We start from the raw sequence: 288,358 nt of genomic DNA, 5'->3' as shown, positions 1-288,358 counted from the left end.
TTTTGTATGTGTGTGTGGGCAGAGCATCCTTGAGGTCAGCCGTTTCTCTGACCCTGAGCCGGGCAGCTCCGCTCCGACAGTTCTCATCAGCAACACTGCACTGCACGCTCTAGAGCTCAGTGGAAATGGAGCGCAGAGAGAGGAAGGGGGCCCAGTGACAGCCTCCTCAGCCCATCTCTCTGGTTTAACCAACTCCCCACCCCCTCACCCCTATTCCACCAGCCAAACCCCCCTCCTCAAAGATCCAGAGAACCCCCCCCCCATACCCTCATCTCCACATTTCCACATCTCGCACTCATACTCATGCAGCTTTGCCCCGCGCTCACCGCCGGCCATTCTCCTCCCGCTAGCCGATCGATACTGCTCTTTGCCTTTCATCTGACCAGCCCTGCGGAGGAGCTGCTCTATCTGGAGAGAACCCAATACAGGCTTGAGTGCACTGGGCCTACCATCTCTCACCGCCTGGCTGTCTGCCTGCTGCCCGCTGGACCTCACCTCTCTCAGTTGGAATGGTGGCTGTGCTGTTTCCAAGAGTGCGATTCAAAAGCCAGAGAGCCAGGAAACCAGAAAGCCTGGTCAAAAGCTGAGATTTTAATCAAACCACAAATTTGGCTCCGAACTCAAACAAAAATGCTTATTATAACATTATGACCAACATTTGAAAAGGTCTTAAGAGTTTAACCCAACACAATTCTGTCAAACTCTTTTAATCAGAGCCGGAGTGTAGCCTGAACTCGGAAGCACCTGTAAGGTAGCTGAATAAGCTGTATCTGGTTAGCTTTGAGACTTCCCATAAACTTCTATCTGAGTGTAGATCCTGCTCGAAAAAATCTGCCCAAATAACTATAAATCAATGTCATAAAAAAAAGCGTTGAGCCCATCACGAACAGCAACAGCTGTACACATGCATTTGTTGACAAGCTGAAGGAAACAGATACAAAAGTAAAGACAACATCAGAAATGCAAGGTAGAATATCATGCTATCAAGTTAACGAAACCTGAATTAAAGACAATATGCTTCTAACATTTGACACTATTACGATAGACCAGGCTCCAATCTGTATGAATGAAGCAAATACTCAAAACTGAATGTATTTTCAGAAGGTCGCTGGTTCAAATCCCAGTCATGCAGCTTGCCATCAGCTGCCAGAGTCCCGAGAGAGCATAATTGGCTTTGCTCTCTCTGGGCGGATATAGATGGCGCTCTCTCCCACGTCAAAGGGTGATGTCACTCAGCACAAGGCGTCTGTGCAGCAGTTCGAAAAGAGGACGTGGCTGACTTCAAATGTATTGAAGGAGGCATGTCCTAGTCTTCATCTTCCTGGTGTTGGGGCATTACTAGTAATAGGTGCAGTACAGCTGAGCAATTGAGTAGGAGAGATGATCGGCATTGCTAATTGGGGAGAAAAGCTGAATAAACATTAAAAAAAGGGAAAAAATCTATTTAAAGTCAATGACTAAATGACTAATATGACTCATAAACAGTTTGCAACAGTTGGCTGAAATATTTTTTTACATGTTCTGGCTGCTGGCAGATCTCCATGTCTCCATATTGAGGAGGGCTTTCCTCACTACACCTCCACACTCAGCATAACCAGCAAGCTCATTATCTTCTGATTTATAAAAAATGTCTCTATTTAAAACATGCAGGGATACTAAGGGATGCTAACATGCAAAAACAGCTAGTCAAAATAAATAGACCTTACAAAACATATTACAAATGATGTTAGAAGATAGCACCATCTTCCCACCCGGAGAAAGCAAGGCCAATTATGCTCTCTCAGACTCTGGCTGCTGATGGCAAGCAGCATGATCCGGGATTCGAAACACCGAACTGTAAATCCGCTGGACTATTCAAAGCCAAACCTTTAATTATACAGAATAAAACATTTTATTTAAGCAGGTTGCATGTAGTACTGAAAGAGGTTCGATTTATTAAAGTTTCTAAAAAAACAAGATAGTGATAGATCACTAGATAGATAGATAGATAGATAGATAGATAGATAGATAGATAGATAGATAGATAGATAGATAGATAGATAGATAGATAGATAGATACTTTATTGATCCCCGAGGGGAAATTTTAGAAGACAGAGCTACTGGAACAGGCAGCCACTTGCGTCGGCGCTGGAAGTAGAAAAAAACAAACAAAAAAAAAAAAACACAAAGACATTGGACAAATACAAAAAACAAATACAAGAACAACAAATACAAATATTTGGGATGCTGTCACACAAAATACGTATATTTCCATTCTTGTTTTCCGCTTTTTGACAAAAACTAAAACTAACAGCTGTTATTTGTAGCATAGAAAAATTGTATGATGAACAGACCAATAGAAATGCTTCTAAATGACTCAGAATAAAATACATTTTAGATTAATTTCCATTGAGAAATCAGATGGTTTTATCCTTCCTATTGTTTTGTTATTTCTTATTCCATAGAAAATGTCTCTGCTAAAACATAAATACTAGGAAATGCAAAAACAACTAGTCAAAATAAATGAACATGACAAAACAAAAGACAACAGCAACAGACTCTAGAGAATGTATTTGCAAATCCAATGTCTATGTGTGTAATATAGCAAGCTTGCTTTGATGAAATGGGCTGGTTTAGCTTATGATGTGAGCTGGCCATTTTGCTAGCAAAGCGAAACATAAAGAAAACATAGCTATAGTTATCATAAAGTTATTATATAGTATCTGGAAAAAAGACAAGCTTAGCATCTGTCTAGCCTCATGTAATCACATTTAGCTCTTACAACCAAGTAAAAGCTGGTCTGAGATTAATGCTGTGTTCTGCTTACACTAAAACTGTTAGATTAAGACATTGTAGTTTACCACTTTGCCTTTGCATTAGTGGAACTTAATAACAAAATAATAATGTGGTGACCTGCTTCATGTGCCTCAGCGTAAGCCTATGCTAGCCCTCTACCATTTAACACTGGTTATAGATATCCTGTGCTGGGGAGTTCTTTCTAGTGCATGGGTGGAATTGAAAATGGATGGAAGTGTGGAATAAAATAAATAAATAAATAAAAATAAATAATACAATTAGAAAACAATCAGACCAAAAAGTGTGTGAGATTTTGCAATTTTTACAGCTGAATTTTCTTTCTGAGACCCACAAATCCTGCTGGTGAGAAAACACACGAATGTAGCATTGGCACAGTATTGCAACCTTTTCCACACTGTTTTATTCTATCAGGCCTACCTACCTACCTATGGTCTATGTTTTTCATTTTATTCTATTAAAAGCAAAGACTGGGCTCGGACAGCTCAAGCTTTCAAAAAGCATGAACCACACTCACTCTTTATTAAAAACTATTTATTTAACAAATATATTAAAACTGTCTTGACATTTCAACCTACGTGGACTTCAGCAGATGAAAGTCCAATTCATTTTATTCTGACCAGCTAAAGAACGTTATGTTGAAGTTGGAATGCAAGAGCAGGAAAATGCTGGTTCTGCTCGGAGCAAATCAGTAGATTTTTATTTCCATTTCTGAGCCCTGGTCCAAATTCTGTAGCCAACCAAAATCCTGTCCGAGGCCGACTGCAGCACAGCAGAATACTGTCTGAGCCTGACTGTAGCATTAGTGTTAGCCTTGTGGCAACAAGATGAATGACTTCAGCCAGATTCTGCCAGATTTACAGAAAGTAATAAAGTAGGAAGGAAGAATACTGTGGGTGGGATGGGGGGGAGGGGTGAATTCAGGCCAATACATGTTAAAATTGGGACACAGACCATGAAAAACCTAGACATGACATGTGAACCCGGCTCAAGCCTGGCAAATAATTAAAAGATCATGCCTGAACCAGTGGAGGCAGGGGGGCGTCATAGGTAGTGCCTTGTGCCCAGTGATAGCTGGTACACTCTGGACTTATATTCAGATGTGGATCGTGATCTGGATCAGGAATAAGTGAATAAGATAATGGATGTGTGAATGAATAAATGAATGTCTGAATCAGATCGAGTCAGGTATTAAAAAAAATACTCTAAACTTTCTAAGCCACAGAAAAGTAGAAGTTCCTTGAGAAACTTCTAGAGTTCCGGAGTTTCTTCAGTTTGAAACTTTGAACAAACCCCATAGTGTGCTTTGGGGAATCTTCAAGAAAAGGTATTTAGAAGAAAATCTTCATTAAAGCACCTTCAACTTACTGGAATGTTCCTCAACCCTTGTGTAGTGTTTGGGTTTGTGATACCCGTTTTCATTTTTCATCAAATGATACAAAAAAAATATATTTTTCTAACTCAAACTCATTGGCATTGGCTCATTTTTTGTGAAAAACATATATCAAAACAACTATTCGATAAACACACACTGTACACCCCACAACCCCCCCCCCCCCCCCCCACACACACACACACACATTTATATTACATACAGTATGTTTGGCCAAGGGCTAATAAACATGGCTTCATTTGTACATTTGAAACAAAACAAATTTTCTACTAATAACTTGAGTTTAATTCATTTTCTTTTACATTTTATTAAAAACTAATAAAAAAAAGAGTAGCACTTTTTAAAAGAAATGTAACATAAGAAAGGTAAAGGGCAAATATTAACCATGTAAGCTGTTTATATTGCTTGCAATTTAGGTGAAGCAAGCATGCGTAAAGCATTTTAATGCTTAATTTTGCTGAATTAAATACAAGTAACAAAGTAAAGGAGTAACAAAAATATGAACACCACACAAGGGTTAAAGCATCATAAGGGGTTCCTCCACAGTTTCAAATTGAAAAACCCTTAAAAAGTTCCTCAAGGAACCTATACCTTCAACAGTAAAGAGCGGTGCAATCCACTGGTTCTCACTCTCTGTAGAGGAGCACTAGCTTAATCTGCCTGGAAATGTGTTTTTCAAAGTTTATAAGAACGTCCAGTCCAGTAAAACCACATGGTGGTCAGATTCAGACCGCCGTCAGGCGACTGGAAATGCGATCAGGATGATTCACAAATCCAGTGCGATGGTATTTTCCTTGAAGTAGGGAGAGATCTTGGATGACTATCTGAGGTTTGGGAAGGTTTCAGCTCAAGATTTAAACAGATCTGATAAGTCAGATTCAGGTGAGTTATACCTGATCAGAGTGTAAATTCTGCAACGTCTTCACCTCAAGCCAAAAAACCCAGGTGTCTCAAGCCCAAAGTTCACTCCAATTTTGGAATTTTTTTGTTCAGTTTGACCAGACAAGGAAGCAGTATATTGGAAGACAGCAAATTTTGGCAAAGCTAGCAACAGAGGGCTCCAGGAGAAGATTCCTCTTGATTATTTACCATTTAGTTAAATTTTGAAGACATACTCAAGGTCCCCTTAGAGGTCCCCATGAATTGCTTTTCCTACAACGTCTTCGTCTAAGCGGTTTACTCCAATGACTACAGAAAAACACGGATGTGTAGCATAGCACATCCCCATATGTTTTAATGACAAAACAGCCCATTTTCCATTTTAATCTTATTTTATGCTCTATACTATCTTTTGAACTCCAGTGTCTAATTCATACAGTTCGATTTCTCTGTGCTAATATTGACCCCCATAAATCAATTTTAAATGCTTTATTAACTGCTATATGGTAAGAAGGCGGAGTTACTCTTAGAAATGAAGTGATTGACAGCCTTAACCAAAACAGACCATCTGCATTACATGGAGACGCAGAGTTTTAGTCAAGCTGTCAGTCAATTAGTTCATTAGTTAATCATTCTATTTCTTGCATTAGCAGACACTCTGAACTTCAGATTTTTTAAATCTGATTACAATGCAAAATGGCCAATGCGATTAAATCAGTATTTAGCTAGCAAGCTAACATTAGCATGTTGATTTAGACATGCTGGATTTGTTAGGTCTGTTATTTGTACACTGTATCCACCAGCACTTTCCTAAAAAATATTTTTGGTTTTGACTGACTTCAAAAATCATTTAAAACATTTTTTTAAATTGTCACCAGTGTGTGCTGACTCTTGTGCAAGGTCGTCTTGGCAAACAGAGCTGAGCTCTGGTACAGTAGTGTGAATGAAATGTAAATAATTTCCTGATAAACTACAAAAACTTTATATTTATTAATAAAAAAGTGGGTTTCCAGTTGAAAAATCCATTGCTTGCTTTAGGCTGCACTGTAAACTCAATGAAGGCGGTTTGAGATGCTTATTCTAAGAGATGGTTTTGAATCTAGCCAATTAGTATGAAACTTCCACTGTGCAGACTCAAATTTGGTGGCAAATTTGACAATATGGCGGACACTTTTGGTTCCATTTCTATTGAACGAAAGGAAATGGAACCACGGCGTCTGTGTTTTGTATAGTTATTGAGTTTATCCAACACATCCAAACTTAACCGAGCATTAGCATAGTACAGTGAGGGTTAATCTGTTGTCAAAACTTAGCCCTGAGTTTTTGTCAGCTGTCTGCACCCTGTCAGACTCCGTTGACACGGTTTCATCTCTCTACAAAGCGAAGGAAAGAAGCCTTGTCCCTTTCCTTCAGCACTCGGAGAAACACTCTGTCAGAATGTTGTCCAAACAGATGTTTAGTCTGTCCAGGCCCGACCACAGTGTCTTGTTTTTATTGGAGGCCTGAATCACAAGCGTTTCTCGAAACAGTAGGGGCGCCGGCGAATGTGTAGGCAGTTTCCATTCCACACGTGACGTTCGAGACGGGACCACAGCAGGAGAGCACGGTGGGATCCGGCAGCGACTGCCAAAGTCGTGGGGACCAGCCTGAGCACTGTAAACACGACACGGTGCCGGCACGGCCCAGGCGGCTCCGCTAAAACTCTCCTGCTGCTGCTGCTGCTGCTGCTGCTCCCTCTCACAGATTTAGAAAATGTCTGGGCCTGTGACTCACCCTGAAATACAGAGGAGGAAGCTGACGAGAAAAGAGAGACACCATCCGTAACGTTTCCAGACAGTCCAAAATAGGTACAGCCTGTACCAGACCGATTGTAACCAAGCGGCGAATTGCAGAAAGGTACTTAGTAAGCTGCTCTCAGCGGCCTGCGCCTTTTTAACTGAATTGCAACCGCTTTTTATGAGCCTTACAAAACGGCCAAACCTTATAAATATGTAATGAGCTTGTTTACTGCATGGTTATTGAATTGAGACGTGTGTGTGTGTGTGTGTGTGTGTGTAGTTTGAAAAAGTATGAGAGTGGAAAAAAAGAAAAAAAGTAATGGGACAGTTACTAGTATTATGTCCCATGACTTTCGCCATGTCCAATTGATCCTAAAGAGAACACTGCACTAACCTGCGTGAAATGCGTGGAGGTCTTCTGCATTGAATGTGGATGCATTTCAGTCAGAGTCACTTGTTTGTTTGCACGGACAATTCCAGGCAGATGCAGCTAGACAAAATATATACAACTTGAGACATATATGCTCACAGTAACCAAGAAATAAGTCAATGGGTAAGCAAGTAAACAAGCAATCTCAAAATCTGTGAAGTGAGACCTGAATCAAGTAAAAATCCCTGACTTTACATCTTAAGCATACATAAGAATCAGAATACAGAACCTCACATGTGACCTCTGTGCCTATTTTAAGTTCACATTGCATAAAATGAGGACATTTTTCCTGAAATAAACTAAATAATCTAACACTTACAAAGCTTGGTAGGACGAAAAAGCTAATCAGAGAAAAAATAAGATTAATGCCCTGAAATTACATAATTTCACTTGCTAAAACTAATTTTTGTGCAGTGCACTGCACTTTCCACTGTGGGTGGTAATGCCTTCTACAATGTATTCCTAGTGACCCCACATTTCCAAAAGGTTTCCAAGATGGTAGGATATCTCAGGTAGTTGGTATATGGTTGCTATGCTATCCTAATTAGTTGCTGTGGTGTTCTTTAATTGCGGCTATAGTATCCCGGGTGGTTGCTACGGTGTTACTAAGTGGAGACTAGACGTAGGGTGCTACAGTGCTGCTACAGTATTTTAGGCAGTTGATATTATGTTGTTTAGGAGTTGCTAAGGTGTTACTAGGTACTGTAGTTGCTAGGCAGTTGATAAGTTAGCCCAGGTAGCTGGTCTTGTGCACTCAAGTGGCTGCTGAGGCGCTTCATGTTGAAAGTGAATGAGAAAATGTGTATACAGCTCTGGAAAAAATTAAGAGAGTTTCTGAATCAGTTTCTCTGATTTGGCTATTTATAGGTATACGTTTGAGTGAAATAAACATTGATGTTTTATTGTATAAACTACAGACAACATTTTTTCCCAAATTCCAAATACAAATATTGTCATTTAGAGCATTTATTTGCAAAAAATGAGAAATGGCTGAAATAACAAAAAAGATGCAGAGCTTTCAGACCTTAAATAATGCAAAGAAAACAAGTTCATATTCATAAAGTTTTAAGAGTTTAGAAATCAGTATTTGGTGGAATAATCCTGTTTTTAATCACAGTTTTTATGCATCTTGACATGTTCTCCTCCACCAGTCTTACACACTGCTTTTGGATAACTTAATGCCACTCCTTGAGCAAAAATGCAAGCAGTTTAGCTTGGTTTGATGGCTTGTGATCATCCATTTTCTCTTGATTTTATTCCAGAGGTTTTTAATTTGGTTAAATCAAAGAAACTCATAATTTTTAGGTGGTCTCTTATTTTTTTCCAGAGCTGTATAATCAAAAACTGGATACAAGCCTACATTACACAGTTGAAATGGTGTCGATATTTTGAAAACTGTGAGGCGAGTTTTGCAGCAAATATCTAGCAGAAAAACAACAAGAGGTACAGGAGGAATATAAATCGGATAATAATAATTAGCATCTGTGTGCAGCGTAAGAGCATTTCTTAGGATGAGGATTAGCCACTCTTCTACCTCCATCAGCCAGGCACGGGTACACGCAGCTCTCCGAATTACAATCAGTTCATCTCTCCTGCGGAATGAGCTAAAAGGGAAGCGGAGGAAAGCTTCGAGTTAGTATTCCCACAAGTTAGCGGCGCTGTGAGTAAATGCGGGGAGATGGAGTGTGAATTAAGGACACTAATATTCCCAGAGGGCCCGGCAGCCGCTGGCGGGGGGCATGGCGCTGGAATGCTCGGCGGAGCAATTCCACTTGGCAGGTAGATGAAGTGCAGATCATACGGGCAGGCACCCACTGATTAATGAGAGTGGAAAGGCGCTGGTAAGAAAACAACGCCATAAATCAACGTCAGCGCAATGGTAATTGTAATTGAAATGAATTTGTCTGTCCGGGGCGAAGGCATTGCAATTGATATTGACCAAAGCCCTGGTGGTCTGAGAAAAATATAACATAGAAAATGTATTCGGAGCATCCATCGTCAGCTTCATACATCACTGTTTAGCACAACTGTACCATTCCAGACCAATGAATGGAGGAAACCAACCAGAGAAAGGGTTGCTCGGAGATGCTGGTGTGCCATCTTATCTTGATGAACACCAGAGACCGACGACTGGTAAAGAGTGAAAATTTCACTCTGATATTTTATTATTATTTCTACAGGAATGTGCTAAACAAGGCCTAGAGACAAGGAAGCATTCATACTAGCACAAGCTTTACACAAACACTGCCTCCATCATGTTTAACAGATGATGCATTATGGGTCAGATATTGAACTTAACTTTTTCTTTTCTTTTTTCTTTTACCACAATTTTGTCTATTAATTAACAAACCAAATTAATATTGGTTTCATCTTTACACCTCTCTTGGTCTAAACATTCTGATAAGATAATTCTTTATGAACTTCATTGATTTGGCAATATATATATTGCCAGATCAAAGCGTATTTTGCAAAGTGACTTGCAAAGCGTATATTTTTTTAATTTTGATGGTTCAGACTTTGGGACCAATTACAGGAACAAACAATAACACAATAGAAAAAGAACTGGTCAAAATCCCATTCCCTTTATTTACACATGCACTGCAACTATATTTACTATATCTACTGTAACTGTAGATTAGCCCTATATTATTATACACTGAAATAAAAGGAATCTGAAAGTAGCATTACCTTCATTCTGCTGCATGATGTGTGTACACTCGAAGGGTGGCAGATTCTGACAGGGAGGCAAAATTTGGCACAACAGTTGGAAAGGCAACACAACAAACTAAAAACACACAAATGTTGAACACACACCCTTCTTCAAACCAATCAGTGTCAATTAGAGGGAGATGCTGCCCATGTAGGTGATGAAAACAGAAGGTAGTAAATCATGGAGCCAACTAGATAAACTGGACTAAATGTAAGCAATGTAACAAACACATAAGCCCCGGTTTGAGATTGGTCCAGTTTCAGGTGTAAAAATATCCTAAGGATGCACCAAATTGTGGATTTGAAAACTTATAACATTTCTGCTGTCTCTTTTGTTTATTTATTAATTTATTAATTTATTTATTTAATATACAGCTACCAAAGGCACATGCAGCACTCTAAACCAACTCCTTCTATAGTGTCTATAATTTGATATAAAGCACACCTGGTTGACATTTTGATGACAACTGGACTGATTTCCAGTTAATTGTCCAAATACTTTTCCGAATGCAAAATCTGAGGTACTATGTAAAAATGTCTGCTATTTCTAAACAGTTTTTGATTTTTTTTATAAATCTATTAAACTAAATCACATCTTGAATGCTTCATTTTAAATCCACTGTGGTAGTGTAGGAGGAAGGAAAATGGAAAATGGACATGTAAAATGATTTATGACTGTTTTAGTACACAAACCCACACAAACACCATGCACAGACCTCAAGAGGAAAAAAGAATATTTAAAAAAATAAATAATTTAATCAACAAAACCTACTCTCTCTGTAACAATAGCCACGATACTGAGGTGCAGCAAAGTCCCCAAATCTATGAATGACCTCCTAATACATAACTTACTGCATATGTTTTAGTAGTTATGATAAAATCCATGTGTCTCTGAGTGACTGATCCAGATCAAAATGAGTAAAAAAACCTGAAACAATCAGCTCAGCTTTTTGTTAAAGCATGTTTTGAATCATTACATCTTAATAATGAAGGTGCTGAACCTAATCTACCCTGATTGTGTATAGTAGCTTAGCCCCATGCACTGCACTGGAAAAAAAACAGCAACTCAGACATTAGGGAACAGAAGCACTCGAGCCAACAAGGCAAAGTAAGAACTCTTTTTATTTTTATTTACTAATTTTACATTATTTAAAACACCTTTTTATCATGTTTATTTTACTGTCTAGGGATGGCTTGTGAAATAAAAGGTCAGTATCAAATAGAAAATAGATATGTTGCAATGTTCCAATGTAATTAACATATAAAAACAATTAAATATTTTAGTTAACTGGATTATTTTTTTAGATATAATTTTATTAGAATATTTAAGTCTCCTTTTGTGTGCATTACAGACGGAGAACAGCATTTTTATATGTTTCCATCACCGCAGAAACTGGACAACAGGTGTTTAGACGTGTGCAGGTGACATAACACATGAGTAGGAACAGGAGCTGTGCTTATAGGAGGCAGTGATTGAGGGGATGGTGTAAATAGCTGTTGACTAATCAACTAATCGCCTAATCTAAAAACTAATCGTCAGATTAGTCGACTAATAAATAATCATTAGCTGCAGCCCTACTTGTGTGAATTGTTTACCAAATTGAAAACTTCTGGAATATAATCAAGAGGAAGATGGATGATCACAAACCATCAAACCAAGCTGAACTGCTTGAACCTTTGCACCAGGAGTAAAGGCATAAAGTTATCCAAAAGCAGTGTGTAAGACTGGTGGAGGAGAGAACATGCCCAGCTGCATGTAAACTGATTAAAAAACAGGGTTATTCGACCAAATATTGATTTCTGAACTCTTAAAACTTTATGAACATTAACTTGTTTTCTTTGCATTATTTGAGATTTGAAAGCTCTGCTTTTTTGTTTTTCAGCCATTTCTCATTTTCTGCAAATAAATGCTCTAAATGACAATATTTTTGGGGGGAATTTGAGAGAAATGTTGTCCGTAGTTTATAGAATAAAACAACAAGGTTTATTTTACTCAAACATATACAGTTATTTCAATGTTTCTGTTGTATTTTGTGGTCTGTGTAGCTGTTGTTTGGCTATCAGCTGCTGCATGATCTGAGCACATGGTGGTCATATATTATTTCTTAGCAATAAGCCACAGAATCATTCAAATTTATGCATTTTGGTAGGCATACACAGACAGTATAGTATAGCAATTTCTAAAATAATATTCTAAACGTTTTAAATTCTAAATATTTTAAAGATCTTAAATAAATGGACAAAATAATTGAGATATAAAAATTTACATTAGCAAAATCTGACCATGAAAAGCAAACAATATAAAACAAGAACAAATATCTTAAGGAAGATTATGTGAAAAAAAGATAAATAAATTGACGAAATAATCACAAAAAAAATTATATTAGCAAAATCTGACCATGAAATGAACACAATAAAAAACAAAAGAAAAAATTTGAAGTGCAGTGACCGTCACAGGCAAGGACCACACACACACACACACACACACTATCAGCGTCACCTACACACCACACCTTAACTGGTACACTGGCCATGTGTCCAGCAGCATGTCCCTTCAGTGGTGTTTATTGGCTTAGGGACCACCTGCCTACAATCCTCTTAAGCAGTGCTGTGTCTCACCGGTGACCCCTCCCTGCCCTTCAGCTTGACACTGACCCCAGCACAGCACCCGGGAGCTGGTCGCCAAGCACACATCTCTATCAGCGCACGAGGAGGAGGACTGTGCGGGCGCATCAGAGACTGATGCTTAGCTCACTCAGAGGGAGGACGGATCCGGGCCAGTGACCAGTAAAGCAGTCTATATTTACCCTGGACATTTCATAACCCCTTTAACCCCCAAGGGGACTTACTGTAGGTCAGAGTGCATCCACACTTCAGTTCATTACTCTCATCTCAACTGCATAAATAATGTCATTTTATAGTGGCTGCTGAATTATTCTCAATAGTTGTTAAAAAAATTCTAGGGATGGAGTTTTTGGCAGTAAAACACTCTAAAATATCACAATATATACAAATAATCATAAATACAGCAGTGAGATGGGTTATTTTTTTGTGAAATGTTTGATGTGTGGGTTAGAAGAACACATTTAATATAAATACGTTTAATTATTGTTGGCTAAATATTAACTGCCCAAGTCCTAAATATTTTTTGCAAGTGTTGCACAGATACTACCTGCCAAAGTTTTTTAACAAGTACTAGATAAACACAATGTGAGTGCTAGGTATTTATAACAAGTGATAATAGTGATGCTTGAGTTTTAGATATTCAAATTGAAAAATTAGTGTTTAATAAATCCCCTTTAAATGCCTTAAAACACTTTTTCTCTCCACAAAAAAAATTAAGGGCTTTGAAATCTCCTACAGAACAATTAGAGAAGCTGTCTGTTTTCTCTCTACTCCACCTAATAATTTCAGATCAGTAACAGGAACCAAACCCAAATTCTGCATGTTTGAAAACAGACGTGAAACTAGACAAACATAATGAAACTAAGAGTTTGGAGGACATGAACTGTTTTATTTGTATTCAGGAAAACATTTTTATAAAACATATTTTATTCAATATATTTTGACATATTTTTGAACTATTTTTAGATTTTTTTCTATTACAATTACAATTAAGCTTTTCAGTAATGTCCCGTATCAAACATGAAAGCTTTTTATGTAATGCTTGAATAGAAATCCTCAAGATTTAGTGGTGTAATGTCAGGCAGACTATTGGCAAAAATCCTGGCCTGTTAAGGGGTTAAACATGCGCTTGAAAACTACAATGTGAGTGTGCAATACTTATAACAAGTGATAATAGATGCTCAAGTGTTAGATATTAAAATTAAAAAAATACTGTTGAATATATACTTTGACTGAGTACTGGCTAAATACTGCTCAATCCTGTTAAGAAGTGCTCTCTAAATATTTTTAAGTAGTGCTGACTAGATACTAACACCTCAAGTCTTTGAGTTGCTGACACCCACTGTCAGTGTGTAGTCACTCCCCCCCCCCCCCCCCCCCCCCCACAGGCTACCTTAGGTAAACTTAGGTAGATCATATACATTGATTAATTACCTGTCCTTAATTTTGTTAGCATCAGTTACACTGCTTTAGCTAAAATTTAATTTAATATGCTATTAAGTACATATAAAACTATAATGCCTGGGTTGGTAATAATGCCCGAACTTCTGAATAGTTTCTCACAACATGCCTGACCACACACTGTACAATTTAATTTTCTGTTTTTTTTTTTTTTTTCGTTTTTTTTACCAAGCAATTACTGACAACATAAATATAAATGTTTTGCATATAATTTTCTGAAACGGACTAAGATTTTATATGCATACATTAGTGCATCCATGGGGCTTTTTTTGTCTTGTTTGAAAGAACAGTAGGACAATTTAAAACCTGCATTATAAACTCAAAAGCTAATGCCTGCAGATTCATTAAGAACCTTAGAGAAGCTTTTTGGTTGAGTCATGAAATTTAAATGAGCATTTATGACCAAAATTAAACCAGATTACTTGTGTTATAGATTAAGTAAAATATTTTTTCCCAAGTATAAATCAAGAATAAATACAATAATACAACAAATACAGTATATTTAAAGATTTTAATTAGTATTCTTACTAAATGTTATAAAAATAATTCTTATCCAGGCCTTACATCACTAACCCTTACTCTCAATAACTAACATATTTAAAAATTACACATATATATATATATATATATATATATATATATATATATATATATATATATATATATATATATATATATATTTAGTGTTAATTTTTACTGCATGGGTTATTCTGTATCACTGATACTGTACAGCTGTTATAACACAACTTACAATGTAGGGATTCCAAAATAAATCCCAAAACAAGAGCAGCAGAAGCTTTTTGTGTGTTCTTTCTCTCTCTCTTTTTTAGGAGGAATCTATATTTCATAAGTGTGCTGTGTAGCTGCAGTGGCCAATTATCAGCAGATAAGACAGAGGAAGCCCTGGAGCATCAGGCCAGATATTTAGACCGAGGCAGGAGGCAGGCAGGCAGGGGCCCAAACCCCCCAGGGGCACCTTCGACCTCCCCGGCACTTTTTTTTCCCTCTTCCTTCCTTCGTTGCTTCCTTCGCTTTCCTTCCTTTCTTTCTTTCTTTCTTTCTCTCTTTCTTTTCTTGGACACTTTCCCTCCATCCTTACCTCACCAACAGGGTTCAATTAACGCCAGCAGCTGCTAGCGCCATGATCCTGTGGCGAAATCGCCGCGCCACGCTACAGCCCTACTGCTGCTCTACACACAAACACACACACACACACACACACACAAAATACAAGCCCACAAACCCAGTAAATACACACCGACCTAAGAACAAACATATGGTAAGACACATGTACATATACAATCACATATACACACATTCACCAAAAGTCCACTTCCAAAGTACACACTTTTCCAGTTTTCCAACAAAAAAATCTCCAGTTTGGCTGTATTCCATTTTTCAAAGCTGTACAGCTGAGATCAGCCAACAGTATTCTGGTTCCTTCCAGCTCTCTGACTTGATTAAGACTACACTGTTTGGCCTCTTTTCCACTTTCTGGAGGACCAAATGGTTACTAAGGCCATGCCTTAAAACAGACTGTAACACTCCCATTCATTTCCCACTTGGTGGCCAGATTGGTACACCAGCTTCTGCAACCTTCGAATGTAGAGCAGGATCTACAGGTCTAGCTGCAACATCTGTGGATAGATGTGCGCAGGATGCCATATGGGACCTGTATGCCCAATGCCCATTTGTATCTTATCTTAAATCCAGGCTAGAGACTCCCAACAGGATAATAGAGCCTCCTTTCAACTGCACAGTTTTCTCAAATAACGTTCTCCAATGCATTCACACATATAAGATGCGTTCCATTCTGAAGGCAGCTGCTCAACTGGGCAGCATTTTTGGGCAGCATGTGCTCCTAAGAAAAGGAGCGTCCTATTCTGTAGGCAGCATATGATTCTTTATGGGCTGCATGCTTATTTTACCCTGATTCTGAAGACAGTGTGAGATGTATCCTCCACAACAAAGGCAATCCCATGATGCATTTCACCAGCTCAGATTTAAAAACATGGCGGACGGAGTGTAAGTAATTTACTTCTGTATTTCCACTCACTGCTGCATTTGTTCATTAAAATACTACATCTTACACTGTGTTAAGTTGTTTTCCAGTGTTGTTTTCGCCCTGTACTTTATTTAAAATAAGACCTGACTGGGTGAAGCTACCGTTAGCTTAGCGGGTTAGTACCAAAGACGGCTGTGGCGCTAAGCTAACCCCCGTTAGCATGCTAAGCTAACACCGCTGGCATGTTAGCAGCATCAGGCGGTCGTTCAGTGTAAAAGGTAAAACTGTTAGACAGAATAACTGTAGGTTAACTTGTAACCTTGTAAAGGGATTTAATGTGTTTTATACACCTAAAATGTCAAAATAGAGTAACTGACGGTGTATAAATGTACTATTGTGTGAAACGTTTAGTTCAGTTTGATGATTTAGCTTTGATTTTGGCTTATACAAACTATTTATTATATTATGGTTACATTACTCATGCATTTCTACAAAGCATCTAATTAGAAATAAATAAATTATAGAAATATAACAGTGCCACTTTAAAATAGACTACCTTTATAAAGGGTTTATAAATGGTTTACAATAAGTTTATTAATGGTTACTAGTTAGGTAGTAAATGCCTTAAAAATCATTAATAATCAGTTATAACACATACATAGAAAAGGGAACAATGACCTGTTGTTTGCCAAATAGTGAACCCACAGCCATCTATATTGTTGCCCTTTCTACGTATGTGTTATAACTGATTATTAATGATTTTAAGGCATTTACAACCGAATTAATAACCATTAAAAACTAATTGTAAACCATTTATAAACCCTTTATAAAGGTAGTCTTATTTTAAAGTGGTACCAATAAAACTGACCATATTCTAAGTATGAAGTGATGGAAGGTGTATAAATTAAAGTAAATCATGAATATTTAAGTTTATCTGTAATATTTGGATGAGTACATTGCTGTAAAAGTGCCTTTTTTTTAGACACATCCTGAGGTATGAATCCATTCAGCTCACCAGCTGTGAAGGAAAAAACATGCTTAAATGCATTTCGAAGCGAACAATTCAGCTCCGCTAACCTTGTATGTTACCGTTCGTATTCACACATTTGAGCATATGAAGCTCTCCCTGTAGCAAAAGGGAAATTGATTGCAGTGGCCTTAATTCGGGGAAAGTAAGACAGCACGTTAGAGAGAGAGAGAGAAAAAAAGAGAGAGAGAGAGACAGGAAGAGTGAGGCGGCGAGGCGGTGGCTCAGAGGCAGCCTGGCAGCTTCGGATGAGCTGAGGCTGGGGGCATGGTTGGCAGCATGCCCAGTTCCAGGCTGGAGACTCACTGGCGGTTGGGTGGATGGGGGCCATGCTGAGCCTAAGGGGTAAAGAGAGAGAAGCGTCCAGTCCAGTCCAGTCCCATGACCGCTCAGAGGCTGAGAGAGAGAGAGAGAAAGAGAGAAAGAGGGAGAAAAAGAGAGAGAGCGAGAGAGAGGAGGCCTATACCCAGTTTATTCCCACACACATACACACACACTTGCACAAATACGAGGGAAAAAAGCAGGAGAAAAGGGAATTGAGACATACACACACACACAATACACGGGTGTCGGAGGTGTGCGTGTGGGAGCGAGGCGAAAAATCATAAATCATCATTGATCCATTCATTTATTCATCCCCCTCCTCTCGCCCGGCTCTCGCGCCTGGTGTATCCGCAAATTAAACGCATCAATAATTAAAATCACGCATCAGGTGCACAGTGCCCATGGCCCAACAGCGAGCGGAGCCAACCAACAGCGCTCCTCTTTCTTCTGCTCGCTTTTTTCCCCCCTCTTTTTTCATGTGCCGCAGTTTCCAAGGCAACAAACTTATGGTAGGCTACTTTCACTTCCCACTCTCTTTCTTTTACCCTGTCTCCCTTTATCTCTCTCTTGCTGAATCTACAGCAGTGGTGGTGACTCTCGGCTCCTAGCGATCAATCAGCATCTAGACAGGCAGGGCCTTTGATATCGCCAGAGAGAGAGAGAGCGAGAGAGAGAGAGAGAGAGAGAAAGAGAGAAAGAGAGAGAGAAAGAGAGAGGGGGGGAACTTTCCCTTTGACGAGCATGTTCCATTGTGAGAATCCCCAGCGGCCTCTGACATCTGGTTCCAGTTAGCACCGTGACGCGCTTCCTGCCTGGGCCACGGTTCACAAGTCAAACACCACGCTGAAGGGTGAGGAGAGCAAAACACACACACACACACACCCCTCATGCTCTAATATCATCTGCATGTGTGTATGCTCACAAGCGAGCTTTAAATCACTTCAGGATTCAGAATTAGCGATTATTAGCATCCTGAAAACTAGCGGTTTAGCAAGCTAGTTTAGCTATTCCTCACACATCACGAACCAAAGGGTAAAGAGAGCAAAACACACATACACACACACCCCTCACACTCTGATATAAACTGCATGTGTGTGTGTGAGTAAGCAATGCAAAAATCACATCAGGATTCAGAACTAGCGATTATTAGCATCCCAAGCTTAGCAAGCTTTAACTATGCCTCATACAGTTCATTTATACCAAAGACATTATTATTAAGGACACGAGTCACAAACTGACATATGAGTTGTACAGTAAGATTGCGTTACAACCAAAACAAATAAATGATCTTGCTGAATACGCTGCCAATAAATAAGAGCCAGTGTGCTAAAAAAGCCCCCCTCGATGTGGAGATCTGCACAAGTGCAGTAGCCAAAACAAATCGGAAAATCATGTTTTTTTTGTGCATAATTCAGCCAGATTCTACAAACTATTCATGGGAGTTTTGTCAGATTTTTTTTGTGATTTAAAATTTGCTGTTAAAATGGGAAGTTGACATTCAGTTTAGAGTCTTTTGGTCTCTCCCTATTCAAAGAGAGGGAGACTGGTCTTGTATGGTCTTAAGTGGATATAACTGAATGGTGGCATCGCAATGACGGCTGCTGAGGGAACTGACTTACTTAAGAAAACTTTATTTACACACCACTTTGAAAGATGTGGAGAGAAAAATACACTAATATCATCTGTGTGTGTATGTATGTGTGTATGGGTGAGATTTAAATCACCTCAGAACTTGCGATTCAGAAATTGCGATAATTATTAGCATTCTGAAAACAGCAGTTTAGCAAACTAGCTTAATTCATGTTATGGCTAAGTACAGAAAACAAACGCATCGCTCACACTCTAATATAATCTGCATGTGAGTGTGAGCTTTAAATCACTACAATATTTAGAACTAGTGATGTTTAGCATCCTGAAACCAGCTGTTTTGCTAACTAGCACTTCATTTATGTGTCACACTGAAGGTTGTGGACAGCAAAACACACACTTATCCCTCACACTCAGAGGTACTTAATGTCATCTAAATGAGTGTGTGAAGTTTAAATCACTTCAGGATTCAGAACTAGTGATTATTACCATCCCAAAAACATGTTTTTGGCCATTTAGCACAGTTATTCCCCACAACAACTAGCCATTTAGCAAACTAGCTTAGCAATTCATTAAAATGGTTCTTTATACCCATTCGCTTGTTAAGTTAGTCTAGTATAGTATAGTATAACAAAGTACAGTATAGCAACTAGTATAGCAAATTAGTTTAGCTATCCATCAAACATCACAAACTAAGGAGGGTAAAGAGAGCAAAACACACACACACACACACACCCCTCACGCAAATATATGATATAAACTGCATGTGTTTGTGAGTAAACAAGCTGTAAATCACTTCAGGATTTAGAACTAGTGATTATTATCATGCCAAAAACATGTTCCTCACACATTCCTCACAACAAATAGCCATTTAGCAAATTAGCTTAGCAATTCATTATAATGGTTCTTTATACCCATTTCCTTATTAAGTTAGCCTAGTATAGTAAAGCAACTAGTATAGCGAACTAGTTTAGCTATCCCTCAAACATCACAAACCAAAGGGTGAAGAGAGCAAAACACACACACACACACACACCCCTCACGCATATATATGATATAAACTGCATGTGTGTGTGAATAAGCAAGCTGTAACTCACTTCAGGATTCAAAACTATTGATTATTATCATCCCAAAAAAAAGTTTTTGGCAAATTAGCACAGTTATACCTCACAACAAATAGCTATTTAGTAAGTTAGCTTAGCAATTCATAATAATGGTTCTTTATAGTCTTTTGCTTGTTACATTAGCATAACACCCACACCTCACTGTGTTTACTTTTGTACATTTCGGGCATATTCACTGTACTTGGATGTCGAAACTAGAGCAGCAAGTCATTATTGAGCAATCTCGCGTTTACGTGAAGTCGATAAGAAGTGGAAAAGTGTGACCCTCGAGAACGTGGGTGTGGAACACATGCACCAAACATAAGCTGCACCCACCTACACGCACACAAACACTGAAGGGAAACCCTAAAATCTGTGGGGGCGCACACATACACAAACATGCGCCCCAAGGATGGGGCTTGTGGGTAACAAGAAAGTGAGAAAGAGGGGGAGAGACGAGAAAAGCGAAAATGTCATGAGATAGATATAGAACACAGGCAGGCCACACAAGGGGTTGCCTGCGTCGGTGGCATCACTAAACAACCCCACGCATGATATGTTTAGCTTTGATCACTCAGGAACCATTTCATTCATCTTACACCTCAGCCAGCCCCACAACCTGCCATAACCCAGCTCAACCCCACCCCCCAACAAAAGCCATGGGGGTTTCTTCTTATCATCTTATATATAGATCTACATCTGCAGATGGAAAATCATGATGCAACCATACAACTGTTACGGTGCCGCGCTCAAACATAAGAGGCTAAAATTTAGCCCAAAGATTCAGTGGCAATAAACCAACCACCAAACTGACAAACTGTATCCTGCCTAAAGACCCATGTAGTAGTGACTCTACCTACTGGCCAATATATTGTAGGGTGACCATACTTTGGTTTTCCCAAAATATCTGAAAAGACACTGGGGACAATGTGGTTCCATTGTGGTTAGGATGATGTAGCTTCCCTGCTGAACATTCAGCTAAAGACCTGCTTTGACTAGAAGCTGGGTTTGGATGGTCTAAGCTTGTCTTTGATGGTCATCCCAGCTAACAGAAATCATTATAAGAACATTTAGCACTGTTTTCAAAAAGGTTAGCCTTTGTGGACCAATAGTAGCGGTTTTGCTACTATAGAAGCAACCATAGAAGCAACACTGACTTGATATCAATAAAAAATCTTGAATATTTCACACTTTCAAAAAACATCCCAAATATATCAATGTGTTTTCTTTATTTTCATGACTATTTACATTGTAGATTGTTACTGAAGGTATTAAAACTATGAATGAACACATGTAGAGTTTTATGAACATAACAAAAAATGACCTGCCCTCCACAGTCACAGGACCTGGACCCAATCCAGATGGTTTGGGGTGAGCTGGACCACAGAGTGAAGAAGGCAAAGAGCCAACAAGTGCTAATAAACACCTCTGGGAACTCCTTCCTTCAAGACTGTTGGAAAACCATTTCAGGTGACCACCTCTTGAAGCTCATTGAGAGAATGATGCCAAGAGTGTGCAAAGCAGTAATCAGAGCAAAGGGTGGCTATTTTGAAAAAACTAGAAAATAAAACAAATGTTTTTAGTTATTTCACCTTTTTTTGCAAAGTACATAAAATTCCACGTGTTCATTCACAGTTTTGATGCTTCACTGAGAATCTACAATGTAAATAGTCATGAAAATAAAGAAAACGCATTGAAAAACAGAAGGTGTGTCCAAACGTTTGGCCTGTACTGTATATATTCCTAAAAGGATGACATTTCCAGGAAATACCCTTAATCTGAAGTCTGTATCTCTTTGCCAACATTGCTTCACATTTTTAAACTGGTTCAAGACTGACATGGTGAGCAAAACAGATGAGCTCAAATGGCTGTCGTGTTTTATGTTTTTATGTCTCTGACCTCTGACCTTTTACTTTGGTTTTTCTTTGGTAAAACAACCTCCAATTAGTCATTAAAGGATGACATGACACAAGAGTGACGTGAGTTTCCACCTTTGATTTAGCTTTAGAGAAGCAAGAGTGCATTCATTTGAGAACTACACTATAAACACACTAATACTATAAGCAATATGCTGTATACTAATCTTAAAAGTGCGGGTTTGATATATAAACCTGCCAGAAATCATGGGATAACAGTATGTTAACTGATTATGAAGTGTTTTCTCAGTGCATAGCTTGGGAACACCCACACCTGTATAAGTCGTAAGGTGTTATCCTGTGAGTGAGGTTGAACACTGGCCAGCTTGCTCATGGCAAGACAGTGTGGATTACTGGATTGGGAGTGAGGACTGATAGTGGGTATCAGATAGATAGTGAATTCCATTTCCAAATATTTCTAACATTCTTCACCATTAACAAACCATGGTGGACAGTGTAATTTGTGGTACCGGTTGTGACTGGCAGCATCTGGCTAAAACATTTAGTGCATAAGGTCCAACACGCATTTCTTTTATTCAGTATTTATAAATATGATATTGTTTTTTTTTATACTATCACAGTTTAATTAAAAATTTTGATTTGAAGAATCACAACCAATATACTAATCACAATATATTGTCATATATATTACTACGATATACGTCTCCAGAAAAAAGAGACGACTTAAAAATGATGAGTTTCTTTGATTTTACCAAATTGAAAACCTCTGGAATATAATCAAGAGGAAGATGGATGATCACAGGCCATCAAACTAAGCTGAACTGCTTGATTGTTTGCACCAGGAGTAAAGGCATAAAGTTATCCAAAAGCAGTGTGTAAGACTGGTGGAGGAGAACATGCCAAGATACATGAAAACTGTGATTAAAAAACAGCAAATATTGATTTCTGATCTCTTAAAACTTTAAGAATATGAACTTGTTTTCTTTGCATTATTTAAGTTCGGAAAGCTCTGCATCTTTTCTGTTATTTCAGCCATTTCACATTCTGCAAATAAATGCTCTAAACAACAATATTTTTTTATTCAGAATTTGGGAGAAATGTTGTCCCTAGTTTATAGAATAAAACAACAATGTTCATTTTACTCAAACATATACCTATAAATATTAAAATCAGAGGAACTGATTCAAAAACTGTAGTGGTCTCTCAATTTTTTTCCAGAGCTGTATATTGACTATTAGTCAGTATGATTTTATGAAAGACATTATGCAAAATGTAAAGATTATCTATAAAGATAATCAGCACATATATCAGTTATCAGTGCAGCCGAGTAAAGCTGAGGTTCAGGCCTGTTTTTGTCTCTGCTTTTCCCTGTTCCACTCTAAATGAGGCAGAGTGGGGACAAATGAAAATTTAAGGAAGACCTATTGATCGGAGCAGGAGTCACAGAGAGGTCGGCCCAATCAGAGCACAGCGCCGTGCAGACAGAGCCGCTGACCACGGCCCATCCTCACCTGACCCACACCCTCCACAAGCCCTCTGACTGACCCCAACCGCACAACCTCCGACACACTGGAGCCCCTCCAACACGCTCACCCAGACGGTCAAGGCCACACAGAAAGTATAACAGACATCACGTTAAATGGAGAAACTGTGCCTGCCTCTGTCTCTCTGTCCTCTCTCTACTGCACACTCCAGAACACACACACACACACACACACACACACAAAGGAAGGAAGCGTGGCACTAACCCCCCTCCAGCGGTGTTCATATCCTGCAGGAGCCCCCAGGTTTCAACCTGTCAATATTGCGCAGAGCGGCCACTCTTGCTCTCCTCAGTGGCTCAGTTTGCCTCCACACACACACACACACACAGATAGAGAGATATAACCACCTTTCACAACTTCCACAACCCAATTATAGACCCATTAATTCCACTTCTGTTTCATTTCCATATCTTTAACATCCTAACACAGTCGTAATTGCAGTACAGCAGCCAGGAAGACATGTTGGGTGTCCAAAATTTGTTTGGTTTTACACTGGATGCATGAAGCTTCTCATCCCAGATTATAGTTATACAGTGTCTGAAATCAAGTAAGCAAGTCTATTTAAAACTAGATATACATTTCCTGAAGAAAACACCAGCGTTCGCAAACCAAACACTAAAACAAAGTGAAATAAAATAAGAAAAATTCAAAATTTAAAAAAATTACTACAGACTAAATAAAACAAATAGATAGATTAGATGAGATGTGTTGGCGATTGGTCAATTCTACAGCTTCTAGTTATTTTAGTTCTGCTGTATTCAATTTTAAAAGAGACCCTATTTTTTATTTCTATTGTGTTTTGTATTACAGTGTCTTTCTACTCTGTTATTACCATGCTATTACTATTGCATAGGTAACCTGTTATTACTAGTACATTATAACATTGTTAATATTGTTTTTATTTATTATTATTTAATATTTGTTATTAATTCGTACAATTTTTTTTACCTGCTACATGGGACATTTTGTTACATTTCTGGATTTTGTTACATTTCAGAGGTAGTCACTTCTGAAAATTTGATCTTCAATTTGATCATTTTTAGTCATATATTTATTAAATACAGGTAATAGACTATCAAAAAGTTTGATTCATCAAGCTCAGGTATCAAAGCAGTTTTTTTTATTAGATTATGCAATATATTTGGTAACTTACAGTAACAGGGTTGCGAGTAACAGTAACAGGGTTGCAAATCTGGGCTAAGTTGTGGTTTACCCCAGGAACAGATGCTAACTGTAAAATGTAGCTATGTATACAAGATCAAGGACAAACACTGTTATATAAGTATATAAAGAAAATTTTTACTCTACTCATTATTAGTCTTACAATATGAGTAACAGGGTTGCGTTCACTGAGTGACACACACAACTTGGACAAACATGTTTGGAAAAAAAACTTGAAAATTGTTGGAGCACTTACTCTTGGTCTTGCCATGTGGGCAGAAAATGTCTTTGTGATGTCACTTCCTTTGTGCCAGTAGACAAATATTTTTAACTCTTTCTCTGCCAGGTAAAATTCCTTATGGTAACAGGGTGGAGCGCATGTTGTGGGACACAACTTAATAGCATAAAAACTGTAACATGCAAAACAATGTAGACCAAAGAAGTTGTTTTCATAAGTAAAGGAGATGCATATCAACAATATACAAGAGGAAGTCATTTATTTAGAGCTTATTTTGATTGTTAAATTTGCCAAAGTATTTGGTCACCCAATGTGTGGGACAAGAGAAAATGGCCATTTTTTGAGGTGGTCCAAAGGTATTCGATCGTTTGAATAATATCTAAGGAGCTTATTTTTCCAACATATTTTACAGTTTGTCTTTTAACAAGTACATTTTTCACACAAAACAAATTGTAATTTAGATATTTTGGACATGTACATTTGAAATTTAAGTGGTGGGACAGGAAATGTACCAAAATCCTGGAATGTCCCACATAATACTGTTTTATAATGTTATCAAGTTAGTGTTATTACCATGTTATCACTACTATATAATTACATGTTACAACTATGTAGTTACCATGTTATCACTGTTATTGCATTATGCTACTCATGTTATTTTATTATTATTATGTTTGTGTTATTGCTATGCTATTGCTATTGTGTAAATACTGTTGTTGATATTGTGATATTACAATGTTATTAGTTTTGTGTTATATTAATGTGTTATAACTATCACACAGTTTCTAGCATGCCAAACCTGGAGTGTCACTGATGGATGCATTAGTATTATTATTCTCCATATTAAAGGTCAGCAGGGAATCAAAATTGTATTGTATGATAAAAATGAAATGACTTAATTAAATAATAAAAGAAAATGTTTGACACTATCTACAAAAATAATTGTATTTACTAAATCAACCAAATAATGAAATATATTAAATTGAATTAATATTTTGGGAACCCATGAAAAGTTAAAAGCTAATTACATTACATTACACAATAAGAACACTATACAAATAATCAAAAATAGTAGTGGTATGTGAGTTCAGAATGGCCGTTTGAAATTTTGTTTGATTGTCTCACTCAGATTTTTGTTGCAATTTTGATGTTTGTTTGTTGTTGCAAAATCTGAAATCTGTTTTAGGCCTGAATTCTGCAGTTTTGTCCATGTTCCCTTCAGCTCAGGGCCGAGGTGATCACCATAATTGGACCATTCCCCATCCAAAACTAATCATCAAGCTTCTGTAGGGAGCAACCTGTAGTGACCAATCATATTTCTATGGGCCACCCCAGGACCACCCCCACTTTACTGAAGAGCTAGTTTCACAAATCCAGTGCAAAACAACGAGCATGCATCAAACATGTACAGCATTTTCTGGGGGGCTAATATTTCTTTTTGAACTAGTATTGGGCTGTATCTACTTTATACATACTGTAAAACCCTGTCAAAATATTAACAAGGTATGCTGTATTAACAGGGGCAAGGATTTGTGCAGACTGTGCAAGCTTGTGTTCGCGTGGCTACAACAGCATCAAATTCTGGGTTATTTTAAAACTGAAAAATTACCAAATACAAAGTTCAGTTTGTTTACAGACTAGGTGAACAGTGAATATATGTTTAAGACGGTCATAAAGTACATGTTCAGCCATCAATCTGACTATTAAACAATGTTTAGCACAGCTAATCAGACAACTTCCCTTAGCTAGCATGGTATCTAACATTCTGTTCACCACAGTACACACTCACTGCACTGTAAAAATCAAAACTTGTTGTCCTTAATGTGATTTTTAAGTCAGCTGAACAATAAATATTGAATTGCACCATAAACTATAGTAAACTAATTGCATCAACTAACATTATTAAGTTTCTTGTTAAAAGTTGGCCTAAAATAAATAATTTGTGTTGACAAAATTTACAAATTGTAGTTGAAGCCTAGTTAAGGCCAAAAAAAACTCTTTGGCAGACAATAAGACATATACTGTCACGTCTGGTGTTGTAGGCGCTTCTGTTTCCTCCACACTGAGCTCCAACGGCGGTTTTCAGTTAGACAACTACACTACCCAGAACGCACCACACGCTGACATCACACACACACACCCACTCACGTGTCACCTCACCTGCTTCCTCCAGGAAGCCCGGAGTACTGATTACCCCAGAGTATTTAAGAGCACTTCACGAACACACAGGTGCCGCGTATTGCCTGGTTTTGCCCACATTACAAAGCGTTATTCTCTGTGATTGTTTTTTCCTGTATGACCTTGCTTTTGTTTCTTCGACGCCAATTTTTGCCTGTACCTCTGATTGTGCATTTACTGTGTTTGACCTGGACTGTTTAACGTTTCCGATTTTTGGATCATCTCTGATGCTGGCTTCCTCGTGTATGAACTCTGGACTGCCTCACCACTCTGATATGGTCTTAGCCTCCAGGTATCTGTTTGCTGGCGTTATTTACTCATTATTGTTGTTTACTGCCTCTGTACCCTGTGAGACATTTTTAATAAAATCTCATAACTGGTTCCGCGAGTGTCTGTATTCTGTCCACACCATGACATATACGTAATAGTCATAAATTCTCAGTTGCTAACCTAATTGAACAAAAAAAAAATGTGTTGTGCTCATCATGTAAGTTTTATTTATGTAAAACGTGTGATTGACACAAGTTTCACAAGTTTTTTCATCTTAAACTGACCAGGGAACACAGAAACAAAGGGGCTATATGTACAGAAGTGAACAGGAAAAAGGAAACACTTGGGGACAGGTAATGAGGGGCGGAGCTACAAATGAACACAGAGTAGAGTGAAACATCTAAGGAGTATTTTGGTTTAATGTGGCTTTGCCTTTGTGTTTTTTATCCACCCGTTTTCAGAAAACAAGGTCAAATTTGTCAAAGAGTGCCCCCATCCTGTGGCCACTGGCCTGTATTAATGAGACACAGAGCAGAAATTTGGCACGTCAGACATGTCATATTTATGAAATACTGCTAAAATGTTTCAATATCGCGGTATACTATAATGCAGTTATACCACCCAACCCTACTCTGAACTAGCGCTACGCCTTGATACTGTTTTGCAATTGTATCACTATAATGTTGCATAGAACAGATTAGCTGTCTAACTCTTCCATTAGAGCAGAATCTTAATCAATAGCGCAAGGTAAATGATCCGTTAGGGGAATTGTTCGACAGCTTCAGCTTCAACTTCAGATTGTTACCTAGCAGTTAAGCTGAAAGCTGTGGCAGTTCTTACTTCTAGGCTTCCAATACAATCAGGAAGACAGTCAAAGAACAGGCGTTTTACATGCATTTCTGGACAAGCTGAGAAATACAAAAGAAAGAAGCATAGACACTGACTGACAACATTTACACAGATTGTTACCTTGCAGTTAAGCTTAAACACTTTAAACTCAGCTCAAACTGATTATCTTGTCGTTCTGTTCCTTCTGTCATCTGGCCTGAGTAAATCCCACAACCTTTACTAATTAGGAGGCGAGTGCAAGAAGGATGAGATGAGATTTTCACACTTGGAAAAAAAATATGTGTGCATATATACTGTAAGTAGATCTGTTCACACCTACATCCGTACTGGAAGCAAACATATGCAATAGTGAACATGCCCGGGCCTGCTCAGGATAGCCTTACTGCGTGATGCGTGCGACATATACTAAAATCTCTGGTTTCTCTGGTGCGTGAGGTACTGTGAGTGCTGGTTGTGTGTGTGTGCGGGGGGCTGTGAGTGTATGTATGTATGTGCGTGTGTGTGTGTGCGTATATGTGTGTGTGTGGCAGACAATATTAAATCCCTGCCGCAGCACAGGTGTCAGGTTGCGGCGGCTGCTTTATGGCTGGCGCTGGGGCGAGGGCAGGGAGGCGGCGAGGTGGCATTATCTCCACGCTGAGAAACGGCTGATACCCTGCCAGGCCATAGCGGCCCCAGCTACAGCTGCATTTAAAATCGCAGCAAGGCACGGAGGCTTCCGAGGCTTCCAAACAGCTACCAGCCAATTACCGCACATTACAGGCCCAGCCGGTCTCCTCCAATCAGCGCTCACGGTGGCCCCATTCATCTTCCAATCAAAATGCTTCACGCTGTAACCTTCGTTTAGTTGCTGTAGCCCTATAGTAATAATGATTTGCTTCAATAAATTGCCAAAGTTCACACTGAGCAACACAACAAAGAAAACTTCTTGAATAAAGCTATGATCAGCTTTAACAACCGAAACTAACTTTTAAGTTATAAAATTGATGATGTTAAAAGAACATTGAGAACATACAGTTCAAAGCACTGTTCTCCAAGGTTATTCTGTCGTATAAAAACACACAAAAAATAATTATGAATACGAAGAAAAGAGGGATTTGAAAGTCATTTTTTAAGGCAGAAAGCTTGCTTTTGACCCCTCCTAGTCTTGTAGGGACCCTTATTATAGAATTCAGTCTTTTTAATTACGAAACAATTTAACGTGGTATGTAAACTTTGTTCAAAATTCAAAAGTTGACCTTCACCCACTGGCCCATGTGGTCTGTTTTTCTTTATTTTGTTCTGTATCTTCTGTATTTCTGTGTCTGCTGTGTTAAGTATTTTAATTAACAAAATATTAGTACGTTTTGTTTTTACATTTAATAATATTTTTTGTGCAGCACTTGTTGTATTTTAAATGCTAAAACATAATGGTTACTTGACTTATGCTGTCTCAAGAGATATGGCAAATGTGATGGGACGCAACACTACTTCCTGTCCAATGACTTTTGGCATGTGACTGTATATGAAAGCTTATGCCTGCTTTGGCATCATTGTTTTTGTGATATATATAAGAATGTCTTGCTCCGCCCATTTAGTTTAAAGTTATAGAGTGTTTTATCCTGGACTGCTTTTATAACTATTTTTTTAGGTAGGCTCTTATCTGGGGTGCTGTTAATTTGCAGTTTCTGAGCTTGGTAACTCTGATGAGCTCTTGGTCTTCCCCTTCTGAGGTGGTCCTGATGAGAGCCAGTTTCATCATAACTCTTTTACTGGTCTTTGTAACTGCACATGAGGATAATTTCAAAGTTTTCAAACTTTGTTTCAGATGAAATGACCACAATTTCTTAAGGTATATTTTCTTTACTTAGTTGAGTAATATTTTCCATGATATGGATTAGAACAATACTAAAATAGGGATATTCACTGCATATCAACTCTACCTCGTCACAACTTTACAACTGATGCTCTTAAACACATTAAAAGGGCAAAAAAATAAAGGGTGCCGAGTAGTCCAGCGGTCTAAAGCCCTGCCACTATACTAGGAAGATCGTTGGTTTGAATCCCGGTCATGCAGCTTGCCATCAGCTGCCGGAGCCCTGACAGAGCATAATGTGCCTTGCTATCTCTGGGTGGGTAGATGGTGCTCTTGCCCCTCATCACTCTTAGAGATGATGTTGATGTTGATTAACACAAGGTGTCTGTTTGTGATCTGATTTATAGGAACCGAGTCGCTGCGCTTTTCTCCGAGTGCGCTGTGATGCTACTTTGCAATGCTGCATCGGCAGCCATTCAAAAAGAGGCGGTGGCTGACTTCACATGTGTCGGAGGAGGCATGTGCTAATCTTCACCCTCCTGGTGTTGTGGCATTACAGCTGAATGGGTGGCACAGCTGTTAACTGAAAGCCACTCCAGGTGACTCTACCACATGAAAATGGCTGAGAAAATCCAGCCAAGATGTGCAATGCTGTGAACTAAGCAAGAGGTGGTACTATGAAGAATCTAATATATATATATATATATATATATATAAGACATTCTGGTTTGTTAACACTTTTGGTTTACTAAATAATTAATATAAAATAATATAAAAAATGTTTTTCCTCATCGTTTGGATGACAGTAGTATTCATCTACAACGTAAAGATTTTTTTCGAATAATACAAAAACACACATATTTTAAGGTGTGTCCAATCTTTTTACTGGTACTGTATGTTACCTGTATACATGCCCAGAGTTTAAAAGGCACACAGTATCAAAAACATGTACAGGTAAAAAAAAAACACCAAAAAACGTCATAAGTGGGCCTCAGGGATTAAAATAAATAAATAAAATAAAATAAAGCAGAGGGCCGCTAACAGTTCCCTATGACAAAGCCAGGCACATAATGTACACTTATGAATGATTAACATTCAGACATCTGCCACTGCTGAATTATAGATCCTTCAAAAGGCAAGCATATGGGAACAGATTGCCATGTGTTACCATTACTAAACACCCTGTGTTCCCACATTAGTGTTCTTAGACCGCTTTCATAAGCATGAAGAACATCGTTATATGACTGCTGGAAAGAATATGTATGAGAAAAACTGTACGAGAGGATTTAATGACTGTAAAATGAGTTGATAAGCTTAAAAATAATTCAGCCGCTGGGTATTATGAAATGTTACCATTACAGTGATATGTGGACAGTATATTTCGCCATGATGTGTATGAGTATTGTCAGTATGACTGAAGAAACCACTTAAAAATTATGTTTTTTTTTTATTTTACCAAATTAAAAAACCTCTAGAATATAATCAAGAGAATGATGAATGATCACAAGCCACCAAACCAAGCAGAACTGCTTAAATTTTTGCACCAGGACTGGCATAAAGTTATCCAAAAGCAGTGTGTAAGACTGCTGGAGGAGAACATGTCCAAATACATGAAAACTGTGATTAAAAACCAGAGTTATTCCACCAAATATTGATTTGATTCCACCAAATATTGAATTAACTAGTTTATAGTAGCGAGTAATGTGATTTCTATCACTCGGCTCCCATGAACAATAGTTATGTGGTCTTCTGTGGATCAAGGAATGTTAAATGCCCACATGACCTTTATCAGGCCTCGCACAAACCCAGATAATTCACCCTGTCTTTCCTTATGCCCGATAGCCAGTGTTCCGCCTCACTAACATCAAGATAACACCTCACAACTTGTACAGGCGTGGGCATTCCCAAACTCTTCCTCAAGCTCTCCTCTTCTGACCTGTAATTGTACATTCTTCAGATGTGAAAACAGCTAGCCTAGAGTTATTAGCAACACAGTGCTAAGCATTTGTGCTATTTTTGAGGTGTCAAAATCATGACGTGAAAAAGACTGCATCAGTATAAAACAACATACAGCTGTATGCAAGTAATATAATACAGGAAATTGACAAATCCTGCACCTAACAGCTGGGGTTATGCATAGGGCTCAGCCAGGATCTACTACTCACTCAACTAACAACAATAGCAAAACCACCACAATCTGATACTGGCTCGACAAGAATCCAGAAGCACAGCCTAACACTATGTTCATGGTCCATTGCCTCAACTGCCAAGTAACAGACCTACCAAAAAATAACCTATGAACAAACAGAATCCCTCCTTAATCTAAGCTCACTTCCTTTAACTATGGCAACAACACACCTACCTAAGCACAATCACACACAATAAATCACATTATAAGTTGCGTGAGCAGAACACAGCAACCACTACCATCTGATACTGGCTCGACAAGAATCCAGAAGCATAGCGAACTATGTTCATGGTCCGTGCCTCAACTGCCAAGTACTCAGACGTCTACAAAATCTCATGAGACAAATTATTACAAGAGCAGGACCACACCAATCCCCTTCATCCAAACTCTAACACAAACTTCAGTGCAAGCTCTTCTCAGGGGTCATCAGGCAGGCACCTTCCTTCGTCAGTGTTTCGCTGAATTAGGCCCACGACACCTCCAGAAGGCTCAACAGTGAAGTCTGGCGTCCCAGACCCACCTCCCTCCAAGCTTGCTGTAGAAGCACAAACTCACTCCCTTCCCCACACAGCCTCAGCCCTTCTGAACCACAACCACTGACTAGATCTTTCAGCTACATCTAACAACTCCAACACAAACTTCAGTGCAAGCTCTTCTCAGGGGTCATCAGGTAGGCACCTTCCTTCGTCAGTGTTTCGCTGAATTAGGCCCACAGAATAAAAACAAGAATCTAAAAAGTGAACGAGAATGGCTAATGTACTGTAAAACACATAGCGCATCCAACAAAACTGACACTGACACTTCATCGGTTATACATCAGTTTGACAAATGGGGGCTCTTTAAGGGTTCTTTAGTAAAGATCATAGTTTTATATACATTCTTCAGATACAAAAAATCAATTTATTGGCCATTTCACAGAATGGGTGCTATTTCTGTCTCTAGGAAATGATAAATGATAAATGTATAAAGGTGCACGCAAAATAACTTTAAAATACAATTCATTATTAATCATATTGTCTTGTACATTGACCTAACTATAAACATTACCATGAAATATAATAATTAAAATCCTTCAGAGATTTTTTTTTGCATTATTGTGTGATTCCAAATCCCATCTATGCTTTAAAAATATATATTTTTTTATAATAAATCCATAATATTTAAGTTAAAATTCACATTTTATTTGTGTCCCTAGGTTTCACTCATTCCTGTTACTGTAAAACATTACCCCATATGAAATATCTGGAACATTCTACAAGTCACATTAACAACAGGCAGTGACATCAGTTGGTTTTAAAGACCATGGGAAAACCACAATTAAGTTCCCTTATTTGTTTTTTCTATATTTGAACGTATTGTAATGATGACTGAGGAGGTCAATCTCAACACTCATATCCTGTTATGTAAATTAATTCTTAGATCTTGTTTGATTATTTTTAAAATACACAAATAAAATTTTGGGAAAATCACTAAAAGGTGTTTAGTGTCCTCCTGCTATTAGCATAGCTGTCATGTATTTGCTAATTCTATGCTAAAAACCCATTCCTGTTACTATAATTCCTTTTACTCGAAATGTGAAAAGTAACAAGAATGAGTGCCAGTAACAGGAGGGAGTTCCAGTAACAGGAATGCGTGCCATTAACTGGAATTATCTTTTTGTCACTAATATCAATTATTTGAACATGCAGTCAACTATTCCTTTAAAATAAACACTTTCTTAGAAGAAAATCAAAGCAACAATGGACTTGATTTTAAACATGCTTTTTAAATGTCACATGAGTTTTGTAACCATTTTCAGCTTTTAAACCTTGTAGAAAATAAATAAATAAAGCTGTCTGAGTTTGACCAGTGCATGGCTTAAATAGTTAAATACACGTATTATTAGATTATTAGAGTTGAAAAAATGATAAAAAAAGTATAATTTGGAAGAGTTATCAACAAGCAAATGGCACCCATTTGGTGGAATGGCCCTTATAGACATAGACATGCTTGGAGTGCACACAGTGATATGTATAGCATGTATTATGTGCAGTGTGAACGTGAGCGCAGTATAACTCTTCTTGCAGTAGATCTAAACCAGTAAAAAAATTAAACAGTAGATTTCTACTAGAGCAGTGGGACGGCCGCTGGGGCGCCTGTGGAAAGACACTAATATTCAGCAAAAAATAAATAATAATAAGACTACAGGCTTCTGCTTTTCATTAATTAGAGCTCACTATTTTCTAAAATGGTGCCACATAAAGAGGATATGAAAGGAGCGGTCTTTGTAGGCACATTGATTCCATCCAACCACTGTTTAAACCCACAATAGAGAGCAATACTGAACAACTCATCAGGAAATTCTGAATCTCATGCCTAGGCTATTCCAGGCCTACTAGATAAAGCAAGCTGTTTTTTTTCTTTCTCCCTCTCTTTCTTTCTTTCTTTCTTTCTTTCTCACTCTTTCGCTCTCTTTTTTTTTCCCCAGTCAGCCCAAATCCTGGTCTTTAAAGAAGAGAGCCGTTCCTTCCGGCCGGCTGGGCAGGAGGGCGGTGGAGGGGGGCAGCTGGGCTCACCAGGGACCAGGTCGATCTCAGCCTTACTTCAGAGGATTAGCCTCTTATCAAGCTCCTAAAGCTGCTGTAAGCACTGCCTCTCATTACTCCATCTTTAATTAACCAACACCTCATCCCGTCCACGCAGGAGCTGCAGGCTTAGAACACTCGCAGGAGCCCTGCCCAGCTTTAGGCAGCCAGTATGAATTCATTGTCGTGATTTCTTTGTTTTTTTTTTTGTTTTTTTGTTGTTTGTTCGAGATTCGTTTTTTGTGCAGCAAACAGAATTGAGAATTACCTCCCCCCCTCCCTTCACACACACACACACACACACACACACTTTTGAAACACCCTAAGCCTACTACAGGTTTCAGAGGGAACCCTCCAGCCACCCATGCACCGTCTCCTCCTACAGCGTTTCCATGCTCGCTGCTTCACTGCTGATAATCATCTGCAATGGAAACTGTGTGGGGGCTTGCAGGAAACCCTTCAACCCCTTCATGTGCAGTTCGGTAGTCTCCATCTATGAAACAAATCTGCAAACCAACCGCTCAGCACAAGTAAAACAAAAAAAAAAACTAGAAGGGCTGTGGCAATAGGGGCTCGTTTTTTTTTTTTTTTTTTTTAGGTGATACGCACATATACACACACACACAAACCCAAACACGTATATACACACAGACTATGCTGGTGTAGCAGAGCAGCTCCTGAGCTTCTGGAAGCATGGTGGTTTAAACACAAGATGCAGGAATGATCTCATTAATCGAAATCAAAGTGCAGGAGGCGGCATGGGCAGGAGGCCGCATAGACAGGAGGCGGCATGGGTGGTGGCGGCGGCGGCGGCAGCAGCGACGCCACAGCTCCTTACCTGCTGATGAAAAGAGAGACTGGTGAAAGAGAGAGAAAAGTGTGTGTGTGTGAGAGAGAGAGAAAATGAGAGAGAGAGAAAGAAAAAAAAGAGAGAGAGAGAGAGCAGGGTCCTATGGGGCGGCCTCCATACTGCCGGGGCCTGGCCGCGCCATGCATGCATTAATGGGCTCGCTGCACTAATTGCTTCTCACTTAGACAAACCTCCGCAAACGACGGGGCGAGCCGGCAGCACTGATTCAGCCCCGCGGGACAGGAGACGGCAGGCAGGCGGGAAGGGGGGAGGATGGAGGGGGTGGGTCGGCAGGAGCGTGTGGAGTGTGGGCGCCTCTGAGGGGAGAGAGGGAGGAGGCGCTCCCAGGAGAGAGAAGGAGTAGAGAGAGAGAGAGAGAGAGAGGCATACACACACACAGGCACACTGTTTTTTCCACACTTTCCAACACACACACACACATATATATACTCACACTTGTAAAACTATCCTTTTGAGCCTTTTTGCAGCTAAATAATACTGTGCCTTCATCTAAAACTATGACTACACCATTATAATCAACAAGAAATTCAATAAGCTACCTTAAAGACTACAGATCTATATCAATGGAATGCCCAACAGGGTCACTGACAGGAACAGCAGGGCTTATACACTACACATGGGGTCTGAAAGAGACCCATTTGAGATTAAGGTGGGCTGTAATGATGGGTTCCATTTGGGAAACCCAACTGGGTCCAAGTAAAAACACATATACAAACCCAGTCAGAGCCCATGCCCATCTAACCCCATCCAGCCCATGTTCCACGCATGTGAGTCTCACATGATAATGTTGGCTGAGAAACTGATTCCTCTCTGATTTTATGGTAAAGTTAGTGGTTAGTATGAAGTTCTAGACATTTAGTTCAGTTTGTAATGTCTTAATCAGTAATAGAGTTGTATGGTTCCAGTTTGTGAATTCCTAACCAATAGTAAGGCTGTATGGTTAAGCTGATGCATTAGGTCTTTAGTCCATCTTGTAAAGTCCTAAGCCAATGGAAGTGCTGCATAATTAACCTAATACAGTTGGCCATTAGTCCAGCTTGTGAAGTCCTAACCAATGAAATAGCTGAATGGTTAACATAACATGTTAGGCCTACAGTCTAGCCCAATAAAAAAGGTGTTATAGTTATTCTTATACATTAGGTTTTCAGCCCAGCTTGTGAAGTTCTAACCAATGGGAGAGCTGTATGGTTCCATGCCTTAAGTCCATCTTGTTTGTGTCTTAATAAACTTATGCTGCATGGTTAATCTGATGTCTTAAACCTTCAGTCTTAAATCTTCTGAGGTTCTAGCCAGAGGGAGATGGTCAATCTGCCATATTATGCCTTCATTCCAGGTTGTGAAGTCCTAACCAGGGAAAGAGCTGTATTCTTAATTTGACAGTTGAGGCCTTCAGTCAGATTGTGAAGTCCTAACCAATGAGAAAGTGGTATGGTTCCAGGCCTTCAGTCCATCTTGTCAATTCTTAACTTTATGGTTAATCTGACACATTAACACTTTAGTTAAATGTGTCCTTCCACTAAAATCTACTTTTTCTTGTTCTTTGTGAAATGCAATAGGTCTTTCTGAGTTGTATATGCATGTGGCACATTAAACGCTTCCTCAACTTCCATTGTCTGCAGTAGCTAGTAAAAGAAAACATTCAGAAAAACGTCTACGTCAACCCGTGAATTAGTATTCATGGCCCCGCCCACCTTGGCTCGCGACCGCCCACAGGTAGAGCTGAAGCCACGCAGCCAGGCATGTCGTGTCAGATAGGAGCTAACAGCGCCAGGAAAATCATGGCAGTTTGTTCCTGTGTTATTTGTGTAAATAACACATCAGTGTTATATGCTTCACCCAATAATTCAGAGCTAATGCTTACTAATGGTTAGAATTTGTCTATGGAACATAGACACAGGTGTATGTTTTAAAACAGATCTGTTTACACCAGTTAAAAGTAAAAATCCTTGGTGGATTTTTACTTTTTGGACCTGGACTACCCACATCTGTGTGTTTATATAGGTTTACATAGGATCTTCGGTGGATTTGGTGTTTCACAAAGACTTTAAGACTGGGTCAGTGGCTGACCTGCACTTAGCAGGGCATTACACATATTGTAAAGTAACATATGACATTACAAAGACTGCTATTAGTGTAAAAAAGTCTTTATTAAAAAACATTTCTAACTGTTGTTCATCTTGCTGCCTCACAGTGCTATTAGCCATTAAGAGGCGATATGGTTGCGTGTATGACTATTTATGAGCAAGAGCCGAAACCCTATGAAATCCCCTTCCACTCCTCCACCGGACTAAAGCAGCGTTATACCGGATCACCAGAGCCCTTTTTTTCCACAAAAAACAGCTCACATGGCATTTATTCATGGTACAGACCACAAATAGACATTTTGAAATAAATCAAAAACAATAGCATGAAACCTTTAAGTACGTGCAGTCTTAACCAATGCAAGAGCTCTATTGTTTCAAACCTTCAGTCCAACTCTTGTAGTCCTTACTGGGAATGCAGTAGGCCTTTAGTCTAGCTTGTGGTCCAAACCAGTAGGAAAGCTGCATAGTCCCAGATCTTCAGTCCAGTTTGTGAAGTCCTGATTAATGGGGGAGATGTATCCACTTACATATCACCATGCTACAGTACTCAACGAGTTTAAATACAATATTCTCTGCATTTTGTTTTTGTGTAGTGAAACGAAATGTCTTTTCCTCAACCTTGCAAAAAGGCAAAAAGCTAAATACACTCCCCTATCAACCACCCCCATCCTCCACACATACACATACAGTTACACACACGTGCACATACTCATCCTTAGTCCAGGGTTGAAGAGAACTTGCACCCCCCCCCCCTCCACCCCCTGGAAGCACTCTCACATCTCAGCTCCCTTACCAACCCCCCCACACCCCTCACCACCCTATCTCTGCTCTCAAACCCAGAGAGGGGTAAGATGAAACTCAAAAAAAAGGAGGAAAAAAAATCAATAGCACAGATGGATAGGCGGATAACAGGGTCCGGCATGCTCTGGCGGTGAGGCAATCCAGAGGGTGCCCTCACAACTGCCAGGCAAGCGGAAAGGGGAGCAGCGCAAAGCCATGAAAGAGAGGTGAAGGGCTCTAGGAGCCTAATCACACCTCACACACCCCTGTTCCAGCCCTCATTTTTCCAGCTTGCCTACGCACATACTTATTTTTCTCCTTCCTCTCTCCTCCTCCATCTCCTTTCACAGGCAGGTTCATCAACCCACCACACACCTCCATCCACCTCCGAAGAGCGTGAGATCATTAACAGACACTGCCGCTGACCGCAAGCGTTTTCCAAACAGGCCTGATTAGCTTGTATATCAGAAGCAATAAACAACAACAACAAAAACAAATAGATGCTTAATTACAAGAGTGAGAGAGAGAGCGCGTTATCCTGTTTTTGATTATTATGTTACATGAGCGCTAGACCACCTTTAAAACCTGGGCAACAGGTTGTTGAAAAGTAGAAAGAGACGGAGATACACAACCTAAAACTACACATTTTAGTCTTCAACTGTTTAAGAAGATCACAAAAAAAAATCCTGAAAATGTCTTAAACGTCTTAAGCCCTAATCAGACGGGGTTCATTTCTTTAGGGGGACGTCTGTAAAAAATATTTCACACTTCTAAACTTCTACTCAGTGATGAAACTCTTGCTTCAAGACTACAATAAAAAAAAACAGGAGGGCCAGTTAGTTTTTTTTGCCTTTTTCTGTCACATGACATCGCGTTCAGTAGCTCCTCCATTTCCACTCACTGTTATGTTTATGTTAATCTTCGTAAAAAAAAAACATGCGCCCAAAGTGTAATTACGGTGCGTAGTACTGGACAAATAGCTATTTTATTAAACGTGAGGTGATGGAGATATCAGTCCGGACAGGACTAAAATTACTGGAGGACCACAGAGTTCAGCAAAAACAGTAGCCTGTACAGCCTGTAATGTTCTCAGAGGACGTCTGAGAAAAACACATACATGGTCATTCCGGACAGGAATAAAATCACAGACGGCTTTAATCTCAAATCAAGACTTAAAAAAGCTACTTATTCCAGATTCAGGGCTATATAGGCATGTGTAATTGCGGTAAACTGAGACGCCCTGATCATTGAACATGATTTGGGGACGGTCGAGTGGGTGGATGCCAGAGTTTCAGGGTGCTCCAGTGTCTATTTTACCTTCTGTTTCTCTCCTTTTAGTTAGGCTGTTATACCCAGATGTGCTGCAGTCATTATCCCATGACTTCTGTCATTTGTCCGGCCAGACAGCTGGCCACCATCCAGTTTGTGCCACCTTCTTCAGACTAGTTTCTCACTCTCCACTACCAACTAGATTGAAGTTTATTGATTTTTTAATTGTTCCCATTACTATCCCATTACTCTGAGGGAGTTTATCCTCACACACAGGAGGCTATATTACATTTACAGCGTTTACCTGATGCTCTTAAGACTTATAAGGTTATTTCTATTATAAAGGTGGGGCAATGTTGTGTTAGGAGTCTTGCCCAAGGACTCTTATTGGTGTAGCCCAGCATAACAGACCTAGAATTGAACCCTAGCTATAGTCGATGAGAAAGAAAGACACGGGACAAGGTTTAGGCCAAAGGTGGAGTTATACACATGTTTCTATATCCATGTTCTCATCTTTATTCTTTTATTTTACTTCCATGTTTTATTCTAATTTACTTCCGGCCTGCAATTAGCACACTTCTTGTAGTGCTTGTTTCTTATGGGATGTCCATTTTGGAAGAAAACAAAGCTTCGCATCAGTTCTCGCATCAGTTAGACAACAGACAGACTCACTGTGAGTTCCTCTTGAAGAAAGATCTTGTAATTCATGACCCTGTGTCAGCAATTAGTCACGTAATGTCCACCACTAAAAGGCATCTAGCTGTGTACTGTCAAAGATACTGTTTAAATTTTGTTTTTCAAATTATTATTTTACTGAACTTGCTATTACTTGATATTTCTTTATTTTGACATGACATGACACAGTGACATGCCAAAAGTCATGGGATAGCACAAGTCTTGGGAATGCACTGTGTACATGTGTAAGTTGTGATGTGTGTGGATGAATTCTTGAAGTTGACGTCTTACACTGTATTGTGAGATGGATGCTCAGAAACTAATAAAGGTTTTACCTGCTACTAAAATTGAGGCACTAACTTTTCCACCTTTTTTTTGTTCCCTCATGGTCCACTTTTAGTGTTTTTAAGATCAACTTTAAAACTGTGCATACATTTCAAACAAAAAAGCAGAAGCAAACATTTTGCTAGTTGCAGCAGATTGGGCCGAAATGTTTAACTTCTTCACAAACTATCCGGTGAAACGTAATTATATTTATAGGGTTAGAATTATGTTTGGGGTTTAGTTTTGGGTTAGGGTAAAACCATCCAACGGTCACATGTGTAGCAGATGCTAAACACAGATACACTACTAATCAGAAGATTGGAAAACCTCCATTTTAATGTTTTTTTTTATTATTATTTAAAAATATTCTGCATTGTAGATTAATAATAAAGTCATTCAAACTATTACTATAACTAAACTAAAATATATTAAATTATTTATTAAACAATTAATTAGTATTTTAGATTCTTCAAAGTAGCACCTTTTTCTTAACATACAGTTTTGCACATCTTGACTGGATTTTCTCAGTCAGCTTTATGAGGTAGAGTCACCTGGAATGTTCAGCTTTCAGTTAACAGCTGTGCTGAACTCGTCAAGAGTAAATGACTTGAATTTCTTGCCTCTTAATGTGTTTGAGAGCATCAGTTGTAAAGTTGTGGAAAGGTAGGATTGGTATACAGTGAATAGCTCTATTTAAGTTATGTTCTAATTCATAGTATGACGAGAACTACTAAATTAAGTAAAGAAAAAAAACATTGTTTTATTGTCTTTTATTAATTATTGTAAATCAAATGGACCCTTCGGACAAATTACTATATATCAACCACTTCACCCTTTTAGAAGACATTATTTTTTTATAAATAAAAATATATATATCACATTTGAGCTTTCTAATGTCTTTAATGTTGCCCAAAAGAAATAAATTAGTTGGAAGAGCTAAACCAACTATTACACAATCTGTGCACAGAATATTCTGGAAAAACTACACCCAGACCTAATCTCTAATACTGATGCTATCTATCACCCACCTTGTTTAGGAAGATTAACATTAGTTTCAGCACAGAATGATACTGGCTGCATCGCTAGCACCATCTATTGATAACTACCCAGTATTGCACAGAGCTCCAATTCACTCAAGCAGACCTAGAATAATGCTCTTACAGTAAACCTGCTGCAGTAATTCCTTTGGTTTTCTCTCAATAATATGTCTAATTAAAAAAAAATGGTGGACTTCATGTTCAAATATTATGACAAAAATTCACTCCTGTTAATGGCACTCATTTCTGTTACTAAAGCTCACTCCTGTTACTGTAATTCACTCCTGATACTGGCACTCATCCATGTTACTTTTTATGCTTTAAGTAACAGGAATTAAAGAAATTAATTTTTAGCATAGAATTAGTAAAAACATGAAAAATAGAGGCTATGCTAATAGCATGAGGACACTTTTTAGCACATTTTAGCGATTAATAAACAAATAAGAGCTAAGAATTAATTAAGGTAACAGGAAAGAGTGTTGAGATTGAGCCCCTCATTCATAAGATCAATTATACAGAAAAACAAATAAAGGAACTTAACTTAGATTTATGGTAACAGGAATGAGTTAAAATCCAGGCACACAATTAAAATGTGTATTTAAATACTATAGATTTATTATGAAAAAATAGAATCCCAAAAAGAATAGATGGGATTTGGAGTCACAAAACAATGCAAAAAAATACAAAAAATACATCCCTGGAGGAGTTAATAATTACATATTTTATAGTAAAGTTTATAGTTAGTGAGTGGAGACGCTATGCTATTTTTTTTAAAGTTATTTTTATCATTATTATTTTTTATTGTTTTATTAAATATATTACTTTTGGACTTTTTGTAAACATTTATACATGTAATTTTCTGGGGATAGAAATGGTCCATATACACACAGTTCTTATCTGTGTACTGACATGTTTAAAAAGATGAGCATATCTAATGTCTACTGCATTTATAATAAAATAAGCACATTCATGATCTACGATCATTAAGCTGTCTGGGGTGCGAGGTCTTGTGAGTCAGTGAGAGGAAGCAGCACAGAGTCAGAGTAGAGATCAAATGAGGACACACACACACACGGTCAGACAGAGACGAGGAGAGAGCTTTCTGACTCTAAAAAACATCAGGGAAATACCCTGCCTAATGCTTAAGCTGCAGTGCTTAGGAGATAGCGCCATCTCATGGTCATAATCTGCCAATACACCAAATTCTGCTCTTAAAGGAATACTAACCTAATTTCTACGTGTAGTGTTAGTGTATGTTTATGAATTCTTTTTTCTTCTGAAAAAAAGGAACTAGAGGTTATCTGTTTCCAGGGTTTCAGGGTCTAAAATAGTATTTTACAGTTTAATAGTTGTAGTTTCAAGCTAATGTAATATAGTCATACACAGCTCTGGAAAAAAATAAGAGACCACTTCAGTTTTTGAATCATTTTTTTAGGTATATGGTTATATGTTTTTTAGGTATATGAAACCAGAAAACAAGTTCTTATTCATAAAGTTTTAAGGGTTCAGAAATCAATATTTGGTGGAATAACTTGGGTTTTCAATCACAGTTTCATGCACCTTGCCATGTTCTCCTCCACCAGTCATACACACTGTTTTTGGATAACTTTATGCCACTCCTGGTGCAAAAATGTAAGCAGAAACTCATAACTCATAATTTTTAAGTGATTTTTTTCCAGAGCTGTATCACAATGTTAATTGTACTAATAGTACTTTTCATGAAGACTGCTACATGTTAAATGGAAAGACTGTGAAAATAAAAATCTTTTATGTTTTTTTTTTTTTTGCAGATAAAGCTTCCAGAATCTGTTTACAGACATGTACGTTGCTACTGAATAATCCAGAGTAGTTATGGAAAAAATATACTAGTTCCTGAAAAATTCAGATTAATTTATCAGTTTCTAAATAATTTATAGTAAGTTTTAAACTAGACATACATACCAGGGCTTGCAAAACAAAAAAAGGGACAGACAAACCAATAGATTGCCAACAGACAAACATACAGACCGACAGCTAGATACCTAGACAGACAGACAGACAGACAGATCGATGGATGATCACAAGCCATCAAACCAAACTGAAATGCTTTGCACCAGGAGTGGCATAAAGTTATAAAAAACGGTGTGTAAGACTGGTGGAGAAGAACATGCCAGGATGCATGAAAACTGTCGTTAAAAAACAGGGTTATTCCACCAAATATTGATTTCTGAACTCTTAAAACTTTCTGAATATGAACTTGTTTTCTTTGCATTATTTGAGGTCTAAAAGTTCTTCTCATTTATTGCAACAAGAAATTGGGAGAAATGTTGTCTGTAGTTCACAGAATAAAACAACAATGTTTATTTTACTCAAACATAAACCTATAAATAGCAAAATCAGAGAAACTGATTCAGAAACTGAAGTGGTCTGAAGTTTTTTTTTTTTCAGAGCTGTATGTAGAGTACTACTACTCTTTTTTAGTTTGATTTTAGATATCAGAATGTCATACTGGGTCAGAAAACCCATTAGCATTGCAAACCTACATGCTTCATATCATCACATATTTTGGTAACTCAATTAGGTGTGTCAGCAAATAATATTATTAGAGAAAACAGATTTCACAACACTGTTTCATTTATTTTGCTTTACTGTATTGGTAATGAATATTGGTCATATCCAATCCAGGGTTTCATAGGAGACATCACACATCACTGTGTTATTATCCACTTTACAGACTGTATATAGGCTCTAAATAAGGGGCTGCTCAGAAGATTCTGTAAACAAACTGGCAAAGCTATTTTTGGAGTGGAACTTAACGTTAATTTCAGATTGAATGTTGGTCATGATGTCAGATGACAAAAATTTTACATCAGGATAACATATAATACCGTTAAGTGCATGCACGGCATTTTCACACCAAGATACTTATAAATTGATCAGATCAAATAATAATCTTTCCCTATAATATTAAAACATTACATATAAAATATACAAGATAATATATAATATTTCCCTATTACTTGTTCCCTATTACCAGAGAATAGAGTATTTTGATAATCTAACAGCTTTCATTTTAAGGTAAAATGCTACAAAAAAATACTGCTTTAAAGCATTCTGGTCCTGGTTTCTCCCTTCACTACATGTTTATTAAATTTAGAATAAAAAACGTTTCTGTAAGACAAAAAGTGTGAAAATGGTAACGAAAACATTATTTATATTTATTATATATATATCTTTGGTAAATAAATTCACACAAATGTCATACATGGACTTCATTGACAAAAGATAAATACAATAAAAATGTAAAATATGAGCTCATTTCCAGCCGAATTAAGAAACCAGGATAGGTATTTGTTACCAATACTATTAGCGGGTAGTAAAAAAGCAATAACTAAAAAGTGGCTGAGTTAAGAATCCCCAACTCTTTCTGATTGGGTTGAAATTGTTCAGGAGATTTATGTCATGGAGAAAATGACCTTTTTATTAAGACAATCGGCTAAAAGATTTAAAACATACTGGAGAAACTGGAAATCCTACCTGGCTCTGAGCTGATTTACTTCATTGTTTCATAAATTAAAATTTAAAACCTTCATTTGTTTTGTGTCTTCACATAATTTGCCTTTATTTCTTTGTCTACTTAATATAAATATATGTATAGCATTTAAATGTCCCTTTGAAGACCCTTGTCAAATGCCTGATCTGCCTTCTCTGTTGTTTTTTGTTTGTTTGTTCTTTGTATGTTAAAAGACAATAAAAAAATAAAAATAAAATATGAGTTAAAAAAAAATATGAGCTCATTTAACCCTTTCATGCATGAATTATTTTTCTATGTATTTTTTTACTCACAAGAAAGACACATAATAATTTTTTTTTTGTTTACTATTTATTCTGTCGGAGATACACAACTGTCCACTGTAGTGGACACCATGCACTAACGGGATAAAATGCAATTTAGTAGAAAATGTTCTATTTCATGTTTATAGCTCAAAGAAACAATATATTTTGGGAACTGTTCATATACAAAAGCTTCAATGTAAAAACAGCTTAGATAAAAGTATCAAGGGTCTGGTCGCATCAACAAATTCGAAGAAAATAGTTTATTAAACTCATGCATTGGATAACAATGCAACAGAACTGAACATGCTAGCATACATACACTCACTCATACACACACACACACACACACACACACACTTATACAGCGAGAAAAACATTTTAAAGTTTAGGGCAGCCAATAAAGGTTGTTTTTTTGCTAATTTAGTGCACAAAACAACTTTTATTGGCTCCCCTGAACTTTAAAATATACTAAGTAATTGTGGAGATGTGCGTTAAATAGGAAATTAGCATATATACATAATTTACAAAAGAATTTAATTAAAAAAAACATACTTCTCATTGCTCAGGCAAGCAGTTGGAGACATTTCTTTATAATGTTTTAATCTAAATTTTACCATTATTTTACCCTATTTTTTACCAGTAGTTTACTATTGTTATATTGTTATGATGGAATATATCATAAATAATATAAATTATAGCATACTTACAATTAACACAATAGTTTATAATAAAATTTCCATAATAATACATATATGTAATACTAATACATATATACATATAATATGTATAATAATACTACAATTATATAATATAATAGTAATAAAATATCTATAACAGTATTATAATATTAATAATATATTAAAATAACAATAATTAGAGCTAATTTAGCAAATTCACTCAATGTCCTTATAATCTAAATGTTACCATTGGTGCATGACGTCCACTATAGTGGACAGTTACATTTTGACACAGAACCAAAAAACTACATTACCAATTTTGGTTAAACTTTCATAAAAGTGTTCCTTACTTCATTCTTAATAAGAAAAATATATATATATATATACCTGGATATTTCTTGCAGAATAAAAAAATTTGACCGATATTCCAGAGGTCATATTGTAATTTTCACTGTTGGCCGCCATCTTGGATTTCTGATGGAATATCTCAATTTTGAGAATATTGATTAAGACATTTTTTTTACACAATCAAGAGTGGGTTTGAAGACAGCAAAACAGGTGGTTTGGAGTATGTATTGCAAATCTTTTGTTTTTTAAATGCGTTTAAATATGCGTCCACTGTAGTGGACACTATGCATGAAAGGGTTAAGATACAACTGTTCCAATATTTGGATGATATTTTCCTCTTCCATACTGTACTCTTGACAGGAGTAAATATATGCATTCCTACTTGTTAAAGCATGCATACCATTGAGATGCATCGCAACGCACTGAAAAGCCTTAAGCACAGTCTAACAAAGCCATCACTGACAAACCCGATTCAAAAAGTCGGAGGCATGCTTGAATGCGTCGTCCCAAAGCTTAAAGAGCTGAAAGTGTGGCGCCCTGACGCAGGCGTAGCTCCCGCAGAGCGGCTGGATGAGTGGTTTAATAAGCGTGCCGGAGTGGAAGGCTGTGCGGGCCATGGTTCCTCTCCAGGTTTTGCAGGGAGTCGTTGTAGCCTGGGGATCGGAGCCCAGGCCTCATTAAGTGTGCTGAGGAGACACATCACAAGCACTTTTACAGAGCCGGCCTGCTCCGATCGCTCATTACAGCCATATCCTCCCCCAAGCACTCTACACACACACACACACACACACACACACGTCTTTCAATATCGAATCAAATCAGCCAGCCAGGGAAATAACCCAGAAACACACACACACACACAAACGTCCACAAGCTTGGCTTAAATCACTCATACCCTACACACAAAGCCCACTGACTGTGAAGAAGAGGTGGGAGATATGACAAGATCTTATCATTATCATGATATATTAGGTCACAACATGGTTTCTGAATATATTTCAGTATATTGTGGGTAGCAGTTATCAGATTTCTGACAAACTGCATGTATTATATAATAATAACAGATTTAAATCTGCAAACAATAACAGTCAGTTCAACTTCATAGTAAGAAATAAATGTAAGCAAATAAAAAAAATATATAGAAATCATAATGCAGAGAAATTAAATGGCAAATTGGCATGTTTTAATGATACATATATATAGGCCTCAAGCAGTCAGATGGCCCTGGGTTCTTACTCAACTGGCACAGTCAACAATATATACCTGAATATTGGCATTTATTTTTAAGGGTTTTAGGTCATTTCCATTTTTAAAAGAAGGCTGAATAGACCAATTGCATTAATGCTGAGTTCTAGTTAACTTAGATGTCAAAACCATAGTTGGCTACGCTCAAGTTAAATATTCAGAAGTGTACACTATATCAAATCATATCCAAAAACAGTTAGCTAAAAACTATGGAGTTTATCACAACTGGTTTGACAGTTCTTTAATAGTGTTCAATGTTGAGTCCAAACAAAATATGTACCACTTTTTATGTCCCAGTTTACCATTGTTTTTATATCCCAGTTTTAAACATGAAACACTGATAGATAGAACTGATATAAAACAGTGGTGTGCAGTTAATATAGTGGGTACCCCTTCTGCAACACCCCACCCCCCTTCCACCCGCCGCATGCACCCTGTTCAGTGCCAAGAAGGGGTTAGACAGCCATGGCCCCGCCCCCGTAGTGAAAATCATGAATCTGATTGGTTCGATTGTCCTGCGCAAACACGTGGGCAGAAGCCATTTTAAAAAGCTTTGATTGGTTAGAACAGCTGTCAGTCAGATAAGAGTCCCTCTTATCTGAAAAACGCAGACTAATGCTTTGAATTAGTTGCTGTTTTTTATTTTACCAAATTTATAAAATATATGCTTATAATTCACAACAACTATAATACATATTTCCTGATTAAATAATATGTAACTATTTACATGCACCTATTGTCACCCCTTCTCTGAAGGGTAAGAAGGGCCTTACTGCACACCACTGATATAAAAATGTATAATAATACTGTTCATGTACAGGGCAGCCATCTTGGAGTTTGGAGAAGCTCTCCTGAGGTTCAGAGTAGGAAATGTAGACTTGTGGGGTGTTTGAGTTCCTATTTGCATATCAAATAAAATGCAGCATACATTTTTTTGCTAATGTCTAAAGTAAATGTGTGATTGTTCATTCTATTTTTGGTGGGTTTACGGGAATAAAATAATAATGGAGCTTTGGTTTTAGCTAGCTTAAGAAATTAAAGAATGTCATCTGGCTTAGCTTTTAGCCTAGCACAAACAAGCCTTGGTGGGCCTTTTAGCATTGATTCAAAAAGCTCCCAAAGTAGTCGTTGTATGTGGCCTTGAAAGGCTTTGATATTTTATTGGTAAGCTATCTGGTTCACCAGCTCTTTACTGGCATAATGTGTGCTACGTTTGATTTTGCTCATGCTGGTCAACCACCTTGGACATGTCACTGGTCAAGCTTGGTCATCGTGGTCAGTTTGACCAGCCTGGTTATGCTGGTGGTCTAGCTTGATGTTGCTGATGTTGGTGGTCAATTGACACTGCATTTATTTTTCCATATTCTTTCCAATGGCTCAAATCGCAACTAAATCTGGCCAATCCAATTTAAGGTAGTTATGTTCAAACCAAATCCATTGGCTGAAAGGAAAGAACACATTCAAGTTGTCTCTTAAGGGTTTTTTAAAATGTTTTTTATTAGTAAAAAACAGTATAAAAATAACTACTAAATAGTACTGAACAGTAATTTCCATTTAAATATACATATTTTTCTAAATAAACGGGATGTTTATAAAATCAAATATCAGTAGACTCTTGAGTAGGCTGAGGCAACTTATTTAAAAAAAACTGCCTTTTACCAAAGTTAGTTAAAAAATTGTAGTTAAAAAAGTCACTCTAATATTTGTTCCTACCCTGCAGGCATGTAACAGTATTAGACATTATTCTGCCAATAAGAAAGTGTGAGTTTTGGCTCTAAAATAATATCACGATATTTCAGGGTATTTTTGCGATAACGATATACTTGGCGATATAGGAAAACTAAAATAATTAATTCATTTCAGGAGTATAGTATAATAGTATAACAGTATAATCATAATATGGCAAAATAAATAGCATAAAATAATATAATGCAGCAAAAAAATATTGCAGAATATTTAGTGCATGCCTATAAACTGCAAACTAAAATAATTATACAATAAATATACCTAAAGCTTCACAGTAAATAATAGACTACTTTTAAGACAGAACAGCCCTATTATCACGATATGGATTTTTAATATCATGATACTTCTGTGTCACGATATATTGTATACGATATAATATTGCCCACCCCTACAGCCCAATCATAAGCCACATAAATTCAGTCTTTACAGGCTGCATCCGCAAGTTTGGCCTTTTTCAGTGCTGGTGATTCCTGATAAGGATGCTAACACTTGGTAAACTCACTGAAAAAAGCCCACACAGGTTGCAGAGTGTCCAGAGTGAAGTATGGTGCTGACGCTCAGCTGGTCTGAGAACTAGACTCATCCACAACAAAGTGAAAGTGACAGACTGACAACCCTGTAACCTCACAGCCCTGCTCTCACTGCGGTTACTCCAAACCAAGAGCAGCTCACTCAAAATGGAGGACTAGCTGCTTAACCTCCCACACACACACAGAGAGCTGCTGAGCACTGCATAATACAGCTAGACCACAGAGCACACACACACACACACACACATTATGAGTCTGTTGGCTAAAGGTTTACTCAAGCACAGAAGCTATTATCAGTGTTTACACGCCCAGCTTTTAACTCACTGCTGAAGAGCAGCGTCCCTCATTTACATCCACTCCACTGTCCACTGCTGGCCCCTAATGTGGCTCTAATGGCTTAACATGTTTACAACAGCTGCGTGTGTTAGCCAATAAGAGGGGTAAAATGCTATTATGTAAATGATTGTTTTTATTTCCTGTTTTTTTTTCCAACTCCCAAACTGCAGCACAGCCAGAAGAGCGGACGAACTGAAAGAGAAAAGGTTTTGAGATGAATTTTAAAGTCTGCAGGTTGTTCCTGAGAGCTCTAAATTCAGTTTATGACCCTCGCAAATTTCATTCGTTTGTTTTACGAGAAGCAAGAGGCTGCCTCTTTATTCAATACTGACACACCTGCTTCAAAAACCTGACCGTGTTTGAGCATGCTGGATATTATTTGTCGAACACAGTTTACACAATGCTCCTGTTCGGATGAATAGCAAGCAGAGCCTGCTGGTAAAGGCAGGTCATTTTTTGAGGACACAAAGACAGGCTGTGAATAAAACACAGACAAAAAGATACAACGTTCAGTAAATACACAGATACAGATTACCTTTTAATACTACTACAATAATACAGAACATTTCAAACTTGTTACGTTAGACTAAACAGTGATTAAGGTATAAAATACAGAAATGATCTAGTCATTTAATGTGTATTAAATGGTGAACAAAATTCTATATTTTTAAAAGTATTTGAATCATCCTATCTATATATCTACTTTAGTAAACAATATGCAAAAAATAAATATTGCTTCATAAAACAATAAATGTAATCAAATTTCATAAGTAAAACTGCCCTGCTGGAAAAGACAGCTTAGGTTGGCCAGTTTAGCTTCTGACCAATGGAGGGTAAGAGTTTGATGGTTAAGCCGGTCTACAAGAACGGATGATCTGCATGACCACCATCCCAGCTAAAAGGAAAAGTTAGATTATATACTGTATGAAGAGGTTCCAGGAAGGTTGGCCTGCCACGTTACAGAAATAATGTTCCAGGAACGTTCCAAAACATGTGACATTATAATGGTTTGCATCACAATGTTATTAGAAAGTTTCTCACATACCGTTTCCAGCTAAACAAATACTAATATTATGGAAATGTTAAAAGATATATTCCAAAAAATTAAAATTAAAACATCAATACAAGTGACATAGCGGTAATGTTACCAGAATTTTTAAAAACATTCTAAAAATACTCAAAAACTTGACAGGTTGAACATTCTAAGAAACATTCTACTAAAAGAGAAAAGAGAAAACATTCTACTAAAACCAAAAAAATTGTTAGATAGAATAACCAAGCTGGTCAACCATAGTGTGTAATTTGGGATTAAACCTCTGTGATTTTCTTTCTTCATGGTCTGTTGATGTTTCTCTTTACAAGGTAATGTCTAGAATGCTTATGGAAGAATGCTAGTTTTGCTGTTGACCCAAGTTGACCCAAGAATGTTTCAGAACTAAATGCCTATGCAAAAAAGAGTGGGGAAAAGAAGTGTGAAGTGTTGTAGTTACAAAAAAATGCTTAAAATTAATGTTGCTATGCATTTGGCAAAGGAGTTTCATTAACAAGCACAATGTGACTGCAGAGAAAATCAACAAAATTTAATGTAAAGGAGACCAGTAACTCTAGCATGTGCTGAAACTCGAATACTATAAAATGAAAGTCATCATCAGTTCGTTAAAAAATGTGATTTCAGATCAGTAACAGGAACCAAGCTAAATTCTGCACATTTGAAAATAGACATAAAAACTAGACAACCATAATGAAACGAAAGGTTTGGAGGACATGAACTGTTTGAATTGTATTTAGGATTTGTATTGATTTCAAAATGAAGTTCAGGAAAGAGCCAATTTTATTATTTCATTCAGTATATTTTGACAGTTGCAGATTTACTCAGATAAACTATTTTTCTAAACTTTCTCTCACAATCATATACAATAATTATTTTCAGTAACGTTCCTTATCAAACATGAAAGCTTTTTATGTAACGCTTGAATAGAAATCCTCAGGATTTAGGGATGTAATGTCAATCAGAAAACTGACAAAAATCCTGGCCTGGTAAGTGGTTAATTTACTTAATTTTAGTGCCCCTCCTCTTGTGAAAGGTATGAAATGTGAATGAGCCTCCTGTAGTACCTCATTTTTCCACTCACTGCTGGGCCCACTGTCTGTGCTCATCTCCTCCACTAGAGGACTCCCCTGCGCATATTTCACTGCTGCTGCTGCTGTTTTTTAATGTGGCATGTTTAAAAAAGAGAGGATATTAAAGTTTAACATTGTAATAATATATCCAACATAGCAACACTGATTATTTCTACACAGTACTTCTTTCCTACAGAGTTTAATAGGATCTCTTATATTCACCTTCTCTTTTTAATGCCTTCCTCGGAGAGCTTCTCAGCGAGGTGGAGCTGAAATGGTGTGAGATATGGTCGTGTTTGCACAAACAGAGCCGTGTGCCAGTTTCCTTTCCTCAACAGCCGTTAAGAGCATTAAACGGGAAGCCACCAGAGACGCGGGCGAGCCGGGAGGGATCCGTGTTTTCTCCATCATGTACTCCTCTCAGCTCCCCCCAGGGGGTGCCACACACAGGCTGAGAGGAGAGGGAGGCAGGGGCAGGAGGAGGAGGTGGTGGTGGTGAAATGAACAATTCTGCTGCTGCTAACCCCGGGGCCTGTTTCCAATCCACAGAAAAACAAATCCCTAATCACTTCTCCTACTCCCGCTACCTCACTGAAGCTCCATACAGTGAGGGGCATAGGTCTGAGGGTAACACTGTAAGATAATGGGTCTGTTTTGTACAGGAAGCTGATGGTAAATTAACACCAGCCATTAATCACAGCCAGCATCTACCCAAACAAAAACACCAGCTACAGGACGTCAGGTAGGCCCACTGGCAGAGGGACAGTATTTTTTGCCCTTTATCTATACACGTAAACATAATATACATAGTCTCCTCATTACTGGCTGGAGCGTAATCCAGCGTCGCCGCCATATTGGTTGGGTCCAGAGACTGTTTACACCAGGGGTATTTAATTAGAATTCAGTTTGATCCAGTTAGAGAAAATTTCATCAGGCTAAGGTCCGGACCGTCACCAATGTTAACAACTGAAAGACAAAACAAATTACTCATACTAGTATATTTCAACAATATGTACTGTTTTAAATAGGCCTGTCACAATAATTACATCATAAAATAAATGGAAACACCCTCAATAATTTAACATATCGAGTCTAATAATGTGAATCTGTATGTTCACTTTGTTTCAAAATGCTATATTTATTCTATTTGATTTTATTTATATTAGATTTAGGCCAGCCTGTCATGATAATAATTACATGTATGATAAAGCATACAATATATGGAGAAATGTTTGCTGAACTTGGCCAAAATATCAGCTGTTGTTTTTTTTAAACAGTAGTTTTATTTTATTTAATATTATTACTGTAGCATACTTTATTATGTTGTGGGTAAAACTGATGGGGGAGTTGCCAATGCTTTTTGTCCCCTGGGCGTTGCCTTAGTTTTGAGGTAGGGTTGTTTTGGGAGTAGGGAGAGCGCGCCTGCGAGCGAGGGAGTTTTTTTTTTTCTTGCTGAGGAGTTCTGATCAGGTGGAGTAAAGTCTCGGTTGTTTCTCTTTAAGTAAAGTTTCTCTTAAAAAGTAAAACCGTGAGGTTACATTATTGTTAATATGTTTTATAAATTTAGTATTTTATTGTTTTTATCTGGTGCGCACCATCTGTATTAGCTTTTCTCGCTTTATTCTCCCACTTCTCACCGCCTGCTTCGCCTGTGTGGCTCCGCCCGCTCGCATCTGCACAAATCTGATTGGCAGAGGAGAGCGCTTGATGTTCTTACAGCACACGTGATTGGTCTGTAAGTTTACTGCGCTGTAAAGCACGTAAACCACTGCTTTAAATGAACACAGTCAGAATTAAATCCTTCTCAGCAGTTTATCGGTTTGGGTCCGGATTGGACAACGTCTGGGTCCGGACCCGGACCACGGTCCGCCTATTAGTGACCCCTGCTTAAAGTAACCAAAATGCACTCTAAAGTAGCTACTGCTGTGGACACTGATCGTAAAGTAGTTAAGCTAGTGTGATGCCCCCTATAATCAGCCACTTGGAAATCTAAGCTTACTGAAAATAAATTGAAATGCTTTACTTAACCAAATGAGTATTTTCAGGAGATCGCTATTGGTGTGGAGATTAATATCCTGGATTCATTTGACTTTGAAAGAAAATAGTTTTTTTAGAATTACAGTTTTGGTGACAAGACCTGTTGGAATTAGCCAGCTATGCTAACCCAGCATTCCAACAGACTGTGGGTGGTTGACAAAAGACGTAGCTAACTAGCTCAAGTTGTTTTAGTTTAGTCTAATTTAGGCTAATACACAGAAACCCAGGCAGGACAGCAGAAATGGGTGAATGTGCTCTTGTTAAAACAGCAGAATGAATTTCATGGTCATAAAATATATTATTTATTAGATATATCAACAATATATATATTTTTCTAGAATTAGACTTTAGGACTGTAGTTTTTTTTACAGTCAAAATATGTAATATTTTAGTAAAATCTTGTTTTAATAGGAGTAATGTGTAATACAAGTGAAGTTTTAACTGTTCTAAGCACACATTTCTATATGTCTGAAACTCAAAAACTCTCTCACAGAAAGGTAAGTTACTACACCAACTATTTAAGCTTTGTGCAACAAATAGTAGTCCCCAAAGACTACTTGATCACAGCAGCTTACCTTAACTGTGTCGGACTGTGTTTTGAAGCTTTAGATGAAATAGAAATTAATGTAGGTTTTCGTGGCTAATAAATAGAACTCTAGGGATGAAGGCTGTACCTTTAGGTGTGGTAATAATAAAACTAAGGCCGTGTTTCACTCCAACAGCCAATGAAGGGTATTTACAGGTGGGGAAAGTCTAGATTAAACTAAGACTAATTTAAATAAATAAAAAGATTATGTTTTACATTTTAATTAATTATATTGGTAATTATTTTTCATATGTAATTTTTTTTAATTTTGCTAGTTTCTGTTCTAACATCAGAATGTGTCATCAGATATTAAGGGAAAATGCTAGCTAAGTTAAAACACTGACATGTGATTCTGCACAACACAGCATCCTGCAGTCCTGTCATCCTTCTTAAAAGCTCTGTGACAAGAAATGGAGTTTGTGTCTGATGGATGGAGACCGATTAGAGCCCAGAAGGACTACAAGAGGGATGGCAAGCTGGCTATGTGTCTTGTAAACAGGTAAGCACTGAGCTTCAGCTAACAAGGTTAGCTAACCTTAACTAGCTTATTATCACAACCACTGGTAGGGATTTATATTTTTCAAATCATTGTCCACATGCCACTGAGCTATCAATGCAGCAAGTATTTGAGATAAAAAAAAAGATATTTGAGGTAAAGTGTACAGACTAGTGTTGGCTAATGTTGTCATGCTACAACATGCTAGCACCAACTGCTAGCAGACACAACAGAGAAGCTGTTCAACACATCTCAGCAACCAGCGTGACAAAAAGATATAAAACAGAAAAATTTGACTCAATTTAGCCACAAATTTAAGCATAGGATTCTACTGCCATTTGTGGTTATGTGAGAGTAACAATTTATAAATAATTATTTTATTCTATGAATTGAATGTGTGAAGAATTCTGGGTAATAATAGAAAAATACACAGAAAAATAGCAGCTGTGCACTAAACACTTTTATACTTCAGAAATTATGTAATTATGTAGTCAGTGACATAAGTAGGACCCTGTGAAATCCTTTTTTTTTTTTTTTGGCAAATTCCGTTGTATTTTTTTTTCTGTTTTCCTTCAAATAGAGGTGTCAGGTGACAAACAAGATTTACATGCTCTGTGATTGATTCATTAATTGCAGTCAAAAAGACGTAAAAAAAAGACTTAAAAGCAATGAAAAACAATCAGTAAGAGATGCTGTAAATACTGTATATGTCTAACAACACTAGACCAATTTTTATAGCTGCACCTTTATTCACCTACAAATGACAAATTTTTGTAGAAGAGGTTTCTAGAGAAGGCTTGGCTTTTGGCAAAGTGACAGTGGCTTTATGTTTATCTGTTCCAGAGGATCCAATTCTATAACAAGACAAGCTGTGTATGTGCATTTGCACATTTTTTGTCAGCAATGGGTTCAATTTAAAGTAGCTGAATGCATTTATTAGAAGGGATGTCAACAAACATTTGGATATATAGCGTGTGTATCTTAAGTAACTGTGAAACATGAGTAAGGACCAATTTGAAACAAAAAATATGATTTTTTATTTACTTAAGCTTTAGCCAATTTAGGCATTAGTAATACAAAACTCTGGGGATTGGAGCTGCACCTTTACGTGAGGTACTACTAAAGCTAATGTTGTGTTCGTGTGGTGTAAAAAATCATACTGAGTTTTCATTGAAGTGTGTACCTTTAGGACGAAACACCCTTGTCAAAAATCCCTGCTGAAATGAGCAAGACCTAAGATTATAGTGGCTAGAGAAGCTCATAGACTGCTCAAACTGATAGTTAATGTTATTAACTGGAGACAATGTTCCTCAACATCAGCTCTTTTTTATGATGCAAGTATTAATCTTACTATATTGTAGGCTACTATGTACTATGTACTACTATGTAGTCTGCAGTGTCTTCTTTGGAAAGTTAATGGTGGGATACAATCGTGCTTTGATTGTTTGAGCGTTTTGATGTTTTGATTGGCTGTTAGGTTGCTACACTTCTCATTGTATTGACTGGTGTGTGGCAAGCTTCTTCAGAACTATGTGGGAAACCACTTGATGCCTGCTTTTCGTCTATAGTTAAAAAACAGTGGTGCACTTTGGTTGTCCTAGTAATTTCAATGCATTGGGTACAAGGTGTGGCGTGTAAGTGTGTGAAACTGCTTGAAATGCATGGGACTTGAGAGCCCAGGTGTTTAAATATTTGTATATTTCTATTGCTACATGTAAAAAATCTAATCTTACTACATTGTAGACATGGACAGTTTTAATATGTGCAGGTTGTAAATGTCTGCGTAACAAAAGTGTCTGATTAAACTAAACACAGCATTCTGTAAAAGCTTCTTCCAGGAAATGTGATACACCATTACATTTCCAAGCCATCTAATACAAGGCCTGCTATTACCACCTTGTCCAGCCATTTTGTCCTCTCCACGTAAATATTACTGGTGTTAAAGGTTGTATTTAATATAGAGTGTCATCTGCAGCCCACTGGTATAACCAGATAACTGCACACTGTAATCTTTAGCCTACCTTTCATAAAGCTACTCTAGAAGAACATGGTAGGCGAGTGGAGCCAAATTGCATTCCAGATCCATATCAGCTCATTCAGAGCCTGGCTTCCCTCAGCAGCCTGTAATGGAAGCAGAGCAGGCTCTCCATATTAAAAACAGACATTTCCTCTCTGGCCTCATCCCTCTCCCCACAGCAGGCTGCTGAGATTGGACTCATGCATCTTCGGGGGCTTTTGGTGCAGTGTGCTCGACAGATCCGCGTTGCTGAGCCTGTGAAAAGCCCCTCATCTCAGGGATTTAGAGCAGCATCTGATTACTGCCATGTTGCCACTTGTAATCCCGGAGTGTAGTAATTAGACCGGAATACAGCCTGAAAGTGGAGATCATGTAAAGTCTTAAGGTATTGAGAAACTGTGTCATACATGACTAATAATTCTGGAAGAGAGAGATTACATGCTGAAGGCATCTCCTGAATTGGGTTAGGCTCGCTGTGATCTTGGAATGACTGTGAGCATTTTGGAATGCACACATCCATGTTATTATCCAGGGCAGAGCTTTGGCTAAGGTGAGATTTGGGCATCCTTGAATTAAATATTGTCAGTAATTATTGAAATACCTTAGTGTGTGCATGTACTTCTGCTTTTTAAAGACATTAATGCAGAAGTGCTCATGAAATCTCAACCAGGATCAAGTGAACAAATATCAAGGCCATCATGAACTAAGAATTGGAACCAATGACAGCACGTCTTTATAAAAGCAGTATGATGTGCAGCTTCGCCCATCCCCATATGGTTCTATGTCAAAATATTCCATTTAGCTGGTTTTCTCTATAGTAATGCAATTTTTTTCCCCCCACAGAAATAATTTTTTTAAACATTGTTTTGCTGTATCATAAAAAGGTGGGATTACACACCTAAGAATGAAGTGATTGACAGTCTTGGCTGGATCATTCTATTTATTACATGGAGTAGCTGGGTCGAGTCACATTAGTAAATAATACTATTATTGATTATGTGGTTTTGTACTGTTGGTCTTTTGCATTTCTTTGCCTACATTATTATTTTTAATTATTGTTAATTTTGAGGCAGTCTGTTCTCTCTATCTGTGTGGATTTCCACTTGGACATCCACTTTCCTCTCGCCTCCCAGAAACAGACATAATGGATGGTTGAATTGTCCACACTAAATGGCCTCTAGGGTTGAGTGAATAGATGTGTGTGGTACCCTTTGATGAACTGGCTGTCTATCCAGGGGTATTCCAGGGGTAAACCCTTTAAATGCAAGAATCACGAATTTCCAATAGTGATTTTTAGTTGTTGTTTTAATGTTTTAAAAAGTTTTAATGCAGGTGAATTGTTGAGTATATTGTAGAATAAAAACAGGGAAAATTGAGTGTGTAAACCTGAACAAATCCTGAACATCCTCTCTTAGGAAAATCCTTGCAAATAACCCACCAGATCACTCTGTTTTTATAATAAATATTTGTTAGAAGAATTTACTCAAAGAAGCCCAGAGTCGCAGGAATCAGATCAGCTTGCCGTTTATTGAAGCTCATATGCATATGGAGGTCGAATCACCAATTAGCGAATTCGATCTGATTACAGACATCTTCAGACAGTTCTTTATACCTCAAAATAAGGAAGTTACAGGTACAAAAAGAAGAAGTTCATTTGGTCCATAGCCTTACTGCCCCTGCGTCAACCTATGGACAGCCCTCTTTCCCAAAAGTTGATTTTGCAGTGTAAGCATGGATTTACAGATATTTATGTCTCAATAGCTAATATCTGCTCCTGCGCAGTCAGGGGTTTTTCTAACTTCCCTTTCGGTAAAAGTCAGTCAACCTTACTTTAGCACAGAGTTCAAGACATAGATCAAAAGTTCAATCACATAGTATGATCATACATAGAATTCAATCACATTTCAGTTATACATAGAGTTCAATATTAATCATTCATAGTATATTTAATCATTCATAGAACAAGAGCTCAATCACATATTTGAGGATAACTATTTTTTTATTCTTCCTCTAACAATATATTAGATGTTGCAGAGGTGTTTGCAAGACACCACTGATACCATTTATTGTAATGCTGCATTTTATTTATTTTGGATGTGTGATGTTGGACCCAAGTAAACTGTTTTTCAGTTAAACATTGAGAATATCACATACTGAATGGTTTTCAGCATTGTCCCAGGTTATAGCAGTTACCAGTTAATAATGACATATATGGCTTATTATGCAGTGCATAATGGAAGCATATCCATAGATAGATGTTGAACAGTATTTGTGTAAAACTTATTTAAAGACACACAAAAAGATAAAAGTGTCAATAAAGTGCTTAATATTGAATTTACTACTGTTGATGTGTCGTACAGCATTTTGGATTCTGAACTCAGGGTTGGCAAGGCTCTTCCGACTTTCCTAATATGAAAATCTGACCTCTAGAAGCATTCCTGGTAAAACTTTCTACTTGAAAAGACTGACTGATATTTTGGAATATTCAGACTCCTGCTTTAAACATTCTGCTGCTATAATAGCGACTTTGAAAAGAAGTATTTAGATAGTTACTGTGTTACTTATGCTGAGAATTCAAAGCCTGTAAATGCTGTGTGTCAGCCCAAAAAATGCCACACCTCAAGATATCACCATGAAAATGATACCTACACTCTACTGTTCTAAACATACTGTAGCTGCAAGTGTGTTGCTAACCCATCCCATTAATTTGAATGAGCAAATGACAGATGGCATCCTAAGAAAACAGTGCTTGTAACCAAATCTTTTATATACTGTGTGCAAATGGGAAACGTCATCTTGGGCGTTGTTGAGGTTATACTGCCCTCAGGCTGGATATCATACCTCATGCCCCGGAATGCAGCTTGTTGTCTCGGGAGCTGTAAAGCGAACAGTTAGCAGGTCAACAAATCAACATGCAGCTTTAAGCCTTTCGAGCGCGGGCGAACTGCTGGTTGAAGTTTGGGTTGGAAATATTTCCCGCTGAGATGAATAGCGCCGAGACGTGCAGGGATAAATAATACAGTCTTTTATAGAATCCAAGGTGAAAGAAGCCCCAGTGGCTATGCATTTAAACATCTTCTTTCAGCAGCTCTCAGAGGTGGTGATATTCGGGCAGGCCGCGGTGCATTTACCCCTGGCGCGCGAGTTTATCACCCGCCGGCCCAGGCCCCGTCTGCCTGGCTAGAGGCAGCCAGGAGGATGGACTCAGAGAAGATTAATTGGGCGGTGAAGGTGCGAGGAAAAACAAAGACCAATCTATCTGCGTCTAGGAAATCGGACAGCCCCACAGAAAGGCGAGTGAGCAAGCTGGCACGGCTATCTATCACAGGACGCTCATTACACACAAGGTCAAGGTGCTTTCTGTCTTCAGGGCCCCTGGAGAACATCTATTCCCTGCACAGTTTCACCCCAGGCCCACCAGGCGACCACAGGCCAACATCCCAGCAGAGAGCTTCAAAAATCCCACCACTTATCCATGACAACACGTGAAAACCAATTATTTGTAGAATTTACCTAACATACTATTATCTGTAGAACAAATAGACATGTTGTGTAGCTAAAAACAATACGAACATTTGTCTTGAATGTGAAAGGAAGTGTATTTGAAACTGTTCTGCAACTGTATTCAGTTTGAAACAAGTGGGTGAAAGGTTAGGTCAGCAGGTTTGACTTCTGTTACTAGTTATCTTGGATTTATGACTAGAGCCAACAAGTGATGTCAGTAAGGTGTTACTTAGTAAAACATTACTCTAATCTGGCCATTTACTTACAATCCATTAATCAGATTAAAGTTACATATACAAGTCACTGTCCTTTTTTGTATTGTAGCGTCTGGCTGGATGTGTTGAAACAATGTATTTTTCAGTTGTAGTGTGGATCGCTCATTTTTGTTGTTTTAGCATGGCCACTTATTTTATTTACATGTCATGACCAAACAGGTTACAATAAATGCCCAGTACTTCACTTTAATCCAGTTTCTGCTCATCTTTCCACTGGAAAAGAACCAAAGTTTGGGTATTACTCCAGAACAGGTGGAAGGGAAAGTTTTTGTTCTGGTCCACGGAGCTAAGGAGGAAACTAGCTCCCTTGAGCATCGCGACCACGGTCAAGAGGCAGTAATCAGGATAAAGGAACACAGTTGTTGCCTTATTGCTGGAACTTACAATGGCTGCTGTCGAATGCAACCACCCCAAAATAACAACAGGCTAGTGAGCTAACAAGCTAAAACTAGCACACGTGCTGAACATTTACACACACAATCAAGCCCCCCCCCCCTCTCCACCTCACACACACACAGCGAGCCCCCTTTTGTTGTCGGCAGCCGCTGAAAGTAACTAACAAAGTAATGTGAAAGTAACTTAATTACTTTTAAAATCAAGTAATCCATGAAGTAACTTAGTTAATTTTTAAAGTCCGATATTTTTTTCAAAGTAATAATTCCATCACTTTTGTAGGTTGTAAAACTGATTGTGGTCTACTGGTTCTATTTTTTTTTTTTCATTCTCTATTTATTGACATTCATCATTGCAAAAGTGACATTACGGGACATATATAAACTTTGTACGTATATGTGTGCACAAACAAACGTCAAAAGCATACACATTTGTCAGGCATTACTGTAAATCCCAAAACTTAAGGAGAACTCTGGTGTAAAAATTACTTTTGGTTTAGTAAAACATGATAAACATGATACTAACCTTTTTTGAATAGCCTCGGTTCTCCTTTTAGCTTTCTGAGATCCAGTATTTTGTGCATTTTACCCAAACATGCTTTAGAATGGATGATAGGGGGCATATTTTGCCCTTGCAGATAAATCATTTTTTACACCATTATCCAGGCTTAAAGTATATCCACACCTCATTGGTAGAATTCGGAGATCCCTTAAATTTAAAACGAGGCATTAAGAAAATGAATATCTAACGCTATGGCTTGTAAACAGTGGTTTTAATAAGCTTCTTGTGCACTTTTAAAGTTCTTAATGCCTCGTTTTACATGTAAGGGATCTCTGGATTCTACCAATAAGGAACAAACTGCAAAAAATTGCTGGATCTTGGAAAGCTTTGGGAAAATGGTGGTGAATTATTCAACAAAGGATAGTACTCTTCATCATGTTTTATTACACAGAAAGTCAATTTTACGACTTCTTTCTCTTTCTCCTATTATTGTTCCCCTTTTCCTTTACAGCTATCAAAAACAGTGAGAAAGCAAAGAAACAAATTTCATATATGTCTATTGTAATGTCCATCCATTTATTTAACAATGGACACTCCTGTGACAGTCACTTGGTCTACTGGATCTTGTAGCTGAAACTGTCCCTGATGTAACAGTGTGATGACGCAAAAAACTGTGGGCATGTTGCCATTTTCCTGTTAGTGGAAATGAAGCCATCACCTCTTTCGCAATGATCATACATTTGTGATAGCCCAAAGCCCAAAGAGGCTTAAGTCATTAAAGAAAGCATTGAAAATCAAGTGGTTTACAGCCTGGAAGGCCGCCAAAGGGAGTAAGTGTAAAATGGAGATTTCACATATCTCAGAGGACAACAATGTAATCCAGCAGAGAAGACAGAGAGAGAGAGAAAGATCAGCCTGGTGAGAAACAGAGGGAGGCAGAGAGGGATAGAGCGAGGGGGGTTGATGGTGTGCATTGGGTGAGGAATGTGCAAGGCTGGCCAAACGCACATCTCTCTGGTCTCTCGGAGCAGACGAGGGAATAGTGATCTGCTATGACAGGAATGCGAGAGTGGGATATCATTAGAGGCCGAGAGCAGCCCTCCTGTTCGCGCTCACATCACCCAACACTGCCGGGACACACAACAACAGCTGTCTAATAACACTGACTGACTGCGCCGCTCGCCCCACTGGAGAGCACCAAGCCACTTCAACCATGCCTTCTTTTCTCACCCTGCAGAGAGCTAGAGAGACAGCCAGAGCGAGACACACACACACAGATAGAGGGAGGGGGAGGGGAGACAGATAGAAGTTATTACTGTGTGGAGGTAGGTGCTTCTATTTGCTTCAAGATGGCTGTCAAGAACAGATGTCACGATACAACCTCGCTCTGCTAAGGGCTAAACTGACTGCCGGCTTTGCTCTGAAAAAGCTCAGAGGAGAAATTGCCACATTTCCAAAAAGTACCGGCAGATCTTGTCGATGTGCGCTCGTCACAGATGTGGACACTCCGAGCATGATTGCAATGCTGTGTTGTGATTCCTATCTTCAGGCTCCAGTGAACGCCAGGGCAGTCGAAGATGATGAGATAGAATAGTCACTTTGATTGCACCGAGGCCTGCATTCCTGCTACCATGCTCCACACTGATCTGAGCAAATGTTTTACTGGAAGAGACTAGATACTGGAAGGAAGTAGGTCTAGTAGGAGGACTAACCTCACTAACCTATCACTGTATAAAATCCATGCAGAACTTTCTTAATAATGCCTCAGTAGTGTCTTTCTAATTTTATCACATTTTCTCCCCACCATGACACCCATGTGTGGTGTCATGATGGCTTAGTGGTTAGCACATTTGCCTCCCAGCACTGGGGTCTTGTATTCAAGTCCCTATCTGGTTGGAGTTTCCATCTTCTCCATGTCTGTGTGTGTTTCTAAAAAGGCTCTATATAAGTGTAAATATACCACTTTAAAATAAGACTTTATAAAGGGTTTATAAATGGTTTACAATTAGTTTATTAATGGTTACTAATTAGGTTGAAAATGCCTTAAAATCATTAATAATCAGTTATAACACATACGTAGAAAGGGCAACAATATAGATGGCTGTGGGTTCACTGTTTGGCAACCAACAGGTCTATGTACATTTCTATGTATGTGTTCATTCATTCATTCATTCATTCATTCATTTATTCATTATTTCCCATTGACTTCCCCATTACTATGTGTCCCTAATATCTAATGTCCCTAATACAAGGTGAGTGAAGACTAGCATGTCTCCTCCAACACATCAAGTCAGCCACCATCTTTCTTTTCGAACCGCTGCTGATGTAACATTAGTTGCCAGTGCAGTGACCAGGTTTCGATACATCATCTAACAGATGCCTGTGTTCTTTTATATGTACTTATACATCAGCTCATGAATTTTTAGGTTCATGACACATTCCAAACAAAATAGTGGTAGTAATGATGTAATGATGTAAATAAAAAAGGTTTGTCATTTCAAATAAGTGATTGTTTTCAAGATTTGTTACAAAAGCAGTGTTCGCACAATGAGGTTTGACTTAAAGTTAGGCAGATGACCTCCATGTTGTGAACAAATGTACAAAATAAATATTTAAATGTTCCTCAAAGAAAGATTAGAAGGAATTTATATTTTTTCTATCTGCCTTTAAGCCTTTTCCAAAGATTTTCAAGCATTTTAACAAGACAATGCAAAACCACAAGCTGCACATATTACTGAAGTATGACTGTGAAAAAGAAAGTGCAGGTACTGAACTGGTCTATCTGCAGAATTTTGTTGGTATTAAGTTGCGATGTTCCAAACATCACATTCCATGTTTATTTCTGAGCTATGATGACCGAAATCCAACATCTGCTTAATCTCATAATGTTAACTTTCACACAACATAAAAATTCTAGCACTGATAGACATTGATACATTATCAGTTTGCCAAGATGTAAAGTAACTAAAATTCAAAGTCTGTTTAATGTTGAAGTTATATTTACCCAATGTTGTTTTTTGATTTGTGAATTTTATTTTCAATCAAATTAAATATCTACGCAATATTGGGATTTAACATCAACCCAATTTATTTTTTACCCAACACTCTATGTTCTATGTTCGACATTCGTGGCTGCTGGGTGTATTACAATTAACTGCATTTGAGCTCAGCTTATTTGTGTTTGTCTTATCTGTGAACTAGAGCTGGGCGATTAATCGATTTTATCGATTCATTCAAATTTACAGTTAAGGACAATGTGTTTTTATGAAAATCGATTTTCTCTGAGTTTCTCCTCCCTCCCTCCCTCTGGTTGCACTTTAACCACAAAGGGAACATTTTAAGTGAAAACAAATTAAATAAGAACTAGTTTTAACCATTTCTTTATCATCTTAAGTTTGATTTTTAGTAGGGGAAAAAAATCGATTTAAATCTTTAAAAAAAATTTTTTTTTTTTTAAATCGAAGATTTTTTTTTGGGCCATATCGCCCAGCTCTACTGTGAAATAAACTGAAGTAAGCCAATCAGATTGTTCTCTGTCAGCAGTCATAAACACTAATAGGATTAAACAGACTTTGCTGTCTGAAGATCTGACTGTATCTGTCTCAGCACTAATCAACAAATGTAAATTCAGCTACGCATTGTGTGTAGTCTATTAGATGGTGGTGCTTGTGTTCATGGTCAAGCACCTTACCTGAAGTGTCCTCCTGCCTCTCAAACACAACCTTATTAATTAATCACCAGTTGAAAGAGCCATTCTTCATTACAGTGATAATTGCTCATCATGTTCACATCTTCACTTCATGAAAATACATGAGACATCTTAAATAGCTATTTAGAAGTAGTGCCAGAAGTAAATATTGAAGAGAAGATCTACATACTTATTAAGATACCCATCTACCCATACTCATAACAAGTGGCCTGCCAAGGTTGGGGCAACCATGTTTAAACAGTAAAATTTGACCTGATGTAAGTTAAAGATAATGAATATTTCTTTAATATTTTAAGCAACATTACTTGTTTATTTTTTTATTTTTTTCAGTAATGAAAGCTTCAGTGGAAGATCTAGTAGAAGACTAATGCTACTTCATCTTTACTTCCATCTATGTCTTTAAAATCCCTCTATGTTTACACATCTGCTTTGCTGCTTTCAGATGATGGAGTTTGGCCCCTTTCCCTGTATTCTCCCTGTAGGCTTTTTATTAAATTGTTAATATTTAATATACCATTAAATTCTTTTCTCATCCATTCTTGCTGTTGGTGTCTTGTGGATGAATCACCTTACACTAAATCCATTCTTAGCTTAACCAGCAAAATGTTCTATATTTCACTGGCTGCAGCACAACCCTAAATATGAACGATCCACCTCATGCTTAACAGTTAGAGAGGTCTTCTTTTCTTGAAGTTGTGCACCTATCTGTGTGACGTGTTTCCAAAATGGATAATGAGTGGGTCTGCCCAAAGCTTTTTAGCCTCGAGATAATTCACATGTGGTCGAATAAGCATCACACTGAGCACTCTCTCTCTTTTGGGAAACTGGGTCCAGGCTTTTTAGTTCATTAAAAACATCTGCGAATAGATTTTGTGGTGAGGATGCTAAAAAATCTCTTGATCTGGTGACTCTTTCATAAGGACCATATTAATGTTGGTACTACTGCACAGTAGAACAGTGCACCACCACTCCACAATCTGCTCAATCTTCCTGAAGGTACTTTTTAGTCGTACAAGTGTTCTAAATTGATTTTCTTTACTCTTGTTCGTAGTACAAGAAATTTGTACTAGAAGTGCCCAATTTTTTTGCATGCCACTGTATGTTACATTTTAGAGGTGTGGTCATTTTGTGGGGAATCAGCTTCAGCTAGCAGTTTTGGAATTCATTCAACACTTTCTTCCACTGTTCAAAGACTAACTCTCAACATATATGAAAGTGCAGTGTCTAGGCTGCAACACTGGAATGCTGGTATAATCACTGTTAGTCTGAGCCTCCTGAAGCCCACAGCCCACATTGTTAGCTTCAGATGTGCTATGCAAAATAATTACCTGTCTAGCAGATATATAGCAAGGTCAGCATATCACACTTCATGCCCTTGAACATCCTCAGCTCCCTCCAGCTTTTGAATCCCACACTGATGTTCACGCTCAGCTTTGCTCTAGACTGATCCTCTTCTTTTTAATTGCAGTTCTTCCGTTTTCTCCTCTTGGTGAGTTTGACAGTGTAAAGTATTGGGGGAAGTAGCAGAATTAGCAGTTTTGGTGTTGTTGTGTCTGCTGTTATTTAGAAGAAGCAAACAACAGTCACAGTGTGTAGATCGTCTGGTATGGGCATGCAACATAACCAAATCTACACATATACAAATATTTTTTAAATGTATAAATGTTAAAAAAGGTAATTTTCCTTCATCTATTTTATATATTATGGAGCAGAAATTTATCTCCAACCGTTTTTTAAATGTTAAAATTTCCCCTTCATCTGTCTTTTTTATATTAAAAAAGAAAATATCCCTCCATCTGTTTTTTTAAATGTTAAAAACAGAAAATATCCCTCTATCTATATTTTTATATTTAAAAAAATATCCCTCCCTGTTTTTTTTTTTATGTAAAAATGAAAATATCCCTCCATCTGTTTTTTTAATGTTAAAAAGAAAATATCTCTCCATCTATTTTTTAAATGTTAAAATGAAAATTTCCCTCCATCTTTTTTCAATTAAAAAAGGAACTATTCCTCCTTCTGTTTTTTTATGTTAAAAAGAAAATATCCCTCCATCTGTTTTTTTTTATAATAAAAAGGAACTATCCCTCTCTCTGTTTTTGTAATGATAAAATGCTAAATTCCCTCCATCTGTTTTTTAATGGTAAAAAGAAAATATCCTTTTTTGTATTAAAAAAAAAAAATCTTAAAAAATCCTTTTTTTTATTTCTATTTTTTTTATGTTAAAATAGAAATTTCATTCCCTCTGTTTTTTAAATGTTAAAATGAAGCATTCCCTCTGTAAATTTATCTCTCTCTGTTTTTGAAAATATTTCCTTACACACAAATTTGTCTCTGATAAGCTAAAAAATATCAAAATCTTAGAAAGCTGATTAAACAGAACTTTACCATTAAACAAATTATACAATCACTTTCTCTCTGCGCTGTCATGTACACACACACACACACAGATGCACAATCAAACGGCACTCTTTATGGCTTGACACATTTATATTTAATTAAGCTAGTGCTGCAGGCTGATAATCAGCCACTGTTTAAACTGGTTAAACTGGAGTGATAGCAGTTAGCTGTGGTGCTGTTCTTTTTCTTATCTGTTGAAAAGATGTTTAAAAGGAAAGTAACATACCTGTATGTCTCTTGTACATAGTAGTTTGTTTGTCTGATTTGAATCTTAATTATTCTACTTCTTCTAAAATGACATACTCGCTCTTCCTGGAAACTCTGCTCAATTTTATTTTCAGTCTTTTTGAAGGTGGGTCTAGATTTGTTAGGGGCTCAGCCATCTTAACCACTTAGCAACATCTCAGCCTCCACCTGGGATACCATAGCAACCACTTAACAACACAAATGCAACAACCTGGCATACCACAGCAATCACTTTGTCACAGCTTAGGCGCCTCAAATGATGTGCGAACTAAGCTGTGTAACCGTTCTGGATTTCCATTCAGGAAATGCACTTTTCTACTTTTTCTTGTGATCTCAACAAAACAACTTGTCATGTCAAGATCACAAGAAACCCAGTTATGATTTCCTCCGATTCCACATTTAAAGCCACTGAGCTCTTCAGTGTGACCTATTCTGTTAGCCAGTCTTTGTATATAGAGGTTGGATGGCTAACTAATTTATTTTTATAATTTTGGTAAAGTGTGTGTGTTGCTGAAACTCTAAAATAGATGAATTATGAAGATTATCTGCATAACTTTTATATTTTATAGTGTATTTTAATAACTGCTGGTCAGAATGTGGTAAACTATTGCAAAAAAATTGCATTTAAAAGTCACCCAGTTTTATATGTGTTATCATATTTTTATATATTTCTAATAGTTTTGAAAAAAATCAACTTAATGCAAAATTTTAATTAGCTGTTTTTAGATGTAAAGCTCACTCACTTACCCATGTTTAGCATGCTACAAAGCTGGTGGAACCCAAATAGCTTTATGAAACTTTTCTTGGTTCAGTATCACATCATATGGTAAAAATGATGTGATACATGTTTGTATTTGCCTCTCTTGTTCACAAATAAGTGTGAAAATGTTCTTTAGCAGAGTAAATGTTGAATAATCAGATGTGGTCTTGCTTCTCTCAGCTGCACTCTTTAAAGGCTGGGTGGCCTGAGATCACGTAGCTCATGATGGTAAGACATTCATCACCACCACCACCTAAATTAAGAGGTGCTTCCTGTGGAATGCAGTGTTTGGTTTTCGTCAGTCACAACAGCACTCACGTCAGCTTAAAGGCTTCATTCTTTTGATGAATTCATCTACAGAACATTATTCCAGCAGTCCAGAAGTCCACACTTCACAAGCTCATCCAGGTGCGTTTGGGTAAGATTGAAAAATTCATGCTCTTAGTGTCGGATCAGTGGGTTCTGCCTGGCTGGGGTATGATTGGCTCCCAGCATTTGCTCTGTCTCTTTCAGATGATGAAGGTAAGAACACCTGCAGGGTCCTCCATATTCCTACACTGATGTTATGGTTCTTCATCAACTTTACTGCATGCACAGGAAATCCAGAATAGATGGAATCAGAGCTTTTCAGATTTTTTCCATTTGAATGCTTGAGTTTTTTTTTCTTCAGTTTTCTAAAAGTTCAGCAGAGCTTCACAGTTCTGGAAGTTCTTTTGATCATGGGATGGTGTGCATAATTCAGGATGCGTAAATGTAAAACAGGAAATGTCCACGCCTGTATAAGTTGCGAGGTGTATTGTTGTGAGTTTCTTTCAAAGTTAAACGAGCGCTGGATGTTCATCTACACAGATTTCTCTCCTGAAAACTGTTTATTTGTCTGAGTAAAGCGCTTCAGTTTATTTACAGTAAGCTTAGATTTCTAATATTTTAGCGCAGCTAGCAGCAGCGATAGCCACAGTTAGCAGTGCTTAGCGCTAGTTAACGCCGCCCGATAGTGCTACACTGAGGAACCCTAAATGTTCAGCTAGCACTTCATCCCACGTAGCTTGTTTTAACACAGAAAGCATGCAGACTAAACGGTTTTCGTAAAAACTTCATTAATGTTCTATTTTTTTTGTCCATTAAGAAAGAATGCAAGCCCATTTATGTCATATTATGTCAAATTTTGAAGGCATATTTGAGCAGCAGCGTGCAAATGCATTATAATCTGATTTATGCAAATACATTACTTAACAACCACCTAGCAACCACTTAGCAACACCAAGGCAACCACTTAGCAACTCCTAAGAAACAATATATTAACCACTATGGAGACCATAGCAATACTTCAGCAACCACCACAAATACCATAGCAACCACCTAGTAACCACTTAGCAACACCATAGTGACCGGTGGGAGCTATTTTACCTGCGCAACCATCCTGCGTTTCCTCCAGTAAATGCACTTTTCTAGTTTAACTTAGTGTTTCTCATATAGTCTTCATACAGCTTAGGTAAGGCTTAAGATATCAACACTGTCATGGAAAAATAACAGTGTTTAAACTTTTTATAAACCGTTTTAGAAAATGAAAATGGATATTTTAAACAGAACAAGTTCATCATGAACAATTCAACATGTCCGCAACTCTAGGTCAACCATGTTTTTATATCAAACACCAACTGTCACCAACATTCCAAATATATCCACAGTCCCCTGTTGTTCAGTGATTCAGTTGGAAAATATGATTTCTGTGTAGTTTAAAGTCTTATAAATATAATAAATAGTCAAAATATTACATATTAGAGTTGAGATGCCAAAAGACACAGTATATTGAAAATGATTCATATACAAATGAATCCAGAACTGGCTTTGGATTGGAGGAATATATTTAGATGTTTCTGATTCACACAGTCCTTCTGGTCTCCTTGAAGATTTACAGCTCTGAGACACCTGCTCTGCGTGCATGGGAAGTAATCCATCTCTGAAGACAGTCAGGACTCTGTGTTCCTGTTGATGGATCTGGCCATAATAAATGTAGTTAGTTTTGAAACCTAGTAGGCCACTTTGATTCAGCCATAATAATAAAACCATCTGCCTTATATTGAGTAGGGACTCCTCATGCCAAAAAAAAACAGCTCTAAACCAAAGAGGCATGGACTACACAGACCTCTGAAGGTGCCATGTGGTGTCTGGAACCAATATATTAGCAGCAGATCCTTCGTGGATCACTTTAGTGATGCTCCGAAACCAGGAACATCCTACAATACTTACCTGATGTTTTGGAAATGTTCTATTTTCAATTGCCAACCAGAGTCTGTGATGGAACCCATTAGATTAAGGTGGGCTGTAATGATGGGATGCGTTTTAGGAAGAAGTGTTCAAAAACTCCAGCAGCACTGCTGTGTCTGATCCATTTATATTAGGACAAAACACACTACGAACACTTGTCAGTGTCAGTGTCACTGCAGTGGGAAAACGATGTCCCGTGGTGGTCTTGTGGGCTCCTCATTGTGGAAAAACAGGGTGAACTGAGGATCTTAAAGTATGCAGAAAAACAGCTACGGCTCATCTACTGATCAGTGGAGCTAATAAGATGGACAATAAGATGGTCATAATATTCTGGCTGGATTGTGCATGTGTAGACTAAACTACATAACCATACTAAAGTTCAAATTGTTTTACCACACGGTTTATATAGAGATAGTTTTAGTATAGGATTCGCAGAAAAAAAACACTCAAATAAATTGCCCTTGGATTATTCTTGATATCAAAATCATATATATTTATAATATATATATTATATATTTACTCACACTTATAGCTCTGGAAAAAATTAAGAGACCACTTCAGTTTCTGAATCAGTTTCTCTGATTCTGCTATTTATAGGTATGTGTTTGAGTAAAATTTACATTATTATTTCTCCCAAATTCCAAAAAAATATTGTAATTTAGAGATTTTATTTGCAGAAAATGAAAAATGGCAGAAAAAAAAAACAAAACAAAAAAAGATGCAGAGCTTTTAGACCTCAAATAAAGTTTTAAGAGTTCAGAAATCTATATTTGGTGGAACAACCCTGGTTTTAATCACAGTTTTCATGCATCTTGGAATGCTCTCCTCCACCAGTCTTACACACTGCTTTTGGATAACTTCATGCTACTCCTGCTGCAAAGATTCAAGCAGTTAAGTTTGGTTTGATGGCTTGTGATCATCCATCTTTCTCACAATTATATTACAGAGGTTTTCAATTTGGAAAATCAAAAAAACCCATAACTTTAAATTGGTCCCATTTTTTTTCAGAGCTGTATGTACGTTTAGACAAGTTTGCCTTTGACACCTTGTATTCCCCCTCAGACACCGCGAGGGTGTGTTCAGTGGTCCAAACCTGGTTCACTCTAGCCCAATTCAGGTGTTTATGACATTATCAGTTTTTAGTGTGTTGTTTATTAAGCAACTTTAAATGCTTAAATTTCATACAATTTATATCATTTCTCTGGCCCTCATGTGGGCCCCATATTTTACATAGTTGAAATATATTGGAAGTGCCAAATAAAACAAAATAAATGTCCTTTATGACCCAAAACATGTTTTTTTTAAGCTAAATATAATTTGACTATGCTTGTCATACCTCCCTGATACCATATCCTTCAAAGTTGTAAAATTCCACTGTCCAAAACCCATATACGTGTTTTGTTAACTGGAATATATAGATTGGAATTTGAATCACTGTATCTTGGCTTTGGAAGGACATACAGGAAAACTAAGACCGGTTCTGTCTAAGTCACGATGACTTTAATTCAGTGTATGAATTTGGAGATGATCTGAGAAAGTCAAAATTTCTGTCCAAAAAAACCCTTATGATTTTTTTTGGACGAAATTTTTTACTTTCTCTGATTATCTCCAAAATCGCACCATAGATAAAGGAAGCCCTGCTGTAGATAGATCTGTTTTTAGTTTTGCGGTGATCCATTTTTCGGAACTATTTTACATAGTTGAAACCAACCTAATTCCAATCTATATTCACCCTCATTGAAATGTATTGATTTAATCTATTTAATTTGAATTAGGATGCTGAGTTGCAGCTTTTTGCTACATAAAGTTACTGATCCTGCTAGTCTTCAGTCTTCGTCTCTGACTGACACTCTCCAGCAGCTCATCCTGAAACCTGTCTCAAACTGTGGCTCACAGGTTCACACCGAGGGCAAGGGCTTGACGACCTGACAGCCTCCTGCCCCCCTCGCAAACTGACAGCCGTCGCCCTGAACAAGCAGAGCCACCGCAGCGCGACCGTCTGACGGCCTCCGACGCGATAATGAAGCCACCAGCCTTGCGCTCGTGTCCTGCTGCAGTGGCGCTGAGAGCGTGGCCCTCTGAGCGCTGATAAGCCCTTCCATGTTGTGACTCAGTGGCAGGCTGAGCTCTCCAGCGCTGTGAATCACTCGCTCTCTCTTCTGGAGCTGTCAGAGATGGAGATAAACTCATTTTTTCAGCACTGTGCACTTCCAGCACGTACAGGAGCAGCAGAAATGTATTCTATTCAGGCTCCCTGACTTATTGTCCTACCCATCCAAGACCTATGAGTACATTATCCACTGACTGTTTCATTATTTGAGCTATGAATGTATTTATACAGTAAGTGCCCTTTAAGCCAGATGCACTTATACATCAAAGAAATGGTTGCAAAAAATCCAGAATACTTAGTGCTATCTGGAAGGAATAGATGACTGAAAACTAGGTATTTTGACTAATACATATAAATAACTTTAAAATAATATTTATTGAGCTACGCAAACAGAATTAAAAAGTTTAATGCATGTAAATCTGTGGATGTTGTTGGCTGTGGCTTTAAAGCAAACTCTTGAGATGACAGTAGCATGTGGATGAGCATCGTCCTGTTGGAATAGTACACTGAAATATGTATTCAGAAAAGGCTGGTGTCCCTGGTTGCAGCAACTTGTTAACCTAAAAAGATGTCTTTTCTGTGTGTTGCTTCTTTCTATTTTCTAAAAAAACAATTTTTTTTGACAATTTATTTATAATGTGGAGATATCAAATAGAATTGCATAAAAATGTAGAGTTCAGAAAATACGTTTACTTTCGGCATCATACTTTTTAATGATGCTATAGTGTATTCTGATATTCCTTCCACCCTAAGTAATGCTGTTTCAATTGAACAGTGATATGGACAGTTAATCAGCCTTGCCATGGAACACAGGGACTGTATCATATCCAGTGACTCTTGTTAATTTTAATGCTGCACTAGTTTCCAGGCTCCTGTACTGAATGTGAAGGTTTTTTTTTTTTTTGATTGCATGCTTTTTTTTAACCAGATGCTGCTGGTCACAATCATTACCCACTGCGTTGTCCACTGAAATGGAATGTACCATCCATCTTCTGAGCTCCTGATTATTCATGTTGTCTTGCCGTGAGCAGTGAGCCGCTGGCCAGTGTTTATTCTCACTCACAAGATCTCACACCTCACACTTTTTTTATGATATAGAAGAAACACACATGTGATTTGTCAGCATGAACATTTACTGCTTTTGCCATGTCATATAACAAAAATGAAATATTAACTAGAAATCAAGTATTCTTGTGGTGTAACTTAGTTTTATTTTAATTCCACAAATTTTTCAAAAAAATTACAAAATACTCAAATGGGGAGAACACAGGACTCACAATTTCTTTTTAATTATTTCTACTTTTTGTTTACATTGTGTCATCCCATGGCGACTACTAATATATACAATAAGCTTCAAGATACCAGTATATATAAATCTTAGCAGTCAGAATTTACATTCTGCTATTGCCGCTTTGAAACAAGAAGCTAAACCATTGACAACACTCAACATCAAAGGTTTAAGACACAAAAAGGGGACAAAAGGGAGAAAATGCTGGAAACAAAATCAGAATGTAGTTCACATCATAGAGAGACGGAGACAGGTAGACGGTAGAGTCCAAGTGAGGGGGGGTAGGGGAGGGGGAGGCCTGATTTGGGCTTGTACTGTCAAAGTGGGAATCTGTGCAAAAAAACAAACAAAACAAAACAAAACAAAAAAAAAACGGTATCTTGGGAAACAGTACTGTCTTATCAAGTATTATTTAAATTCCAAATAAAAACAAACAACTTGCAGCAATGACTCAGTATTCATAGACATAAAATTCTTTGAGGATGTAAAATGACCTTGATGAGTGTGGGGTGATTGAATCTGATCTGACATAAAAACAGCGAATACTGCATGTAACGGTCCACGATGGCCATCGCACAGCCCCGTCCGTCATAACAGAGAAAGAGAGACCAGGACTGGCCAGGCTTTACGGTGGAAATGCAGTGTGAGGAATGCAGAGAGAAGCTGCAGTGTAACGTTCATCTCCTCTACTGCAAACATGCACACACATACATACATACATACATATACATGGAACTGTTGTTCAAAGCTCTTTATCCATCTTCTGCTGAAAACCTTTCGCGTTATCACAGTGAGAATGACTGAATTAGAAGTCTCGCAATGGAGGTGGGCTTGACTGCAGTGCCATCTTTTGCCATTAGCACCTACTGACTATTTAAAAAAAAACTGTAAAAAGTAAAAAACTGAGGAAAAAAGGCATCATAATTGAGAGACTGGTTTTGTTTAAGTACTTTCACAAAGTTCCATGTAAAAGATCTGATCCCAATTCACGTTTATAAAAGATTACGAATTTCCGCGTCTTCACTTTGGTACACAGAAGAAAGACAAATACGTTAAAATGCACTCGTTCACATTATCATTTCACGTAAAACCAATTTCGAGTTCAACATTTAACATCCTTTCAATGTTATTCAGTGCAATTTTGGCTTTTCAAAAGGATCTGGGTGTTAAGCCCTCGTGCACAACCGTCAAACCCTTTAACTCTTTAACCTTCCTCATATCTATAACTACACCTCCTAAATCCAACCATAAAAGCAAAACGAAGATGGGCATGACATGATGAATGGGTGTAGGTGTGGGGCGTGTTTGTCGCCGACAGCCTATGGGACACAAAGCAGCTCAACTTGAGCGTTCACCTTAAAATGTGTGTGGATAAAAATCTGGTACCGTTCTCCCAGCGACCCCGTTTTGTGGACCGCAAAACCACCTGACACGGCTACCTGTTCAAATAATGCCATCTCGTTCCCCTCTGAAACAAGGGATGATGCTTCAAAACTATTATATCGGAGGTCTAACAACTCGGTTAGGAATCCACACCTAATAATAATTATAATAATAATAATCATATGTATATATATATATTTATATATATACTATTTACAGACTCAAAAAATGCCATGCTGCAGCTTTTCTTAAAATTATGAAAACCTCCTACAATGTATTAAAATAAACATTGAATTTAAGATAGCACTTTTCAGATATAATGGCCCAACTGTTCTCTTCCTCTTTTTGAATAAGCACAGTGACAAAGTGTCTGGTATTCTAGCACCTACAAAAACGTCAGGAAAGCTTCTCAGAGGATGTTCATGCAGGAAAGTCACAATCAGTCTTGAGGACGTTGTCACTACTCGAACGCTATATACCAAAAATGAAGTCAATGTTTTTAGAAAATAAAAATGTCCATAAGAGTAAAGAAAGCTGACAACAGAAAAAAAAAGGTCTTCAGACGATCCGTGTCACTTTTCTGTTCTTCTGCAAACTAAAAATGTTCCAAGGACACACAAGATCCTTTTCTGTGACTGTTCTGAAGCGACCTCCTGTGTCCTGCAGACCTCTGCGATGTCACATCCCTCTCACGATCACAGCTGCTTATCGCTCTCCTTCTTCAACCGGCTGCGAGAAGAGCAGACAACAAAAACCCAGTCAAATACTGTGTAAAGTAATACAGGCCCTTACTTCTATGATTGTTAACAGACACAGTTGGATTTCATCAACAGGTGTTTCACTAAAGCTATTATGTGCTTAAGAATAACAGTAAGAAAAATAGTAAGAATAATTACAGTAGTAAGGCTGAGAATGTGAAAATTTTTTGACTGTGTTTCCCCCCAGAGGCAGTGTGACTAACTGACCTGTAGTAGTCCTCCTGACCAGGCAGAGGGGCCCCGTGCATGTGGTGGTGTCCGTGCAGCCACTGCTGCTCCATGGCCAGTCTCTGCAGCTCTGCAGACTGCGCATGCATAGCCTGCAGCTGATGTGCTGCTGACATGGGTGGCGGCAAACCCGCTGGCAATTCTCTAGGGTATGGGGTACCTGCAACATCAACAAGTGTGTAGACAGGTTAATACACAAGCTTGAGTGATACAGACCTCCATATGAGGATTTGCATCATATGTTATTTGAATCATAGGTGTTGTGGTGTCATCGACGTACCAAACACAGGGTGCCGAAGCATCTCGTGTTCGTGTGGTGGCTGTCCGAGCAGGGGGTTGGGGATGGCGCCGGGCGGGTAGGGGAAGCGGGTCAGGTGGGGTCCAGCAGCCAGCGGGTCAACTAGCGGATGTGCCCCAGAACCTGGGGGACACACAAGACATTCACCACCACCTACTCCGTGTCAGCAGCTTTTTGTCAGGGTACATGGGCATTATAACAGTACACAAACAGTACACAACTGCATGCCACCACTCACAAACAAATAGCATTAATTATACATTTAATCACAGAAACATATTGCATGCATGTTTATTGTTTTATCTTATATAATAAACATTAACTTTATCAAAAGGTTTATTCATGCTTAACTGTAACAATTATAATAAAAGGTTAAAAAGTATTATTTTATACACACATTAACATACAGAATTTTCTGGAAAATAAAAAAGTGTCTTGTGTGGTGCAGAATAATCAGAGGTTTTCCCTCACCTTGGTGCAGTGGGTCTTGCTGATGCAGATGTAGGTGTGAGTGGATGTGCGAATGCTGGTGATGGTGCGGCGTCACGTTGAACATCTGCAGCCTGGCAATGGGGTCATTGGCCACTGAGGCCATCCTCTCAGCATGCAGTCTCTCTGCTGCCAGGCGCTCGGGGTAGGTCATCTCTGGCCGAAGCTGGGGTCCTGCCAGCGCCAGCCGCTCCCTCTCCAGAGGGTTCAGACCCGGGTGAAAGGAGGCGAAAGGGTGGCCGGCCATAGGCGGCAAACCGATGGGCCCGTGTCGGGCAAAGTGCTCCATGGGATTTGTGGAGGGGTGCAGGCTGTCCAGCTCAGGGGGTTTGACCTCAAAGCCAGGCTTCATCCTTTCCCTGAGCTCCCTCTCACGGATCTCCCTCTCGCGCATCTCCCGCTCTCGCAGTTCACGCTCCCGCATGCCAGGGTCTGCGTTGTACAGGCCAGGCATGTGGTATGCCAGCAAGGGCTCTGTGGGATTAAGTGACATGAAGAATGGGTGGTTGCGGTTGGTGGGGGACATAACATGGGGCCGGGCATACTCGCTGAGCGTGCGCAGGGCAGGTGTGTCTGGCCCAATGTAAGGAGGAACGGCAGCGATGGTGGTGGGAGGAGGATCGAAGTGCGGCCGCATGTGAGCAGGTCCTGCCATCTGAGGCTCTCCCATCCGGCTCTCATGAGAAGAACTGGATGCTTTCTGTAAAAGCAAGGCGAGAATGTGGTTAGTTACATTTTTACATGAGAAACTTAAACACATAAGAATGAATCAAAAGTGTATAAAACGAAACTTACAGCAGCTCTCTCAGCCTCCTTCTCTCGTTCCCGTTCCCTTTCTCTCTCTTTCTCTCGTTCCCTCTCCTTCTCTTTCTCTTCCCGTGCTCTCTGCTCAGCTTCCCTCTTCGCTTTCTCTAGTGCCTCCTCCCGCTTCTTGGCCAGCTTCGACGATGGCAATGGAGTAAAGTAGAAGTCTGTTCTCGCACATGTGTTGTAGCCTCTGTCCAAATGCTTATAAAACCTGAAAGTGAAGAAAAGTAGACATTAAGTTTTAAAATTTTCAATATGTAGAGTGTACACTCTTGCTGTGCAAATTATATGGTTTATTTAGCATGACACCCGCAAAGTAAAAAAAACCTGAAAGTCCCATTTCCCAGCAGAGTTTCTGTGGCCATTTAACAGGAGATGCAATTACTTCATAACAAATAAATAACCTCTGGCACATCAGCTCATTATTCTATGGTAAAGCCACTCAATCAGTCTCTTCACTCCCTAGGACATAATGAGCTGCACCATGGGTGCATTAGCAGCCTCATTGCTATTCACTGGCAGTGTGTTTGCAGCACTTAGGAGACAGCTCCACAACAGACCTAACAAGACTTATTCGTGTTCTGATGGAGCCTTTCACTCTAATGATGCAGTCATTAATCTCAGGCCTTTCCTGGCCTTGATGACTGCAGAGCAGCTTTAAGCTCAAGGCAAGGCTAATACAAACTCAGAAATGGGATCTAGTAATCTTAAGTCTGTGGCTTTTTAATATGAACTTCTTGAAACAGACTACACTGAATAACTGACTGTATTCTGGGCAATATTTTAATGTTTTCAGGTTATCTGCTTTTGTGACTTTAGTAGTGAAAAAAAGATAAAGATGAGGGTGTGCCATACCGTGCAGACTGGCTGGCATGGCTAGGTGTGTTGACGACTGTGGGCTCTGGCGAGGGGCTCCTCTGTGGAGGTGGGGGACTCTCTGGCTCTTCTGCTTCATCCAGAGGCTCTTCCTTAATCTGCACAGGGGGCACAGTGGAGGGTCCTGGGCAGGGTGCGCTGACTGAAGCAGGCAGAGGCATAGAGATGGAAGAAGGTGGTTGCTGCAGTGCAGCCAGGGGTCCCGCCACAGAGGAAGGAACGGAAGAGGGTGGGATAGATGCTGAGCCACCTGGGATGTAAGGATGAGGAGGGAAAGTTGGCTGGGAAGGCGTTGGATGCGAAGAGGCAGCTGAAGGGGGCAAAGGTGGTGCTGGAGGAGGCGCATGACTGCTTGAGGCAGGCAATGTTTGGGACTGGGTGAGAACTGGAGGCTGCGCAGGGGGAGGCTGCAGCTGCTGAGGCATAGGCTGCAGTGGAGGCGGGTGGGCTGAGGGTGTGTGATGCGTGGACAGTGAGCTGAGTGGCTTCAAGGCAGGCGGCGGGGGCAAGTTGGAAGGCATCTGTGGGAAAGGAGGTGCAGAGAGGTGTGGGGGGTGTTTGTGTGATTGAGGATTTTGCATCTGTGGAATAGGGGTTGTGGGTGGAGGTTTGATGTGGGGCATGGACATGGGTGCCGGGGGCAGGGGTTGCTCTCGAGACGGCTGCCCACTGCTTTGTGAGGAGGACTGCTGTGACTGTGATGGAGGAGTGTGAGGCTGCTGTTGTTGAGACAGGGATGAGACTAGCGCCTGGCCTGATAATGGAGACGGAGGAACCTGAGACTGAGTGTGAGGGAAAGACTGTGGAGGTAGGGAATGAGGGTGAGGCAAATGGGGCCCTGTTTGCAGAGGGTGGCCCATGGGAGGCATGGGGCCATGTAGTGGAGGCTGCAGAGGCTGGGGGCCGGTCTGAGAGGGTGCCGGCGGCTGTGGCATGCCCTGCATTGGCGAGTGAGGTGAGGGAAGCCTCTGAGGGTGCAGCGCCGCTCCAGACTGGATGTGAGGAAGCGGGCCTGTTGGAGGTATCTGCTGAGGAGGCATGGAGGTGGGGGGGATGGACGGAGACACCTGGGAGGGTAGCGCCGGTGCCCCTGACGTAGGGGGTGTGGGTGCTGTGGCTGTGGAAGAAGAGGCCGTTGGTGGCAGAGCTCCTGCCTGGCACTGGATGACAGGAGGGTGCTGGCCCTGAAGGACCTGTTGTTGTGCAGACGAGTCCGAGTCGCTTTCATTGTCACGTGGGCTGGGGATGCTAGGAGAGGAGCTGCGGTTGTCCTGGTCAATGTCCTTAGGGTCACTACTGCCCTCATCATTTACACTGCGACCGTCTGAGCTCTCACCCTCGCCTTCTCCCTCACATTCTGAAGGTGAGTCAGGTCGACTCAGTTCCTGAGAGAAAAGGGAGACGGGGGGGAGGTCAGTAAACTGAACCACAACTGTGCTTCTTGTTACCAGCTCTCAAGAGAGTGATTAGTCTGTGCCAGTTAGGCAAACAAAGCAACATGGCTGGTTCCAGAGCATTAACTTTGACTCAAAAACATCGAGCAATTACAGGCTGGCAAAAGAAAGCACAACTGCTCGTCATATACATCATAGTTCATGAGAAGATAAGTTCAATAAGCTAAGGACCTTCAACTAATATTATGTTGCCTGAAATGATGGTATCCTGGGACAAGTAATAGGATCATACCTGAGTCTTTGACTTCTTAGCGTTGGCCCTCTCTGGCTCCTCTGTGTCTGAGGATCCCTTTTCTCTCTGGCGTTTGGCACTCTTCATAGGCGATGGCGCCTCCTCCTTTATCTTCTGTTGTGACAGAAGACAAACATGCAGTCTCAGCTGATGCAAAGGCTAAACAATGTTGAACTAATGCAGCGTGGGTGGTAACATGTGCTGTAATAGCATTATTGCAATGCGCATGTTGTACCTTGCTGGGTTTCTTCATTGAATCAGTCTTGCTGTCAGTGCTGGAGGTGCTGGCTGCACTAGGGGAGGTACGGCCACTTGACCGCAGGTCCTCATTGGTCGGGGAGGCTCTGCCATCTGGACTTGCTGTCTGCTTCTTTCGGCCACTTCGTAGCGTCGACATCTGCATCAAATAAACCCCACTAATATTATACCTGACCGAGAACTCCCATGCAAAGCAAGATATTTACAGAAGTAAATGCAAGATCAAAGCCTTTCTACGCAAACTTACCGGCCCGCGGTTCCGTCGAGTCCTCATGCTATGCTTCCCACCGAGTCCATCCTCTTCCTCTTTGACAGGTTTGAACATGAACGGCGGCGGGTCCACAGGTTTCTCGATGGGGGGGAGCTCACCGTACTTCTTAAAATGGATGCGGCAGTCGGTGCACAGCAGGATATTCTCACGGCCCCCGTGGTGCCAGTCCTTGGAGGCTGAAAACACATTTCCAGTTTAAGATGAGCTGTGCAAGCATCGTGACAGGGGAAGACCAGCTATGCCCCTGACTCACATCTCAACATCAAACACGCCGACGTCAGTGTGCGCATGCATTTGGTCTCGCCGTGCCGCATTAAGCGGTGGCGCGCATAGCCTGCGCCATATGGGAGCTCTGCAAGTGCCAACTGCGCCCAACAAGTCAGAGGGTTTAATGAGGCAAAGAACAAATGAGTAACTGTCAGGTTGGATGAAATTAGCAGTGACATCCTTCGAGGTCCATCTGGCAGTGGAGTGAGTGGGTGAGTAGCACGGCTCCCTCAAACGGAGAGTAATTACAGGCCTGCTGTGGGGATTATTATGGGCCTGACGCGCCTATGATGCTAGCACTGTTGTAGGGCCTCCACCTGTCTCTCTGTGTTACTACAAAAGTCTAATACCGTGATCACTCCACCTGGGGACTGACTAACTGCTGACAGTGGAAAGCTCATATTTCACTGATGTCAGGTGGATATCGGATTATCATGAGGGGGAAGTGACCATAATGCAAACAGAGTTTGTTTACTGTGTAAATAAAGCGCATTTATTACGGCTGAAAAGGGCAGGAAGGGAATACATGACAAACACACAGGCTTGGCTTGAACAGATTCACTAATGCAGTCACTGGAATGAAAGTGTAGCTCAGAAAGGGTCTTACTGGTGGTAAAGCAGTGGCGGCAAGCGTAGCCCTTCAGCTCCTGCTCGCTGTCCTCACTGTCGAAGTCATCCTCACTGGCTGAGCTCAGGTCCACTGGAGGAGAGAGAGTCAGACTTAATGTGAACAAACTGACATCTGAGCTAAACATCATAGCACAAACACCCTTGCAAATGGCTGCACTAATTAGTATAATATCAGCAGGTCTTTAAGAGCATGAGTACCAAGCATATGATTACATTTTCCCTCTATGTACTGCTTCTTATCAGAGGGGACATTTTCCATGTTTACTTTACAGAATGGCGGTGGTCTAAAAAGCTGCATTAGTGCAGGGTGGTTTAGGGACGTCCTGTTTAGCCGTGGCACAGTCTGCACTGTCTCTAGGCAAAAAGAGACAGAGTGCACTTACAGAACTCGCTGGAAGGAGGGCGAGAGGGAGTGTTGACAGGCGTGGAGGCGGTGCGGGTCTTGATTCGGCGGAAGACTGGTTGTCTGCGGTGTCTGCGGTGGGCTCGGGAGCTAGCAGCCTCTGGGGTTTTCTTCCAGTAATAGTAAAAAGTGATCAATTCTCCCTGCAGGTAAAGACACAGAAACACAGCCGTAAGTCCAAGATGATTTTTTAAAAGCATAATCCTAGATTTCTTCATCAGTTAATGTTTTCATATTATTTATCTTATCAAACAATGACCTGCTGCTGAACTGCTGTTACAAATCAGGAGTTAACAGATTTGTGCTGATCTACTGGTCCAAAACAAACAAGGCTCTTAGCTGCATTTTTACTCCTCTATTGTTTGCACTAAGCCCTGAAATGTCAAACTGATAAGAGCACACAAACAGCAGCTTATTTTCAAAGGGTGGCTCACAAAAAAGGTGCAGTGCTGAGGTCAGCTAGCAAGCAAGAGATAGCATGGAGCCCATGGTGGGAGGGAGAGGGAAAGAGACTCCATGCCTGGTTTTGCAGCAGACCAGCTTGTTGTGCTGCGGGGCCGTGTCTGTCCCAGGATTAGGCAGTGAAGCTCAGTGAATGCTGGGATATTAGGATCAGTACATTGGTGGCTGCCTGGGTGGCAGGCGCTTGAATGGGAACAAAAGAACATGTCGGGGAGAGCTTTGGCGCTACAAATAGGGAGTGAAACGGCTCCGAGCCCCTTCGCTGGTAGAGTCAATTGAACTTTAATCAAACATTCAGGGTGCGCTTGCCAGGGAGCAGGGCGTATAAATCCAGCACACAAAAGCCAGCCAGGAAATCAATACCCTACTGAAACATTAACACATGCAATCATGGATCAGAAGACACTTTGCTGAGGCAGCCTGCACAAATTAACTGGTTCTTTCCGGCCACGCTCAACATAATACACATACTCTGAAACTGTCATCCAGCGGAGGGAGCAATTATGTCATTTCCCTGTGGTGGTTCCTCTATTTCCCCATCTCCCATGGAACCATTCACAACCTTACTGCATATTCACTTCAGGACACGCAGTCTGTTGCACGCCAAATGCTGAGCTTTTAACATGCTTTAATGTTTAGGGGACTGATGGAGAAGGTCAGCCATTGGGTATGACAGGGTCTGTTAAACCCGGTCTGAATTGGGTTTGCTTGTCTTTAATGTGTATTGATTGCTCTCACTCTAAGCTTCGGCCGTTCTTCTTGACATAAATTGGTCATTAAAATTCTGCTCTCACCAACACTTTAGCAGCTTTGTGGCTAACACGTAGACTACTTTTGACAGCCATTAGAAAAATACTACTGCCTGTTTCTGGTTAAACTAGACAAATCTTCAGCATGGATCCATTTAAACTGCTACCCCTATACTACTATAACACTAAATAATTATTTTAAACACTATGACTATTTTAAATCAATGTGTTATTTACGCAAAAATAAGAGAACCTCCAAAGTGTAACACTGCAATGATAATTACAGACAAAAAAGAGCAACATCTACACTAAGCTAATGGTGGCAGGTACTGTTATTAGGTTAAGTATAAACAGTACACAGACTGCTATGTTTGTCATGAGTAAACACCAGAGGCAGTCACATGGATAAAGCAGCTTCTTTGGGACTTTGGCTTCCTTTAAATGTGACCTTAAATGATATATTATTTCTCACAAATCTGAAGGATATTTAACCGCAGGTAATGCTAAGGCATTTGTATATTATGATTAGAATGCTCTTTTTTAATGTAATGAAATAGAACAAGTAGAAAAAAAGAATATACTTTTTTAAGTGCAAAAAAGGGATCTTTGCTTTCTTAGCATTTCTATTGGCTGCAGCAGTGTATTCAGAACTAAGGTGCATGAAAAAAAAATCTTCTCTATTTTTTCTGCTGGCAACTTGAGAACTTCCTTGGAGCACATCTGTTCTCTGCAACTGTTTCCTCATGCTTCTGAATCAACACACCACCGCTGGCCCCCTCCCTTTGAGCACTCTGGTGGACACGAGTAGGCGAAATATCAATTATCACAATTACATCAATTACTTGTGGGTGGTTTAGACGCTCGCCAAATGAGAAACATAAGTGCGACAAATCCTCGTCTTTGAATTGGAAAATTCCACCCACCTCAGCTTCTCGCTGCACTTTCAAAACACCACAATGCTGTTTCCACTGCACATGAAAACAGGTTAACATTAATACCCCACGATAACCCTTTACCATATGAGATTAGAGGAGCTCCTTTGAATAATTCCAGTCTGATACGACGCGGGGAAGAATAATGGGCTGGGTGACTGAGAGGGGCGTGAGCATGTGTTGGAAAGTGTAAGGCTTTGGCGGGGCCGAATAGGGCGCAGGTGCGAGCCAAGGGATGGCAGGCGTCCTGATGTGAAATCTAATTGAAATGTGCAGATCAAAACTGTTCGGCGGGACAGAGGGCAGGCTTTCTTCACAGCCTAATGACTGTTCACAGCACCATACCCCTGCTCTCCCCTCTCCTTTTTCCCCCCGCCTCTCTTTCTGCTACGGGCTTCAAGCCACGAAGCCAGACTTAATATGAAAGAAGACAGAGAAAGGTCATTTCAGCTCTAAATCATGTTAGCCATTTACGAAGCGAGCATTTACGGTCCTGAAACACTGCCTCTGGTAGAAGGTGGATAAAATTCTCCAAAGTTCAGTTCAATAACAAGAGGAATGCTGTGGTATGAAAGGAATCACTATGGTCATTCAAAAGTAATTTGGTTCGCAGGCTATCAAAACAAGTGTCAGAGAGACTGGAGAAAGCAGACATTCATAAGAGCACTAAAAATGCTGTGTTTAATACGATCTGCTTGGGCAATATATGGAGGAGCGGGGATGAGGCTGAACAGACTGATGAAATGTTTTGAGGGGATCATCTGTGGTGATGACAAATTTCCTTTGGTGATAACTGCACGATGGAGACCTATAGAAAATCCCCTTTCAAGCCTGGGAGTGGAGATGGGAGAGGAAATATGATTTGAGTGGAAGCGTGGAGAGGCTGTGCTAAGCCGCAGTCCCCAGCTCTACTTCTCTCATCGCCGTTGCCCATTCATTTCCACAAGCCCCGTCCTGATTTGTTCGGCACAGATAGAAAAATAAAACATTTCTCCTGGCACAGCATCGAAACGTAGGAGGAGCAAAAGAGAAAGTTATTAGTCTTTTATAAAGGAAGATGTCCTAGCGTGAAGCGAAATAAAAGATGACACCTGAGGGAGGAAATGTCTCCCACGAGTTCCTGTTTGCAGGAGTCCTCTGAAGCTGGGTTCACATTGTGAGTTAGTGTCAAAGAGACAGATTGGCAGAAAGAATTACAAAGCCAACCTGTCTGCACGCCAGAAAAGGTTTGTTGAGAGCGAAACAGATTTTTCCAACCCACCTCCAACTTTCATGAGCATCAAAATGTCATACTTTCTCATGGTACATGGAGACATTTTGAAGCATGCTCGAGGATATGATGCCTGCTGCCTTTGATTCTGCTGCTTTCTTTTTGCTCAGAAGTGCAAAACGTGACCCTATTTTTATATTTAACAAACTGATCATCTCCTTCTCAAGCGGTATGTATTTCTTGCTAGTATTTCACAGCACTACTGTTTATTCACTAATCCTTGCTTCATGATTGTTCATTTGTTTATAGTTTTGTCAGTTTTACTTGTAAGAGGTGCTGCAATGGCAATCACTGCCAATAAAAATACTGGCAGGTTTGGCAGCTGCATAGCTACTGTTGTGAGGGGGAATATAAAAAAAACATATGAAATACATTATATTAATAGTGGTAGGTTGTGGCAGTGTGTCTTTTATTTATTTCTCAACTATTTAAATGAATGTTTAAGTTAGTCATCTGTAAATGCAAAAATGTACTGTAATACGATTTTTTTTGCCCAAAGAGTTTAGTTTTTACTATAAAAAATGAATATTGCATTGTGATTCCTTTATGTGTGTGTGTCAATTTGAGGGGCCAGGCAAGCCCTATAACACTTTATTACACGGTTTAAGCCATAGCTTATTTAAACCACAAAAATATATAATCTTACTTAAGCAAAAAATATTCATGTTTTAATTAAAAAAAAAAAAATGATATTCCATGAAATTGGTAGAGTCTAAAACACACTTACCTACATATTTCCCTACCCCTAACCCTACATGCTATTAGTAATAATAAATACAATATTACTTAACCAAATTATTACAGTGTTGCCACACACCATGTACAGTGTACCACACACCATGTAGCCTACTTAAAGTTAAATCAAAAAACGCAAATGAATCTGACATTTTTTCCACTCCCTTGTGCAGTGTTTAGCAGTTTAAAGAAATGTGTGTATGCTGGTGAGCAAGAGATACTGACAACATAAGCTTGGAATTATGGGACGTTTCAGAATGCTTCCATCTGCAGGATATTTCTGGGGGGTGGATTATCTGACAAGGAAGGGGCTTACCTCCTATCACTGCACTAAGAGATTTTTCCATCCTGTTTTCGCCTCAAGAAAGTGTTGATGTGCAGCCATGTGGGTGTGTACGTGAGTGCACAGCACTGTGTATGTGTGAACTGCAATCCAACAGATCATTCCTTTTTCATTGTGATTTAGAAAATGCTCTGGTGGAGGGTTAGAGGGAATTGGGCCATTTGCTGGACCCTCTAGTCGTGTGTGTGTGTGTATGTGTGTGTCTGTGTGTGCTTGCAGTACGGGCGTGAAGGCTAAACTCCTGTATTTATACACTCATCCGTGCTCAGGCCCAGGCTTGAACAGATGGTTTCTGTTTTTCCTGGCAGATTTGTGATGAAGCCACAAAAGGCCCCTGCTTTGACAGGGCGCCAAACGGTTAAGGCTGTAGCTGGCAAACGCAAGGCAAGGAGAGCAGGAGAGAATGCAAGGGGAGGGCAGTGAGGGGGAGAGCACCAAAGGGAGTGAGAACGAGAAAATGGAAGATAACAATGGACAATCAACCTTGCACAGAGAAAATGTCTCCAGAGCATACGCTCAGTTAAGCCAAATGTGTTTCGGGCTAAAGGAACATGTGGTCACTGGGTGCAAGTAGTTGATCTACCGCTGTAAACATCCATTAGCTGAGTTTGGGCTGTGCTTTCCTGTGCCGATGCAGGGCAAAGTGTGCCCATGCAAAAGAGGGTAGGAGAGGAAGGGGGAGGACGGCAGTAGCTGGAATGTAATTCTAGCCTCCATGGGAGAAAAAGGCAGAAAGACATTCGACTTGCAGTACTACACGGCCAGATGCACCAACAAACTGAAGAACAGATTCTGACTTTAAGTTAAACTTGGAGGCGGAATGGGGGCATGAATAGTCTCTACTGAACGTACTAAGCATTCTGGAGACGCTGGACACTGTTATTCAAATCATTTGAATAGTTTCAGAGAACACAAACCCATCAGCTTACACCAGACATATTCTTATACAGATTCCTTCATTCATACTTTTAAACACTTCTATTTAAACGCTTTGCTTAGTGTATTTTTTTTTTTGCTGCAGGGGGGGGAAAAATAAATAAATGATACTCGTGCCTATTGACAGCAAATAGAATCAATGTGTTGAGCACTCTATAAAAAGCTATGAAAATGACAATGAGAGCAGGCATCCTCAGGCAGTGCATGTATTGGAAATATGGACACCCACCTTTGTGGTTAAACAAAGCAAAAAAGAGAGAAAAATGAGTGCTACAGTGGCCTTGGCCGGTGGAGCAGGCAGTGAAAGATGTTAAATAGACAGTGAATCCTTGCTGTGCCGCCGGTTTCTGTTGGAAAAGAATGAATAAGCTCTGCTTTCACAGGCCAAAGATGCACAAGCACAAGAATCAGCAGTTGTATTTCCCTGCTGTAAGCGCTTTTGCCAATAGAGGCAAATATACAGCGACAGCATGACTTTTTTCAGTGGGGGTTTGATCACTCTAATCCCAAAGATCAACTTGAACAACCACAGCTTTGTTCACAAAACCACAGGAAAATAACAGTTATATAAACAGAGAACAGAAAAGAACAGCACTGTCAGCGCTGTATACTATTTAGCGGCTCTTCAAACCTGACACGAAGAAATTGAATAAATTTCAACACCATAAAAATGGCTAAAGACCTCCACTAATGACATTTCCAATGTTTCTATAAACAGCGGCATCGTTTACCAAAACAAGCAAGCTATTCTGTCAGATCCCATACAGCTGCTGCCAACTGAGCAGCCCCCCAGTTTCAGCCGTTTTAATTAGTGCCCAACCCTTAGTAATCGTAATCACACGCGCTTCTCCAGCATCCAGGCTGCAGGGGTGACTATGCTGCAATGAATTCAATCTGACACGTGTACAGATCCCACCAGGGCAAACATCTGCTACAAGGTTGAGCAGAAAACACTTCTATCATCTTGGCCATCTTGAAAATTACAGAGCCTGAGGGCAAGAGCTGCCTGTTCATGCTACTGGATGCTCTGCTGCCTCACCTCCCAGTAAGACCAGCTCTTACATGGTCTTAATACTGGATCTGCTGCAGCTCCATGGCATGCCTGGTTTTCTGACAGGGCTGCCTACATCTTATTCAGCCTTTTTCTTTCTCTCTTTCTCCCTCTCATCATCTCTCTCCTCCTCCTTCTGCAGGTGTACCTTAACAACCTCAGCTTTGACTGAACCAATTAAGTTGCACTCTTTCTCCTTAACAGCGGGTATCTAAGCACAATCAAAAGCCGGCCTTCGACTCAAGGAGGTTTGAGTGGGGGTGACTCTAGGCAAAAAGCACAAAATTACAAATACCTCTATTTTACATTTTCTCTATGAGCAATGCGCCCTTTTTTTTTTTAATGTCTGAGACTCTTTGCGAGAAAAAATAGGCTAGTGATTCAGTGTTAGTTTTAACTTCAAGTCCAAAGTCTGTCCAATTATTAAGAGTCATTCAGTAAATGTGACATGACAAACTGTGGTGTCATTCCTAATCAAAAGCTGATGCGTGGTAAACCCACTCAGACCAGAGTGAGTGAAAGGAGAGCTGAGTAACACGGTGGCTGAGAAAAAAATCTGTTCCCTACAAGGCCTCATGGGAGGGGCTGTGCTGAAAGGGAAAAAAAAGCAAAAGGAATTATCTGCTATCTGTAGACTAAGCATGCTGTGGATGTTTAGGAACATTTCCACTGCCAGTACACAAATTATTCCATGACGTTGTCTTTCAAGTGGAGGAAATGGTGGCAGTGAAAAGAGCAGAGACGGTCAGGCGACACACCCACTTCCCCAGCTTCCTCTTTTATTTGCCTTCATATAAAGCATTCCTGAGAGCTAGTCAGGCCTGGTGTGTTTGCACAGCGGTGGGCGCTTACCCTTGGCACTGATTGTTTATGAGAAACCCAGCTAATAAGAGTAGAGGGGAGAGGCACAGGCAGACATAGACAAACTGCACTGTATCGCCCTCTATAGCCCTGGCTGTAGGCCCGGGACTTTAACGAGCTCCTGGGTAAGCTAACACGACACTCATATGATACTGTGGCCCAGGCAACATGAAACAACTGGGCAGAGAGAAAAAAAGTTGTTCTCAACAAAGTAAACAAAGAGCTGATAAAGAATAGCTGGGTAAGGAACTAAGAAGCAGCAATATTTTGATTCGCCTTATCCTAAGAGATTGCATTTGAAGACTCATACATGAATCAGATAGATGGGTAAGAGGAGGGAGAGAGGAGAAAAGCAAGCAAAGGAGACAGAGAACGACTTGTGAAAATAAATCAAGCTTTCCTTGGGGTATTGACTGGCACTTGCACAGAGAACTGGCTTTCAGCACCAAAGCAAGTTCAAGCTTAAGCAAAAAAAGGGCTTTTTAGCTGCAAGAGAACACAGGCTTTTCCCTCAGTATCTATATTGAACTAACCCGACGACCCTCTACTTCAATAAGACTGGCTGTGCCTCCATCTCTCTCTCTCTATCTCTCTCTCACGCTCCATTATTCTTACACCTTGTATTACTAAGGGCTAACACTGGGCAAAACTAAAAAAAATAAAATAAAATAAAATAAACCACTAACAGGACTAATATATTTTCATTTTAATGATTTACTAAAAACATGTTGGTCAAGTTTAGCTACATGTTGCTCATTCGCAATCCTAATGTCAACACAGCATGTTTGCCTAATGACTTTCCAATAAATCTAACTGTACAATTATCAGTGTCTCTACTCACTGGACAATCTCTCTCTCTCTCTCTCTCTTTCTGCCACATAAAGTGAGTAAACACAGCACTAATGAGTAATGAATCTAATCATGAAGGTGAACTGCTACTCTAGTCAAACATATATTTGCTTGTGTAAACACTACCTTGGTTAATCTTTATTTGCTCTGAATTTGACCCAGCAAGTTCATGTAAGAGGCTGGACAGCTGTTCACTGATGATTAACATGAGGGGACTGTAATTTTTAAATGTATAAATGTATTAAAAAAAATATATATATATCTGACAGGTTATACTAAGCCAGGATGATCGAGCATGCTTAAAAATGATGTAGTGCTTAAAGGCTGTAAGTAGAAGCGCTTCAGTCTCAGCACTGCCTCCTTTTGTTCCTGGGATTTTCTTTAATGACTAATCTTCCTGCTGAATCAATACACTAAGACACATTTTATAAGTGAGCTTTTAGTTGTCACTTGTTTTCAATAGATCCAACAAGATACTGAAAGTGACTATTCAAACAGCTGACCATACTTTAAGTCACAGACAATGCAGATTTTTATCAACCTATACCACAGGCATCAAGGCCTTATAAATAACTGCATTTTTCCTTCAGATGAGATCCAGTGTGCTTCAATAGTGTTTAACTGGTATTTAATGTCAGCAGCTACTGGAACTGACCTAAAAAGCAGGTGACCGAGCAGGTGCTATTTTAATCATCTCAGTAACAGTGAACTGACTATATAACTTACAATTAAAACAATATGAAATATTTTCCTAAACTATAACAACTATAATAGTCATTGGTCCATTTATCATGACATTTTTACACAATGTAAACTACTGCTGCCAGATTCACATTGTTAAAAAAAGAGAGAGATATACTACACACATTTTTTGGCATGACTGTGAAATGTTATACTAACCTAAATGGCAAATCAAACTTGAAAGAGTATAGGATTATGTCTCTTAGCAAGTCAGCTAAAACAAGATGCCAGCAACAGCATGCTATGATATACATCAGTGGGGTTGATGCTGATTATGTATGCTGTCAATCAAGGCAGTGTAGACACATTCCTCTGTGTAACCAATGGTGTGTCTAAATGTGCTTTACTGTCTGCTAAATGAAAGGCTATGTGAGTTGTGCTCAAATCACATTTCCCTCTGGTATGAGTGGTAACACTGAACAGTGTAACTTTTTATTTTTTTTGTTTGTTTTTAAATGAACAAAATCTAAAACATGAGCTAGAAAGTTTAGCATAGACATATGACCTTTATTTTAGACATCAATTTGATCTAGATCAGCAGACAGATAGTGTTCTATATACAGACAGGTATTTGCAATATTATAATATTAAAAAATTTAAATTAGTAAATTAAATACTTTTTTTCTAGAATATGTATAAATGTAAAAAAATATTTAATGAGATCTTGTATACTTGAGCTTCAATTTTTAGTTAAACTCCAATTTATTAGTACTACTTAAAAATAAATAAAACAAATAAATAATAATAATAATTTTATATTCCTAATGTTAAATTCTGTTACGTGGCACAAGGACAGAGAGCACTCAACTTAACACTATTGCACAAACAATCTGTGTTCTGTTTTGGTTTAAAACACACTGTGTTCAGTGTCCACGGGAAGCCATCCAAGAGGCTAATATGCTTACTGTTAAATCTAATATCCATGCACCATGTCCATCTGTGAGCTACTTGTGTCAGTCATATCTCTCACTGCCCCAGGTTCAGAATGCACACTGCTAAGATGTACTTTCACACAGAGTACTGATATGGACAAAAAAAGAGCAGTGGGAGTTTTTTTTTCGGTCTAGAACTGAAAGAAAAAAAATGCTCACAATGGAGAGACAAATGACTTACCGTTTCCTTGTTTGGTAGCAACTCTTTCCGAATCCTGAAGAAGTTCTTGCCGTACTGCCTCAACCCTTTAATGAAGCGTTTCTGTTTGGAGAAGGAACACACAAAAGGAGAAAAAAAAAGGAGAAAAAAAAAAACATACAATTAATTTTTCATCAGTTACAAAATCTCACCGCAAGTACATGAAGCTCTTTAAAACGACTGTAAGCCACAGGGGGTAAAAAAAGGAGAAGAAAATGTTTTGATAGCTATCTAAACCTAGACCTCTGCTGTCTCTGGTTTATGAACTGAATGCTAGCACTGTTGCTACCATACAGACAGAAAAATATGAAGAAATTGCTACAAAAGCAGGAGTCAGAGCCACGATTAATCTACAACAAAGTGCAAACATGAAGACGGTTTCATCTATAACAGAGTTCAACTGCACAATCTGCATAGCAGAGTCGTATGAAGCTGAAGTTCAAAGCAGAGACTGAACTTCAATAAGTTACGGAGAATCACAACACGCCTCTCCTGAACTAGCATTTCTCATGCTTGCACTTCAAACAGCAGCTTAATTCCTGTGAAAAGTGCACAAATTACAAAACCATACGCTTCCATGAAGTACCAGGGAGCCCAACTAGAGCTACATGTGCACATTTAGAAAGAAAAGAATTAAATATCTTTAAAACTAAACATAAATGTTCTTGGGAACCAATGCCTGTTTCTACAGGGAAATAAAACAATCAGCTTTTAAATTGCAACCACTGTATTTACAAAGACTGAAAAAATACAATAGCATATTCACAGCGGTTTAAATGCATTTCTAGTCCTTTAAGAGCCCCAGTCTGTGAGCCATAAAAAGCGAAGGAAGAAAACATTCATAACCAACGAAGCAGACAACCAGCAGATTTACTTTCTTGTTCCAGAGGCGAGCCCCGCTCCACCGTAATCTCAGCCAGCGGCTTCCAGCAAGTTACTCCAGCAAAAAGCCATGGAAGTGCAGTCCGAGCACAGTGCAGAAACACTAGGTCCACTCGCGGGAAGAGGCCAGTTTTCTGTGTAAATCCACAAAGTCTCCAAAGGTGCAACGCTTTTTTACAAGCAAGAAATAGCTTGTCACTCTCTGCTCCTCCACTACAAAGGGGAAGGCTTTACATGTGATCTTTCTGCTAGAGAGCCTCTGGTCCGCGGCAGCATGGAAAACCTGGAGTGGAGTTCTGCGCTGCATGGTCTGCGCTTGTGGCACCTCTGTCACTCAAGCATGCTCTGAATGCGCTCAGCCTGCCTTTATATGCATTTGAGCAAGTGTAAGTGCGTCTGTGTGGGTGTGTGCATTTTAAAACCCACACAAATACACACACACACACCACTCCATTTATCAGTTAATTAGTACAGTCCCAAAAAAAAAAAAATTCTGGAGAAGAAGAAAGAAAAAAAAAAACACAAAACAAAACAGGATATTTTCCCCCACATTAAATTCAGAGCATGGCATTTTAACCACACACTTCTACACCATGCCAGAGAGTCTGAGCTGAGAGGGGAGAAAAGCTGAAGAGTGTGTATGCGAGGAGAAAGGTCTTGGCCATGGGCAAAAAGAGACCAGACCAGCCACAAGTAAAACCAGACATGGAGTTCCTTGTCCCTTTCGACAGTTTGTGCGGGTTATGTAACCAGGGAAGTGTTTACACATGGCTTTTAAAAGAACAATCTGTGGCAGGGAGGGTAGGAGGAGGCACTTTATGTTGCAAATGGTACTCTTTACAAGATTTGCTGTTCAAAGTGCTCTTAAAATGTACAGTAAATTGAGTCTTCTGAAGTTTATGAAAATCATAATCCAGCAAATTAAAACTACAATTGCTGTCAAATCTGCTTCCCCCCCTTGCTTAGAAATTACGTATAAGAAGAAACTAATGACAGCACTATGTGCTCTGACTTTACTAAAATTAAAACACTTACTTAAACTAAACATTATTTCATGTACTTTAATGTGGCTGGAGGTATGGCAGAACAACCAGCAGGTGGAGCAGCACACAAGACCAATGTTTGTTTATATATATAAAATATGTGTGTATCTTGTCTGGTATTAGACTGAAGACAATATGCTATGTATATATATATATATATGCTAAACACCCCCCATCCCCAGTTCCCTTGCCCCACTGCGCACCTAAGCAGTACAGCTGCAATGAAAATCAGTGCAGGACAAAATGTGTGCAGATCTGCACCGTGTGGTTCTGGATATGACGTCCTCATCTGTTAATGAGCGCCTAAAGCCGTGACTAGCGATTGCAGGTCACAGGTTCCTCCCCCCCCAGAATGTTGTTTAACATATTAACACACGTCGGCACCAGAGGGATCAGAGCAGTCATCATTATCTAGGGTCTAGGATCCTGACCGGTGGGCCAAAAATCAATTACACCTGCCAGAGCTGCGTGTGTTGCTGGCCTGATTGTGTCACCCTAATTATGTTTCCCCCTACTGTAATATTTACACTACTTGCCTGTCTGCGCTACAGGCGGGAGCCTACGTGCTCCACTCATTCTCGCTCTATCATTCTCTCTCTCCCTTTCTTTCTCATTCGCGCTCTCGCTTTCCCCTCGTGTGCTTGGCGCTCTGCATGTCGGCTCCACTTTAAGGCTCCATTTCAGCTGCATGGGCTCGCTGCTCTCCGAGCCCAGCTAATAAATCATCCACCAATCTGCTCCCTGAATCGCTCTGGCCCTGCCACGATTGCTCCAGCCCTGGGTTGCTAGGCGACCGGGCAGAGGGGAGGAGGGGTTGAGAGAGAGGGGGGAGCGCTGGAGGGAGGGAGGAAGGGAGGAGGGGGAGGCATAGGGAGCGGGTTACCAAATCGCCAGGCGCGCACTCTGCTGAAACAACAGGCTTCTTTCTGTCAGAAATTGTTCCAGAGAGCTGGCTCTTTTCCCTGCTTTCTGCTTCACACTCCCCCCTTTCTCTCCTTGCTCAACACACAGAACACTATTGTGGAAAGAAAACAGAAGAGGAGACCACGGAAAGAACAACTGAAGGCCATTGTGATTTGAGCGCACTTCCTGCTTAAACAATAATTGTTGGAAGCTGCAAAACTGGTTAAGTTCATAAAAAAAAGGAAGGTTAACAGACGACGCTCAGCGCACTTCAAAGATGTACCAGCAGTAGCTTTCAAAGAAAAGCCTGAATAAGTGAGTATCAGATGCTCCCGCCGGCTCGGTCTAGCACGGGTATAAATTCACAGCAGGCTTGTGAAATCAGTCTACTTGACCTTTCGCTAGGGCTGACCCGCTACGCCGTGGAGGAACGACTGGAGTATAAATTTAGTCACTGACAATATCACACAAACATGAACTGACATGAACAACAGTGACGAGCAACGATGACACGCTCACACACAAAGCAACCGCAGAAGCAAATGTAAGACAGCCCACATCCTGTCTAATTGAACCTTATATAATAAGAAAAAAACCACAACAGAAAAAAAACAACAGACAATCACTGTTCTTACTCAAACACTCAAATTAACGAGGGGATATGAAGTAGAACGCTACTAACTCAACCTGACATGAAGGCTGCACTATACCTCACACGTACACACAGGCTATAAATATGCAACAACTCAGCAAAAAACAGTTTCCTCTGTGCGCTCCGTAAACGCGAAAGGTGACAGGAAACTCTGTAGCACGCCCTTTCCTGCCTGTGAAACTGAAACTGCTATTAAAAACCCTCTAAATCTGGCTATCGAGAGCAGCTATTATACACTGTACATAAACCCCTGCCTTGAATTAGCCGACAGAGAGGGGAAAAAAATCCATGTTAATAAAACACTAAATTAACTTCAGGCTGGGTGGGCACTTTCACAGATCACAGTTCATAGAAAAGAGTTCAAAGCCTATATATATATATATATATATATATATATATATATATATATATATATATATATATATATATATATATATATATATATATATATAAAACACAAACAAACTCTTTCTGCTCTACATCTTAGAACACTCTTATTTCTTACTCTGATCTCAGGACTTTTTTCCCCCCACCCCCTTAAATCAAGTTCCAGGGTGGGGTTGGGTTTGAGTTTGGATGGGCATGACGTGTAGGCCCTGGCTCTGGCCACTGGGGGGCCGCAGTTTCTGCTGGTGCTACACTGGCTGCCTGCCGCCTCGCAGGGTACTCGAGCTATCTGAGGCTTCACGCCATCATTCATCACTGCATGACAAGCCCTGTGATAATACACAGCAGGTCTGCAGAGCAGATAGCAGTCCTCACTCCGCTCATATATCAGGCTGAGCGTAAAGATGGCGGGCCTGCCGCTCCGACACACCAGCAACAGCACTTACAGTACTGTTGAAAAACATTCTGCTTGGGTAAATAGTAATGTCTTGAATTAAGCTAAACATCTTTGGGGCATGCACAGACACAACAGGAAGGAAGTGGTGGAAGAAGGAGAGAGATTTTTAGACTGGTGGGAACTATTATAATTACAGTATTACTAAATACTGCCTGTGTGTATGCGTCCATGTAAATATGCCAAAACATTTTGCCAAAACAATTTTTTGTACACAATTTCAGAACTATTATAATTTCAAATTAGCAGTAGTAACCACTAATTATTATGAAATGAATGTTATGTAGTGGTATGTCATTGAAGAATAAAGAATTTAAGAAAGGACCCATAAACAAGAATTTATTTTGTGTTTTACAGTTAGTATGAAAGAATGGAATACACAGTTTGAGAAAGAATAGAATACATAGTTTTCATTCATAAAACTCTCTAGTAATTATCAAACTCACTGCAGTGATTTGATCAACTGCCAGGAACAACATTTTTACCGAGCTGGGAAAATGTGTTTTTAGTCATAGAGCACCAGCAAGTTGGAATTCACTACTGTAATCACAATAGTTGGAGTCACTCAATGGTTTCTTATTCACCCACTTTTCTTTGTATCTTTTTTTCATTATTATTATTTTTTACGTTACTCTTGTTTAAATATTTTGCTTTATTACTTATATTATAATTTATTTTAGCTTAATTTAATTTATTTTATTTTTGTTTAAATTCTTCTTATATTTAATCTGAGATTTTTTTTATAGACCTATTTCATTCTGAATTACGTATTTATTTTTAATTGTTACGTTTTCTTAGAGTCAAATTTTATATTTTATATTTTTATTTCCTATTTCAGGTTTTATTTTGGTTTATTTCTTTTATTACATTTATACTATCATTTTTCTGTTACTAATTCAACCCTGTTTATTTTATCATATTTACTCATTCTTGAGCAACTTAGAGCATCTTTATATGAAAGTTTTTTTTTTGACCTTCTCCTACAGGTGGGGAGGATAAGTAATTTTTTCGCCACTGCTAAAAATACAAATCTCACTGAGCTTCACCCATAGACAGATTTATACATGCATTTGTTGACAAGCTGAATTAAATAGAACCATCACAGATCAGAGAAGAATGTTGACTGACAAGGTAACTGACAAATAATACAGAATATATTTACACAAATATAGCTCAGTAGTGCTGTAGCAGTGTTTTGGTTTTGCAGTGGCATTCTCCCTATAACTAGTCAGCATAATATTGAATGTTTTTAAAACTGTTATTTTAAGGCAAAATTGCTACATAATGCTGTTTAAAAGTTATTATCAGAGCATTTCTGACTACTTACAGCAGAACAAGTGCAAAGAAGCAGAGCTTAAAGAAATGGCCACAGTGTGCTCGCTCCCCCATGTTAACAGCTGCAGGCAGCAGAACAGCATTGAGAGGCACTGAGGGGGTGAAGCAGTGAAGGGAGAGAGGGGTGACAAGTGACCCTGAAGAGGGGGATGATTCTGTCATTTCAGAGGCAGTCACTGTCACTTTTATTCACATTTCAAAAAGGACCGGTGGAAAAAGAGCAGGAATAATGAGGCCCTGGTCCTGGGGGCTGAACCAGCAGAGGCAGGGAGAGAAAGAGAGGGAGGGAGAGCAAGTGAGCAAGAGAGCAAGTGAGAGAGAGAGGGATAGGGAGAGTGTAAGTATAAGAGAACACTAGAGAGAGAAGAGAAAGCAGGGGATGATAAATAAATGAGGAGCAGCAGGCAGAGCTGGTATGAGCGCCAAGGTCAGGGGTACATTTACACCTGTCCCTCCAGGCTGCGAAGCTGCAAAGGCACAACTTGAAATCAGATCAGTGGGAGTGGTGTCCTTGGCTGTGCAGCAGTGGCCTGGCTGCCTCGCAGACAGAACGGAGGGAGGTGGGGAAAGAGACGTGGCTCCAGCCTCCTGCCTCCAACCCCTCCAGCAGCACGCAGGCATACATGCAAACGCGCACAGGGGAGCGTGGGGGACCAACAGAGATGTAATCGAGGCCACCTCTCATACACTATTTATCCAGTCCTTCTATTATTCATCTGAGACATACTGTTACACACTTGACTTCACACAAACTCTTCACTATATACATTCAAAACAGTGTTTACCACACGCCCGCACCAGCCGACTCTCAATCAATAAATAACAACACAAAGTAATTGATCCTTTTTAATGGGCTTGCTGGCACCATTAATATTACCCACATTTTCCACACTGCCTCTGGAGGGCTTGAGGTGGAATTATTGAGAGTATTGACAACGTCGATAGCCATTATCTAAAAGATAGCACTTTCCTAAAGAGGCTTATCACAAGCTTTACTGGTGATACCTGCCTGCATGTGTGCACGCAGACTCTGCACTAAAGAGAACTGAAGTCTGCCTTAAGCCAGCGCGCATAAAAAATAATGCGTTTGGGAAACGACACAAGATTTAATCTGTTTCAATTAACAGCAGTACTGCCTTTGGCCCTGGCTTCATTTAAATGTCTCCATCATGTTTGATCAACGCACTAATTAAGAGCACTCTCCTTCAGCGCAAGATTTAATATGGCCTGAAATGCTGGACTGATCATAGCACAACAAAACGGAAAAAGTTGGGAAAAGTATGGAAAAACACGGAGAGAAAAAAAAAGAAAAAAAAAAAGTAACTGTTTGAAAATGTACATTCATTCATAGCATGGGGATGTGTCAATACACTTATGTGATGACAACATTAATGCAGAAATGTACATTAAGGTCTTAGAGCAACATATGTTGCTTTCAAGATGACATCTTTACCAGATATCTGTGTGCATCTTTTCAACAAGACAATGCAAAACCAAATGTTGGACATATTAGCAAAGGCATGGCTAAGGAAGAACAGAGTACAGGTACTGGACTGGCCTGCCTGAAGTCCTGACCCGTCCCCAATATAAAATTGTGAGATACAAAATGTGACAATGATACTATTGCAGGAAGTATAAGAAAAATAAAACATTAAACCACTTCATCACTTGGTATTCTCTGTGCCAAAACATTTTGCAAGTGTTGTGTGAAATAGTGTAACATTACAAAGTGGTGAATACATTACTGCACCAACTTTTTTTAGGATGTGCTGCAGGTCTGAAAGCAGGAATGGATTTATATACACTTCCATATAATTTCACCAGGGAGAAAGAAAAAAAAAAGGAGAGAGAGAGCGAGAAAAAAAAAACCCAACAAAACATACTGTCTGCAATAAAATAAAATTCACATTAAATATAACAAGCACTTTTTTCCATTATCCACACTGTCCTTTGGGGTTGTAAATAATAAAGAGGATCTTTGGCAACTTGCAGATCCACTCCCTACAGTTGACACAGAACATTTTAGGTTCTTTCCAGTTTGCGAATGGAAAGAAGCAATTTTACGAGATGCTCTGTGTTTTCAGAAGCTGCAGGAGCCAGGGAAGGGAAGGGTGAGTGTATTTCTGTCTGGTCTTCATGAATGAAGAGAGTTAGGAACACTGGGTGTGGACGCAAAACCACATGTTAGAAAAGCTTTAAACACAGGCCTGGAATGGCTTTAAAAAAAAAAACACTGAAAGCCTCAAATCATTAAGAAACCATTACCGCCCGTTTCAAAACAGTCCACCTCCAATCTGACAATAACCATTACACATTAGCGTAAGTACACACTAACTGTTCATATAAAGTTCCCAGGTTCTAGAGTAGACAGACCAGCACCAACCCAGAAATTCAATCAAGTATCTAAATGAAAGAATATAAACAGAGAATTTTCAACAGCTGAAAAACTCTTAAATCTAACATAAGCAAACAGTCCAAGGCCAGATTTAGAGTCTGTACCTTTAGCTTCTGTGCCTCTCACTCTTTTCTCCCCCATTCTCTTTCTTTCACTGTGAAGATTTATTCTGCAGGCCATAAACAGGATGCAGCTGCCCTGCCTGTTCTTGAGGCCTCTACTCAGGGAGCGCTTTTCAGTGGCCTGCAAACCGCCAGCAATTCAGCTCCCACTCTCTGTCAGCTTAAAGGACAATGTTAACTCTTCTCTTACCACTTCATCTTCGGACCAGCACTTCTCAATCAGCTTGGGCACAGGCTTCTTCACCAGTCGCTGTAGGGCCTTCCCTGCATCATAGCTGCTCTCATGTAGCTGTGAAAACAGAAACAAGAGAGAATTGGAATTAGGTCAATAATTATTTATGCTGTTCCCAACAAACCACACTGCAAACCACACAAGTCCTTTGTTTAAAAAAAAAAGTGGTCCTTTTATCAACTTTACTGAGTTTATCTCACTGACCCTTTTGTACTGTAGGCTTACACATTGGGAGCTTGTATGATTGGCCTTTTTTTTAAACGTCTAAGAGATGTGGAGTTTGGACAGCTGGGCTGGAAATGTGAAAGCCATTAAGTGTACTGAGCAAGTCACTGCCACGCAGGAGCAGAGTGTGGCAGCAGAGAAGGCTCAAGTCAAACAACCTGAAATAAACCGCCACAAGGGAAACATCCATGACGCATATTCATGACAGAGTACATTTAGACTGTCAAGGAGCCCCTGTTTTACTTAGAAAGGAAAGCCAATACAGCAGCTTTGTTTAAAAAAAAAACAACTTTAATTGTAAATAAATCTTACCACCACTATTATCATTGTATTAATACTCCTGAACATAAGAATGTGTCTATACAGTGACTTTTTATCAAACATTTTTAAGAGGAGAAAGGGACGCCCCTTGATTCCAAGATTCTTTGCTACCAGATTTCATTTTGATTCTGTAAAGCTGCTTTGTGAGATAGAATGATAGAACATTATAACAGCAGCCTTAAATGTTTCTAAAAAGAAAATAATGTTTTGTTCAATAGTTTCTTGTCTAAAATTATATTAAATACATACTTTAATAAGAAATGTGTATACATTTTAGAAAAGGAAGGAAAAACCTTTCATTTTTGTAATTTGTACTTGTACACGTTTACTTACAGCTGCATATTTTAGTATTATTCGCTATAACACCCAGTGTGAGTGAAATACAAATTCATGAGTTAGCTTTGAGTCCTGACACAATATGTAAATTTATTCCAGAAGCTGTATTGAAGTGGCCCGTCTCATTGCTTTGGCAAACATGCAATACAGAAGTCAATATCAACAATCATTACACGCAAGGCCGAAACAAAGCAGTCTGTCAGAGGCGAGCAGGTATCAGGCTGAGAGTGTGTTACGAAAACACATTGGAATTGCGAATGAGGGGGGAAAAGGTCAAGAAACGGTGAACTGCAGACGGCATTAATTCTCAATTCTCCTCAGTCCGAATGGAAATGCCATGTTTATTGCATTTCAAGTTCATTCATTCATGCCATTTCTCCCCCACACCTAACCCACTACGTTCGCTTTTGTTTGGGAAGCTTGGAGGGAATCGCCATCATGCATCACACACGGTCAGATATATAAGTGGTCCTTCATATCAGCAGCCATACTACACTTTAGTGCAAGCTATGTTCTGTAAAAGGTCTGTTAACTGCTTACACAAATCTAAGGTTTGTTAACAGTTGTGTTGGCTACGTGTTTAATAATAAAATAAATAAATAAAATAAATAAATAAGTAAAAACACACAACATATTGTAATATACTGTAATAACAGACCAATTTCAGATGTGCTGCAAATCTCTTTCCTCAATCATAAGTTATTATTATGGCTTTATTTATAAATAATGTGAACAATCATCCAAGGAAATTGTGCAAATCCCATTTTCAATTATTTATTTATTTTTATTAGACCATTATGTGTTTTCTTCCATTAGAAAATAGATGTACTGGCAAATATGTAATGGCCATCCATTGCATGTCTTCATTAAAACAGAAGAACACCTCTATTGTTACAGCTGAAAGCAGGAAAACATGAATGACGCCCCCCAGTGGCAAACCTGATTTAAAATTAGAGGTGGGCATCTCAGTGGTAACTGACCACTGACTGGTTCAAGTCTGTCAAAACTCTGACTGACCACAGATTACCATTTATTATATGTATGTAAAGTTCTGTGAAAACTGGTCAAAGCAATCTTCAATTAAAACTATTAAAACTATCAGCTGCCCTGAATCACTGATTGGCATGTGGCAAATCATTTTTTACTAACAATGTCAACGACCTTATTTATGTTATTTTGGTGCCAAATCCAATCATGCAGAGCTGGCAAAACTCGTAGGGCTGCACTGGTTTACCTCAGTACAAGGTTCATGTCCTCAGTTTTTAAACAGAGATCTTGCAGCATTTGTAATATTTACTCTTGTCCTACTGGAGCTAATTGCCTTGGCCTAATTGTTTCTTTTAAGCTTTATGGAATGACTTTCCCCAAGTCAAATGATGACATACATCTAAACTGCACTAAAACAACGTACTACAACTAATTTAGTACACCATTACAATGCTGATGAGACAGGGATTGTAGCCTGTAAGTAATTATTGGTGCTTATTCTGGGGCAAAGAAATTAACAACTTGCTGACATGGAATGGTTTACAGGCTTTAGGAACAGAGCTCAGGAACCACATTATGCAGCATAGCTTTACAGTGAAATAAATGTCACTGAAGGAAACTGAAGAACTAATCTGCATTTAGGGGCTCTTACCAACCTGCTACAATTAACTTTTTAAGTTTTTAGTTTAGTGCTTTTCCCTGCTGGCTTATTTCCTCTGAAATGTGTATCTGAAACAACTTACTTTAAAGACAATAGAACTTTACTGTTATATAAGATATACAAGAAATATATATATATATATATATATATATATATATATATATATATATATATATATATATATATATTTACTGAAAATTTACACTAAATGAGTATGTTATAAATATAAATAAACCAGTACAGTGCAAATGAGGGCAGTGTAACAGTCACAACATTAAACTGGAGACTGAAACGTGTTGAGCAGTAAAGACTGAAATGCATTTGTCATCTACATAAAACACTTGCGGGAGCGTGCTCAGACTGAGCAGCAATACCTTCCCTGGCTATTTCACTGACATACTAATAGAGTTTTGTTTTTATACCTCATAAAACTGTAGGATAATGCTGACACTGGATTAAATTTACGATGATAGTACTGCCAGCACTCTGTTGTGTTTGGGGTGTTATATTAAAAATCCTGGGCTCAGAGCTTTTCTTTTTTTTTATTGCGGCCAATGCTCTAAATGCAATTAGCAATAAATCCATCTCTGCTTCACAGGAGTGGGGGAGAGGAATGCTAAAATGTGGCATTAATACAGCAGGAGAGCTGTGCTATTTTAATATTTATGTGTGCTGCACAGGACAATGGTTATTTTCGTAAGGAAATTCTGGGCTTAATATTTTTTTAAAAGGGCTTCAAGATTTAATGTTTAGATAAAGCGCTACACTAGATAAAATGTTCTTATAAAATCCTCTGATGCTAATAATGCGTACAAAGATAAATATTTAGTATCGCAAAAACATTTTAAAATACTGTGATATATTCACAATATTGCCCACCATAGCAGATATAAAATGCATAAAAGTAGAAATGTCAACTTTGGATGCAGGTAAAAGCATTAACTTACAGTGTTTAATGCATTGAGTGTAGTGTCATCTCGTGAGGCAGCGAGGCACCCATCCTCTGTTGATCCTCCATCGCACATCCCTGCAAATGCTGCCATGCTCCTGAACAAAGAGATTCAGATAATAGAGATACATTATATATATCAAATGTAAAATCAAAAAAGTTCAAATTCTTTATTTTTTGCTTTTTAGGTTAGAAAGCCAATAAAAAAGCTGCTGAAACTTTTAGTCAAGCAACAAACACTTCTTTTCTTTTGTAAACATATTGTGAAGTTTCTGGTGATGGCATGGCTGCAGTTGCTTACCTGGCTGCCCGCAGGTACATAAGCAGGTCACAGTCATTGACCCCAGGCATCCAGACAAGCTCTTCATTTTCAGTCACAGGATGACCTCCAGGAGAGGGAAAGGGTTGCAGCTCCGGGAGCTTGGCCTATTTAGACAGAAGAGCTGTTGTCACACTACAAGCAGCACAAGCAGCCAGTACTTAGTATCAGTTTCTAAAAACAGGTCCTCTCCATAGCACACGGCTGAATAATTTACAGCACACTTAACACATAAAACTTCCCCTGTTTGAATAGGCAGAAGACCTAATAATCTATAAAGCTGCTGTGAGCTAATCTGTGTAATGTATATAATAACACTGATGCATAACTAAGCATTAATTCTGAGTAACTACCATGGTCAGTACTGTTGCACAACGTGTCTCTTTATCCTAGAAAACTATTCTATAGCAGGCAGGTAAACAATTTGCCAAAATAAAACCTCCCAAAAACAAAGAAAATTATGCTACTATAATTTAATTATATGAAGAACAAATAAGGCCTTAAAATATTAATAATGTTTTATCGCAATCATTTCTGGGACAGTGTATGGTCCATTAAAAATAAGTAACTGTGACAGTCCTATTAACAAAATGACAACCTTGCAAGGAGTATTACAATATTAACAAGCAAGAAGTATTTTTTTAACTGCTTCCAACACCCAGCCTGCTCTTTTACAAACATTATACGAGCTACAAAAGTCTTTCTTAGATATTTGGTAAACTGTCCATGAACAGAAATGATCTGAATATGGAAGTCTGATCTCAATGCGAGAGTAAGACTAAGATTTGGTTATTAAAGGATATCTTAAATTACAGCTGTTAAATGGCTTGCTCTGAATCAATGGACCACTAGCTAGCTTCAGCGTTCTCTTCAGCACTTTAATATTATATAGTCCATTTGAAGTCTTTTAAAGCAGTCCTGAGTGCTGGACCTGCCGCTGTAATCATTCCACATGAGAACACTCTGATGTATGTTTGGAGGGAAATGCGCTATAAAGGATGTGACAGTAATTGCGGGTGATATTCAATCTTTTTCATCGTCTGCCATTTTCGCTCCCACTTTCAATTTCAAACCACTGCAACCACATTTAATTTCCACTAAACATCGCCAAGCGTGTGCGCCTGTCAAACCCTTTTCCGTTCACGGGCTACCCCATACTGAAAGTATATGAAATTCATTTCACTGCAGACGGAACCCCATTAACCCTCCATAAACAGCTGCACTTTATTTTGTATTCATGTGCATTCGGACGCAGTAATGTACAACGTGGCACGCAGGAGCAGGCAGCAGTATTTATGTTAAGCCTGTGCTTGTCAGTCAACTCAGGCTTTAAGTTGGCAACACCCAACACCCACTCGGACAGAGCTAGTATATCTGTATGTGTGTCGCGAAGCCAGTGTGCAAGCAGAGAGAGGTTCGGGTAGCACATTCAACATTCAAACAGTGCAAAACAGCATACCTGGTGACTGGGTCCTACTCGAATCTCCCCTTGTGTGCTGTTTAATCGCCTGGAAAAGAGAAATAAATAAATATTTTAGATGACAATGAAAGCTCAATGTTCAGTTTAATGCACTTAAAAATCAGTAGTTTAGGTTAGCTTGAGCGGATGATACCTATCCACCTTTTCTATCCTAACTAATGTCAGCAACAAAGGCTGGTAGGAAGAGGGAATATGTAGACACGCAAAATGCACTCTAACTGAAATTAGTGGTATGAGATATGGCCCTAAAATAATATCATATCATGATTAATTTCAATAAAACCCTACTGCAAAAAAGAAACTAAATCTGAAAACTTGAATATTTTGTAAAATATGGCAACTTTATGACTGAATATTTAATCTGAATATTTAACTGCATGCATATAAATGCCAAACAATCACAATAGATACCCTTAAAGCATTAAAGTAAATGACAAAAATACAAAATAGCATGATAGAATACTGCTACTATTACTGTAGCTACATTATTGTGTACAATCATGGTGTGGCACCCCCCTGTATAGTTTAAAGTCTTTATATATTAATGAATCAGCATCAGCTGATGACTGTATTTAAATAACCAGCTGTTCCAGCAGAGCTTATAACATGGGGATGATCCTTCCTAAAAGCAGCAGAGCTAAACAAAGGGACAAAGAGGCAGGGATGATGTGCCTCATTGTTCATGCAGAGAGAGGTACAGTACAACAGCCCCCGAAAGGCCCGCCGATACGAGGGGAGAGGAGCCCTGAAATGGCTGCTGATACAAACCACCCAGTAACCATGGCAACTACAATTTAATAATAGTGTTCGGATCTCCAGCTGCAGTGGATTAAAGAAAATGACAAGATGTTCCTTTTGAAAAGCCTTCCCCTCTCGGTTGCTACGGCAACAGCGCCGATTTTCATATAGCCGGGGTGCGGAGCGGGCCCAGAAACTGTCACTATGATTTGCGTCCAGAGCAGCACGCGCTCCATCACCGTGCTGTCGGCCTGAACCTGGCTGGAAAGCGGAGTGGAGGGGGTGTGGTGAGGAGAGGGGGTTGGGGGAGTGGGTTAGGGCCTTTGGTAGCCAGTCAAGTCCTGAAATCACTGCCGACCTTCTGGGCACATTTCATAAACACAATCTCTGCACCAGACCAATCACAATAAATCATTTTTGTTGGTCGATTTTACTCATTTTATGGCTATTTAAAAGGGCTGCAACTAATGATATGTTAGTTAAATAATCTGACAATTATCCTTCTGATCAGTCAATTAGTCAACGATTATTTCTGCTATGTCCTCCATCTCTGCTAGCTGTGGGTGGGAGTACTGTACATAGCATTCTCAATCACTTTAAAATAATAGAAACAGCTGAATGTGGAATTTAAATGCCTTTTAAAAGCCCAGAAGACATTTAAATGTGAAATGTGCTGATATTTAGTAAGAAATATGTTGTGTGTCACTTTTGAATGTGAACCATTGCGTTTCTGTCCCCAGCACTAGTGCATTAGAGTTACAAATTAAAGGTTAATCGACACTGAGACGTGGAATCAACACATTTTAAATTCAACATTGTTTTTTGTTAAAAATTGTTGCAGTCCAACCATGTATTGCCTCTGATGAGACAATACAATAGAATAATATACCCAGTTAAGAATGATAAATATTTAATTAACAATAGTTTGGGAGATATGTGTTTGTCTCATGCCGCAGTTAACGTTATGCTTATGGAGTCACAGCATTGTTCATTGTATAACTGGCTTAAACTAATGGTCAAGTTAATTTGCTTGTAAACAAACACACAAGGAAACAATGGACAATATCAAGGTCAGCAAAAATGATTTAAGGTCCTTAAGCTTCCATTTATTGACAAACAAGTCAATAATGTAATTATATTTTCCCCCCAACATCCCCTGGCAAATAAATTCTGACAAAACAAAATTCCATGCAGAAACAAATATGGCAGGCAGATGCATGGTGTGGACAGACCCCACAGCATTTACTAACTCTATGCTAAACTGCAGGATTAGTCAGAGGATTAGTTGTTCCAAGTTTTAAGAGTCTAATTCTTATTCTGCAGAGTCACCCCACTCTCAAAACCAGACACAGCTCCAAAGAAAATAAAAAGCAAATGCAAGAAAGAGGTGGGTCCCAGTCTAAACACAGATTTCCACAGTATGGTTAAGGTGAGAACATTTATTTCAGCCTTAAGGAAAGATTTCTGGAGAGGAAGCGAATCAAGCAAGCAGCAGAGTCTGCAAGAGTTCCTGAATGTTCCTGCCGCCTTGAGACTTTTGGCAGGCCTAAGTTAAGCAGTGGAGCGGGGGGAAGTGATCTAGCAGCAGCCATGTTGTGCTGGGGAAGATAAATTCGCAGTACGAACAGCAATCTAGGCTACAGGGTTGCTTTTAACTCAACAGCCAGCACAAAAATAATCACAGCAGTAAAACACTCAAGACTAAGGGCAGTAGACTGATGCTGTGACTACACAAACAGCATTAACACAGTCCAATATCCTACAGTGCTATATTAATCTGAAAATGATACAACCAGCTTACTAAGTCCAAAATTCACTATAAAGGCTAGGGACTCGCATGCTTAAAGCAGCAGTCCCTAAGAGTTGGTAGTGGACGAAATATTACAAATAATCATACCAATGTCCTGGTACCGCCATTCACGCAATCGCTAATACATATAATAATTCTAAAAACAAAAGTTGTCTTCTAGGGCTGTTGGATGTTATTGGTCTCTACAGTATTTCATATATAAAAACAAACAAAGCTATATATATTCCAAAACAAGGACTGAAAGCATTTATTTACATTACTTTGCATTAAAAGTACTTTTAACCCCACCCACCAGAGAGTTCTCAAATCCCTGAAATAGACTGTTGCTTTAAATGTGTGGCATAGTTCAATTTCTTCACGATGTCTTTATCTACTGCCTTCAGATACTACCATATATAACTTGATAAAATCTGATTTATACCATTAATGAAACATATATCCTACTGTTATCAAAAGTTTTTACATGCTGATACAGTCTGGACACAGCTTGTCTAGTGTCAGAAGTCATGTATCAAGGTCAGGACATGCTGTATACAACATGTCTGACTCTGTAAACTAAACAATAAGCCTTGATCTCTGACCTTTAGAGTAAAAAACAGGTCATTATCATTCCGTTTTTTAGTTTTAGGGTTTGGAATAAACTTGATGTCATATATGCAGGCTGTACAACAACTGGCAAATAAAAGTGTAAATGCAAAGCAACTACACAGCTAAACACACATATTTACCTTGTACATATGTGGGATGACATGCAATATGTTTTATTTAGTATAAAATGTTAAAATGTTTGCAGAATCTATTCTAATGAAAGCATTGAGCAACATAAAGTTGCACCCATTGCTAACATACATGTGCATAGGTGCATCTATTCACTGTACACGTTCACACAAAATCAGAGACGATGCAAAATGGCTTTGCAACCATATCTGCTTCTAGCTACCGTTTCCAAAAAAAAACGAGTGCTGAAAAGAAACAACTGAATAATGGAGCGAAGTATAGAATCGATGTTTTGACGATCTGTGCTACCCGAAACATACAGCACATCCTAGAACTTGGGGTACATTTAAAGAATGATAAGATTTAACTCAACAGCCAAGCTGTTATTGATAAATCATTTAAACCATTATCATAGTACACAGTAAAAGAGTTGACATTTTTTTACCATTATGTGCCTGCAAGGGGAGATTTACTCAATATCACAATAACAGATTTGACCAATAATTCTGTTCTGTTTGTAGGTTAACCTCTTTTATATAGAAAATAATGAGATTAGAAGTTTGCAATATTTTAATCACTTTTGCGTGTTTTCTGACAGAGAAAGGAACATCACTGAGTGCAGACATAAAACATACTTTTCGTTTACTACAATTACTGAAATTACCATTACACAAAATTCTACAGATATACCACAGAAAAAACATTTATTAACTGTAACTGGGTGTACAAAAGATAAATTTACAGTCAATAATGTGTGGGTTAAGAGTCAATTAATATAATATATTTTTGGATAAATCATGCTTGAAATTTTGCATTAAGCATTATTAACAGTGGGCAATAGGGCTGTACAATAATGACTGATAAAAATGACTGATATTTTGATGTTCTATAATATATATTGCAATATTCAAAAATCATGTCAGATGCCATGATAATAATATACTGCGTATCGAACATCGGAGTAGAATAATTGATTTTTGGCAGACATAATTATTTTCTGGTATATATGTCATGGAAAACAACAACAGGACAAATAAAAGTCCACATACAAGTTTTTTTTTTTTAACAGGTTTCTTACAATGTCAAAATGCCAAATGTATATCTACTCTGGAACCTCTGGAAGCTTCTATATGTAAAGATACCGACATCCGCAACATTAAGCTGCCCTCATTGCTAACATACATGTGCAGAAGTGCACACATAGTTTATCCAGTCCACTTGAGCAGATAAAAAAATGAAAATATTGTCACCATGCATAATGCCAATTGCAGGCTAGATTATCCTAACCTTACTAAGTCAAATCACTGAATGCCATAACTGAACAGGCATGCTGGAGAAAATTTAATACAAAGAAGGCACACTTATGTACTTATGTATGTGTGTATATATATATATATATATATATATATATATATATATATATATATATACATACATAACATTTGGCCAAAAGCTTAATACCTGATATTGTTTTATAAAACAAGAAGCTTTAATTTATTTTTGACTTCTGATTTTTTTTATTTTTGATTTTAAAAAAGCAAGGAAAATACTGTCATTTAAAAATGTTTCATGTACAAACAATCTTGAAATAAATTAGTTAAATGTTCATTGTAGGTAAATAAAACTAATTTGATTAATCCTGATAATAAAGCCATAAATACAGTTTTTAGGGGGGGAATAATAATTTACGTGGGAGACAATTGCAGAAATTAAAAGAATGTTTGAATTTTGTATGATTGACTTCCTTTGCAAATAACAATTAAAATACCGCCATTTAAAAATTAAAAATTATATATCCTTGTAATAAAGCAATGCATACTGTTTTTAGGGAGGGAATGTCAATTCATGTGGGAGATCCTCAAGTAAACAAGCTCAGATGACAAAACTTATTACAACTAACACACATGTAAACATTACAAAAATGTGGGTGAGCGCATGCGCAGAGCTGGTAGCTAAATAGCTAGCTAGCATAACATATCGATTGGGAGGTTGGTAGCTAGGCAACACAACTCGACTAGCTTAGCGTTACAAAAAAAACACAACAACCGCCTGTATAAACCTGACCGCAGCTAGTTAGCTAACGCTGCGTTAGCTGGGTTAGCCCTCCTGACATGACAGCCCGACACCGTAGAACCGGACCGCGACAGGCAGCGACAGACACCCAGCTAAGCCCCCTCCCTCCCTCCTTCTCTCCCTCTCTCCTCCGCTCCGCTCACACCTTCACCGTGGAGCTGGCTAGCTATCACAATCCGAGAGCTAGCGTTAGCTAACGTAAACCTATTTACCTCTGCTCTGTCTCTGCTAGCCAACCTAGCTAACTATGTGAATAGCGAATGTAACACACTTTAGCTAGCATACGTTACATTACAGCTCGGTTATTTCGTTATTTAGCTAGATTTACGTTAACGTTACCTCCGCGGGCTGAACAGGTCGTCCATGTCTGACATGGGGCTGCTGGCTTCTGGAGCGGAGAGCAGCTGAGCTCCCCTCCTTCTCCCACCTGTGTCTCTCCTTCCTTCCTTCCCTCCCTCTTTCTCCGTTTCTTTCTTTATTTCTTTTCTCTTTCTTAATCGCAGCTCGCTCAAAATGGAGTCTCAGCACCGAGCCCCTGCGCCCGCGCGCTGTGACCTCTCAGCCGGAGAGAGCCCCCGTTCCGCCGCCACCGCGCAGCACTGAGCATGTGCCGCGACCCCGCGCGCAGCCACAGGCAGGCAGGCACGCGCGCTGCAGCCGCGCTCCATCCCTGCTCCGCGCGCGCCTCTCTCAGCCACACACAGGGAGCGAGGGAGACAGGGGTGGGAGGGGGTCGGTGGGGCGCCGTGAAGGGGGGATCCACACACACGACCGGGCAGCGACCACTGAGCAACCCCCGCATTCACACACACACACACACCCCTAATCCTCCCTCTTCTTCCTCATCGCGGTTTCATTATTAGACCATCACACGGTTATGTGTAAGAGAGCACAGACCCCCAGCATCAGCCACCGTCTGTAACCCTGTAACCAACCTGCACCCCACCCCCTCCTTCACCTCTCCATCTCTCTCCATAGTCATATACACACACAGAGAGACCAGGCACTCACTCACTTCATTAAAACCACATTTTCTTTCCTCACCTCATCTTTCTACACCCATTGTCCATCCATTTCTGGACCGCACGAATCACAACACATATCACTATAGACATGCATGGTCATTGTGCAATTGTGCAAATGTATTGCAGTCTGCTACTGTAATGTCACTCCACTGAAGGGTTGCAACAACTAATCGATTAAATCTATTCAAACCGATTATTAAGCAATATTAACCTCCCAGACCCATGTATTATGAATATTGATTCCAAATTCAAAACAGAATCAGATAAATTCAATAAGCAGCTTATTCATGTTTTTTTTCTCTTAAAATCAGGTCATAACTAGTAATATTGTTCAAAAAACTATTCATTTAATAGATCAAAAGTTGAAATTGTTGAAATGGTTGGAACAGAGCTGTAGAAGCAGAAAATACATTTTTGAAAGAAGCTAGTTTTATCTTCACCACTAACCCAGCACTCCTACATTCTGTAAATAAGGTAAAATGAACAAACACACATTCATTCACACACTGAACCGAAGTGGGTGATCTGTGTACAGATGATCAAGCTAAAGTAGCTGAGAATCTAATTTAGATGTCTCATTCTCATAGTCTCATAGTAAATTTATATCTCACTCATGTTTAGCAAACAAGTTAGCCATAGCATTATCTAAAATATTTCATATCTGAACAATATCTGGTCAAATACATTAAATATATATTACATTTATATTTAAATGATTGATTAATGGGAAATAAATAATTACCAGGTTATTCAATTATTAAAGTAATTGCAGCTCTACTTAACTGCATTAAACAACACACTTCTAACATGAATTCTGCTGCTATCATTATTACTGTGCAACTATCTTGTACCTTCTAGTGCAAACTCTGCCCTATTGTATGTGTATATGACTATGTTAATATGTTAACAGATATACTTCTCATACTGTGCTGTAACTTATTTATTTTTAACTGTGTAATATGTAATATACACCCCCGGTAAAAAGTTTTAGAACACTATGTTTAATAGACCAGTAGCAGTGCTGGATGGCCCAGACAAGCTGCTTTTTTTATTTTCTCATCTTAGCAAAGACTTTTATTACTGCACTTCACCTGTCAGACCTCTCACCTTTTGTCCTCACTGCTAAAACTGAGAACTGGTCGAATGTTCAGTTAAGCTAAATGTGTTTCCATGTGGGTTAGCCAGACCTTTGCAGCACTCAAGTTATCTGTGATTGTGTCTTTTTCTAGTTATTATGATGAAAGTGTAAATACACTGCATATTGCAGTAACAAAATGTTCCAATGCTGCTTTAATTACAGACAAAGGCTTTGTAATTTTTTTTTTAAAGCCATGAGAACAAAAGCTTAGTTTTATTTCCATGAATCCTCAACAGCTGTAAGCTATTAACCAATTAATTGTTTAGTGCCCTGAGAAATACTTGGTTTGTGTTGACAACTTATAGCTAACACTGATCACAAATGTCATTTAATTCCTACAACCTAATATCCTACAGGTCCAACAGCAGATTCAGTACGCACTGACAGACCCCAGAACACAGTTATTATGCTGACAAACTGCAGCATCTGCATATGAAAACACACAGGCACAACTAAAACTAATCTTTCCAAACAGAGTTCAAGCTAAATCATTTTAATCCCCCACCACCTCCGAAAGTGACAGAAGCAGCACTTCAGAGGAAGAGCAAATGAAGCGTTACCTCCTGATATGGTTTACACAAGAGATGCGTCTTATCTCTACAAAGCAGTGTTTACTTGATGTGCTTTATTGTGTGTTTTTCAAACATTAAAAAAAGAAACATTCAAAAGTAATTTCACATTTTCATATCAGTAACAAGTTGCTCAATATTTCCCTTATTTAGCAAACTTTCTCCTCTATACTCTTCCCTTGTTCAGCTAAAAATTACAGTGGACACAGCTATTTAGTCTGCAACTTTTTACTGAGGAAGAGAAACAATATCCACTATAAACAACAAAATATTACAAATCACTTCCAACATTGTAGACAGACAAATGAAACCTTTTGCTTATTTAGTGCCAACACAGTATTCAACAAATCAAAAATAACACAAAAAGCCCCAAATACATCATTTTACATGTAATGAGTATACAATATCTGTTTTTTTTTTATATAAAACCAAATCTGTTTACTACACTGTATTTTTTTAAGATACGCTAGCATCTATACTAAACTGTAAGGATTTATTTGGATTTATGGATTTAAATAAGCACACATGCTACCAACTCTTCCCTGAACTTAACTTTAAACTTCTATACAGGTCAGACACAAGTACACAAGTACCTTAAACAGGGATGTTAAAAAAGATCCAAATCACAGATAATTAAAAAAATTATAATTATAATAATAATAATATTTTGACGCTTTAAACAGACAGTCCACCATCATTATTCACACTTAATTTCTGAGTGCACTCATTTTTAGTTAACTTTTCAAATATTGAACTAATCCATTCAAATGATTCATGCATTTTAAGTATTGATTCTGTTTTTTATTAATCTGTGCTATCCTAATTATTCTCAAAATACTCATATTATTAAACATTTATTGGCATGCCACAGTTCTTTCATTAAATGAAGCCTAGAAAAGGTCACAAAATTCAATAGTAGGTGACATTAAATTTACAGAGACAGGAATTAGTCTAAAGCCTAGCGTTAATAATTACTCCCACTGTAACTTCATTTTCTTCCTTTAAGCTCAATAAATCCACCAAATGTTGGACATTCCATTAGGATGAACTTAAGCTTAGTGCTTCTAACTGCAGAACATTCTGTGCTGTGGCCCTGAGCTTTGTGTTAATAAAGCTAGCAGTGCATTATGATGAGCTGCATAATATCTCCCATACCTGATTAAAGGGGAAACCAATACCCAATGTGCTCTTACTGTATTTGAAAACATTTACATTTTATATGTATATTTACATATTTAGAATTAAATTACCTGTATACCAAACCCGTATAAAACCCAAACAGAAAATATTTATAATTGAAGATTCAATGTTTGATTCCAGCAATTAAAAGCAGGTTTAATTGTGTTAGGTCTAAACCACAGGACAATGTCCCTGATAAAACTGATTTAATGATAATGAATGTATGAAACCTCGAAGTCAGCCAGTATTTTCCAGTCTTCCTCTAAAGAATCTTCTTTAGGAACTGAATTGCAAATGTTACACAGCAAATAACTTCAACAAGCGCAGCCTATTGTTCAAATTAGTGTAAAAAAAAAATAAACAATAGGTTAAGAGCAACATAATTACCACCAAGCGCAACAACAAAAGTCATGATGTTGCTGTTTATAACATACAGCAAATGTCAACTAAACTATACACTTGCCACAATCATCAGTCTAAAACCACAATATTATAACACAGAACAACAATTATAAGCTAGTCTAAAATATACTCCTAACCTCACAAACATCACTCTTTTACTAATCAGACTCTTTTTTCATACCAGAAATAAAATTCCAAAAAAATGTATAAACTCTTTTAACACATGAGCCAACCACTGATGTTTAAACGAAAGCACATGGATGCCACTGTTACACTGCTACTAAATGAGTTATTATTGAAACAGTTCAACAAAATAACTGTGTGGAAAACAGTCACCAGCAAAGGCAGGCAAATCACTGTTTGTGGTATAAATGGTACAAATCTGCTACAAAGATAAGCACGCTTTTGGAATTAAAATGCTTCTTTATCTAGAAAAGTGAATTTAAGTAAACATCCATCAAGCACAGACATTTTATGTTTTCCACACAATCCATACTCTTACAATAAAGAGCATCATTCATGTGGAGTTTTCTAATCATGCCATGATTAGTTAACTAAAATTAACAGTCGAACCAGCCACACATTAAGCAATTTTTCCAGCAGAAGGTAAATGTTAGAATGTGAGATTTTAAAGTGCTCGTTTCCTTGGAAGTGGGAATGATTTTCTTTCTTTCAGATACAGAATTCATTGGCCAAAAACCTGCAAACAGCCAATTTAAATCTTTAGCAGGAATAGTGAGACAACAGGGAGCTTTAAATGGTTTGACAGGCAGCGTTAATTGCACCCTGTGTGGATGGGAATGGAACGTATGAAACAGGACTGCCATGCCCGCTAGATTGCAGCACGCAAACTGAAATATATTAGGGTTTTTTTTATATTCTGTACTGCATGAAGTGAATCATTTATAATAATCATTTTTATAAAGCCACAAGATGAGGCCTGTTTCAACTCCACTGACGTCAAAGGTGTATCACTCCGAACATCTAACTAGCTTTTGAATTGCTTTGGGAATTGGTGTAAAATTCTCCAAAGAAAAAAAATAATTTCAAACATTTGTTGTCAGCAGCAAAGCTAAATTGAAAAATTAGCCATGCTTTTATTACAGCCTGAGTATGCCCAAGGAGTGGAGTGTGTGAAGTGACTCAGACCACTTTAAATGATGGAGTGATAGAGCATCACATGACTCAAGCTTAATTATAAATCCGACATAATGCAATGCAATGCAATTAGGACTCCATGATAATATAGCAATCATATCTGTATTACTGATAGTTTAATTAAATTACTGATATTCTGTGAAAAACAGCAGAATGTCTCTTTTTTTGACAATTTAATTATCCAGATGTTCTTTACATTGTATCAAAATGTCATAATGACTGAGGAAAGATGTATAGATAGATATATCTGTCAGTCAAAAACTATTTGAGCATCTCCAAAAAGGCACAATATAAATATTTGCTAGTCCAATACTCAGTATCTGGATCTGTCTGATACTGGCCAAAAACAATGGAATGTATATTGGTAGATATAATATGATCATATATGTTCTAATAGTAACCCCAAAAATCTATATAAATACATATACGGCTCTGAAAAAAAAGAGAGACCACTTAAATAAGAGATTTCTGAACTGAAATTTCATGAATATGAACTTGTTTTCTTTGATTTATTTGAGGTCTATAAGCTCTGCATCTTTATTTATTCCAGCCATTTCTCGTTTTCGGCAAATAAATGCTCTAAATGACAATTTTATTTGGAATTTGGGAGAAACGTCCGTAGTTTGTAGAATAAACCAACATGTTCATTTTACTCAAACATTTATCTATAAATAGCATAATCAGAGAAACTGAATTTGGTATATATATGTTCAAATAAAAAGTCATTATGGAGCATTTCTACTGGTCCATTCATCATGAAATTTAAAGATCTACTATTAGACTCTCAAATGTCAAAAAGTTCTGTGCATGCCAGAGATGACTTTATATTAGAGCATCCCTAAACGCAATGTAATCAATATGAAATAAAACAAGACTTACCTAGTCTCTGGGTTGTATCCTAAAATGTAGAAAAAGGAGTCGATTCGAGGTTTGAATTCCCTGGCAGCAAAAATGTCCGAAAAGTGGGCAATATTACATTTTCCCCTATAAAACATAAAACAAGGCAAACACAAATGAGTCAGCTAAACATGTCCACACATTTCTGGTAGTGCATTAGGCATACCTTAAGGTAAACACATCTAGCTGGGCATGCTGCGAGAATACAAGCGATAATTTAATCCAGAGCAAACATCTTTCCTCATGTTGGTGACAGTCTGAGCTGCAGTGACTGAGTGCTGTGTATTCAGGGCCATTGTTATAGACATTATGTACCATCTTTTCATCCTGAGAGCCAAACAAGTGGTAACAGATACCACACAGGACCCGCCCCCCCCACGCATATACACACACAGGCTTTGGATCTCTAACCAGAACAAGCATCTGTTACAAACCGCATCTTGACATCGGTTCACATTCTGTGCCGCGTCAATGTTTTACGTTTCCAGTCTGGTTCTATCAAAATAATAGGCATCACTGTGGTTTCGGGTGCTGGGCACAGTCACAATACCTTTCCCCTGAAGATGAAAGTAGCGCAGGGCTCAGAGCAGGCATTACACCATGCTCCCGGAATTCGCAGAGTTCATCAAAAGCCCTGCAATAAGTTAAATCAAAGAGCCCTCTGTACAGCAGAAGTTGCAGCTAATTTGCCCTGAAATCAGTGGTTCAGAGCTGTGGCTTTGTGTGCACTTCTCCTTCTATGCTGCCTCCAGATGGTTTGAGTTAAGGGGCTGGAAGGGAAGAGTGCAGAGGGAGAAGAAAAAAGGGGAAAAAACCCTGAATCAAATAGAGGGGAAAAAGGGAAAAAGAGGAGGGCGAGAGGAAATCTGGTTTCAGATATGGAAAAGAAGTATGCCTGTCCTTCTTTTCTTAAGCTTCAGCACAAAAAAAAAAGAATGTGATTGCTATAAGCTATGCTTTGCAGGTACGATAATTTTTGGAGTTAAAAAAAAAAAAAAAGTAGAAAGATACCAGTGAAAAACTCTAATCCAATTTCATTAACTGAAATGCTCTGGGCTTTCTGGGACATGACCGTGTATGTGCATTAAAGCTACTGAGAAAACGCAGACATGACTCATCACTGACTGTAATTATTCAGCGGGTGTGTTACCTGAGGGCTGCAGTATGGTAGGTGTCCACGTAGTCCGAGATGAAGAGCTCTCTGCTTTTTACCACAGGGTCAGTAATTACCAGCTCCCGACCAGAGTCTACAGAGAGAACAGGAGTAGAAGAGTGTGTTACACAAGAGACAGGCATTCCTTTACTGTTTTCATGCCCTGTATAAAATTAAGCAAAATTAAAATAGTTCTATTGAGGGTGATCATCCAGGTCTAGATGAAATCTGGAAAAAATGCTTTGTACTTTAAGATAGTTAACAAGACTCCAACTATTTAAAAAATATGAGAACTATGTTACTGTATTTTACAGTATTTGTTTACCTTCCTTTACCTGTTCTAACGCCTAAAACTCATATGCAAAAGTCACATCACTGGATGTGCAATGTAAAATAAAATTACTTTTTTGCTTGAAGGAAGAAGGAAATGGACACTTGTTTAATTTTCAATGACACATCTGCCAGTATTGTTTATTTCACGCCAATATTGGAATGCATTACTGAAATCATGACATTGGATCACAGACTTCTGGTGATATGTGGTGAAATTCCTGTTATTTGTAACACTGCAGTAATTTATTTCCTTTATCAAGCAGCTATAGAGTTTGCAGTTAAAATGTATGTAAGAAAAAAATAGTTATAACAACACAGACTTGGTTGCTAACCTCCAGATGCTGTATAGATTGGTTCAGTTCAACTTCTTAACAGCTTCACTGAATTAATTATATAAAAATACTAATAAGATAAACAGAATATTGGCCAGCAATTGTAAATACTGGGCTTACTTGAATAGACCTCTGGAAATGGTTTTCAGTAATACATAAACAGATAAACTGTGTTTAAAATGCAACAACTACCTCAGACACGTACTTCTTGCCTAATGAGAGAGCACAGGCATCAAGACATCGGGGCAGCTATCTTTAGTTTTTGACACTGTCATGGAGCTGTCACTTTGTATTTATTCTAATGTCAACACTCACTTGCAAATTAACAGCTGAAACAAATGCCCTCAGATATTTGCACCCTACTGCACACTATTCTGCACATACACACACACACACAATACACACAAACACTAAACACAGACATGTCACTTAAGTCCCAAGATAGCATACAGGAGCATTTGCTTTAAAAGCTATCCATTATGCCCTTCTGCCACTTACCAGGTCTGAGAACTGTTTGTTTGCTAAAAATAAATGCACTGACATTTCATGCTGATTATACAGCAGTAAAACAATGTGTTACTGGATTTAAGATTAAATTGTTCATGTTTTACGTGTCAACACTCGACATCATTCAGCGTGACTGAATTATATTATACTCCTACAATGTTAACTTTGTGGGGTTTTTTTGTGACGTATTCCATCAGACAGATCAATGTTTGAGTCTAAACCGAGACTGGAGCAGCCATCTCAGACAAAGAGCTTCCCTTGGAAATGTTGCAGCTTGTTTCTGAAAAGGCTACAACTCCTTAACCATGTGAAGGATTGATGCTTGGTAACATGGGCCCGGACGATATGTCCTGAAGTAGCAATTGCTGCCACATCAGGCTGAAGACTGCAGAGAGAGAGGAGAGCGCCAGGCTGGCAGGAATGCAGAACGCTTGGTGCGATTTATTAGAGTGTTCTGCAAATCAAAGAGGTCCCAGCATGGAGTCGGGCAGAACCCCGGGTCTGTTATTACTGCCTGATGTAGGCAGCGGCTCCAGCTTTGTGCCTGATGTGCCAGGTGACCGGGAGATGGAGAGGCGAATTACGCCGAAAGTTATTTGCACTTCAGAGTCTCCCTGTCTTGTTTGAAGGAGCGTTACTAGGGAAACAAGGGCGGAGAAGTGCTTCTGCAGCCGCCTCCTGTTTTATTTGAGATGCCATTCACAGGGACGTCTTGTGCATCACCGGGCATGACTAAAAAAAATGGCAGAGCAGACTGTGGCACTTAGCTCATATTTTCGCATGAAATGTAAAAGGAAAAAGCAAATCAATCAATCTCACACATACCGTTCTCATTGTTGCGGTCCTGGACTAAGTGCTGGTAGACAGAGTCAGGTACCTCAGACTGGCGGTAGTACCATTTCACGCTCATTAACAGATGGTCCCGTTTACTCTGGAAAAAGAAGAGAGGGAGAAAAAAAAAGAAAAAAGTAAGCATCCAATAAAATAAACAGACATTTGTTTGTTAACAGCGTCACAAATTGGCCTCTTGGCAAACACAGGCCTGTTCGGCATGTGCCTTTACGGCTCTCTCATTGCGTGCCAGAAGCCCTCAATGGAACCAAGTCAATTAAAAAGGGATTGAAAGCATTTAATTTTTTAATAAAGTAAACAGACAGACATTTGCGTTTTTGGAACAAAGAGAAGAATGAAAGAAACGTAGGAAAAGAAATGCAGGCACGGAGAAGGGAGGTGCTTTAAGGCTGAAATGCAGTCTCCATTCCAAGTGTATGACAGATTAACTCCTAAACGCAACGCCAGACACACATCTGTAAAGAATAAATCCAGCTCTATCCGGCCGAGCAAGTCACACACAGTTTCCTTTCCTCTTTGCTGCTGAACTGCTTTGAACTCTGCCACCCGCTGTCTGTTTGAGGCACTGCATGGTGTGCCACCTCTTGCAGTCCCTGTGAAGCGCCAGCAAGTGGCAGCACTGAGTCGTGGTTGAGACCTCCCAGACTCAAATGTGCTTTCCAAGCGAGGGCCAGGCAGAGGGAAGAAAAGGGCAGAAACACTGTTTTTATTCCCTGACATGAAATATTTATTATCCCTTCACACAAATCCAACTGACCGTTCAAACGGTTTAAAAGAACATTAAAAGAAGCCGCAGCTCAGCAGAAGGCGGGCAACGGGGGCCTCCGGAGCAGCGGCCAGAAATCACAGCCATCTTTAACGTGACTACAGATTACCACACTGCCCACAAAGAGCTGAGCGTGCCATCACGCCAGCCCACTGTAAAAAAAACAAAAAACAAAAAAAAAAAACATCCTGGGTGGATCAGAGAGCCAAGGGCCTGTTTCTTCACCCCCCACCCTTCCCTCTCTCCCCTCTGCTTTTTCACCAGGCCGCCTCACTCAGCACAGGCCGGGTTTACGTCCGCTGCTAACCCTAGTCGTGGCACAGAGCAGAGTGAGCTCATTGTGAAATTCTAAGGCCTCTGCTACCTTTCATGGGGTTCACTGGAACGAGTGCTGCACTGCCATGTGTGTAACAGTATATTTCCACCACCTGGGCCTGAGCTGAACAGAGAACCAAGCTGTATAACAGCAGCATTCAGCCCAGATGACCTTCCTCTTTACACATATATATGCACAACAATACTGCAACACAAATGGCTAGTCCACCAGTCTGCAATGGAGGCTAAAGCAGTCCATTCAAATTCTATAATAAAAGTAATAAGCAGAGAGGGGAAAAAAAAGCACCTTTTTTTTTTTTTTTTTTTTTTTAAGAGCCACAGAGCCATCGTTTTAATTCCTTTCCTTTCTATGAGGGTGGGTGAAAGGTAGCTAGCCTATTCAGATGAGATTAAAGCCTGCTCTCTATTAGTCTAGACTCTAACTGGGCCACTTCTTTGTGTCATCAAAGGCACTGTCAAAGCTTGTTACAACTCTGCAGATACAGAGACAACCGGTGATCCCCCAGAGGACTGGCAGTGAGTTAGGCTAGAGCTTTCCTGTGAAGGAGTCTAGGGCAGCTCAGAGATATCTCAGCCCTGATAAAACCCAGATTAAGAGTGAAGGAAGACTCTTCCTCTTTTAGCTAACAGCTAACAGAGTGTCAGGGCAGGCTAAGAAGCTGGAACCCAGCTTCTAGAGGTCAATACAGGTCTTAATACCCAGGAATCCTCCCGACAACACCCAACATAAATACATGAGTGTCCTGCACTTTAACAAAGTATCTTTTTGTTAAAATATTATGTGCAGTTGGTCAGTGTGTTTAAGTACTGAAGAAAAGCAAGATATACTCATAGATGCACATCACTTCTTTATTGTTATATATTTTTTCACTATATTAAATGCTTACGTATATGTGGGAGAAAAACACAAGGGCGTGGCAGACCAGACAGACGTGAGATTGGGTCAAGGGGGGAATAATTCCCCTCTGGCACCACTGGGTGACTCCCAGGTTTGGAGATCAACACTCAGACAAAGGGGGCAGCACAGCCATTAGAGTGTGAAGGAGTGTGAGAGTGTGTGCAGCCGGGTGGAGGGGGCACAGCTTGTGCCTTGCTGCCCAAAACCCCTTCAACTCCACTCAGGAATGCCTCCACTCTAAACCACCCGCCCTCACCCTCTCACACCCACCCGCCCGCCAGGCACCGCCAGGGCTCAAACGCCTGCCATTGTGCCCTTGCTGAAAGTATGAAGCTCAGATTTATTTCCTGCAGTGAATGAGGCTACTGAGGCAGACTGGGTGCAGAGCAGACCAGCCTGGCTGGGTCCAGTAAAAGCGAGTAAAGAAGTAAAAAGAAAAGGCTCTCTTTTACAGGACGAAGGCTGGGACTGAACATTCAGGGTTTTAGGGTAGCTTTTTATATGCTCTGCAGCCTTAAAAAAAAAAAAAAAAAGAAATAAAGAAATAAAGAAAAACGTGTGTGTTGACGAGGGTGCGGTGAGCCTACAGCGCCGGGAGAAAGAGCCGCAGCAGCGCGTGCAGTTTGGAATGTCACTAATCAATTCAGCTTTGTAATTGTAATGGGCTGCTCGCTGCTGCTTCCATTCTCCTTCCTGTCTGGCTGAGAGTGCTTATCTTGATAATTTGATTCTGCGCGGTGATCTGCTCTGTGTGCAACATGAAAGCATACTTAGGGTTTAATAATGAAACAGTCATTTCCAGTGGAAGACAGGCTAAAAGAAAGGTCACAGGTTTCAGCTTCGTTTAGTTTCATGGGGTGTTTTCTTTCCTTTAAAAAAAAAAAGAAAAAAATAAACTATTCTCAAGGCTACCTATAGAGCTGCATATTTGCATATCATGGTTGCGTGTCGTATAAGAAGAGTCAATGTAACTGTGTTTAGTTGTACCTTTCTTACCAAATCTGCCTGCTCTTGATCTTATAATGAATAAAGCAACAGAAATGAAGCCAAAGTGATTAAGATGCAGGGGTGTGATGGTGTAAATTAGGTTTAAAGGCTCATTTATACCCCCTTTATATAACAACAACATACAAAAAAAAAAGAAAAATCGCACCCGTCACTGTCCACATGTCTAAGTTGTGTAAAACAGTTTGAAACTTCTCCTTCTTGCCCATGTGGCAGTAGTCGTGTTTTGCATTAACTAATAAACACACATTTTTTTTTGCCAGAAATGGTTTCTAACAAAAAATATATAAAAATATATATTTTTAATACACTGCTTAACATACATATGGTTCCCACAAATCTGCAGGACTTTAAACAGATTTTTTTTAAGTTTCATTTTTAAATACTGAAGCCATTAAATTCCACGATGCGGCCAAGCTGTAATGTGTCTCTGAGCATGTTAAAGTAATTCAGTGCAGTCTGAAGACTAAAAATAATACTAAAACTAAGTGGTTCTGTGGTCAGAAACTGACTCCTGGTGAATGCTTGAAGGGTGTAAAAACCCAGTAAAATCAAACACAGTAGGGCTTGTACAATGTGCAACACTGTATTAAGGATTTAATTGTTTTAATGCTGATTGTACTTCTTGTAACTGGTGGAAAAGTCCAAACCATCTAGAAAACTCAAACAAACCAGACCATGTTTCAGCAGATACAGAGTGAGAATACCTATTTCGGTTGTATCAAATTTTCTTTGGTCAAGACTGTGGTTCGCTGCACCTTTCAACAGTTGCTTTTCAAGCCAAACTTTAAATCTCTACTTGAATCTTGCAATCAGTCGCCATTCGAGATACAGATTATCCTAGATGATGCAATTCCCTTAGCATATCTTCATTTTGGTGACTCTACACACACACCACCACCACCACCACCCAAAGGACAGGAGCCCAGTCTAATGGGAGAAAGAGAGGGGAGAAAACACAGTAGGCATCAGAGCAATAAAGATGGTGAGGAGGAGGAGAGCGCAAGCACATTGGGAGGGAGAACGACAGAAAGAGAGAGAGAGAGAGAGAGAGAGAGAGAGAAAGAGAGAGAGGACAAGCAGCATGAGCAGTAATTACAGAGCAGCCACGCTAAGTCCAGTGAGAGAGAGCAGGAGAGGTTAGTGCTCTCTGGAGGCCGAGCCAGGCTCAGCTGCAGAGCCGGGCTTTTACAGGTCGGGCTGGGAATGCGGGAATGCAGAGCTGCAGGGCCAGAGGAGCAGGAGGTGCTACTTTTACAGGGCAGTTAGTGGAGCAGGGCTGCCTGCACCCAATGACACCCATTTACTCATTTTTCCCGCACCCACTAAATGAAAAGCAAAAGTAAAAAAAATGGAGTACTATAGAGTGCTCAACAATGAATCTGGCCTGGAAAGTGGAATTTTTTTATAGCTCTTCTTGGTTGCTGTGTGAATAGCTAATCATTGTAGCTAAAGGCTGAAAGATGGTTAGCTGTCTATTATCGTTCCTCCACAACATGTAGTACCATGTAGACTTTCTATTTACAGGTTCCATCTAGAGGTTGAGCGAGGCCCTGAACTCCTAGATATGATCTAATCATCTCTCAGGATCAGCTAATTCAAGAAAATACTTTCAGGTCGCTGATCACATATTTTGAATAAAAACTGACATATACAGATACATAGCTGATTGATCTTTCCATCTCTTAACTACCATTCCTTCCAGTATTCATAACTCAACTGAGGCACAACAGACAAAAGCATCTAAAATACATCACACTGTTGATTTCAATGCTGTGAGTAAGTAAGAGGTTTCGAGGACATGTAGTGCAGAGCACAGCCTGCAGCAGCCCCCCAGCATGTGAAACAATACGCCAGCAGCTGGAGCTCCACCAGGGAGCTCTCGCTCTAATAATAACAACAACCACAACTGTGGCACACACTGCATTCTTGAGCAAAGAGGTGTGAGGGCAATTAATTGGTGATGTGTGAATTAAAGAGAATCACATTCGAATGAGCTGCTGAGTAACGGCTTGCTCGCGCAAAGACTGGCAAGAACAGACAGCAGAACGCGGAGGAGTGGTTGTAATGAGAGGGAAAATTGGCTGTAGGTAAGGTAATGAGAACAAAGCTGAGGAAATTTTACACACAGCAGGCCTGGAGATATATAAAGATAATGAGCTCAATATTTTTGAGGTAACAAAACAGCAGGAGGGATGTGGAATTCAGCTATAGACTCTGGTGGGTGACTATGCAGTGCTGTTCCAGTTATAAAACCTTTTGTTTAAATGTTTCCAAAGCAAAGTATTGGCAAGAACCTGGCAAAATGAGCATCATGATAGAGGAGGTATATATAGAGATACACTGCGACTGATTTCAGTTATAGTTCAACACACACACACACACCATTAGTATTATTGTTATTATAAACTTTCTGCTGGATTTCTCCTGCAAAACTTTGTCTACGGTTTATATACAGCTTTTGAATACATGCACTCTTTCATTAACTACACTTTTTTTAATTCCTCACCCAAATAGAATACCGCTCTTTTTTTTTTATCTTTCTTAAAACACACTCCCATCTTACCAATCACTAGACACTGTTTCAGATATACTCTCATTTTCACACATGCCCAAACCATAGAGTTTCTGTGATCCGACAGCCACCAAAATTCACATAGTCCCTCAGGGCAGGCAAATTCTCTCTAATCCACAACCATACTGACCCACACTTCTCTACTCTACTTTCATCATTTTCCTTCCCCCTTTTCTACAATTCACTCCCATATATTGGGAGTGTCTGAGAATCAGTAGAAGCTGAAGTTGCAAAGCAGCATAATGCAATAATTTAGTGTATTAATATTTATTACTTCCTTAAGATTAAAAACATTAAAACATTAAAACATATATATATATATATATATATATATATATATATATATATATATATATATATATATATATGTGTGTGTGTGTGCGCATTTCATTTGATTCATTCTTCATTGTGTACTTTAAAGACAATACAAAGACCAATTGCCATGTTTTACAAGTGAAAAACAGGAAATAAAAAATGAAAGATTTTTGTGATACATTTGATACTTGTTATTACGTTAAAAGCTTCCTTCCAAATACTCAAGGAGTCCTCCTCCACAGCATGGGCAACACTGCCGTCTGGTCACCTGTCAGTCATCGCCGGTATCTAATTACATCACCCAGGCCTCTAACTCCCCAGTAGGAACAAGGCCAAGAACTCAAAAGGAACGTGTGCTGCCCCATTCATCCTTTTAAAAGCGTGATCCCGCCCTGCCTTTGACCGACACTGACCCTGCCTGGCCGCTGCCTGAGTGCTGGCTGACATTTCACACAGCTAGTGCTGCTGTCTGTTTAGTGTAATCGTTAAACATGGCCGCCGTAGCCACCACAGAGGCAGCAGCAACAGCTCCAGCTCCTCTGGCAGGTCTCATCTGTTAGCAAGAGACCACTCGGCATGGTCACGTGACTCCCACATTAACAGGAGGGCCCCTCTCTCCCTCCGCTCACCATATATACACATTGTCAGCCCCCTCAGCTAAGCAAAACCAGACCCTGCCAGCGAGCATTAACAGGAAATAGGGGTTTATTTTCCAGAGCGTTTACATTTCTGGTTCTCTTTCGCAGCCCGGATCCAAACTCAAACACACAGCGCCCTCTGAAGCTGCCGGAACAAGCCAGGATCTCCTGCTTCCTTATGAAAAAGGTGGCGGTGGCTGGGAAAGCACTAGGAAAGCGCTAAGAAAGCACTGGGGAAGCACTATTGAGGCTTGCGAAGGCCAGCAGTAGAGCAGAGCACATGCTCAGCCCTCATCGTGTTGCAGCGAAAGCATGCAAGGAATCTAGGAACGGCTGAGACACAGGGTCACAAGCAGTGTGAGCAGAACCTGAGGAGACAATGTAGCTTGTTCTGAACAGAGTCAAGAGGTCACGGTACCAGACGCTTGGTTTCGATACTGAGACTAAATGTTGCATCTTTAAGCCAAGATAATAACCCATAAAAAGAAAAAACAAGCTTATAAGAACGGGCTAAATCACAGCCTAATTCAAATCTGTTTATCTAATTCAGTCTCTCATCAATACAAACCTCTTTAAATAATAAATCAAACAAGCAACTCAATAATTTAAACATGGCCTCATTTAAGATGATCTGAGGGGAAGATTCACAGTGAGACTAGGACATATATTAAAGACAAAAAAAAAGTATTTATCCAACTGTGCTTAAAACAAAGAGAAACTGGGTTATAAGTAGGAGTGTACTGGTACTAAAACTCACAGTTCAGTTCACACTGCGGTTTGGATCATGGTTGTGGTCATGGTTTTGGAACTTGAAAGAAAAAATAAGAACCACCCAAATTACTTTTAATTACATTCATTTTGAACAGACAGTTGTTTATTGTAGCACCATATAGCGCCCTCCTGTGGTAGAGAATAGACACCAGAAACAAACACATCGCCCTCATCCAATTCTACCATGATTTCTTCTGCTGAATTAACATGCAAACGCCTAAATATTTGAGAAATAGTCTGTTATTGTCAGGTATTACAAATGCAAAGGTAAGAGGGGGGACAAACAAAACTACAGTTTCCACAGCAAGATATCTTAATCTTAATCCACTAGCTGTTGTTCCCACAATGCACACCATAATCATAAAAACCTTGCAGCTTGAAGCTTCAGAATGGAATGCACTCCTGCAAGATTACTATGTTTACACTAATAAACAATCATGCGCTCTCAATGAAACTATAAATTCCAAAATGTTATGGTTCAATACAAAAAACATGAAGTACTATATCCCTGATGTCACAATGCCACAAAACATTGTTACAACCTCTATTAGTTGCATAAGGAACACACAAAATTTCTGACTATAGAACAAACGTACAGCATATGGGAAAAAAGTACTGAAACCCCAACACATTACAGCTGCAAAACTATTCATTCTTTCATTAATGCTTGTAAAGGCAGACTGCATGGCTATATGCTTGAATTTACACACCTTTTACCACGATTTAGAGGTGAATCCCAACACTTTTATTCATTTACTGTTTGTGTGCGTCCACAACAGCCTGCAAACAGAACACGTTGTACTGGTGGTGGCATCAGGAGGACAAATCTATAAGCTAATCTGCTCTTCGAGCATGATATGATTAGTGAGGAGCGAGCAGGCAGGAAGACTTACACATGATGGATGTGGCTCAGACTGTGCTTCCGCCCAACTGACTCAGAGATACACACCAGATACACACACACTCGCTCGCTCGCTCTCTCTCTCCACACTGTCACAGAATAAAGCTCTTCCATGTGCGCCCTAGTGAACAATGCATCACCCAGCTGTGTGTGTATGTATGGGTGTGCATGTAAGGAGGGAAAAACATTCCCACACTGTCTTCTAACAGCTCTGTTCAGCAAAAGTGAGTGAGCGAAGGAAGGCGCATACATACTCATGCACGCATACATTTATAACAGAGTGCGCCGGGACAAGTCTGCAGTAAACAAGCGCTATGAAGCAACACCAACAGCATGAAATACGAGGGTGTAAGGCAGCACCATGGGCAAAAGAATCCAATACTAGAGCATCTTTTTTTTCAGGCACAGTTTAAGTGCTTTAATAAGCTAATATGCTTATCATTATTACTACTGTCCCTGATAATCAAATATTCACTGAACCTAATGGAAGCATGCATTGAAATCTCCAAAGGTTTTTAGACACCCGCTCCTTCACAAAGTTCATTTTTAAATCAAGGGTAATATTCAAAAGTTTCGCACACTACATGATAGACAATGAAGAAAAATAATATATGACTGCTTACAGATTAGATACCACCTAAAAATACCACTCAACCATATCCTTGGGTTGGATTGACCTAAAAGTCTCTTGAATTACACTGAGTTACACTGATGCATATTACATGTGCATTAGATTTCAATTCCACATATTAAAGTGGAATAAAACATAGAACACAATGCCAACTGTTAAACATGGGGATGGCTGCATCAGGCCTTGTAGTTACAGTATGTTGCCCCCAGGTGGAAGGAAAAATTATTGTATGGATCTTTCCTCAGCTTTGTTGTTCTCTCGCTCTCTTTCCCTCCTCCATTTTTGCACGTGCATCAGAGCGCACTCAACGAAAAAAATAAAAAAAATACGTCATAGGAGCTGTCAAACGTGGCAACATAATAATTAAAAAAAAAATGGCAAAGATGTCACACCACCACTTTTTGATTATGTCACACAACAAAACCCAGTCCTGATTTCTGATACTCATAATCGGGCTGTCGGACAAAATTGGATCAAAAACCAGGCTGAAGTTGTTTAGTCTGATTCATCCCAGCTTGAGCGAAGCTACAGAGTGAAGCCACAGAGTGAAGCCACATGTGGTTAATTTTAGACCTTCTATGGCTCGACCTCTCTCATGTGGTTTCATTCATGAGGCCACTCATCAGTCGACTGGCCTAAAACATGACATCATTGGCCTGGGGCGGGGCTTGTAGGTTAATGTAAAAAAGAATAATTTTAAAATATGTTCAAAATAGGCCTGTGTATCTTATTACACATCAATCTTTAAGACAAGTCCCTAAGATGAAAACAGGCCCACTTATGAATTATGGAGAGAAGAATTTGTCTTACAAAATGCTGTTTACTGTAGTTATATGACTGAATATCCTCCAGTTTTAAGTCACTACTAAGCTAGACCCGTCATGCTAACTATTGTTTTTTTGGACGATAAATTGTCACAAACATAATTGTGACAAAATAAAATAGCGAATCAAATAATCATTATTCCATTTAATAATTAGGTGGAATATAAATGTTTCTTTAAATATTCTATATAAAGCAAAACCACTATTTTTAAACAGTCACCAAGAAAAGTATTTATTTACCAAGAAAAGTATAATGTCGAATATTAGGTTCATCTAAATTTATTGTGGAAACGTCTCTAAATAACATTGTGCCTAGTCTCTATTTTGCAGCTTATTTACCTTGCATTTTTTATGTGAAATAATATTTGAATTTGATCTAAGTCTACAACTCAAGGCCCTGAAGAGTCAAATCATTTTCTACATAAAATACTGACAAAATCAAGTCACATCTCGACCTCAGACCCGAAAATCGCCCATGCTTTACAACCCCTAATCATTAGAGTGCTTCTCTCTGTCCTCTCTGAGCTCGGGCTGCTCCGCTCAGCAGAGCAATCGCACTGCCCTACCTCTCCTCTCACAGGCTCAAACTAATAATGGTAAACAAGTGTTGATGACATGTTTCCTCCCTGCAAGAGCCTGTGTACAGATTACTCCTCCTCCACCCGTCAACAAGAACAAATGGAGGGAGGAGGGGAGGAGAGAAAGAGAGAGAAGAGGAGGAGGAGGAGGGGGGGACAGTCACAGCTGTGATGGCGGCACAGTCAGGACCTTTATGCTGCTCAACACAGGGCGTCTCTCTCTCTCTCTCTCTCAGCGCCTGTACTATTTAGATATTAAATCTCCACTCACTTTGAACACAGTCTGCCCATCTGTCAGCTCCACTCTATATTGGATTTGATGAGCATTAGCCGCTTCAAAGTGAGAGATTTGCAGTGTAACAAAACAAGGATACAATACACACACACACACACAAATCCCACCCATGCCACATACACACATACACACACACACACACACACACACACTCTTTACACACTGAGTGTTATGGCACATACATACCCTTTGAGTTTGTGCATGTCTGAGAGATAAACACAGATCTGATGTTAATTCATTTCATGGAAAGGCGGCAGACCTTGTACATAAAAACAAAAGTGAGTTATGACTATAACTAAAATGATTCTAAGAAAAAAAAAGGAAACGCTTCATTTACATTATATTTCAGCACATAATTACATACATAATCTTTTCTTCCATGTTTCAATATGATGTTCTGTCAAGGACAAACAAGCATTAGCCAACTAGCATGTGTACTCAATGGGAATCTATGAGTTGGTATCTTTTGTTTGCAGACTAGTATAGATAGTATAGTATAGATTGTTTGCAGCCTTAGTATGCAGATACTGCATACTAAGGCTGGGTGGATTTTAAGACTGCACGGTATTTACCACAATATTTTGACACAGAAAAAACAAAACAAAAAAACAAACAAAAAAAAGCTATTTTAAAGACTATTTTAAATACTTTAAATAGCCCATTCTTAGTACACTGGGTTTTATTTTAAGCACCTTTAAGCACTGACAATCTCCACCATACACTATATTTGCAATATAATAGTCAAGTAGTCCAGTTCTACTGCATTGTTGTTGCCAAACAGTTTAAGACTATTAGTCTTATATATACAAACACAGCTCTGGAAAAAAAAATAAGACCACTTCAGTTTCTGAATCAGTTTCTCTGATTTTGCTATTTATAGATATTCAAGTAAAGCTGTTGTTTTATTCTATAAACTACAGACATTTCTCCCACATTCCTAATAAAAATATTGTCATTTAGAGCATTTATTTGCAGAAAATAAGAAGTGGCTGAAAAAACAAAAAAGATGCAGAGCTTTCAGATCTCGAAAATCAATATTTTAAGTAATAACCCTGTTTCATAATCAGTTTTCATCTTGGCATGTTCTCCTCCACCAGTCTTACACACTGCTTTTGGATAACTTTATGCCACTCCTGGTGCAAAAATCCATCTTCCTCTTGGTTATATTCCAGAGGTTTTCAATTTGGTAAAATCAAAGAAACTCATCATTTTTAAGTGGTCTCTTATTTTTTTCTAGAGCTGTATATATACACATAATAAAGTAAAACTAAGTTTTTTTAATAGAAAAAGTAAATGAACAAGGTGTGCAAAGTTAACAGATTTGTAAAATACTATAATATTATATCACACATGAATTAATTCTATAAACTACAGACATTTCTCCCACATTCCTAATAAAAAGATTGTCATTTAGAGCATTTATACAAGTATAACATTTTGAATAGAAGACTCAGAATAATTAGTAGTACATAACACATATCTTAAGTAGGAGTCCATTCCTTTTACATGCTCACTTCAGAACACATAGGGGGCAGCATGGCTTCTATTGTCTCGCCCCCAAGTGAAAAAGATTAATAGCTACTACTGAGAGCTCCGACTCTGAATGAGGACATCCGCAGAGGACAGAGAAGAAGCAGCCCTGACGGTTAGATTAGTCAATCAACTGAATACTGATCAATAGATGATTCGATAATAGGACCTTAATCATTAGTGGCAGCTATAGGTGCTGCTGTATGCTGCTCCTGTCCAACTGGCAGGTTGGGGGGAGGGGAGTCACGCAGCACCTAGTGCGTGAAAATAATGTTAATTAAGACATGGCTGCTAGGACTGCGGCCATTAGCCCTGCTGCTCTAATCGTGTGCAACGCCACAGCAACACTTCAAACAACGTTTAAGAGCTGGTGCTCTTCACATAATCACGCTCTCTCTGCCTGGTTCCTGCAGCGGGAGCGGCGGGGTGATGCTGGAGACGAGACGTGGAGCTGGCACTCTGATGCGTGCAGGGTGGTGTGGTGCGGGGTGTTTGGCTGCTCTAAACAGCAGGTCTGGGGAGGCAAGAGGTTCTTGCACTTCCTCTCTTGTCTATCTACAGTATCTCCCTCTCTTTCTCTCGCTCATCCACCACCATCTCTCTCTCTCTCTCTCTCTCTCTCTCTCAATCACTCACTCGCTCCCTCTTCTCTTCTTCCTCCTCCTTCGTCATTGTCGTTGTAGTCTTTTCAGGCAGCCCCCCTGCCGAGCGTTCAAACACTTAACAGCTAATGACTGAAACGCTGAGGGCTGGAAATGAAAGGGAGGTGGTGGAGGAGGGAAGGGAGGGGTGTCGACAGAGAAATGATTGACAGGAGTCTCCAGGCAACGACAGGCTGAGGGACAATGTTAATATTTAAAGGCGCTTGTTATTGTGTTGCAATGCAGAGGCAACAATGTTTTCCCTAACAATGACACTGATGCTAAGCTACAGCGCCATTGTGCGCAATACGCGCCGCAGATATTTGATAAGTTAAACAATAATCAAGTGTAAATATTATTTCGACGAGCACTAAAAGAAGTCATTATGTCAGGCCTGTGAAAATATACAAGTAGCAGCTAAAGTGCAGATAAAAGGTGGACAGACTGATAAGGAGATACCCACATTGTTTCCAGGGAAGGCTAAAAATGGCCTTCTTATCACTCTCCGCCAGCATTTCTCTCTCGCTCCTCTCGTGGCGGAGGCAGCGCGCACTTCCTCTGCTGTTGAGTAACTCAGAGACGAGCAGGAACAGATCTGTTTCTCAATGAGAACATCAACAGCACACACATTAGAGGGGCTCACACTGCAGGGGTTCCACATCCTCTCCACTTACCAAAACGTAAACAGAGACAAACACACTTTGCACAGAGAACAGTAAGAAAACATTGTGTGCTAATTTAATTCTAGCACACCATTGCTGCTGCGGCTGCTACAGCACCAGCTACCATGGCCACTTGTAATAAAGTCACGCAAAAACCTTGGATCTCTATCTAGGATTTTGCTGAATTTCACTTCATAATGTGAATCTGGCAGTTACTCTTTACATTCTTTTGTGTGTGTTTTATTGTTTATTGGGTGTAAATGGTGTGCAACAGATTGTGCAGCCTTAAAGGGGCACAATAATACAAATACTCAATCAGGACCCAACCAATCACATACAGTGCCACAGCAACCACTTGACAACATCTAAGGAGTCACTTAGCAACCACCTACGATCCCACCTGTAACCTTGTAACGTTGTGTGTGAGCGTTATAGTTATTGATATGATAAACATCAATCTAAAGTTGCAACATGACCTAGCAACACCATAACAACCACCTACCAAGCACTTGACAATCATATAGCAACCACCTGGCATACCACATCAACCACGGTGCAACTGTGTATTTTTGCAAATCCCTTGTTAATATACAAATCCCTAAGTGTACTATGAAAATCACCAAATACACATTATAAATCTAAACACAGCATTATTTATTTGCAATATCTGTAATAGAACTATTATGTGTACTATATTCTGTGTTCTATAGCTTGTGGGTGGAGCATGGAGAGGTCACAGTGCTATGCCTCTCATTCTTTCTATTCATATTTCCTCCTATTAAAGCGTTTCTCTCCAGACCCTCCACAGCTGCTGACTGTATGTGTTTCTGTACTGGAGCTCTGGGCTTTAGAGCAGCTGTAGGGGGACGTTTTTAAAGGACCAGTTCCATGTATCTGACCCAATCGGTAACCCACAAGCTCTTCGCACAGCCAGCTTGGGGGGGGGGGGGCTGGGGGGGGGGGGGGGTCAAGACTACACACATGTGGCTCGCTGGATGGGCAAGCAGCAATGTGAAACAACTGAAAACACAGGCAAAGCAGTCCAGCCGGATCATTTGTGGGGGCTCGGCGAGCGGTCACGAGACGTCTCCGACATGCTCCGAGTCCCAGCTCGTTTCTCACCACTTCCTGGATGGGAGCAGAGGGAGTCGGTGCTGCTGCCTGATGACTGAGTTAGCTTAGCTCGGGGACCGGAGAGGGAGGAAAAGCAACCATGCAAACACAACTTGAGTATGTGTGCGGGTGGTAGTGTGTGGCGGTGGGTGTTACAGGCTATAGAGCTGGTCTTTGATGAATCTATATATAGTGGCTGCTAAGGGGCTGTATGGCTGGATGTAGATTAGGCAACAGCTCAGGCATGGGTTTACTCTGCTTATATGATACAAAAGGTCAGTCTTCACAGATGGGAAAAATATCTATATGAAGCATTGGGGCCTATAGAGTTTGAACTGCTTTGTTGCACCACAAGCAAAGACAGTGCTTGTAACAGATGGCAGAATCAAAGACAACATAACAGATAGAATAAGGGTAATTTAATTAAAGAAAAAATCATTAGCTAAAGCTCAAGTCTGAAACTGGACTGGCTCACCTACAAATACAACATATTCAGAAATAACATATTTTAAACAAAAAGATGAAAGAAGCAGCGGTGCAAATGTTCTCAAAACTTGCGTAAAAGTTCCAGTATAAGTATTCATGAACAGAAGGGCCTATCTGTAAATAAATTAACTATATTTATATATCACTGACCATAATGAAGCATTTGGAAAAAATACTATACATGAGCATGATGACAAAAAATAAGCCTAAGCACAGCTTGAAACATAGTATTTTCTCAGCCATCATTAATTTTGGGTTGTGTAGCAGATCTATAATGCAACTACACACAATAGAACAACTACATTAGTGAAAAAAAAAAAAATAAAATGTGCTAGAGACATCTAGATACATCTCATTTGTATCTCATAGACATCTCCTAGATACATGACCTCCTTTAGGCTCTATCTAAAGATGTTTTTACCTATAACTTCTATTACTTTCTGTACCTCGCTGTTGTAAGTCGCTTTGGACAAAAGCATCTGCCAATTGCAATGTAATGTAATGTAATCTCTTTTAAAAATGTCTCTTCAAGAATCACAATAAGCCCCTTTAGCTCTAAAAGTGTATGATGCAAGCTATACATGTTGGAGGTAGTCCATTATTTATCTAAACAAAGTACAAGCAGCAGCAGCAAAGGTCTGGTTAAAGGTCTACTTAACTGGTCTGCGATTAATACCAACATAGCACAAGAATAAATCAGGTATAAATAAGAATCCAGATTTGGTTTGTGGACACATAACGGTTTGGTTTAAAGCCAAGCCCTTGTTGGACAGCACAGTGTGGCACTGGCATGGCGTCTGTGGTAAGAGAAGGCAGGAAATGAGGATCCCTGGTTAAGCCTCAGCTAATCGATCAGTAGACTCGGTCAAGTGTGAGCTAAGCTGTTGCATGAAAACAGCTTGGAGGTATCAGCTACTGCTGCCAAAACAATCCCCCACCCCTGACTCACCCTGGCTGCCCCTCCCTACAGAAGCCCTCCCCCCTCCTTCCCCAGCCTGCACGGGAGGGAGGCAGACCCGGGACAATGGGCTTTGTTGTTGCTGCTGCTTTTGCCTGCTCGGGCTCTAATTGCTGTGGTGACTCACTCGCATCATGATTATTTGATTGGGCTGATTACAGTGCTCACCTTTCACTGGGGGGGGGTTGAGGGTGCGGGTGTGAGGGCGCCGAAGAAAGAGAGAGAACATGTGAATGGGAGGCTGTGAGCGAGAGAGAGAGAGAGAGAGAGAGAGAGAGAGTGAGGGTGTGAGGGAGTACATTGCTGAGTGTGTGGCCAGTTCACAGTGGGGTGAGAGAGGGAGGTAATGGAGAACCAGCGCTCGGGTTTTATCTAGGGTGTGTGCAGATGTGTGTGACTGAGGTTCTGGCGCGCGCGCGCACACACAGACACACAAAATGTGTCAAGATAAAAAGGACCTGATGTTGCAAAAGGCCTTGTCTTAGTTAAGTGCTTTAAAAGAGAAGCAATATAAAGTTCTAATTCAATCTGACTAACAAACCTGTGTGTGTGTGTGTGTGTGTGTGTGTGGGTTGGTGGTCCTGCTATCTCTTCAGCTTACTCTCCTGGAAGTTCAGCTGATGGGAATATTTATGAAGCGGCAGCACTCCAAAAAAACATGAGCGAAGTGAGAGTGAGAGAAGCACAGGGAGTTAGAGCGAGAGAAGCTGTGATTGTGTGACAAGACTGTGAGAGTTTTGCACAACATGGCAACCAACAGTAGTATAAGAAGAAATGAAAAGGAAAAAAGAAAGTTGACATTTATCATACTTATAACATATATAGACAGCATACTGACCTGTCAGATTTATGCAAAGCATAGCCCCACCCCCTGAAACAATAGACATCACACAAAGCTAAGAGGATTTATCACAGACATAAGAGTAGAACACGCAGACAGACACACACAGCCACAAGCCAATCATCAATTTGTACCACCTAATAAGATGAGTGGTGGGGGAGATGCTGTTTGGGAAAGAGATAAACAGATAGAGATACAGAAGAGAGAAAGCTAGAAAAGAAGAGCAGAAGAGTGAGAAAGAGAGGAAGACAGGCTGTGCAGAATAATTACATAACTTAAAAAAAACTAAAAAAAAAAAAAAAGCCTGTTCCACAAGCTTTCTGATATAATCAATAATATTTGACCACATATCAATGTTTTTGACTGATGCTCCCTCGAGTCTAGCACACGACTGCATGTATAGAAGCGGCTTTGTGACGAAGAAGGTCACTGGATCGATACCATGAACTGACAGGAAGCAACAGAAGCAATCAAGATCAAAGCACCTAACCCCCAACCTTATACCCGGCTGCCACAACTAGGGCTACCACTGCTCTGGGAATGTGTGAGCACTGTTCCCCCAGTGTATTTATTCCCTAGTAAGAAATTCAGGCTGAACTGGTAAATATGAACACAAACCAGCTGCACGGCTACAACAACTGGTAACACTGGGATTGCCAGGCTATTCTTTTTTTTATTTATTTACAATTAGAATAACATTACGCCAAAAATATATACATTACTATAAAGAGAAAAGGTAATATTTATAAACTGCAATCAAGCAGAAAAGCCCTGACTCACACTTACGGACTGTCGCACCCCTGTACAGAACTCTCATTACTCAGCTACACCAAGGAAATTATTCTATTCTAATCTAGGCCACCTTTAAGCCTTGAATATCTTAGAAAAAAGGAAGCATATGGTTGGGGAGGGATGCAAAGTCATTGGGTATTTGACATTTTCATTGTGTTCTCACAAGCAGGGAAAACTGATCTCTGTATTGGCAGACAAGATAGCACATCCAGCTCTGTTGCTAAGCTAATACTCCATTAAAAAGACCCAGAATACTGTCGTCTGGGCAAGAAAAGGGGACAGGAGAGTGCAGGACAAAAGGTGTACATGAACATCATCTAGATGAAGGAGGAGGATACTAAGGAGGGATGACAGCTCAGTGCACAGTGTTAAACGTACATAAAAGTGTGTGTGTGAGTGTGTCCGGGCGCGAGTGTGCATACAGCGTGTGTGTGTGTGGTGTGGGTTTGCGCATGCGGGCCACGAGCGGGGTGTGGTTATTGATGGAACGCTGCTCTGTAATGCCGAGCATCATTAACGCAGCAGTCTGTAAATCACTCGCCATTCTTTTACCTCTACGCCCGCCTCCATCCAGGGAGGCGGCCAATCAGCTTGCTGCTAGCTGACAGGCAGCTCCGAGCAGCGCAAGAGACGAAGCGCTACCCGAGGTGCATTCCTCTGCCTGACTGACACGCACTGTTTGTTTGCAATCCAGCTGAGATTTAGCTCCATTTGCAGCTCCTCCCAGCATTTGTTTTTCTTCCTCTCCATCGTTCCCCTCCTTTATTCACCCCTTATGCATAGCGCATGCATGGAGGACGTTTTCCAGCCCACTACTGCAATATTGATTACAGATCCTCCTTGGGCTGCAGTACCAATCAGCCTGGGACACACACACAAGCAGGCACACACACACACACACATAGCCACTGCAGGAACAATTACATGCTGCTCACACCTCTCTGTGTGGACGTGCCACCCCAGTGGGAGTGCTCAAAGCCAGTGTGCTGCAGCCAGAGCCACTGCTGCTCAGGAAGAAGTGAAGTAGGGCCGGCTATTATATGCTGGCGTGTTATTGTTTTAGATGATGGTGATTAAACCACAAAACAATGCGCCATTTCGAGAGCAGCATTGTTATTAGTCATAGTCGATACGACCTCAAATCAATGATCAACATTAGTTAATGACTTTTTTCATTTTAACGAACAATGGACAACATTTTTCTTTTTATATTAATAGACTTTTTACACTTCCGTATTTGTTAATGCGGTTAAGCGTAGACCGATTATTTTTTGTTACCTGTTCCCAAATACATCATTAATTTACTTAAACACACTCAGAGTTTAGAAAAAAAAATCCAGCTGAAAAGCTTTGCTTATTATGTGTTATTTTAACAAGGAAATTAATAAAACAAGAGGAAAACTAAACTGGAGCGACCTGCCATTCATCCCAGCGTTCACTCTGGTTCATAAAATTAAACAAAAGTTAAAATAGTGATTAAAAATGCCCAAAACTCAACATCAGCATTAACTCATTTAGTATTTATTTAGTATTTTATTTATTTTATCAGTGAGAACTGCTAGCAGCGTATGTTGGTAAATAGTAGTATGTGTGACTGGGTGGGGGACCTCACACCTTTTTTCTCCTCCAGAATGAAGCACAGTAAGCGTATTATTTTATTCAGTCTATTTAGAGATCATAAAGCAACACTCTACTTCGTAAAAACTCTTCTGCAGTCTGAAGCTGCTGCTGTTGATGAGCTCCAGTAATCAGCAGAGCTGCGGGAGGTGTGCAGGAACACACACAAGCTTAAAATTTTAAACTTTTTCATGATGTGGTCTTCCTAAAACAAACTAGCCCTTAGTCTGTGCTGCAGGAATGTCCAATAAAGATGTTTGAGGGATTCTAAAAAAAAAAAAAAAAACTTCTGAAAATTAAAATGCTTTTGACGCAATTTTCTTAAGAAAAGCATCTAAAAGTAAGTTCTCAAACTGTAACGTCTTATACACTCGCCATAATCAGAGACTGATCAGATTGAGCTGCATTTAGCATGAATGTTGTTAACAACATGACATCAGTAAAAGTGTGTGTGCGCCATTTCAGGCTAAATCTGGTTTGGAATCATTTGTTTCTATTACACAAATCAGACTGAAACACCAACACTCTTTAATGCAGATATAAAATTATAGAAAAACTGCCTACAAACATTGTGTTTTTAGCATAATCTTCCACACACAGAGAGAAGGAGAGGCTTATAGTGAAGACACTGCACACTCATGGTGTTCCTTTCTTTCTTGTGTCCCACACACACACACACACACACACACTCTTGTGCGTGCACACACACAGGCATGCAGCTGTCCGTCCCGAGGCCATTCTCACAGGGCCCTCTCATTACCCCGATAACGAGAGAGTGGAAACTTCACAGTCGCGCTCCAGACACATTTTAATGCTCCACAGGCATATCCGCTCCCTCAGCCTGCCCCCCCACTCGGTTCTTAAACTGCACTCTCGTCCAGCTAACAACGTGCTGCGTAAACTAGCAAAGAGCCAGAGCCTTCTCTCCAAGCGTGTCAGAGCGGCAGAGACAATAGAGATTTTTATTAAATAGTTAAACAACCTCAGGATCCAGCAGATCTAGCGCCGCCTCCAGCTGCAGTCACTCATCATCTCTCTATTATTCTTGCTTCATTCGCCTAATCCTGCTCACAGCCACTCCACAGCCAGCTCTAATCTAACAGGCATTACAGTACCCGCAGCTCCTACCTCTGCGCACTGCACAAGCCGGCGGGATCTGCCGATACTCTGCCTGGAACACCATTACTCCTCGTGTTCCCATATGAATGTCTTGCTGCTCGCTAATTAAGGCTGTGCTGTGCTTCATTTCGAGGGCGGCTGGGGGGTTTTCTCTGCCTCTCTACATGGGCTGCTGTGAGGACCGCTCGCCTGTGAGAGCAGGTTGATTGCCGGTGCTGCTGATTGTTGCGGTGCATGCGTGGGGCCCTGATCATTAGCAAGCTAGAAGCTCGAGCAGTTCCACTGACTCAGTCGAACTTCACTCATATTGCTTCACACTAAGCATCCAGTCCCAAGTTCATCTGCGGGAACTAAGCTGTTTCTCTGGAAAAAACTGTACATTTACATACACTGACATGCAAATCAAAGGTATCATAGTATCGTAGTATTGTAGGAAGCTAAAGAACTTGAAATATTGCATGTAGAGTCTATTGAATTGAATGCGAATGTGGTTTCAACCAGAGCTCGTCTGGTTCACATGGACAATTTTAAAATGTTAAAAGCTAGAACGGTTTCCCAAATAGAATGTCCCATTTATCTAGTACCCCCTCTCCGGCCTTGTTTAAACTCTGTTGATAATCACATAGTCTTGTAATGAGCATACTGGCCAGTATTCAGCCTCACTCACTAAAAAACACCTCAACTTATACAGGTGTGGACAGTCCCAAGCAGTCTTCCTGAGTTCTAAAAAATCGATCAATTTACATTCTGCTATCCCATGACGTTTGGCATGTATATATGAGTGTATATCAGTCTGAAGTGCTGTATGCTATACAGCCCTTCAGCACTGCCTATTCACACTGCACATTAAGCTAAACCAGTGGTATATATCCCTTCTTCTGAAGAACTACCAACTGATCCAGTCCAGATACAAGTAATTACTGCCCTCAGAAATCTTCAGAAGATTACAGGCAAAATTAGGTGTTTGACTTGGGTTGGGAGGAGGGCTGGAGACCACCTGACCTAAACAAACATCAATTTAAGGCCTTAAAATGGACGCACAACCCAACAAGAATGTATAAAATTGGTCCTTCAAAGACATTCTCCAGTATGCGTCAGCTTACCACTTCTGTAGCAAACAGCAATCTCAACTCAGCCACTGGCTCCTACCATTAGCATGCCTTACGTTAAACACGCTGATGGTAATTGACCACACGCTATAGGCAAATTACAGGCTGAGAAGTGCTGAGAATCCCTTAAAAAACAATCATGTCGAGAAACAAAAAGGTGATTTCTTGATAGAGTCACTCCAAAGACTGCAAAGAACCTTTACAGCACCTTCATTTATACTGAAACTCCTTGCATCCATCCAGCTAGAAGAAAAAAGGGGAAAAAACCCTGATACTATGCTTGCTCTGGCCACCGTTTGGCATTTAAATGCCATTTGCTGCAGCAAAACAGTTCACACCTAATTACAGCGGGCAGGCAGCTGTAGCGGCCGGCCTCTCCACGCGCGTGCAGCAGAGAGGGGCCGCGGCCAAGCGCCCTTTCAACTTCTCTCAGCGCTAAAAAGAGAGCTCACCTTTTAAATACTAAATTGGCCCACTGCTCAGAACATCTCAGCGAGGGTCCCCTGGCTTCTGAGCCGCCAGCCGGAGTCCCCACTCTTCAAACACTCTTCTACAGCTCTGCCTCACTGCCACGCATGCTCACGATAATCGATTGCCCTTTATACACCATGCTATGTGCTCCACCTTTGCTTTGGTGATGCTACAAACACACACACACACACACAGACACTCACACACCTTTACATGATGCGCACAAACAGATCTCCAATGTGACCTGATTAAAATGTATTCAAATGTATTCTAGAGGGACCAGGACTTCCAATTAAAGTGACAGCTATTAAAGCCCTGAAGGATTTATTGATAAAAATGGGTGTTCTTTTCATATTATTAGGAGAGTTTATAATTCTGTTATAGATTATATGTCCAAATGGTTGTGGACACCACTTTAAAATGAAGGCATTCGGCTTCTTTGAGCTATGCCCATTGCTAAAACACAGATGTGTGACATCAGATGCACACACATACATAGTTTACTCTCTGAAAAAAGTACTACTTCTAGATGGGTTTACATTTTCTCAGCATTGAGCCATGGAACAGTGGAACTGTGTTCTCTGGGATGATTGTGCTCCATCTAATACTTAAAATAAATGTGATTAAACTCTCTATATATTTTTTATATAATCAGAACAGTGGGATCTAATGCAGAGTACAGCACTGCCGTCTAGTGGGAGAGGTTTAAACACATACACAAACAACAAAAAATTAACCACTAACAAACACCAATCTTTGCATGCAATAAAAAATCAATACTGTTTATATTGATATTTTCTTACATCCCCACATAAGAGCATAGTGATTAGATTGATTGTGAAAATCTGTGATGTCATACAACAAGCCAATAACAGGCCGAATTAGCAAGCTACACGTTAATGCGTGTGCGCGCACACACACACACTTATATACACACTCAAAAATAACACAGCAAGACATTCATCTTATCCGCATGACTGCATCTCTTCATAACTGAAGGGAAAAAAATAAAGGAGGCTCTGCCTGTCTCACTTAAGGCTCTGAGAGAAATCAATCACGTCTGAATTCATTAGAATTCCTTCCAGTGGGTTTCCCAGCTGTCTTTCTCTCTCTTTTTCTCTCTCTCCCTCTCTCTCCGCCCGCCCCTTCTCTCTTTCTGCGTCTCTGGGATGGGAAAGGCTGCGGCTCATCTCCGGTAGAGGGGGGGATAAATCACCATGGCGATGTCACCTGATGAAGGGCACTCAGTCAGGTCCGGCACTCTGCGCCTCCATCTCCAGCAGTCAGCCTACTCATCCTCATCAATGCACTATTAATGAGAGTCTCCTTCACTCTGCATCTCCCAGTGCATGCGCGCGCACACGCGCACACACACACACACTCCACGCTCACACGCAATATCAGTACTGAGAGTGAGAACGGGACTCCAGTAAATACTTTTCCAAAAGAAAAAAAAAAAAGTTTCACAAGTTCACACTAATATCTACTACGTATTAAGTGTTATGAGCCATAAAATTCTGCAGATGGATCATTGATTAATTATACACAGCGATGACATGTAGACCACTATGTCTAATTAGACCCCATCACACATTCACACGTGCAATCTATCCACACATTCCTCCCTCCACCCCCTCCTCATGCAGTACATATGCTGCGCACATTTGTATTCTGCTACATAATGCTACAAATATTCAAATAAATCTATTCTAGGTTTATTAGTCATACCATGCGTACATACTCATTAATCCTCGATTTGCACTGTCTGAGGGAAAAAAAAGAAGAAAAAAAAGGACTGAACTGCATTTGGTGGACTATGCATGCCTTTTTGTATATAAAGAGACCGACATGTGGATGGATGGATAGATAGATCATGTCACTAGATGTTATGAGACATCGGTGATGTACATTAAGGCGTTTTCACACTTTGTAATCTGTTTAAATTAGACTCAAATCAGGTTTGTTTTCACCACTGATGCAATTTACGTGAGCAGGTGTGAATACATACATCACATTACTTTGGATAGAAGGACAAGGTTACTGATCAACTGGTGCAGGTAAGTGCGTGCCACTCCTCATTTGACCTGCAATGGATGTACTTCACAATATGGGGAAACCACAATGTTGTCCCTCCACAGCAATAGATTTTGAAGGTTTAAAAAAGGTTTGCACTACACAGGTTTCTTCTAAAGCATCATTCAATGTATAGCACAAGCAGGGATACAGATCTAAAGCTTTAAACATCTACAGATAGCATCTACTAGACTCTCCATGTTTTTGTGTTCGCAAGTACAGGGCCATCATTCTAATTCTCAGGTACAATTCCAATATTGCAGACAAATAAATATAATTACATTTCCCCTACTTAATTACATTCTCCCTACCTAATAAAATTGCCTTCTGATGGATGATCTCACACTCAAACGCGCACTGTGCCCACTGGCTCACTCCTCCCCCACACACCAGCTCCTTACAACCTGCTCATATCTCATCACATCTCATCTAGACTTGATACTGCGCTCCGCATTTCCTGACATGCAACCGCCACCAACTGCCGCCTTTTGACTGGGAGGCATCAGAGCAGGGCCAGAGAGGCCTTGAAGGCTTTCCTTCAGCCCCACTGCTCGCACTGCTCTGTATTCAACAGCGGTAGCAGGCGGCACGGCTGTGTGTAGTGCAAATATTTCTGAGTGGCACCAGAGAAGGCAGAGAGCAAGCGTGTCATACCGACAGACACACTGGGGTCTCAATCAGTCTCAGCTACACAGGCACACACACATATATATACACACAGAGACACACACAGAGGCAAACACACACACAGTGCGAAACAGACTCCATTTCACCTTCCAGGCAGAGCCGCACATTAAAGCAGCCCATTTGACCTGCAGTGGAAGGCAGAAGTGTCTTCTTTCGTCAGCGCTGGACATGTGTGTCCACTGCATGAAGGAGATTATAAATGGAGCGCATCACCTACACTCGGAGCGTGCCTACAGCTACCGATTTATCAAAGGTGCCGGGGCAGCTCCAGAGCTTTCTGAGAGAAAGAAACAAGGAGGGGAAAAAAAGAGAGATAGAGTGTCTATATGATAGCGAGTGCAGAAACAGAAAATGATCTGTTCTACCCTCTCATTACTTTATCTTATAGCTATAAAGAGTTATTCCCCCACAAATGGCCAGGGCATTACTGCAATCTATAAATGGGATGTTATGTTCAATAGCCCAAGGTTAGCGCCTCGGCACTCCAGCACTCCATCGCCCCGGTGCATTGTTCTTTATGGGGCGCTGATGAATCTAGCCACGGCTCGCGGCGGCACCGTCTAACTGTGTTTATGAATTCTGAGTCGGGCAGGAGGGAGAGCGAGAGCTAGCACGAGTGTGAGCGTGAGCGAAGGGAGAAGAGGAAAATAAATAAAACATTCTGTCCTTGATAAGAATCCCTACGTAGCGCCTCCACTCTCTTCTGCTGGAATCGGCCCATAATTGATTTGTGAATTAATTTCCTCAAACAACTGGATTTGCATGAAAACACGGCTAACGGTGCTCTAAAAAGTAGGTTTAGAGAAATCAATTAAGATTAGTGGGCCTGGTAATACTGTAGGGCTGCTTTCTCTGCGGCTGGCCTTACAAAGAGTGGCTCTGTGCAGAATGGAGCTCACAGCACAAAAACGTGAACCAAAGCTCCCATACAGTGCCAACAAAGGCTGTGTTCAAGCAGTAGACTTTAGAAGTCTAAACTGAAATTAAAAATGACTCTGTGTGGGTTGGATGAGTACTGAAACTGTACTGTGGGTTTACACTGTAAATGTGAAAAGGGTCAGCATGGCACAATTTATAAGCATAACCTATTGATGAATGGATCAATCAACAATCATTTGTGGATGTCACAATGTTTTATTTGGGTGGTGGTTTGTTAGTATGCTCGTCTAGAGCTGTGCTGCTAGAGTTTTTTAACACCTCAGTTTCACGGCTATATTAAAAATAGTCTGCAAATAAACAAACAACAATTATGTTCAGATGATTATATACTGTATACATTGTATAAAGTGCTTTGTACATGCAAGTTGAAATGCTTGTGGCTACATATGTATGTGGGTGTATGCATGTATGTTAAAAAATGTATTGACTTACTAAAAGACTAACGCATTAAAAAAATGAACAAATTGAAATGCTTTGGCAACAACACAACTTGGCACGCAAGTCTCAGTCTGCAGAAACTTATTTGCTTCAAAGCTAAAAGCATATTTCAGTCTTGACACATTTTTGCAGATGTAATGCATGTCAACTAATCAGAAACGATAGGGAAGTATGTACTGATGATCAAGCATGCTGCTACTTAATACAGTCACACCAGTTACATGAGCCAGGTTGCGGGTAAAGGCAGACTGATCATTGGGGTGAATGAAACAGCGGGGTATGAAGTATGGAGCTCAGCCTCATCCACTTTAGCACCGCTACATAATGAGAGCTGACTGTGTGGGGGAGCCTTCACTGCCTTAACTCTCCGGCCCTGCGCCGTGCCCTCTTTAAATCCACTGTGATTCCAGGCTGACACCAGTGCAGCTCCCCCCAGCACTGCCATCCATCCACTCTGACAGGCAGCCAAACACAGCGCACTCCAGTCAGCAGCAGCAACAGCAGCAGCCACCACCGCATCAATGCTTTCATACAGTCCCAACCTAATTCCCCCCCAGCATGCCCAGCGTTACACACACACACACACACACACACCTGGAATCTGTGACTACAGACCTATAGGTAACATCAACAACATAAAAAAAGATGCTTAAATCAACCATCCATAAAACACAATGTCAGGCGAGTGCAAGAGCAGCCATTCATCCCAGTGCAGCCAACAGCTGCTAATAAATCATATGTAACTCTCAGTTATCAAAAGGAAATACAGCCTGCAGTGAGAGAAGAGAAGAAAGGGTTAAAAAGATAGCCAGTACTGGGGAGTACTGATGGTACTCACTGTTCACAGAAGTAGGCTTTCTAATAGATTTCGCCAATTTTGCTGCATTAAGCAACAGGAATGTAAGATCAGGTGTGAACATCCTCAAAACTCATCTAAAAAGTATTGGATGGAGCACCATGATTCCAAAGATCACAGTTCCACGGCTGTGCAGTGCAATGCTGGGGACTACATAGTCCCCTAGTCCACGCCTAGTATTAGCAAACAGCTGTTTCGCATAGTGCATTTGCAAATCTGTGTCAACAATGGGTGAAATTTAAAGATGCTGAATGCATTAATTAAAAGGGATGACACAGTATAGTAATATTCTGTTAAACTAAACTTTCATTACAGTCTCCTGTTAAGTACCACTGTTTTATGAAAGACAAGGGTAAACCCATAGAGCAGTCAGAGAAATAATTCATAACTGATCAACCATAACATTAAAACCACCTGCCTATTATTGTTTAGGTCCTCCTTAATCAAGCTAGCAAAGCAAATGGAACTGTTGGTAACTGGCACCAAGACATTAGCAGCAGTTTCTTCATGATGCCTCCATGGATCCCTGGAATGAGTCTTGATCAGTTATGACACCAGCGCTGCTACATCAGAATATCTGTGAAAGTAATTTGTAAACTGTGTTTTACATCTCTCCTCTCCTCTCGTGACTGGATCGCCCTTCTAACCCAGCATCAGTGAGCAAGGGAGGGGCGGTGATGGCGCTCGTGGTTCCAGGGAGCTAATTTGCAACATGTGTTCTGTAATGGAGAAAGCCGCCCAATGGAGGCGTGTGAACCCTACACAACTGTAAATCTCCACCTCCCACCTCCAACTCCCCGTCTAGCTCCAGCTCTGTCTATTTTTTATTTTTTTTTATTGGCATGTCACACTTTGGACAGGCTGGAAATTACACCGGCCGAGTGAGAAGCAGCAGCCAGACTCACCAGCAAAAGGAGAGAAAAAGAGACAGACGAAAAAGAAGCCGTGTAAGGTGTCATGACTTCGGGAGGAGAGTAAAGACTGCAAGTCAGTGTCAGGAGAGGAGGATCCAATTACACACAAGCCGACGCGTTTTGGAAGGGGAAGGTGGGGGAATGTGGGGGTGAGAAACGAAGGGGTTCAATAAATAGTACAGAGCCTGCATCGATGTAATACAAGGAATCCTGCTAAGGAATTACTCTGAAACAAGAGCGGGCAACGGCATGGGGGAACATTTTTGGTTAACAAGAACAAACGAGTGGAGAGAAAAAAAAAAAAAAAAAAAAAGAGCCGCACCTTAAAATGCGAGACCCTCTCCGTTTGGTTTACTTTGCTGGAAACTGCCGGCATCTTAATGTGATGAGGCAAGTTTAGCAGTGGTAATTAAATTCCTGGAGATTATGGCAGGCTGATAGTTGATAGTCTTGTGGAGTCTTTTTTTAAGACTATAGCCTGGTAATAAAAGAGTAAATATTACATTCCTGCTTGTATCTGTTACGTGACTACTCTTCGTTCCCCGGCCGACATCAAAAGCAGACAAAAAGATAGAGAAGACTGCCTTTCCTTTTAAAGATGAAACAGTCAAGTTGAATGCCACGGCTCACTGTTCTCCGCTTCAGATGCAAGTGAAGACATCAGAGGAGGCAATTTGCTTGTGATGTGCCAAAAACTGCCACCGTGGCACTCTGCTGTACGATCCAACAGGCCAAAGACAACGGGCTTGAATTAGCATCGTGCCAAACGCCTTCTGGCTAACGTATAAAAAAACGAAAGGAAAATATAGGGATGCTCTGATCTGATAGTAGAATCTGATATGGGTCTTCTATTTTAATTATAATCCATAGGACTGACCCATTCGCTGAACTGGATTCCCACACAGTTTCATGCCATTTTTAGGATTTATAACAAGACTTATCCTATTATTAACTATAAGCAAGTAATCCAGCTTAAAATCTCAGGTGAATTCTACTCATTGACAGAAATTTAAAGTTTAAATCCCATTACAGCCATCCAGTGCATGCATATTGTCCCCTAATGTCCTCCACTGTCCGCAACAATCTAATGAGTATTCAGGGTGAGCATAATATGCAATACATTACTTGTAACTGACTTATTTAACAATTAATGACACTCTTACATCTGCATGGTCTGTCTGTGATCAGTAACATCAGTAACGTTATTGGTATCGGAACAGAAACATTTGAATTGATGCATTGCTAAAAATACCCTGACAAATAGTGTGGATCTGGACCTCCACTACCAAAGGAGGCCAGTGAAGGTAAAGCCAGGATAATGAAAACGCAGCGAGAGCGGCTGTGTTTAATAATTTAGCCTGGCCGTCAAGGAGCCGATATTGATTGTGCTTATGAAAATGTTATCTCCAGCCTTACAGCCCGCAGCGCCACTAGCCCCCTTCCATCTGGCAATGTAATCACCAGCCAGCGCTCCCCTACCCCACCACTGACCTCATACAGACACACACACACGCACCTCCATTTTCATTTGTATCTTTTTTATTCTTCATAGCGTCCAATCGTTAACCACTCCCCCCACCCCCAGCCCAAACCCCTCCTTTTGAGCAATAAAAAAAAAAATACAACTTCTTGTAACTGTGTTTACGCTACCAACTTCAACAGAGCTGTGGAAGTACCAGTAAACGAGGTGGAGGCGTAATCGAAGGCAAACAAACAAATCAAAGCCGGGGCTCTTGATTTGCGCTTGATTGTGCTGTATTACAGTCTTGACTTCTAACAGACTACAGTGCAAATCCTCCCCTGTCATTTAGGCTTTTTTACTTACTCACTCATTGCTGTACACTTGTGTACAATCAAATTTAAACGCCAAAGCCCCCCTACCTCGCACTCTGGGGTAAATAAATGTCTTTAAAAATGCACCCAAGAGGTACACTGATACAATCCCGCCTCTCTCCGCTCCGTTTCTCATCCTCACGACTCTGGAAAAATGCCCGCTCCAAAGCAGCTGCTGCAGAAGCTCGGATGCACTGCTCACTGCTAAGCACCTAACGCCATTACCAGCAGCCGCATTAATGCTTCTTTCAGTGGAATTTCAAGTGTACATTAATAAAAGCGCTCATTAAGTCCACATTTCACAGCAGATTTACTCTCCACACTGAAAGCAGCGCTTAAAGGGCTTGGGAGTCTGATTTTTAACAAATAAACGCCAGCAATAAATAACCAGGAAGAGGCTTCCCAAGAAGCTAATTCAATAAGTGGCTAATTCATAGCGAAACAACGTCCTCCAGAGAGTCAATACCGGCTACCTACATTATCATTTACAAACTAACACACACAAATGGCCGTGCTGGTCATTTTCACAGGCTTCTGCTCTTGCACTCGTGTTGTTTTATTCAGTGTGGAGTGTCTTTTCAAACTGCTGGATCTACACAAGGCCTCCTGCTACAGCGATCTCCCTCTCTCTCTCCATGTCTGTCTGTGCTAAGCACCAAGTTTATTCTGTAGGAAGTTAGTATTCCTGCCATGTTTCCAAACAGGCTACCTTGCAGACAGAGGTCAAGTAGGCGCACTTCAATTTCTCTCTCACACACACACACACACACACACACACACACACACACACAGTTGCAACACGCGCACTCCAGCTGCCCGCACAGGCTGCCACTGCAGGCAGTCTTTCAGCAAGACCAAAGGAACACACAATAACTGCAGCACAGCATACCTAGCAGCCGCTGGTGAGCAACGCACCTTTACATATTTATACATGCAAATCTGCAGGCTCATTTCCACAGCCTGAGTGGACAGAGGAAGAAGAGGAGGGAGGATGGAAAGAGAGGGGGAGGGGAAAAAGAGAGAGAGAGAGAGAGAGAGAGAGAGAGAGAGAGAGAGAATATAAGTACATGGGACCTCTTCCAGTCGACAAACGCTGCGCTCGATAAATATTAACACAAAGTGCGACTGATGGCGCTGCTCACTGATCCATAATTGCATTTCAAAATGCTGGAATGCAGAGAGAGAGAAAAAGAGAGAGAGAGAGAGAGAGACAGAGAGAGAGACAGAGAGAGTGGAAGGAAAAAGGACAGAATGAAAGAGGGAGCTAAAATGATAGTAATAGAAATAAGACAAAAGACATAAAAGACAGAATAACAGAGGTGTGAGTGAGAATTGAAAAATTGGAAATATGGCTACACTAGATAATATTGACATGTTCTTCGATAAATTGCAATATTAAAACCCATACCAGATTTCTGATACAGCAAAAAATAAGCACTTTGTATCTATAAATTGCAATATTAGTAAAATACATAATCAGGCTGATTTATTCTGCCTTGAATAGATGTGTCAGATTTTTTTCTTTTGTATCAACAAAAAAAGGAAATGTGATATTGCACAAGACTTTGAATGTTCTGCGATGTCACTATTGGACATACACATTGTGATGACTATGCTAAAACTGGGAAGAGAGAGCACAAAATAGGAAAAAAGAAATAAAAAAGAAAATCCCGAAAAGAGAAAGAAAAAGAATCATAAAAGAGAGGGCAAAAGTGGAGAAAGAAAGAGCAAGTGGAGAAACAAAGCATGAGCACAAAGAGGGAAGTAAATGATGGAAAAAGAGAGAGAAGAGAGTGAGTGACTGGGAAATAAAGAGTGAGTGAGAAACAGAAAATAAGAAGGCATGGAAGAAGAAAGAGCGAGAAGAGAACAAGAACACCCAGAGCAGAGGAGAGAAAAAGAAGAGATAAGAAGAAGGCAAGAAAGAGAAAAGAAAGTAGGAAGACAGAGAGAGAAAGAGAGCATGCAAGCGAGGCAGTGGCTGGTAGACTGACGGGCAGCCAGCTCTTACGGCAATCAGACCAGGCGTTTACTAAAGACACTGACCATACATTACAATCCCAGTGCCTGCCATCGTACACAGCCCTGACTACACGCATCACACACCCCTTTGATTCCTTTTCCTGCTGATGTAAATAGGGGGCTGTTGGTGATGGGGGGGCATGTCTGTGTGTGTGTGAATTTAACAGCGTTTTTCTGCAGCATGGAGGGAATAAACATTAACGCTCGTTCTCCGTTACGTATGAATGTGAAACATGCCAGAGTAGCGCATGATTACGATGCGTGTGTATGAGTAGGCGAGTGTGTGTTGCGGGGTGCGACACAGAGTGCACTATTTGACATAAAACCCTGTTTCCTGTTCGTTTCATTGGTGCATTTATGCACATATATTTGCATGTTGTTGAAAGCATTTTAATTAAGGATTTGAATCATTAGCGTTTTTTCCCGCAGCTCAGAGATAAGCACCAAAAGCATCAGGAGAGAATTGAGCCGGAGTGCATTTGCATCTCATGCATGCGGGATTTGGGTCCGTTTCTGCCTGCAGGAAGGCTACGGGAACGGCGCTTTTAATACGCGGACGATCTCCTGCTAACAATAATCAATACGGCGTGTTAATTACCGCTTGGCCGGAGCGAGGGTCAGTACGAGGCCAGTTCAGATTCTTGTGTCCTTGCCATTCGCTGTAGTGAGCTATTGTTTCCAGTGCATCATTAAGAGCTGACTGTGTTCAGCTTAGCTCCATTACCCGACGCAGAACGCAGAGAGGAAACAACACACTCATACGAACACACACTCACCGCTAACATTTACTAGCTGAATACACTCACGTACATTGTTTGGTTATGTAAACAACAAGCAAAGGCAGAGAGGGAGAGCTTTACTTAAATAAAGAGCATGTACTAACAGTTTATCTACAAACACTAATGCATGCCCAACACATCTTCCCCCCCACCCAACTGCCCTGCCCCACCCCCAGTGCCACGCTCCAGTGCGAATGGTGAATCCTTGCAGATAATTGTATTGTACATCGCATCTAATTAAATGTCCATAAGCACCAAAAACCAAGAACAGCCAAACGCCCTCTCCCCCGGCGGCTAGTCCCCCCCCAACAGAGGAAACGCAGCAATCACTCCATTAGAGGCTGCGCCGCGCAGCAGCTGAGCTGGCCAATATCAGCAAATTAGTTTAGCCACAGGACTGGGGGAGGGGGCACTGATACACACACACACACACACACACACACACACCCCCACACACCCCTCAACAACAGTGTCAGTCATCAGTCATATTCAGACAGCCTAAATGACAAAGTGAGAGAGAGGGAGTGACAATGAAAAGGAAGGAGACGAGAGAAAGAGCACAGAGGAAGACAAGAGCAAAAAACGATTAAGAGTAAATTGACAAACATGGCAGACTATTAAAAAGTAAAAAGAAATGAGAAATCAAGGAAGAGATGCAAAAGAAAGAAAGAAAAAAGGTAATGGAGGATGAGTGTAGACAAAGAAAGAGTGTAGAGGGGAGAGATGGATGAGTGAATAGAGAAGAGGAGGTGGTGTTGGGTTGAGGGTGTTGGTTGATTGATTGGTGCTGTAGTCTCTGTACCTGAACCCTGCTGAGTGATCTCTCTCTCACTCTCAGTGTGTGTGTGTGTGTGTGTGTGTGTCTTCGTTCAGGGGTAGGCTGAGGATTCTGCTCAGAGTCTATTGAGTGTCACAACGTGTCACACACAGTCTGTAAACTGGGAGAGAACGCAGCACAGCTCAGAACCAAGGAGACGTGGAACGACAGAGCCCCAATCAACTCACATTAATACTGCACATCTCACCAGCTCACCACTAACGAGCTGAGACCAACAACACACACACACACACATACACACACACACACACACACACAAACACACACACACACACAAACACACACACACACGCAGTCCGTGCCCTTCAAACCAACACACACCAATCACCTTTCAGAGCCTCCCCCTGACACATACAGCTAACTGCCTTTAGCTACCATTAACACACCTCAGAGAGAGAGAGAGAGAGAGAGAGAGAGAGAGAGAGAGAGAGAGAGAGAGAGAGAGAGAGAGAGAGAGAGGAAAAAAACAAAATAGAAAACAATACAAAAACAGAAGAAAAAAAAAGAATGTACAAAAGAAAAATACAGCACAAATAAAAAAAACAAAACAGAAACAGACAATAATAAAAAAATTATAAATAATAATAAAATAAAAAAAACAGAAGGAAAGGTAGAAAGCAGAGAGAAAAGGATCGAAAGAACACATCAGAAAAAAGGAACAGGATGCAAGACAATAAAAGAAAGGAAGAAGAAAGAAAGCTGATAAGAGAGACAGATGGACAGACAGAGGTAGAGAGAAAAAGAGTGAGAGAGCCAGAGAGAAAGATGAAGGATGTGAAAGAGGGAGAAAGAAAGCAAGAGAAAGAGCTCATGAGAGAGAATGAAAGAAAACAGCTAGAGAGAGAGACAGAGAGAGTGAGAGAGAGCGATCTGTTAACACTGCTCAGATTTGACATAACCCAGTCACAGTGTGCAAACACAGCGGGGGCAGGGGCCGAGTGATTCACAGTTAAACTGGACCCTCCTAAGGTTATCTACTTACACTGAGCACAGTGTGTGTGTGTGTGTGTGTGTGTGTTCGTTCTTACAAAAGAGAGAGGCGCATAACAGCACCTCAAATTTTTTCCACCCCATTTTTCCTCTGTAATCTCCTTTTATTCTGTCTGTACCACAGAGCTGTTTACACAAGCTGAGAGCAGCTCTGTCATCTGTGCCTTAATCGCTGTGGCGCGCACACACACAGTGTGTGCGAGTGTGTGTGTATGTGTAGAGAGGGAGGAGAGACCTGTCTTTGTCTACTCGTCTGCTATCGTATTCAGACTGCACGGTGGCTTGTACGCTATATGAATACTACAGCAAAGGCAAGAAGCTGCTGAGTGAAAAGCGTGCCAATTAATGGCAGAGCTCAGGCTGAGTGAAGGACAGGCAGACACACTAGTGTGTGTGTGTGAGTGTGTGTGTGTCAAACACAGGCACAGGCTTTTGCAGCTGGTAAGATGCCCAAAATTTATGCAATGATTATATTTTCCACAAATTTCCCGATCCAGAAGCTAACACTTACTGTGAATTTATTAGAGTTTTATTTTAAATCAGACACTGTAATTAGATAAACGTAATTAGATAAACACTGTTAGGTGGGATACAGTGCATCGTATTTAATGCATCATTCAGTCAAATAGGGGTGAACAAATATATCCATATGTGTACATATATATTATAATTATATACTGTGTATCAAAACGTCCTTAAGTAATGTGAATTAACACGCGTCATACGCAGCCCTACTGATAACTGATAAAGATTTTTAATCATCTGTAAAAATAACTAAACGACTAAATGCTGGGAGTGTAAGAAAACAGGGAAATATCAATATATTTCACTTTTTTTAAACACTGTATACATAGATAATGAACACTGCTAGACAGCATTCTTGTATTTTGTCTCTGGACCCCACTGTTGGATTAAAGGTAAACAATCATTTTACTCAGATTTAAACACATGATGCTCTGCTTTTTATTTAGTACCATGTCACAGAGGGTGTATAGTGGCACATATATATTTATATATAAAAAAAAAACATAATACATGGCTCATAGTTTAATACATGCAGTCACATGAAAAACACACAGTATGTGCAATTAGAGTAAATTAGGCAATTTCACATGCCCTCCATAATCTCCACTTTGTAAGCCACAGAATTTGCACTGTATCATGGGAAGTGTAGTGGATTTACTTGTGTCGCTATAGCCACTGTAGTCATGTTAGCTCACTAATGCCTTGCTTACCATACTAAAGGAATTAAGCTCACAAAGACATGGACAGACCACCCCTTCTCTTCCTTCTCCTTACTTCAAAATCCAGAGCAGAGAAAAGAAAAGAAGCACCTTCCTCATAAGTGTGTTAGCAATTAGCTTGGGGCTAACGCATTAGTACAGAATATTATACATTACTTTTAAAATGCTGAATATTTTAATAAACTGAAAATAGACCACCTTATCTCCTGAATCAAATTATGAATAATATCAACTATAACATAAAACTGGGCAAGAGAACCACATCACAGAGGATGTGTAGACAAAAGCGAAACTGCACCAAGGCTTTCAAATGCAAGCTCCATTTAAAACGTGTAGAAAAAAGAAAAGCTTTTCCATTTAAACCAGCATAAACACCGCTGCTGACATGGAGTGCGAAGGGTGGCTAATCTGGCACGAGAAAGCAGGCCCTGGAGAGTCATGAGAGGACCAATTCGTGAGGGAAACAAATCTGCAGCACTGGAACATGCCGATATCCTCGCTCTCCATCACGGCCTTCCTTCCTCAGCTCGAAAAGAGCTCGGATGATGCTCAACATGAATCAATTTAGCCCTGAAAGCGCAAACAGCGAGAGAAGCAGCAAAAGAAAAGGGATTGGCGAACAGGCATTTATTTCCCCAGTTTTCTGTGGACAGCCGTTCATGTCCCAATTAACAGGAGAGTGAGACAGCTTGGGGTCAAAGGTCTGTGGCTAGGGCTACCCAAGCTTTCCCACTGGCAAAGGTGGCTTTGTGGACTCTACACGTGCTTCAATTCAGCCTAGTACAGAAGTGTGCCCAGGCTTAGACACAAAGGTCTGGAGAGACTAGTGTTCTTCATTTAAACCAGGCAGTAGTAGTAGTAGTACTCTGGATACTAGTTTAATCAACCGTGCAATTCATGCTCCTCCCACAAATGCTCCATGTTTATAGCAACTGTTAAACCATGTAATGTTAGACAAGCCTTAAAAAAAATGACATTTAATGTAATGAGAAGCTGTTGCGGGCTTGTATGCGGAATAGTTATAGTTAGCATGCTGCTAATTCATTATTTTTTAACCTACTTAACAGGATTAAGTAGGCAAGCAGCATTTTTTTTAGACAGTAGCATGGGGAGAAGTATAGACAATAGAATAGAACTCTCTGAAGCAGATAAAAATGAACCTATTGGCACCATATTCTAATGCTATATATAGGGAGGGCAGAGCCCCCCCAGAACTGAGCTCTACAGCAGTGGAACTGAGTTTTCTGAAAGGATGGTGCTCCATCCAGTTCTTTTGGATAGTTGGGTAGTTGATGAGAAGAGGATGAGGTAGGGGGTAATTGTTAAAAATCCTCACATTCCTCATGATTTTGACGCTCAATGCAACCAACTCTTCACAGCAATGATTCATAATCTAGTATAGAGCCTTCCCTAGATTAATATCCTTGATTTCAAAAGGAAGCAAGTATCCCAATATGTTTGTCCATACAGTATATATATTCCTTTGAGACTTTGAGAATAATTTTACATAAATAAAGCAAATTTTTGCTACTCTAAACCAGGCTAGTGCACCTTCTAGAGGTTAAAATTTCAGTTCTGCTACATCAATAACTCTGCCTCTACTGATTGATTCTGTCTATTTCATAGTGATCGGGGGTGTGACCTTCTAAATGCTTGAATGCTGACGCTACAAATGATTAGTTGCTTTCTGCCCCTGCAAGTTCAATGTTACGTAGCAAAGCCAAACTCCAAGCTAAACTTGATTGGATTAGGTTGAATAGGATTGTTCTGTAGAAGTCCTGTAAAGCTGGTCTAACCTAGCAACAGCTGCTATTTAAGAATGCTTCTGTAGGTGGAGCCTGGACAGGTCAACTGGTTTCAACTAGGTTCATATGTATGTGTGTGCTATCAGCTGGAGAGACTGAGACTACCCATCCACCACTGCACATCATATACAGTGAAGAGCTCGATGTTCCTAAAGATTTCCATAAAGCTGGGAAAGTGCTGGCAGTGCATTTACTGGGCCAGACTGCACAGCGCAGGCATCGCTCCAATCCGCTCCACAGACAACAATGCAGATGGGCCTCCATTAATTACACGCCGATATATGAGGGGCGAGAATCAGTGGGGAGGGAGAGAGAGACAGATAAAGAGAGAGACAGATAGAGAGAGAGAGAAAGAAAGAGGGGCTTCTGTTTTTTTATCCTGATGTTTACCGCCGCCGGACAAAGACCCCTTGATCTTCTCTTAATCAAGGTGAAGATTATCACAAAATACACTATATGTTATTATTGGCAAGAGGAGGTTCCTGCCGCACTCAGCAACTCTTCCCAGCAATCCGATTAGAGGTTGATGTCCAGTCCCTGCCTCCCTCTCTTTCTTTCTTTCTTTCTTTCTCCCTCTCCTGCCCTCCCTTCCTTTCTCATACAATCAGCCTCTCAGCCTCCACTGCAGCTCCCACACACTGCCACCCCCCCCCTCCACCATCATCACCTTAGTTGTTGTGTGCCATTAACAATGTCTCCCAGGGCCTTCGCCACTCCACAGTACCGGTGGGCCAGCCGGGGGGACCCCTCAGCTAACTGCCCCCCGCTCCGCAGACTGAACCATCAGAACAGCCCACACTAATGTGCTTCTTTCACTTGTGACACAGCGTTATCTAAGAAAAGCGCTAATCAAATCTAGCAGCAAGCTTTACATGCAGCTTTGAGGCGACAGAGAAAGCAAGAGAGAGAGAGAGAGAGAGAGAGAGGAAGGGAATAAAGAGAGAAATGAGGGGGGAAAAAGAAAAGAAAATCAAGATAAAAAGTAAACCTGAGTGTAGTGGCAAGGAAAAATAAATCAGGAATTTCATTGCCCTAATAAACCAGATTGAATCTGAGGAGGTTTTGCTTTCCGCTCAACATGCCCTTTGAAGATTCAGGCTTTTAAAGCGGCTGATTAACAATCTACATAAAACGTGTCAGCAAAGCCCATTTGAGCAGAATGGGTTACAACCCGAAACGAGTGCAGCGCAAGACTTGCTTCTGCATGCAGTTTTTTTTTTACCCTTTAATTGATCAATTAAGGCCATGCAAACCTATGCTGGAGCTACAGTGTAAACATTGCTCTGGGGGCTAAAGGAGGCCCGGCCGGCTAGATTCACTTTAGATATCTAAATGGACGTCCATATGTGACCATTTTAAACAATATTAAAACAAAGTCTAAATAATAACTCAATAATATAGATAAACTTCAGTTAAAATAAAAAAATTACTATTTCTCTGCAGCATGACTAATTAGGCCTATAAATCTTTCCACATAAGGCAAGGCGCATTTTGTGATTTTTTGAAGGATTAGTGCTTATTGCAATGTGTATAGGTATAGTGTTAAAAATATCACTAACAAATTGTATAATATATAAGTAAAATAAAATATAGGGGCCGTTCTCAGAACAATTCATGACTTATTTTATTTTTCTTATATTTATATGTTTCAATTGAACATATATTTAAAACAGAAGGGAAGCGGAGGGTATTTTCTGCACTCTTTTTGTGTAGAATGGTGTGGACCAAAGCTGAGTGTGCTACTTCTGTCCTCTTATGGAGAAACAGCTATTATATATTGCTTTCTTTAATAACAAATGATTATTTCCTCATATCATAAAAAAACTAAAGATCTGAATATAATCCAGATGCAAAAAATCCAATGAATGAATTAATTTCATAGAGCCATATTTTCTAGTTATACTGCAGCCCTAACAAAATAAAATGGACATCAACTTATTAAAAAAGATAATGACACAAATAATCTAATCACTAATAATGAGAAACATGTAAACAATTAAACAGCTTGTTGCAAATCAACTTCTCTCTTCTGTCCAAAACGACAATAAAACCAAACCAGGCCTGAAAACACGTATCAGGTTTCCAAATCTAATCTGAGGCACTGAAACAGACTGCTTCTCTCGAGTATCGCAGAGAGCAACTCGCACAAGCATCTCTTGCAAAACATCACAATCCACATCAAAGGCCGTTTGATGTAGCTTTCGTACGGCTTTAATAAAAACAATGGCAAGAGACAGAAGGAGATAAGGTGGGGGTGAGACTGAGTGAGAGAGCAAGAGAGAACGAGAGAGAGAGAGAGAGAGAGAGAGAGAGAGAGAGAGAGAGAGAGAGAGAAAAAAGAGAGAGAAAAAGAGTGAGACAGAGAGAGAGCTGCCTGGGCCAGCCGAGAGGAAAGAAAGGGCACTTCCACTCACCAGTTTAAAGTCCTGAATGCTACAGATGAAGTAGGGCGTGTTGGGCCGCCGGCTCTCTATGTACACACAATCTGTGGGGGAGAGGAGAGAAAAGGGAGTGTTAAACACTACAGCATATCCACAGCTCAGTTCACATTTATTCACACTTTTACACACAAATTCCAGTCTTCAGAACAATGCAGCTGAAGCCCAAACCAGTATCCGTACCAGAACTCACGAAACATGAACCCAACCCAAACCCAGCTGTAGACCATGTTGCCAAAGAGAGAGAAAGAGCATAAAATGTACACAGACACAATCCTCTAAACCAACTACATTTACTAGCTAGGAAATGTGATATTTATCATTACAGAGCTCAACTATGTCACAATAATGTAAGTGTCTTATTGATTTTGTAAGTACTTTAAAATGAGCGATCTGCACTCATACACAAACTTTTGTTAATCAAGATGTTTTATACAAGGCCCCATCCTTCATTAAAACACTATGTCTTATCAAAAGCTGTATACAAACTTGAATCAGACTTTTCCTTTATTATTCCAGCAGTTTTCAGATTTATTTTACCATTATTTTCCCAGCAGGAATTATTGTTTTGTGCTTGAATACATCTTTTTGACTAGATGTACAGTTTTATAACTTTTTTCTGTATTATTTGCCAATAGTTATGAGTGATTTGGACACACAATATGCACAGTTATTCTGTTATATTTCCTGTTGATTAAAAGACTGAAGGACTATTTTTTCACAATGGCAAAAATGCACTAGTAACACCTAAACAACCATTATATGTGGTACCACAGCAACCACTAGCAGCATGTTAGCAAACCCCATAAGAAACCAAATTTCAACTGCCTAGCAAGCACTTAACACCCCAGATTAAGCCCAATGACCACATAGTAACAATTAGCCTGGCAATTGTTCTGGAAGTAAAATCCAATTATTCTGAAAAAATAAATCTGCTATTTTTTTCAGTTTAGACGTATTTAGCACTTAGTAGTAAGTAATTTTTGTTTTTCAGACTACTTCTACTAACACAAGCCTTTTGGCTAATTCTATACATCACTTCATCTATCGCAAAAAAAACAAAATCAAAGTTTTCTGTTTTTATTTCTATCCATAGCACACCTCTAGCGTTTATCCTGAAAGAAAAAGCTGTAAGACGCAGGACACACGTACTAAAAGCATAGGAAAGAAACTGAGGGGAGCCAAAACATAAGCCTTCAGATCAAAAACACAAGCCAGACCCATGAGAACAACAAAGACTAGGCCAATGTTAATTCTATAAAAGGTCATTAGGCAATAAGTAAAAAAGTCTGAGGAGAGTTAGACGTGGTGGACCAGCAGCCAAGACCAACAAACTTGGCGTCTGCTGTGAGAACATCCTGACAAGATGCTACAAGCACATTATCTCCATTACTGTATTTTTCCAAAACGTTTAAAAAAAAGAAAATCCCTAAAAATATGCTTCACTTTGTAAATTTGAAGTGGAATGTGAGTAATAGGATTAAAGGGCTTTTGGGAGCAGGACAAGGCTGCCCTCTCCAGAACAAACATCAAGGGAGTTCAAGGGAGAAGGCCAGTATTGTTCCAATACAATTATGCAGCAGCGGGGGGGCGCTTGTGTAATAATGCAGACGCAGCCTGGGGACAGAGGGGGATAGAGCGTGCAAGAGCAAGAGTGAGAGAGAGAGAGCGAGAGAGAGACAGACAGACAAAAGACAATGCAACCTTGGTACACTGGGTCCCTTAACTGCTTAACAGTTGACCAGCATTACACCCACAACCCCTCTAATTTTCCAGCTCTGCCAAATTACATAAGCTCGTCCGTCCGACAGCCAGCAGCGCAGCTCTCAGCCCAGGCAGCAGCAGCAGCACACAGCGCAGGCCTGTGGGTCTAAATCGAATGTGACTGGTGGTATGGCGAGGTCATGAACTCTCATCTCCTTAACAAAAACATTCGCGCGGCAAGGCACTGAAAACAGACAGCAACAGTGCTCGTTTTCCCTCTCTCTCTTTCTCTCTCTCGCTCTCACTCACTCACACACACACATTCGCTTACACGTCCACACCCACACACACTTCCTTCCTTTGTGGTCAATCTGCCAAACATTCGCAAAGTGTGGAGGACAAGATGATGATTGTTGTCTCCTTTTTTTCCCCCTCCCACCCCCTCAAATACTTCAAGAGAATCTATGCTATGCACTGACTGAACTAAGCAACACGTCATAACCATAATTATATCTCTTACACACACAAATGAAAAAAAAAAGAAAGAAACTACACCACACAGGTGCTGTGTGAACTTGAAAGCAGAAACGTTTCAGGGAAGATAACAATCTTATTTACACAGAAGAGCAGCGCTGGTCTAGGCCTTGAGGACAACCAAACCACCAAGCTTAGAAAGTTAAAAATAAGGGTGGGCCATACCATACAATTCACAATGATATCTACTGCTATACTTCCTGAAACTATTTTTAAACAATCATAGTGATAATAGTGGTATTCTGCTATTAATTTAAAGGGAACTTTTATATAACAACTGTTTGTGTCACACTGAAAACATAAGGAGTTAGGCTAGGTAGAAGTGTCTAATAAAGAAGACAGTGAGTGGATACAGTGTTTAAAAACTCCAGCAGCACTGCTGCATCTAATCACCTCGTACCAGCACCAGACACTAACACACAACCACCATCATGTAAGGGTCAGTGCAGAGTTCTGCCTTTATTTTGTTAGATAACATCATTGTACACTTTGTAAGTTACTGTTCCCAAAAAAAAACAGACAAAAGTTAACAGATTTAGCTTCTACTGATTTTTATTTTTCTATTTTGTTAAGGTAGCATATCCTTGAAATGAATAAAATATCAATAATTCTCAGTGTTTTATCATATTACTTCAGAAGAATATAGTTCACGCCTAGTTCAAAAGTGCTGAGAAGATAAAGCTGTCTTTTTCTAAGACAGAGAGAGGGAGTGATGCCTTTATTCTCACTCCCTCTCTATCTGTCTTATGCTCTCTCACTCTCTCTTTTTCTCTCTCTGGCCATGAGGTGCCAGCCAGGCTACAGGCTCCTCCGCAGTTCCATTCAAAACACTCTCATTACATTACCCTGCTATTTCACACACTGCAAATCCATTATAGGCTGGCACCGCTCTGCACCACTTATGTTACCTAGACATGTTTTAACTAGTCCCCCCTCAGCGCCACTGGAAGCCAAGGTTACTTGGAAGCCAACAGCGTTGGGGGGAGTGGGATTCATCCTGTCCTGTGAGAGAGAAGGAGAGGGAGGGCAGTCTAATCTCAGAAAGGGAGATTGCTTGTTCCAGTGTTTGTCGACTAACGTCAATGGACCCAGACAGACCTCCCTTGACGAGGGCCGAATGGGTGCAAAGCTGCCAACAGCACAGCAAGACTCCTTCCACACTGACTCCAGCTATAAAAAAAAAAAAAAAGAAATCACTTTATGTTGTCTATTGCTTGTTGTTCTATGTTGCACCATGGTTCCGGAGGAATTTCATCACACTGTGTACCTGTACTCAGATGTAATGACAATAAAAGCCTCTTGACTTGACTTGACTTGATATCAATATTTTATTTTACCTCTTGAAATAAGCACTGGGCTCAACAATTTAGAGAAGACAATTCAGAATAGCTCCAGAAAACTCCTCCCTACAAGACACTGCAGATTAACTACAAGTTCTGCGTTAAAACCCACAGCTTTTGCCTGCAATCACTTAAATTGCAGCAGCGGGCCAGCTAAAACGAATCAGTCTTCAATAAAGCCAAAGAAGCACTTTCCAAACAAAACCATATTAGGCATGATTAAGTGAATTCCGGCTAATATTTACATTAGTGTAACAGTCTGAGCGAGTGCCACAGTGTGTGTATTAACTCCACCACACTGTGACATCCCTAAGTGGTAACAGTGGCTCAGTAATCCTAATGGATAACAATGTCAAGTTAATGAAACATGAAGAGGAGGGGCCGCTCTGCATTTGAGTCGCAGCACAGTTCGCCGCCCGGCTGCGATCGTATCTTTATTGAATCAGGAAACACTGCGTGTGCAACTCCTGATACATAAAGCTCGCATAAAGAGACGAGAGTGATCTATTACTGAGCATCAAGGTGAAGGTGACTCCACTATCTCGTCTCCAGCTCCTTCAATCTGTAACCAATACTCGCGGAGGGGTCAGGCAGAGTGCGCATCAGTGGCGGGATTGAGATCAACCTTTACCCAGCAGCCGCGGCCACATCTGACCGCACAGCCCCTGGAGCATAGCAGATACACACCCGCGCATACACACATACACACTTTCAAACTCTCTCTCTCTCACACACACACACACTGAGCCGCGAACGAAAGCTCCAAAACAACTCGTTTGAGTGCAGCTACCAGGAGACCTCTCTGAAGCACTAAACCTGCATGGAGGCGGTGTTTACCCAAACACTTCAGTATTCCAGAGGTGAAGTAAAGTAGCACGGGGCCAGGGGAGGCTAAAAGGTATCGCTAACAAAAGCACAGCAGTTCCATTTCACTGCTCTCAGCGCTGATGTGCAAGCATCATCTTTAATTTATTTGTTTTCGTCTGTGCCATTATTGATCTTGTTGCATTTAACTGTTCGATGCTGCAGACAGAATAGAGATAAATCACAGGCTGGGCACAATGCATGGATGCATTTGCACAATAAGAAGGTTGCAAACAGAGCTGGGTGGTCCTCATTACTCTGCAATGATAGTGCCCAAATATAGCCTGATGTGCAACGCAAGTGTGCACTAAGATTAAGCATTAATAAGTTAATAAATCTATCATTAGTGGGTAACTATGAGTGTAACCATACTGAAAAAAGAGAGAAAAACTTAAAACCTCTTTACCATGATGGCTCAGTATGAATACACAAAACATTACACCTCTAATGAGTTCAGATTCATTAGATTTTCAGCCTAGAGAAATATCATTAGCTTGTTTTTACTGGCAAATTATCTACAACCTACAATATGCCTAGTTTTGTGAATCTGAATTATCCGAAACATGAAAAACAAAAGAATATTAAGAACTAGGTACTGAGCTTGAAGCAGTAGTCTTAAGCAGTTTTCTTTGAGAACTATTGGCTCAATAAAACCCTGAATGTATCTGGTCAAATACAATACAAAGGTAAAACCCATCACTTATAAGATAGTAGAAAGTATGTTATTATTGCTCCATCTATATCTGTACCCCAATGTAATAATGCATTCATAAAAATACATTTAAGGGCAAAACCTGGCATAAAAAGAGGTTACAGATAGTATGAGCTTTAGCCTCGGTCTGTATCCATTTCCAAGCTTAATACAAAGCAATTTTTTTTTTTAAAGAGAGAGAAAAAAAAAACTTGGCTTAACACCAACCTACGTGTACCTCAATGCTTTACTGAATTCATAAAGATACATTTAAGAGAAAAAAACTAAATACATCAATACAATTGTAATAATATGAATGCTTCAAAAATGTATTTCTCTTCAAGTTCCAACCATTCAGATTTGATATTTCCGAAAAACACCACATTTAAAAGGCTTTGATCTTAACAGTCAGTGGAATCTCTCATTAATTTATTAAGGTATCACCCATCCATCCCACTTCACCTTAAATTCAACATTGATAGAGGACATCCAGACCAATATATCTAGATAACATACAGCTTCTTGCTTAGCACTAGCTGTAAAGAGTGCACACAGGGCGTTCTGAGGAGGGGCAGCAGGGAGGGCCTGTTATCATTCCCAGGCTGAAAGAGGCATTCTGCAGGTTTTATGGTTGTCAGCAGGGTGGGAGATATGACTGACGTCTAAAGCTGTGGCTCCTCTGCTCCCACTGCACCTGGACTCAACCTCTCATTTACAAGAGAACATAAATGAAAACCTCAATCGCCGCTTCAGCTGACCTGCAGGGGCCTCCCACACAGCCTCCGCCACTGAGGGAGGGGGAGAGAAATGGGGGAGGGGGCAGGAGAGAGAGATAGAGAGAGCGAGCAATAGAAACGGAGAAAGACAGAGAGAGGGGCGGGAGAAACAGGAGAACAAAAGAGACAAATCTGAAGATGAGATGACATGTCTTAGAAAGTCCCGGGCCACGTCAAGGGGGATTTACCTCAGAGAATTGCAGCTTAGGGACCCTTAACCCAGCCAGTAGATTCATTTAGAGGGGATGGATTCTCTACCCACTGAAAAGCCAATAGGCAGCCGCTGACAGACATGAGCAAAAACACAAACAAATGCACAGAGGGAGTAGATTAAAAACAACAATGGGGGAGGGTCCATTAAATTGGTCCATTCAGCATGAAGCCCTCATACAGAGCAGTTGTCACTTATAAACAGTCTAACACAAAGACAAATATGTTTTTTTTAAACAAAAGTATTGAGACATGCTTATACATTGTTCCTTTCAAAATGTAAAGAAACAATCAACAAAACAAGTTGATCATGTTTTTGTTTGAGTAACTGTCACTACTGTCCAGGCTATAATAGCATTTAAAGCATTACTGTAAATATTTGCTTTTATACAGCAACACAAAAGGGCGTTAGGAAGTTCAGGATGTTGTTGGTTGACACCCAAAGCCACTTCATTATTCCCAAACTCATCCCAATCCAAGAAGTACTGAGGAAGTACTGAAGTACTGAGTGAAGCAGCATTATGATTCCAGAGAACACTGGACTAAACACCTCTTTAGGTCCACACCTGGAATATTATGTTTTTTTTTGCCCATCCAGAGAGATCTATTGTACTGGCAATAATTTCCTATATAAGGATTTGCATGTGTGTGTCAGCAATGAGTGCAACTTAAATTAAAACAGCTGAATGAATTCTATGCACTGATTTGGACACAGAGTGGGGGGTGGGGTGTTCATTCGTAGCTATGGTTCACATTCAGTGTGATGTTCTAGTGCTGTTCTAATTTGCACCAGGCTCTTCAAGAGCAGCCCTCTAAGACTCCAATCTGTTCAGCAGCGTTCCAGCCATTTTGTGCTTTTACAGAGAAGGAGTGAGCAAGATAGAGCGAATGAGAAAGAGAGAGAGAGTGAGAGAGAGAGAGCGGAAGGGGGCTGCAAAGGGAGGGGACTGAGTAGGGGGGGTTGCTGTGAGGGCATGTGAGCTGTTCCAGGGCTTTTTTGCAGACTTCCTAAAGCCTCCCCCAGGCTACAGGTTCCACCTCTGCCTCTCTCGGCGGTCTGACGATAAAGGAGGGGTGGGCTGGAGATAGGGGGGTTCTGCAAACACCACAGAGCCATTATCGACCACTTTGCTGGAGCAGCCTGGCCTCATCCTTAGATTGAGATTTATTGAGCTGGAGAATCAGCCCATCACCCACACACGTACGCATGCGTGAAAATGTGAGGAGGAAAAGAAAAAAAGAAAAAAGATCAGGCCAGGAAAAAAAGGCAAGCTTAAACACGATCTGTTTGCGGCTATTATTTCCTAATGCGTTGTCACTCCTCACTTAGCGGCATGCATATGCATGAGGGAAGGGAAGGAGAGGTGCTCCTCCTCGCTTCGGTCTCATTGTTCACTCAGCCGTTCTCCTCAGCCTGGAAGAAGCGTGGCTAATTTAAAACACACCTTTACCAATAAAAAGAGGCGGAGGCAACAAAAACCTATCCTTTGCTCTCCATATCAAAAGAGCTGCGGTGTTAATTCAGCGCAGAACTCTTCAGGGTGGGGTGAGAGAGAAGGGGAAGGGGGTGGGGGGGCAGTCAGGCAGGCAGGAAAGCTTTGCTTGGCTAACATTAACATCAACTAACTCACTCACTCGTTTGCTTCGCTTTGCTTTTATGAGCCGCTGCAGATGGAAAGCAGTAACAAAACTGCACAAATGAGAGCGCGGGGTGACGCGTACATGTTTTACACACATGTATACCCTAATCATCAGAGATAGTGTGTGTGCGCGTGCATGTGTGTGTGTGTGAATGTTGATAAGCTTGTTGCTAAGATTAGAGTACTGTTCACACTATAGTGCCACACATTTAATTCTGTTTGTTTGACTCAAACTTGATGTGTTTTTTTTTTTTTAAGTATAGTGTACACACAAAAAAAAAAAATTCAAATCTGATTCAAACCACTTTTGCCGTGAACTCCATATTTTCACCTGGTCAAATTTAAATGTGTTGAGTATTAGGTTGAGGATTTAAATCACGTAAATCGCTTGAGGTGGAGGTATAAGAGGCATCTTTTTGACCATGTGTAAATGCATGTAACTGAAATTTGATCAGGATACAATCCAGATCATATGACGTCATATGAAGTGACCAGGTGTGAACAGGTCACATATGAAAAACACAGCCAGCTAACTGCAAATTAAAAATGGCCTTGTTTCATAATCAGTCTGATATACAATGGAAAAACAGTTTTTATGATGTCATGTTATCTGTGTATTTTGTGCTGTGGTGTATCAGAAGTGCAATGTGCATATCCACTCATCACCACAAAAAAATGTATTTAAAAATGTACAAAATCAGATTAATGTCTTTATAAAAGAAAACGCTTTCAAAAATACCTATTTAATCTAACAGGTTATCTAAATATGGTGCAGGTTAATTAAATAAGTCATGTAAAGTGTACACAGTCTGTGATCCAAAAAAAATGTGGGATCACAGATTTGATTAACACCCCATCCAGTGGATAATGTGCTATAAATGTCTGGGAACGTGTGTCAGGGTGTATAGTAAAACAGAGCACCTGTGCTTTCAGTGCTTGCTTGGCAGGCAGCAGTGCTATTGGAAATGCAGTCTGCTGCTGCCTAAATTAAAAGGAGCAGGAGGGATGCAATAATGGAGCGTGCGACTCTGTGTTAGGAGGGGGGTCACTTTCACACCCATCCCCTCCTCCCACATGACTGACAAGCAGCAAACCAGCAAAGCAGCAAACTGTCGGCCTGTGCCACTCGTGTCATTTCCTGCAGGGAAGTGTCTCACTCCGGCCACTGTGAGAGCCCTGTGTTAGAAAGGGTAGAGGAGGGGGAAAAAAAGAGAAAGGAGAACCCTGGCCCAACCTGGCGCATCCAATTTACACCATCGCTCGAGTCCTCTGGCCTGCTGCTCAGGCAGCCATGGCCTTTGGAAACCCACTCCAACACACATGCACATACTCCAATTCGCAACTCCCTGGAAAAAACGAAGAGAGAGAAAAAAAAGCAAAACTAAAAATTCTCTCCCACTCAGTCTCGCGCCCTCCCCTCGCCCATTCACTTTAATTCAGCTGGCCTTCGCCCCTGTGTAACCGCACTCTAACACTCATCCTCCATTCAAGCCCACATTTTCACCCTCACACCAACGTGCATATTTCTCACAGGCCAGGGAAAATACCTCTAGATACCTCCAGATTCTATCAACCTCGCAAAGAACTGGCCTCTCCTAATAGCAGCTCAGAACAGCTGACTCCCCCCGGGCTGGAACAGAAGCCCTTTTGACGTGTGGAGTAGACTTTAGTACGTAGCAGCTTTCTAATTTGTAATCGGCAGGTGGTTCGGGTTTCACAAAAGCCTTCTCCAGGCTCCCTGTCATAGCGAGCCACGCTGGGGGATTTTTCTAAATAGATCAGCCTCTTTTATTTTCGGCTATCAGCCTGCTACAGATTCCTGTGGCCTGTATTTGAATTTCATGAGAAACACTGTTTAAATAAAATAAAATCTGAAAAAAAAAAAAACAGAAAGAGAGAGAGAGAGAGAGAGAAAAGAAGATGTCTGCTGTGCCCTAAACACTTTATCCACAGGAATGTTAGAAAAGCAATACCAGAGATATGAGCAGCTACGCTAACAAATAAATAACAGCGTAAAGGCACTGATTGATATTCAATACCAGGTAAACTAATAATAAAGATATCCAGGTTCTCTGGGTTCTGATTCAATCCTGCCTAAAGCACTGACGCACACTACAAGGGAAGGTGCTGAGGTCTGCTCAGTGGTAGCACTGCTTTTCAAGCCTGTTCTCTCAGTTCTGAAGGCAGACAGCAGTGGGTGTATAAGGCAGCAGCAGATAGGCAGTGTAGCAATGAGAGCTAACAGTGCTGAGCTGTTTCCAGCTGAGCTGCAGGGAGGCACCGTCTACCTCCCCATGACTCACACAGGTGGTCAACAGCTCTCAGTCTCGCCTCAGTGAATAATAGATGACTCTAAACTCTATTTTTTTTCCTTTCCTCTCTCTACAACACCTTCCTGCAAACAGAAAAGCAACAGACGCTTGTTTGAGGAACAGGAGTAGACGGTCCTTTTCACATGATCGTACGATTTGTAGCCCACAGACGCCAGTGAAAGGCTGCACAAAGCAGACAGGCAGCTAATGTGACGCTTACATGCTAACATGTTGTATAAATGTATAGTATATTAGAAAGAGTTACATTATCTTGGAGCAAAGCTGTATTAATAGGCTAACATAAAAAAAAGATATCCACAGTACGTCAATATGCTACAACCTCACATCCTCATTTTAATCAATTTTCTTTAGATCTGATCTGGTTTGATTATAACTTTAAAAGGTGGGCTAATCTGCTATAAGTTATGTGCTATTGGATATATACTGACCTGCTGACCTGGCAATAATTGTGACCGGCTGTGTCTGGCTAGAACTGTCCATGCTAACAGACAAGAAGCTCTGGCAGAAATCACACCCACATTCAATGCAGGAGGCTCCACAGTCATATCCTGACTGACACAGGTCAGTGCAGTGCTCTTTAGATTCTTTGGAACAAGGCAAAAGTAATGGGACACGATTGCCACTAACTGGATATTCCCATCACAAGCACATTATTCAGACCAGTACAGTGAGAATCACAAACCAAGAAAACTAGCAAACAGTACAGTAGCATGCCAGTGTTTTAAAAGTTTTTGATTCCCAAAAACCAAAATCTTGAGGAAAATGCACAGAACTTTACAGAAGCCCTGGCGATGATAAATTAGCAACTTTATTTAGAAAGGTTAAATGTGGTCTACAGCCCAGCCTTTGATTGAGTCTGCGATCGGCATCAGACCAGAAAACACTGATCGGTCTGTCTCTAGTTTCCATATATGGATTCAAACAATCCTTAATATGAATGGGTTTCAAACTATATTTTGATTTTCTAGTTTTCCAGGCTATGAGCCCTTTAAACATACATTGTGCTCTCAGTTCTATTCCACACCGAAGCATCCGAGGAGTCATTTCCCCAAGCGGGCCTCGTCTCGAGTTTCAGTAACCCCTCTCAGCTGTTTTCACTGACAAACGAGAAACAGAAACCAAGCAGCGAAAGCCAAATCTGCGAGCAGACAAAAGGAACGAGCGTTATTAAGCCGATGAGGAGGTGAGCAAGGCTCGGGCTCCAGAGGCTCCTGAGGCTCATGGAGGCGTTTGGCCCTGCCCTGCTGACAGGACTGCGGGCTTTGGGTGGCTGCGTAATTAGGTGACAGCTGTCCAGACACCCACAGGCGACCAGAGGAGTAGAGAAAGAGCGAGACAGAAGATATTAGAGAGGGTGTTCTAAGGGATGCACACGTCTCAAGAGACGAGCTAAAGGCACACACAGACACTTGCACAGATCTCGCAGCTCTCTTTCTCTCTTCCTTTCATATACACACACACACACACTTCCCAGAGCCTCAGCCACCTCCATCCAGCACCAGCAGCGCAGCCTGTGGCAACAGCCGCCGCTTTAAGCTGCAGAGCTCCATTTCAGTGAGTGGGAGCGGTAATGGAAACAGCCCAGCCTGCTAGATGAACTCTCCATTTTGAAAGGGCCAGGGGAAACAGACTTTCGCGTGCACGCCACAAGGACACTCGCGCCGCTCTGGGTTTTGTAAAGGAGGACTGCAGATGGCCGGGACCCCGGCGAGATATGCCTGGGCTATTGATCTCGTGTGTATAATCTGCCGGCTGGATCCATAAGCTGCCTGCGTGCAGCGAATATACGCACAGCTACAGGGGGCCTGGACACAAGAACAGCACTCAAAGACCTGATCGATCCCCCTGCCCACCCTGCTCAAGTCCACCCAGGCTGACTGCAATTCAAATGCTCTTATAGCTTCCTGTGCCACCCCCTGCAGTTCCTACTCACACATATATATATATATATATATATAAACCCTCTCCACAGTCTCTTTCTCTCAGTGCTGGAGTGTGTTAACCCAATCAAAGAGTCATGGGCAATACACTAAAAGCCTTTCTGTTAGAACAGATGAACGTGTATAGACACATATATTCAGATCTAGAGCTGTGTATCGTGCATAACCTGGCAATTTAATACTCAATTCAGGGGCTCCGATCATCACAGACATGAACTATTTGCATGTTAATTATAATTAAAAATGAACACTCTCCAACAACTGATAATTATTGCTATACATTTTGCAATACTGTAAAAACATCAATATTTTCTTACTGCCCTATTCAGAACAGCTTATTATGGATTATGGACTACAGACTTTAAAAACAAAGAACAAAGAAGAAATGCGATGTCAATTCTAATTTACAGTTCTGAACATTTTTAAATGATTCAAATTTTTTTTAAATACACCGTTTTCTATTTCTTTAATGTAATACAGGTCTTCTTGATCCTCAAACCAGTCTTTTTCATATATTCCACCCTTTTATTTACTTCTCAGTGAATGAAAGGTCATGCTCTGGGTGTTGATTTGGTATGCTAATGATCACTGATGTCATTGGTTATCTCAGCAGAGGCGGCAGAGTGAGGGTTGAGGACATTGTGCAGTGCTTGAGAGATCAACAATGGCTGCAGAGCAGAGCACACAATAGGGGCACTATACGCATACTAACATACTATATACGTAGGTTTAACTAAAAGCTTGTGTGTTCACTTCACGGAACATGGATAGGTACTTCTGGCAACCACAGATTTGAGTTTAAATTAAAAAAAAAAAAACATTTCAAAATGTATGGAGAATTAACAGAGAATTGGATGATTGGGGGGAGGCTGGGAAACTGGAAAAAGACCTATTAATTTCCATTCAAGCAGGAAAAGACCCATTGTATAGCCATTTGAGCTATTCTTAAATCATACTACATTCTGATTGTACAAAAACAAAGATATTTTCCCATAACCAAACATCCTTTCTTTTATTTAACAAATCTGATCTTTTGCATCAGCCTTTTATTTGATACCCATGAGTTTTGAACTGTAACTGTGCAAGATAACCAAATATGGCTGCACTAAACAAGAGAAGACACAAATATACAAACAAAAAATCTGGTTTGCATCACATGTGCTCTCACCAAACCACGACTTGACCAAACACAGATTCTGCAATTGGTTAAGAACTGTTACAGAAATAAAGCAGAGAAACAAAAATGAGTTAATATCTACATAAAAAGGATGATCATGTGCCAGCCAAGCATTTCAGCACACAGGCTTTTAAATAGCAAGTCATCTGCGTTCAGAACTGCAATGTTACCAAATTACTTTAGTGAGCACAGAATATAGTCCCGCTGAAGGCCTGTTAACATCTGTGACAAAGTATCTCCTGAATCCCTCACTAACAGCCATGTAATGTTCACAGAATATCACTGTTCTGAGCTGTACTATCAGTCAAAAAAATCTGCATATGAAAAGACAGCTGAGAAGGTGAAAGCCTGAATGCTGCGAGAGTGGGAGGGTTTCTTCGAATAGGGGTGGGATGCAGTAAATCCAATACTGTTTCCCTGGAGTTGACTTTTGCAATTTCCTTACTGCACATACCACAACTAGTGTCTATGTGAACTGGCAGGAAAATTCAGTTTTATTTACTATGACTCTTTTAAGAGTCCTTTAAAGAAGAAAACACAACTCATAGGCCAGTAACAGCCACTTTTTTTGGCTCAGTATTAAAGGCTTAAACCTCTGAAACGGCCAACAGCACGTATTTTACGCTGCGGGTGGTTTTCAGATGACCTAATCAATGCACGCTAAGCTTGCCATAAAAATGCTGGAAGGCAAAAGACGGAGAAAGTGGGTGAACAGGAAACTCTTTCAATATTGTTTCCTATTATCTACACAGTCATGCATGCTTGTTAGGCTTGCTCTCCCTCTTTCCAGCAACAAAAGCAATTAATGTCGTGTTTCAGCTCTATCTTTCTCGGTGTCTCTCGACCAGTCTTTCTCTCTCTTTTTCTTTCTCTCTCTTTTTCCCAAACCCCACTCCCAACCCCCCTCCAAACACCCGTCTGCTTTTCTGCCTGCTTAATACCCTCTCCAAGGGTGGTCAGTTTTACATATTGTGTGTCACCAGACGAATATAAAAGGATTTAACATTTAGCAGAGCTTAATCCAGCGCAGGCTTTGTGCCTACTTAAGCCACGCGAATCAAATCTGATTGCAATGAGGCTGCAGCAAATGACCACATACAGATCACAAGCACTGCACTGCAACACACACACACACACACACACACACACACACACACACACACACACACACACACAACAGCGAGAGACACAGACAGGCAGACAAACAGAGGGGCAGAATCACATCCTGAAAGTGGGCGACTTCTAGAGATGAGAGGATCTCCCGGGCAGGAAATTGAGTGTAAATGGAAGACTGGTGTACAGGAGGGACTGTGCTGCATATTCAATCCAATTCCATTTAATGCAAATGCCTTAACCGTAGATTGCATTAAAATCAAGATGAAATCATGGTTTCATTTTCGGGAGGCGTGCCTCGTTTCCTCTATAAATGACAAAACCAATAGAATGCGTTAAGCACCACAACAGTACAGGCAGGCCAGCCACAACATACGACATCACGGCAGTGCTTGGCTTAGAGGGTAAAACTGGGGGCAGTGGTGGCTCAGAGGTAGGAGAAAACAGCACTTAGGACGAGCCCCATAGCTGGCACACTACTGCCGCAATAATGATTTGGGATAAGGCCGTTATCTGGCATGCTAATGCTATGGTTACAATGTTAGATGAAGCCAATAGCTGACGCGAATAAGTCTTTATTTTGCATTTAGTTAGTGTGTTCCACTGTAAATGTGAAATCAGGGTGACTATTACCAGACACCGGTTACAACATGACATGGGACACATTCTATGACAGTGAATATCAATAATTATTACAAGACAATGCACTTCCTGTTTCTGATTTAGCAACAAAGCAAAAAAAAAACAAACAAAAAAAAACAAGTAACATTCACACCAGCACAGAACGGCATGTGACCAGCAATGAGACATTTTTGTAGCCAGGGTGCTAACACATCAGGAGCGATGTTGAGTAAAGCAGGTAGATGGCATGATAACTCTCAAGGCCAATTTCTACTTCGCTGTTCAACCTACACGCAGCACCTCCCTTAAAATGTAACTACGCGTAACACAATGCAGAGAGCCATAGCTGTGATTGTCCGCCGGGCCTCATGCTCCCTCTCACACATTCCCCTGTTTTACTGTTTAAAATACAGAGCGACGCAGAGCTGCCGATACGTGCATATAGAAATATTAACGCGCTCTGCTGCGTAGCGAACTCTTGCTGAATACGCCTTTAATTGGCCTTTAAACCCTCTCTCTCATATCTAGTCAGTAAGCTTGTTTTTTTTAATTAGATAGCATACTAGAATGCTTACTCTGTCAAATCAGTTTAAAAAAGTAAGACCAGACTCATCTGACAACAGAAAATGTCACATTACTATTATGAACCATCCGCTACCCAATTTAGCAACACAACAAATATAAAAAGAAACTGTAACTGGTCTAAAGGGTCCGCAATAGAGCAGCACAGAACACGACAGCCTTAGTAACCATTTGGCCCTGAAGTGGAAAAAAGAGGCCGAAGTCCTTTCTTTACCTTCCCCCGCTCCCAGTACACACACTTAAACCAGCATCTTAAAAGCCCTTCTGTCTGTCTGAGAGGAAAAAAAGAAGCAGGCGCATTGGTTTAGTCTAGCAAACACAGAAGAGACAGGCTGTGGGGTCACTGTCAGAAACAAGGCTTCATTAGGGCAGACAGCGCTTTCAAGGACCTTGCACAGATAATGCCTCTGAGTATATTATGCTGGAGGGGAAGGGAGGGAGGGGGGCTTCTCTGCATGCACCTCTCTTTTTCTCTCTCTCTCCCTCACTCTCGCTCGCTGGCTCGCTCACTCTCGTTTTCTCTTAAGGGTAATGCAACTGACTCAAGCCCCGGGGAGAGGCTGGAGGTGGGGGTAGAGCTGAAATTACACATTGGCTATAATTTTCAGTGTCTTCACATTAAATAACTATGCACTGCCAGCACGCTCCTACTTGACCTTTCGTAGCTGCTAGATAAATGAAAGACATGGCAGGGATGATTTAGGCCTATGGGTGCACACACATGCGCACACGGTCAGATGCACACACACACACACACACACACACACACACACACTTACACGCGTGCAGAGGAAAAAGACAACGGCTGCTCTGCAGACCCCAGCCCTCCACTGGAGTGTTGACATTTCCCCTTAGTCGCATGTACAACCAATTTCCAAACAGCAGGTGAGAGAGAGGCCGTGTTTACAGGCAGGGAAAAGGTTAGAGCCGGCGCTTTAGGCTCAATCGCAGAGCCTAATAAAGACCTAATGGGCCCCATTTCACATTTCAGAAATGAGACAAAGGAAAGGAAACAAAGAGGGGAAAAAACGCTAGACAGAAAGATAAGTGTTGACTTCAGCCTGAATTGGATCATTTGAAATCTTAAAGCTCTTGTCTACTGTTTTTTAAAATGAAAAAATATACTTATACTATAGATAGGCCACAGGATAAGCAAGTAATATGTAATATTAATGCTTGCAATCATTACCACAACAGACATGATCTTTCAGCTGAAGCTAATATTCAATCAAAACCCATTTTCATTCTGCCTCTTGTAAGTTGCAACATTTAAGGTTGCACAGAAAATTCCAATGGTTACATTTAAGATGCAACATACATTATTTAAAATTTTATCCAATATAAAACATTATATTTGGTCAAAACTGCTGATTGGTCTGGCAAGAGTCTCAAATGACTGCAATGAAAATGGTGAACTAGTTATGTCAATATTATTATTGCACGTCCAATTGAAACATTTCAAATTATATTGCTTCACACTGCATAATATTTTAAATAAAGTAACATCACATAGGCCAAATTTACTCCCTCTAAAGAGTAAAGAAGAAAACTACAGAGAAAATAGTCTGAACAATCTCTCCACAAAAAAGAGCAAGACTTTTTTCTCTTAGCCAACACAAAACTCTATAATTGATAACAGAAGAGAATCATGAAACTGCGTAGACAGGAGCTTTAAATATCACTGAGGCAAATTCTTTAATGCTTTCATGAAAAACGATTACAATAATTTCACAGTCAGTCCTGGTAGCCAATACCAATGCATTCCTTTTCATCTAAACGATAGTTATAAGACCGATCTGCTCTTACGCAAGTGCGATCCGCTAGTGGTATGCTAATGCAGAGATATTCACTACGTTAGCATAATATTATTGAACACATTCCCATCCTACACTGCGGCATGTCAAAGACCCTCACTCTGCTTACTTCAGATCAAAACAGGAACGCATTTACCAGGCCAACAAGTTACCTTGACAACAGACTGGCATGTAATTAGCCCGGAAATGTGCCGTCTAGCATGAAGTGTGAAAATTCCTAATGAAGTTGAGAGCAGTCCGTAAATGTTACTGTCGAATTCTCAGCCGGATCAAAAGTTCCTCAGAGCTAAATGTCAGACTCGAGCCGGCAAACGGACAGAAGCATATGAGGTGCTCAGGGAAGTTCAACAGTTCACCAGTTCACTACTTTAAATCGTATTTGGAAAAGGTGCTTACCTCCAGGTCTGTAAACGACGTCATCTTCTGTGACGAAGGAGGTGATCTCGCCCGTCTCCGTGCGCTCGTAGCGCGACTTCTTCTTGGGCAGCTTCTTCTTGCTCTTTTTGGTGGCCTCCTCAGCCGTGGCTCCGCCGGCCGCCTCATTATCATCGTCCTCGCTGTGCTCGCTTTCCGCGTAGTTCTTGGCTCCGCCCTCCAGCGTGCAGCTGCGCCGGGGCCGCGAGCTTTCGCTTTCGCGTGCCTTATCGCGCTTGTCCCGCTCTCTGTCTCGGTCGCGATCCCTCTCCCTCTCCTTGTCTTTCTCTTTGTCGGCAGTCATGATTCGCCACGTGCCTTCCTCTGTCCTCTCACGGCTGGGCCTCCGTGAAAGGTAGACTGTGAGCCTGGGCTTCAGTCTTCTGAATTTACCAAGCAAACCCAGGGAAAATTTGGCCACACCAACAACCCCAGTGTTTCAGAAGAGCTGCAACAAAACAGAAGAGACAAAAAAGCCGTTAGTAGACTGTTTAAAAAAGCAGATATCACCTTAGATCAATAGTCCCCCACATCCTAGACCTGGGGTGGTATCAAAGCATTTCAAAATTATAACCAGTAAAACCAATTTACAGAAATGAAAAGTGACTGAAACTAAATAAGTTTGGATTTGATATGGGCACACAGCTCTGAACAAATCCTGACATGTGCGTCACAAATTAAGGCAAAAGAAAAAAATCTGATTTCAGTCCCTTTTAGTAATGTGAATGTGCCTTAGTGACTTTTATACTTTGAGATCTCACACATTAAAGTCTGGATCAAAGTCTAAAACAATGTTTGTTTTTGTCACCCTTTACTACTTAGCACAGTAATCTTACATAAAATCTGCAGCATTTAATCCAATTAAACCAAACTAATTGTGCTCCCTGTTATACAATATGCAGATAGTCATTATTTTTTTAGGCGCCAATCTCAATATTTCTCAATATTCTTAACATTTTTAGACAAGCCAGAGCAGGAAACCACTGGCACGTCTTGTCCCACTGTTGCTGAATGAACACCACTCTCTGTTTTACTAGAAAATTCTCTTATAAGCTCAGTTGCTAGAAAAAAGGCTTATTAATATACATGCAATCAGCTGAATCAATCAGAAGCACTAAGCAGCACAGCTGCTCTGCACAGAGAGGAACATCAATGGGCAATCTCCTCCGCAGCAGCAGTAGCGTCTAGCCTCGGGAGAGCTCCGAGCAAAGCTATATCAAAAGAACACAAACTTCAAGCTGCCTGCTCTATTCCTCAGCTCGTTCCGTTTCGTTTCGCACAGAGAGCGGTGAGAGGCGGCCCAATGTTTTCCCACACAGTGACCTAAAGAGGGCTCCCCACAACACAGTCTTCAAAAAGCCTCTGCGGAACATCTTACAGGAGGAGGATCTTAGACGCAAAGACCTTCTCAATATCACAGCATTCAGCATTCACCGCGGTGGATTGCTTTGCCCTGTATAACAATACGGCATTAAATAAAGGCAAAGGCTTTGAGACAGGGCCTGAACCGGAAGCGAGACCCTTGTGCACTTTTGAATGTGTTCCCAGCCCAGCCCAGTCCGGCCAGCCATAGAGTTTAGCATAGTGTAGAGTGGCAGACTAGGGGGGTGGGGGGCAACTGCTGTCTAGAGTGGCAAAAAAGAGAAAGTGCCCTTTTGGCTGCCCATTTTGTGGGACATAAAGCGATTATGTGTCTGCTATTTCCTTTTAGCGAAGATTATAATATTGTGTCCTCTAGATCAAGAAAAGTTGATAATGTGACTCAAAAAGTGGCCATCTCCGGGTGAACTTCTAAAATTCCAATAGAAAAGGGTGCTGTTATGAAGAACTTTTGCCTTGTTGTGCCAACCCAACCAAATGGTGCCCTTTTCAGTTAAATAAATGTGACACGGCGGTTAATACAGTCTACACTATGCCGTGGCATTTGAGCAGGCAATACAGTTAGCTCCCTTTGGAATAATAAAGCCTAATAATATAATCTTAATCAACTATTTTATTTCATCATTAATGGTGCATCACAGTTTTTTGAAAGCTGGTTGGGAGTCATGTTGGGCAGTAGGTGCCCTTTTTATTTTTTCGCCCCTGCCCCTCAAACAGCGTGAGACCGCCACTAGTAGCGTAGCATAGCATTGCTTTCAGCCCTGCAAATCAGAACCGACAGGCATGGAGAAGAGAACCTGGCTGCAAACTGCAGGCAGAAAACAGCTTTGGACCAAATCCTGTTTTTACAACCCTTACTGAAACGCTCACCACTTCTTTTCTCCCGTTTAAGCCAAGCCTCATGAAAATAAAGATCAATCATCAAAAATAAATAGAGTAACTGCGAGAGAAAAACAAAACAAAGCAGAGCAGAGCGTCAAATGGCTGCGAAGGTCTAAGTGCTGTGAGGTGCTCTCTTTTGGACGGCTTCACGGCTTTTCATCCCCCCCTCCTCCTCCTCCTCCTCTTTCTTCGTCTCTTTAGATAAACTGGGAGCTAGGATGATTGTAGCCTTTGGTGCGGCTAAAACCTGACAACCACAACCAACAGTGTTGCAGGGGTGAATCCAGAAACATGAGGAGGCAGATAGAGTGAAGAGGAGAGGAGAGTAGGGGAGAGAAGAGGCAGCAGAGAGAATTGGGCTGTTTGTCAGAATCAGATGTGCGTTACAGAGGAGGTAAAAAAGGAAAGAGAAATGGCTTTTGGCAGGCACAGTGGCGCAGTTGACAACTCGGCTCGTCAATGGCAGCCTGTCATCTTTTGAGTAGACACCAACTGACAGGGCAGCTGCTCTCCTCGTCAGCCTCAATACAAACACTAGCGGCTGATTATGGAGTGCCCGCGTCACGGCCCTATTAATCACCTAATGATGAGTTACCACGCTGACCGCTGGGCTGCCAACACACACATACAAACACACACACACACATACAGATAAACACACATCTTAAAACTAACCACAGATAAAGCATATGTGCCATAGACACAGCATGAATGTGTCACTACAACATTCTAAAGATAAAAGGCACAGGAATTTTCAACTTTTAATACCTATGTGATTTGTTAATCCTTACACTAGGGTGGGTTTTTTAATCTGTTCACATCTGGCATTAAAAAGCGTTTTTGGATCTGGATAGTATACGGATATACTTTGATCATGCATTCACATCTGACTTTTTTCTGGGTTTGTTACCATTCAAATATATCCGCAGCCTGATCCCTAGCAGATTACACCCGTTTTAACTTTTCTGCGTGATGGAAGATCCATTGTCATTCAAATGTGCTTCAAATGTGGTTTAAGTGAACTAAAATCTCAATGTGATCCAAACATAAAAAAGCTTGTAATTTCCAGGTGTAAACAGGCACTTTCATTTTATTTGGTGACAAACCAAGCACTCTGTTACTTATACATGCAACCTTCACTAGTACTTTGTACTTTGACTAGAAACTTATTCAAAGCAAATACTAAGTTAGAAACTTAACCCTATACTAATTAAAACACAGACACCTACTTTTGTGATGGGTTACATTTAAATTGACAGGTAATTAAACCAATCAGGTCACACAGCCTATCAAAAATAGTCTATTTTAAAATGCCCATGTGCTTTAAGCTGATCAAAAGAACTAATTTACACAGTTAACCCAAATCTAGTCAATGCTGCTTCTTTAATGCATTGTCGGCAATGTGACGCTAACTTTGATAAAATAGGTGTTGACAGTCAAATAAGTCTACCACAGAGACAAGTCCGCATATATCACGGTTTAAAACCACTGCCCCTAGTGATTCACAAAACCCCTATTTTTGTTTAAGTAATTCTGTATGTTTAACTACATCAACAAGCTGCTCAGAAATATCAGTAATAACTGCCACACGACAAGTGAATCTACATATTCCCTCACAATCTGATTTTAATAGGACTAACTTCAAATGGGTTTGACTACTAAGTGTAAACACAACAAGTTTAAATCTTATCAGAATACCATACAAATACTGGTTACATGAAGTGCATGAAGAACAGGTGTAAACAGCAGTGTGCAGATTTTATATTTAAAAAACACCACATATTTGTATGATTACTGACTTTTTTTTTGTTCAACTAAAATGTTTACATTTGATTCTTCAAGTACTGATATATGGTTTCCACAATATATAAAAGAAAAAAAGACAAATATTTATACGGCCCACCTACAGTACAGGCCATCAAAACGTGTGTTCCTACCAGGTTCTTTCTTTTCGTTTGGCAGTTCTCTTGTACTGTGCACACCACGGCACACAGTGTAGAACATTCCTACCTGTCAAAACTAATCACACCGAAGAAAAAGTTTGACAGACCCACACAAAGCAGGGTAGACCCAAGTAACTACAACAAATATATCCACAAGGCTGCAGATCAGCTCTGACATTTGCTTCACTTACTTGACACTAAAGATGCTAAAGACGGACACTATGCTAAAGATGGGGGATTTTATATGACTGATTAATAAAGGCTCCACAGTATCCTTTGTTGCGTATACTGATGATATTGTGATCTTATCAGTATTTTAGAAACATTGCATGTATGTATAATACAGGGTTGCATAAAACTATTTTTGCAATTATCCATTTTTAATGGCAGCCAAAAAGGAAAGCAAACACTACACAAAAACAACTCAGCCTTAATTGGCCCTTCATACACTCTCTTTAACTGTTCGTTCTCATCTCATTTTTAACACCACCACGCCGAGCATACTGGTCAGTGGCAATGCTCTTTCTTACAGCGAGCAGATTTTCCAGCTTTATTTATGGCGGAGATAAAGATTTGAGTAGGAGCAGCTGCTTCTACTTCAGCACATGTGCATAAAAGAAGTAGACAGCCTCAACAATAGACACGTACAGAGTCTTTTGTTTCATTATGAAGTGATTTCCTCACCAGCATATAAAAAAAAACACAAAAGGTGGACCTTCTTCTATCAAACCCTTCCACGCTGTCACACAAATTTGCTTCATATACAAAGATAGATAGCTAGAAGGCAGCTTTTAACACACAACAGTGACAAAGCAACCAGTTCATCTGCAGCCTGACCAGCCTGAATTTTGACCAGGACCAATTACGCAGTAAGCAGTCCTCCCCTGCATGGAGCTCACAGATGAATAACATGCTGAGGGGCAGGTGAGGCTTGAAGCCATTACACATCAATCAGCGGTGCAGGACCTTTTGAAAGATACCAGCTGTCTTAATGGAAAAGGGAGGGAGGGAGTGAGTGAGAAAGAGAGAGAGAGAGAGAGAGAGAGAGAGAGAGGGAAAGCGAGAGAGGAAAAAGAGAGAGACTGACATACAGAGAGAGAGAGAGAGAAAGAGAAGGAGCAAAACCAGCCATTTGTGAAAGCCGCTGAAAAGGCTTCAGGGGCTCAGCCAACAGCACCTATTTTACCATTTCCATTACTGCAATGAAGTCAAGGGGTGTGAGCTAGGAGGTTTTAAATAAAAATAAGTTTCTCCTTCAGAGCGGCAGAGAAATTAAACCTCCTAGGCCTCCTAAGCACCCAGTTGCTCTCTCACTATTAACACATCACCTCACAATGGGTGCGCAGCAGGGCTCTATTACAAAACACACTCCTTTTTCAACATTACTCTTTCATAGCACCATGTTTTATTCATCCCAGATCACTCTCGCATTACTCCCACGGACCAGAGCCTCCGTCTGTGATTTTGATTTCTTTTCTTTGAGGCAAAATCTACAAACCCACGACAAAGAGCGAGCGTGCACGGTGCCCGCCATTTTGCTACAATTCAAGCATCAAGAATACGGAAACAGCAGGCCGGAATATGGAATATCTGCACTCTATTTTACAGGTCTGGCCATTCAAATCCTCACAAAATAAAAAAAAGGTGTTGAGCGATTCTGTGCTACATTAAAGAAGCCAGTGGCGGCGGCAGCAGCAGCAGCGACAGCGATCAGCTCTGTATAATATATGCAAATCATTTGGTGATCCCAGATGCAACAAATGAGTTTTCAATCAGAGCATTATGAAACGGTAGAAGTATGACTGGCAAGGATTAAGACGGGCTTAATGCGCAAGGATTGAAGGCTGCAAAATACTCTCATATGATTAGGCTACATTTTTTTGTGAGAGCGAGATTAGCCTCAAAACACAGCATTATCTGCAACATGGTTAACTCACGAACATTTATCAGACAAAAGTCTGTATTCAATTTGCCTTCTATAGCCTGCAACAATGGTGGCATAAAATGGGGCTGTAATGAATTTGATTTTCTTCTTCATTGAGTAGAACAAGTACAATCGCCCCAAAGTAAACTAAAGAAAAGGTCCAGTATGAAAAAAAGAAAAAAGCATAGAAAGAAAGACAACTGCACCAATCCTTCAACTCCAATGCAATGCAAAGCAAAGCACATAAAGAAAAAAAAAACACACTACTTACCACCCAGCAGGCAAGCTACTCCCCCTGCCCTACTGAAGCACCCCACCAACCCCCCCTTCTCGCCTATTCTATTGTGCAACACCACCATGACTCAGTGTGCTGCTTCTTATTCCATATGTCTAGGCAGAGAAACCCAGAAACCATTCACTCCCCTTTCCTTAAAGCACTCAGTTCTTTCCTCCTATAACCAGTGTTTCAAAAAACCAGAGGCTCAGGTGTTGAAAACCTGTCCGCAAGTTTTAGCAGATACATACCGCACTTATTCATCTGCCACACAAAAGCCTCTACCTGATAAAATGAAGTGAGGAAAAACTTGACTGGATGGTTTACAGCCCTCTCTCTTACAGGCCGTGCTTCACAATTCGAGCCTCAGCAATTTCTCTCAGCAGCACTACTTCTCTACAAAACCTCAACACGGCCTTGAGAGCAGAGCGTGGACAAAGACAGACCTCAGCAACAAAGGAAGCCGTGTTTTGCTGCACTCTGGACTCCAATGGCATGGATTTTTAAACATTAACACTACAGGATGAGGAGAATTCCTGAATAAGAAAAAAAAATAGACTCCAAACAAACCTCTCAAAACCTTTTTCCTTGGTGTGAAGTGCGAAGTGCTCCTCACACATGCCTCCTCACACACGCATTCAGCCTTCAGGTTAGGCCTCACAGGACTGAGAGAACTCCTTCACTGCTCAGCCTTTCTGAGGGACTGTTGGGCTGGGGACTGACTGTTGTGAGAGACGAGCCAACCAACCAACCAACCAGCCAGCCAGCCATTCTTCACCAGACCCTCCCCCAATGAAAACACACACGCGCACACACAGACCCACACACTTACTTACACTCTCGCCAGCACTCTACAAACAACGCCTGTGTGTTCATGTGAACCCCTGACCTTTCCTTATTTACAGTATACATTTAGCAGACAACACAATCAGCTGCCGCTTATCTAAAGATTCAGATTCAAAAGCAAGGACGCCACAGCACCTGCACAGAAGACTGTGGTGAGATCACAGTTAGAGTGGTTTCATTTAAAATGCTACATTCTAGAGAAGCTCAGTGGTGGTGATAGGAACAAAGAAGCCTGACCTGACCCTGGCTCCAACTGAATACTAGGGGTGTCACGATTCTCTAAATCCTCGATTCGATTTCATTTTCGATTTGAGGGTCACGATTCGATTCGATTCTCGATTTTCTTGTTTTTTTTTCTTGTTATTATTTTATGCCTCATAAAATTTAAATAATATATTTATTATTATTATTATTATAAATATTATTATTATTATTTATTAAGATATATATGGTAATGCCATCTAGTGACTTTTTTTGGTAGCAACAGTGTGCACTATTAAAACAAGCAGTTTATCAGAGCTGTGTGTGGATGGCTGGTGAAACTGCTCATTACATGAAGCTGCAGTTCTTCATCCAACCACTAGCAGCAGCAGCACCCCGCTCTCTTCACTCAGTCACTACTTCAGTACAGCCCAGCCACGGGCTACAGAGCTCAGCCAGTCCGTTTTTACTGTTTCTGTAAACAAATAAAGGTTTTAACCCCACTAACCGGATAATACAGCTCACTACAGTTCATCTTTCAGCCCAAGCAGCTAACAGCAGCAGGTTAGAACAGCCGACACGGAGGCACTGCTCGGATTACATTATAAACAGGTCAGTTAGCGCGCTGCTAACCTCAGGATGTTTATAACTACGGAGTTTAGTGGACACACCACGGCCGCCAGGTAACTTAAGTCTTTTAAAGGCTACTGAAGACTATTAAAGGCTATTAGAGTGTAACCCCTGGCTCCCAGGGGTTACAAGAGGTTATTGAAAGCATTATTGGGGGGCAGAAATCAGTACAGGCTGGTTAGATAAGTGATGTGGGTATTGTCTTATAAATATTTACACATAACTTATATCTCTCCTGAAAAGCTTTTATTTTAGTCAGAAACACGCTTGTGTTTACTTTATCTGAGAGAAAGATGTTTTTTTAATTCAATGGAAAGCAACAGGTGTAGTCAATTATAAGTTTAAGATTTTTAATCCACCTCACTGTGATCTATAGTCAGTGTTCTCAAGTCACACTGACACACGCATTTCAGCGAGTTCACACGCTCTCACCTGCGCGCACCCACCCCTCCGTTAGATACAGATACAAAACCTGCGCGCCCAACCCCCGCCCCCCCCCCCCCTCCCCCGTTGGACAGATAAAAACAGTGATCACACTCCCGCCGACTGCGCTCATGCAGTGGCTATCTCTATTTAAATGAATAGGATGCGCTGTGTTGGTGCCGCGCCATTTGCGTAGCGCGCTGCGCTATTTGCGTAGCGCGCGCGGGAGGGATCGTCGATCCTCTTTTTGACTTCGATACTCGAGATCGTGACCTCATTTCGATTCGATTTCGATAAAATATCGAGATCGTGACACCCCTACTGAATACAGTAGACGAACTACCAGTACCGTTTATTTCTCAATGTTAGTATTTTAGCTGCCACCACCACTTCAGAATTGTAAAAACCTCATTAAATAAAATCGCTTGTAAAACTCTGCAGAGGGCTTTTAATTTGAAACAACAGATACGTAAGTGGAGATGCGAAAAGGTAGCGAAAGGTAGGTTAATAGGTCTTTTGAAAAATAGCCTTTAAAAAGCCATTCAAACATACATATGCATGTAAAGTGAATTTAAGAGCATTTGTGGGAAAAAAGAATGAAGAGAAACATGACAACTACATGTATAAAAGTTATTACAATAAACTAAGATATCACTGCACAAAATAAATAAGGCCACAAAATAAAGATCATTTACTTTTATGCATATCTCTGCATTCAGAGATATACATTAATAAGAAACTCTCTCTCTTTTCCCCCAATATAAAAGACGAGTACAAAATCAGATGAACATTGTTTTTAATTTGATTTTGTTTTTTTTTTTTTGTTTTTTTTTTTCAAGCTGTCTGCAACTCGCCCAGAGCGTGTCCACAACCCACTTTTGGGTCCAGACCCAACAGTTGACAACTGCTGATCTAAGCCTACCTTAAGCTAAATAAGTTTTATAGCTAAAATGAAGACAATTTAACACAAAACCTTTCAATTTTTCAGCACTCCACAAGGTGGAGTCCACACAGAATTCAGACAAGTACTACATTAAATAAATAAAAGCCATAATGAAGACAACAGAAAGCCAGAGAAGATTACCGGACATAAATTTACACAGAGAAAGGCATACAGTCTTCTGGTTAACAAAAATTGCTAAGGCTAAGCTACCTCAGCTACTACTTTCCCAGCTCTGTACAGCTTAAACCTTCAACTCAAAAATGGAGACAGTTCATGAAAAAAATTTAAACAAAGTAATCCCAAGCGTGATAAGTAATGCCGAATGCTTTATTTCATTTTTATTTAGGCCAGCAGATTGTAAAAATGAACCTAAACCTGTTTGTCTCTCCCTCGCAGGGGTGGTGTTAGAGTGGGCCTGCATCCCGCTCTGCTTACTCAAGCAGATTTTTTTACATTTTAAAATAAGCGTAATTCCTCTCTAAACAGAGCCTCCTTTTTTAGCATGTTCTGAAGGCAAGATTAACAATGATCTATGGGGATACTACCAAGCCTAATATGATGAATCTCACTGTTTATTTAGGACTAATAGAAATAGGCTGCACCTTATGTTCAGTGTTTTTATTAATGTATGGTCACATATGTTGCATGGGAAAAAAAGAAAACTAGGCTATATTCCTCCATGTTTTACATATGCTAACGGGCACGTTCCTGCTCATCTGAGTCAAATTAGCATGTTTCACCTGTAGGCAGAATATAGTGTCAACAAGACGTTAACCTATTTAACTCCTTATACCCTGTATGCAGACAAACACTATAGTTTTTCACCCTCACTAGTGCATTATTATCTTAATTTACATCTATTTTATAGACTCTAAAACAGTACCCTGTGGGACACCACAATACATGCTGGACTGTTACAAAATAAATTAAAAAGTAGCTTCTGCATATCAGGATTAATAACGGATTAATAATTTTTCTTTGCTTTACACAAATTGTTTTAATTTTCCTGTCTCTGCTTAGGAGGTTTAGGTGAAAGCACTTTCACAAATCACACTAGCATCTAATGCTAGCAATGCTCATACACATCTCACTTATTTACTTTGCTGTGCAACCCTTCCCTTCCCCCCAGTTTTTAAAACCACTGGGTTAGAGGGACACTATAAAGCTTTTTGACCTTACAATAACAGCTTTAAAATCATGTTGAGGCTTCACTGACCTTTAACAGTGAGGACAGCATGTTTATCACAGTCACTCCTGGCTTGGACAACTGCTAATCTCACTATGTAACTTTGGTGAAGCGAAGAGGATAATGTTTGAGAGAACTGAGTAACACTATTAGTGCTGTACCCAGTCATATTTCACTGTAGATTCTAGTTCGGTTTCTCTTAGCTTGTAAAATGTTACAAGCATGACTTTTAGGGATGGCACAAACCATGATTTCCACTTTCTGACTCTAGGGGAAGCCTAGAAGAAAGAAATGCCCATTCTTGAATAAAAAATCTTACTACTTAAATGTTTGAGTGCAGAATAGTTTATTACCGTGGAATACCCAAACAGACACTACACCAGAGTACCAGCAAAATAGGAAATGAAGCCTTTCACCACATCTGTATTGAAGGCTTTTAAAAATAACTAGACATAGGACCTTACTGACAGCCCAACTGATACAGTTTTGAACATACTCCGTCACAGCAGGGATGTCGGCTAAATCGATTTCATGCACATCACTCAAGCGCACACAACTAAATAAGGTTAAAAGAAACACAAAAAAACAAGCAGAAATCTCAAGGGTAGAGTCAAGGTCTTATTAATTGTGCACCAACCTAATCTCTGCAGCGGCTGTGGCAGTAGAGCAGCCGCTAAAGGCTTGGTTGTGAGTGTTCTAGTGTGTAAGTGCTTGTGCGACAGTGTGTGTGTGTGTGTGTGTGTGTGTGTGTGTGTGTGTGTGTAGTCCCTGCAAGCTGCACAATACCCCTAGGGGCCTGCTTCCCATCAGTGCATGTGTCTATTATCAGCAGCGTGGCTGAGAGCAACTTCATTTCACACAGTAATACCTGAGAGAGAAAGAGAGGGAGAAAGAGAGAGAGATAGAGAGAGACTCACGCTCTCGCACACATACTCTCTCTCACTTGGCTGTTTGTGTGTGGCGGGCACACAAGCAGCGAGCACTCAGACTAGCGTGTTTGGAGAGAGAAAGTGAGTGAGGGTGTCTGTGTGTGAGAGAGAGTGGGAGAGACAGAGAGAGCTCCAGAGAGGCAAAAGCTGAAAAGCCGCACTCTCCCTCCATTTCCAGTAAAGCGGCCAGTTCTGGAGAGTGTTATCACAGGCTGGACACTGGGGGACCTCTCTGTCTGTGTCGCGGATAAGAGCGCAGCTGGAGAACGGCGGCCACGGGGGCTGTATGAAGTGCTAATCATCAATCTGCGCTTTAATTGAGTTTGTCAAAGACGCAGATTTTTTTTTTTTTTTCTGCTAAAGTAATTTTTTTCTCCGAGAGGCTTTCCCATATTCATCAAGCCTGTAAGAACATCAAGAGAGCCATTCCCCACCCCACACAGTAATGTAATTTGGGACTGGAAATTATTTTAAAGGCACATAAAGGATGTGCATTACGGCAACGCACGTATCAACCCGGCGGAGGAACTATTTAAGGCCTAAATTGAGTCATTAGCTGCTAGCCGCTAGGCTCCTACTGCTAGATAATGTTCATAAAGGCTGCAGCAGATTCGCTCCCCCTCCACCACGGCTCAGCCTCCACCCCAGCACGCTCGATCAATACTAAATCAATGGCACATAAACACATATGTCACTGTCCAAACCCATCCCAGACACAGATAGGGGATATTAACATTACACACTAAAGCCTCCACCTCCTCCCCCTCATCTCCACTTTACTCCACTCCACTTTAACCCAACCCAACCCGATTCAACTCAACACAACCACCACACCCTCTTTACCGCCTGCCTTAGACTCACCCGGAAAGAAAGCAATCAATGCAACTTGCATGCAAGCATTTGTAGCCTATCGAAAATTTGAGCGGACCTGAATGATGGTCTGGTGTTCAGCGCTCAGGAAAAAAAACAAACAAACACAAAACAACTCACTCCATGAGCAGCACAGCAACAAACCCAAGCCAGGAAGATTCACCCCAGCCCTAAAAGAGATAAGCTAGATGATGTTTTGTCAGTTGCCTGAAATGTCACACTCTCTCTGCCTCAGCTTCATAGCCACACACAGAACACAGAAAAAAAAAGAGGAAAAAAGCATCCAAAGAAAATCCACCTAGACAGCCCAGGCAGGGGGGTTGGGGGGTGTCGTGGGGTGTGCAGAACGAGCCACTGGAGCTGAGTGACACCCACTGAGAGAGGCTGAAAGGCTCAGAGGAGCTGCCATACTCTCCCTCGGCCCCTGATCAAGCCAGCAAGAGACACGCACAAGGCCCTGCTCTGCCCTGCGATTCCGCCCCTAACCTCATTTTCTTCCTCCTCAGTTTATGTCCACCTCTGCATGTCTAAAACAGAAGCCACAATATTCCCCAGGCAGTTATATTTTTGTTAAGGTTGTGAAAGAAGAAGATAAAACTGACAAAACGCACCAGGAAACTAAAAAAATGAGCGGTAGCGTGATTAATAAAAGGCTTTAATTAAGTCTCTGCAGTCTATTTAAAAAGGTAGAAAATGAATTTGCTAAAATAAACAGTAGAATCTAGGAGTTCTACAATATTAGACTGTGGGATTTCAATACCAATATAAGCAATTATACCATTTCACAAAAAAAAAAAAAAAAAAAACATGGCATAGCGAGTTGTTTGTTGCCCTGCAGTTTAAACCACAAAGGCGAGAATCTGTAGAAGGGGAACATAAGGTGCAGTGGACCAATCACAGCTCCTGCAGTCTGTGATGCATAGGTACATTTCTAAGAGTGTTCAGTGTTTAATACTTACTATATACTGCATACTTAGAGACACTCAGAAAACCACATTAATAAAAGAAACACATTCTCATAGCACAGCCCTACTACACACTGAAACACAGCATTGAGCATTCAACCTTCAGGATGATGAGTTTCCAGGAGCAATGCCATTAGGTCAAAGCGTCAAACCATTTCCAGACTAAATTATTTATCTATCTGCTCACTGCTGCTGCTTCTTCTCCTTTCTTTCTTTCACTCTTCTTCTCTCTTATTCCTTTTTTTTTTTAACCCCAGCAACTGGCGGCAGATGGTACGAGAGAACAAGTGGCGCATTCAAATACACGCCTAATGGCTCTGCCAAGAGCACCTCCACCCTAGATACCACAGGATGGTATTACCTCTAATTAGGAGCGGCTTTTGTTTCTGGATCAAGCCACCTCTCTGCTGCTCCCTCCAAACCGCAGGCTGCCTCGCTTTAGGAGGCCGCAGTCTGCCGTGGATAACACCCTCTTTGTCGCTCCCTCTTCTCGGCCACTGAAGGCCCACACAGCTTCAAATATAAATATGAAATTCGGGAGACCGGAGGACAACCGCAGCACTATTTCCGACGTCAGCTAGCCTCCAAAAGTAGGCTTGTGTGCGTGTTAGGCTAGAAGAATGCCTGGGATAGACTTGGGATAGACTATGGAGAGCCTGCAGGGACAACCCAACATAATTCAGTTTAGTCACTCACTGCTTTCCCTCTTGCAATGTCCAAATGTTACTCAACAATGATCTCCTGAAATGGAGAACTGGAGGAGAACACCACTCTAAAACACCCTGGACAGGAGAAGAGGGGAAAATAAAAACAAGAGGAAAGAAAGCATCAGATCAGGAGTCGGAATTGCCTGTGTACTGTCTGGGCACAGGGTCCAAGCAGACGGTGCTGTAAACATCATTTGAGATTGTTTCCTTGCCTGGGAGCAAGCAGACAGGAGAGGAAAAGGGGACTTGGGGGTAATGAAAATGCTGCTGCTGGAACAAGGCAGGATCAGAAGCTCCTCGATCCTTCACGTACAGCTCATAAAACATGCATCGACTGGGACTATTACCGACCCTGGCGTTTTAGTGCACACTGCACGCGCCCAGGAAAGAGAGCGCACTTACAAAACCCATATCCGCACCGGCCCCCCGCACTCCTTCCTTCTTTATCTTCTTTTTTTTCTCCCCCACTTCTTCCCCCCGTTCCTTTTTATCAGGCTGATTTTCATGTGAGAGAGCAGCTGTTTAGAGAAAACATTAGTAGAGCGAGGCCTCCGAACAAAAGGCTGCCGCAGCCCGCCGAGTTCACGGCGTGTTTCTAAAACGCTGTACAGTAGCGATCAGGAGATTAACTCGGCCCATTCATGTGTGAAATGGAGACTTGATCCCGAACTGATAGCGCAGCCTGCCTCTAGCAAACAGAGGGCGGAATATTTTTCATCATTTCGCAACAACAACTGTAATATATTAGATTACCTCCTGCATCCTTCACTTCACTGCACTACGTGTGCTGTCCTCAGAAAGCAGAGCAGGTTTTGAGCACTGTGTACGTTTTTCTCCCTTACTTCCCTCCCCTTTTAACCACGGAACCAAGCAAGAGGCGGCAAAGCCTGCAGCCTCCGCAGTTCCTAATGGAGAATTGCGCTTAAATCCAGTGCATTTCAGCGAGGCGTATGTTGCAGATAACACAGCAAAAAAAGAAGAAGAAGAAAACCCCACAGAGCTAATGCGAGGCTTAAGCGTTAAATGAAAAAGAAGGCACATAAATGTTCATCATTACAGTCAAAATGCAAATAATACCATTAGAAAGTAATTGGGATTTTTTCCAAATCACTGGACGGGAAATTCCCACAGCAAGCCACAGCTTGGTTTTTATTTATTATTATTTGGTCATCCATTTGACGACAAGCTTTCAGCAGCATCTGCCATCACCAAACCAAGCCTCAACTGAGTGGAAAAAACACAGCCTGAGCAGATAGCATGACATATTCAGTCATGGGAAACCGTAGATTCTACACATAATACTGTAACACTGTTCCATGACAACACGTTATCTTGCTCCAGTTGTGTTTCAGCAGCAGCAGCACCGTATCTACAGGCTTCATGCTCATGAGCACGCTTTTTGAATTTCCTCGGCATGGCAAGGAGCGAAACCTCCAGGGGCAGGTCTGTGTGGGTATAAGTTAAAACAGCTTGCGAATGCATGGCTAAGCTTATAAACAGCCAGCGTGAGCATGTTTGCCACAGAGCCGCATTCATCCGACTGTATACGCTTGTGTCAATCTAAATGAGTAGTCCATTGACTGCTGAGCAACTGTATTTCCACTAAAGTGCACACTGGGCCGGGCTAATAAAAAGCTCGGCTGAAGTGAAATGTGGCCTGACCTTTCCGTATCTTTCTTTCAGCGGCTCCTTTACACAGATCTCTAGTTCTCCTCATACATCACCCTGAGGGGAATAAAATAAATAACTAAATAAATAAATAAGAAAACGCATGACTCTACTCCCCACCATACCACTGTCCTCTTGAAAAAGAAAAAAAAAAAAAGATAGAGAAAAGAAACGTAAAGACAGCATCTTGCCCCCGCTAACAATACAACTGAAGGCTCCAGTCTGCAGGTCAAACACTTTATTGCTTTAATAAAAGCTTTAATAAAAAGATTCAGAAAGCTGCAGCAACACTGCATTGTCCGCACTGCAGTAAATAAGCTTAATTCTGTAAAATAAATAAATAAATAACTAAGAAAGAAAGAAAAGAAGGCAGCACAATTCCCCATTCATAACATCTCTTCTGCTTGTGCTCCAACATCCCGCTATTAATAATCCCCACCAAAGTCTAATGTATAATTCATCTTTGCACGAGTCCTGTTATCTGTCTTTGTCCTTCCTAAAACAAAACGCACTGAAGATTTAGAGAGATAAAGCTGCCTGCACTCTCTATGGGCCAGCAAACTCGCACCAGCACTCCCTTCAGGTATTTAAGCTTAAGTCAAAGACAGCAAAAAGAATTCACAGCTCCAAATGCAGCACTTGCACAGATAGAAGAATAATGCTAGACAGATGAAGACATCCTATAAGTTTTATGTACATGTATCTGCTTATGTTTAACGCAGATTCTAAGACCCATATGTATGTAACAAAGTAACTGGTGTAGCATAGCGGATAACACCACCACCAATAATGCAAACATAGAAATATGGCCTAGGTATACTGTTCACACCACGTCCTTTTTAAACATGAAATGTCAGTTTAAAACACTGGTCCATACTAAACAGCTGATGTCTGATGCTGATACTATGTTTTATAGCCAATATGTTTGTAGTCAAGATTTCACAAACTATGGGTTTTGGACAATACAGTGTCCCAGAAACTGCTGCATAAACAATAAGGTAGTTTTATTTATAAATAAAAATTACAAAGCACGTATCTAGTAATCAATGATGCTTCTGCAAATAACAGTCCACACAATCCTTTACATCGTAACAATTTAACCACAACACAATGACAAGAAGCAGCAACCAACTACTAACAAACAAACTACTGTATATATGGCCATCAAAACCAGCAAACATGATCCTTCACATCAGTGCTAAGAATATTTTCAATTAATAAACATTTTCTAATTATTTGGTCATTACTACTGTCTGACAAAAGCCTGCAGCATACCGGTACTTTACCTTTTTTGACTCTTGGCAGCATGGCATCATCTTACTGGCTACATAGCAATGTACTCTGTACTCTGTGAATCTGTGAATGTGTTTTATGTCATGTTTATAATTACACTTTCAAGTAAAGGCACACATAATGGCCAAATGTCAGAAAGTCAATATCGTTAATTTGAAAATGTAAAGTATCTTATTATTCAAAGAACTAATAAAGCTCAACAAAACATCCCAGTTGCTATAAATGCAATAAAAGTAATACCAAAGAATCATTACTTGACGTTAACCAGCGTCTTCAAAGAACCAAATGAGGTTCTTCTACAGCATTGCTCAACAAACCTTTTGAAGAATGCACTGTACACTTTTAAGAGTGTAGGCTGCATATCTCCCAATGCATGCCCTGTCAAATCCCTGACCACACAGCATAAGATCTAGGGTCTAAACGTTCTCTGAGAAACACCACATACCATCACCATCAGGCACCCAATGGCAAGGGCAGTAGCACATGCCACAGATGGGCACATAGATGGGCAAAGCCTCTCTCTCCCTGCCCCAGTCCCTACACAACACACACTCACCTCAGGTGATCTAACAGAACGGAACGTCCTCCCAGGCTCCACACAGCAGAGAATCATAATTAGAAACTCGACAGAAAGCTCATCAGCTCGTGCATCCCTCATCAGTCACACCCACCCCCCAACTGGGCCTCAACAGCAAATCAAAAATTCAATAATGAATATGAAATCGCTGTAATTAACACGTACGGGAATCCGGGCGGCCAAAAATAAACGGGACATCGGCGATGTCATTCATTTTGTGATGTGCGGAAATAATCTGCGATCTGCATTACCAAACTCGGTCCCACGCAAATTAGATTTGAGCTAAGAGCTCCATTGATCTCGGCACTCATCTGAATTGGCCACGAAGAGCCAGTAATCCAATCCGGCCGCTCGGAAGTGCCTGCGAGAGCTGCATCTCCACAATGGAAACATTCTGTCCACAATGTAATCCATTGTGTTCATTCAGCAGACAAGAGTGCACGGCGCTTGGAACCTGTCCGCTTACACTAAAATGGCCAAAATCGTTGCGAGTCTAAACAGCAATTGAGTGCATGAGGGAACACAAGAAGGCCCCATTTTCAACTTGGCTGGCGAATTAGAGCAGTCTCATATGCTGAGCCCGAGCCAGGAACTGCGTTAAAAAAAAGGCGAAAGAAAAAATTAAAGAGTGCCACTCAAGTCGCAATGACATCAGACTGACTCAGAGGAGAGGTAACACCCAGGCAGGCTGTTGTAGTAGAAGAGCTCCAGCAAATGTAAGGTTATTAACTCTTGACTGAGTACACCAGGGCAGCTTTGGTTCAGGATTTCATAACATTATTACATTTAAGAGCTATCTATGGCTACTATAGGTCCCTGAGGGGCAATGGCAAGAGTTCAAAACAAAAAACACGAGACTTGGCTCCTAAGTAAGCTGAGCGAGAACAGATGCCAGCGAGCATGAGCATTAGCAACCATTAGCGTTGCTAACAACAATCGGCGGTAACACTAGTCCAGCCAACAGCCAGAAACAGATTATACGTTCACTCTTCTAGGACACGACACAAAGGCTAACTTCCATCACCATAAACTGAGCTGACGGCCTCAGACAAAGACTGCTAGCATGCAATCTGGCTTGCTCAAGTGGAAACTGTCAACAATGAGAACGTCACCCTTTCACAAGGCTTTGTCAATACAGTTCACAAGTTACTGAAGTGTGAACTGCGTGCAGGCATTTTCTGCGCTCTTCACCATCACATCAAGCAGCCACACTGCAGGTATGAGAGTAACGCACAGCAATGCAAGCTGAAGCCAAGCCGGAGTCAACAGCTAATCGCATGTGCACTAATAACCTTGGGCTCGCTCGCCATTCCATTACTTTAAGGAATAGAGCAGCATATAAATAGCGACTCAATTTCTCACCAGCGGTCTGTTACGGCTCTATTTCAGCTTCCCCATCATTAAATATTTATCCCTGCAGAGTGGCGGCTCATACCGAGGTGATAAGCATTTACCAATCCAAATCTCCCCTGCCCAGTGCCCCCCCCCCCCTTTCCTCAACCCCTCCCTCCACACACACACTTACACACCCCTCCTCCACTGCCACCCCTAAGAAACAGACACACGTTTCAAACGGATTATCTACAAGTGTTCCTTTAATCAGCGCAAGCCAGAACTGGAGCTTGCTCCCTGCACAACACTCCCAAAGGAAAGCCTATTTCTAGACTTATCAAGAGGAGAAATCACTTCTATTATACACCAAGGGGGTGATGAGAAGGGATGTGGTGGCTTGCATGCTCTCTAATGCCAGATGGATTACTCCATGACTGTGTAGCTTGTAGGATCTTCTACCATTTAAAAGAAAAAAAAAAGGAGGGGGTGTCAGGACATGACTGATATTCTACATATCTACGCATACACCGATCAAGCAAACCATTGATTTTACACCCATTATCCATTTTCAGCTTTACTGATCATATACAATATGATCCTTCGGTTTCTGCTTCCTCCTTTCACACTGTTCATCAATGCTCAGAACCCCAGAGGACCACCCAGAGCAGCTATTATTTGAGTGGAGGGTAAGTGACACTGACATGGTGGTGGTGGGTTACTATGTTGTGTTGCACTGATATGTGCACTGTGGATCAGACACAGCAGTGCTGCTGGAGTTTTTAAACATTCTATGTCTACTCACTGTCCACTTTATTAAACATTTATACCTAGCTGCTCCAGTTTGTGCTGTTAATCTTCTAGTACTTCATCAGTGCCCACAGAACGATGTTGGCGAACTATTTTCAAGTCAAGCAGTGACACTGAGATATTTAAAAACTCCAGCAGCACTGACTGATCTCTACTTATCTCGCAATTGTCTATCCCTTAGCACCCAGCCACAGAACTCAAAACACCCCCCAGCACTACCCACCCCAAGGCTGGAATGGAAAAGCTCAGTCTGGAAGCAAAACAGATTTGCGTTTGGCAAATATGGAAATCATCCTTAATCAAGCAAGAATTTAAGCAGTGCTGCTGCCGCCGCCACCGCTGCTGCCACCACTGCTTGTGTGTGAGCGAGTGGGTGAGCAAGGGAGGGAGCTAGCGAGTGAGCAAGTGTGGCAGGATCCCAGCGAACACAGCTTCTTAAAGTGGAGAACGATAAAAAGATTTCATGCCTCAGCCTTGTGGGTGGCTACTGTAGGGTGTGAATGCGACTCCAGTGAACTCCGCGTGCTTCAAAAGCTCCTAGGGTTGACCTACAGTACTTCACAGGTATTCTTGGATGGAGAATAAAAACATCTCTTTTTTTCAGGCTCGACAGGGAACAGCCTGCCAGAGGAATGGCAGCTCAAAGCGCACCGGCTAAATTCCAGCACCAAAACCAAGCCTACACAAGGGCTGCGAGCTGTAGAGAAGACAAAGCAAAATGATCTAATAAATAGCTAGTGACTAGCCAAGACCTTCAGCAGTGGGCTCTCCTACAGAACAATTCAAAGCAAGAGGAGAAATGGAACAGCCTGTTACTTCAAGCTCAGGCAGTTGAAGAAAAATATCACAGCAGATGGAGAAGTAATGGACATTTGGACTTTTTTTTTTTTTTTTTTGAGGAAACCTATCCTAGTTAAAGTGTGTCCACTTGTGTATTAAGGTGTATTTATACTCACAAGGTTAGAAACTGACATTTATGTATGTAAGAAAAGTAGCAGTCATTGCACACATACTTCATGCGTACTTTATGTTGGCATGAATGTTAAGCAAAGCATCCACTACAAAGAAATTCAGAGACAAAAGGTAATCTTTAATACATAATTACTACCAAATAGTGTAGATAAAAAATTTTTGTTGTATCCATATCGCATTGGGCATATTTGTTGTAAAATGTCAAATATAAAAAATTGTCAATGTTGACTAAAGAGTAATGCACTACACAAAATGCTGGGGACTTTTCGCTCTCTTACTCAGTTCACACTCAGCTTTACACATTTTTTGTATTAAATATATTAAATATCTTCTAGGATTTAAAGAGCTTTTAATTCCCATGGTCAGCTGTTTCTATAATTTTAAAGTAATAAAGAAAGCTAGGAACAGGAGTACATTGCACAAATAATCAAATAATCAGGAGAATAAGTCAGATTACTGTTACTACTTTGATACGTCCATATCCATAAGCTTTCAGAAAACTAAAGCGAGGTATTTGATTTTCTTATGTGACATTGCATGTTCTGTGAAATGACTATTCCACATGCACACACTGCAACGAGAATGCTTAAGGATATATTATGCAACTCTATTTTAATGGATCAGGCATCACCTTTTATCACCCAGTAAGAAGCCAAGGAGGGATTTGAATGTGCCAACACAGTCTCTCAAAAGTTACTTTATTCCAACACACATATATTCCAAGCACAGCACATTCAAAACTCCGGGAGAGCAAGCAGACTAATGCGTACACCTTGGAGAGAAACAACATCAAACAGCACTCAATATAACAACAATATAAAAAGATACCCATCTGTTCAGAGAGTGCACAACTGAAGAAGTGATTTCACGGCAGCATTTGAAAGTAACTGGCAGTCAAATCTTCAGGGAGGTCAGTCAAATTGTATGTAGGTTATAATAACACCATAGGAAACTACAAAAAAGGACCTCTTTTCAAGTGTGTATTTAAGGCAGCGTTCACATTACGAATCACATTAATCAATACAGATTTTTTTGCTCAGATCAGATTTTTCTACTTCATAAATGTAGGTGAACTGTATCTCTATGCAATGTGAACAAATGTGTTCCTTCAAATGGATGTTCTGTGGTTTGTGGTAAATGAAATCACAACATTAATAGATATTCATAAACATTAAGAGAAAACAGGAATTGTAAGTATAATCTGTTGTGTCCACACTGCCCTATGACGTAAATGCGCACACAGAGGAGACTGCTTTTGGCAGGGAGTAAAGAATTTGGCCCGACACTGGTGCTGACAGCAGTAAGCAAATGTGTACAAGCAAATAGATGCATGATATCCAATCTGTCGGTCACATTCATGTTGCATGCCCACAGAATGGATACGTTACCCATCTAGGACCACATATGACACAGAATAAAATCTGATTTGAAATATCTTAACAGTTTTTGTCAACGGAAAAAAAAGAGATCTGTCTCGTATTAAAGCAAAAAAATATCATAATTGAGTCACTTTAGCCTAGTAATGTGAAAAAGGTCAATTACTAAAGTATTTAAAATAAATGCTACAAAAAGTCCAGAGCCAGTAGCTAATAGTTCTGCTTTAGTATTGCTAAACAACCCTTTGTAGATCCCTTTTTTTCAAAGGGTGTGTGCACTGTATGTCTTAGTCATTTAATCATAAAAAATAAGCGTCAGATTACTTGATTGCTAACATAACCAAGAGCAGCAGTTCCCCTGCTTTATTTATAACCACAGTGGAAAACCACTGCCTTATTCAGCGCTCAGTCACACAGCAATACACTCTATGAGGGGGCGCAGTCTATAGTAATAAAGAAGCACTGTAATACACTACATACTACAAAACAGCCTAACCTGCTTGCAGTAATCCAGTCTGCAACAGAAGGAAGATACGACGCTATGAGTCACTGATTAGCGCCATGTGTCACACTGATTACTAAGAGTGGCTTGACGGTGAACCATGCAGACGACCTGACCTCACACGCAGACTCACACGCACGTTTAACTTACCCAACCAACCGCTGTGCTACAACCTTTACTCTGGTTGGAATGTGATAAAGCACGGCGTCTTCGGGAGGCAACGTACGGGTGGTGTTTGAGTTGGAGCTCTCTGCTAGGCCTGAGGGAGCTCTGCATCAAGTGGAAATGCAAATGCTCAATTGGGTTGCTGAGCTAAATGACAGCTTGAGTGGGGGTAGTAGCGTATTGCCACAATAGAGTATGATTTGCTTTTCTGTGGTGATGAAGCCACTTCACACTGATGAAGCACAGGAACACAGAGCCAATTCTGGAGCTGCATATGAGGCACTGCACCCCCGAATCCCTTCTTTGTGCTCTCAATGACACAGAAAGGGGCTTTCAGAATGCATGTTGTTATGCATTCTCCGGCATTATTACGCAGGAGAGAATTTGATAAACCTGCGCGCGGTCAAATTCACACCTCATTGGACAAAACCTAAGAGCGAAGGCCTGGAGAATCAAAGGGGTATTAACCTCAACCTCAAATTTCATTAATTAAAGCCAGCAACGGCTCCAACAGCCCAGAGGAAACAGTAAAAAATCAATTACCTCAGCAGGTATTGATACATCTCACAGCCTGTTTACAATTTAATCCCCAACTTGTCAAAGCCATTATTTTCTTAATAACAACTTCCTCTCTGGGCCACTTCGTCTCAAGACCATCTTTTATAGGAGCAGAAAGATCATAAGCTTTAATGCTCCCCAGGGCATAGCCTGGCATGACTGTAATTATTCATAGAGATGAGACAACAAATGAAGTGCATCAAACCCAAGGTGCCAAAAGCTCTTATACTGATTTCTGTCCAGCCACACAGGCTACAATGCAATCTCAGTGATAATCCTAGCTGTCAGCCATTGTAATAGTTCCTGTGATTCTACAGGATTTACCTGAAACTTAGAGAACAATTGCTTTTTTGCATCAGTTTTAGGAGCATGACATGTTTAGATGAGATTTAGAACGTCTGCATGTAGTAGGTCAAATTACAAAAGACAGCATAAAGAGCTTTAAAAGATTCAGTAAAATACGAAGAATGTAAAAATCTAATATGGGCCAACATACATGCTGTGTATAGGAAAAAAAACTCAGCTTTGAATGCTCTGATTTTTAAAACATAAAAACAACCCACATGCACACAGTGTAAAAGCTCCCAAAAAACATTTAAAAACATATCCGCACAATCACTCGCACAATCAGATTTCAGTTAGTCCAACCTGGGATGCACGTGACTACTGATTGTAAATGTATGTGATAAGTATCTGGTTAGTATTCTGATCAGATTTTAATCACATCAAGTGACCAGATGTAAACATGATCTAAATGGGCTGGGTTGGAACAGTATTTTCTGAAGTGTTTCACACAGCAATTTGTCTGATTTAAAAAAAAAAAAAAAAAAAGCAAGAAAAACCAAGACAACAAACAAATCAATGTGGATCAAACCCAAGATGCCAGGAGCTCTAATCTTATCCTTATTCTCTCCAGTCACGTGTTAAAACGAGCATCACCAACAGAGAAATAATCAAAACGAAAATGTGTCATCATCCCCCTCAACCTGTTATGCAGTGCTATTCTAAATGCGAACATTGCCATAACAAATAAACCGACAGACAAAAGCAGCTTAAACATCATCCAAGCAAAACAATGCCCCGTCCATCTGCCAGAAAAAGCCAGTGTTAAACAGACAGCGCCTCGCCCCGCAACTAGTTAGCATACGCCCAAGATCAATGAGCAAATTATTAGCAAACTCACTCTTCACAGCTTGGCCAGTAATCATTGAAGAACGCGCGCTGCATTATTTACAGGCTTATGTATAATTCAGCACTAACAGCAGATTTAATGCATAAATAAAGCTGTGGTACACTTACATTAAATGTTTGCTCTCCAAAACAGGATTTGAAACTACAAGCAGACTTAAGATCCCCCCCCCCCCATCCTCCCCTCTCCCGCTTTTTTTTAATGGCTTCCACTAAAACTGAAAATGGTTTGCAGGTGGAGAAGCCGGGCAACCCTTTGTTCACCCAGTAAGAAAGGATCCAGGCAGGGATTTGAATGTGCTAACACAGGCTCTCAATTACTTCACTCCAAACACTGCCTGGACGGCCTAGTTGTGGATGACACATGCTAGCGCAAATGTCGCTACGAGCTGTGAAGGGAGCCCACATTTCAGCTGAACATGAAAAAGCGTTTTCACAGTGTAATCCTGAAAAGGCCTCGTAACCACCACATATAAAACGCTTTTTTCATCTCAATATCGAGTCGATAAAGGTCAGCAGCTTACTAAACTAAACTAAACGTGTCCTGTGACGGTCTTAACAAGGCAGGAAAACAGCAGGGCCAGGCGAGAGCTCAGCTCACTTTATGACCATGCCCTGAATTAACAGGTCCAGATGTCCCTTTCCCCAACCCACCCCCAAACCGCCTTTTACCATGCGTGAAAGACCTCAAGCATGGGCTCAGCTGCTTCAAGCCTTATTAAAAATATCAGTTTCAATTACCCCAATTTCCTACTGGCTGTCCTCTGGCTCACATTTAGTGCCAATGAGCTCTGCTTCTTGTGAAAATGTATGCTTCATATCATTTACTCATAGGCTATTTGACCGTCCAGTCAAGACAAGTGGAGCTTAGATGCTTCGGTTTCAAAATTCACATTAACGCCATCTATTCAGTGTCAATCACCTTCATCTTAATACACTCAATCTGAATCCTAACAAGAAATGGGAAGAGTGAGTGAATGAGCGAGTGAGTGAGTGAGTGAGTGAGTGAGTGAGTGAGTGAGTGAGTGAGTGAGTGAGAGAACCACCAGCATGTCTGCAGCATGCCCATCATCCTATAAATACAGCAGCCCTATTAGCGAAAAAATATCAATCCAAATGAAGTATGAGCTTCAGGAGGATTTCTCAAGCCTCTCCTGTCTGGCTCGTTTGTGGTCAGGTCTGCGTCAGGTCTGCCAGTCGTCCAGGCAATGAGCAGGAGTCTGTGGTTACTGTATCTATTGTCAAGAGGAAGGTGCCAAGACGAAGCCTACATTCTTGTAAACAAAGGGGAGGCTCCATACAGGGACAAAGATAAGCTGAAGAAGTTTGGTGAGCTGCCATTTAAAAGAAAAGAAAAAAAAGAAAGAACCTCTAACTAGCTTGTTTAGGTTTTCTCACAATAGAGAACACCACAACTGAAAGATAGTGAAAATATCATAGTTACAATATGTGAAGATATTTGTATTATACATGATATTTATAGAGGAACATCACAGTCAAAATGCTACCATACCATAGTCAGCACACATTTAAACTGACTTTTAATACAAAATATCCTGCAGTTCATCCAATTAAACGAGACTAATTACGCTCTCTGTAATTAAATGTACAGTTGGGTCAGTATTCTTTAAGCACTGATATCCTTTGATATCTGAAAAAAAATCACGACGCAACAAATAATCACCTCCAGCTTCCATATACATACACATACAAACAGACACAAATACATTCCTAACCTGGGGTTACACAAAATCTGCTGAACAAAGCAACCCAACTCAGCTGAGCTGAAACTCCAAGCTTGATTGTGATGAGCAGAGACGCTCCACAACAGCACAACAGTGGAGCAAGCAGCTCAAACATGACATTAATTACCCCTGCCCTTTCTCTAAATCATTAAGCATAACATTACTGGGCTGAGCCCTGCCACCGGCTCCCCGGCGCTGAGAGCAGCAGCAGCAGCAGCTCTATCAGAGATGGGCTGCCATTACAGCCAGGCAAGCACAGAAAGTGAGAGAGAATGAGAGAGTGAGTGAGAGAGAGAGAAAGAAAGAGAGAGAGAGACGGCAGGCGCGATAGCAGCCGGTTCCATCATGCGAGCAGATTAAATAACATGCCTCCCCAAGCCCTGTCAAACATTCAGCTGCCTCCGTGCACCAACTGATCCGTTACAACACACTTTATGAAGAAGCCCCTCTGTCAGCCCCGGCCTGCTGCCTTTGATCCAGCCACCGCCCGTTTGATGCCCTTAAGGGTAGGATCACACGTAGGCATACCTATGTACAGAATGCTTAAGATATGTTTCCTGACAATTTGTGCTCTGGACTCTGGACAGTCATAATTCTTTTTTTTTTTTATGTGAAAAAATATCAATATATCAAAGTTCTTGCCAATACACAGCCCTGTATTATATACATCATATGTATATGTACATAGCATATGGCAAACTATATTATCATTTTAATGCTATTTTATGTTGTTGATCTATAATCAATATAGTAGCATAATAATGCAAGGAGCAATAAACTTGTCTCATTCTCATATAAACAAGCATGCATGTAAACACAACAGGACAAGAAGAATGGAGGTCAGCAATAACTACTGAAGTCATGTCTATACACAAGTCAATAACGTAATTATCCTGACAAGTCTATTTGCTAGGTTTCTACTGAAGAACCACAATAAAAAAAAGAACCATCAGCATCCTGCTCTAATGCAATGCAGCAGTTTCCTTTAACAGACTCTGATAGACAATTACAATGTTCTAAATCATTACTATTATCATTATAATCATTAGATATATCATAAATAAGATATGAGTATCTGTTTTGTACAGTGCATGCTGATATTATTGGCACCATAATGGAACTTCCAACCAGGATACTATACTGTGAAAAGTATTGATATTCAATACCACACTAAAAGGGAATCTCCAGTAATTGCCTCATGTGGAGTTGTTAAAAAAAAAAAAAAGAAGAAGAAGAATGAAGACCACACTAAATGCTATTATCTGAAACAACAGCAAACATTGTATAATACACTGAGCAACAGGGATTTAAAAGTGACTGAACTGAAAATTCACGTTAGCTTTAGAAGGTCAGTTAAGCTGATCAACCCCAGCTTTTAAAAAAGACCTCATTATCCTACATTCCTCATGTAATCATGATATTGAAATAAGGTCAAACCCCCCCAAGCACTAGTACAAAGCTACAGACACACATCAATGTTGTGTACAATCATATTTTATTGTTTCTGAGGTGTGTACTTAGTGTTAATACTGTGGGGACTGAAAACTAATGAGCAAAACTGATGTTTAACACTAGTTTATACAACATAATTATCTTATTGGAATAAAGCTCCCAACATAATACCACAATCACTTCTGTTCTCATTGTATTGTAAATATTTTCCTGATTAATACCTGAATACAGTCTATCATTCACTATGAAGTACCTTCAGAATAGCGCTGTGTTGATCATTAACTCTTTCACAAATAAGCTCTGGCTCCCTGTAATGGTCTAGCCTGAGTGAGTTATTTTCTGAAATGACAAATACTTGGATTTTAGGGATGCGATGTATGTTGTGGAAATACTAATTAGTGAACCGGTTTGAATGATCCCAGCTGTTGGAAATCAGAATGGGTGGGAATGCCTTTTGACAGGGTTAAACAAAAATCATAAGTAAATGTGCACAAATATGCTGACAAACTTTTTACCATATCATACAACACTTTCAAAAATGGTATTTCAAATGATTTTAATGACGGTTCAATAAAGAAATCAAGTTCATAATAGTGAGTGTGTGGTGATACTGAAGAACCTTTTAGAGGTCTGAAAACCTTCACTTGACTAAAATACTCTTCACACCCACACATCATATTTCTTTATTACAACAAATATAGAACCAACACTAATTTTTCTGTGGCATTCCTCGAAGAACCTACATTATAATTTTTTTAAATGTGTAGCCTTACATAAAAAGGTTCTGACTCTTATACACAGCACTAACTCTAAATAGCACACTCTAATCAACAATGTAATTAGCATCAAGCTTTCTGCTCTGTTGCTGGTCGTTATAAAACACGCAGGTTGGGTGTTGCTGTGCGTTTAAGCATTAAACATTTAATAGACTTTTTCCAGCGCTCAGGCAAGCAGTCAAACAGTTGTTCAGGGAGAGAGATGACACAGTTAAGCATACACCCACACACAGCAATTGAAGCTCCAGTGCACAAGCGAAATCACAAAGGCAACTTTAAAAACATACAGGGCTCCTGTTATTAGCCACAGATTTCTAAATTTACCATCTTATGTCCCTGTCAAAGCGGTCACAGCAGCCTGGTAAATAAATCCAGCATTTAGCAGGACTGAGCACTTCCTTTAGAAACAGAAACACTTGCTAATTCAGTTATTCAGAGCCAGAGAGAGTCAGAGTCTGTGTAAACTGTCTCTCGACCTTTTGGGAGACTCTGAACAGCAACAGCGTGGAAAGTACTCAAATATTTCTCTCAAAAAAAAAAAAAATCATGAGTAACTACAGCATTGTCTATGGTTTTGTATTCAGGCAGCAAAAAATAGTAGCTGGGAAGCCTGAAAACAAAAACTGAAAACTGTCATTTCCAAAGCCAAAAGAAAAATACCCCACAAACATCCAATTTATCTACTCTGCTCACCCACACACCCACAACCGCTCACACGCACATAAATACACACATACAGTCACCTCTTAAAATCAGTGAGTGGGAAGGGCATTTGGGAACTCCACTTTCCCCTTATTTATGGTGCACCAGCTGCTGTTCTGCTCATGTAGTCAAACAAGGGTACATTTCATCTTTCTGCTTAAACCCAACGCTCAGGTCAATAGGGAGTTCAATCAAACTCAAGGGAAGTAGAGAAGAGTAGGCAGTATTTTTTTTAAAGACTCAAATGAAATGCTCTTGGATTGGAAGGCAATCTGGCCTTCAATGAGGTTTCTCAGAGGGTAATACAAGACAATGAAAACATGCTGCTCCTTGCTCTTGCCTTTAGTTCCTCTGTGGGAGACTGCTCTCTAAATGTCTGACTTCTCTTACCTCGGGCTATCCTCAAAGCCACGGCATGAGTAACAGTTCATAAAAGGCTCCTCTCTCAATTCTATAAACTAAAGGATTAGGAGAGATACGCTGCACATGCCTGTTATGATTACAGATTAGTGATCTAAAGTCAAGATGTCTGGAGAATGGCAAATTCCATCTTTTAGTAATTCTTAATCCTTATCTTTTAGTCATATCTCTCTGACTCATGCTTAGAAAATCTCCTCTGTACAACTTTCCGAATCGCAAGCGAAAAAAAAAAAAAAAACGTGAGATAAGCACTCACACACAGAGGCCCTCCAGCATTTACAGTATCTTAAATGCCTAGATTCATTTAGACTTTAACAGCAAGCGTAAGTCACTAGCAAGTCCTTGATCCACAACATGTTTACGTTACAATACCAATGAAATCCAAGAAATAATGCAAAAAAACATGACTACACATGGTATTCAATCTCTTTTCTGGGTAAAATTTAAGATAAATATGCATTTTTCACGCATTTATTCACATATTTTAAAAATCACTGTGTGAAATGTGCCGTTCGGGCACGAGAAAGACCTCAATCCCCAGCCCATTATCTGCAAGCTTTGTCCTGCGAATTAGCCAACAACCAGCAGTCTCCCACTCCAGTGAATTAATCACGCCGGAATCATTAAGCTAGAGGTCACTTCCCAGTTAACAAGGGACAGGCAGAAAATATGTGAGGTGATACTGAGGACTGTCAAGATTAACCCTATAACCAAGTGCCAAATTAATATCTTTCATAATAGCATTCAGAGCAGGACTGATCTGTTCTGATATATATGTTTAGGATGACTATATGTCTTGGTCAACAAAAAATACCCTTTGTAATAGACATTTTCCTCCACAATGGATCTAAAGCTAGGTTTATACTTGGTCCCTTCCCGATATTGTGCTTAAGGCTATATCTGAATACATTTAAATATAAGTCCAAACCACATTAAAATGAACCCAATGTGAATACACCCGAGATGCCTTTAAAACTAATCTGATACATACATATAACACTCAAAGTACTTCAGGTAGTGGCCCGATTAGAGCCAATTTTGTTATAGCAGTGTAAACTAATCAATTTCTCCAAGACCAATGCAACAAACCAAGCTCCTCCCAATACAGGCAAAACAAATCTGAGCAATTTGCATGTTCCTTTCCACACACAAAATCAGATTTCAGTCTGACTAACTGGAGACACACTTAACTGAATACCAAGTGTTGAAACATGTGCCTAAATACAATCCAGATACTAGTCATAAAAAATGATCAGCCGTAAAGGGGTCTAAAAGTCTGCTTTGTCAGATATATACACATTATTACACCAAGCAGGGATGCTCAGCGATTAGCGCTAACGATCAGAACAAACAACAGCGACGAAACATTGTCCCCATATGTGAAGCAAGAGCCACATGGTTTGAGTTTAGCTGGACACCCTTTTCTCTCCCAGTACAACATCACCCACTGGAAGAGAGACCTTCTGACTAGACCTTTTTATGACCCTTGCACTGTAGAAAAAGTAAGCTATACTGAATCAAAGCTCACCAGCACACAATTTGATGATGACTGTGTGGCGTAATGTCCCTTTTAGGGTGTGTAAAAGGCAGCCAGTGCAGTCCAGATCACATGAAAATCAAGTATGGACAATAAAACGGCGATTACAGGAAAGCGAAAACAAGATACTTCCCCCTCACACATGGGACTTGTAGACTGCAATCAGATAAGCCCAACTGTGAAAGAAATACTGTTTAAAATGAGTCTTTTTAACCAACCAAGCACCCACCAACCTAGCCTCCCTCCCTCCCCCAACCCCTGCAGCCAGTCACTTGTGATCTTTACAACACCCACATTGCTCTGGGCTTGACTAATCGCACACAGGCCATCATCGTAGGCCACGGTTCACATGCTTTATTCAACTGAGGGAAGTTAAGCTGACTTGGCTGTCCCACAGCAGCCTCCAACTGGTCATGCAAGTCTACCAACAAAAAAAATGCTCTTTCCACTGCTCTTAAAGTTTGCAGTAAACAAACGGTGATAACTCAAGTCACCCGTCACTTCCAATCTCTGGAAGGCAAGGCATGGGGGAGGAGGGTGCCTGTGATATGGGTCACAAATCCCTATTGTGGGCACTCTGTTGTAACTGACTAGGAGATTAGCATGTTGTCCTTTCCACTCTACCCCAGTATGTATAAATGTGTGTCACTTGATATCATTGGACAAATTTGAATAGTGCAGTAGTGAATACACTACAGATGATGTCTAAAAGCAAATGTGAGCTTTAGAACTCAGAATTCACTAAATTATTAAGTGAACTAATCACACCCTCATATTCAAGACATCTAATATGTTTTTATATGTTTTTCCATTCATATTCATAGTTCAACAGCAGTTCAATATTCCACTGTTATGTTCACTACATTATTGAATCATTCAACAAACAATCCATTGAAATCCATTCATGCTTTAGAGATGGCCTACACTGAAAAAGTGCCTCATACATATCTCCACTCATTCATGCCCAAAAAGATAAAGAGTATATATTTTTTTCATTTTCATGGATAATAAACAGAAACCAGTTGAATTTTCCACTCTTCTTGTTGTTTTTAAGATAAACAGTCCCAGCTGAGTGATTATAATCTTTTTCAGCCTTAAGCTCTTTTGTAGTTTTGTGTTTGATTTGTGCTATGGCAACCTCGTGAAGCTGGCTAATTGTGGGTTAACACTAGTCTAATGGGGAAACCCACCTTCAGAGAGCAATCTGTCAGCTAGGGTTAGCTAGGACCAGTTTATAACTAAAAGAACAGTACTAGAAGTCACCAAGTGACCAAGCACTCTAAAGGGAGAGCACACATGCTAGTTTTGATTCAGGGGGGAGACAGAAAAAGAAAAAAGTGAAATGCTTTCACTACACACACACACTTTCATTTATGAGCAGTTTATTGGGGGTAAACAGTAGTTAGTGGAGAAACCCATCTTCATAGAGTAGCTGTCAGCAAGCTATGACTAGTTAATAACCAGCAAAAGCACAGTGTAGCTATTAGCTATGTTAGTTAAACTAACTATGAGTCAATCACAGAGCACAACTAGTTTTTTTGTCCATTTTCCTTAGATAGACAGAAACCAGCTAAATTTTACACCCTTCCTGTTATATTTAAGATAAACAGTCACAGCTGACTGATCATAATATGTGGTATGGTTTGTTTTATTTGTGTTATAGCAACCTCGTGAAGCTAGTTAAGCTTACTTAGCTAGCCCATTAAGGGAAAGTTAACTGTGGGTAAACAGTAGCTAGTGGGGGAACCCACCTTTATAGAGTAGGTGTTGGAAAGCTAGGACCAGTTTATAACCAGTAAAAGCACAGTATAGCTGTTAGCTAGTTATGCTAGTTAACCTAACATAACTAGGTTAGCTAAGCTAGCTAGTTAAACGAGCTTTACTTCCCCACATGCTAGAAGTCACCAAGTGAGCAAGTGCACTGAAGGGAGTGCACACATGCTAGTTTTGATTCAGTGGTGGGGTGGGGGAGACAGAAAATGAAAAAAAATCAAATGCTTACAGCACACGTACACACACACACACACTTAGGAGCAGTTTATTGTGGGTAAACAGTAGCTAGTGGGGAAACCCACCTTCATATAACTTAGCCGTTTGCAAACAAGGACCAGTAACGTTAGCTGTTAACTATGCTAGTTAATCTAGCTAACTGTAAACCCATCACAGTCAGTTATTAGCTAGCTAGCTAACTAACTAAGTAGAAGTTACCAAGTGAGCAAGTGCACTGAAGGGAGAGCACACATGCTAGTTTTAATTCAGCGGGAGAATAGAAAAAGAAAAAAAGTTAAATGATTACAGCACACACACACACACTCCAACACTCCAGCTAACACACACTCACTCTCTCTCCAAGTGGACCCCGTGCTTTCCAGCTCTGCTGCCAGCATTCCGTCTCCAGCACTCCCCCCTCGTTCTCTCCACCACCTTCCCTTCCTCCCTCTCTCCCTCCCTCCCACTCGGCACTGTGTTTCATCCGCGGTGGCTTGGCTTGGCTGGGCTGAGAGAAGTAGTACTCACCCGCTATAGTCTCCAGTCTGCCCGGCTAACTTCCACTCCAGCGCCGCGAACGAAAGAGGTATAATCCGTATCTGCGGGGCGAACTTGCCGGCCTGAGCCAGAAAACACACAATAAAAAACACCCCCTCTAGAAAAAACAGCGAGAGGCACGAGCCCGCAGGGTAAACGGTATCACTTCATCCGGTCCAGCAAAAAAAAAAAATCACTCCGCCGTCCACACGGATGGAAACGGGCACTTGCCTCAACAAAAGGCGCCCTCGCTCTGCTAATGTATTCACGTTCAACTCGCCAGAGAAGAGGAGGGGAAAAGAGGAGGAAGAGGAGGAGGAAGAAGAAGAGAGGAGGAAGAGGAGGGGAGAAGGGGGGCTTCTCTGCTTCTCTCGCCTCTTTCCCTCTGTGTGTGCGTGTGTGCGTGTGAGGGAGAGTGAGTGAGTGTGGAAACAAACGGCTCACTCAAGTCCTCCTGCTCGCCGTGTGGTTGGTAGCTAGCTTAGCTAACCTATAAAGCTAGCGTGTCACATAGCTAACTAGTTAGCTAGCGGTTAGCTAAAGACCGGGCACTAAAACCAACAAAAACAAACCGCTTGAGGGCGAAGAGAAGGATAGAATAAGAAGAAGTGAATGTGCCTGCTGTGTGTGCACTAGCTTGCTAGAAAGCTAATTGGCTAGCTACTTCGAGGGAGGGAGGGACAAAAAAAAAACACTCCAAAAAAGAGAGGGAGAGAAAATGAGTGGAGTTCGCCGTTTAAACACAGACACTCACAGCTTCCTTTTTCTCACACACACACACTCGCTCGCTCCCTCTCTTTTATATGCATGCAAGCACACCACGCGCTCTCTCACTCTCTCTTACTATCCCTCCCTGTGTCTCTCTCTCACACACACACTCACACACCCTCCCTATGTCTCTCTCTCTCTCACATAAAATTCCTCCTTGTCTCTCTCTCGCTCACACACACTATTCCTTCATGTCTCTCTCTCTCACACACACACACACAGTCTGTCTTTCTCTCTAAGACACACACTATTCCTTCTCTCTGTCTCTCAGAAACACACACTAGTCCTTCTTGTGTATCTTTCTCTCACACACTCTGTCTGTCTCTCACTAAGACAAACACACTATTCCTCCTTTTCTCCCTGTCTCTTTCTCTCTCTCACACACACACACTATCCCTCTCTCTGTGTCAGTCTATCTCTCACACTTTCATGTCTCTACGTCTCTCTCTAGATCCCTCCCTCATCCCCTCTTCAGCTGTTCAACAGACGCATCCACATGGCTGACCTAGTCTTTCTTTATCCAGACACACTAGCTACAACAGCACTAGTGAAGGAGAAATACACCCCCCACCACCAACAACCTCACACACTTACTAACGCCAACAAACACTACTGAAAGCAAAAAAGCAGCGACTGAAAGCAAAACATGGACTGGATTCAAATGACTGTGGGGACAAAAGGAGTTCCAAACGGATCGTGATTGATCGGTTAAACCCGTCGTGGTTCGTAAGTGCACCGCTAAGCAAAGCAAAGACACAGAGCTCGAGCGAGAGAGCTCAGCTCCGCCCATCAGGAATATCTGAAAGCAAACCGCTGTGTGAGAGTGAGTGTGGGAGAGTGAGTGTTCAACAAGACAAAAAAACCCCACATGATCAAAACACGTGGCAAATATCATTTAGAAAGCGAGCCATCGAGGAAACGGTTTGATCTGACCCAAAATAAATAAAATAATAATAATACAGGCAGCCACTGCGCGTGCTCGTGTGCAGTAATGAAGGCTATTGTGGAGGAGAAGGGGTGACGATGGGAGACCAAACAAAAGGCTGCACATTCACTTAGCTCCACACAGAGTGTGTGTATGTGTGTGTGCTGATCAGGCTGTCTGTGCATTGACTCAGGAATAGCTTATGGTTTTGTTCAGAGGCTGCAGCTAATCTGTTCACACTCAGCTTCCAGAACGGGTCACGTGCTACTACTGAAGAAATGTGTAATGATACCCCTGCCCTAGTATTGACCCTGAAAACCCTGTGCATCACCACTGATTTCCAGAATTGATTCCATTTCTGATTTGATCCACAAAAATATAGATTCATTTAGTTTTATTTTAAGCTTCAAAAACAGGTTTTGTTTGGACATGAAAAGAAAAATCATACAATGAACAATCAACCAGCCATTGTTAAAAGAATATATTAGTGTTTACAGGACGAATTAAACAAAACCCACATCATTATGTTTTGTATGACAACTTTGCTTACATACTGATTGTGTCTACAATACAGCAATAAAAGTCAATGAAATGTAAAGATTTGAATAATTTGAGATTTTTGAGTAATTGAGATTCTACTGGTCTTTTCATCAAACAATTGATACAAGGTATATTTAAATGATATATTAAATGTTTAGTTGTAGATATATATATATATATATATATATATATATATATATATATATATATATATATATATGCAGATGTTCAAGGAATGTTTAAAATAATTTTATAATTTCTGATAAGACTCAATTTAATATCAATTAATTTAGGAACATTTTCCTTAAAGTAAAATGTTTTGTTAGGATATTAAGAGAGATTGTCAAATAACTAAAAATAGTCGAATTTTAAAGTTTGGTCTCTGGTTCATATAAATTAATAACAAATAATTAAAATGGGGAACAAACAGTCTTACTTCAAAGAGCATTGTTAAGATTCAATTCATTGTTTAACATGTGTGTTATAATGTTTATTTAATTGCAAAGTTTTTCACCCATGGTAACAATGCTTTATTGTTACCATGATACAAGTTTTTACAATAAACACATATGGCTAAGGGCTAAGCAACGATCAAGTTACTTCAAGCACACCACCCCACTGATGGGAATGTTGCGTTAAAAACTAAGAACTGAACCAAGCTCTCCTCAGGCTTTCTTAGGCTTAGTCTAAACAGCCAATTACAAAACACACACACCCAGCCTCACTCTAGACACACTATATCTTTAACCACAGCCTGTAAAAATACCTTAAACATGACTATACTCACTCCCAATAGGCTACAAATGTGGTGCAGTAATAGCTGCTGTCACAACACATCTGCATTACATATATGAAATAACATACTGATATGATGTCACATAAAACCTTGTATCTTGAAAATAGTAACTTTACAAGGAAAGAGAAAAACCTTCTTTAAATAGACGTTATATGGTTCAGTTACTCTGGAGCATTTATGTTATTTAATAATTTATAACGTTTTGATAACACTTTCAAAAAAAATGTTTTAGATCTATACAGAAAAGGCTGTTCAGGGACTGCTGACCATGTTACAGCACTATAAATGTGCTTGCAGGTCAGACCCAATTAGCTTTAAGCATTTAATGACAATGTACATTGTAGTGAATGATCCTTTGGTAATTTGTTTTTTTTTTGTGATTTGCTTAGATAAAAGGTGCTGCTCCACATCCACTGTAAGGCCAACTATTGTAATCACAGTTTATTTCCAAAATGTGTGGCTCTATAAAAGTAGCCTGCCCTTCCACAAAACAGTGATCTTATAAAACTGCTCTAAATTCTATATAAAACACATGGTACACCCAGATGCCTACATGTTGTTTACTGCTGGCAGATAGTAAATGACAGATTCTTGGAAGAGGCAGAGAAGTGCTTCAGTGAATGCCATTCAAAAGCTGGACGATGTGATCAGCATGTTTTCAGCATAACTCAGACATAAACTGGTATTATTATAAATAAGAACACAAAAAAAACATTAAGCATACATGCCACATAATCAGGGTCTTGGTGAACCACCCCATGGTACCCCTTCATGGTAACTAAATTAGACTATTAGCAATATAAGGTTGTTTTTTATTCTTCTAAAATGCATGCTGTAGGGACTATGGGGCATTTACTACAGTGTGTCAATTAAGTATGCTGATAGTTTTGAATTGATGTATCGTTTTTTAATATATATTTTTTAAACAATTACATTATCACAATATATTGCATTGTAACCTCCTGTAATACAATGCAATGCACAGCCCTACTTTTAGCTGAACCCTAATTCCTGTACTGGTGGGTTTCTTACCCGAGGAAAAAGGCTAACCATCCTGATACTCCAGTACAAAATGCATTATCACAGATTAGCAACCGTACAGTCCAGTGGAAAAGAGTTATTGGACTCCTGCCATCATCAGGATCAGGTCACTCAACAACAACAGAGAGGACATGCAGCTTTGTCAACCGTGAGATCATTCTTAAGCATATGCTCAAAAGCTTGCTTTTCATGTTGTAATTTATTGCTACAACAATATTACAACAATAATTTTATACAAAATGTGAAAAATGCGGCAACACATTTACTCAAAGCCCTGCAGCACAAAGGCTGTTGCCTTTTTCCACCACCCAACCGACGTAAAGCACGGATTTGCAGAGGCGGCTAAGATCAATAGGGATCAAGTTTGGTGTGGTGTGGGTCCTTTATTGTGCTGCAAAGCATGTAGCCTGTCAGGGTTTCAAAAGCAGGAGGTGTCCCTAGTGGTCCCAGTGCTGGCAAACGCTCTCCAGCCCTGGGGAAGCCTGAGACAGTGTGACTCCTGTTCTCCTGACAGTCCTCAGCTCTGCCTAGGACCTGCTCACACACACTTACCCACATATACACATACATTCATACACATATATACACATACACAGGCACACACACATATGCTCAGATATGTGCATGTGCACAGCAGGCCATCTCCTCCCTCCCAGCAAGCGCTTGGGTTGCACGTTCAAGCCTATTTATTACATTTACTCGAGTACATCCTTATTTATTCCAATCCTTATTCAGCTAGCCGACAGCGCTGACGCCGAGCCCAACCGGAGTGAAAATTCTCATCGCACTGGAGGAAGATATTTAGAGAATGCACTTTTCAAAGAGATACCAATCATGGCTCTTGGCCTGCCAATAGCAGATTAGCTCCTGGCTCAGGAGGGGTGGGGCGCGCACACACACACACACACACACACACACACACCGTACACACACAGTACGGTTGACACCGTTGCACACGGTCAATTACTGTGCTGAGGTGAGTGAATAGCTGCAGAAGGCGTGGGCACAAAACCGCAGAGAGACAGAGAGGAGGGGGACAAACAAAAAAACACAAACAATGCAAGAGAAGACTACAGGCTGATGAATATTAAATCATTTTAATGTCTCTCGCACGCAGGCGCATTTTCTCCAGGGTGAGTGACATCCATTAACAGAGCCCAAAACCCACCGCATGCCTACATTTCAGCCACAAAACTGACACGCCACAAAACACACGGGCTAACAAACTCGTCCTGTGCTGATGACTGTTGTAAATCTTCCACTGGAACACGTTGTAAAACGTGTGTATGTGTGTATGGTGTGGGTGTGTGTGTGTGTGTGTGTGTGTAGTGTTTCAGAAGAGACCCCGGCGCTATTCTCAGAACAGCCTGGCAAAAAGAAAAACCACACACGTACAAACTGAATGTTGAGAAGGGCTTGGAGAGGGGTGGTTTAGGAGCTCCAGCTCTTTATGGGACTGGGATTGTTTTAAGAACGAATGCTTTGCATTTCCTGCGTTCAAGCCGCGCTCTCCACTGCAGAGGAGAGCCCATTATCAGGCAGTCGAAAACTCCACCTCCAGGATTTCACAGCTCCTCTGTTTATCACATGGCCCTGTCAAGTTGGGCACCATTAACCGATAATGAAAGGAGACAACCGGTGCAGTTACAAGCAAAGCACTCCACATTCTACAGGCCTAAGCATGTATCTGGGAAGCTGACTGAGTCTATTCAGTTGCTGCTATGTATTCAATTCAACGCTCCAATCACAATAACTCTCTGCTGCTGTGAGCACTCTCTGCTTACCACTAGCAGCTATATATCATCATAGCGCATGGGTTCATTTTACAACGTTTGAAAAAGAAAAAAAGGAAAAGAGAAATGAAAAAAAAAGACAGGCGTAGACTAAAAGGATGACTGACAGAAAGAATAACTCCTAACAGATTAGTTATTCTGTCAGCAGATGGTAGATATCAAGCTACATCAAAAAGAGAGAATTAAAATGAGCAGGAGGAAGGGAGGGAAGAAGAGAGGGAGGTGGGTGGGTGGATGGATGGATGGGGGAGGGGGTGCTTCTGTTTTCTTCATTGAACAATTTGCCGGCAAAAACAAAGGCTCAGCAGAGCTAGCGGCAGAATTTACATGTGCTTAATGGAAAGCTGGTAAAAATTCAAATCCATTCTACTATCAAATCATTCTTACCAGTTTCAGTTTAGTGTTGCTTGATTGGGAACTTGCGAAAAAGCAGAAAAAGCACCCATGCTTAGTGAATATGCCTATTTTTATTATGTCATAATAGTCAAAAGTCAATGCCCACATACGTTCATGCGTTTTTACGTTAGTGTGGATGTTATATTAGCAATACAGTCACTAGAGCGTAGTTCAAAAACAAAAAAGCGGTCTGACAATGAACACAAATTGGGCAACAATAGAGGATATTGTGATAACGCATCGTTTACAGCCATTTACACCACTGCCTCTTTTGTCTGCATTGTTTTAAGTTTTTTTTTATTCTTCCTTGTGTCCATATGGTAGTGGTTGTGTTTTACTTGAACTACTGGCTACACTGCCCCGCAATGGAGTGGTACTACTCCATTCTTTACATATCTGTAAGCTTTCATTGAATGTACACAAAGATAAAATTAAGGTTCCATCCATATGTATGTACAACTTTTAGCATAATCAAGTCTCTGCATTTGCCAAATTACCTCTCAACAGAGACACTGTGTTTTTACTAAGTCTGAGTGAGAGATCAAGTTATTAAGATCTGCAGTTTGAAAAACACAGTGAGACAATGTATTTAGGCCTATTTGGGCTGTTAAGCTGTATCTTTTAGGCTATGCTGTACACTTTATGTAATTATCTGGGCAATTGTTCAGCTCATACTTGTGGAGTACAAATAAAAATTGTCAAGCACAGTTTGTTTAAGACCAGAAAGAGAAAACTATTGCTTTTCACATTGGGTGTCAATCCAGAAGAATCCATAAATAACTATCCAGAAATGTGTTATATTACACAGTGTTTTAAAATTACAAAGTTACAAAGTTCTAGTCACCACTAGAACTACGGTCATTAAGAGTAGCCAGCTCAGTATATTGACAATATTTATTTTAAGTGGATTGCAAATATGCTAGTATGCACATAAAGCAAACAGGAACTAAAACGTAGCCAAGTATCTTTTTCTTGCTGGGTCTGGACCATGGGAACCAAACTACATGTGTAAAAGACACCCTATGAATATGTAGAGATCATGTGATCCAGGCCTGAAAATGACATAATTAAAATGAGCAGAAGGGAAGGAAGGAGGGAGCGAGTGAGGGAGGTAAAGGATGGTGGGGGTGCTTCTGCTTTTTAATTGAACAATTTGCCTGCAAAAACAAAGGCTCAGCAGAGCTAGCACCAGAATTGACATCTGTCCAAAAGAAAATAAAAATAACCCCGCATTCAGCTATCAATTCCTCCTCACCAGTTTATTAACAGTGTTATTAAGCACTGGAGAAAAAAGCAGACTGAGCAGTCAAGGTTACCCCTCAACAGAGATGCCACATTCACACCTACGTCCACAAACATAAAAAATAAAATAAAATAAGAAGAGAAACCCCTCAGCAATACAAACACAACAAGTCAGCCAGTAGCTAGAACAACAAGAGAGGTAGAAAAAAAAAGAAAGAAAAAATGGGTGACACGGATGAGTGAGCCAAGCTTGTGAACGCCTTGGCAAGCCTCAGAGGCCCTGGCCCCTTAAGCACTCATATCTAGTAACTTCATTTAATACATTCAGCAGGGATCTGCAGACAAGTGGAAAGGAGACAGATCCTGACTGAAGGAAGGAAAGGAGAGAGGGAGAGAGGGAAAGAGAGAGAAACAGTTAGGCTGTAAAAAGAAAAAGATTCAAGGCACTCTTCCCTTATTTAAAGATCTACAATGGCAAGGTGGCTCTGAGAAATGGAATAATGGTGTGAGACCTGCTTCTCCGATGGCTATTGAAAAAGGTGTGCTTTGCATGTAAAAAAAAAAAAAAGAAAAAAAAAAAGCCAGACTTTGTTCCTCACAGCCTAAAGGAAAGTGCAGAGCCCACAGCAGACGTTTTCAAGGCAAGACTAAACAACGAGAGTCCGGGAAGCAGGTGATGATCACAGCGCTGCTGTTCTTCATTCCGCGCTCCCTCTCTTCGCCAGGGGTCATATTCACACTCTGATGCTGCCGTCAGGAACCAACACTCATGTTTGCCTTCAAGAGACACAAGCAACTTCCACTCACATTTACTCTGCCTTCAAACACACACACACACACACACACAGTATCTGCTGACAGGCTCTCTCGGCGAGCTGACGAGAAAAACTTGACTTCAATTTACCCACTGCCATTATAGTATTCAAGCACTTCTAGCAGGAGTTTTAGAGGTTGACGGAGGGGGGCGGATTGGAGGACAGTGGGAGTTGGGGGTGGGGGGGTGAGGGAAAAGGAGGGGGCTTCAAGCCTAAAGAAATGGCGTCCCGGCCCGTGAGCAGACAGACGTGCTGAGAGAATAGCACAGCTGCGTGAAAGCACCTGAAACTGCACTCTGTGGTATAAAGGCCTTGTGATATTTTTAAATGTGTAGCTTTGTCTCTGCGCATTGGCCTCCCATCCACTTAAACACGCTGGGTTAGGTGAGTGAAAGCAGAGAATTTGAAAAGGTTTTCATGTGAGTAGACAAAATGCAGCTTTTAAATACATTTTTAAAACTTATTTTATAATGTTTCCTTAAAACACTGTAACTAAACACTACTATGAAAGATCAAATTATGGCAACCTGCTGTTTGAACATAGTAAGAATTTTGAGTATTTAGGTCTGTTTTGGCCATTATGCTACATAACTGCTGCAAGTAACACAGTTCAGGACTGTATTCAGAATCAGCTAAAAATAGCTCACATTAATTTACAGCTATGTCATGCATCACGTTCTGTGACTACAGTATTGGTTGTATATCTTCTAAAGGTACCCTACGTTACATTAAGTAACTTAGTTTATTACTATATCTAAACACCACTGACCTGGCTCACCCAAAACCAGTATTTTTTTTCAGTGCCAACATATGTATACCTACAAAGCCTTTCACAACAGATCACCAAAACCAGTCACACATGATGATTCAAAATGAACCAATCATTAGTCACAGGTTACGACAGGATGACATGACGACAATGACAACATCCCTAAGTCCCCTGGGGAAAAAAACAGTGACTGTCTTTAACCACTACCTCCACTAACAACCTCCTAACACTATGCAGCCATTCAGGGGTCCTAATCTTGTTTTTAATTAAATAAAAAATACAAAAAACACCATATGCACATTTAATTCACTTTTTATCCAATCAGAATTATTGATTATTATACTTATTATTACTGAGAGTGAATATAGTAATGAAAAAGTTAATATCTTAAAAACGTAATACTATGTAATATTAAGAATTTCATACACTCCTAGCAGCAACCAGAGAAAAACACCTACCTTTCTAAAAACATTGGAATGTGTGTGGACAGGGCACATTTCTTTTGGGGAAAAAAATAATGAAAAAGGTGCTTAAACCAGGCAGTGCAAGCTCTGTCCTCTTGAACAATGACGAATAATGGAAGTTTAATTGGCTTCGTCCTCTGGCAGAATTAAACATATTGTTAAGTTGAGGTCTGGCTCGGCTCAAACTAAAGAAATGAAAGACAGAAAGAAAGAGAGAGAGAGAGAGAGAGAGATGTTTTCCTACACAGCCTCATTACAGCAGCTCCAAAATAAGCCGTGTTCTTAGGCAATCCCAGCAGACAAGTGCTAACCCAAACATTACAGTTCTCCCATTTCAAACAGTCATTTGAGAGATATCTGCCTGACCAACCTGTTATTTCACATCATAAACACAGCACAGATAAAGAGAGGGAGCGAGACAAGAAAGAGACGAAAAAAAAAAAGGCTTTGAAGCAACGCACGGAATGCTCAATTTCATTGAGAGATCGTGACGAGGCCGGGCCCTGGATAGCTCAAGCTTGTTTACTTTCCCATTCAGCCACAGTTGGCGTGCCCAGGAAACCCCAAACCCCTGCGACACTCGCGCCTCAGCTTTTATTTATTGCATTGCCAAGCTATGCAACCTCGGGAGACTTCATCTCTCCAGCGGGCCGCTAAACGCTAAAACCGCGGGCATTAGGAAAAAGCGGCGTAAACGCCGGCCATTCCAGATGTGCGGCTGTCACCTGGCAAACAAATTAGATCACAGCAAGTGAAGGGGGACGACTGCGCGCCTTTCTCTGGTGTAATAACACAGCGGAGAGCTTGTCGAGAGACAAGTGGCAAACAGCCTGTCAGGCGCATGCACTATTTTTCAGCCCTCGTACACAAACTCATGCGCCGACCCAAATGAGTGGTTACCGCTGAAAATAAACACCGGCGCTTGCCCAAATTCCCTCTCTCTCTCTCTCACTCTCACTTTCTCTCTTTTACATACAGGCTCACAAAAGACCACACTACAGGTCTTTTAGGCTACATTCACACAGCAGGTAAAAGTGGCACAATTCTGATCCCAAATTAGTCATATGTGACACAGTTGTGTCTGTGTGGCTGTAAGAACAACAAAACACAATGAATCTGACGTTTTCAATTCCGTTTTAAGACACTTGTGTCTTGTGGTATTGAAACACAAAACTTATCTGAGGAATGTGTCCTTTTAGGTTAAGAAGAAGGCAAAAAAAAGTGGATGTGTTTAGAAGGGAAAATGGACGAAAGCGTTAAATAAGGGTATCATTGGCAAGATAATGAGGTATTGGAGCTTACAATTATTTGCACTGATGTCTTTGCCAATGTCGCAACTAATGAAATGGCTGACTGTGGCCACAAGGTACTCCAAGAGTGTCAAACTAAAATAAAAGCTTATAAATTAAGTTTTTAACAAAAAGGACACAAATCAAAAAGAAATCAAAGACTAACTTCCCCTTTTTACTAGGGCTGCAACGATTAGTCGATATAATCGACAATGTCGATTATTTAAATTTGTCGACTACAAATTTCATTGTCGACTAATCGTTAATTTGTAGCAGTACAGCATTCCACAAAGTGCTGGGGACAGAAGCACAATGGGAGATGGGTAAATGGCTCACTCACACAGTTTACACTGTTTGAGTGTCTTCAAAAGTGCCCAAACACAACAGATTAATATCAATAAATATCAGTATAATCCATGTTTAAACAACATCTGGATATTTAAATCTCACGTTCAGCTGTTTTTCTGTTGTTTTTAGAGATGGAGGACAAGGCAGAAATAATCGTTGACTAGTCGACTAATCGAAAAAAAGATAGTCAGATTAGTCGACTAACAAAATAATCATTAGTTGCAGCCCTACTTTTTACAGTGAGCTGGAACACTCAACCAACAGCCTGAACTTCTTTATAGCTTCAAAGATTTGGGCAAAGATGAAACCGAAACTTCATGTGAAGCATTGCTATTGTGTGAACTATTTAGATGTATGTCAGATATGGATCCCATTAAAAAAGATTGTTTGAACAGCGTAAAATAAACCATTTTTGGGCCACTTTAATCACCGGCTGTTTGAATGTATCCTTAAAGGAAGCTGTGAAGCTTTTGTGAGAATCTTAATTTTTTATTTTTCCTCTGTTTGCTAGCTTTAAACGATTTAATCAGGGTAGCTGGAGCTCTTCCTCCCTCGTTCCCTAAAGAGAGACACTTAGAGAGACAGTAAGACACACACACACACACACACACACACACACACACACTTCTTTAGCTGCTGCTTTTCTCTCTCTCTATCTCTCTCTCTATCTCTCTCTCTATCTCTCTCTCTATCTCTCTCTCTCTATCTCTCTCTCTCTCTATATATATATATTCACAGCACTCATTTGGGCAGGCTCCCTGTCTCTAGGCAAGCACTGGATTCCACTGCACAGACTTTTTTCTTTTTCTTTTTTTTTCAAAACAATGAAATGAATGCTAAGTCAGCCCTAGTCAGCTTGAGTAGAACAGTCTGAGTCTGGTCTGCCACTGGGAGTGACGCTATGCTTCAAAGACTAATTAAAGGGCCCATATTCTACTGTTTACTTGCTTTTTATGTTTTCCCCCTTGAGGTTCTCTTGTAACGTTTGTGTGGGCCGGGCATAAGTCACTGAAACCCATGGCCATTTTCCTATCTACTCTTCTGGAACTGTTTTTTGAATTAAACTGTTTGTGTATTGGGTGTTAATCTGCCTTAAAGGATGATCTATGTAAAGGACAAAGATCTCACAGATCTCCTCTGATTGGCTGCTCCCATTCCAAAAGCAGGCCGGCTCAAGCACTCCTTATATTAAAAGGAATGTGAATGGGCGGGACTAAGCTGCTTGGCTTTTGTGTTGTCGGTGACTTGAAAATGAGCTGCCTTTTGCAGCTTAGTATCCATATATGGATTGAACAGATTTTACAGCGGAGTGAAGTTTTTCGAATGTTTAGACACTCTTGCGATGTTTACATACTTTGGCAAAACACTTACTCTATTCCATAAAGTGGAGCTTTAACCTGGATAAAATAAAAATCTATCTGATATACTGCAAAGCCTTCTTATAAAACTAGCTGATGACTAACAGGTATATAAATAAAACTGGTTGTCATTGGCTACATTCACACTGCAGGGAAAAGTGTCTCAAATGTGATCTGGCATTGTAATTCAATTCAATTCATATTTAACACACAAAAACAATCACTGATTGTGGAAACTTCACACTAGACCTCAAGCAGCTTGGACTGTGTGTATCTTCACTCTTCCTCCAGACTCTGGTGCCTCGTTTTCCAAATGAAATGTAAAATTTACTGATGATCAGTGATGGTTTGGAGAGACATGTCATCTGCCGGTGTTGGTCCACTGTGTTTTATTATCAAGTCTAAAGTCAGTGCAGTTTTGTTTTCCCACAAAATCTTACAGCACTTCATGCTTCCCTCTGCTACTGACAACGTTTATGAAGATGTGGATTTCATTTTCCAGCAGGACTTGGCACACTGCCCACACTGCCAAAAGTACCAATTGGTCTTATATAATATTCAAAATTTCTAAAACCTTGACTTTTGGGTTTTCATTGGCTGCAAGCCAACAATAAAACAATAATATCAACAATAAAAAAATATACTCTTAAAATAGATCACTATGTGTGTAATACATCTATATAATATATAAGTTTCACATTTTGAACTGAATTACTGAAATAACGTAACTTTTCAATGATATTCAAATTTTGAGATGCACTAGTGTATTTGAGATGATGGAAAAAGAGGTTACAATCAAATATAGTGTGAACAGAGTAAAATAAAGTAGAATAAAGTAGAAAGATTATCAATCATAACAACATCAATACTATCCTTACTTCTACACTCATTATCATTTATATCAGCTCCCCTTACAATACAGAAGCACTTTGTAATTCTATAACTACAAATACATTTTACTTGAGTTTAGTTGAGTTTACATTTTATTTGAGTTTACTTGAGTGGTGGGTATTTTTTTCATTAAATACCCTTTTCATTCCCTATAAACTTGCCATTTTTGAGATACAAGGTTTATGTTACAGTGATGAGTCTCAGCGTGTGCTAAAGAGATTTGCTTTCTCAGCACTGCCATCTAAATGATTTGACTCGACCGAAATAAATGCAAATGTAAAGTCATGACTGCTGTTGTTTTCTACAGTCACAATCAGACCATTATGTAACAGTAGTTTCAGCCTGTTAGTTAATGAGCAAAATGAGAACATCGGATGATTACGCACAGCTACACACTGAGAACATTTGTGCTCAATCTGAACAATAAACAAACAGTGTAAAGAGAAGAAAAACAGAAAAACAGTTTCACTAATCCATCACACATCAGCCGAACGCACAGCACTTAAATAGCTTCAATCAGGCCACGACTTTCCAGAGATACCACAGATTCTTGTGGGCAGCAGAAAGACAACATGAGCGCAGGCCATTGCTCACAGCTCTGCTGTCCAAGCCCATTAGATCACACAGTGAGTGTGTGCACATGTGAGAGCCATAATGCTGTTCAGCAGGAACGCATCCACTCACTCTGCCCCCTTATGGACACTCGGGGGAAACACACCCACCCGTCCAGCACCACTTCAGGCACCATCAAATACATGCTGAAAAATACATGAGCGTAATCAAGCACTGCAGAACAAAAGACATCGGTCATAAAAGCACCCGTCTAATACTCTGACTTTCTAGAGCGAAGACTTCCAAAGGGGCAATCTGAAAAAGCCTGCTATTTGTGACTCACTGTTTACATCTCGATAACACGAGCTGATACTATCAAACATTACTGAAGCAGAGGCATACGAGTGTGGGTGACTCATAAACCACACACGACTACTATTATTACACAGTGCTCTCACTGCTTTTCAACTGATTGGAACTGATTAATAATTCAGAAGAGCAATTAACAGCAATATGAATTACTTTCAGAATATGAATGTGAGCTGTGATACTGATTTACTGGTACATCAGCACCTTTTGTTTTCTGATACAGACACAGAGTCATGAGATCTGTCTGGTTTTCACTAATTCAATTTGTTTTAATAACAAATAAACATTAAAATTAGAAAGGCACTTAAGAAAGATATCTAACGGTCCTATTTTAATCGGCTCAAATAAACACTGTACAAATGTATTCTAGGCAATATACAGTTATGTAAAGAACAAATGTCCTCAAAAGCTCCTTGTACATGGGCATAAATTACAAAGATTCCTTAATTGAGATGATATTATATTTTCCATGTATTATTTATTTTACTCCAATCCTGAATACAAAGTGTTTATTAAAAACATCACTTGTTGAACACTGCTTTTGGTTAAAATGATTTTTTGCACAGTGAAACCGCCAGTATTTATAATTATCCTACAAAGGTGAATATACCCCTCAATTTTTTTTTTATATTTTATTATACCATTTAAATAACTTACAATAACTCAACACACAGCCAATAATATCTAAACCACTGGCAACAAAAGTGTGTACAATTAGCCGTTTTCTCTCCTTAGGGTCATGTGACCTGTTAGTGTTACAAAGTCTCAAGTGTGAATGTGGAACAGGTGTGTTAAACTTTTGGGGTTTTGGGTAAAATTCTCTCATACCGGCCACTGGATATTTAACATGGCACTTCATGGCAGGAAAACTATCTGAGGATGAGAGAAACAGATCATATAATAACTAATACCAGTGGTAATATAGCATAACACAATTTTTTTTTGTAAAATGTTATTTTTGTAAAAAGTCAATTAGAACCAGGTGCCTAAAACAAGCTGGAGATGATTAGAACATGGTTAGAGAGGATTTCAGGGTAGCCTGTCTTAGTTTGCTTTGTTCCTGATTGTTGATATGAGGTAGTAAAAAAAAGCTCTAGAAAGTTCAGCATAAGATTAGACCATAAGCTACATGTGTGTAAGTGTCTGTTTAAAGACCGGTCTCGAATTCTTTAGACTAAATTCATTCATTTGGTCAACACAAGTATGATAAACATGGTTGACTAGGTTGGCTTGTCTTGTCAAGTCAAGAGACATAAGAGACGTAAAAAAAGTCTTCAACCATTTTAACAAGAGACCCACTGGTAGCACTTGTTACCTCCATTGATCTCAAAGTACAGCAACTTCCTTCAAAAAGAGACTGCACTTATTATTTTTTAGAGGCTGTGCGAAAGAAAAATCATCACAGTTTATCTCTCCAAAGAGAACTGTTCCAGACCTTCTGGTCTTTGTCTTGGTGGTCTCGTCTTTGTTTTGTCTTGTCTAGTTTTGACAGCAAGGGTTTTGTTTGCCATTGCATACTTAATGCGACATGGAAAATCCCAGCTGTTTTCACTTGGGTAAACCCCAGCACTGTGCAAACTGTGCATAGAAAATTAGACACAGTTACACTATTACCGTACGTTACACCACATAACACATTCTATTTCATGCTTTATGTTACTGTACATTACGCCGCAAAACTACCAGCAAATCTGTGATCTTTCAGGCTCGATTTGCTACAGAATCAGATCAAATTTGTCTTCTTCGTTCCAAAAACCAATCTATCATTTTCCATTGATTTGGACCCAATACTAATCAGTGGCATCTCCGGTGTGACATCATGTATTGAACGTCCGAGGCTGAGTGCTGGAACTGCAACATTAAGGCTGTTGTTGGGCAGTTAACTGGCTGCAGGAGCAATGCTGATTGTTTTGTCAGAGTAGCTTTGACACCACAGGCTGCAGTTTTCAGCCAACAGGGTTTTCAGCTGATATTATATGCTGACTGGGCTGGGCACTGTTGATAGCATGCTAATTTCATGCAGGTCCACAAGCCCCAAAGTCATGCCGTCTGGAGAGGCTCCAACCCGGGGACCACAGCGGGATGAGCCGCTGCCGGCGCTGGTGCGTCAGTGCAGAGCTATGCAGAATGAAAACAAAGGGGAAGGAAAGTTTAGTTCTGTTTGAAGAGCGGTGTGTGGAAGGCACTCAGCGGGAACAACAGAGGGGTTATTGTTCTCCCGGGCTGCAGGTACATTCCACGAAACAGAGAAAACAAACCGCACGACAGCAGCGCAGCACACACAGCAGCTGAGCGAGAGACCCACACACTCACACACACTCAGAGCCTGCTGCAGCGCTGAATCATTCTCAAAAGACTGACATCCTACCAGCTGCACTCGCATCTTTAAAACATCCCATGCATTTAAAGTGTGTGAGCAAAGAAAACAGTAAAAGAACATAACATTTTACAGCTGATCCAGACTGCCGACTACTGAGCCTCAACTCCAGTGCACCTCATCAGCAGATGCTGAGCACACAATCAGTACCAACTACTATAGATTTAGCTTTATTTTTTATTTTTTTGCAGTTTAGTAAACCAGTTAAAGAACAGTGCTACATCCCAACACTATCACATACGTAGACTGTGTCTCCTGATACTTGACACTGATTGGTTTATAAAAGAGCGTGCGTTAAACTTCGTGTGCTATCAAACCGTCCCGTAGCTTTTTCAGGCAGTGTTGTGCCAAATTCTGCTGCCCTGGCAGAATCCGTCTTCCTTGGATTGCACATGCATTATGTAGTAGAATGATTGCTATCAGATTCCCTTTATTTCTTTTCATAAATAAGGGCTAATCTACTGTTACAGTACATACAGGAATATTAAGCATACTCGTTGTGCCCATGCTGTTACACAAATTGGATTTTAGCAAAACACCAGTTCTTTTTCTTCTTCTATTGTTTAACATATAGGATGTTAAAAACAAAGGGTTATTTTCCAAATAGGCTTTTTAGATACCATAGAAGATCCCATTTGGTTTTATTAATATGCAACCAAAAGTTGGAACTTTAACCCCCTAGAGCCTGTATGTAGGCCCACACTTCAGTACTGTCATTGCTTACGACAGTTTCATAGGACCTAATACAGAACCCTATGGGACTCAGGGTTACAAATAAACAAAAAAAAAAAAAAAAGCAAAAAAAAAAATTCTACCTAAATAGTCTGCAAAATTTCTTCATTTTATTTATAGGATTAATAACTGACTAATTTACATAAGATTTAAGAGGTAGGTTAAAGTACATGAGCTTTTCTAGTATTAAGAACCTTGACATACATAAGAACCCCCACATACCTAGAGATGCATCAGTATAATTGATTTGATATGGGGGCTCGCATTACAGGTGTATTTTTTATATTATTATATTAAACCAATGTTAATATATTGTACATAATAATATTGTTTTTTTATCAATACTGCATTCATAAATGCAGAAAGTTTACAATAATACCAGAGAATTCTGCTGCTAGCATTGATTTTCTGTGCAGCTCTAATCATGGCAGGAGTTTTTTTTCTTCAATCTTTCTGTCATTAAGCATTATTCACTTATCTGCACATGACACACTCAAAGTACCAGTGATTGGAGCCATCTTCTGTTCTGTAAAGAGACAGTAGACACACAGCTATGGTGGGAAAGAGTGAGAGAGAAAAATGTAGAGAGCAAGTAAGAGTGATAGAAATGCAGAGTGATAAAAATATTTAGAGAAAGAGTAAGAGTGAGAAATGTAGAGAGAGAGCAAGTGAGAGTGAGAAAGAGAACAAGAATGAGGGACAATGAAGAGTGAGAGAGAAATTAAGTGAAAGCAAGATAGATGGAGAAATGGACAGTAAAAGCAAGCGACAGCAGGAGGGAGCGAAAGAGAGAGAGAGACAGAGAGCAAAAGAGGGAGACAGGGAGAGAGAGAGAGAGAGAGAGAGAGAGAGAGAGAGAGAGAGAAACACAAAGAGCTAGAGAGAGCGAGAGCGAGAGAAAGAGAGAGAGCAAAAGAGGGAGACAGAGCGAGAGCGAGAGAGAGAGAGAAAAGACAGAGCTAGAGAGAGAGAGAGAGAGAGAGAGAGAGAGAGAGCAAAAGAGGGAGACAGAGCGAGAGAGAGAGAGCGAGAGAGAGAGAGAGAGAAAAGACAAAGAGCTAGAGAGAGAGAGAGAGAAAGAGAAAGAGAGAGAGAAAGAGAAAGAGAGAGAGAATGAGAGAGAGAGAGAGAGAGAGAGAGAGAGAGAGGGAGAGGAAGCGCTGCAGAAAGCCAATTACCAAACTCATTAAGTAACCTGCTCCAGAGCTTTGAGAGGCATCTCCTCCATATCATTACTCGATTTATTACTGTCATTTGCATCTTGTGATTCAGCTTGACACTTTTTAACTGGCTAAAAAGAGAGGTCACATCAAAATAATCACATCCCTGCACAGAGCCGCTGCAGGTGAAATTGGGTTGGCGTGCATATGGGTGGCCAGATTAGAAAGCAGTGCTGTGGCCTTGTTTAACAAAGTAATGCATCTGTGACAAGCTTATGCTAAAAAGGGTGGTGGGGGGTGGGTTTTTCAGAGCATACAGAATGAATATATACATATACATGAGCACTCTGAGCAGGCTAGCACATTTAGAACAAAAGCATATTAGAGCTATCAGAATTGGGGACGAGATGGCGCAGAAAATTCCTACCATTATATCAGTGGCCTGGTTAACTAGCCTGGCTTTACTGATTTAAAACCATTATTTTGAATGCATGTAAATGTAAATGTGGTCATGATGTTAGCACAGATGATATTATATAATTGTGAATGTACTGAATAAAATGGGATATATGCCAGCATTCTATAAAATGCTTTGTTTGAAGAAAATTAAGACTAGTTTTGCAAGAATAAAACAGCAAAAAGCACACAACACTATTACGTTATCCACAAACTTAACAGTAAGTGTGTGTTTTCTGGATTTCTAAGAAACAAATATATATATAAAAAAAAGAAAACATAAATGAACAGTTTTGCACAAGCAACAATGGAAATGTTCGTAAACTAAAAGCAGCATTTTTTCAATAGAAAATAAATTTTTATTGCTCCGTTCTTCAAGAAATTTTAAAACAGGGTAAGGAACCGTTTGTCTGTTCCAAATATGTAATAAAACTAAATTTTGACAAAATGGAGATACTTGTTTTTCATTGGTTCTGCTTGGATCAGTCTGCCATTAAATCTGTAAGATATCTTGCATATAGCATTTGTGAGACGGATTTAAAACATTTTAGGACAAATTAGGTGTTTTTTTTTACGTTTTAATGTTTTAAGGATCTGCAGATACCCTGTAATGGGAGGATGTTGCATATATCAGCTGCACATGAATACTGTGTGTAAGTGTGTAATGATTTCACTGCTATAAAAATTGTATGAGCACAAGGATAAGACTTATCAGGCAGTCCCTGTTTTACTGTATTAAATACAGTAGTATTAATACAACAATACAAACAATATTAGCTGTAGTTAGCATAGTAGTTTTAAACCTCTACCTAAACCTCTAGTCTACTTAAGCTCTTCAAATGGGCAAGAGAGATTGGGAGTAGTCTAAAAATATTACAAAATCACAGCGCTGCCATTATGATCGGGAGATTGCTGGTTCGAATCCAGCAATATAGGTTCGAATATATATATATATAAATATATATATATATATATATATATATATATATATATATATATATATATATATATATATATATATACACACACACACACACACACATACAAAATCACTCTGTTTATTATAACTATACCACAGTTTTGTAGGACAAACTCTTTTTTGTTTCATATCCTTGATTTCAGAAGAAACAATGAATGAACAGGTGTTCCAACACTTTTGTCTGTATAGAAGAAACTGTCATAAACCCAGCTGCAGGGGAAACACAGTGACTGCTTGTTCAACAAAGCCCTCACAGCTTTAGCGAGGGAGGAAAAAAACAGGGAAAAAAAAAAACAATACATGACCGCCTCGTCTGGGTGCCTGCACCTTTCACCCAGCCACTTGATTCACTGACATTCAGTGCAGCCACTTATGCTGCAAAAATTAATCTACGCATTAAACCTCCAGAGACACCCTCAAGCCCAACCCCCCAGCCAAAAACAAACACACGGACACACACACACACACACACACACACACACACAGGCATGCCTTATTTTGTGCCCTTTTCTCCTCCTTGTGCTGCCAGAGCGCTCGGAAATAAAAACATCAGGACCTCGCCACACAGCACCTGTTCAATAACATCGACATTTCACATTCAGCATCCGCAGACAGCTCCTTCACCCTGAAAACACAAAGCAGCTGCAGCACACTGATTTACCAGCACTGACACACTCTAACTGCTAATCCCTTACATTTCACATAAGACAGACTGCTCCTTTCATCGCTCTGTGCGTGTCTGTATGCGCGTGTGACGTATAGAATGCAGTCGCACACGCAGGACGCTATGACAGGAATGTCACAAAACGCGATGCCGTCGGCCTCCCTCGGACAGCAGTGTTAACAAAACACCGGCACGCTGTTTGACAAGCGCATTATACATCCTCCTCATGTCTAAACATATGCTTCTCTGCAATTTCCTAAGTGAATGTTTCATAAATAAAGAGCTCTCGCGCCTGTGCGCGCCCTCGCACGCCGTCCAGGCACACTCACTGACCCACTGAACCCTCCCTGGGCCACCAGACACATCTGCTCCACAGCATTAGAGCTTTTAGACCCCTGCAATTACTAGAGATAAAGGTTATTAACTCGGCAGATTAGATCGCTGCATTAAAACACTGACTCCATTCATTTATTTATTTTTTTATTAAGCGTGCTCTTGCGCGAGTGCGGTGAAATGAGCTTTTGCTTTTCAAAAATAAAGGCTACATGAGCTGTTCTAGGAAAGCACAATGGTGTAGAAATTCATATTTTTTTATATTGTGTTATTGTTATTTTTTTTTTTACATTTTTATTATTTTATCTCATTTTTTTTAAACAGGCCTACAAGGTGAGACAGGTCCTTTAAAGTAGGACTGTACAATACAGTATATCAGGTTTCACAATTTGCTTTACGATACAGGGGATGTGATTTAATATATTGTAATACATCGTAATAGCCTAAGCAAGGCAATATATTGTGATAGTTTAAATACAATTTCAGGAAAACTGTCATTTTTTTATTCAATCATAAAAGAATAACAACTGCTATCTAGTGTGGGGTTTACATTCAACACAAAATAAATCACTGTGCCACTACTGTGCTCCTTACATGTAAACTAATAATTTAAAATCGATACCGTGTTTTGGAAAATCGATACAGTGCTAAAAAAACTAAATATTACAATACTTCAATATATCACTACTTTCTTACACCCCTGCAATATATAATTTCAGCAATATTTACAATGCAGGACTTGAAATGTCTTTTTTCTTATTCTTGTTTTTTTGCTTGATACCAAACATTTGGCACTATTCTTATTTTGTCATGACATATCTAACTGAGGCTGACTGGATCAGCCCAATACCATTTATTCATACAGTCTAACACAGGATATACAGAGGATATTATTTATATATATATATATATATATATATATATATATATATATATATATATATATATATATATATATATATATAAAATTATTTATATTTAATTGCAATATACATCAATTAACAACATAACATTGCAATGTCAATTTTCTCCAATATCACACAGCCTTACTTTTTCAGTAGCCTACTGCATACACACATGAAACGATTTAGAGAGACTGCGTGGTGACATCACCTAAAAGGTCCAAGTCCTCTTAAACACTCAAACTTCAACCTAAAGTGTTCACCAAGTTAAAAAATAAACTACTGGAGATCCGGTTTGTCCAGTGGACTAAGGTGCTGCCACCATGATCGGGAGATCACTGGTCTGAATTGTGGTCATGTAGCTTGCCATCAGCTGCCAGAGCCCTGAGAGAGCACAACTGGCCTTGCTCTCTCTGGGTGGGTAAAGGTCTGCAGCACAAGGCGTCTGCGAGCTGATGTATCGGAACCGAGTCGCTGCGCTTTCCTCCGTGTGCGCTGTGATGCAATTTGTTAATGCTGCAACAGCAGCAGTTCGAAAAGAGGCAGTGATTGGCTTCCCATGTATCAGAGGAGGCATGTGCACTTAGTTTTCACCCTCCTTGTGATGAGGCATCACTAGTGAGGGGGGGATATAAAGCTGGCTAGCAGCTGAATGGGTGGGACAATTGGCGAGATAAACTGGGAGAAAAACAGGAGGCAATTAGAAAAACAAATACTGAAAATAAACTACCTCTAATAGAAATGTATGTTAGCTTGGTTAGCATTTGCTATGCTACCTGGCTAGTATGCCAACAAGCTTATATATGTAACGCGGGACCAGACGGGAGGCGGACGTAAAAGCGGGTAAGACAGACTTTAATGAATAATAAGTAAACAAATAAGCAAAACAGGGGAATAACGAATAAATATATATACATAAACAAACAGGGAAAACTAACAAAGAGCTAAACTAAACAGATAAGTACAAAACAGGGCTATGGATATATATACAAAGGATAAATACGTAAATATGAACAAAACAAGGAATATAAACAAACAAGAGATATAAGCAAATAATACAAATTAACAAAGAACTAGAAACGTGGCAAAACTATAGCTAGGACGTGACGAGACAGACAACGTTGGAAGGTGCAAAGACCGACAGCAAACATAGATTAACAGGTACTATATATACTAAACAAGAAACAATGAACACCTGGGGAGACAGGTAACGAGGGGCGGAGCTACAAATTAGACACACGTGACGGAAAATTACAGGAGAAACACAGGGGAACAGAGCGAGACCGTGACAATATAGTACAATAAACTACATGTAATGGACAAATACTTTAATTAAATAATTGCCATTTAACATGATAATAAAGCTAAATAAATATAAATTAAATGTGTGAACAATGTGTCAATATTCAATCTTAATCTCTACAAATACAAGGAAAGTGTTTGTTTGTTTGCAGCATATTAGCCCCTGTAATAAGGGACCCTCACTATTAAGGAATCAGTTTGTCTACAGCAAAGACATACAGAGACCATACACAAAAGCCTGTGATTGGTCAGAAAAACAGAGACTTGCCATTAAAAAAAATAACACAGATGACTCTGAAAAGAAGAACAAATGCTTCTTCTTATAGCATTTATAATATGCTGCCAAAATCTCGCACAACCCCATAGCTAAAACTGTGCCAATCATTTCCCAGTAGTCATGGATCCTAAATATATATAAATGCTGTGCACATTTTCTGTTATTCATTCAAGTGTTAAGCTGCACTGCATACGTTGCAGTTACCCTGCTAAGTGCTTGGATGCATACTCTGGGCTGCGTTATGGGGGAGTAATGAATGTATAATATAATGGCGTACGACAGCGGAGGCTTAGTCATGAGAGCTGTCAGTAGTGTTTGATGTTTGGAGAGAGCTTGGAAAGCAGGCGGAGAGGATATGCAGGGATTTCTGCAGCGTGCTGTGGTCTGCACTGTCAGAGGCTACTAGAGGACCATGTGCAGACAGGGAGGGTGTTGCACGATGAGACTGAGGTGGCTATTCTTTACAATAAAAGGGAAAAGGTCAGACGGCTTGGCTGTGCACAACATCAATATACACGCACACTCTGAAATTTGTGGCTGTAAAAAAAAAGTGAAAAAATGTGGCTAATTTTTACCATCAAATAAATCAAATAACCTAAATTCAAAGAAAAAATTAATTACAACATAAAAACAACAAAGCACACTGTATTTACCTTAGCAGTTGAAACCTAATCACAAATTTACTTCAGCAGTGCTATTCTAAGTCATATGTAAGTCAAATTTACATACCGAAGGGCAGGCTAATCTCTTGGTAAACGAAAAAAAAAAAAAAAATACTAAGGCTAAGTAAGCTTAGCTAACATTACTATGCTAGCCCTGTACATGTCATACATTTCAGCTAGAAAAGTGATAAGTGATGCTAAATATTTTTTTATTTCATTCAATTAGTAGTAATCAAGTAATCAATTAGTAATCAAGTAAAGCATAAAAAAGAAATCAAACCTGCCGTTTGCTGGGTCCCTCTCTCACTCCATGCATTGTAAGCAGTATTACAAAAAATAAATAAATCAATAAATCAATAAATAAATAAGTAATACAAAAAAACGCTTTTTTAATTTTTTTTTTTATACTTCTTCCTCTAAACACAGAAAACGTTTTTTTTTTAAGCCATGATTTCAGCTGCCAAATATTCACTGCATCCCTGACACATAAGGCTGAAAGATCCATTATTAAGCACCCAGCACAGTCACTCTCTGCTCTCTTTTAAATACATAGCGAGGTACAAAGCTGCAGATAAAACCACAGGATGTCTTCTTTAATCCTTATGCTCGTTTCGCCGTTTATTTTTCTGCTGCCTACTCCACTTATTTAGCACATCACATCCTTTCCTCTGTTTGCTGTTATTAATTAGGCTGGTGAACAGAGTTAAACAGCTCTAATGACAAAATATATGCAGCGCAAGTGTTCTCAGCAGTGTGGCAAATGGAGGTTCCTCTCTCTCTCTCTCTCTCTTTCTGTGTGTGTGTAAGCTGGCGGTGTTTGGTGGCCATGTTGCAGCAGATCGATAGCAAGCAGTGGACCCTGGCCACATAGAAACACGAGCAGGGCTTTAGCATGATGCTTCTATTGAGTGGGCTGCAGAGGTTCCCACGCCCTGCTGCACACCTAAAATGACAGCTGGACAGACAGACGGATGTAAACAGACAGAAGAACGGACAGAAAAGGAGAGGAAGAAAAAAAAAACTGAAACTGGCAGGTATATGCTCTTCAAAATAGATTGTCTGAAGGGGACCATCTGAGCAATGCTCAGGAAAATAACCGCTTTTCACTCTGTTCTCTAAAGAGCCCTGCAATAGACATTTGCTACACAGACAGTTTTCATAAATGTATACAGGGCTCAGAATGCTTCATCATACAAACCTTGTGGGTTTATTAGTTAGAATACTTCATGCAATTTCGTTTTGTCTGATGCGTACACTAAAAAAAAAATATATATATGGATGTCCCAACCCATTTTTGAGTCCCTTAATCCAATAATCAGTGTACCTTAAATGCTTTGTTCACACCTAGTCACTTAATGGATTTGAGTATCAAGATTATATCTGGATAAGGCCAAGACACATGTGTAAACACACCAACACACTTCAGGAAGTGGTTTGAGACACGTGATCTGTGCAATGTGTAAATGGGGGACTCCGCATAGCCTGCCTCCTGGTGTCGGCTGCTACATTACGTGGAGTCTATGTATTTGTGTCTATGTTATATTCAGTTCAGTGATTGTGACGCTTGGAGCTGGAGCTCGCGTTAAAGGATGTAAACAGTGTTTTTTAATAAGCTTCCTGTTCACTTTTATTAAGTTATTAATGCCTCGTTTTAAAATGTGAGGGCTCTCCGTATTCTAGCAAGGAGGTGTGGATCTACTTTTGAGTCTGGATAACAGTGGAAAAAGTGATTTATCAGGGCAAATTATGCGCCATGTCACCCCGTCTAAAGGGTGTTTGGACAAACTGTTAAAATTTCTGGATTTAGGAAAGTACTTTTCATCATGTTTTACTACACCAAAAGTCCATTTTACACCAGAGTTCTTCTTTAAAATCCTTAAATTCTCCCAAAAATCGTCAATGCGCCTTATAATCCACTGCCCTTTATGTAAAAATTTTACCAGTCAGGTTGTAAAGAGAAGTAAAGCCACTCTCTGCTGAAGTACAGCATTATACACAAGTTTCAGTTTAGTTCTACAGCAGTATTAGCATTAGCTGCTAACTGCGCTAAGCGCTAGCTCTTTCGCCGTTCAGAGGCGAGGTTCAACGGCTTGTAGCTAGCTGCTAACCCTGGCCAGCACTGCTGGAGCAGCATTACCATTAGCCACTAACCACAGCGCTTGCTCTTTTGCTGTTCAGAGTTGAGTATATCAGACTGTAGCCTGCGCGTTTACCATGTTAAAACAAGCTAAGGTGGACGAACTGCTAAGCTAATATCGCCTTGACTTTACCAGAAAACTCAGGGTTCCTCAGTATAGATCGGTTGGGTGCACTAAACAAAAATTATGTATGAAAAAACAGACCAGAAAAGACATTTATTGACAGAGCGCCTTATAATCCGGGGCGCCTTATAGTGTGAAAAATGCAGTAGAAGTTTAACATGTCTCAGGTTTACCACACTGATATCTGATTATTCTGTGGGAATAAATATATGTAAAAACACTCATTACTCTGCAATTACTACTGTTTTTTTCTTTGTACTGGATGGAGAGTTTGTTATTGAATGTGTCTGTAAATGTATTTGTCAACTTGTGGCTCAAATGTGTCTCAGAGCACTGCTGAAGTGATTTGAGCATTCAGATTTGTATCTGTTAATGGCACTTAGAGGACGGATGCAAGTGTGTGCTGTGCTAGAACACAATGGTAAACACAAAAGCTCAAAACTAGATCAGGCTTAAAATAGCTGCTATATACAATTTATTATATTTTGCCTGGATCAGCCCTGATCCCAATGCAGTGGACTGGACAGGATTTGGTTTAAAAAAAAAAAAAAAACGATGAAAAACTACAGGGAAAAGACGAAAGCGTAAAATGCTGGTGTTTATGTTTTTTTTTTCTCTCCCTTTCTCTCTCTCGCCAGTGTTGGCTAGGATTAGAGATGTAAGCGATGCAGCTTCCACCAGATCTGAGTGATTTAATGCTAATGCCCATGAACAAAAGCTGCTCTGCGCTCTTTAAGAACACAAGCGCTCCTCTCCCCCATTTGTCCACAGGTCACCGGGCCTCTCTGGAGGATTCACAGCCCATTAGATATTCATAGCTCCACTACCTGCAATAAAAAAAAAGGAAAAACAAAGAAAAAGAGGGGGAAAACTATATACCTCCTCACTCCACTTAACACAACACCCTTATTCTTGCTGGTGTGCTGAGTAGGAGGTGCCAAAAACAACAAAATGAGAAAACATGCAATTTCGCACGCCTCCTGACCGAGAGGTAAGCGCTCGTCACCGCTGACCTGGCTGGGTATTAATAGAAAGCAAACAGATTAGCTGCTGATTAGTGTGCATTATGAGGCAGCTCTATTAACCTTTGAGAAATGGACTGGCTGCTCGCTGCTTAGCCAAGCATGGCCATTCTTTTTCCTGCACTCAAGGAGAGGGGAGAGAAAGAGAGAGAGAAAGAGAGAGAGAGAGAAAGAGAAAAGTGCAGTGACAGAACTACAGCTCCCATTAGGTAAGCACATTGAGCCGTCAGATGCACATCCATCAGCAAATGCAGCACACAGCTCTCCCCATCTCTCTCTCTCTAGCTGTGTGTGTGTGTGTGTGTGTGTGTGTGAGGGTGGAGAGTGTTCATTAAAAGGGATGCGTTTAGATTTTCTGTCTCAGAGAGTAGGGAAAAAAAAAGGGTAAATGGGTTTGTTCATTTTTCATCTGACCGTGTTTTGTCCCAGAACGAAGGGCTCTCAACAATGAGACAATCTCTGCCAACGTCATATAGATCGTTTCAAGCTGCTCAGAGAATGACTGTTAAGGCGACAACAATTATTTTCAATCATTACTGCAATACAGGCCTTTGTTGTACCAGCAAAAAATGCCATGTGTTAAGTATCTAAACCCTAAAATGACGTTTTTGAAGGAATTGGGTTTTTGTGACTAGCCAAAGTCCTAAGCCATATTTAGAAGGGATTATAATCCAACAAGAATAATAAACTTTTACAGACTGTGCATTAGTACATCAGTGAAAACTCTGCCACCTTTTACCTTGAATAAAATAAACCTTATAATAATAAATAATAATCCTATGTGAGTCAGCGTGTGATGCACTATTTAGATGATTGTATAGATCAAGTAGGGAAGTGATTATTGATAGTCTAGCATAGCATACAGCCTACATACCAGTCACAAACAAAATTCAGCTGCTAAATGCTTTAACAAAAGCTTCACTATTACTGTAAGCAGTTTATACACATTCAGTAGTTGTTTTTGAAAATGACAGCAGTGTACAAAAATCGAGTAGCCCCTCCCATCTCTGGTGAGAGATTTTACAAAGGTACTGAAGTAAAACATTACTCCACTTAAGTTATCAACACTTAATGCTAGTAAATGCTGCCCGACAGTGAGGTACACTGAGGAACCCTGAGTGTTCTGTTAACCCAGGGCACTATCAGCTAGCGGTTCGTCCCAAGTAGCTTGTTTTAACACAGTAAAAACGCAGGCTATAGTCCGATATACTCACCTCTGTACGTCAAAAGAGCTAGCGCTGTGGCCTCAGTGCCAGAGACAAACTTCACTGAAACTCCTGTATAATGCTGTTTTTCAGTGGAGTGGCTTTACTACTCCTTACAACCTGACTGGTAAAATTCATACGAGGTGGACTGAATTATAAGGCACACTGATGATTTTGGGGGGGAAATAAAGGATTTTAAGCGCGAAAAATATGGTACAAACCAACACAGACTATTGCTCTACACTGCAAAATGTCCTAAATGTTACTTGAGTTTTTTGGGGTTTTTTTTTTTTACTGAAAACAATGGTTGAATTAATGAATGAAACTACACTTATATAGCATCTTTTGAAAACGCAAGGACGCTTTACAATCAGATTTTACACACAACCATTCATACTCAGCAATCTGGTAAGAAGCGGCAGCCAATAGAGCTCAGCGTACTCTCAACCGGAAACAACCTTCCTCCTGGAGGACTGCATTGGGCCCTACAGCATTTTACTCAGGACAGAGTGCCAATCCATATCCGGGCACAGTCATACATACATTTTATACACATACCATCCTACACAATACACACACCTATACATACACATACAAATCAGTTTAGAGTATTATTTTTTTCTGGCCAATTTAGAGGATACAGCCTTTCCCTTGATCTTGTTAAATGGTTACCCATTTCAATAGAAACACTAGTAAAATAGTTCTACACATTTTTGCCAGTAGGTGGTTCTGTATAGCACCAAAGATTGCAGCTACCAGTACACAACCCATACAGCCCTATGTAGAGTCACATAATGACCATTCTTAAACCAAAGTTTGCACTCTGGAAATATGAAATGATTGTACTGATGGTGTTTGTTCGGCAGAGACTCCATACTGGCTCCATTTTTCTCAGGACCTGCTGTAGAGAATGCAGGCCAAGGATTCAGAGTGCTAGAATCCAGAGATCCAGTTCCACACAAGGCTGACAGAGAGGCCATCGAGAGGTGTCTCTCTCAGGCGTTCAAGGATAGACAGGACCCCCTGCTTGGCGCACACTCACACACACACATATATATATACACGCATAGAAAGACACACAGACACTTCCTCATGCACTAGGCAGTACAGCACTGACGGATGGGAGCTGACACTGTCAGAGTGTCATACTGCGCTGGGTTTCACACCATCACCAGCTGCACACGTCGATGAAAATGCATTTCCATACACGCAGAGAGCTCTCTGCAGGCGGCCCACCACTAAAGCACCTCGTCACGTTCAATCCACCACCACCACCTCCAGCCCACCATCCCCCGCCAATCACACACACTGCTCAAAGCCAGGGAGCGGCGGAGTGCCGTGGTCTTTTCTGCTGCAGCTATTGTTTTGGTTAATCTAATACGGCAGACTGTAGCAGATGGTGGTCAATTTTCCGTTTGACAATAACGAATAGACTGTAGAAAAAAAATGAGCACAAAGGATAGAGATATGTTACGTGCACTAGTGAACGCTCACGCACACACACTCGCCCTCTGCCTCGCCTTGTTTTACTCCCGTCCACGGGGCCCTGCTCTGCAAATAAATTAATAAAATAGTTCCTGTGTTGATACTCATTCTATTCAGGCTAACAGCAGCTCGAGCAGTGCGCTATATTCCAGCGCCTGACATTTAGCATTCCTCTCAAGCAGCAGGAGAAAGAGAGAGAGAGAGTGAGAGAGAGAGAAAGAAAGAGAGAGAAAGAGGGAAAGGTGGGAGGGGAATGAACCCGCTTATACATCTTGACACGGTGCCCTGTGCAGGGAAATAAAAACATGGCTTTCCTTTACTGCCGGCCTGCTCGCGGACCCCATACATCAGCTCTGCTCCGGCCCAACCCGAGCCAAGGTCAGCCCCATTTCCTATCACTATCACGAAGAGAGAGCTGGGAGAGTGTGTGTGTCTGTGTGTGTGTTATAGAGAGAGAGAGAGAGAGAGATAGAGAGAGGGAGGGAGGCTAAAAGAATCATCTCACAGAGATATGGCAGCTGAAGAAGCACAGAGAGAAAAAAGGCACTCAAGCCTTTCCTGTTATTTACCCAGCACCAAAAAAAGGAATGTCCATTACGATCATAAAAAAATAAATAAATAAATAAAACAGGCTAACCCTGATAGCATACCTCAAATAACCAGCTAGTAATAAAAAAAAAAACTGGTCGTTTCACACAGTCGCTAACTACACGGTGCAAATTACATCCAACAGCAGCAGAGCATGTGGAGAGTCCCTTTCCTCTGCATGATGTAATACTGTAATGTTAGCCTATTCAACACGGCTGCGAGTGTTACGAGTGCTGAGGAGAGGAGCGAGATTCAGCAATTCATTCCTCACACAGGGCCAGTGGAGGTTCAAGCCTTTGTTCCTAGTCAAAGAGACAAAAATTTAATAATTGTTAATTACTGGGGTTCACTGTACAGTGGAACCTCCCACCAAATGTGTTGCTTTAGGACCAATCAATTAAACTGCATAAAAAATATATATATAAATAGATAAATGGTTTGGTAATTTGGCATTTAAAAAGAGGAATGGCCTGAATCAGATTGTAAAATGGGCAAGTAAGTTGATTGGTAAGCCGTTACTCAGCATGGAAACCTTGTATGGCAGACAGTTAAAGCAGGTAACTGGTGCAATTTTGGGGGACACTGCTCATCCCCTGCATAGTGAATTTAGGTCACTCCCATCCGGTCAGAGGTTTAGAATACCAAGATGCAGAACAAAACGATACAAAGACAGTTTTATCCCAGCAGCCATAACTCAAGCTAATAGAACGAATAAGGCACAGAGATTTTAAGGAATTGTGTATATATGTTGCTATCTGTAAGTCTGTGTTTGTTTTGCTTACTGTATGTTTGTGATTGTTTTGGTAAATGTTCTTTTTGTAACGAGATGCTGCTTCACATACTGTAAACCAAATTTACCTTTGTGTACAAATAAACTAACCTAACCTAACCTAAATAGCCTTCAAATCTTCCAATAGTGCAGAGGTTTTTCCCCCTGTGGGTCACAGACCTCCCACTGTAACAGGGTGGTGTTTCTAAAGGAATAGTAACTGTCACTTTTGTTACCCCCTCCACCCCCATAACAGTTGTCATGATATATATCTCATCATTTACTGGCAAAATCAACACAGATAGCCAATTATATATGTATATAATACATATGGTGCAAGTTTATTTAAAACATATGAAAATCAGATAATGCATAATACTTGAATAAATGGATACATGTGTCAGGCTTTACCTTGCTTGATTTTTCCAAGTTATTATCCCATTGTCATTTATTATACTCTTATGATACAAAGAATTATTTTTTAATATATTAATGACATTTAATACATTATTAATTTCAACACATGTTGGATCAATTACTTATACATAAACTATTCAAAACATCCTGAATGTATTGTATAGGCTTGTATTTCTAAGGAGGTGTAGAATTTCAAGTTTGTTATTGTCCTTGTCCCTATCAAATGTGTTTGCACTAATCATGTTAATTATTGTCGTGAAAATTATTTCATTATTTACTGGCAAAATCAGTACCGGCTTGAGTTTGTATGACTACATTTTCAGTGTAAGTCAATGTAAAACACATGAAATCCATGAATAATCCATTGGATGAATTGAGACAAATATTTTCAATACCTCGTTACTTACATAAATGTCCTAATTGGTTACCTCTTAATTACAAAAAGACTTATTATTGGCCAAAGTTAAAGTATTACAATGAAAACTGACCAGCTTACTCAGACATAAAAGCACAAGGTACACATCTGGACCTAATAATGAGTCCTGGTTTGATTAAGGGGCTAACCCGGCTTAAGAGTTTAGCACCGGGCTGACCAGGCTTCGCCATTGTTACTACTAAAAGATGGATACAGGAGTTGATCACTAATAAGTGAAGACCACTAATGCATTTCCTGCTACATAAGAAAGCAACGGTACCCAAAAATAAATAAATATATAAATAAATAAAGCGCCAACTTGCCGAAAACTCCTCTAAATGCACAACAAGCAGCCTTGCCATAAATAATCATAAACACTTTTAAACAGCAGAGAGTCTTAATGAGGAGTGTGAGGAAGATGCTCCTTCACCAGAGTGAATTCAGAGTCAGACACAGAATGATAAACATCCTCTAAAAGCAATGTGGACAAATAGGTGACTGATTGCTTTTTTTAAGCTACTCAAAATGAGCAATATACTCTGGCCAGCGCTGGCGAGCAAACAGCATTAATGCTGAGCAGCATCTTCACTGATTGCTTTGCTGAGCAGTTGTGCGTGCATTCCTCCTTAAAGCTGGAGCTTGCATGAGTGCCTGGCTGTACGCGTGGGCTCCAGGGTCGTCCCTGCGCTTCATGCTGGGTTAACATCCAAAGAGCCTTGGGAAATAACATTTAGGCTACAGCACACTTACTTAACATCACAACCTCATTTACTCTTAGCCAAAGCTAGTTTTCACGTGCTCCTGCTCTCACTCGTGCACACTCGCTCTCTCCTTCTCTCTCTTTTGCTCTCTCTGGGAGCTGGAGAGCATGGCGAGATCCAAACAGACAACGGTGCAAAGAGCAAACAAAGCGTATCAAGCTCTAGCCTCGCAGTCTGACTCCGCGAGCGCAGGTCATTAACTCCTGCTCAAAATCAGCCCCACTAGAAATGCCAGGCAGCAGGCTGGCAGGCAGGGCAGCACCAGGCTACTGGTACAACTGCTGTAAAGAGGCTGAGGCAAACTGGAAGAGCAAAAAGACTAATTAGAAGGCAGGAGACTGGGACTAGCAGTTATTTGTATGGGTGAATAATCAATGCAGAATTAATCGACTAATCAGACCATTATGGCTTCATTGGTTCTCTCAATCACAACACAACACAACAGAACGTATTTCCATAAGACAATACAGATGATTAACTGTGCTGTTTCTACTGAGTTGTGGGACTTTATTTATACTTAATTTACAGAAACTAAACAAACAATTTCTCTAATACAGGGCTTATATTGGTTCAAACCTTTGTTCAGACCAAAAGACTAGAATAATTTGCTCTCGGATCGATCCATAAAACTATAGTAAAAACAGACATAAATGCTTTCAAATCACAAATCAGAAGTGCAGTGATTCTTAATCAGGAAGGTACACCCCTCTCAGTGTATAACAGGAAGGTATTTCTAGTGATGGGTGGGACCTCTGTCAGTTTTTTTACTGGTAAATGAGCTAGGATAAACTATAGGATAAATGTAATGCCTCGGCAGCAATAGAACAGTTTAGCTGTGATGCTACCTAACTGTTTTTCTGAGCTGGATTACTCGCCGAATAACAGACCACTTCTGCGTGAGATCCGTCTTCACACTGCTCTGAGGCTAATAGGTTTAAGAATCCAGTAAAGTGCCATTGCTGCTGAAAGCAATACTTACATTAGAGGAAATACTACAATTTAATCTAAAATTGTTACTGCTGACTATAGATGATTTATCCTTTTCATAACACAAATGCTTTTACACTCTAGTTTCCCTGGTTTAAGAAACTGATGACTCAATGTATTAAAGATTTTCACACTCAACCTCATTGAATAGTTTGGGCCTTTCAAAAGAGCTTCTCAATAAGGTTTGGTGACGCTCCACAAGAGCCCTGAAATTAGCAAACCCAATGACAGAAGAGCAGGGGTGGAGGAAGGAGGTGGAGTTGGGGTTTATTTTAAGAGCCTTGGTCCCCCAGCACGATTCTGTGACCCCTCGGTCCAAGCCTCAGGAAAAGCTCCTCGAAAACACCAACATGAGTACTTCCTCCCATTCATCCTTCCCTCTCCCTCTCTGGCCCTTGTTCATGGTCCCTCCCTTTTCTTTGCGGTTTTATTCGATGGCTCTGACCTCCTCCCTCCCCCTCTCCTGCACTCGTCTAAAGAGAAACACAGTGGCAGATGGAGAGCACGCCGCGGCCGGCTAATTAAAGGAACCTGAAACTTCAATTAAATATCTAAAACACGGAGCCTGTCACCTCGGTGGAATTTTTTATTAACGCAGCCTCTCCGACATGCTTTGAGCGGCAGAGGCCTGTTCATTGTAATCCAGGCAGAGGATTTAAAAAAAAATGGAAAAGAAAAGAAGACAGGAAAAAAAGGTGAGAGATTATGAATGAAGCAGCTCGACGGGAAGAGAAGCATTCCTTTCCGTGACCCAGGGCCTCTGGCTTTTTTCTCTCTGTCAGGCTATTTACAAAGTGCAAAACGAGCAGGCTTTCAGAAACTACCCACTTATAACACACACCAAAGGCCTGCAGCGTTTATGCGTACTATACTCTTACTGTGGGAGAATTTACACCAATATCTGATCTCAATATGCAGCTGAAACAGGATCATGCAGTATTTTTGGGGGGATTTAATAGGTATTCAGTGCGTTATGAACAACCCAGGATGAAAATGTGTTCAGTATTTACAAAACAATACCTGATCTTTGATGAGTGAACTAAGAAACAACCATACACAGAAGAACCAAAATACTACTACTATGACTATATGTGGCAACTATGCTCATCAACACCTCAATATACAATAAAAAAATAACACTATTGTCCAATTAAGTTAATTAATATTCCCCCTAGCAAACCTAAATCCAAGTTGCTCTATAGCCAACATCTGAAAAACAATTAAAGGAGGATGGTTTACTATCAATGTGAAAGACGAGTGAGCTAAAACAAACCTAACCAGATTTACCAAAAAGAAAGCAATTCAGCTCACTAGCCTGTCATCCATCTGTACATTCATCTGTCAGAATGCTGCTAAGGCTGGTTGGACAGACTATGTGAGTATTCCCTGGAAGTACATCCAGCAGTGAAAAAGCGAGTGTCATGCGGTCTCTTTCAGGGTGGATGAATCTGATTCCAGGTTATGTTCAGTCAGAGAGAGAGAGAGAGAGAGAGAGAGAAAGAGAGAGAGCGATAGAGTGAGAGAGAGTGCTCAGTCAGAATTTTCAATCCATTGTTTCTTTGTTTTTACTATGAGCTCTGAGTTTTCTTTTCTGAAGTCTCCATTGCTCCACCAGCCACTTGATTTCAGTAAAACTTAGTCGGATCCTCTTTTAGAGTCTGTACATGTGACGTAAGTAAGTAAAGACGCGTGATGTGGCCAGAAGACCTGCCATGATAAGCGACCATACTTTTAGAATTAATATATTAGACTTAGCAGGGATCAGAAATGTTTCTGCTTTCAGTTTAGAAACAAAATAATACAGACTGCCACTTTAAGGAAAAATCTTCTACATAGCAACACTGTCAACACAGGTCTTCTACTGCTATTGTTAACTCAATCACTCATGCACTACAAAGCATAGCAGTCATGATAGCCTTGCATAGCAGTGAGCTGAGAGATATGCTGTTGAGAGAGACATGGGTGACAATGGGTCAGATGTCTTATATAGATGACCATAGCTGAGCCTTGCCATCATTGTATGGTCATTCACCAATCACTACAGTATATGCAATGTAGTGGGAATGGGGAATTAATTAATACACATTAATACACATTTCAGTAAGAGCAAACAAATTTAAACAAAGGACTTTTTTTCAATCCACTTAATTTGTCAAGCAAATAGCACTTCAATCAGACCTTTTCATTCTTTATGAAGAACTCATGGGGAGTGTATAAAATATGTTACATATGTTTACCCGTTCTGAGAGGTTAACCATACGAGCCCATCAATCCCATCATCCCCCCATGCTCACTCATCAGCCTCTCGCCATAACCTGCTAGTGACACCTAATCTAGCACAGCGCAGCCTCCACCTCCTCCTTGCAGCACCCGCAGGCCCCACTTAATTAGAAACAGCGGAGGAAGGCGCGCAAGACAGCGAGTAGTACACCATCCGTCACAACACCTCCCATCGTCCCTCATTTAGCCACTGTTGATAGGGAAACCTCTGCAACACTTGATTATAGCAAATACAATACTGTGTGTGAGTGTGTGTGTGTGTGTGTGTTGAGATGGAGGAGGGGGGGGGGGGTATAATATTTTCTTATTCGACACGTTCTGGATCAATATTGAGGCAGCAGCCAAGAGAGAGTGAGAGCTGCAGAGGCTAAGGGTAATAATATCCATGTGGATTGATGTGTTTGCTCAAATATCACGCAGGCAGATAATAGAGGTGGTAATGCATTGCAAATCTCTTCAGACTAGTCATAACAAGATGTTTACATACTGTGTGCTTACGTACATCAAAACCTTGTATAGACAAAATGGCTACTGTACAGGAGACAGAAAAAAATATCTACTTATGTTTTAATAATAGTCAATATAAAGATTTTATTGCAAAGCATGTTGATACCTTTCTATTTGTTCATACATATATAATCACAAAGCTAAATATCCCTTAAAAATGGCAAGAAATACCAACATATCTACATGTAAGGCACCACAATTTTTGTGAAAGAAATGTGGAAGTAAAGTTTTTTCTGGCAAGGCATGAGAAGGCATGGAGAAATACTCATCAGGCACATCTTTCCTTGTATTTTGAAACATGGACGATTTTTTTAGACATACCCATGATGGACGATAACAGATTAGTTGAATATTAGAGGAATTAAACTGAAAGTCAAATTAAAATACTTATCAAGAATATTAGTGTACGTCACAGCACAAGGTGTTCTGTACATACACCCTAAGGCTGCAACCATGTGCTCACACTCATCACTGGTGTATTTCACTCCATTTCAAAAGGTGCACGTTAATGCCACAAGTGCTTAATCTGCATTCTCATGGAGAAAATGGTTAATGCTAACAGTTCATCACAGGTGTATTTTAAAAAGTGCACAGTAATCATTAATGCGGTAATGTGCACGCATATGGAGAAAATGAAAAATGGTGATGCATATTTCGCAACAGGAAATTAAAATATATATTTTTTTTGTAGTTTAAAGGGAGGAAAAAATACAAAAAAAGAAAATTAATTTCATACGGCTATATAGTGATGTGCAAGGTTCAAATTACACAATCTTTTGGCAGTCAGACCAGTAGCCAAGAAAGCTCTGCAGGCACTGATGTGCCGGTAATGCACAAGCAGCATCTGGCCCAAGTTAACAGAAAGGAACCTCAGGATTTGCATGCTGCTGACTGCTTTCCACCATTGGCAAAGCACTGTAGTTGTGTTTTAGTTGTTATTCTTACATAGAGGTTTTTTTTTTAAATTAATTTAAAATTAAATAACTTGATAAACTTTATTTTGCACAAAAGAAAAGTCACTGCGGGTCAGCTAACAGCTAACACACTGAAGCCTAGGTTTAATATTCAGTCTTTAGGCTGGTCCTAATGCAAAAACCTTTATGAATAATTGGGTGTTTAGTGTAGCACATACTGTGTAAATCCTACATGGTTGTTCTAGGGTTTGTGAAAGTGATGCTAAGTGAGGTGTAATGCATTCAGTAACTGAATTTTGGAGCTACACACAGAATTTAATGAATACCCAACATCCAACATGTCAATATTATGTTACACTCTCGAGCAAAAATGTAGCTGTCCATCAATTCTATTGCTGTTTTTCATACGTCAAGCGCAGGCATCAGGTCACTTGTCAATCATCTGCAAAATCTGATTACATCGCCCTGCCCTTATTCCCGGTGCAAGCGGAGAGCAACAAACACACAGCCTGAATGGTGGACCAATGAGAGCATTGCCCTGGGCTGCCCTGTACTCATCTCCCTTAACAATGGGTGTCAAAACCTTCAGCCCACTCTGTTCTCCATTGTGCTTATCCCCTAGACATAGCCGCCTCCTGCTCTCTTCCTGAGCGCTGAAATATTTAGCACGTCTATTTCTGAGCTGTTTCAGGGTCGTTGGAGAGGGCGGGGTGGACCTGGGCACCTATAGGATGATAGAGTGATGGGTGGGTGGGTGAGGTGGTGGTGGTGGCGAGGGGCAGTTTTGACGTATAATCATTTCCCTGCCAGTCCGTTGCAAAGGTTTTGGTATCTCTCTCTCTCTTTCTCTCTCTCACTCTCAGGGTTCAGAGCTCTCTCTCTCCTTGGCTCCGACTGGCACGAGGCTCTGTCTAAGCAGGTGTCAGGGGAGTTTCCCCTCAATTAAGCAAAGGTACAGTAATGCCTTTCCCGAGGCGCCGCTGTGAATAAACTCCTCCCCCCAGCCTCAGCCGCTCTCTGGCACAGCAGACCACTGCAGAGTGAACGGAGGGCACGTTCTGTGTGTTCACATACTGCATGCTTATATAAATCATTTTGTGCAGTCAAACAAAAACCTTTTATCTCCAAAATGTCAACTTTACAGGACAAAAAAAAAACTCTTAACTTGGCAGTCAATGTAAAAAGATTGTATTTTAGGGGTGTCACGATTCTCTAAATCCTCGATTCGATTTTATTTCCAATTTTAGGGTAATGATTCGATTCGATTCTCAATTTTCTTTTTTTACAGCAGAGAGGCCTATGCCAGTTTTAGATTAATCTATGGTCCGTCATTGGTTTGATTCATCAACTTTACAATATCTTATTTCAAAAGGTGGGCTTGATATAACTGATGCAAAGTGATACAAGTGATCTGTAATACACCACATTTGAACTTATGGTCAAATTTAAATAATTTAATTAAGATATATATATGTAATGCCATCTAGTGGCTTTTTTGGTAGTAGTAGTGTGCACTATTAAAACAGCAATGTGCAACATAAAATAAATAATAAACAAATACAGGAACAGTCATGTACAAAATAGTAGAACAATTAGAGCCTTAACAAACTGAACTCTATCCTACTAGAACAGTTAAACATGAAAAATAAGACTAAGACTTTTTCGGTCCCGAGAATGCCAAGTTTTTTTCTTTCAGCTACAGTGTGGTGCGCCATTTGCGTAGTGCGCGCGCGTGCTTGCGTAGTTTAGAGGGAGGGATCGTCAATCCTCTTTTTGACTTCAAAGCTCGAGACCATGACAAAATTTCGATCGATTTTGATGAAATATGAAATATGAAATCGTGACACCCCTATTGTACTTCAAATCAATGTGGATCATTTCTGTTGGTTCCCATTAATAGCACGCAGCTAAATATCTATTACGTTAGTTGAGAAATAGTATGTGTGCGCCATATAATATATGACACCTTTTTAATCAATCAAAAAAGCCATATCATAATAGTGGTATTCTGTCTTGAAACAGTCTATTTTGTACTTATTTTGCTATTTATTGTAAAGCTTTGATGCTACATATTGTATCATTCTTTTTGTGTGCAGTTCATATGCAATAAGAACATATTCTGCACAGGTTTTTTTTAATTACATTATATAATTATGTTTTATGCATTATTTTATTGTACTGCAATATTTCTGTATTATTGTTGAGTCTTCGAATGTTAGTGTGGTTACAAAACAGACTTTAATTCAGATTATACCACTTTAACAAAATATACATTAAAGTTAATAAAATGTTGTTCACTGTTTTGTCACATGAATTAAAGAATAAAAGTGAATTTAACATACAAACATAGATATGTGCAGAATTATAAATAAAAAAAAATAAATAAAAAAAATAAAAAAATAATAAAAAAAAAAAAAAAAAAAAATATATATATATATATATATATATATATATATATATATATATATAGAAATATAGCTCAGCCAGTACAAATAACATTAAGACTATTCACCAAACCACTGAACACAAGGCATGAGTTTGTGAAATATGTTGGCAAATAACAAAATACTACAGACTGTTGGTGCTAGTGAACATCACCACATATACATGCTGTTAATTTTCACTACATGCGCTCATTCATCTCAGGTGTATTTCACTCATTTTTAAATGGTGCGCACCGAAGCCATACATGCTTTATCTCCCCTCTTGAGGGCTAAAAAAAAAAGCTAAATTAAACATTTGATTTAACGTAACTTTACATTTTATATGAATACCAAAGGAGGCACATTTAATTTAAGGTTAATCAAAGATTCTTTAAAAATTTGAATGGAGAAAAAGAAAATCCCCAAGAAAGGCCCCTGGCGCTGCAAGTGGAAGGTCACTTTTTCTTTACCAAGGCAAATGGGGGAGGGTTTAAAAGAAAAAAGGCATGCAGGTGCAAAATGACACAGCTACCAGCTGCTGCGTTTGAAAGTGGATGGTAGGTGACAGAGACGCGTGCATCACTCTCAGCCATCACACTACTCTCCTTAAATTACAGGGTCATCTGAGAGGCGATTTTCAGACAGCTCATTAGCTTCTCCCAATGAGTAAATAGAGAATGCTTTAAATGTTTGACCTTCTCCAGTGTTTCACACGCTGAAAACCAACTTGCCCCCTTTTTCCAGCTTTGTCTGCTTGAATTAGCAGACATCCGTGGCTCGGCTCCTGCACCCTGCAATCACACTCAGTCGACCGGACTTAACCGGACACCCGAGAAATCATTAATGTGTATTTTTAGCATTTTTACATTGCGAGGAAGCAGCAGTCTAGGTGGGATGGTTGAAGCTCTCTATAAGGCTTAATAACGGCTAGGCATATATATTCACAATATTTGAATAATTACAGTGTGGTACAAGTAAATGTAAGACATTGTACATTTAGTTTAAGAAGATTCCTCAACAATCATAATAATGGATTTAGTCTCACATACATAATTGCAGTTAATTGAGACCTCGTACAGATCATGCCAGTCTTCACTGTAATGTGAGAATATATTCAACTATAAAATAGTGCATGCAATATATTTTTGTAACATGCAATTACCAACATTTTATTTTAAAATAACCCAATTATAAATGGAAGTAGCACTCATAGGATTGGTGTGCACTATTTGAAAAGGAGAGAAATACACCCACAAATACAACACATGTGCTCATGTGAGCAGACACAAAATAAATTAACACATAAAAGCACACAACGCAGCTGATGAACAAATGACCAAAGATAACTAAAGAGAATATATAAACCAGTTCTAAAAGAGACTGCAACTCAACTACACTATAAACAGGTATACTGGTACGTGGAGAAAATATGGTTAGACACAGAGATTTACCCAGTCGTATTGACTTAAAGCCCTGAAATCAGAAGTAATCAGAACATACATAATCTGTTCCACTGATAAACGTCCATATGAGGCAAGGATACCATGCCCTCTCTCTCTCTCTTTGTATATCTAACTCTATCTCTCTCTACCTCTCTCTCTCTCTCAGCAGCCCAGAGTGGGGCAGGAGAGTAAACACAGATGCTGAGCAGCAAACTGGAGGACAACCTTTTTATCAGCTATGACAGCGCTGGCTGCTGTAAGAATCAAACGAACAGCGCAAGCAAGTCTTTCGCTTTAATACACTGCCAGGGCCGAGCAATAGGTAAGAGGGAGTGAAAGAGAGAGAGAGAGAGAGAGAGAGAGAGAGAGAGAGAGAGAGAGAGAGAGAGAGAGAGAGAGAGAGAGAGAGCAACACAGCAAAATTGAGGGTGACACAGAAACAAATACATAGATGGGGATGAGAAAGAGAATGAGAGAGTGAATGAAAGCAAGCAAGAAGAGCGTGCAATCGAGAAAGAGAGGAAGAGGTGTAGAGAAAGAGAAAGAGAGAGAAGCAGACATATTGATGGGAGCCAACTCCTGCAGGCATTAAGCTGGTCTTATGCTGCTCACGCAAGCTTAGGAATCGGTATCATTGCACCTACCAGGAGCCGTCAGAGCCAATTACTCATGGGAAGAGCACGCCAGGGCGAGAACGACCCAGCCCAGGACACACAGCATCAGAGCGCACGCACACACACACACACACACACACACACACACACACACACACACACTGCCTGCAAACGCCTGGACACGTCTGCACCAATTCATTAGCTTTTTTTTTTTGTTGTTAAGATTTACAGAGAAATAAATACATCAATCCCAGCACCTTGCAGGTTTCAAGGAGCCGGGCTGGAGAAGTAATGCACCAATCTGATATATTAGATCAGTATCGACACCAGCGCTCTTTATACTGCGACTGTTATAAAACTGTAACACCAAAGCCTTTCATTTCCTTTCATTACTGTTTTTACTGCCTTTATTTTCCAATTTCCTGTGTATAATAAGACTGATCTGTGGTTTATTCCAAACTGTACACATGTAAAAAGAATGGACTTAATTATAGGCTCCAAGTCAACACCAACAAGTCATTAACTACATACTCAGAGTCAATACTGTTTAAACAGTATTATCCATACTTCATACGGAAAGAAAGCTAGGCTTTATGAGATCTGGTCTCTAGTACAACGAGCTCGCTGAATTGAAGGCCAAAGATGACGCTAGTTTTAACAATAATTCAAGGTTTCCAACCAAAAGAACTTGAAGAACCACCATTTATTTTAAAATCTTTTAATTTTCTTAAAAATCGACAGGGCACTTTATAATCCAATGTGTCAAGTATGAATTTTACTAGTCAGGTTGTAAGGAGCAGTAAAGTCACTCCACTCTGAAGTACAGCATTATAAACGAGTTTCAGCAAACTTTCTCCAGCACCAAGGCTGGAGCAGTATTATCATCAGCCGCTGACCGCAGCGTTAGCTCTTTCAGCATTTAGAGGTGAGTATACCAGACTATATAGCCTGCGTGTTTACAGTGTTAAAACAAGCTACGTGGGACGAAATCACTAGCTGATAGCGTCCTGGGTTCAGTGCAGTGCTGTTGGGTGGCTTTTACTAGCGCTAAGCATTGTGCTGCTAACTGTGGCAATCTCTGTTGAAAACAATGGAAATCTAAGCTTACTGTAAATTACTTACAATTGTCGCTTAAAATGCACCATGATCCAGTGCGCCTTATGTATGAAAATATATCAGAAAATAGATGTTAAATGGATAGTGCACCTTATAACATGGTGCGCCTTATAGTCCTTAAAATATGGTACATTTACATTTATGGCATTTAGCTGACACTCTTATCTGAAGTGGGTAAATGTAGTGTTAGAAGTCTGCCCCAAGGACTCTTATTAGTGTAGCGCAGCATAGTCACCCAGATCGGGAATTGAACCCTAGTCTCCCACATTATGTGGTAGCTCACTGGTAGGGGGTGGTATTGGATTAGTACATATCTATTTGTAGGTTCATCTTTTATTATCTTCTCCAAAGAGTCCTATTCTTCTGGCAGTGCTTCTTTACAGGGATTTACTACAGACAAGTTGTGTGTGCGAAATGATTTTAATAGAAGTTTCAAATTGTAATTTGGTTGCGCTACAATGTCTATACACAGTTTAAAAAAAAAATTAAAACTAAAAGATATGCATAGTATAAGCCCTTCCCGTTCCAAACCTACTGCACACTAATAAGCTGTACCCAAAAGCACATTTTCCATTAAAGTGGTTTAATTGCTTGTAGATACTCTTAAAGCAACACTAGGTAGGATTTCCTTTATTATTGAACTTTTTAAAGAAGTAAAATTACAGCTTGAAACTCACTGCAGCACTCCATTGAGGTGTAATAGGAGGAATAGCAGTTCTCTCGTCTGTGCCGGGCTCCTCTGAGCTCAAACCAGACCAACGCTCGCGAGAACTGCGACCTGCTTTCCGACCTTTAGTTCTAACAGTTCTACAAGGAATACTGGTTCATTCTATACAAACTAACATTCAGACACTCTGGCAGAAGCTGGAAAAAGACTGAATATGTCTGTGAAAGCCAGAAAACGAGATAAAGAAACAAATCGGCCTGAAACATTTATTACACTCTGCAACTGTAGGGGGAGCCCACGAGCACAAAATCTCAATCCTACCTAGTGGAGCTTTAAATAACAGTTACTGTGCATCCCTAGTACTGTGAGAGAAAAAACATGGGATTAGTACATTCCTAGTTGTAACAGTTAGACCCCCACCTCCCATTCAATCTTTTGCTACAGCTGTGAAACCATGCACCGAGGAAGGGGGGCCAGCAGGGAGACAGACAGACAGGAGGAGGAGGAGGAGTAGAGTAGTGCTTAGGGAAGAAGGCACTTTTTTGTTCTGACCCCACACAGCTGTCCCTAACAGAGGAGTCCAGTCATAGCAGCACATGCAGCCATCGTACATATCCCCCCCCCCACCCCAACCCCCTCCACCGCCCCTTAAACACACACACACACACTGCACTCTCGCTCTCTCAATGGTGCACAAGAGGAGGTTAGTCACGAGGGGGCCCCCAGAGGACAGGCTTGTTCCGCATTCAGATTCACATGATCAAGCAGGCAGAAGTGCAGCGGGGAGGTCACTGCACCTGGATTGGATTTCTCTTTTTTCGTGCTCCTTTATTTCTGCCGCTGTGTTGATGGGAAACACAAAACATCGGAGTCAATTACGTGCGTTCACCTCTGAAGCCAGCTAATCCACTTGTGTGCCATAAGCTTCTATGTAAATCCAGTTTTATACAGCGCAGTTTGTGCCCCCATTAATCACTGCTGGCACGGTCAGAATCAGGCCAGTCTGCAGGGACAGCTCTGAGTGGATGCAGGAGCCAGGGCACCGCAACCAACTGTAACACAACAGTAACAACAAGTAGGTCTAATATAACCATCACTCAGCAAATACAGAGCTTAACACAATCTGGTAGTGACCTTGCATGACTACACTGAAAAAGCTATTACTGACCTTTAGCAGATACAGAACAGTAGGCAGACAAGTGTGTCCTGACAATTAGAGCTGTATAAAGTGGTAAAATTTCCATTCATCAGATTTAAATCAATGACTATCAGAGGCCAATCAGCAGAAGATACTAAATCAGCAAAGCAGCTGAACATGATTTCATTTCTAAAATAGGGTAACCTATCTGAAAAACACACTCTCTCCAACAATGGTGCAATAGATGGTGCCACTAGATATACTGTAGAAAAGGTATAGATTAATGCAGACACTCCATATTGCAAATATACATGCAAACGACACATGCAAATATAAAAGCCTGTGTGATTCAGCCCATTCAGGGACAGTTTCACAAGCTTTAAACAATCTCAAATGCTGATTCATCATTGATACGGGCACATTTTGCCAGATTTAGCTTAGCAGTTGTAACTGGGAAACATACCTTTGGTGGTATATATATTTCTTATTTACAATAATGTTGATTAATACATACAAATGTTATTGCAATTACAAAATATTTAAAAATATTTAAATACAGCCTAGAATGTAAAATATGTATAATAAAAATTTGTTATGTGGAAGTGACATCCTGTTAACCTCAAACACTGATGCCTGCACTTTTAAAATAAAATCCAGCATAATCCAATCAGAGCTGTAATCCAGACTAATTCCAAAACTCTAAAACTGGTGTTAACTGGTCATAATTGTGCCCCAAAAACATACACCCAACTCAGCTCTGCCAGCTCTAGAAGCAGTAAAGGGCAATGGCCATATCTGGTCATATATGGTGCTTTGTTACTTGAGTGTTCGGCAGAAAAGCTAACCAATCTATCGCAAGCTAACTGGAACATAGTTGGCTTCTGTTTCAGCACCTGAAGTGCTTTGGTATGAACCAACCAAAAAGAGCACATTAAACAATTTACAAGCTCCCCACAAAAGCAAGACTGAATTCATTTAGTAACACCAATACTCTAGGCACCTGAACTATGTCTAGGAAATTGGCCCATAGACACATATTCAGGTATTACCAATGGTATTAGTAATCACTGATCAACTGTTATGATTTATTTATCACAAATACTGTGAAAATATTTTGTGTGGACATTTTATTATCTGGAATATAACTCATATTTTTAAGACTCCCTGTGACTGCCTGGTCATTTATGATTTTCTCTCTTTTCTAGGGTAAACTGGATTCCTCCTAGCTTTGTATAACTGGTCTCCAGCCTCACTGGTCTTACATATGTAAAATGCATAAGCTGTGTTTGTTAAGGTTGGGAGGTGCCTAGAAATCAAAGGTCTCTGGAAACCATCTGGGAGCATCGTAAATTACCTTGGTGGCCAGGAAACGGCCAGTCTGTCCTTACAATTCAACCAAATAATCTTTCCTAACAACAGCCAAATGTGAACAGACCGCCGTGTGTTACTGAATGCATTATTGTGGGGGTATTAACTTACACCTGCAGTGAATCAATACAAATGTTTTTTGTGAATTTATGCAGTGACCTGACAGCATGAAGAGATAATATCACCTTATAAACATCATCAGGGAAGCATCATTTCACACTGTTCTCCCTGAACAGAAAAGCCACCCCGGTTAACAGAAAGGTAAACGGAATTATTCACCGGGAGGGACGAACAAAAGAGATAAACAAAATGGCTCCCTTAACCCCCTTGTGGAGATCCAAGCATTTTCCTCCTCATCAGCGAGGGTGATATTTACACAGAAGCTGGAGTGAGAACGAGAGAGAGAGAGACAGAGAGATGAATGATGAGTGAGCACAGAGCTGATGTTCAGTATTTGCTCAGGCTTTAACAGTCTTATCTCTAATAAAGTGCAGAAACTGTCATTTGTATCATCAGTTGTATCCAGTGGAGGTGGATGATGACTCCACAGGCAGCTCTCTTAACATCGCTGAGTTTTTTTTGGTTTTGCATGGACCCCCAGCAGCCCATCTTCACCCCCTCCCCCCTTCAGCTGGGTCTCAGTGACAGATGCAGACACCACCACTGACCTAAATCACTCTTTTCCGGTGCATTAACCTCAGGGTCTGTCCAAACACCTTCACAGACAAACAACGGCACCACCAAAACCTGCACCACTACCACCACTGTATTTTAAACAAAGAGCGGGTTTTCACTGGAGTTAAACAGCCTTTATGTAATATACCTATTTTTGTATTATTCTTCACAAATGTTTTTGGGTAGGTTTATATACCAGGACCAGTTCTAGGCTAATCCATTGTAACATGACGGATTACCAACGTGTCCTTATCTGTTACATTGCATTTACATTGTGACTGTAGACAGACGACTGCAAACCAGATGGTCTGTTGTTTCTGCCGTCGTAAAACATCTGCAGAACGTTTTTCAGGAAATGCACTTCTTCTGCTCCTTTAGGACTGATGTATGCAAATGAGTTTTGCTCTGATTGGCTGGCCTGTATTGTGTCTGAATTAAAAAGCAGTTGAGGCTGCAACACTCATTATATGCACCTTCAGTGTGAATGTAAATGTAAATGTGAATGTGGGTGGGTTAAACTGCAGACTGAATAGACAGATATATGCAAATGCGCTTTTGTCCGAATAAAAAAATAAATGCAAACCCAAAACAGCTTGTTCCAGGAGAGATTAATCAGAGTGATCTCCCAATCTGGGCTGTGTGGACTGTATCTACAGAGGAATGGCTTTTTAACATTCAACAAGGTTTCCATATTAGATAAAACCCCTTCTATAAAACAAAGCGAGAGAAAATACAGCCTGGTAGCGGCTCTTTAATTGTTAAAATGGCCTCTCGCTATACGTGGGTGGCTCTTAACAGAGCAAGTCAAAATGGATACTGAGCACCATATGAAAGAAGTGAGGGGGAAAAAAATTAATTGACTTGGAAGAAAATAGAAGGTGGAAAAAAAAAAAAGCCCTGATGAGCAGAGGACTGGACAGCCGTGATGAAACAGATAAGATCCAATCAGGGCTTTGCACTTCCCCTTTCGTCTGAGAGGATCGATAGGATTTAAATTTTTTAAAACTCTGTTTATGAAATGCAATAATCAGTCATTAAAAATGCAGGTGGAGCGCGTGCGCGCGCGGCCAGCATTAATGATTCATGGCGTGATATCTCTCCTGTATAATGGGCTTCTCCAGGGAGCCCCCGCACCGCAGCGCTCGCTACCGAGATGAAAAAACAAACCTTCCCTGGGATGAAAGGCGCTCAGTGCAAACACAGGGACAAAAAAGAACAACACTCAATCCAACCTAATGGAACAAAATATCACCGCTTTTCCCCCTCTTCTTTTCTCCCTCTCTTTTTTCCCCTTTTTTTAACACAGAAAAAAAAAATCCAAACAGCTCACAGTGCAAAGCACTTGCCAAAAAGACTACACAGCTTCCTAATGCTAGATGATTTACAGGCTCTCTTTCAGACACCATTTTTTTTTCTTCTCCACCCTCACAGCTACTACGCTTTCACTCCTTCCCTCCCTCCCTCCTTCCCTCACTCACTCGTTTGCTCTCTCTCTCTAGCACCCTCCCTCTTTCTTACTCCCTGGGAGAAAATGAAGAGATTAGGTTTGTAGCTGACTCTGATTTAAGGAAACTGGCTAATCATAACACAGTGAGTTTAGTGCAGTCCTGCATAATGAAGTGCTTTATAGCAGCAACACTAAGGCATACTAATTCCAGCCAAACCACTTACAGCTTCTCAGAGACCATTCACAGCCAGGAGGACCAGTGTGGAGATTCCCAGTACCTGCTCATACATGACAAAAAGAAAGTGAGCGTGTGGTCTTGCACACTTCAGTACACAGTTCAGCTCCATTCCTACCAAGGTTGGAAAAAAAACAGAATTTAATTTAGAATGTCCCCTAAATTCCATTTCGATTCTTGAACTTAAAATGGGAATTGGGATTTGGAAACAGGAAACAGGAATTTTCCCGCCCAAAGTGAAGAGTGATCTTCAACAGGCTTCAATCTGTCATCAATTCAGTGAGTAATCCAGCTAAGAAAAATAGTTAGTACTGTACTCCAGTCCAGTTGAGGCCAGCAGCATTACATACCTGTTTTAACTGTTCAGTATTCGGCCTTCAGCCAAATATTTCGACCAAAAATCCTCATTTTGGTGCATCACTACTGAACAGAAATGGTGTGATATAGATGGCTCTATGATGTAATAACTGATTATTTGCATCACATTCCAACAAATCTGGAAAAATTGGACCACAAATGAAATTGAAACTTTTTTTTAAATTAAATTTGAAAAATCTGCATTTGTTACACATAGACAGCCCTGAAACAATCTGAACTGTGTCAATTTGAAGGCAAACAAATGGATTTGATTCAACTTCAACTCGGTTCATGTTTCTTTTTGGCCAAAAAAAAAAAAGCCAGCCAATTGTACTTAAAGGTGATCAGTGATTGGTATCAGCCAATCAGTATCAAGCAAACAATAATTCTAATAATTTTCATTTACCAGAAAATGATGTATCAAATGAAAATATATTACAAATTCATAAAACCAAATTTACATCAATCACAGGCAGCCTCTGAACCGCAGCGCACAATATTGATCTAAACTGCATAGTAACAAGCAGCTGATTGGCTGTCAGCCCGGTATGCGTTCATATTATGGATCTGTATTTAAAGCTTTATGTTCTCTCTTGTTCGTGCCTAAATAAGTTAGTTTTATTCACTCAATCATTTAGACCACACACACTCAGACGCGCACTCTGCTTTTCTTCTGTATTTTTTGGGTAAGGCGGAGGGGGTGGCAATGCCAAAAGGTTGGGCAAGGACTTGAATGGAAAGGTCAAGCATCATTACCGCACAACTAAATAAACAGCCGCTCACAATGGTGGCTGCAGCTGTTGTGTGTAATCATGGCTGCGGAGAGAAGCTGCCGTCTCCCGGCTCTGTCCTCCTCCTCCTCCTTCTCCTTCTCTATCCTCCATCTTTATCCCTCTCTCCGCTCAGACAGCACATTAGGATTGTCATATCCTGTATTGATCCTTATCCGCCCGCCACGGCTTTACCGCTGCTCCTCTACCCAGCACAGGGATCAGGCCACTCCAGCATGCTTCACACTGCATTAATATTAATTGCCACACTATCCACACACACGTACTGACAATGGGGGGGGGGGGGGGGTGGAGGGGGGGATTGAGAGAGAGAGAGAAAAAAAGACTGAACAAGAGAGAGAGACTGAGCAAGAAAGAAAGAGTAATCAAGACAAACATATGGAGACTGGAGAATGAAGAAAGAAATTGGAAGATAAGATTGATAGGAGGAGAGAGATAAAGACAGTATAAGAAAAAAGGTGGGAGACAGCAAAAAGAGGGATAGAGGTGGGAAGATTGAAGAAAGAAAATGATAGAAAGCACAGAGTAAGACAGATGGGGTAAAAGAAGACAAAGAGTGAAAGAAAAAAGGTAGAGAGTACAAAGAGCAAGGTTGAGAGAGAAAATAGGAGGACAAAATATGGAGAAGGCACAAGAGAAAAGGAGACAGATGGCAAGAGAGAGGACAAAGAAAGACAGGAAAGAAGAGCAAAGACAGAAAAAGAGAATGACACAGAGAGAGCTGAGAAAAGGAGAAAGGCAAAAAAAGATCCAGGAGACCCAGACAGAGAGAGTGAGACAGACCAAAAAGAGAACAAATATTATGGGAAATTGAGAGTGAGATCATAAGAGTGAAAGAGACAGGCAAGTGTAAGTCAGAATGTTAGAAAAAGCATAAGAGCACAAGAGTAGGAGTATGTGTTGTGAGAGCAAGCAAGAGAGCATGAAAATAGATTAAGAATAATGAAATGATCTTAAGAGAGAGCATAAGATCAACAGAATTTGCAAGAGAGTAGGAAGACACGAAAACACGAGAAAGAGAGAGAAAGGCCAAGAACAAGAGAGAGTGAAGAGACAGACAGAGGAAAAAAGAGAGAGAGAGAGAGAGAGAGAGAGACAGACCCTCCCAGGTATTTGGACGGTGCATCTTTTAGTAAGCGTAGTGCACAGAGCTGGAGGCGCATGCATTATGAACAAAGTGTTGGGAATTGACTGGAGCTAATCTTTAAGTTAATTATCTTCACTCAAGGCCAGCAACCTCCCTCCTCCACTGGCTGCCCCCTCCATGTCCTTGGGCAGCCAGTGCACAAACATGTGTCTTTTTTTTTTAAGAGGGAAGGAGAAAGGCTACAACACCAATAAAAAAAAAAAGCGTTCGTAAAACCCATCAGATGAATTAATAGCTTGGCCTTATCTCTGCACCGCTCATTTCTCTGCGCTTCACTTTATACGTCTTCTCTATATTCAATATTCCCCTCCGTGCCGCGGCACCGCTCTGAACAATGAGAGGGGTTTATCGTGCATCCCTGCACAAACCGGAGATAATCAAGATGTAAACAAGCTGAGCAGAGATCTCTCTGAGAACTCAAAGAGCTGTTGTGTCTTGGCATAAAAAAAACGTTAAAAACGAATCACAAGCTAGGCGTCCGACACCGGTGCCAATCGACACCTCTTAGCACCCCTTTACTCGCTTGCACCCTGTAGGAGCGGTGGGTGGCAACAGGCATTGAGGCTTTGACAGCTATATCTACTTACTACCGCCCACCCTCTCACCCTCATCACCACCACCCCCCATTCTTTTCCTTCCCCTACTTCATTCTGGCTTTTTATCGGTGGCGGGGAGCGAACTGACAGCATCTTTAACGGAGCAGTTTTGCAGCGCATTTGTGTTCCTCCGGCCGATTTCCCTCCAGACTCATCAGCGCGGCATTACCAAGTCAAATCAGGTGGTGCTGCGGCGGCGCTCGCCCCACGCAGACACAAAACACACGGCAACACTGGGAGCGGAGAGAGAGAGCGAGAAAGAAATAGAGGAAAGAGGAGGGAGAGTGGGGCTGAGGTGTGCAGCAATCACAGCCTGGGAGAGGAATATAAACACGCTCTTTTATGGCCGAGCCGCTCCGTCGCTCTGCCGCTCTCTCAGAGTCCTCCGCTGCCACTCCTTCAACCTGTGAGACAGATTGTAATCTCGGGAGCCAACTGTTACCACATTATTGTTTCTCATTTCAAGTGTCTGACACAATTAAGGCATGCCTGTCATTTCCTGCCAAAGCCTTTTTCCCCCAGCACGGCTCACCCAGGCTCCCCCCTTTTCCATCCCTCTCTCCTTCTCTCGCGCCATCTCTCTATCCGAGGAAAGGTCACCCTTATTGCTCCCTTTCATCATCCTTATCGCCACGCCGCCATTTACAAGCCAGACAAGCCCTCCTCTGGCACTGCCTCAGAAAGGTAAAGTGAGGGGAGACAATGAGAGAGGAAATCGCTCCCCTGAACCCCCCCCTCAATCGTCACAAACACCACCACCATCAAAATCATCCCACCCCACCCCACTGCACCCGTGTGAGCAGTTTGTGCTGTTTCTTCAGCTGAATGGGCAAAACAAACCCCTCTAGGGAGGAGGGAGTGAGAGAGAGAGAAAGAAAGAAAGAGAGAGTGAGCGAAAGTGAGCAAGAACAAGAGAGTGAGCGTGATTTATATTGTTTTCAGTCTAATTTGTAGCAGTGCATGTCGGTGATTAGCAAGGCGCAGGGCATACTGCAACACATACTGACGTGTTGGCAACGTGAGGCAGCCACAGACAGCAATGGTGTCCCTCTCTCGCTCTCTCCTTCTTTCCCAACGTCCCTCACTCTCTCTCCCGCTCTCTGTCTTCCCGTCGGTCTCAGTCTTCCTCTCCTCTTCGAGGTGAGGTGAGACGAGACGCAGGGTGGCTGATGGCTGCAATATGACAAAGCTGCTGCTGCGAGGAGTGAAATTTAAACTGCTGCTGTCAAGAGCATTATTTGGCTTTCATTACAGCGAGCCGCTTCAGCTCGACGAGACAAGCGCGCCCCGGCGCGAGGCAAAACGGAAGCGAGGCAGAGGCAGCAGCAGCAGCAGCGACGGTGGCGCCTCACCTCTCCTCGCCTTTATTAATTCATGTTTGCACAGAGCCCCGTACATGATAATCACCGACAGAAAGCCGGCTTTGTGTGCTGACAGTTGACACAGAGGTGAGTGATGAGAGCACGGACCAAACCCTTTAAACGCCACTGCCGGGTGACTATTAATATCGCGCAGTTCACTGTCAACGCCTGGGTAGCACAAAAAGGATCCTTCAAAAGAGTGCTTTAGGGAAGAAAAAAAAAACAGGAAAACGAGAAAAAGAAGACAAGCCAAAGGTGCCGAGAGCAGGTTACTAGCACGCTCTGAAAGGAAGTGACTGGGGGTCAGCCAAAACACACTGAAACAAACCACACCCAACCTTTTCATTTCAGATGAGCTATGTTCAATAAGGCTTCCCGAACGTTTCTCACCTCCAAATGATGTGGACGGGAAAGCACAAAGCTCATAAAGCAGCGTGGGCGGGTGAGATTCGCGCAGTGCTAATTAGCATTCTGCCAAGAGGAGGACTACAGCAGGGAGTCTGCGGTCGGCAAGCAGAAATGCACCTAAATAGGATGGCACTGGGGCAAACAGGAAGGTGGCCTCTGGACTGTGGACCAGCCGGACTGTGCCTAGTAGGGTTTCAATCAAATATAAGCACAAATATAATAAGCACAGTTTTTTAAACAATACATTCAGCAGACTGGAGCAAATAGAATATTAGTACTAGTAACAGTAATAGTGCTAACTACTACACTTCATGATCCCAAGCGAGGAAATCCAAACCCAATAATACACCATCCCATGTGGAAACAATTTGTGATCAATTTACACACTGATATCACATGATTTTGGTATTTCAGAGTACATAAATGTCTATCAATATTCCGCTATTTTTGTATTTAAAACTTTAACCATTTGCTGATATACTTTTACCATTTGGAAATGCACACACAGCTTGTTCATTATTGCCAATAAATTAGGAAGCAAATAAGCACAAATTTTATTAGTATTAAGTATCGTATTAAGGATCCCAGTTTTAATAGATTCTTGGGAAGGTTTGCATCAGGGTATGACATAGGTCATGAGGCTACTTATACAGTAGGCTATGTGTAGGTTATGGCTATGACTAAACACAGAAGCAAAGAAGAAAATGTGTTGGTCTTTAGTAGAGTAAAAACAGAATTAATTCTTTTTTTAAGCCATAAAAAAACATTTAGTTCAGAATGTCCCAAAATGTTTGTCCATATAGTGTATATACATACTAATAATTACAAACAAACACATAATAAGCATTTGTTAGGAACACAACACTACTAATACTGGGCTTTTAGGCAAGGACTCCTTTCCTTTGAGAAGAGCTTAAAAATCTTCATAGTATGGATTCTGCAAGATATTGGAAATATTTCTTCGAGATTCCACAACAAATGCCTTTGATATTAAACAACACAACACACATACAAAGGTTTTCTTTCCTATCTGAAAATGTTCTCATTCAAAAAAGACTGAAAACTCAACTTAACTGTGACACTCGAAATCAAAAGTCGAATCAAAATTTTAAATGTTTCAGCTCAGTCCCTACAGGTCCCTTAAGGTGCACTGGCCCGTTCCATAATGAAAAGGCTGCAATAGTGAGCAGGGGTTGCTCAGGGGCTCCTTTCTCCACAGGCCCACAACTGCAGACAAAAAAGGGATTACAGGTAAAGCAAAAAGAGAGAGGAAAAGAAAGAGAGAGAGAGAGAGAGAGACAGAGAGAGAGAGAGAGAGAGAGAGAGCTCACCCGGTGCATACACTGTTTAAAACCCCAAGCAAACCCCCGGATCTCAAATCCGCCAGCAGCCACGTAGCCTCTGAAAGAACGAACAAAACACCCTGTCACTTGTGGAAAAATCCACGCACATACAGTCCTCTGTAATTTGCTTAAAAGGTGAGAAATGATTGCATGTGACTAGACAATAATTAATCTTCTCATTGGGGGGAAGGAAAAAACAGAGGTTACAAAGCTGCCTCAATTATGCTCCGATGCCGTCTTCGCTAACAGGCAAGGCAGGATTCAAAGAACACTTAAGATGACAAAAGAGAGCGCCAACTCCAGTGTCATCAGAAACAGGCAGTGATCTCGGAAATCAATGGCGGGATCAATAGCGCGCCTGCATCCCTCTCCAGAACGGCCGGGGGAACAGAGCGATGCGGCACGGGTACCGATCACAATCAGGAAGGGGCCGGCTTTGGCTCACCGATCCATGGGGGTTGGGGCTGTGACAAATCTCCAGGCAGCAGAACGAGCTTCTTGTCCTACGACTCGAACCTTCTCATATACAGCATTCCTGTTCAACTGAAGCAGTGGTGGGTGTTGTGTAGTGGCGGCAACCAGTACTGGTCTCAGAACTGTACTTAATTTTAGTTGAGTAGGTGTATGCATAAATCAATTCAGATCAATTCCAGGTTGAAATCTGAATATAAGTGTCTGTTTATGGAGAAAGTCCTAAAATATCCCTGAAAAGATTTGTGTGTGCACCAAAAATTAAGATGTATTTTACAAGAGATAAGTACAAAATGACACATGAAATCTACTTTTACAGCTGATTATACTGCATACGTTTGAGCACGTCTTACGACAAGCTCCTTACGATCCCTAATTAAGAACAGAAGCTACCTCTTTTGAAAACATCTGACTTAAGGAATCATATTGCATAGAGGTGTAAGAAAATACTGATGCAGAGAATGATTATGATATTAATGTTGCAAAAATTTACATGCAGAGTGGTAGCAGATAATGGTTTATTAAGATTTACCACTAGATAGCAGTGTTGTCCTGTGTCATTAGATCCTACTACTCTGATAAAAACGTAACTTCTCTTGTATTGTATGGTATAGCATTCTGAATTTTGCAAATCACTACTCCCCTATATCATGGGTTCACCACTGGTGCACTGTAACATCTTTGGAAAATACTTTAATATTGGATCAGCAGTACCTCCAAGAACGAATTGCTTTAGGGTGAGGCAAGGAACCCTCCTGAACGAAAGCCTCGAGCAACGAGGCACAGTTGGGAAAAATAAAGAGAAGATGCTTGGTAGAGGAGTAGGGGGAGGATGCCAACAGCAGCAACAGCAGAGCAGCAGAGCTATGCTGAGGCATCTTCATCAGGACGCCTGGGTGAGAAAACAGTAGAGTAAGGCGCCGCTCTTTGCCTCGCTTAATTAGTATTTCTGCTGCTTCATTTTGCAGCGAGAGAGGCAGGAAGTGGAAGGTTGATTGCCTTTTATTTCGCAGCCTAGCAGCTTCACTGCTCCCCCATCTTTATTACCCACGGAGCGTACAGATTTAGAGCGGCACTGCAAACATCAATTCCAATAATTACAAGAAACTGTAAGCGAGAGCACAGGCAATCGCTCATCCATGCACACAAGCACCCATTTTATGGTGATGCTCTCTCTTTTATGATAATATTTGACAGGAGTGTTTAAAAGCGTACGAGCCTAGGCACACGCGTACAAACCCCACACTTCAGACAGGGGGGAAATTAATGCAGGGCTATACAGTAGCACTCAAACCGGAGAGGATCTCAATAATAACCTTTAACAAGTAGCGATGTATGTCAACAAGATAAGAAGGGTGGTCTCGGAAGGGCGGGTGTTGATGCTGCGGATCCTAAACGCCTACGCCGAGGCGTTCTCGTAATTAAAGACAATGGCGGGACAAAGGCGCGTTCGCTGCTGTGTGTTTAAGATGCTAAACTGTGGCGGTGGAGAAAGGCTTTGAATCTGCCACAGACTTGAAAAAGCTTTCCAATAAAAACGCAGTTATAACTCGAAATCCGACAAAGTACGCTTATTAAAATATTGAAATGTGTTTAAGGGAACGCCCCTGGGGAAAGCGGGAGAGAGAACATAAAGATAAACATTGTAATGATAAGCAAAAAAGCCAATTAAAATCCTCCCCTCTTTTGTGAAGACAAATCTATCTGATTTGAATAGTAGCACTTTTGACTTGCACAATGAATCCCCCTACCCGCAGCCCACACCCCCTCCAACATCAGTCCCACGAGAGGCAACGATATGCGCTGGAATTAATTTCTGCTTTCATTATTATCTTTCCTTCATGATGAAACAAGCACAAGCACTAACCACCCACTTCATCTGGCAATCAATACGCTTCCATGTCAAAAACATGCTGGACAATCAGCCTTGCCAAAACATCCATTACTATCTAAGCGAGTATTGTCTGCCTTTTTTGCCCCATTCCTAATAGGGCTGTATTTCTAAGAACCTGCCGATACGACACAGATCACTATACAGGGGTTACAGTTTAATATATTGAGACATGTTGTAATACAGTGCTGGGAGGTAAATCAAAATAACTTCTTTTATTATGAATAATCAAGATTATACATATTTACATATCAAGTCAAGTCAAGTCAAGAGGCTTTTATTGTCATTACATCTGAGTACAGGTACACAGTGTGATGAAATTACGTTCCTCCGGAACCATGGTGCAACATAGAACAACAAGCAATAGACAACATAAAGTGCAGGAGTGACGACAGTGCAACATAAAATTATAAAATTATAACACTAAATAACAATAAATACAATAAATACAAAGGACGAGACAATTTAAAGACAGGACAGTGCAGTACCGATACGGTATAATAAGTGTATAGTGGGGATAAGGTGCAGAGATGTGTGACATACTGTAACATATAGAACATATATAATCACAGCAGTTACTGAGGTAGAGTTTATAGTTTTTAAGAGTGCAGCAAATAAAGTCATGTCAGCCTCTGTGTGCTGACTGTGTGTGTGTGTGGGTGAAGTTCAGAGTGTAAAGGGGGGGGGGGGGGGGGGTGTACAGTTTAGTTTTGTGTGATTTGGTGAGTGGTGGGTGGGTGGATAGAACCTTACAGAGGAAATCTCAGTAGATTGCACCTCTTTTAATATAAAACCTGCATGAAATGTTGAAAGGAGCTGCTTATAAATATAGCTAAATTTAAATTAGTTTTTATATTAGTTTCATACAGGTTTTATTATGCTTGCATGTTTTCAACTCCCCTAAAAACATAAGCAAATATTAGTATGCATATTTAATAGATCCACAATGATGCTCTTTGTTACTATCTACAAATCTACTGTCTTAATCGAGAATTGCTCCTACATAGAAGAATACTGGGATTATTTGCATTTGGTGAAATAATGCTTGGATGCATGTATGATGAGATTTACCTTACACCAGCTAGTTAATATGGAGGACCAGAAGTAATTATGTATTAATTAAAACAATCCAAACAAGAACAATGTAAATGTGCTTTATTATTATTATTATTAGCTTAATGTTGTGCTCAGTATAAATGTTATGCACTATGCAGAGCTAAATTGTGTTCTGCAGTTTTTTAAACATATTATTAAAAGAATACTTATAACAGACATGAGCAAGATTTGCTGATAAGAGGTACTAAAGTTAGGTTTTAATGTGTTAATTGCAGGGACCTAGTTTTAAATTAATTATACTTTTTTATTCATTCAGTACTACAAAACATATCCTGATACACAAGTGCATTATTTTTTTTTTAATCCACACAAATACTCCAGAGCTGTGCTTCATAAGCAGGTTCCCTGAAAAGAGCTGAGACAGGAGCCTAACTGAACAGAAAATACCCCACAACTCATCTCTCCACATACACTGAGGCTAAAACTACCATTTGAATAAAATCAATAATTCTGTTGACTTAGACTTTATTGTGTTGCTCTTGTCTCCACCTGTCTGCTGATGTTTATTTCATGAGGTGGGGGTCCCGTGCCATGCTCTCTCCACCGAGAGAAATCCCTGAAGGATCACTTAAAATGGTGAGGATCAAATTACAGCCTGCGCTCTCCACACAATGACTGACACTCTTTACATGTTCCTGTCAGATGAATACGCACTACAGCTAATATTTCCAGCACTAAACTTTGAGTAGACCATCAAATTTACAGCCAGGGTTTTTCGGCAGAGAGAAAGCCCAATAAAAGCTGATTCGCTCTGCACTGCCTGGTTTCCTCACCCTGGAAATATGAAGACAGACGGTAGAGCCGAATATACTTGCATGCTTTTAAAGCTGGAGAGGGGTTTTAATTATTCTATCAGTAAGATCAGACCTGATCAGATCAGTCTTGTGAGAGTCTCTATTCTGTATTTGATTATGCCAATGCCTGTTCAGAACAATCATAGCCTTGCCTTATAGTCTAAAGAGGGGAGAAAAGAGACAGAACCAGTCAGAGTGAGAAAAAGAGAGAGAGAGAGAGAGAGAGAGAGAGAGAGAAAATGAGCTGCAGGGATACGCGCCAATGATAAAAGTGGGTGAGAAAATCTTGTTTTGATAAGTGAATTACTGCTCTTCACTAAATTTCCCTGCATTGTGGTGCCAGTGGGTTCATTTAATGCACTGAAATGTCAGCCTAATCCGAAGCGCCTCACTTAAGACAGAAAAATGCAGTCACCTTTGCAGCGCATGATCGCTCCACAGCTTGAGGCAACAGATTTATTACAAATTGATCCATTGGATAGCGCTGCTGCGGCTTATTGTTTACACTTTCACCCTCTTCGCCTCTCTCGCTCTCTCTGCTTCCGTCTCTTTCCTCTGCTGAAGGCTAGTAAGGAAGAAGCACAAAATAGAGATGCCAAAGCCATCCTTGCACACTCGGCTTTTGTCTGTGGCAAAAAGAGATGTGTATGTAGACACACAGACACAAAATATACACACCAAGCAAGCATAACATTATGACCACTCCAGCAGCAATGCTCTGTCTAATCCTCTCACGCCAGCACAACACACACTAACAAACTAACCACCACCATGTCAGTGTCACTGCAGTGCTGAAAATAACCCACCTACCAAATAACACCTGCCCTGTGGTGATCCTGTGTCATCCTTACTAGGGGTGGGCAATATTATATCGTTTAACAGTAAGTAACAGTAAGTGGATCATGTATTTTATTACAAAATGGTTTATTATTCAATCAAAATACAGTACCAAAGCTCAGCCAAAGCTATTAAAGCTACTATAGTGCAGTATATCGTCCACTGGACTACAGTCCAGTCTTTAATAATATTTAAACTAATTCCAGACCATAAATTTTCATGAATAAGCCATTAACAAAACTGTATGTGGGCCATCACTGCAACAGTTTAAAATCTAGACAAGCAAGGAGAGTTAGCTAAAAAGTGCTATGGACTGAGGGTGCAAACGAGAAAATAAAAGAAACTGAAATTCATTAACACATTACCAAAAGCATGCACATTTTTGGCAGGGAATTTCTGACCCTGTTTTTTTCTTTTTACTAGGAATTCCCTAGCATTCACCCTAAAACTAAACCTTATTTGATTGTATTACTTTAAAATGCTAGTCCAGGTATTTTCTTGTATTACTATCAACACTGGCAAAAGACTGGATCACACTTTTCTAATTAGTGCGTCCCTAGTTTAAACAAATAAGTAAAAGTAAGAGACATGGGGCTGTATACTCTTTTTATTTTATACAATTTTTCAAATGATTAACACTAAAACCTATTTTATATACAGTAACAAGCACAGCTTCATTAACTTTATTAGTTCAAATTAAATGCCATTTAAAGATAAAGCATCCTTAACTTGAATTTGATCAATACAGCGCAGCACTGGGGAGAAGGGTCGCTGGGAGATGAGGTGTCTATCTAATGCTGTCTGGTTCGTAAGTGGTCACTGCTGTCGGGAGGATGTAGCCCCAGCGCAAGGGCAATGCAAGGGCAGAGTGGTGGAGAGGCCGTGCAACGACTACTCTCTGATGACTCAGAGCTGATTAGAGCACACAAAGGCAGCAAGGTCAGTCTCCCCTTAGGCCCATAATTCACCCGTTTAGATCCCCACACAGCGCCCATTAAAACATCAGGGCAGGACTTGATCATCGCGGCACAAGCAGCAGTAAAAGGAATCCAGCACCGCTGTGCCATCAGAAAGAACCGTGCAAACCTGCTTTATGAGCCAATCCTGCAGCAGCACAGGCCAGGCTTTTATGTCACACCCTGTGATGTCACTCACTCTTTCTTTCTCTCTCTCTCTCTCTCTCTCTCTCTCTCTCTCTCTCTCTCTCTCTCGCCAACAAGCCGTTCAAAAAATAAAAAAGAGGGTTTAAAAGGGTTTGGTGTTGACAGGAGGTGTGGGGTAGGAGGACTGGGATGGGGGAGATGGGGGATGGTGGATTAATCCCGCAGTGAAAGCTTTTAATGAATCTTAAATCAATATGCAAATCTATTCTATTACAGCAAATAAATGGGAAAAAAAATCAGTGCAAAGCAGCAGCACCCGACCAACACCCATAATGTTATTATTATTAGAGATATAATGATGCAACAAAAACTGAAAATTTATCTACTCGCGTGACCCGGTGGCTCTTAATTAAGTGTATACATCTTCCTTATTGATTGCTGCCTATGAGGCCGATCAATCACTTTCAGCTCGAGCCGACAGCCCGTGGTGGACGCGGGCCACGAGCAATCGCTGATGGAGTATTGATTATCATTTACATTTCCTTGAGGTGTCAGGGAAAAAGCCAAACAAAGGCTTACCTTCGGACACGGGGCTCGCAGAACTGGGCTCGCACCACTACTGTACAGTCTCTGCTGCGACACCTCGCTGGATTTAATACGGCAAATTGAAGCCAGGCTGCGGTCTGTCGCTGGAGAAGAAACCGCTCAATAAAACTAATACCAGCCATGCAGCGCAAAACATCAGTTAAACATTTAGGAGAAATGAATGGCCCAGTGTGTTTACAGGGTATGGCACTGAAAAGCACGAATCAAACACAATAAAAAGACCCCCGCTCCCTGCTCTCAGCCTGTACTGTCACAGCTGCTGCATCTGAGAAAATTGTTCTGCCTCCTTAATATGTCCTCTATCCGCTATACTGCTCTCTGCTTCAGCTCCACCCTTAACCCTCCTCATACCTCACATTAATGCACTTACAAATGGACAAACCATACTGGAAGCACTGTGTGTGGGCCTGTTGAGCTGTACATGTGTGTGTGCGAGCGCATGTGTGTCTCCCCCTAGTAGACGAACGACTGTGTCCTGAAAAGGGGAAGAATCTAAAGATGGTGCAATATTCCAGGAGGCTTTACATAAGCAGTGACAGGCAGCTGCGGGGCCCAAGCAATAAAACACTGGTACGCAGTACATGTCTGTGTGTGAGCCGGAGAGTGTGTCTGTGTGTGTGTATGTATATCTGTGTGTGTTCGGCACAAAGCTCGCCTCATGCCGTGTCATTACAGCAGGCAATCTCTTAGCTAATCAGCAGTGTCACACTCAGCCCCACACTCCAGTCGGCAGGGACAGCCCAATATGGCTCCATTCTCCCACAAGATGGCATCTCATTTTCCACTCTCTTTACTGACAACAGCCAGCCAGCCAGCCAACCAACCAACCATCCTAAAACAAAAACACTGGTTCGTTCACAGCCGTTATTTTCCTCCCCTCGTATTCTTTTCATTGTTTTACTATCACAGCAGCCCAAAGTAATCCCGCACCACTTTCATTTCCCAACCTTCAAAACTGCGTCGGTTTTGCTTTAAAATTACAAACCTCCCCCCACCCGTTCCTCTGATCCTCCACAACCACTCCCCAAAGGCCGACTCTCGTCTGATCTCCAGCAACATCTTGTAGTAATCTGCGAGAGGTCCTCGTAATTTGCACAAGGCCTGTTGGATTCTTTAAAGCACTGCTGGCACGGAGCTCAACCATCAGCTCTGACCGTTGTGTCTGGTCACCCACTGCTTTTACACCGGAATGCTGCCGCAATATAACAACGAGCCTCGGGCTACAGGCCTCCGAACTGGAATTACTCAACTAGAAAATGTCATACAATACCAATGCTCCAACGTCTTTGACGTTTATGGCAGTGTAAATGGTGAGCTTAATTGAATCTGTCCTATGTGCTGTTATCACGCTGCACTGGCTAAAAGATCAGTTAACATCTAGTCTACGTCATCGCTGGTGAGCAGAGCCATAAAGATATATGATCTACAACAGTTAAGCTAATAAGACACCAGTGGCAAGAGCAAACATTCACACAAATGAATTTTACTTAAAATCTTTCTTTACCAATGCAATTCTTTAAGTTAGTACAGAAATAAATCATAAAATGCATTGCCAGCAAAACAATACAAACAACTCAACTCCCTCAATCAGAGCAGAGCATTCCCCCTAAGCAGCTCAGGGTTAGTCCCTGCATTCCTTTTCCTTTAAGATATTAAGTGCCACAGATGTCAATTCACTGTTCCTGAAATCCTGTAAAACTGTAGTTTCAACATCTATTACAAGGCCATTTTCCAAGACTAAGGCAGCAATTAGTCCATCCAGTAAATCTTTACTAAAAGTAGGGCTGTTTAATCTTTTATAATACCTTCAAGACTGACTCTCTCAGTCTGGCTGCAGGACAACCATTAGATCTTAGATCTGCTGATAAAGGGGATAGCAGTGTGCTCTCCTCACACTGTAACACTGCTAAGCTCACTGATGCACACATTGTACTCTTAGCTTAGCTGCTTAGTTTGTGCAAAATAAAGAATATAGTAGAGTCGGCACGAATTAGTTCAACAAGGTCATGTCACACACCACATCCCGTCAAATTGAAAGCTATAGCCCTCTTAACAGATTCCCCAACAACAGCTCATTTGTGCTCATAAAGATTGTGTTCAACAATCATAAGAAATTGAAACAGTGAGCCCAATATTGTGGGTTCAAATGAATCATGCGGCAAGTGAGTCATCGCACCACAAAATGTATTGAGTTGTGTTTTATTATCAGGACGAAGACTTGAGGTTTATAGTCTCTGATGCAAAAGTATAACTGCACCTGTATTGACGCAGACTGAAAGAAAAGAAAAAAAATCACTGGCCGTTGTGTATTAGTGGTACTTCTCTAATATTAAAACAATTTTATTGCAACAGCAATATTTTTGGCAATGTATTTGATCACTGAACAAATACACACAGAATCATGAATGGGTTTTTGGCAAGATTACAATCAGCATTATGCCAGAAGAGACCTTTCTTGATCCTGGGCTCCTCCTACAGTTGGGAAGTGTAATTATAGTTACTAAAGAACATGCATTTCTGGACAAGCTGGAAGATACAGAACCATCACTGAAAGTGAAAATCATATAAACTAAGGGAGTAGAGCAATATCACAGGATTTGACAAAAGTGCCGCCCTCTTCAACAAAGAGAATACATAGTGCAGTTATAGCAGCATTCTGGGCCTGTAATGAAGTGGTAATGATAGAGATGCTATTCGTACCATCACATATGCTCTTTGAAATGACTGTACTCTATCCAAAACTTTTGGGAGATATTTGGAGAAGAGTAGAGAGATTTACTCTAACAAAAGCAGGATAAAGTATTTTTAATGCTCAGGATTTAGGAAGCAATGAAAACAATGAATGAGCAGGTGTTTCAATTCTTTCCTACATGAAGTGCATGATGTATTTTTCATATTCTAGTAAAAAAAAAAAAAAATTGGGGCTTTTTAACAAGCCCCAGTATGCAAGTTGTGATTTTTGTTGCAGCCTTCGTCCTTGTGTTCTTGTCCACATCACTTCTGAGAAGTCACGGCCACGCTATAAATACAGACTGTAACAAAAGCCACATGACAGCTCACAGAATACTTGAAGAAGAGTTCAGGGATCCAGCCTAAAGGCACAAGCCAAGCAGCTCAACTCACTTGGAGGAAACACGTCTGTATTTTCTTCCTGAGTTCTGAGCAGCGCTCTTACAAATCCTCTTCTCCTCACTGACGTTCCAGACGAGACAGGATGCAGCATGTGTTTACATGAGCCTCCAGTTTTGTGGAGGTGAGAGAAAACTACAGGGAAGCACAAACCTACCGGCTAAGGTGAGCAGGCACGTGTCAAGGAGGGGGGAAAAAGCCGGCCCGGCTCATTTCTGCCAGGTTGCCCTGAGTGTCAGCCGAATATTTTAAAAACAAGAGACGAGAGCGCCGCCGCCACTGCAGCCAATTACCCTACTTTTGGCACCCGTAACACACGGAAAAACAGCTTCTGAGAAGAATGAGAGCGCAGGCTTGTTGTGTGTGCTGTCAGTGAGTGTTGGCAGATTGTTAAATTTAATGAGTACACAGCAATTGAATGCCCCATCAAGGCTTTGTGTTGTGTTTTTTTCTTTCAGTTTTTTTTTTTTTGAAAGAACAGCCGTGCACTGTCCAGGATATCAGACTTCTCTTGATGCTCTTCGGGACACAGACATTGATTTCTAGTGAGCACTGAGGAGAGAAACAAGCTTACCAAAGTGACAAATCAAAGCCAGGCTTCATGTCGGAAAGTGACATCACAAAGAACGAATGAACGAATGGAGCTGGCTGTCGCTCTCTCAGATTATTTGCTGCTGGTAAAAACCAAGAGGAGGTCAATGAAGAACTAAACAGGTGGGGTTCGCAGTTAAAACAGACTGTTTAAAACGGGCAGTGTTTTACAACAGCTGTAAGTAGATAACTAACAGGTGACAGATGATAGTAAACCCTTCTGAAGAGTCAGAGAGATAATTCTGTTTTTATGATCTGCAAACGGAAAATAAAATAAATCAGAGCTCAAAAATAAAAAGGACACGGAGGGGCCTATGCTCAGACAACTATTATGGCATTTTTCTGAATACAGTTTGGCAAAATCCAGCAAAAGTACAACTGTTTGTCAATTTTAGTCAAGTAAGTCAATAGTAGTATCCCTAAATTTAAGATAAACAGAATAGTAGAAAATCAAAAGTATCCTTTGGGAACAGGGGCAGAACAAATTAGATACTGCAGGCAATTTAGTTTTTAATGCCTTCACTTCTTACAAAACTATATTCTAACTGGATAAGCCAGCCCCTCTCCACTGTCTGTTGAGCAATGGCTCTCTAAAGCTGCTTTGCTTCCCTAAGGAAACCCAACTTAAGACTAAGAGTCAACAAAGAGACAGTTCTAGACACTCTGGAGCCCCCTGTGGACAGATGTAGAAATTTTCTTAAAATCATTTTAATCCTTTTGTATGTTTGCAAACTTTGAGAAATCTAAAGGTATGATTGTCATTATTGAATAATATTTTTAATATGAGAAACATGCGTATATTACATTGTCTGCAACAAAATGTAACACTCAAGTAAAATATTTCCACAACTGGAGATGTACTAATACAGCTCCAGTACTAGAAGACTGGAGGACTTTGGGGGGTTTTACATTTTCCAGTTTCTAAAATTAGTCAAGATGGCAGTGAGGTAATGTGAAAGTACCAGATATCAACAATAGTGACATACAAGGGAAAAAAAATTCCCCATTCATCAATACCACAGACAGTACAGTGTTTATTTAAGTTCCAAAGAACATGGGAAAAGTTATTGTACATAATACTAACCCATTACTTTTGGCATGCCATTGTATCATGTTCTAATACACTGCCTGGCTCAAAAAACACACACTCATGCTTTTATTGTGGCATTTTTTCTTTTTTTTTTCAATAAGCTTCTACAAATGTCACAATATTTATTCAAATCCATTGTTTCATAAAAGTTTTCACAAAGATGATGGTACAAAGCCTTCCGCTGTACAAAGCCTTCTTCAGCACATCCCAAAGATTCTCAATGGGGTAAGGTCTGTAAGATCTGGACTCTGTGGTGAACAATCCATGTGTGAAAATGATGATCTCATTCTTCCTGAATCACTCTTTCACAATTCCAGCCCCATGAATCCTGACATTGTCATGTTGGAATATGTTTGTGCCATCAGTTAAATCAGTTGCTCAGTTAAATCCAGGTGGCGACTTCTTTTTTTGGCCAGGCAGTGTAGAAAAAAAATATATATATATTTGTTTTTTGTGAACTGTGTACTGTTAGACCAAACTGTACTATTCAGCCCTAGTTTGTACAATCTGTGAACATGGTCCTAAAGTGATATGCTTCATACGCTGAGCCACGCAGCTCATGCTGTGTCCGTCTGGGTCTTCAGACAAGTGAACAAATCAAACCTCGGATCAAAGAAGCCATATCCAAGTGCCCTGGCTCTGCATGGAAATCCGGCCGTCGTCCTGCCTGTGTATTGATGAATCAACTTCAGCGAGCTCGCCAACATCCGCATGGGATTTCCCCCAGGTTGCCTGACACTTCATAGGAAAGTACTTCCATTTACAACACATTATTTACTGCTCTCTCTCTCACTCGCTCTCTGCGATTGCTTCACACAGGCTCTGGCAGCGGCCGCTCCAAATTGCCCTCATGGGTGAATTCTGAGCACACTCTAGCTCAAAAGATAGATTCACACTATGCCAAAAACGCTAACCAGATTACTTCTATTCTGTCACCGGTCTCCCCAAGGCTTCCCGGCTCTGAAAAGAAAAGACAGAAAATCCAGGATTGCAGGAAACAACATGATTGATGTTAATAATATGGCGAGGGGCAAGCAAACACAGTAGGCAGTGTCACATTCTCACGGGGAGCGGTAATCTTCCATGTAAAACTACACTAATAAAAGACCATCAGCGATGCACTGGTTCCTTTTAGTCTATATGCAAATGCTCGCAGCTAACCAAGCCAACAGCCAGCAAGACGACAACAACACGTTATGAGTCACAATCATTAGAAAATGACTGAGGTTCCGTTCTGTGTGTTCAGCGAACAAGATTCAACGACGGGGAGCAGCGCTAGACTGTCATTTCAGCTCAGGAAAAAAAATATATAATTTTGCATTCTGTATTTATTCTGCTTTCTGAAGCTTAGCACAATGGGTTAGAATGGAGGAGAGGGGGTGAAGACAAAAAAAAAAAAGAAAAAGAAAAAAAACTCGAATACATGGAGTCTCTTTAGGAGGAAAAATAAGCACAGCTGTGAGGAAGTGTTTGTGACACTGGTTTTGTTCAATTGCTCAAACACAGCTCCTCTCTGTGAGACCCTTGAGATCTCTTCATGCCCTCCAGCCAGTTGGGAATGATTACTAATAGATGCCTCCTACGCCGTTCGGCTGCCTCTCTCCAGTTCTGTGTCACAGAGAAGTGAGAAACAGTTTTTCACAGCCTAGCACAAAAAGGAGAACAGCTCTGTTCTAAAACAATAAGCCAAAGACTGCTGCTTCAACACAGATGGGGTTGGACTTAACAAAAGACATGTAGGAGGTAAAACTGATTTTTAATCATATACTAAACAAATACACCTCATTTTATCAAGAGCAAAGAAACACCAGTGCAGACACTATTTGTTATGTTTTCACTTAAAGACTTGATATCTCGTAGCATATCATGGCATGACAAAATTCATGGAATAGGAATTAATAATGCGTCCCATGTTTTTGCTACTTTTCATGGAAGCTTAAGAATGTGACACTGATGGGATGGGATATGCATTACATGTGGATGAAAATTTTATACAGAGTCACAATTCTAGCCAGACACTGCTGGTCACAACACTTTTACCACCCACTGCACTGTCCACTGTGGGTAGAAATGGCTTCTATGCCGTAAACTTACAAATCTATCACTAACTAATACAGGTGTGCTCGTTCCCAAGCTGACCCATACCAAGATAACACTTCACAGTGCATTTTTTGCCAACAAGGTCAATGTTTTTGTTTTGTTTTATGTTTGTGTGAGCTCACATATCAATAACAATTCTAATTCCCACGATTTTAGCATGACTCTTTTTATATCTTGAAATTAAGCCGGCTGTTTTGGTTAACATTTATTTGTTCTGATTAGCTGACCAGCACTGTTTCTCATTATAAAGCATGTAATCCTGATGTAATCCTTGCAACACTGGTGTGAGTGGGTGGACTGAACTGCTGTCATCTGAACAGGTGAATACAGTATATGTAAATGTGTTGGTTTTCATGGCATCACATCATCATCACACAACAAAGCAGGCTGCTTTTTTGCTGCCTAGTTTATATTTACATTCACCAAGCCACTACCTACGTTTTTCTCATGGTCATGTTTTTGAATTGGCCAGTTGGAGACATGGTGCATTATTATGCGGGAAGGAGCTGTTGGATCACAGATAAATTGTGTTTATGAAGGAATGCAAACAGTCAGCAACTATAAGAGGCATTCGAGCAATGCTAACAGGTTCAAAGTATGCCAAGAAAACATCATCAACATCATTACTCCACTTTCACCAGCCTAGACTGTTGAAACACAGCAGGTTGGGTCAATGGGTTTAAGCTGCTGCTGGTGCCAACTTCTGACCCTACCAGCTATGTGCCTCAGAAAAAAACAATATTTACCAGACGATGTCCAGTTTTGTTGAGTCTATGTTCCTCAGCAGCCTCAGTTTTCCGTTCTTGGCTGTTATAAGAAATTAATCCCGACATGGACTCCGCTGTTGTAATCTATAAACGTCAATGTTCACCATGTTGTGCAATCTTAGATGCTTTCCTGTTTGCTATGACTGTATATTATGTCTGGAGAGTTATTCTTTGTTAAGGCCTCAGCATCTCTGTGGACCACATTTACCAGGCTGTGGAGAACAATGTAACATAACTGCGGAGAAAACAAACAACCACAGACATCACACACATGGAAGCTGGGTGACCACTTTACACAAAGACACTAAGCAACAAAGCCTCTGATTGGTCGGTGAAAAAGAGGCATGGCATGTAACAAACATGGAGAACACTGACAGGGCTTATAGACAGGGGTTTTTGACCAAACAGAGATAATAAATTCTATGATTTGTGGCTGCAATAAACAGTTATTACTCCTCATATTGTTTTAGCATTTGCTAACGATCATTTGTAAGCTCATAAGCTCTTTCCATTGGTAATGGAACATTATATCATAAATACAACAGCACCGCCTGCAGTTGTGGAGCATACACAACACACCAAGCAAAACAAGCAAGCTTGCGAGATCCTAAATACACGTTTGGCTTTACCCAATGCTTGTGAACTTCAGTCACAGGAAGCTGAGCACTTTACACCATTCTTAGTAAACTCTAGAGAGTGTTGTGCTGTTAATCTGAGAAGATCAGGCATTCTAGAAACACTTAAATCAGCATGTCTGGCACCAACAAATCACGCCATGCTCAAAATCACTGGGATCACACTTCTCAGAGTAAGAAATGCACAACATGAAAAACATTGGTGGTATTTGAATTTGGTATATTTGTGCATGTAGATGTAGAAATGCATAATTAATAAACAATAAATAAAAAGCAGAAAAGAAAAGGAGGAAACAGTTTAAAATCCTTCAAGACTTTAAAGAACTAAACTGAACAGAAAAGATTCCTACAGCTGATATGAAGAAATCCTACCTGAAGCAAAATGCAATTAATTAAAACTTGTTCAGGCTTTTAAAAGCTTGCATATAATACCAAAAAGAACACCATGAGCTTTTCAACAAATTATCATTCAATGATCAGAGTACTCAAAAGACCCACATCATGGAAAACTGAATGTTCTTCATTGGAATCTGATGTAGCATGTAAACACTGTTCACAAAGAAGAAGTTTACAAAGATGTTATTCACTCCATTTATGGAATGCAAGCTGCAAAAACAGCCTGTTTGAATGGTGAACAGAGTGCCTCAGGAACAAAGAGCGGGGCTGGAAAACAGTCAAGTAAAATCAATTACAAATACTACTGGCACATAAATCCACAGCCACCTCAGGAGAAAACCGTAAAATAAAAGGAAAACATGGAGCACGGGCCTTTTCAAGCACACAATGAACACAGTCTGCACACATACTCTTCATATTTATCCCATCACACACTAGCAGTCACAGCAAAACAGCCGCTAAGAAAATTCGGGCCTCGGTTAAGATGTTGAGAATCTTGGCCACAAAAAATACTCTCCATCCTCCTCCAATCACAAGCTGCTGAAAGCTCCATTTGGTCGTGGTGCAACACAGTGGCAGGTGGCCATACAATTCAGCCTGTGTCTACTACACACTGAATGGACTGGAACACAATGACATGATTATGATCTTATTCAACAGTGGGGCTGAGCGTCCAATTAAACAAGCACACTTCCTGGAACAGGGGGGAAAAGATAAATACTAAGATGTTTGAGTTGAGCTGTTGCTAACCCAACAATCTGACTTTTAAATCCGGAGAGATTTTGGAAACGTCAACATTGGCTATGCTGAAATATTTGAGGTGATGAAATTTCCCATGGCATACTTCACAATTTAATATTGCATAGAAGCATAATTGGCACGACAAAAAGAATAACACAACACAAACCTGTTGTCATGGTCAAGCAAAAACCCTTTATCTCCATTTGTGTCATTTTGTAATGTGATATATATATAAAAATGTGGTAGCTGATCTTTGCACTGTACCAAAAATTCCTAATGAATGGACTGACAAATGAAAGTTAAAAAGTTTTCTCCTGAAATGTTGCTATGTTTACACCTGGTCACTTCTTGGGTATCAGGATTATATATGAATAAGGCTAAGTCACATAAAAATGCAGCCAGTATAAACACACCCAAGACCAATTTAAAACAGATACTAATCTGACTGTACAAACCACTTCAGACGATGGTCTGAGACGCATTCAGGCGACAAGTTATAGCAGCAGTGAAAATGCATGCATCTCTTCAAAACACATTTGACCAATACAACAGACACAGCAGTAATAACTGCTGCATAACAATTGAATAAGCATATACCATTTGACACAGCAATCAGATTAATTATAGTTAGACTAATTATAGATGCATTTGACAGCCTGGTGAAAAGGTATATTGTGTATTATCTTATCAGAATACAACCAAGATAGTATTAACATAAACTGATCAGGAGTGCTGACCAGGGGTTCTAATTTAGCATTTGTCCTCATATACCTCTATATATGGTATTTGTCGAACAGTGATGAGACGTGACCTGCACATAAGAGCACTTACACAGCTAATCTGATATTCTCTGCACTGTTTGACTTGTTCTGCATTGCTCTAAACTATTCACTTTCACTACTCAACTGCCTGACAGCAGCTAAAGAGGAGAGCCTTCAACAACAGATCAATAACTCCACCTGATATTTGATGATTCATTATTGTACTCTGGAAGCGCAGAACCTGTAGGCTACTCTAAAACATCTTCATTCAACAGCTTCTCGAGATTCCTCGATTCACAGTGTCACATATGTACAGAGAATACATTCTACAAGGATTTAACCTCCCACAGTGGACAGTGCTGTGTGTGATAATAATTGTGACCGGTGGTATCTGTCTGGAACTGTCCAATACATACAGACAAGCAATGCCCACAGCTCAGTGCAAAAATCATGGGACACAACACTATAGTCACATGATGACCAATAATAGTAGTTGGCATGTTTGAGCATCACAATCTGACAGCAGCATATGTGAGAAATGATCAAAGGGCCTGTTTACACATGGCATTGTGTGCTTTTAGTTATCAGATCACAACCAGATCAGTCAAAGCCTTTTCTGTGTTCGGATTTGTGTTTGTGTTGGTGTTCATTTTACACAGGAAAGGACAAAATATTGCTCTGATCTGATCAGACTGGGGACAGCTTTTAATGACAGGTGTGAACAGAATGTGACCAAAGTATATCCAGATCTGAATTCAAAGCATGTTAATGCCAGGTGTAAACAGCCCCAAAAATGTCTCCAGGTTTAGATCCTGTATACACTGTAATTACTAATGGTAATTACTAATGACGGACTACTAATGGAAGAAGTGAACGCTAGCTAAACCTGGAAGATGTCACATCTGTGAAACGTAGGGCTGCAACGATTAGTCTTTAGTCTTTAGTCTCTTGACTCTTAAGTCCAATTCCAAAAAATAATAATTAGCTGCAGCCAGAACAGGACCGCTAGGTGTGATAGATGGTGTGAGATGATGATGGAGAAACAGACAGTGTGAGATAGAGAGAGAGTGAGAGTGCGTGTGTTTGAGTTTAAGTGTGTGTTTGACAGAGCGAGGCAGCAAAACAACCCAAGCAGCAGCACTAATTGCAAGCACTGCCACTGGAACCACCACAACAACATTAACCTAGGGTAGCTGGTTAGCTAACTACAGTCAGAAGAAGCCTTTTTTTGGGGGGGGGCTCCGAGTGGTCCAGCGGGCTAAGCGCTGATCGGGAGATTGCCGTTCGAATCCTGTTTATGTAGCTTGCCTTCAACTACCAGAGCCCTGAGAGAGATCAGTTGGCCTTGCTCTCTCCCCGCATCACTTTAAAGGGTGATGCGACCTGTGTCTGAGTTGATGTATTAAAACCGAGTCGCTGCACTTTCCTCCGAGTGCGCTGTGATGCTACTCTGCAATGCTTCATTAGCAGCAGTTTGAAAAGAGGCGGTGGCTGACTGTCTCGGAGGAGACATGTGCAAGTCTTCACCTAACTGGTGTTGGGGCATCACTAGTGATGGGGAGAGTCTTAAAGAATGGGTTGGGTAATTGGCCTTGTAAATTGGGGAGAAAATTGTAAATTAATCAACAATAGGACTGCAATAATTAGTCAATATAAATTTTATTGTTGACTACTTGTCAATTTGTAACAGTACCGCATTACACAAAGTGATGGGAACAGAAGAAGCGCAATGGGAGCTGTATAAATGGCTTACTCACACAGTTCACCCCCCAAAAACTCCAAAAGTGCCCAAACACAACAGATTACATATTTACTCACTAAATATTAACAGTTCGTACTTTCCCCATTTTAACAACATCTAGACATTTAAATGTCATTTAAATATCATGTTTAGCTGTTTTTATTGTTTTTAGAGATGAAGAACATGGCAGAAATAATCAAACAACTGCTGACTAATCAACTAATCGTCAGATTAGTAGACAACCAAAATAATTATTAGTTGCAGCTCTACATAACAACAGCAGCAACAAGCTCAAGTCTCCAGGAGACAATACCTCCCAGCTCTAAGCTAACTTGTGTGGTGTAGCTAAGCTAGCTAATAAATAGTCTTCTCCTGAAACTTTGCTGCTAGTACACAGAAGGACAGTCACACTGCAGGCTGTCCTGAACCCTGAAGAGCATCCCTGCCTTAGAGCAAAGCTTAAAGACACAATAACACTGCCGTTAGCCAGATAACTACAGAGCTATACGCTCTAAGCTAAGCTAGCTAGTTAGCTAATGAGCTAGCTAACAGCTCAGAGCTGCTGCTGCCACTGCTGCTGCTGTTCATTAACACACTCACTGGCTAATTGCACAAAAACAATGAGCTGCCAGCAGCAGCCAGTCAGTAGAAACCTCAGAAAAGAAGAAATAAATGCATCTCTGCGTGTGTGTGGGTCTGAAACGGGAGCTTTAACGTTGTAACTTACCTTATCTCCTGCTCTACAACATCAGAGATTTGTTTGAGATGGGGCAGCAAGCAAGCAAAACACAAAGCGGCAGGTTAATGTTAGCTAGCTAGCGGACACCGGCCAACTGCCACTGCCGCCGCTGCCGCTGCTGCCACTGCTGCTGCCAGGGAGCGAGTGGAGGACAGGAGGGAGCACTGGGGGCTTCAGCAGCGCTAGTGACCGGGTGGGTGGGTGGACGGGTCGGTCAGAGGAGTGAGCGTTAGGTGGTGTGGAGTCGCGCACAGCGCTGCTCGCCTTTCCCTTCAGTCAGAGAGAAAAAAGCCCCGCATGAAAAACGCTCCTTCCTGCGAGAGGGATGGACGGGGCGGAGAGTTCCGCCCACTTTCAGTGTCGAGCCCTGCCATTGGCCCCGGAGCACGGCCACCAAAGATAGCAGCCAATCACTGCGAGCGTTTTGTGATTTAAAAACGTGTGCGTGCCATTCTAAGTGACTGTGTTTGTGTGTGTGTGTGTGTGTGTGTGTGTGTGTGTGTGTGTGTGTGTGAACGTGTGCATGT

General features: G+C 40.4%; 1 protein-coding gene and 1 long non-coding RNA gene across 7 annotated transcripts; one reads left to right on the top strand and one right to left on the bottom strand.

The window, feature by feature from the left end:
* The first annotated feature begins 53,137 nt into the window (after nucleotides 1-53,137).
* Nucleotides 53,138-66,633, top strand: LOC111194018 (uncharacterized). The gene is made up of 3 exons (XR_002650840.2): nucleotides 53,138-53,379; nucleotides 55,626-55,759; nucleotides 66,486-66,633. It is a non-coding gene; the product is annotated as an uncharacterized LOC111194018 (long non-coding RNA).
* An 8,491-nt stretch (nucleotides 66,634-75,124) lies between these two features.
* Nucleotides 75,125-288,085, bottom strand: rerea (arginine-glutamic acid dipeptide (RE) repeats a). 6 transcript variants are annotated; one of them, XM_049463249.1, is made up of 22 exons: nucleotides 287,820-288,085; nucleotides 179,668-180,133; nucleotides 161,909-161,979; nucleotides 122,178-122,283; nucleotides 120,178-120,274; nucleotides 119,010-119,114; nucleotides 107,301-107,349; nucleotides 105,824-105,948; nucleotides 105,521-105,620; nucleotides 102,002-102,100; nucleotides 93,621-93,701; nucleotides 83,559-83,721; nucleotides 83,153-83,245; nucleotides 82,255-82,454; nucleotides 81,985-82,146; nucleotides 81,750-81,863; nucleotides 80,043-81,448; nucleotides 79,176-79,398; nucleotides 78,363-79,080; nucleotides 77,874-78,044; nucleotides 77,573-77,753; nucleotides 75,125-77,336 (listed from the first exon to the last, which is right to left on the bottom strand). In XM_049463249.1, exons 2-22 carry the CDS (start codon nucleotides 179,987-179,989, stop codon nucleotides 77,303-77,305), a joined length of 4,620 nt encoding a protein of 1,539 aa, XP_049319206.1. In that variant the 5' UTR covers nucleotides 179,990-180,133; nucleotides 287,820-288,085; the 3' UTR covers nucleotides 75,125-77,302. The 6 variants fall into 6 exon arrangements, with proteins under 6 accessions (XP_049319206.1, XP_049319208.1, XP_049319205.1 ...); XM_049463251.1 differs by lacking the exon at nucleotides 287,820-288,085 and adding an exon at nucleotides 213,376-213,967 and having other exon boundaries at nucleotides 77,874-78,014; XM_049463248.1 differs by lacking the exon at nucleotides 287,820-288,085 and adding an exon at nucleotides 213,376-213,966.
* Between the last annotated feature and the right edge of the window lie 273 nt (nucleotides 288,086-288,358).

This window comes from Astyanax mexicanus, chromosome 13 (genome assembly GCF_023375975.1).
Source record: "Astyanax mexicanus isolate ESR-SI-001 chromosome 13, AstMex3_surface, whole genome shotgun sequence".
Taxonomy (NCBI): domain Eukaryota; kingdom Metazoa; phylum Chordata; class Actinopteri; order Characiformes; family Acestrorhamphidae; genus Astyanax; species Astyanax mexicanus.
This window is presented reverse-complemented; position numbering and strand designations above follow the sequence as displayed.

Excerpts from the sequence above, each read along its gene's own strand:
- rerea (XM_049463249.1), bottom strand. The coding sequence starts at position 179,989 with ATGACTGCCGACAAAGAGAAAGACAAGGAGAGGGAGAGGGATCGCGAC. Across the intron at positions 120,275-122,177 it reads GGACCGCAACAATGAGAACG|ACTCTGGTCGGGAGCTGGTA; the intron begins GTATGTGTGAGA and ends TTCTCTCTGTAG. Across the intron at positions 82,147-82,254 it reads CTCGACGGAACCGCGGGCCG|ATGTCGACGCTACGAAGTGG; the intron begins GTAAGTTTGCGT and ends TATTTGATGCAG.